Below are 254,608 nucleotides of genomic sequence, written 5' to 3' on the forward strand. Positions count from 1 at the left end.
GACTTACCCACCCACCCCAGGCTTTCATTGATGGATTGGAAACACATATCCTAAATGGGAACGAATCCAGGCCATTTGTCTTCTCAGCCACATGGGAGGACCAGCGGTAGTATTTCAAAAAAGAGCTCATTGTAAAGGAGGGAGATTCACCCATGGCCCTGTGGCCCAGTTAGTAAACTGATCCGTGGCCCATGCATATTGGCACACCTCCTGCTTGGAGGCAAAGCCAGGGAGAGAGGAACTGGACCTCCCCCTGGAGTCCTGTAGTTGTGGATGAACAGAAAATGTTTGTTGTCTTTCCAGACCTTCCATGGTCCCCTGATAAACAGGCACCATTTCTCCCTGCCTCTGTTATTTCACCATGCTCCTGATTCATCGCTTTGTATCTCCACTTCCATCTCCTGGCTTCTCCCTCTGCTGAGTGGATTGATTTCTCTTACTTCTACCAACTATTTGCTCTCTCTGGGTCGTAGCTTCTCACCAAACTCCTCCTGTTTGCCCCACAGCCTCTTCTGCCTGGTGACTTTGCTGCTTCACTGCTTCTGCAGGCCACTCTGCTACTTAAGTTGATCCCATAGAGCCAAACTTCCCCCAAGATAGTGTGATTAGATCTGTGGTCACCACTCATGCAGAGAGTCCTGCACAAGGCCTGTGGTTTATGGCCACTTCGCTCAGGAAGGCTAAAGCACAGAGGGAATGGATTCCACGCTAATCCAGCATTTCAGACTCAACGTGTACAAACCTAAGCCTGTCATCTTCACTCCCAGGTCTGTTCCTTCTCCTGTGCTCCTGAACACAGTGAGCATTTGGCTGTAGAGATCTGGTCTTCAAAATGAAGTCCTCTCCTATGCCTTCTCTCTCCAGCTTCATCTCTCTTTTCTCCCTCTGTATCACAACCATCTGAACTTCTCAATACATAATTCTTAAAAAGAATTCAGCTCTCCCCACCCTCTAGCCAATGCTCTCTCCTTTCAACCACACTCCACACAAAGGGGCTTTGTTTGGACTTCTCTGTCTCAACTTGTATTTCCTTTTCTCTACAAGAGCCCAGTCTGGGGACTTCCAAGGTGGCGCAGTGATGAGGAATCCGCCTGCCAATGCAGGGGACACAGGTTCAATCCCTGCCCCAGGAAGATCCCACATGTTGCAGAGCAACTAAGCCCATGTGCCACAACTATTGAGCCCCTGTGCCACAACTACTGAAGCCCGTGCACCTAGAGCCCATGCTCTGCAACAAGAGAAGCCGCCACAATGAGGAGCCCATGCACCGCAATGAAGAGTAGCCCCCTGCTTGTTGCAACTAGAGAAAGCCCATGTGCAGCAAGAAAGACCCAACGCAGCCAATTAATTAACTAATTAATTAATTTTTAAAAAGAGCCCCGTCTGGAGTGCTTGAACACCTTCATCTGCTGGACCATGAACCCTCCAGGGCAGGAATGATTTAGTCATCTCTGCGGCTGGTCCAGAGTGGATATCAGTATCTAATCTAAAGACCAGCTCAGCAATGACCCTTACAGATCCTTTCCCTAGAGTTCAGGATACATGACCCCCTCCATCCCCTGGTCCAGCAGCTCATCTTGAAGAGACATGCAAAAATGAGGGTCCTGGAGACAGCCAAGTGGGGTCCCATGGTCCTTCCCCTGTGTCAGAGGCTGCTTAGGTGTGAATGGGTCTGCAGGCGCAGTCCTGAGAGCAAGTGTCTGTGTAGAATGGCAGCAGTGGAGTGAACACGGTTACAGTCTAGGTGGTCCTTTGCCTGGCCTGCCTGGGGCTTTTAGGGCTGCCTGGCTGCTCTAAGTGCCTCTCTGTGGAATGAGCTAATTTCCTCTTGCTCTGTTGATTTCACTTGTGATGTTGCCCGACTCCTGGCTGAGGAGTGACTTCGCTGATTTGCCTTCTGACATGGTTGAAGTGGTGTAGGAGGGGGGCAGAATGGTAGGGGATCAAGTTGCAACCAAAGTTTGAGTCTTATCGTCATGAGGAGGCCTGGCCTCACACCCATAAGACCGTGGAGAGGGCCAGAAGGGTTAGGGCCTGGTCCTGAATTTACCTCAGGAGTATGGCAGGGGCTGGGGGAACTCTGCCAGCTCAAGAAGGATTTAAAAGGTTGCAGGGTTCACACTAAAGCTCAGGCTCTAGGACTCTCCCCTCAAGCAGCCAGAATTAGTGGTAGGAGTCCAGCTGGCAGGTGACACAAAGCAAGAGGTATATCGGACCCTCATAGCAAGATTGAGACAGGAACGAGTCTTCATGAAAATCAGGGGAGAAAGCGAATTACTCAAAGAAACAAATCAGAGTGAGATCTAAAACAGAAACCAGCCCTGTGAGTGTGGGCACAGGCTGGGTGGGCAGGAGAGACCTCAGACTGCAAAGGACCATCAGGTATTCATCACTCTGTGCTGGGTGCTGGAGGCACTGAGATGACTCTGCCCTGGAGAAAATCCCTGTTTGAGTTGGGTGGCGAACCCAGACACAGTAAAACGTGGTCAAGGCTATGGCAGAGGTCAGCATAGGGGCTGTGGAGCATAGAGAATGAGGCTCTGACTCTGCCTTTTTGGAAAGAGGGTCTAGAGGTCCTTCCTAATGGAGGGGGACCTGGGGGTCCCTTACAGTGGAGGGTAAGGTCTGAGGGTCCTTCACAGTAGAGGCGAGTTGGTAGTTGAAGGATGTAAAAGCATTTACTAGGTGGAAGAGAGAAGCCTGTGTACCAGCATGGAGGTACGTTACAGCAAAGCGTGCTTGGGGCACTGCAGGTAATCAGATGGGACTGATGCATTGAGTGCATGTGAGAATGTAGCAGCAAATGCAGCAGATGTGGATAGGAGGCAGAAGAAAGGGCTGTACTCCTGGTTATGATTTTGGTAGTCCTACCTGCTAATAGATATGGATTCTCACCCCACAGCCTTGCATCTGAACCAATCAAATTACAACTCTTCCTCTTAAGAAGATGAGCGATAGCCTTCTCCTCTGTAGTATGAGTTCCTTTTTTCTTTTAAGTGTAGCATCTGACTTGGCCTGGCCTCAGGATGAGAGGGAAACTGAGGCAAGAAGGAAAGGGGGAAATTGCAAGTCAGTGGGCACTCGGGTGTCCAGGATTCAACCCCAAACTCACGAGGTGCTGGAACAAGGATGGTATGATTCATGTTAGTCTACCCATCACTTCTGCCTGGTTGGTGTTAGTTCAGAAATGAGCTGGGGCTGACCCTGCTCCTGGGTCCCTGGATGTTGCAGCATAGTAGAGATTAGGTGATGGTCGAGAAAGCTGGGAGCCTTCTGGGAGGGCACTTGCATGACTGAGAGGGAAGAGCACAGCTTTCAGTTCAGAGTTCAGGTAGTCCTTGCTAGCTGTGTGTCCTTGAGCAAGTTACCCAGTCTCTCTGAACCACCAGGTCCTCAGCTGTGAAATGGAGATTAGAGCACTTGTTTCCTAGGATTGTTTTGAGGATAAATGAGATAATTTATGTGAAAGAATCTGGCACACAGTGGATATCTGGTTAAAGGGGATTCTCTTCTGCTTCTCCCCCATGACTTTATTCAATGTGTATAAGAGGTTAATAGCTGAATATATAAAGAGCTTTTTAAAATCAATAAGAGAAAGAGGGACTTCCTAGGTGGCACAGTGGCTAAGACTCCCCCTGCCAATGCAGGAGACACAGGTTCGATCCCTGCTCCAGGAAGATCCCACATGCCACGGAGCAACTAAGCCTGTGTGCCACAACTATTGAGCCTATGTGCCACAACTACTGAAGCCCATGCACCTAGAGCCCATGCTCCACAGCAAGAGAAGCCACCGTGATCCCATGAACCATAGTGAAGAGTAGCCCCTGCTCACTGCAACTAGAGAAAGCCTGTGAGCAGCAATGAAGACCCAATACAGCCAATAAATAAATAAATAAATAAATAAATAAATAAATAAATTTATTTAAAAAAAAAAGAGAAAGATTACCTCAATGGAAAAATAAGCAAAAGATAGAAGCAATTAGTGGAAGAATACATTTTAATGGCAATTAATTATATATAAATATAATACCAGATACATACAAATATACAGCCATATATATATATTTCATTAACAAAAAAGGCAAGTTATAACAATAATAAAATAGAAGCTTGACAAACTTTATAAAGCATTTACTCATAAGCACAGTATGTTTCCTTTCACAATTTATAAGCCATTTGTACTCTTTTTCTGTGAACTACCTGTTTGTATCTTTTGCCCATTTTTGTGATGGAGTGTTGCTCTTTTTCTGATTGGTTCATAAGAGCTCTTTATATAAATTAGATTTTGCCCTTTTGATGGCCATATGTGTTAAAATATTCTTCCAGTTTATCATTTGTCTTTTTCCTTCATTTCTTGTATATTGGTTGTACGGAAGTTTACAATTTTTTAGGCAGTCCAAATCACCGGTGAATGTTTTCCTTTTTGGCTTGGCAAAGAGGATAAAGTTTCACAGTACATAGCAGAGGAAAGGCTATCCCTAACATGAGATTGCTGGCTTGGGGTAGCATGGACTGAGACTACTTATATAGATCTTCCTAGTCTCCCTCCTATGAAGGCTTGGCTTCCCGCATAGGTGTGAGCCCAGGGAGAAAAATGCTCTGATCATGCAGACCTAAGTATGCTAGTCCTCTCAAAAGCTGTTTCTCGTTGAAAATTAATTGACTACAATCTGGTTTATACATTGGTCTAAAGAGTTTGGTTACTGTGAGTCTGTCCTAGAAAAGAAGCTGTTCTCAGTACTAACAAAATCAGGTTCCTGAGCTGTAAGTCTGAGAATCCGAGTTGAGTTAATTCATCCAGACCTTTTTGAGACAGGTCAGTCTTACCACCTTTTCTTGGTGATAATCCCCAACATTTCCAGGGCTATACAAGTACCTTTCTCAATAATAGGGGGTGAAGGAGAATGTGCCAGAAACCCCATAACTAATAATAATTAATAATCACCTTTACCCCCTAATTAAACATTTTTAGGTGCCTGGCACTGTTCTTGGGACATTTAATGGACTAATTAATAGCCACGACATTTCTCTGATGTCAACAGTATTAGTTTCTAATTTACAGAGATGAAGAAAATGGGGTCCAGAGAAATGGAGTAATTTGACCCAAGTTACTAAGTCAGAAAGTGGTGCTGTCAGTATTTGAAACCTGCGCAATCTGTTTTCCTCTGTGTTTATGTTGGTATTGATAACAGTTGATTATGACCCTGTCTTGAATTCTCCCTTTAGCTTAGAGATCTTCATTATAATCTAATTATTCCCCTCTTCCATAAAAAAGTCGATAACCCCTTTCCCACTAATTTCTTAATTTCCTTCTGAATTTTCAAATCTCCAGCACCAAATCATGCACATGGGCACCTCGTGGGTAATTCACAGGGCCACCTGCCAAATTGTTCTTCTCACAAAATGTGGGCTTCCAGCTAACTCACATATATGGAATCTAAAAATGGTACTGATGAACTCAGTGACAAGAACAAGGATGCAGATACAGAGAATGGACTGGAGAACTCGAGGTTTGGGAGGGGGCAGGGGGTGAAGGGGAAGCTGAGACGAAGCGAGAGAGTAGCACAGACATATATATACTACCAACTGTAAAATAGTCAGTGGGAAGTTGTTGTATAACAAAGGGAGTCCAACTCGAGGATGGAAGATGCCTTAGAGGACTGGAGCGGGGAGGGTGGGGGGGACTCGAGGTGAGGGAAGTCAAGGAAGGGAGGGAATACGGGGATATGTGCATAAAAACAGGTGATTGAACTTGGTGTACCCCCCCCCCAAAAAAAAAATGTGGGCTTCCATTCTTCTACTAGCTTCACGGCTGCTGTGTCAAATCTAAAATACAGAGTTTCTCGAGCATTGTCTCCAAGCCAGAAGCAGCAGCAATAGGCTGACATATTCCATATGAGATCTTAGGCCTCAAGGAAAATTCTCTTTCCCTTACAGTTTTCCAAAGTATTGCTTTAGCTCTTTATTTTCCGAATGTGAATATAGAACTTTATTTACCAGCTTCAGATGGTTTTAGTGATGCTCAAATAACTAAAATTGGGGCTTCCTAGGTGGCGCAGTGGTTGAGAATCCGCCTGCCAATGCAGAGGTCACGGGTTTGATCCCAGCTCCAGGAAGATCCCACATGCCACGGAGCAACTAAGCCCGTGTGCCAAAAAAAAAAAAAAAGAGTAAAAAAAAAAAAATAACTAAAATTGACCAGTCTGTAATTTTTTTTTTATTATTTTATTTTATTTTTTGGGGGGTACACCAGGTTCAATCAACTGTTTTTATACACATATCCCCATATTCCCTACCAGTCTGTAATTGAATTGAGTTATTTGGAGGGTATAAAAATACTTTGCAATTTTGTTTTATGTAGTGCTATTTTTATGGAGGCTAGAAAACATTCTGTAGACAGAGAAGTGGAAGATAGAAAAGCAGAGTATGTTGTGCCACAGGAAGAAACAAGAGCGAAAAACCTGGGATAAAAGAAGGGAAATTAGTAACTGATTGTCATTTACTGTTGCCAGTCACTGTGCTAGATGCTTCATTTACATCATCTTGTTTAACCTTCATAACCACCCTAGGACATAGATTTATTGCATCCATTTCATGGATTAGGAAACAGGCTCAGAAAGGTTAAGTAACTTGCCCAGTTCATACAGTGCTGGGATTTGAGTGCAGTTCTCTTAGACCCTCAGTGCTCTGGACACAGACAGGAAGAAAAGATCACAAAATTCAAACTGAAGCCTAGCATTGACCTGAAAAGTGAAACTAACTGGGGATGAAGAAAAGAAGGATGATCAGAGTGACCAGATCATCAGAGTGACGGAAGAGATTCTACCTGCCATCAGGAAGAGGTGCAGCCTCCAAATCTGCAAGCTTAGAGCAGGGCAGGGGCAGGTGGCTGGAGCTGGCACTGATGGAGGTCAGGATGGAAGATGGCTAGAGGGTCTCAGCAAGTCAGAAAGGCTGCTGTGTTCAGTACAGCTGAGTGAGGAGGACCTGAGTTAAGGCAAAGACATGGTTGGCCTGCACAGAGACAGGGGCCCTGGTCCAGTCTAGGGCAGAAGAGGACTTGAAGTCGGTGCGTGGCTCCTCTCTTTTGGAGGAGCGTTCTTTGTCAAAATCTTCCATCAGGAAAGCCAGACTGAACCACCATGTGATCACTAATGCTCCAGCAACTCATCTAGCTCTTTTCTGATGATATGAGCAGGAATGCCACAGGAAGGTTTCAATCCATTCAAAAAGGTACTTACTAAAAAACCCCACTTTTTTTTTTCTATGTGCCAGGCATGACTTCAGAGATGGGGATAAAATGGTGTGCCCAAATACTTTGATCCTTGCCCTTTGGAACTACAGTTGAGTGGAGGAGACAGATGCTAATCACATGATCATACAAATGAATGTAAAATTGAAATTTTAAAAGTGCTCCAAAGGAAAGGTACGCAATACTATAAGAGCATAATAAGTAAGGCATCTTTGAGAAAGCAATGCTTGTGCTGTGATGCAGGGAGCCAGTAGAAATTAATTACTTGAAGGAAGAATATTACATTCCAAATGGAGAAACCATCAAGTGCAAAATTCTCTTGTTTTAAATGGTTCATTCTGGAGGATGGAGGCCTAGTGCAAGGTCAGGACTTTGTACACATTTTACAGTCTATTTGGATTTCTCCTTTCCTAACTGGAAACTTCCCTCATGGACAAAAAGTTCACATTTCAGGTCAAAGATAGTGCTTTTTTCTTTAAGCATACAATGCTTTTTATTTATTCGTGCATACATACATACATACAAGTACCCATCCACCCAATCAGATCTCCAACCAAGTATCTATTCATTTATCTATTCATTCATTATCCATTCATATATCCATTTCATCAGCCATCATACCAATCATCAATCCATGTGTCATCTACTCATTCACCAGACAACCATCCATCTATCCATCGAGCTATACACCCACCCATTTTGTCTTGCCATTTGTTTATATATCCATTATCTGTCTACCCACCATTCATTTACCCATGTGTCCATCAATTCATTTATCCATTCATGTATCCACATATTCCTTTATCCATCTGTGACATAATAAATATGTTTGGTCTCTACCCCTGGTTCCTGACACAGAGCTCCTAAATCCCTTGGAATTTCCTGGGTGATAGAAAAATCTTTTGTTCTCATAAGGCAACGCTTGGTGAGCTCCCATAGCTTCAGAATAGGGCTGGTCACCAGAAAGATCAAGCCATGATTAGAAGCTTGGAACTTTCAGCCCCACCCCTCCATCCTCTGGGGAGGGGAGAAGGACTGGAGATGGAATTAATCATGCCTACAGTGATGAAGTTTCCATAAAAATCCCTAAGCTATGGGGTTCAGAGTGATTCCAGGTTGGTGAATATATCCGCATACTGGGAGGGTGGCATGTCCCAAACTCCACCTGGACAGAAAATCTTGTGCTTAGGACCCTTCCAGACCTTGCCCTATATACCTCTTCATATGGCTGTTCATATGTATCCTTTATAATAAACTAGTAAACATAACTAAAGCATTATCTTGAGTTCTGTGATCCATGATAGCCAATTATCAAACCCGAGGAGAGAATCATGTGCAACCCTGATTTGTAGCCAAGTTGGATAGAAATGTGAGTAACCTGGGAACCCTCTACTTGTGACTGGCATTCAGAGTGGGTGGAGCAGTCTTGTGGGAATGAGCCCTTAACCTGTGGGGGTCTGCACTAACTCTAGGTAGTTAGCATCAGAATTGTTTAACTCTAGGGGAAAAGCCACACCTGTGGTGTCAGAAATGTTATGAGTGGAGAAACAAGTTTTCTTTTACCCACCCATCCAACCAATCATTTATTCATGTATGCATTCACCCATCCTTACATCCATCCATCCATTCATCCACCCATCTATCGGTGTACTCATCCATTTACCATTCATCCATTTAATCATCCAAGTATTCATCCATCTTCCATCCACTTATTGATTCATTGATGTAGTCATCCGTTTATTATTATTGCTACTGTGGCAAATTACCGCATACTTAGTGGCTTAAAACAGCACAAATTTATTATTTTATAGTTCTAGAGTTCAGCAATCCAAAACGGGTCTTAAGGGGTTAAAATTAAAATGTGGGTAGAGTAGCAGTACTTCTGGAGGCCCTAGGGGAGAATGTTTCCTTGTTTTTTCCAGCTTTAGAGCCCGCTTGCTTTCCTGATCTCACGTCTCCTTCCTCGAACTTCAAACCAGCAGCCTACCATTTTCAAATCTCTAACTCTGTCCCTTCTGCCTTCTTCTTATAATGGTACTTGTGATTACATTGGACACACCCAGATAATCCAGGATAATCTCCCCACCTCAGGGTCAGTTGATTAGTAAGCCTAATTCCCCTTTGCATGGAATCTAACGTATTCACAAATTTCAGGGATTAAGACATCTTTGGGAGCCATTATTCTGCTTACCATACCATCCATCCATTTATGCACTCATTCATCCATCTGTTCATTAGTCCATCTTTGTGTTCATCCACCAATCCATCAGTGTGGTCATCCATTCACTCATCTAGTACCTATGTACCCACGTACGGATGTATGTATGTATGTGTCTATCCATCCGTCCATCCATTGTCCATTTATCTGTTCATCCAACTAATCATTCACTTGCCCACCACTTATTCATCTGTCAGATCAGCCATCAATTCTAATTTCGTTATTTCCATTTATCCATTCAATCACCCATTCCTCCACCAATCATTCATGCATTATTTTTTCTTTTTCATTTTATTGTACTTTGCTTTATTGTGCTTCACAGATACTTCATTTTTTATGCATCATTTTAACTATCTAACCATCCATCTAATCATTTATGAACTACCCTTATCTACCTTGTATCTTTTAATTAACTAAACACTACCCTTCCAAGACTACACACACACACACACACACACACACACACACATCACCATTTAGACCTACTTACCAAAACAGATCACCCTACCTGGATCCTTGCCATTTGTTTTCAACCATCTATTTTTCTGCTCCTAACTCCAAATGACTTGGAGCTCCTAATCCTGACTCAGTTTTGCCTGTGGTACTTTGTACTTGCTCAATGTCAAGTCAACAGGTCTTCCAGGAATGTTACTTAGTTCACAGAGCCCTGCCTGTGTTGACCATGATCTGCCTTTGTCCTTGTTACACCCAGAAGGAGTAAGGAGAATAAGCAAACTTGCAATATGTGAGTATTTGTGCAGGGGAGATATTGGATCAGAGCTGTCTCTCAGTGTTTTCTCTGCTATACCCCCAGTGACCCCAATGAGGAGGTTTGGATGAAACCTATACTCCTCACCATCTAGGTTGATTTTTATCCCCCAGGGAAGTAAGATAAATAGTACTGAAAATATTTATGGTGTGATGGTAATAAGACCACTTTGAAAATTTTTAAAAAGCCATTTAAAAATCTCAAAAATTGCCATTCTGTAAGGAAAAACTAAATAAATGTGGCTAACTTTATTTTTTTAATTAATACATTTATTTTATTGGCTGTGTTGGGTCCTTTTTTGCTGTGAGCGGGCTTTCTTTTAGTTGCAGTGAGTGGAGGCTACTCTTCGTTGTGGTGCACGGGCTCCTCATTGCCGTGGCTTCTCTTGTTGCAGAGCATGGGCTCTAGGCGCATGGGCTTCAGTAGTCGCAGCACATGGGCTCAACAGTTGTGGCTCACGGGCTCTAAAGAGCAGGCCCAGTAGTTGTGGCGCACGGGCTTAGTTGCTCCGCGGCATGTGGGATCTTCGTGGAGCTGGGCTCTAACCCGTGTCCCCTGCATTGGCAAACGGATTCTTAACCACTGCACTACCTAGGAAGCCCTGGCTAACTTTATTTTTAACAAGTTTTGTTTTTCCCCCAGACTTTTGCTCAACAAATACTAGTAATAAGTTGGAAAAGCATATACCACTGAGGCAAAAGCATTAATCATGGCAATAACTATAAAATCACCACTCAGTCACCAACACCATCATGATTTATAGTTGTCAGCACTGGTAACGGTCTCTCACCCCAGGCTGAGCCATAGATAAGGTATACCATGGGCTATGTGACATTGCCAGTGCTCAGCTAAAATGCCACCCCTTGCTCAGTTGCTTAGGAGAGCACATCAGAATACAAATGAATAGGAGTGACATTATTATAGGAATATCTGCTCCCATTTATTTATTTTTTAAAAAGTAAATCATTTAGACTGTGCTCCTTTATATATGATAAGTGACAAATTACATGCCATATACCTCATAACTGGCCATGTCAAGACATGACACTGAGATCCACGGCTAAGTGACTGCTAGATTCCTGTATAGTTTTTAAGGTCAAGAATCCATCACAGGCACATGTTTACATGGGAATGAAATTGTTTGAGCAGGTCTTAGTAGCCCAGGTCTTTTCTTGCAAATGCCATTTACTTGTTGGGTAAAGCAGAAAGCAGAAGTACTGTACTTCTTCATGCAGCTCAACACTGACCCTTTAAGGGTATTGTTTACACTTCTTCAAAACCGTTCAAGAAAAATTTAATGAAAAGTGTGCTGCTTTCCAAAAAATATTTCAGAAATGCATGAAGTGGGGCAATGCCCTGACAATTCTCTATGACTGATCAGCAGTCTGGTCTGGGAAGATGTCACACCTTAGCAGTTGGAAGATTCGACGGCCCTGAGTGAAAGATTTTGGAGGCACTGACATTTCAACAATGTGAGGCCACCGGTTTATGAATATGGCCTCTGGTCATCACTAAGACACATGCAAACTATACATAACGGGTTTATACTTTAATGTCTCATATATAAAATGGTACACTTGAAATCCTCAATAATAATCTTGGGCTTTTGCCAAAGCTCTTTTACATGCTGCATCTCATTTGACCCTGACGACACCTGATAAGTTGCCTAAACAGGGCATTATCCCCACTTTACAGGTGAAATGACTACATCACTATGGTCACTGTCAAAGTCAATGTCTGGAGATGGCAAATAGGTTTCATACTGCAAGCCGTTCCCAGTTGGCCCTACCCCATAGAGGTGGAGACAGTATAAGGATTTGAATCCCAGCATGTGGAGATCTTTGGGGGCCATCTTGGAAGATAGCTTCCATGCTTTTCCTCGCCAAAAACACGGAAAGTAATTAATTAATTAAAAAAAAACTGTAGTGCTTTATTCCTAGAGTGAAAACAGCATTGCTTTTTTCTTTTTTAATAAATATATTTATTTATTTATTTATTGGCTGTGTTGGGTCTTCACTGCTGCACGTGGGCTTTTACAGCAAGCAGGGGCTACTCTCTGTTGGTGTGGTGCATGGGCTCTAGGTGTGCGGGCTTCAGTAGATGTGGCTTGAGGGCTCAATAGTTGCGGCTCGAGGGCTCAGGCTCAGTAGTTGTGGCACACGGGCTTAGTTGCTCCTCGGCATACAGGATCTTCCCAAACCAGTGATCGAACCCGTGTCCCCTGTGTTGGCAGGAGGATTCTTAACCACTGTGCCACCAGGGAAGCCCCTGCTTTTTTTTTTTAATTGTCAATTTGCAGATGATCGTCTCTCTAAACTGGTCAGCAATGCTGATGGTAGAATTGTGTACTTAAGGGAAAGGATTCCACAGCAAGGTGAGGCTTGGTAAAAAGCCTCAGCTTAAGCAAGTTTTTATGGCTAAAATGGTCTAACTGTTGCTGCAGGAAAGTACCCTGCTGAGTGAGAGTGAAGGATTTATGGAGCTATTTCAGTGTAGGGTGACCAGTGTTTTCAAAAAATCCTGCCCAAGAACATCTGAGGTGTGACTTTCCATAAATCATAGGTACTGAAAGTGAGCACAGTCATTTATATGTGTAAACTCAAATTTAAAAAAATCAAAATAATAATAGTGCCATACATGAGTAAGAGAGCTCCACAAGCACTTTTAGAGTTAAATCAGCTCGATTAATATACAAGTGACTGAGGCCATACATCAGCAGAAGGCACTCGAAAAGACAGAAGCTCCCTCAAGCCAAAGGCAAGAAGGACAGAGATTGTCTTGGGTCGAATCAATGGAATTAATATGTTATAAAAAAAGCAAGTCAACAGAAGGCGGAAGGTCTACACAGAAGGTAGGAAAATGGGGGCCAGAGGAAAGGATATAATTAACAATTTGTTGAGTAGTTACCCTGTGCTAAGTAGTTTGTATGAATCATTTAGTCCACACAACAACCCTATTATCAGACTCAAAAAACTCTTAAGTGACTTTCCTAAGGTCACCAGTGGTAGAGCTGGAGTTGGAACCAGATCTCTTGGGCTCCAAAGCCTGTAGGCTTAACTATTCTTATCCCGTTTTGTCCTGGGGAAAGTGCTTTTGGCAGGCCAGGGCACTGCCACTGGCGATGCATATTTTTTTATTTCTTCTTTGGGAGTTCCCTCCACACTTCCTGGGTCCCTGGCATTAACTCAGTGGCAAATCACAGTCACGTGATTTTGAGCTGTAAGGGAAAACAAAGGTGATACTGCCCACTCTCCTCCTTTTTACAGATAATATCTATGAGTTTATTTTTGCAAACTGCCACAGACCTCACTCTACTAGCTCTGGGGAATAAGATCCATGTTCTAGCTGGGGAATTCCATTTTTGGCAATTGGTGAGAGTGACTCTGAAGGGATGCAGTTGATTTTCTTATGTGGTTTGTTGTATTCGTCACGGTCTAATCAGAAAACAAAACATTCTGAGAGGTTAAAACACAAGGACAATATCTGAGGACAAAGAGTTCTGGGACCAGCATACTTATAAATTGGCTCAGAATTGCCTGCAAGGGCAGCATTATCGGAAATAAGTGTATGGCCTCATAAGATATATTTTTTAAATTTATTTACTTATTTTATTTTATTTTATTTTATTTATTTTTTAAATTTATTGGCTGCATTGGATCTTCGTTGCTGCACGCGGGCTTTCTCTAGTTGCGGAGAGTGGGGGCTACTCTTCGTTGCAGTGTGCAGGCTTCTTATTGCAGTGGCTTCTCTTGTTGCGGAGCATGGGCTCTAGGCGCACGGGCTTTAGTAGTTGCGGCATGTGGGCTCAATAGTCGTGGCTTGTGGGCTCTAGGGCACAGTCTCAGTAGTTATGGCGCCTGGGCTTAGTTGCTCTGAGACATGTGGGGTCTTCCGGGACTAGGACTGGAACCCGTGTCCCCTGCATTGGCAGGGGGATTCTTAACCACTGTGCCACCATGGAAGCCACCTCATAAGATATTACTTTAAAGGACAAAATTCATTGGGGTGATCATCCTGGTATACTTCAGATGTCAGCTCACGCGCAGCTTTCCTGACCTCCTTGATCAAGGCAGATCCTTCCAGCACAGACTGTCTTGGCACCATGTGCCCCTCCTTTATGGCACTTACCACTGTTATGTTTTACGTTTGTTTGCACGATTATTTGCCTAACATCTGTCTCCTTCACAGACTGCAAGCTCCACAAAGGCTGAGTCTGTGCTGCATTTTATGCACCATTGTATCCCCAGCACCTAGTACAGTGCTTGTCAGTTGCAGGCAATCAGTGAATGTCCTTTCAATGTATGCATTCAATTGTAAGCATTGATCTCCTTAGGTATCCACCCAAGATAAATGAAAACATATGTCCACAAAGACGTAAATGTTCATAGCAGTGTCACTCGTAATAGCCCCAAAGTGTAAACAATTGAAATGTCCATTAGTTGGTGAGCAAGTAAAAGATGGCATATCCACACAATGGAAGACTCTGCAGCAATAGAAAGGAATAATCTGACAACATATTCTACAACATGGATGGATCACAAAGATATTGTGTTAAGTGAAATAATCCAGACACAAATGACTGCATATTGCACTATTCTGTAAGTATGAAATTTCTAGAAAAGGCAAAACTATAGAGAAGACAGTAGATCAATGGTTGTGTGGGCCTGGGAGTGGGAGTGGGGAGTGACAGCAAACAGCAGGAAGGGAACTCCTGGGGGTGATGGAAATGTTCTAAAACTGGATTGTGGTAAAGGTTGCACAACTGTATAAATTCACTAGAAATCATTAAGCTGAACACTTGCAGTAGATGAGTTTGTATGGTGTGTGTATTATCCTCAATAAAGCTGTTAAAAATGTTTAAAAACTCAGTCTCCTTACTTAGTCATTTTATCCCAACTTATATTCTGGGAATTTTATTTCTTTTTTTAATTAATTAATTAATTAATTTGGCCATGTTGGGTCTTTGTTGCTGCCTGTGGGCTTTCTCTAGTTGTGGCGAGTGGGGCTACTACTCGTTGTGGTTCGCAGGCTTCTCATTGTGGTGGCTTCTCTTGTTGTGTAGCATGGGCTCTAGGCTCATGGGCTCAATAGTTGTGGCTCACAGGCTCTAGAGCGCAGGCTCAGTAGTTGTGGCTCTCGGGCTTAGTTGCTCCACAGCATGTGGGATCTTCCCAGACCAGGGATTGAACCCGTGTCACCTGCGTTGGCAGGCGGATTCTTAACCACCAGGGAAGTCCCTGGGAATTTTATTTCTATGGGACATTGTGCCAGAGACTGCAAAATGAGTCTCTCAACTCTGTAGTGACAGAACCTCAGTTTTTTTTACTGAATTATTGTTGATTTGCAATATTGTGTTAGTTTCAAGTGTACAGCAAAGTGATTGTTACATATATATTCTTTTTCAGATTCATTTCAATTATAGGTTATTACAAGATATTTCTAAAACTTTTTTAATTAAAAAAATTTTTTTTCCTTTTTAAAATTTTTTGGCGGTGTGGTGTGGCATGCAGGATCTTAGTTCACCAACCAGGGATTGAACCCCTGCCCCCTGTGGTGGAACATTGGAGTCTTAAACATTGGACCACCAGGGAAGTTTCTATAAGATATTGATATTCCCTGTGCTATGTAGTAGGTCCTTTTTGTTTATCTATTATATGTATATAGTGGTGTGTATCTGTTAATCCCATACTCCTAATTTATCCCTTCCCCCTCCCCTTTCCCCTTTGGTAACCATAAGTTTGTTTTCTATGTCTGTGAATCTGTTTCTGTTTTGTAAATAAGTTCTCTTGTATTATGTTTTAGATTCCACATGTAAGCGGTATCATATGATATTTGTCTTTCTCTATCTGACTTACTTCATATGATAATCTCTAGGTTTATCCAGGTTGTTACAGATGACAATATTTCATTCTTTTTTATGGCTGAGTAATATTCCATCCACATATAGATGTGCTATAAATATGCACATTTTCTTTATCCATTCCTCTGTTGATGGACACTTAAGAATCTCAATTTTTAACTTGACACATAGCCAAGCAAATTAAAAAAAAAAAAATACCATATTTCCCAGCTTCCTTGGCAGCTTGGTGTGGCCATGTGACCAAATCCTGGCCAATGAGATGGAAGCAGAAGTGATGTATACTATTTCCAGGAAGGCTGTTTAAAGGACATGACTCAGCTCCACTTTTTCCAATTTGTCTTTCCTGTCACAAAAATATGGACTGGTGTTCCAGCAGCCATTTTGGATCATGAAGTGACTTTAGGAATGAAAGCTATGGATGGTGGAGCAAAAATACGAACCCTGGGTTGCTGACAATACCACAGAGCTCCATGACTCTTGGACTGCCTGCTTCCTGGATTTCTCATAAGCAAGACAAAAATAAACCTCAATCTTGCTAATGGCCTTTGTTCTTTTTTTTTGTTGTTGTTGTTATTGTTATATGTGGGCAAATCTAATCCTAATACCAGTTTAAATAGGTATTAAATGAAAAGGGGGCTCCGTGGTTAAATGATTTTGAGAAATATCATGTTAAAGTTTAACAGATTTCATTAATGCAGGACTTCTCAGAGTTTTTAATGAACAATGGGAACTTCCAAGAAGGGCTCGAGTATGCACAACATCCCAAACCAACCTGAGCCCAGAACTCTTTTTAGTGGAGCATCTCATGAGAAGAATGATTTGGAGCAAATGGAAATATTGCTTTAAAAATATCCACATTTTGGCCTCTTCCTTTCTAATCCATCCTTCTTCTAGGCCACCAGAGAGATTTTTCTAAAATATAAACTTGATGGTATCACATCTCTATTTAAAATCCTTGAATGATTCTTGTAGGAAAAAGTTGAAACTCCTTCATGTAGTGAATAAGACCTTTTGTGATCTGGCCCTCTTCTCTCTAGCCTCACCCTAGCCATCTTGCTCTCAAATCATGAACCATTTGTACTGCTGAGAACTGCGTATGCTCACCCCAGTCTCTCTGCCTCCGCAGCATGTGCTGTATCTCCTGAGTGGAACACTTTCCACCTGCCACCTTACCTGGCACTCTACCTCTGATGCTTTCAGACCAGGCTCAGGTATCAGCTCATTCATATCCATTCGTACTTTGAGCAATTCCTACTATGCAGCCAGACATCATACTAGTACTTGGGTTACAAAGACAAATAAACAGTCCTTGCCCTGGAGGGACAAAGAATCAAATGAAAGTAGGTAAGGACTGTATTATTAGTCAGGGTGTGCTGATGGCTGTGACATACAACCTTCACATTTCAGTGGCTTAACATTTTGACAGTTTATTTCTCCCTCGTAGCACAGTCCAGTGCAGGTAAGCACAGAGGTTCTGCTCCGTGCAGTCAAGTTGGTGACGCAGACTTGTGCCACTGACGTTTTCTGGGGCCTCTAATCCCTCCACTGGATAGTTTTGCATCTGGCCAGCAGATGAGGATAGGAGAAGAGTTTGGAGGATCACACAGGAAGTTTTGGAGGATGCTTAGATGTGGGATATATTTGTGTCACTTCTGTCCAGAGTCTGTTAGAGCTCAGTCGCAAGGATCCATTTGATTACGGGAAATGTAGTTTTGCCACGAGCCTAGGAGGAAAATGAAATATGCTGGAGAGAGTAGGCTTTCCTCTTTCACAGACACATAAACAAGAACAATAAAGAAGCTCACAGTGTAGAAACAGGCAAGTGAAAGGAGGCAGGAAGGCAAGAGAGAACATGGTCAGGCAGGATGCAACTCGTGTTTGTGGAGTTACTGTTACAAAGTTCCAGCACTATTGGAAGCCCTTCTGTGGCTCCCCTTCAGAGCTCCTAAGGGTGGCTCTTCTGGAGCCTTTTGTAAACATGGATATACTATGTGGCATAGAACATCATGCATCATTGGTGTCACCCCCACATCAGAACTTCGGGGCCGCTTTGTGTCAACCATCTCTGTCCCAGCAGCTGCTGTGGCATCCAGCTCTGCAAGGGCTCCAGCTCCATGAAGCTGCACCCTGATAATACTTTGCCCCATGGCCCCGCTGCACGCTCCTTGACACTAAGTTTTGGGACACCACAGAACCCCACGTGGCACCTATGCATGAAAAACTGGAGTGATTAAGAACTCAGTCAAGATGAGCTGGTGGATAAATTTCCTTCCCTTCCCTCCCCCACAGACTGTACTGAGACTCATTTTATGTGGCTTCTCAGAGGATAATCCCTTGAGTGGGAGCAATCAGCCACATTTAGTGGAGGCCAGATGAATAATCATCCTGGTACTGGCTCTTCCCTTTTCCATACCTTACTCCTCTTCTTTTCTTTTCTTTTCTTTTTTTTAATATTTATTTATTTGGCTGTGCCAGGTCTTAGTTGTGGCACGAGGTATCTTCATTGCCACGAACGAGATCTTCATTATGCCATGGGGCTCTTTTTAGTTGCATCATGTGGGATCTAGATCCCTGACCAGGGATCGAACCCAGGCCTCCTACATTGGGAACTCAGGGTCTTACCCACTGGACCACCAGGGAAATCCCCTGCCTTACACCTTTTGCCTCTCACTCCTGCCCTACAGAATCAGGCTCTGCATTCTGGAAAACCCAGGCTAAGATGACCCCATGGATGGGTACAGCTGAAAGACACTTAGCTGTCTGTGTTTCCCCTCCAGCCCCTGGATACTGTGGAATTATTTTAAGGGTCAGATTCCACTAACCTTGGTCAGTTCTACAAAACTGACTCTTTGAAGGTCATGCCTCCTGCCCCTCGAGTACAGCTACCAGATCTTTCCTTGGCTTGTACCTATACCATTTATTTGTGAATTACTCATGCACTCCTAATTTCTTGTTTAATGATGTAACATTTGTGTTTTTGTGTGTATTTAATTTCTTACCTGCTACTGACTTTTCTCAGGAATTACAAATCTGCCTCCCCCCTCCCACACCTCCCAACACTGTCCTTGCTTTTATGCTTTGGCATACACACTCTCCTCCCTCTGCCTGGAGTGCCATTCCTCCCCCACCTCATTTATGCTATGTCATCTTTTGTGGGCAAGGGATTTGATTGTGTGAAAGGAGGGCCACTTGACTCTCATGTCAGACTCACCAAGTCTGCCTCTGATGTAACTTTGCTCCCAGTCCCTCTCCAGAAGCTAAAGTTCACAAACCCAAGACCAATGAGCCGTTTTAGACTCTTGATCCTGGTGTCAGACCGAAGAGGCTGTGGCTACCAGCTGTCTGGTCCTGCTTTAGCCCCTGCAGCAGCTGGTTCAGGAGGGCAAGTCTGCTATTCCTGTGAGTCAGCGGAGACAAGCAGCTCTGTGCACACTCGCTCACCAGCAGCCTGGCAGGACTGGAGCTCTTCAGGATCCATGTGTCCACCTCTTCCTTGTCCTCAACTAGACTATAAGCTCCCTGAGGACAGAGACGGCATCTGCCTTGTTTAATGTCGTGTCTTTTGTGTCTAGAACAATACCTGGAACATAGTTGGTGCTTAATAAATATTTGTTTAAGGAAGGAAGAAAGAAGAGGGAGGAGGGAAGGACCATGATACATTCTTGGCCAGTCTTGAGTCAAATGAGAGAAATGTGCACAGGTGAGGCAGACAGGTGGGGGGGGGGGGCTGTTATTGTATTTTCAAACTGGAGAAATCTCTGGTGTCTGCCAAGAAGTGAAGAAGAGGTCCTCAGAAGAGTGTTAGGGCCACAAGCTGAAAACCACAGGAATGCTGGGGTTTCAAAGACACTAAAAATACCTCTCTCTGGGGGTGCAGCAAGGCTCTGCTCAATCATTACAGCTCCCTCTGACAAAGTCAAACCATGTTCATCTGAAATGTATCAGACAAAGGGCTTTTGGGATCATCAAGACTCAGATCATTCCTACTTTAATTAAGGTAAAATGAGCCTCGAAAGTCAGAATCCAACCATTTTTTGTGTGTGGGTGTTAAGGAAACACCTATGACGGGGGGGTGCAAGCTGGGGGTAAGGTGGTGAGGTGACTGCCACATCTGGGAGGTGGGCAGTGATGGGATGCCATGCTATACAGGGTATTCGGCCAGACAGGGCCAACTCCCCATTCATCTCTGTCTCCATCTATTTTTTTTATAGCATTTATCACTACCTCTCCCCTGTATTTATTGTCCTTCTTTCCCCTCAGCATGTCCGTTCCACGAGAGCAAGCCTTTTGTCTTACTGACCGTTGTATCTGCTGTCTTAGATCAATGCCTGGCATTTAGCGGGCATTCAAAAATTACCCACTAACGAACGAATTAAAGAATATTAAACAATTAGTTGAATCATTGCCATATGCTGGGCCCTGTCCTTGAGGATGCTACAAGGATGGTGAGGGAGGCCTGAACATAAACACACCATAGCTCGACACCTGATTTTACAGAGGTATATCCAAGGCGCCGCAAGACCCCCGGGCCCGAAAACTCCCGAGGCATGCGGAGGGGGTGGTCTTTGGGAATAAACCCGTGTGTCAGGAGCGCCAGGGAGCCAGGAGGAGCGGCAGGAATGCGGCTGGAGACCGAACTCGGGGCTCCTTGGCTCTTCGCCTGGCTTCTCGGCATCTTCTTTTCCTGACCTACGGGTCCTCGGCCCCAGCGGAATCTCTCTGTCGCGGGACCCCAGGCACAGCCTCTCGCAGCCCCGGAGACGCCAGCCCCGGGTGTTCCAGATGGCTGGCCCGCTGCCTAAGAGACCTCCACCTGCGGGCTGAACGCCCGCCCAGCCCGCGCGCGCTCCGGGTCCCCGCCCCCTGCCCGCGGTCTGCGGCTGGCAGGACCCCGCCCCGCCCCCTCGGCCCTCAGGACCCCGGCCCCGCCCCGCCCCCGTGGCCCCGCAGCTCTGCCCCGGGGGGCGGGGCCGCGCGCAGCGGCGTCTCCAAGGCGGGGGGCGCGGGGCAGGGGGCGGGGCGGCCCCGGCGCCGGCCAATCAGCGCCGCTATCACATCCATGCAAATACGAGCACAATGGAGCGAGCCCATCACTCGCCCCTGCAAGCAAGCTTGAAATGGGCTTCCGCCTGAGCGGCAGCCAGGCTGACCAATGACTCTGTGTTTTGGGCCGGCGGAGCCCAATGGCATGGCGGGGAAGGCGGGCCCGAGCCGGGTTAGGGTGTCCTTGCAGGGTGTCTGAGCTAAACTTCACCAAATAATAGCTGTTTGTATTTTGGCTGCTGCAGGAGCCATTTTAGGTAAGTTCTTCTCTTAACTTTTTATTTTCCTCCCCGGCCTCGTCGGGCCGGCCTTGTCCGCGGGCGCCCGGCCCCGCCCCGCCGGCCGGGCCGGGGGTGCCCCTATGAATGAAGCCAGGGTGAGGGGCCGCGGCGGCGCCGAGGCCCGTCCGGGCCGGGGTCCGAGCGGGGCCGGCGGCCTGGCGGCGGGCAGGCGGCGGCCTGGGGCCTGAGGCCAGGGGCCGGCCTCCGCCGCACTCCGCTCCGGCTCGTGCTCGGGCCGCGCTCCGGCCGGGCGGCCGTCCTTGGGAGTGCGCCGCTGCGGGCCGCGCGGAGGGGCGGGGGTCCGGGCCGCCCCCGGGCCGGGCGGGCGGGGGCGGGGCGGGCGGGGGGCTCCCCCGGCCCTCCTGCCGCCCTGGGGGCCCGGCCCGGGAGAGACCCCCGGCAGTGCCGTGGAGGGCCGGGGGGGGTGCCCGCTCCTCCCGCCGCCGCCCCCGCGGAGAAGTTGCTCTGTTGGCGTCCTGCGTCTGTCTGCAGGGGCGGAGGAGGGTGGGCTGGTGCCAGGCTGCCGCTCCGGGAGGGGGCGGGGGCCCCGGCGCGTCCTCGGAGCGCGCCCCCCCTCCGCCCCCTTCTTACGCACTAGCGCGCGCTTGCCCCGAGAATCGGAACCCTGGAGATGTCCGGCAACCCCGCAGCCAAGTTTTGTGCATTTATTAGAGTGCATGTTTGAGCAGAAAGAGAAAAACCCGGAATCTGTCCCCTTTAGGGTTATTTATTTCCTTTGCTGTTGAGAAGTAACGGAGCCTGTTCCCACATTTCCAGGGACATGCCTGTCAGATGTGCAGGGGGTTGGCAGCGACTTGGTTTTCAAAAAGACGCTGGGAGGAAATCCCCTCACTAGTGAGATAATTGAAATTTGAGTTTGTTTGCAGCTTCAGTTTTATTTGACCCAATTAAAAATGCATAAGCAGGCACTTGCATTTGTGTACCTAAAGTGTTCCCAGTTCCAGTTATGACTGATGTGACTGTGGTTTCGGTAGTGGGTGATCTAATAAGGCACTATAATTCAATTTTGAACCTATAGACCCGTGTTCTCCAAATTAGGGTTTATGGACCATTAGTAGTCTGGCCAAGGTTTCTAGTGAGTCCTTGGCATCCCCAGGCATCTTTGGGGCTGTGTGTGCACCTTATTCCCCACACAGCTCATTTCTGGTGTAGCAGATCCATGAGCGGAGAAGATACCCATTTAAATTTTTTACAGTTTTTAGAGTGTGTGCAGCAGTGCCTGAGATTCGATCATTGTTTCTCAAATGGCATGTAGGAATACCATCCCAGTAGGCTCCAAATTTCGACGTACTTTAAGGGGATATGCTTGTGACCCTTAGAAAAGCCCAGACAAGGGCCACTCGGCGCTAATTATGAGCTATCTTTCTTACTGGGGATTTGTACCCATCAACTGTGCATGGCACAGGAGAATATGTTGGTATTCCAAATTGAAAGATCAGGTTGGCAACCTCTAAACTTTATGGCTCTCTGGAAATAGAGAGAAGGTTTGAGATCCATGTGTGATAAAATGATTAGGCGTGAATTGTCAAGTAGAAGGGTTTATGCCAACCAGAACAGGTGGTTTCATATAAGCGATGCATGACTGTAACCAAAGGCCTGGGAAAGTGTGGAGTGGTGAAATGATTAATTTTGGATTTGTCTGTCCCAGGGCAGATTTCCTAGATGAATTATGATGAATTATTTAAACTTTTTTCTTGATTAATGGACTAACCTAAAAGCTAACCTTTACAATTTTTCTTCCTTTGTGTGTGTGTGTGTGTTAATTTTGGAATCTCCCTTATAGCAACCAAACTATGATACTGTTCACTGCTGTAGTCTGGCCATGGGCAAAGTAAATCTAGATCTGTTGTGAAATTAGCTGTGTCTCATCGCAGTATCACAGGCTGCCTGGAGTCACATCTTTTATACTGCAGTTATTTTTTTTTTTTTTTTTGCTTTTTACATTTAGCTCTTCTGTTACAGCACTGCAAAGTCTTGGAATATGATAACTTTTCCCACAACTTTTTAATGTTCTATAGCTTTCTAATTTTTATAATTTATTGTTGGTATAGTCGGAAGTTCTCTGAACTCGTCAGTGTATTACTTCAGGCAAATCATGGGAAAAATTGAATGGCCAGTTGAAAGTGAAGTGGGAGGCCACAAGTAACAAGTAACATTACTGCATTTCTGGAAGATCCTTTGGCAGTTCGTTTTCTTGTATTTATTGATTTACTTTTCTCATAACTATTTCAAATACCAAAGAACCCAAAGCAGAATCTTATCTCTTTAAAAACCCATCTCATCTGTGAGTTTTGCCATCATGTTACAGAAAACCTGTCAGAAACAACAGGCCCTTGGGCTACTGTGTCTTGGAGATCTCTGATTTAGAGAAGTTTCGGAGAAGTTTTTCAGTTTTCTTGTATGTGTGTATGGCTTTGCCCCAAGCAGAGTTTGTGGTTCTGTCTTCCTGTGTTAAACCAAAGGAAAAAGGGCTCCACAACCTCAGGCTTGATTCTCACCCGCAGGTGCCTATGTTTTTCAACTTCCATGGGAAGACTTTGTAATGACCAGGTGGAGTCACACATGGATTCATATTCTGAATCCTTTTGAACAGGTTTTAGGATTTAAGGATTCTACCTGCATAAGTATCTTTGGTATTTGACAATGACTGTATCTAAATCAACTGAGGAGATTATGTTCTCACCCTTTTCTTGTCCCCCCAGGATAGCAAGGTTTGAAATTTTTTTTTAAGTTGTCAAACATCATTTTATTTCATGTACAAAAGCTCTGGCACCAGCAGGATGAAAAATAAATAAATAAAGCTTTGGGTAATAACTGATACAGCTACCTTTAAGAGAAAACATACCTGCATTAGTGAGTTTCTTGAAATTTTTTTTTTAATTGAAGTACAGTTGATTTACAATGATGTGGTAGTTTCAGGTATACAGCAAAGTAATTCAGTTATACATGGATATATATATTCGTTTTCAGAGTCTTTTCCGTTATAGGTTACAAGATATTGAATATAGTTCCATGTGTTATACAGTAGGTCCTTGTTGTTTATTTTATATGTAGTAGTGTGTACTTGTTAATCCCAAACTCCTAATTTATCCCTCCCTCCTGAAATTGTTTTATTTTTAATAAATATTTAGTAGTTCTCTTTATACTTACACCCCTCATACAAAGCTTTAGCCTATTTCAGGTGAAAAGCTGCAGTGGATTCCATGGGACTGCCTGCATTCCCCTGTACCAACTTATTACTATATTGAAAACTCTTTGAAATACATAGAAAATAGCTAGAGCTTAGATATCTGTTCCCTAGAGAACATTTTTGTTTGCAATAGAATATGACACACTTGTGAGGGAAGCAGAAAGGAAAGAACTAGCATTGAGTGAATGAATACCTGGTCTGTGTCCTGCACTTAGCCAGGTGCTGGGACTACAGAGATGAGAAAAAAAATCCCTGTTTTCTTAGCCACTCCATGAGCTCCGTGGTCTGCAGCTCAAAGAAATGAAGTAACTTGTTCAAGACCATAAAGCTGGTTCAGGTTAGAGTCAGAATTGGAATCCACATCATCTCAGTCCAAAGCACATGTTCTTTTCACCACCAACACTCTCTAAAGATTTCTTAAAAAGCTGGAGTGTGCTGTCATGCTTTCGTGGTATGGTGCTAGATTAACTAGCACACTTTGCCTAAGTTCTGTACACCCATCCAGTTTTACTTCTCTATTTCGAGAATTTGTCACTGAAGAGGCAAGTTGGAATACAGTGACAGCACCCGCCTCCCCCCCCCCCCCCCCGCCCCCACCTTGTCTCCATAGTGTAGGAGAGGTCTTCCTGGGGCACTTAGGAGTTCAGGGTTAGCCTAGTACAGTAATAACCATGAAGTGCAAAGGAAGAATGCAGTCGCTTTTTCCTTGCCAAAATGTTCTTCTCTTTAGTTCACCTTATGGAGGCTTTGATACCCTCGTGAGAAATTCTGTTACTTCCATAAAAGTCCTGAAGGTGGTAAACTGGAGTTATTTTAGAATATCCACCCCTTTTTATTTGCATGAAATCCAGAGAAGAATACTTAGTTTTGCTTGTGGTACCTGTTGGTTTTTCTAGTTTGTAACAGTGATTCTTTACATCCTCCTACTTTTATCCTTTGTGTGATTTGCCGTCGTTGAGACACTTAGAACCTTTGATAATATATAAGACATAAATAGCTCATATTTTGAGGAGTTTTTAAAAATTGATGAACTTTTTTCTTTATAGTCATAATGAAGGACTTAAAATTTTTAGCAAAGAAAAAACCTGATTTTTCAGTAGACTTCCATGGTGCTTTTATCCACTAACTGTTTCAGAAGAACTTAACATACTGAGACAGTGTTTGAAAATTTTAGGAAAAGTGGGAAGTAGAATTTTTTTTTAATAAATTTATTTATTTATTTATTTATTATTTTATTGTCTGTGTTGGGTCTTTTTTTGCTGTGCGCGGGCTTTCTTTTTAGTTGTGGTGAGTAGAGGCTACTCTTCCTTGCGGTGCGCAGGCTCCTCGTTGCCGTGGCTTCTCTTGTTGCAGAGCTTGGGCTCTAGGTGCGTGGGCTTCAGTAGTTGCAGCACGTGGGCTCAATAGTTGTGGCTCACGGGCTCTAAAGCGCAGGCTCAATAGTTGTGGCGCACAGGCTTAGTTGCTCTGCGGCATGTGGGATCCTCCTGGAGCAGGGATCGAACCCGTGTCCCCTGCGTTGGCAGGCGGATTCTCAACCACTGTGCCACCTAGGAAGCCCCTGGAAAGTAGAATTTTAAGATAACTTCAGGAGATAAACCGAAACATTTACAAAGTTATGGCTGCACGTTTGAATTTTGTGAAGAGAGATTTCTTTTCTTTTTTTTTTTGACCATGCCATGCTGCATGCTGGCTTAGTTCTACCAGGGATCGAACGGGTGCCTCCTACAGTGGAAGAATGGAGTCTTAGCCACTGGACTGCCAGGGAAGTCCCAAGGGAGATTTCTGTTTGTCTGCTTTTCTACTCTTTTATTAAAGATTCTCGTAGGGAGTTTTCACTGATCTAATTTTATGGATCAAATATATTATCAGTAAAATTCTAATATATTTTGAATTTTTGTGTACACTATGTGACCAAGGCATTTTATTTTTGGAATATCTGTATTTTTAAATTCTAAGATTGTCTTTCTGTAAAAGGTCAGGCTTCAGGTTAAATGGTCTAGTTATTGTAACACTGACCTTTGGTGCCTACCTATTAAGGTTGATGCTTTTTATCCCAGGATTCAGGGACACTGAGGGAGTCTTTAGCTTGTCTGTGAACTGCCCAAAATAGTATGCAAAATATTGTTTGTGTGTGCATTTTTATGGGAAGCAAATCCACTGCTTCTTATGATTCTTAAAGGGATCTGTGACCCCCTCCCCCTCTTCTCCTCTCCCCCATCTCTTCCCACCTGAGTGCAAAAATAGTATTAAGGATCATTGATTTAGGTCATTACAAAGCAGTTGTTTTGTTTGAGCAAAATCTTTTTGCCTAGAGGCTGACTTCTTTAGGCCTATTATGCCCTTTAGCAGTTCTTGCAGTCTCGGTCTGGATCAGTTGGCCTGGCCTTGGGGAAGTCCTTCTGCATCTCTCAGGGTGGCATCCAGGCAAAGTTTACCCCAGAATTCTTCCCTGCTTTATTGTTATGCTTGGGAAGCTGTTCCATGCTTTTGCCCATGCAGCCTGATAGAGTAAAGGTTGGAGCAGGTGAGGAGACAGTCTTAGAGGGTCCTGGGCCTTTTGGTGTCAGCCATCTGCCTTTGCAGATGGGACTGGAGAGGGTGGCCATGGCAAAAGGTCCTGATATTTTCTTGCTTTGAATTCTACTTCTTATTCATTCTATTAGTGCTTTATTCAATACGTTAGGAGGAAAAGGGTTTTCTTTCTGACACTGTAAGCAGAACAATTAAAAAGAATCTCCCCCCATTTTTATATTCCCCAGACTTTGTATGAGATAAACTTTGTAACTTTTCTATTAGTGTTGTTAATTTTAAGTGGAATTTTTCTTAAAATAATGTCTAGTTGAGCATGTAACCTTATTTTGTACAGAACATGCATATATGTCAAGTTCTGTTAAAGCAGATGTTACTGTAGGAAAAAGGATCACATATTAAAGTTCTCAGAGCCTTATTTTATCATTTATTTAAGTAATAGTCAAACAAATTGATAAAACAAAATTATAGAGCAATAAGAAAATTCTTAAGAGTAGTCTCTAGGAAGTGGCCGATCTGAAGTTCTCCTGGAGATTTTCTCATTGAAGTCCATTTGTTGGGCCAGACCAGAAGTTGAGTAGAAGAAAAATCAGTTTGTTTGGCTTGATATGTGGGTTGAGGAAAACAGCTAAGCTTTAGGTAGTTTGATGAAGGTCACTGAATCCTGAAAGGGGTTTCTCTTTGATATGTGCCTTCCCTAAGTGTACAAGAGTAAAGAAACATACCTGGACTGTTCACTTTGGGTTTGGGGAAACAGTCAGTATTCTTAAGAAATCCTTTTAAGGATTGTGTCTGGAAAGGTAGGCCCAGAGCATCGATTTTATTTACTGAAAGAAATTTTCTGTAATTTAGTGCAGAGACTCTATTAATGTTCATTGTGTATCTTGGCTTACCAGCTTTTGCAATGTTAGCAGTCTAAATTCAACCGTGGGTAAGCATGAAAAAGTCAAGCCATCATCTTTGTTGACTGTGTGACAGATCTGGATCCCATTATAAATGATGACCTGTCAGGTTGTTTCTTTGAGCAAACCCTGTATATTATCGTTTTAAGGGACTCGGCGGGGATGGGATGTTGAGGGGTGAGGGTCTGGTTTCAGCTTAATGGCAGTAACGTTTTTGCCTTGAGTTGTAAAAGATACATTGAGGAAATGGTAGAGGATATGAAAGAGGTCATTAATGACCAGTTCCAAAAAGATAATCGTAAAAAAAAAGTTCTTCTAGAGCAGGGCTACTCATGCTTAGTGCGAATCTGTGCAGGTCTGTGGACCGTTTGTTACCTGTCTGCAAGGAGGTAAGCTCAAAACTTGAAAGTATTTAGCTGCTTTTACAACATTTTTTAGAAAAATGATTTGTCTGTTGAATCTGATAATAAAAAATGTAAGTTTATAGTGTAGTCCTTGTTTAAAATATTTTCTCCTGAGAATTAACTGTTCTAGTATTTTTATAAAAGTATTGGTCAACAGTGGCTTAGGAAAAAACAGAAGGTCGTCCTTCACCATCGAGAGTACTGCTCGAGACGGTAGGTAGTATCAGCATCATCTTGGAGCTTGCTAGAAATGCAGGGTTTTGGCCCCATTCCAGACTGCTGAAATAAACTTCCTGGGATGGGGACCCAGCAGTATGTGTTGTCACAAGCTGTCCTGATGATTTTGTCTGCCTTTAAATTTGGGAAACATTTTTCTAGATCAGCATTGTCTGGTAGAACTTCGTGCTGGGGTGGAAAATGTCCCATATCTGTGCAGGACCTACGAGTCACATGTGGCTTCTGAAGCTCCTAAAAGGTGGCTAGTATGACTGAGGAACAGAATGTAAATTTTCATTTAGCGTTAGTTAATTTAAGTTTAAATAGCCACATACGGCTAGTGGCTCTGGCACTTGACAGCACAACTCTAGACCCTTTAACACCTGCTGCCACACCCCTACCCTACCCCAACCCTGATTTTTGGGGGAAATAGTGGATTTTTTTTTTCTTTTCATTTAGAAAGGAAAATACAATATAGGACAAGACTATCCTTTAGCCTAAAATGGGACTAAACAAATCATAATAAAGTTTGGCACTATTTTTTCCATTTATACTTACCTATTATTTTTATCTAAAAGTTGATTTGTTGTTAAGAAAATAATAGGATCAGAAAATATATTTAGATCTGTGTTTTGTAAGGTTTTGCAAATAGAAGGGTAGCTGTTCCAGCAAGGCCTTTTGACCCTTCATGGCTGTGACTAACATGCATGTCTTTCAGCATGACTGCTCAAGCTTTTTTCTTTCATATAAAGATTTAATACAGTCAGCTTTTAAGTGCAATACTTAATTCTCAATATAAAATGCTGGTTATTAAGAGTTCTCATTAATTTAGACTAGTTAATGAAGATTTTTCCTGTGTAAAGTATTTCTGGTTTACCAGCTTACTTAAGAGGATGATTTTTCAGTTTATAAAGGTATAATCTTTGTTTTTAATAATATTCACCAAAGCTCCCTGGAAAGATTGAGCCTTATCCTCTGTCCTCTTCTGAGATATTTAAAAATCGATTTGTAGAAAGAAAGGATTTCGTTTACTCATTCAGGGTTTGTATGTGCTTCCCTATTTCCAGCCCCATCTACTTGTATTTCAAATTTTAAACTCCTTAAAATCAAGGATAGATTGATTCTGATATACTGATTAATATCCATTGTAGAATTGGAAATTATTTTGTGACTGACAAGTGGAAGGAAACATGGCTATAGAAGTAAATGAAGATCCACATGTAGAATTATAGCTTTTTAGAATGCTGTCTAGACATAATAAAATGGATCTTTCTAAGCATATTGTAATTTATTTGCCAGGTTTTAGGTTTTCAGGCAGGAGATTGTTAGTCATTTAGCAGTGACTCTTGAAGCATGAGAGGCAATAAGGAGTGTCCCATATGCTTTATATACTCATAGATGTTAGATTCAGAAGGCTTTTTTTTTTTTTTCCCCTTCAGAAGGCTTCTTGAAGATCATCAGTAGGGCTGCAGGAAGAGCAGAGTTAATGATGCAGCAATGTCTCTTGCTTTGTTAATGGCATGAATTAATGTTGTATTGTTTTCCATTGGTGTTCATTAAAAAGTAGCACTGTTTTCCCTTTATGTCTGTTGTAGGGGATGGTCTTATACTCCCAAGAGTGAGTGAAGGTATATGGTAGGTTGTATGGGCAGGGGCTCCTCTGTAGCTGAGACACACATATCACTGATTGGGAGAGATTAATGATTTGTAACATGCAGCTTTGAGCTCTTTTGTTTGACTTTATCCAAAGGATTTCAAGTTCTTGATCCCTAGGCACATATTTGGGTTACTGCTTTGGGGTCTTAAGGACTTGGAAAACTCAGTCTGTTGGAACTGAGATCTGATAGTTGACAAATCCCAAGCCTTGAAGTTTTGGAGATTCATTGCTTCAGGTTTGTTCCCGTCACCTTCACTGATTTGCAGAGCTACGGCTGGAATGTTGTGTGAGATGTTACTAAAAGACTGACATTATAAGCCATGCTCAAACACCAGACTCCTTACTTACACATTATAGTCATACTCTGTCCACCCTTACCTGCTCTTCCTGCGACACTTCATGCTAGCAGCGCTCTTCTGACTTTTCTTCCATTGTTCACTCTTGAACTAAGCTTTGTTGCTACCATCATAGCTGTGGTTGTGGCAGTTCTTTCTAGTTTAAGATTTAAGTGTTACCAAGTCTTACACATTTCAGCATCTTAATTAGATGCTGCTAAGCCAAGGCTTCTTTCTGGTTTCTCGGGATTGCAGAAGAGTAGAGTTGGAAGGGACTGCAGAGGCCATCTAGTCAGTATTGTCATCTTGTGGATGATGTAACAGAGTACTGGCTGTGTCCTGGTCAGAAATTTGGTAGGTCATAGAACTGGTTTATGGTCAAGTTAGGATTAGAATTCAATTCTCATTTCAATAAATAGAACTCTCCCTAACTCTGATGCTTAGGGTCCTAAAAACCCACACAGGAGGATTTCCCTTACGAACTTATAGGAAGAGTAGGGGAAGGAGTAACAGAAGTAAATAATAGAAGTAAATTTGTGCAAGGCTGCATAATTTTTTCTTATGTTCTCCAAAGTAAATTAAAGATAATATCAGTGAAATTTTACATGTCTTAAAGGAGTCAGAATGGTACTATTTTGGTAACACTTGTTTACTATGTTTTGTTTACTAGAAACATTTTGGCATGTCCTTCCCTGATATCATGGTAAAAAGCTTGTGGTACTATTTTGGTCACTCTTGTTTACTACTTTTTGTTTACTAGAAACTTTTTGGCATGCCCCTCCATTATATCATGGTGAGATGCTTATAAGTGCATCTTTGCTTTACGGCAAATAACGTACATGAGAGGTTGTTTTCATATCTGCATGTTCATTCAGCTTTATGCTTTAGGGTTATTAGAATAAGTTTCTCCCAGAGCCCTCACTAATGATGATAGTAACAGCAGCCACCAGTCATTGGGTGCGCCACGTATGGTGCGAGGTGCTTTCGTGGTGTGGGGGTGGTTAGGGATGTTCATTGATATTCTCCTCTTTCTTTTGGGTACCTGGTAGGATTGCACTTCTCCATCACCTTGAAGTTGAGCATGGCTGTGTGACTTGCTTTGGACACTGAAATTTGACTGGAAGTCATGTGAGGCACTTATAGGCAGATACCTTTTTTTTTTTTTTTTTTAACTTAAAAAAGTTCTGCAGTGGTTACCTAGTGTAAGCAAGCAAGCCCATGCTTTAAACCACGGTGGTTTTTTTTGTGTGTGTTTTCTTTAAAGAATTTTATTGAGATATAATTGACATAAAAACAAAACAAAAATGCAGTTTATTTTAAGCTCTTTATTGGAATATAATTGCTTTACACTGTTGTGCCCGTTTTTGCTGTACATCAAAGTGAATCAGCTGTATTTATACATATATCCCCATATCCCCTCCCTCCCTCGACTCCCTCCCACCCTCCCTTTCCCAGCCCTCTAAGTCATCACCCATCATTGAGTTGATCTCCCTATGTTATGCAGCAACTTCCCACTAGCTATCTGTTTTACATTTGGTAGTGTATCTATGTCAATGCTACTCTCTCAGTTCATCCCAGCTTCTCCTTCGCACACCCCCACCCCATGTCCTCAGGTCCATTCTCTACATCTGCATCTGTCTTCTTGCCCTGTCACTGGGTTCATCAGTACCATTTTTTTAGATTCCGTATATGTGAGTTAGCATACAGTATTTGTTTTTTTCTTTCTGGCTTCGCTTTGTATCCACCTCACTACAAATAACTCAATTTCATTCCTTTTTATGGCTGAGTAATATTCCATTGTATATATATGCCACATCTTTTTTTTATATATACATTTATTTATTTATTTAATTGGCTGTGTTGGGTCTTCGTTGCTGCACACGGGCTTTCTGTAGTTGCGGCGAGGGGGGCTACTCTTCGTTGTGGTGCATAGGCTTCTCATTGCGGTGACCTTTCTTGTTGCAGAGCATGGGCTCTAGGCGCATGGGCTTCAGTAGTTGCAGCACATGGGCTCAATAGTTGTGGTTCACAGGCTCTAGAGCACAGGCTCAATAGTTGTGGTGCACGAGCTTAGTTGCTCCTTGGCATGTGGTATCTTCCTGGGGCAGGGCTGGAACCCATGTCCCCTGCATTGGCAGGTGGATTCTTACCCACTGCGCCACCTAGGAAGTCCTGCCACATCTTCTTTATACATTCATCTGTTGATGGGCATTTAGGTTGCTTCCATGTCCTGGCTATTGTAAATAGTGCTAACTGCATATATTTAACGTGTACAATTTGATATTTTTTTATTAGTACTGTATATATAGCGATCCCAGTCTCCCAGTTTATCCTACCCCCACCCCTCTGCTTGACCCCTTTGGTATCCATATGTTTGTTCTCTACGTCTCTGTCTCTATTTCTGCCTTGCAAACCGGTTGATCTATACCATTTTTCTAGATTCCGCATATATGCGTTGATACAGGATATTTGTTTTTCTCTTTCTGACTTACTTCACTCTGTATGACAGTCTCTAGGTCCATCCATGTCTCTACACATGACCCAATTTCATTCCTTTTTATGGCTGAGTAATATTCCATTGTATATATGTACCACATCTTCTTTATCCATTCATCTGTTGATGGGCATTTAGGTTGCTTCCATGACCTGACTGTTGTAAATTGTGCTGCATTGAACATTGGAGTGCATGTGTCTCCTTGAATTACTGTTTCCTCTGGGGAAACCACTATGATTTTTAAACAGGAATTTTAACTGCAGCATAACCAAGCCCATCCTGATGAATATACATGGATTATTATCCTTGATCCTCGTGGCTAAGTGCTGATATTAGCCCATTTTACAGTTGAGGAAACAGAGGCAAAGGAGATAAGTTACTTGTCTGTAATTGCAGAGCTAGTAACCTGGGCAGTTTGAGCCCTGCATTCTTAAGCAGTACGATTTGCTGCCATTCTCCATTCTGTGCCATCTCCATACCGACTGTATCCGGAATATCGGCTCTGTCCGTGATAACTTCATGCCAGAGCTTCTGTTTACTTCTCTGTTCCGTCCCTCCTTATAGATGCTCCTGCAGTTTTAGGTCCAAGGCTGACTCTTGGTTACCAGCATTTATCCTTCCCAGTGTTGTGCTGCACACCCTCTATTCCTTTTCTGTCATCGTTCTCTGGTTTTTCTGCCTTCTGGAATTCCATCTTTAATGTGATGAGGATAGTTCCTTGCCATAAATATCTTCACATCTCTAATTTTTTTTTTTATAAATTTGTTTATTTTATTGGCTGTGTTGGGTCTTTGTTGCCGCACACAGGCTTTCTCTAGTTGCGGCGAGTGGGGGCTACTCTTCCTCGTGGTGCGCGGGCTTCTCATTGTGGTGGCCTCTCTTGTTGCAGAGCACAGGCTCTAGGTCCGTGGGCTTCAGTAGTTGAGGCACACGGGCTCAATAGTTGTGGCTCACGGGCTCTAGAGCACAGGCTCAGTAGTTGTGGCACACGGGGGCTTAGTTGCTCCGTGGCATGTGGTATCTTCCTGGAGCAGGGATCGAACTCATGTCCCCTGCATTGGCAGGCAGATTCTTACCCACTGCACCACCTAGGAAGTCCTCTCTAATATTTTTGAAGTAAATTTCTCAGAAGGCCACTTTAGCTTTATGAATAGGAGGCTGCCCAGCAGTCGTGATGACTCTCTGGCATAGTGATTATGTGCATGATTCTGCAGCCAGACCACTGGGCTTGAATCCTAGCTCTGCCACTCACTGGTTGTGTGACCCTCTCCATGCCTCAGTTTCCTCATCTGTAAAATGGAGGTAATACCTGTCTCATATAGTTGTTTTGAGGATTAAATGAGTTAATTTATGTAATGCCTTGGAACAATATCTGGCACATTGAAAGCATGAGTTAAGTGTTAGATATGAATAATTTTAAAGAATCGGGTATCACAGGGCCAAGATGAATGGAGATAAGTCATTACTGATTTTAATCTTTCTGAGTTAATATTAAGATATCAAAGTTTGGGACTTCCCTGGTGGCACAGTGGTTAAGACTCCGTGCTCCCAATGCAGGGGACCTGGGTTCGATCCCTGGTCAGGGAACTAGATCCTACATGCATGCCACAACTAAGTTTTCATTCCACAGCTAAGGAGCCCACGAGCTGCAACTAATGAGCCTGCCTGTCACAACTAAGACTCGGCACAACCAAATTAACAAAATATATAAATCAGAGGTTTAATACCACCTTTGCTTTTTTCCTTTTATTCAGTAGGAATTACTGAGCAACTCTGTAAGACACGATGCTCTGGGGGGAAAATGACCTAGAGCTTGCCCTTGAAGAATTTACAGTATAAAGAGGTGATAAGAGATATATACATAAATGCCTGTACACAGATAATTGAGCTATTATCAAGTAGCCCATAAAAAGTGTCCAAGAGAAGAAAGATAAAGGGCTTTGGAGGTTCAGAAGAAGGAGGGATGGGGAGTCAGAAAAGGCTTTGAGTCAGACTGGGCATTTATTTGGGTTGGGAAGATACACAGGATTTGGGTGTGTGGAGACTGGATGAGGTAGGGAGCCAATCTCTGCGTGAGAGGAAGGATCAGATCAGAGGCCATAATAAACATGTTCTTTCATTTATTCAGCGAATAGGTGTTGAACATTTACTTTGTGCTCAGCACTGATTGATATAAACCCTGGGGATGCAGCAGTAAACAAAACCAAGTTCCTGCTCTCATGGAGCTTATGTTCTAGTGGTTATTTGAATATGCAGAATTGTAATTTATCCAGCAGTGGTAAGGACTAAGAAGAAAAATAAAGCAGGATTAGGAGACAGGATAGATATAACTAAGAAAAGCATGATTAATTTCTAAAGTTTTTAAAATTCAAAAAAAATTTTTTAAGGCTATCTCTTGAAGAATCCTGAGGCAGAGCTAAGTGGCTTTTCCTATGCAGTGGGCTGTATCTGCTGTTTTCCATGCTCCTAGTTTTCTGCCTCTTGCTCCTGGCCTGTCTAGGTATTTTCCTTCCTTTGAGATTGAGAATAAGTCCCAGTGTCCTCTTGGGGCCTTCCCCCTCTGTATCTGCCAGAAGCACCCTCTTTCCCCTCTACGCTTCTGAAGTCAGATTTTGCCTATGTAACTGACTTAGCATTTCATATTGAACTGCCTTTGTCTTTTCTCGCATGGTTACTCGTTTATTCCACAAGTATGTGATGCCCATTTCTTTAGTAAACAATTATTGAACTTTGATTTTGTTTCAGCCATTACTGGGCACGAGGAACTTGAAGATAAATGCACTTGGTCTCTGCCCTTGAGGAATGCACAGTGTATTAGAAGAGATAGAAATGTAAACTGCTACTACAAACATCATGATAAATGTCAAATTAGAGCCATGTCCAAAGTTTTGTTGGAAGGCAAGAAGAGGGAGCAGCCGTCTACCCTGGGGAGTTGGTGAAGGCTTTTGAAAGGAAGGAACTTTAAATTGGTTCTTGCAAATTGATTTGGAGTTTAATAATCAGAGACTGGGATTGGTGTCTGATTTGAAGAGCCTTTTATGCGGAGGAGGTGTGCTGTGAGGAAACAGAGGCAAATGATTAGTTCCCTGTGGCCAGAGTATGGTGGAGAGCTGTGGAGTCGGGTGGGTGGTAGGGCTGGAGGAGTCGTTTGGAGACTGAAAGTCTTTAGAGGTTGTGGTAAGGAGTTTAGATTTGTGTTGGCAGTGAGGAGTCATCAGAGGTTCTCACACGGGAGAGTAGGTTGTGTTTACCCTTGGTGGCGGCAATTGGTTTAGAACAGTGATGCTCAAACTTTGCTGCATATTAGAATCACCTGGAAAGCTTTTTAAAAAAATGCCAATGCCCAGGCTGCACATAGGAAATCATATTCTCTGGAAGAGAGACCCAGGCATTGGATTTTTGATAAGTTCTCAGGTGGTTCCAGTGTGCACCCAAGTTGAAGTATCAGTTGTTTAGAGAGGCTTGACAACAGGTCAGTGAGTGAGTGAGTGAGGAGGCCATTGCAGTGGCTTGAGTAGGAGATAAGTCTTTGAATTGGCGCATGGGGAGCAAGGATAAGGGAAGACAGAGTCAGCCGTTATTATTGTTCTTCAACTTGCTGAATGTTTGTCTTCTCCAGTGAAATTGTGGCCCCATGGGTGCAAGGTCCAGTCTTTGTACTTTGAAGTCTTCATAGAGATCTGTGGGTAGTAAGTTCTCAATAAATATTTGCCTTGATTAAAGTCAGTTTCCTTTTGTTCAAGTACCCATAGTTGAGCTCTTAGGGCATTTTTATTTCATTTGCTTCTTTCCTTTTTGTTATTAAATAGAAATACCTTTAGGGATGAGAGTGGATGGAGGTGAAACTTTTTGGTCAGTTTTACTTCCTCATAATTCTGATGAAAGATTTAGGAAGTTAAAATCCAGTGATTAAAACAGTGTCTTCATATGGACATGGTTTATCCATACTGTCTCTCATTAGCCGAGATGGTAAAGTTTGCCTTTAATTCTTGACATTTGTGTAAAACCCACTAGTGTTAATATACCCTTTAAAATAAAGACTTTAGATAGAGTACCTAGATTCTTAAAATATTCTTAAGGTTTACCTTCCACAACAACACGCGAAAGGTGACTCAAAAATAGTACCCAGGTTCTGTTAATCTGTGTAGTAACTCAGGAATTTATCAATGTGGTATAGAAACTGACTTGGTTTGTGCACTTGAAGTAATTTCTCTTTGCCAAATAAATTTATATGTGCACTGAGGTAGTATTTTAAAATGCTGTGAAGCATTTTTGTGTTAACTTTTCATTTTCTATTCTAATGGAGGGGATTTGAAACGTACAGAAATTAAGAACTTTTAAAATATTTGACAGCATTTATACCCCTCTGCCATTTTGTATCTTGAAAAATGTCAAACCTACAGAAAGTTCTGAGAATTGTACCACAACACCCATCTCCCCTTTACTTAGATTCTCCAGTGATTAATGTTTTGCTAGGTTTGCTTTATGTCTTTCTCCCTGTCTATATATGTAGTTCTTTTTAAAGCCATGTCCTTTGGGAGTTCCTTGCAGACATTGTGACACTTCACCCCTAAATACTTTTGTTTCTTTATTCTGAGAGAAAAGGTACATAACTACAATAAATCCATATCACTCGGGATACTTGACATGAAACCAACATGTAGTCCATACTTAAATCGTAACCATTCACTGGTTCTCTAGCTTTTTTATTCCTCCCTATCTAGTACTCCGTCAAGGAGCATGCGTTGCATTAAGTTGTCACGTGTCCTTTCCTTTCAGGATGGATTAGTGTGATCTGGTAGTTACAAGGTTTCAGGAACAGGAGTGAAAACCCCCTTTAAAGGATGTTGTGGCCCAGCTTCTATCTTTCTTCCCTGTTTACCTCCTTCCATGCCCCCCCCCCCCCCCCATTGGCTGGGAGTAGGCCTTCTTAGACTGATGGCAGAGTTCTAAGGTAGTACCTAGCACCTAGAGCAGACCTGCTTGTACACGTCTTCCTGATGCTTGGAGGGCCTTTGTCCTAAACAGAGTTACTGTCCCTTTTAGGATTAAAGCCATTCAGATTGCCCAGGTGCCTAATTAAGAGGATGTGGTAGGGTTGACCTACTGTATAGCACAGGGGACTATATTCAGTATCTTGTAATAACCTCTAATGGAAAAGAATATGGAGAAGAATATATATATATGCACACGTATATCTCACCTTGGAGTGATACTGCCCTACTGAGGATGCATGTTTTAAGCTAAGCTGGAGGCAGTATAAAGTCTAGAAGCAACGCAGGCCAAAACATCTGCTAGCTGTCTCTCCTACCTACAGTTTTATTTATATTATATATAATCACTTTGCTGTACACCTGAAACTAACACAAAATAGTAAATTAACTATACTTCAATTTAAAAAAAGGTTAAGGGACTTCCTTGGTGACACAGTGGTTAAGAATCTGCCTGCCAGTGCAGGGGACATGGGTTCGATCCCTGGGCCAGGAAGATCTCACATGCTGTGGAGCAATTAAGCCCATGCGCCACAACTACTGAGCCTGCGCTCTAGAGCCCGTGAGCCACAACTGTTGAGCCCATGTGCTGCAACTACTGAAGCCCACGTGCCTAGAGCCTGTGCTCCACAAGAGAAGCCACCACAATGAGGAGCCCACACACTACAACAAAGTAGCCCCCGCTCGCCACAACTAGAGGAAGCCCATGTGCAGCAACAAAGACACAACACAGCCAATAAATAAATAAATAAATAAATTTATAAAATAAAATAAAATTTGTTTCTTTTTAAAAAAGAATGGTTAAAAAAGTAAAGAGAGAATGTGGTAGTGTTAGTGAAACTTTGGGAAAATTTTTTCATAGTTGTTTGTAAATCACCTGAAACGTTAAGAGTTAGGGGTTGTTTTCTGAGGACATTTCTTGAGGACCACTGGTTATTATGACCTTGACTTTGTAAGTTTCAGGGGCTTTAATTTGTTTTTTTTAATTATTAAGGACCTCTCTATCCCAACCTCCCCCTTTTAAAATTAATAAATATTTATTTATTATTTATTTTTGGCTGTGCTGGGTCTTTGTTGCTGTGTATGGGCTTTCTCTAGTTGTGGTGAGCAGGGGCTACTCTTTGTTGCAGAGCACAGGCTCTAGGCGCACGGGCTTCAGTAGTTGTGGCTCGGGCTCTGGAGCGCAGGCTCAGTAGTTGTGGCACACGGGCTTAGTTGCTCCATGGCATGTGGAATCTTCCTGGCCCAGGGATCGAACACATGTCCCCTGCATTGGCAGGTGGATTCTTAACCACTGAGCCACCTGGGAAGTCCCCCAGGTGGTCGTGTCCTTATGCTCCTTTGCCCTTCTTGCTTTACACTCCTTCCTGGGCAGACTTCTTTCTTGTTTCAGCTCTTGATGGCCCTAAAATCTTTGTCTCCAACCCCATGCTCTTCGGAGCTCCAGACCCTCATTTCCAGCCACATACTCTGCAGCTTCACCTGCATGTTCCACATGCAAAACTGTACTCGGTATCTTTCTGTGTGAACCTGAGCACTGGTTTGAATACTGGGTGAGGGGGTGAGAATGAGATGGTATCTGACCAGGGGACTAGCAACAGTGGGCTCACGTCCCTTACCAGCTCCTGCCCTCCCTAATGCTTACCATCCCTCCTGCACCCCCTCCACCCTCCCACACACATTTTCTGGGAAATAGGCCAACCAAAGGCAAGGCTTTGCTGACAACACCATTTCCGGCTGAACGTGGAGTCTTGGAAGTTAGGCTTTATGAAATGTTTCTCAATCTTTTTTTTTTTTTTTTTTCATTATCACTCCCTTAAGGAACCTTTTTTAGACAATTTTCCTTTTTTTTTCTTTTTTTAAGTATTATCACCCTCCTACCCATGAAGATTTAATACCACAAATATGCAGTGTATCTGTTTATATACTGTGTATATCTCTGCTTAGCAAATAAGGTGTTTTAACCCCCAAGAACCAGTTTTTGCCCCCTTGGGGTGATAGCCCCATTGGGAACGCATGTTTTAAGCTGAGCCAGAGGAGTCGAAAGTCTAGAAACAGGGCAGGCTGGAGCATCTGCTTGCTGTCTCTCCTACCCATGGCGAGCTTACCTCAGGCTCACATCTGACTGCTGAAACCAGAATTTCCTCATCTTGTTGTGATTGTGACTCACAGTAATAACACAATGTTGTGCACCATATATGCGCGTGTATGTAATGCAGAGGTTTCAGTATTCAATATTTATTCTTACTGCTTGTGATGTACTCTTTGTATTCTATATTCTTTAAAAAATAGTTTTATTGAGATAATTTGCATACTGTAAAATCCACCTGTTTTTATTCTATATATTTTTTGTTTTAAAAGAAATGCTGGTTGTGACCCACTGACTTGCAAAAGCGTGACAGCCAGCCAGAAGAGCAATGCCAAGGCATAGCTGGTCTAGAGACCACCCACAGTCTCCAGAGAGGTGAAAAGAAAGAGGTGGCAGAGTTTTAACCTTGAACCCCTGTACCCAGTGTAGTCATTGGACATTATTTTAATAGATGCCCTTGAACTTGAACAAACTGGCCATTTTACTCCTTGGTGGGGGATGAAAGCTGAAGAGCTCATGGCAGGGGAGGGCTGTGGTGAGCTTTTTTTTTTTTCTTTTCTTTTTTTAAACATTGCCAGTCATTTTAAGTATTTTATTGTATCTACCAGAAGAAAATTTGATGATGTTGGACTGTTGCTTAGCATATAGTCTCTCTCTCGCTCGCTCACTCTCTTTTTTTTTTTTGGCTGCACCATGCAGCATGTGGGATCTTAGTTCCTCGACCAGGGATTGAACCCGAATCCCCTGCATTGGAAGCATGCAGTCTTAACCACTGGACCGCCAGGGAAGTCCCTGCAGTGGGCTTTTTAAGCCCACAGGTAAAAACTGCTTTGGTGGCAGCCAAAGGTCTTGCCTCCCAAGGAAGGTGAAATGGGCATCTTCGTTTTGTGAGGAAATGAAATAGGAAACTACTGAGTTTCCATTAGGAGAATGGAAGAGGAAAGGGTCTAAAGAAAGAGGTGTAGCAGTGTTTTGTTGGGGTGTATTCATGGTCAGATAGACGCCCTGCCTATAGCTAGAGGGAATCAGCTGTGCAGACATGAAAGTGAGTGGTCGAAAGGTCCAGAGAGTAGATTTTGCCCCTGCTTCCTCCCCCCGCCCCACACACACGGTTGTGCCATGCAGCATGTGGACTCTTAGTTCCCTAACTAGGGATCAAACCCATGCCGCCTGCAGTGGAAGCGTGGAGTCTTAACCATTGGACCACCAGGGAAGTTCTTGCCCCTGCTTACTTTTGACCCCAGTGCCAGGCAGGGCAGGAACATGATAGGACCAAAAGTTTTATTTGGGATATTTTATATATCCCATCCCAGAGCAGCAGAATAATTACAGCAAGTATTCATGGAGTGCTTACTATATGCTAGGAACTAAACATTTTATATTCTCACATGTAATCCTTTAAAACTGTGAGGTTGTAGGTTATGATAATGCCCTCCAACCCCTCATTTTACAGTGAGGAAACTGAGGTACAGAGAGGTAAAGGAACTTGTTCAGAGTCACACAGTTACTTGTTCTTACATGTCATGTAAATGCAGGGCACTGGAGACCCTGCCGTGAAGTGGTAAACCCACTGCCTCTGGGACCATGTCTGCTGCGCCAGACTTCTGAGGAGTACCTGTCAGATCCCGTGATCTTTGTTTAAGTCACTTAAGTCTCCAGGTTGCTACCCTGAAGTTCAGTCTTAGAGGCTGGTGACCACAATACTAAAAATAACATTGTCCTAGAGAATATTTATAGTTTTTTCACTCCCTCTTCTTGAGTACAGACTGTGCCTTATCTGGGAAATACCACTTATTTTAGGACTCTAGAGTTGGACATTTACATGGTAGGGCTTGTTAAGTGGTAGTCATATTTCAAGTTAGTTTTGCAGACATTTGCATGCTTCCTAAGTGCCCTGTGATGTACCCAGTGCCAGGGTGACAAATGTTATCTCAGTCTGGTATTACATGGCTAATATTTAAATTGCAGTGAAACAATACAAGTAGGACAGTAAAAGGAACATTAAGGAGTATGGGAGGTTAGGAAGAACTTCCCAGAAGAGTTAACACTTGAGTTTTGAAGGATGAATAGGAGTTTGCCTGGTAGGTAAATAGATGCAGAATAATTAAGTGAAAATTGCTAGAGAGATGGACAGAGGCTTCCTTCTGATAATTATTGCCAGTGTGTTTAGATTCTTAATGATGTAGTAGAAAGAGCTTCCCCTTTTCCCCTAGTGTCCCAAAATGCCATTGGGATCCTGTGCCTCAACAGTAGGGTTAGACACCTAGGGATTATGCTTTGGGCCAGTTATAGGAGGGAAAAATTGCTTCCCACGTAGCAGGCATGCTGCAACTCTGGGCAGAGTTTTCTAATTGTGTGAGGAGATGATGGTATTTCCTGTAGCCTAGTTCCAACCCAAGACTTGATTGCAGTTGCTTGGTGAGATTTTTCTTCTCTTATATGGAGATAGTTGATAGATTGCTGTTATTGAGAAGGTATTAGGCATTCAGCCACCAAAGTTTATTGAGCACTGACTTTTTTTTTTAAAATAAATTTATTCATTTATTTATTGACTGTGTTGGGTCTTTGTTGCTGCACGTGGTCTTTCTTCTAGTTGTGGAGAGCGAGGGCTGCTCTTCATTGTGGTGTGCGGGCTCCTCATTGTGGTGGCTTCTCTTGTTGCAGAGCACAGGCTCTAGGCATGTGGGCTAAAGTAGTTGTGGCACATGGGCTCAATAGTTGTGGCTCACAGGCTCTAAAGCGCAGGCTCAATAGTTGTGGCACACGGGCTTAGTTGCTCCACAGCATGCGGTATCTTCCTGGAGCAGGGATCGAACCCGTGCCCCTGCATTGGCAGGCGGATTCTTAACCACTGTGCCACCTAGGAAGTCCCAAGCACTGACTTTTTTGAACAGAAGGTAGGGAGGGCCATAGATAGAAATTGGGGTTTTGAAGTATAATGTGCATTCCGTGAAGTGTTCAGATACCAAGTGTACTGCTCAATGGGTTTTTATATGCGTGTTTACCTTTGTAATCACCACATTCAGATCCAGATAGAGAACATTTCCAGCACCCCAGAAGGTTCTCTTGTGCCCCTTCTCTGGTAATACCCATTATTCCCCCCCCAACCTCCCCTTAGCACTATTCTGACTTTGTCACCAAAAATTAGCTTTGCCTATTCATGAACTTTATTTAAGTGGAATCATATAGAAGGTACTGTTTTGTATCTGCTTTCTTTTTCTCAGGTTTATAATTGTGAGATTCATACACGTTGCTGGAGAGGATGATAACCTGTTATACTATAGGAAGAGACCCAGAACAGTCCCATGTGGTTTATGCCATTGAGAGTTGGTATGAATTTATCAGTGGCATTTGTTTCTTCAGTACCCATCACAAGTGCCATATACCAGGAGTTTTGCAGGGGCCAGGGGATCACAGATGAATAAGTTCCTGCATCAAGGGGCTTTCAATCTAATGAAGGAGATAGACACACATAATTACACATAACTACACATAACACATAACATAATTAAAGGGGAGAATTGGGCAACTTTTATGGATGAAAATGGTTTTTGAAAGACTTTCTAGAGAAGGTGAAATATGTTCTGATTGTCAGCGGATTAGAATTTTTCCAGGTGGTCAAGTACAGGTGTGGAGAAGTGAAGCAGCTTGGTATCTTCAAGACCTGCATTAGTGATGCTTTTAGGTTGATTAAGGTGTGTAAGAATGCCAAAAATATCACTTCGGGAAGAAATTTTGAGGAAAACCTTGGCATGCAAGTTTGGCTTCTGTCTTAGGTGGAGCCGTGGGGGATGATTCTCCAGTGAAGGATTGTAGATGCATCATTGTGGAGAAGGCAGAGAATGGAAGTCAAATTTGGTGATTGCTTTAGCCAAGGAAAAACTCCCTGCAGTGCTCTACTGTTGATGTTGTGGAAGACGTTTATGAGGTTAGGTAAAACTGCAGAGATGCTTATTATGAATGTGGCATTTTTTTCAATAATTGAGATGACTTGAGATGTCCCATTAAGCCATCAAAAATTTCCTAAGGGTAGATTTTGTTGCAGCATCTCTCCTTAATCATGAGATTTTGTAGCAGAACGTATTCCCTGTTCTCTATCAGTTTGCTGGGGCTACCGTAACAAAATACCACCGACTGGGTGGCTTACACAGAAATTTATTTCCTCACAATGCTGGAGGCTAGAAGTCCAAGATCAGGGTGGCAGGTTTGGTTTCTTCTGAAGCCTCTCTCTTTGGCTTGCAGTCCTCCTTTTCATCATGTCCTCACGTGGTCTTTTCTCTGTGTTGTCTGTGTCCTGATCTATTCTTAAAAGGACTCCAGCCATATTGGATTAGGGGCCACTGCAGTGACCCCCATTTTAACTCAATTACCTCTGTAAAGGCCTGATCTCCACATACTGTCACATTCTGAGGTGCTGGGGGTCAGGACTTCAACATAGGAGTTTTGGGATGGGGGAGGACACAGTTCCGTTAATCACACCCAAGTTTCAGAACCTGCTCTAACATTGTTGGGCTGTGTCAGGGCTGTCACCTGAGAAGCACAGGGGTCAGAACCACACCAAGACAGGCAGGGAGAAGTGTTGTACACCAGAGTCTGCTGTGACCCCTGTGGGGGCTAGGCTTGCTCTTCAGGTGCCGTCTCTGACTTCCTCATGGCTGTCTGTGCACACACAAGCCTGTGAGCCTTGGGTACTATGTCTAAAACTGTTACGACTGGTGTTTTGTCAATTAATAGAGATTGAAAATAGGGACTAAGAAGAAAAGAATCCAAACTGTAAAGGCCAGGTGGATGTCACAAGGAAAGTGATTTCATAACTATCATAACTCTTAATAATCTGTTCCAGTGCTAAACAAACCATATCCCTCTCCTGCCGTTTAACCCTTTTCTTTGATTAGCTGAAGTTAAACAGCCTTGGCATTCTCCTTATCAAAATATATAAATACCAAAGAGCTGTTTCTAAATCAGATCACCTTAACCTTCTTCCTCCTTGTGGGCAGAAAGTTGTTTTCTCTAGAAGGTTTTTATTTTGAGTTTTCCTTTGTGGTGGCCACAGCGAAGGTGGAGAGTGGGAATTTTTCTTTTAAGGAAGTTTCTTTTAAGGAAACACTTTTAGATGTCACCTCTTAAACTTGTGTCATTGGAGACAGAGAAATCTTGTTAGGATAAATTTTGTAGGGGCTGCTTTTGTTTTAGTCCACATTGGGAGTCTCTGGTGGCAGATGAGGCTTGTTACAGGTACATGGGAACTGGAAATCTGGTTTTCAGCATAATAGTGTTTATTATAATGGTGTGTCCCAGAGTTGCTGTGGTAAGACCCATTTTCAGAATTAGAACTTTCAAGCTTCTAGGTTATAAAGAGAACTCATGCAGAGTTGAATGAGATGTGTTAGCTCACATCATATTAGACCCAGCCTAATGTGAAGCAGGGGATTTGGGGAAGTCATGGCATGCCCACATGTTTTCATGTTGCATCAGTGTAAATGCCAGTACAGTTCCATTGCCTGTTTTGTTTTCTTGCTTAGCTGTGTGCTGGTTGACAATGCGTTTGATTTTTGCCAGGATGGTCTGGGTCAGAGGTAAGCATTTAAACATCTTTGAACAGCATTCAAAGGTGGTGTGCATTGTGGCTCTAATTTCTGTTTATATTAATACGATACTCGTGTTCTCTCTGATTTGCTTGGCTTTTTACTGATGAATGAGGTTCCTTTAACAGATGTTTAACAGATATTCCTGAGGGTTAGGGTTATTGTTAATTCTTTTACAAGGAGTAAGTTAGTTGTTTCAGATGGGTCATAGTTCAAAAGTGTACCCAGAATTTACTTACTTTTTTGAAGAAACAAAACTCTTTAGAATCTGTTAAAAACAAAATTCAACAGAGTAAATTTTAAAGATGTTATTGGCATTATTTGATGATTCATGAATTGGGCAGCATCCTATCCAGCAGATAGAAAGGAGCTCTAAAGAGCTGAACAAAATGAAAGATTTATGTGCAGAAGGAGGTGCGATGAGGAAGTTACTAGCAAGGAGTGGATTGTTTGTGGTAAGGTCACCTTCCTTTAGGGGACTGCAGGGGTCTGTCAAGCACTAGTACTGACCAGGTAATTCCAGATTGACTGGTTTAAGATTCCTCTCCTGGGAGAAGTTGAAACTGTAAATTAGGTATGAAGTTGCTGTTTGGTGACCTGGGCTTAACACAAGTGACTCCATTTTGGTTCAGTTGTATATTTCTTAACAAAATTCTCTCTGTTTAGTAAACAATATTTCTTGTACCTTCAGCAAATTAAATGTTTTAACTTTCCACATTTTTCTGTTTTGTTTTCTACCATTTCGTTCTACTCTCCTCTTAGATTTGACTTGACTTTTTTTTGTGGTCCGTGATTTTTTTCTTTTTCTGATTTTTTTCTTTTTCTTTCTTACAAACTAGGTAGATAATACTGTTCTTGAAAAGTGTTTTTTAATCACAGAGGTGCTGACAGGGCTCATATGCTTTGGATACAGAGATCCTGTGACTGTTGGACTCGAAACAGACTGATTTGAGGTTCAGTGTAACTTGGTAGAGTGGTACATTTTATTGGCATCTTCCATTTGTGGAAATCCTTGAGCATTTGCTGCTGTATTTTGTAGACATGTCTCCTGACTTTCTTGAGGTTGCCCCACCCAGCCCTTTTTTTTAAATTAATTAATTTACTTTGGCTGCACTAGGTCTCAGTTGCAGCATGTAGGATCTTCATTGCAGCATGCGGACTTCTTAGTTGAGGCATGCATGCGGGATCTTATTCCCCGACCAGGGATCGAATCCAGGCCCCCTGCATTGGGAGCGCAGAGTCTTACCCACTAGACCACCAGGGAAGTCCCCCCCCCCAATATTTTTAAATCACAAATATTTCAACAGAATAATTCAGATGATATCCTACAACTTAAGAGGAAAAGGAAGAGATAGGATTTATAGGTAACATTGCATTGGGAGTGGATATTCCCAATGTAGAGTGTCTTTGAGTCTTTGACCCCAATTCTTCAGTTTTCTGTAATAGTATTTTGCATTCATACCCTTGCTGTAACCTCACGGTGGATGGACTTATGTCCCTACCCCTTGATTTTGGGCTCAGCTGTATGACTTGCTTTAGGCCAGTGGGATGTTAGTGGACGTGATGAAAGCAGAGCTCTGCAGTGTGCTTGTGCTGGTGGGCTTGTCCTCTTGTGCCTTCGCCATCACCATGAGAAGAACCCTGAGTAGCTTCAGCCTCTTCAGAGTGGAGACCACAGAGCAGAGCCACTGTAGCACACCTGTAGCTTAAAGCAGAGCTAACGCAACTCAGACGCCTGAGGGAAACTTAAATGCTTATGCCCATGAGATTTTGTGGTTTATTGTTGTACAGCATTATTGTGGCAATAGGTGACTAATACAGTCATCCTGCTGCAACAGGACAGGTCCAGGGCCTTAGCAGCAGGCTTCCTTGGGTGGTCTCTCTTCCTACCTGGCCATTTACAGGATTCTCAGTTGGCCCACCCCACCCTTTTCTTTCCCCCCACTGTTTTCCTCATTCCACCTTATTGTTCTCCTCTGCTTTATAGCTTATGCTTACTTATATGTTATGTTCTCTCTTGACTTTTCCATGTCCAAAGCCCTCTATGACCTTTCCAGTTTCTCCTAAACTCATGACTTCTCAGCTTCTATTCCTGTTGCTTACGCCTTATTCTTTTGGTACCTTCCATTGCAGATTTCTGAGAGAAAATTGACTTTGCCCATCAGGTCCTTTTTCCACCCCAGAAATGTCATGACCTCAATTGTTGGCCTCTTTAGGCATTGGCTGCCCTTAGGTTAGGGGCCTGTCTCTGGTCCAGTTAAATATGTCAGGGACATGTTGGGAGGAGGGACATATCTTAAAATACATGAGTACCTAATACCACCTAATAGAGGCTGTGAATGTGTGGAAGGCTTAGTGATAAGTCTTTTACACAGTGTCATTTGAGGATTTTAGCCAGTATGAAAGCTTGTCAATTTCTGGGCTCATCAATTCCCCAGAGGGAAAGCTTTTAACTTGGCTTTTGCAAGTTTAACATTTCTGGGGCTGCATTCCATTTTTCAGTTTTCTAGTTCCAAGGTAACCAGCCTTACAGCATAAGTTCTCAGGATGAACCTCTTTCAAGGAAAAATAAGAGAGAAGAGACCATCTACTGGAAAAGCTGACTCATGGCAAAACCTTCTGAAGAGTTGAGAAGAAAGTTAGTTGGCTTATTCTGAAGTTTTGGGCTATTTAGGCTTTCCCATAGCTTTTCTGTGTAGGGGAAGAGACTGGTCAAGTTAACGCTGATTTATAGCAGTTATAAGGTTGTGCTTAATTTAGATTTATCTCTTGTGTTTATGTTTTGGGGTACTGTTATAAATGGTATTTTAAAAATGTTAATTTGCAGTTGTTGCTTGCTAGTGTATAGAAATACAGTTGGCTTTTGTATGTTGATCTTATATCCTGTGATCTTATTAAAGTAATTTGCTGATTTTAGAAACTTTACTGTAGATTCTTTGGGATTTACTGTATTGATAGTTGTGTTGAGTGCAGATAAAGACAATTTTATTTCTTCCTGTTTAATCTGTATGCCTTCTATTTCTTTTTCTTGTCCTGTTGCACTGGCCAGGACCCCAGTATGATGTTGAAGTAATTTGATGAGATTAGACACCCTTGCCTTGTTCCGGAGTTTAGGGGGAAATTTTACAGTCCCATTAACGGTAGGGTTTTCGTCAGTGCTTTTCATCAGGTTGAGGAAGTTCACTTTTATTCCTAGTTTCCTGAGACTTTTAATCATAAACGAATGTTAGATTTTGTTAGATACTTTTTGTGTATCTGTTGAGATGATCATGTTTTTTTCTTTAGTCTGTTGATACAGTGAGTTATATTAATTGATTTTTTTAAATTGTAGTGGTGTCTTTTTTTTTTTTAAAGAACTTTTATTGAGATACAGTTAACATACAATAAACTGCATATATTTAGAGTGTACTATTTGGTATCCAATCTCCCAATGCATTCTCCCCCAGCCCTTCCTGCTTTCCCCACTTGGTGTCCATACGTTTGTTCTCTACATCTGTGTCTCTATTTCTGCCTTGCAAACCAGTTGATTTGTACCATTTTTCTATATTCCACATATATATGTTAATATACAATATTTGTTTTTCTGACTCACTTCACTCTGTATGACAGTCTCTAGGTCCATCCATGTCTCTACAAATGTCCCAGTTTCATTACTTTTTACGGCTGAGTAATATTCCATTGTATATATGTATCACATCTTTTTTATCCATTCATCAGTTGATGGACATTTAGGTTGCTTCCATGTCCTGGCTATTGTAAATAGTGCTGCGATGGACATTGGAACGCATGTGTCTTTTTGAATTATGGTTTTCTCTGGGTATATGTCTAGCAGTGGGATTCCTGGGTCATATGGTAGTTCTATTTGTAGTTTTTCAAGGAACCTTCATACTGTTCTCCATAGTGGCTGTATCAATTTACATTCCCACCAACAGTGCAAGAGCGTTCCCATTTCTCCGCAACATCTCCAACATTTACTGTTTGTAGATTTTCTGATGATGCCCATTCTAACCGGTGTGAGGTGATAGCTCATTGTAGTTTTGATTTGCATTTCTCTAATAAGTAGTGATGTTGAGCAGCTTTTCACGTGCCTCTTGGCCATCCATATGTCTTCCTTGGAGAAATGCCTATTTAGGTCTTCTGGCCATTTTTTGATTGGGTTGTTTGTTTTTTTGATATTGAGCTGGATAAACTTTATTTATTTTGGAGATTAATCCTTTGTCTGTTGATTCGTTTGCAAATATTTTTTCCCATTCTGAGGGTTGTCTTTTCGTCTTGCTTATATTTCCTTTGCTGTGCAGAAGCTTTGAAGTTTCATTAGGCCCCACTTATTTATTTTTGTTTTTATTTCCATTATTCTACTGGGTGGATCAAAAAAGATCTTGCTGTGATTTACGTCAAAGAGTGTTCTTCCTATGTTTTCCTCTAGGAGTTTTATAGTGTCTGGCCTTCCATTTAGGTCTTTAATCCATTTTGAGTTTATTTTTGTGTATGATGTTAAAGAGTGTTCTAATTTAATTCTTTTATATGTAGCTGACCAATTTTCCCAGCACCACTTATTGAAGAGGCCGCCTTTTCTCCATTGTATATCCTTGCCTCCTTTGTCATAGATTAGTTGACCGTAGTTTATCTCTGGGCTTTCTATCCTGTTCCATTGATCTCTATTTCTGTTTTTGTGCCAGTACCATACTGTGTTGATCACTATAGCCTTGTAGTATAGCCTGAAGTCAGGAAGCCCGATTCTACCAGCTCTGTCTTTCCTTCTCAGGATTGCTTTGGCTATTCAGGGTCTTTTGCGTTTCCATACAAATCGTAAAATTTCTTGTTCTAGTTCTGTGGAAAATGCCATTGGTAATTTGGTAGGGATTGCATTGAATCTGTAAATTGCTTTGGGTAGTATAGTCATTTTCACAATGTTGATTCTTCCAGTCCAAGAACATGGTATGTCCCTCCATCTGTTTGTGTCATCTTTGATTTCTTTCATTAGTGTCTTACAGTTTTCTGAGTACAGGCCTTTTACCTCCCTGGTTAGGTTTATTCCTAGGTATTTTGTTGCAGTGGTGAATGGGATTGTTTCCTTAATTTCTCTTTCTGATCTTTCATTGTTAGTGTATAGAAATGCAAGAGATTTCTGTGTGTTAATTTTGTATCCTGCAACTTTACCAGATTCATTGATTAGCTCAAGTAGTTTTCTGGTGGCATCTTTAGGATTTTCTATGTATAGTATCATGTCATCTGCAAACAGTGACAGTTTTACTTGTTCTTTTCCAATTTGGATTCCTCTTCTTTTTCTTCTCTGATTGCTGTGGCAAGGACTTCCAAAACTGTGTTGAGTAGTAGTGGTGAGAGTGGACATCCTTGTCTTGTTCCTGTTCTGAGAGGGAATGCTTCCCGTTTTTCACCATTGGGAAGGATGTTTGCTGTGGATTTGTCATATATGGCCTTTATTATGTTGAGGTAGGTTCCCTCTATGCCCACCTTCTGGAGAGTTTTTATCATAAATGGGTGTTGAATTTTGTCAAAAGCTTTTTCTGCATCTATTGAGATGATCATGTGGTTTTTATCCTTCAGTTTGTTAATATGGTATATCACATTGATTGATTTGCGTATATTGAAGAATCCTCGCATTCCAGGGATAAATCCCACTTGATCATGGTGTATAATCCTTTTAATGTGTTGTTGGATTCTGTTGGCTAGTATTTTGATGTTGATTTTTGCATCTAAATTCATCCGTGATATTGGTCTGTAGTTTTCTTTTTTTGTAGTATCGTTTTCTGGTTTTGGTATCAGGGTGATGATGGCCTCATAAAATGAGTTTGGGAGTATTCCTTCCTCTGCAATGTTTTGGAAGAGTTTGAGAAGGACTGGTGTTATCTCTTCTCTAAATGTTTGATAAAATTCACCTGTGAATCCATCTGGTCCTGGACTTTTGTTTGTTGGGAGATTTTTAATCACAGTTTCAATTTCACTACTTGTGATTGGTCTGTTCATATTTTCTGTTTCTTCCTGATTCAGTCTTAGAAGGTTATGCCTTTCTAAGAATCTGTCCATTTCGTCCAGGTTGTCCATTTTATTGGCATATAGTTGCTTGTAGTAGTCTCTTATGGTGCTTTTTATTTCTGTGGTGTCCTTTGTAACTTCTCCTGGTTCATTTCTAGTTTTATTGATTTGAGTCCTGTCCCTCTTTTTCTTGATGAGTCTTGCTAGAGGTTTATCTATTTTATCTATTCAAAGAACCAGCTTTTAGTTTTATTGATTTTTGCTATTGTTTTCTTTGTTTCTATTTCATTTATTTCTGCTCTGATCTTGATGATTTCTCTCCATCTACTAACTTTGGGTTTTATTTGCTCTTCTTTCTCTAGTTTCTTTAGGTGTAAGGTTAGATTGTTTATTTGGGATTTTTCTTGTTTCTTGAGGTAGGATTGTATCACTACAAACTTCCCTCTTAGAACTGCCTTTGCTGCATTGCATAGGTTTTGGATCGTTGTGTTTTCATTGTCATTTGTCTGTAGGTATTTTTTGATTTCCTCTTTGATTTCTTCAGTGATCTGTTGGTTATTTAGTAGCGTATTGTTTAGCCTCCATGTGTTTCTGTTTTTTACAGTTTTTTTCCTGTAATTGATTTCTAATCTCATAGTGTTGTGGTCACAAAATGCTTGATACGATTTCAATTTTCTTGAATTTACCAAGGCTTGATTTATGACCCAAAATGTGATCTATCCTGGAGAATGTTCCATGTGCACTTGAGAAGAACATGTAATCTGCTGTTTTTGGATGTAATATCCTATAGATATGTATTAAATCAAGCTGATTTATTGTGTCATTTAAAGCTTATGTTTCCTTGCTAATTTTCTGTGTGGATGATCTGTCCATTGGTGTAAGTGGGGTGTTAAAGTCCCCCAGTATGATTGTGTTACTGTTGATTTCCTCTTTCATAGTTGTTAGCATTTGCCTTATGTATGAAGGTGCTCCTATATTGGGTGCATATACAATTATAATTGTTATCTCTTCTTCTTGGATGGATCCCTTGATCTTTATGTAGTGTCCTTTCTTGTCTCTTGTAACATTTTTTATTTTAAAGTCTATTGTATCTGATATGAGTATTGCTATTCCAGCTTTCTTTTGATTTTCATTTGCATGGAATATCTTTTTCCATCCCCTCACTTTCAGTCTGTATGTGTCCCTAGGTCTGAAGTGAGTGTCTTGTAGACAGCATATATATGGGTCTTGTTTTTGTATCCATTCAGCCAGTCTGTCTTTTGCTTGGGGCATTTAGTCCCTTTACATTCAAGGTAATTATCGATATGTATGTTCCTATTACCGTTTTCTTAATTGTTTTGTTTTTGTTTTTGTAGGTCCTTCTCTTCTCTTATGTTTCCCGCTTAGAGAAGTTCCTTTAGCATTTGCTGTAAGGCTGGTTTGGTGGTGCTGAATTCTCTTAGCTGTTGCTTGTCTGTAAAGCTTTTGATTTCTCCGTCGAATCTGAATGAGATCCTTGCTGGGTAGAGTATTCTTGGTTGTAGGTTCTTCCCTGTCATCACTTTAAATATATCGTGCCACTCCCTTCTGGCTTGCAGAGTTTCTGCTGAGAAATCAGCTGTTAACCTTATGGGTGTTCCCTTGTATGTTATTTGTGGTTTTTCCCTTGTTGCTTTTAATTACTTTTCTCTGTCTTTAATTTTTGTCAATTTGACTACTATATGTCTTGGTGTGTTTCTCCTTGGGTTTATCCTGCCTGGGACTCTCTACGCTTCCTGCACTTGGGTAGCTATTTCCTTTCCCATGTTAGGGAAGTTTTCAACTATAATCTCTTCCAGTATTTTTTGGGGTCTTTCTCTCTCTTCTCCTTCTGGGACCCCTATAATGCGAATGTTGGTGCGTTTAACATTGTCCCAGAGGTCTCTTAGGCTGTCTTCAGTTCTTTTCATTCCTTTTCTTTATTCTTTTCTGCATCAGTGATTATCACCATTTTGTCTTCCAGCTCACTTATTTGCCCTTCTGCCTCAGTTAATCTGCTGTTGGTTCCTTCTAGTGTATTTTTCATTTCATTGATTGTGTTGCATATCTCTGTTTGTTTGCTCTTTAATTCTTCTAGGCCTTTGGTAAACTTTTCTTGCAACTTTTCAATCTTTGCATCCAGTCTTTTTTCAAAGTCCTGGATCTTCTTCACCATCATTATTCTGAATTCTTTTTCTGGAAGGGTGCCTATCTGCTCTTCATTTAGTTGTTTTTCTAGCGTTTTATCTTGTCCCTTTATCTGGTACAAAGTCTTTTGCCTTTTCATTTTCTCTGTCTTTCTGTGGCTGTGGTTTTCAGTTCCATAAGATGAAATAGTGCTGATACTGCTTGATTCTGCTGTCTGCCCTCTTGTGGAGGAAGCTATCTGGGAGGCTCCTGGGTGCTTCCTGATGGGAGGGACTTGTGGTGGGTTGGGCTGGGTGGGCGGAGCTCAGAAAAACTTTAATCCAGTTTGGTGGGCAGAGCTCAGTGACACTTTAATCTGCTTGTCTGCCAATGGTGGGACTGTGTTCCCTCCTTGTTGGATATTTGGCCTGAGGCTACCCAGCACTGGAACTTACAGGCTCTTTGGTGGTGCTAATGGTGGAATCTGGGAGGGCTCACACCAATGAGCACTTCCCAGAACCCCTGCTGCCAGTGCCCATCTCCTCAGTGAGCCACAGCCACCCCCCACCTCTGCAGGCAACTGTCCAACTCCAGCAGGTCTGTCTGATTCAGTCTCCTATGGGGTCACTGCTCCTTCCCCCTGGGTCTTGGTGAGCACACTTTTTTGTGTGCCCTCCAAGAGTGGAGTCCTCGTTTCCCCCAGTACTGTGGAGGTCCTGCAATCAAATCCCGCTGGCTTTCAAAGTCTGATTCTCTGGGGATTCCTCCTCCTGTTGCTGGACCCCCAGGTTGGGAAGCCTGACATGGGGCTCAGAACCCTCACTTTAGTGGGTGGATTTATGCAGTATAACTGTTCTCCAGCTTGTGAGTCACCCACCCAGCATTTATGGGATTTGATTTTAACACGATTACGCCCCTCCTACTGTCTCAGTGCAGCCTCCCCCTTGTCTCTGGATGTGGGGTGTTATTTTTTGGTGAATTCCAGTGTCTTTCTGTCAGTGATTGTTCAGCAGTTAGCTGTAATTCCGGTGCTCTTAAAAGAGGGAGTGAGCGCATGTCCTCCTACTCTGCCATCTTGATTCCTCCCACCATATTAATTGGTTTTTGATGTTGAATCCCTCTTGCATACCCAGGATAAAGCCCACTTGGCCTTGATGTATTATCCTTTTTTTCTTTTAATTTTTTTTACTTTTTGGCTGCGTTGGGTGAGCTTTCTCTAGTTGCGGTGAGTGGGGGCTATTCTTTGTTGCAGTGCACAGGCTTCTCATTGTGGCGGCTTTTCTTGTTGTGGAGCACGGGCTCTAAGTGTACGGGGTTCAGTAGTTGTGGCACACGGGCTTAGTTGCTCGGTGGCATGTGAGATCTTCCCGGACCAGGGATCGAACCCACGTCCCCTGCATTGGCAGGCAGATTCTTAACCACTATGCCATTAGGGAAGTCCCATTATCTTTTTTATACATTGCCATATACAATATGATAGTATTTTGTTAAGGATTTTAGTGTCTTTGTTTTGATCTTTGACTTTGACATGTGGCTTCTTGTGTAATTGTTGCTGGATTTGGTGTCAGAATGATGCTGGGCTCATAAAATTAGATAGGAAGTATTCCCTCTTCTTCTGTTTTCTGGCAGAGAATGTGTGAAATATTGGTATACAGGAGATATTGCAGGTTTGGTTCCAGACCACTGCAGTAAAGCGAATATTGTAATAAAGCGAGTCACACGAATTTTTTGGTTTCCTAGTGCACATAATAGTTATATTTATGCTATACTGTAGTCTGTTAAGTGTGTGATAACATTATGTCTGAAAAGCAATGTGTGTAACTTAATTAAATAAATACTTTATTGCTAAAAAATGCTGACCATCATCTGACAATACAGGGTTGCCACAAACCTTTAATTTGTAAAAAAAAAAAAAAAAAAAAAAGTAATATCTGTAAAGTGCATAAAGTGAAATACAATGAAATGAGGTATGCCTGTATTTCTTCCCTAAATATTTGGTAAAATTCACCACTGAAGCTGTCTGGGCCTGGAGTTTTCTTTGTTTGAAGGTTTTTCACTACAAATTCACCATCTTTAATAAATGAAGGGCTGTTCAGGTTTTTTATTTCTTCTTAAGTGAACTTGGCTTATTTGTGTCTTTTGAGGAACTCATTCATTTCATCTAAGTCGTCCAAATTTAGAGGCATAAGGTTAATATTATTTTCCTTTTAACTCTGTGTAAGATTCCTAGAGAATCCTTTTTGAGTCCTTATATTGGTCGTTTCTTTTCTCTTTTTTTCTTGATCATTCTGGCTAGAGGTTTATCAACTTTATTGATCTTTTCAAAGAACTGGCTTTTGGTTTCATTAATTTTTCTATTCTTATGTTTCTGTTCTCAACTTATTGATTTTTGTTCTTAGCATTATGATTTCTTTCCTTCTACTTTATTTTTTTAGCCATTCTTTTTTGAATATTCTTTTCCATTATGGTTTATCACAGGGTATTGAATATAGTTCTTGTGCTATACAGTAGGACCTTGTTTGTCCGTCCTATACATAACAGTTTACATCTGCTAATCGCAAACTCCCAGTCCTTCCCTCCCCCATGCACCTCCCCCTTGGCAGCCACAAGTCTGTTCTCTATGTGTGTGAGTCTGTTTCTGTTTTGTAAGTATATTCATTTGTGCCATATTTTAGATTCCACATGTAAGTGATACCGTATGGTATTTATCTTTCTCTTTCTGACTTACTTCACTTAGTGTGATAATCTCTAGTTGCATCCATGTTGTTGCAGGCAGCATCATTTCATTCTTTTTTTAATGGCTGAGTGGTATTCCATTGTGTATATGTACCACATCTTCTTTATCCATTCATCTCTCAATGGACATTTAGGTTGTTTCCATGTTTTGGCTATTGTGAGTAGTGCTGCTATGAACATAGGGTTGCATGTATCTTTTTGAATTATAGTTTTGTCTGGGTGCATGCAGCAGTGGGATTGCTGGATCATATGGTAATTCTATTTTTAGTTTTCTGAAGAACCTCCACACTATTTTCCATAGTGGCTGCAGCAGCTTATCCTTCTACTTTAATTTGATCTCCCTTTTTAGTTTCTTATGGTAGAAGCTTAATTCAAGTGAGCCCTTTTTTTTCTTTTCTTTTTTTTCTACTTTAATAAACTTTTAGTGCTGTAAACTTTCCTTTAAGCACTACTTAAGCTGCACTCTGTAAAGTTTTATATGTTGCATTTTGAGGTTCATTCAGTTATAAATATTTCCTAGGACTTCCCTGGTGGTCCGGTGGTTAAGACTCTGTGCTTCCCCTGCAAGGGGTGTGAGTTCGATCCCTGGTCAGGGAGCTAAGATCCCACATGCCTCGTGGTGAGGCTTCACCCCAATTTTTTTTCTGATTTCTCTTGTTGCTTCCGTTTTGACCCAGGGTTGTTTAGAAATGTGTTTTATTTCCCATTATTTGTGGATTTTTCAGATATCTTCTTGATGATTTCAAATTTAATTACTTTATGGCAGAGAATATACTCTGGTATAATTTCGGTTCTTTTAAATTTGTTTAGATTTGTTTTATGGCCAAGAGTAGGCTATATTTCTGAATGTCCCCGTGTACTGGAAAAACATTCTGCCCTGTAGGGTGGGGTGTTCTGTGCATGTTAATTAGATCAAATTGTTGATAGTGTTATGCGTATCGCCTATATCCTTGCAGGTTCTTTGTCAGCTTGTTTTATGAATTACTGAAAGACGAGGGTTGTCTCCAAATATAATATATATAATTATATACTATACATTATTTAAATTATATATATATTTTTATATGTATATTTCTCCTTTGAGTTCTATCAATTTTTGCTTCATGTGCTTTGACGCTCCATTGTCAGGTGCATACATATTAAGGATTATTATATCTTATTGATGAATTAACCTCTTTATCATTATGTGAATAACTCTTTTAATATTCCTTTTACTGAAGTCTACATTGTTTGATGTTACTGGAGCCTCTGGTTTGCTTTTCATTAATATTTGCATGGTATATCTTTTTCCATCATTTGATTGGAACTTTCATTTTCCATCTCTTTTAACCTGTCTTGAAAATAGATTTCTTATAGAACATATATAACTGGGTCTTATGATAATCTCTGCCTTTTAATTGAGATGTTTATTTTTTTTAAGTCTTTATTGAATTTGTTACAGTATTGCTTCTGTTTTATGTTTCTGCTCAAACCCCGCCCACCTGCAATGTAAGATGAAGTCCTAACCACTGGACCACCAGGGAAGTCCCTAATTGAGATGTTTAGATTATTTACATTTAACATAGTTACTGATATGGCTGGATTTAAATCTATCATCATAGTAGTTGATTTCTGTTTGTTCCATCTGATCTGTTCCCCCTTTTCTCTTTATTCCTTCTTCCAGACTGAGGGATTTTAAACTCTAATTTTATCTCCATTATGAGTGTATTAGGTGTACCTCTTTAGAAATTTTTAGTGATAGCCCAAGGGTTTACAATATACATCACAGTCTGCCTTCACATATTATTATACTACTTCACATATCATAAGCAGTATAAGATGCTAACAGTATAGTATGCTTCTAGTTTTTCCCTTCCATCCTGTGTAATTATTGGTGTCTTTTATTTTACTTTGAAAACTCCACAATACACTGTTACTATTTTTGCTTTAGATAGTTATCTTTTGGAATTATTAAAAATATGGGGAAAAGATTTTTTTATATTTACTTATTACATTTTGATCATTTCTGGAGCTATTAACTTTTTTGTGTAGATCCTCATTTTTTGTCTGGTATCATATGCCTTTTGCTTGAAGAACTTCTTTACCATTTCTTGTAGGGCAGTTGTGCTGACATTGAATTACCTCATCTTTTGTTTGTCTGAAAAGCCATTACTTTGCCTTCATTTTTGAAAGGTATTTTTGCTGACTATAGAATTCTGGGTCGTGAAGTCTTTTTTTTTTCCCCTTTCAGTACTTAAAAGGTGTCATTCTGTTATCTTCTGGATTGCAAGTAGTCTGCTGAAAAGTTTTTTTTTTCCTCAGAAGGTAATGTCTTTTTCCTCCAGCTGTATTTCAGATTTTCTCTTTAACTCTGATTTTTAGTAATTTAACTGTGAAGTGTCCAAGTATGTGTTCTTTGTTGTACTTATTTGTTTGCTTACTTGTTTATAGTTATTCTGTAGGATTCTCTGAGCTTCTTAGATCTGTGGTTTGATGACTTTATTTTTAGAAAATTCTCAGCCATTTTTCCTTCAAATGTTATTTCTGCTTTTTTCCCCACCTCCAGTCACATGTCTATGGTATCATTTGATCTTACGCCACAGCTCTTGAATGTTCTTTCTGTTGTGTCCTCCCTCCCACCCCGTGTTTCGGTTTGTGTGATTTCTAGTGATCTGTCTTCAAGTTCGCCAATTCCTTCCTTGGTTATATTGAGTGTTCTGGTGGGCCCATCAAAGGAACTTTTTATCTCTGATACCTTTACAAAAAAGATAACAGTTCTCTTTGACTCTTTCTTACATATTCTAGCTTTCTGTTGATATTTACCATCTATTCAAGCATATTGTCTACTAAATTCTTTAACATGTTAAGCATTGTTATTTTAAATTCCCTATCTGGGTCATCTCTCAATCTGGTTCTCTTGATAGCTTTGTCTCTGTTTCATACCCACTTTGCTTTTTTGTATACCTTGTAATTTTTAATCAGCTGCTGGACATTATTATAGAACAGTAGAGACTGAGTTGGACATTAAATATTGATATTGAGGTTACTATTACATTAGGGGTAGGTTTTAGTGGGAAGAAAATCATTGCATTTGTGCATATAGAATATTCAGGACCTGTTATAGGACTGGGCACGTAACTTTACTTTTGCCAGTTATAAAATTTTACATTTCTATAACTTACTTTTCTTTTTATAGCATACCTAGGAGTCACCTTATCAGGACTTGTCCTTGTAGTCGCTTTCTTCTTTATTTCTGCTCCCGCAGTACCTGAAACTCTTCCTTGGTTCTATTGGCGTCCACACCAAATGCCATTTGTTAGCAGCTTTGTCTTTTCTCACTAGACTGTGATTTCTTAACTAGGTGAAGTGTCTTATTCATATTTGGATCTCTATGATCTTTAAACTACATTTAATATATATATGTGTGTGTATATATATATGTATATTTGGTTAGAATTGAGTTGAGATGATTAAATGATTTTTATTCCTTAGCCGGAAATCCATACTGCCCCTTCCCCACCCTGCTCCCAGCACCAGTTAGTGGGTTTTCCACAGTCAACTGTGACATACCTAAAAAATGCACTGGGGTGAAAAGTGAGGCCTGGCTATAGATGAATTTGTGAAGAGGTAGCTCTTTCATTACACTTTTTTTTCTCTGCTAGTTTTGTATATATGTCTTTTGTTTTTTTTTTGTTTGTCTTCCTACCTTGACAGTAAGGTTTTGGGAGGAAATAGCTGTCTTCTGCTCTCCTCCGGTATCTTTTAGTAAGTCACGCAATGTTGAGTGCACATAGATGCTCAGCAAATAACTAAATTAAAAATTTCTGAGGTTTAATGATGCTAGTGGATTTGGGAATGAGTTACCAGTAGCTTTTCTTTTTCTCTTTATCCCTGAAGAACTTTGAGTAATGATGAGGATGATATTCCATTCCTTATTGGCTCTGTTTTCTTTGGCAGATTACTTAACATCTTGTACTTTGGTTTCTTCAGCTATACAATGGGAATAATAACAGTACCTACCTCATAAGATTATTATGATGATTAAGAAAAATAATGCAGTAAATGTTAGTTGCTGCCTTCTCGTGTCTCAATCTCAATTATTATTAACAGTGCATGTTAGAAGGGCAAGTCTAAATTTTTAGACGCTCAGTTCTTTCAGTAGGAGGACTTTTACTATCTGAAAACCATCTATCTCAGGATGGATAAGTATAACTACTTCTGAGTTAAGTAAGCTTTGCTCAGAATAGTAACAACAGAAAGGGAGCAGAGCTAATTAATTTCTACCTTGTTAGCAATAATGCAGTGTTGTACCTTCTCTCTGTTCCAAGGGGCATAGAGATCAATACAGAAATAGATTTCCCAGATCAGCCTTCCCTAGGACCGAAGGTACTTCATCTTACAGATCATTTTTAGCTACAGTTGACCCTTGAACAATATGGGTTTGAACCACGTGGGTCCACTTACGTGCGGATTTTTTCCGCTAAATATGTGCTACAATGCTACATGATCCATGGGTGCAGAACCTTAAATATGGAGAGTCGACTGCAAAGTTATACGTAATTTTCAACTGCACATGGGGCATCGACACCGCTCACCCCCACATTGTTCAAAGGTCAACTGCATATTTTAAAACTACATTCATCCTTACCTTTAGGCATCACTTGTTTATTCTTACAGTCTCTTCCTTTTTACCACCATTATTGACCAAATCATGTTCAGTAGAAAAATAAAGCCCAGAGGGAATTACAGAAAGGTGACAGTAGCCTGGTGAGAGTTATTAAAAATATTTGGGAAAATATTGTAAATCCTTGGTCAGGTGCAATTTTCTGGATTCACTGTTTTCCTTACCTAACAAGAAGGGGTACAAAACACACAGTTACGGATGAAAAAGAATTCTCCTTTGCATGGCCTTGGTGCCTGTATTACTGAAGTCCTTTATTAGATTAGTGGTTATGGCATTTGAACAGTACTCTTTTTTCTGAATGCAGTACACTACTATTATATATGAGATAAGGATAATTATTCATACACTTTTTAGGTTTTAGAAGGAAATAGGTGATATATTTGACCTGCAGAGCTGTGGTATAATCAGTTAATGTTTTAACTGCTGTGGTACCAAGTATTAGGTGGTAATAACATAGCATGAACTGTGTTAGGAGCAGTGGGAATGGGGAAGGGATTGAAAGAAGGGAAGTTTAAATAAACTTTTTTTTTAACCACGGAGATTTTTGTTTCGTTATACTAAAGAGTATTTCTTGTACAAAAATATTTATTTATATGAATGTTGGAAAGAACTGAAAAGTATAGATAAACTGCTAAAGACTTAGAAATACATACATGCCATTAAAAAATACATATTTTGGTAGTTAGTTTCCTCAAATAACTTTTCTCAGGGTAAAGAGGCTTGAAGAGTTCAGTTTGGTGTCAGGACATCCTGTTGGCACCTCGGTAACAGCACATTGCCTAATGGAAAGCACACCTCCAGAGGAATGTTGTAGAGAGAATTTCTGCTGACAAAAGAAATCTGCCCAAAGTATCTCACATACAGTCTTTAGAGGGCACTACTGTCAGCTTCGTTTGTGTTTGTTTTACATAAAGGCTTTTTGCAGTTTTTCGTGTCTTGTGGATGGTGGACAAACTTAGGTTTAGTTATGAATTCCTGTCTCTTCTTTCCCTTAACCTTAAAAAACATAGTTTTTATTAGGGGAAATTTCAAACATACACATACCTAGAGAGAATAATACAGTGACTCCTCATGCCATTCTTGCTTATGTGTCCCTTCTCACTTTCTTTTTGATCTAGAGTAGCTTGAAGAAAGTCCCAACAACCTACCGTTTCACCTATAAATATTTTAGCCTATATATCTGCCGGATAGAAGAGCACATTATCATACACATTAACAAATTCCCTATAACATAATTCCTTAATATTACCTAGTACTGAATCTCTTCCCTTGATGTTTCTCAAAACTGGCTTTTTACAGTTAACTCTTTGAATCAGGTTCAAATAAGGTGCACCTAATGCATTTGATTGATACATGTCTTTAATTTCTTTTAATCTATAATAAATCCCCCTCTTGATCCCCTTCTTTTTCTTTTTTCTTTTCTTTCCTTTCCTTGTCTTTTTTTGTTGTTGTTGTTGTTGCTGTTATGCCATTTTTTTGTTGAGGAAACTGGGCTGTTCCCCTTCCCCACGTTACGGATTTTGCTGATTGTATTCTTGTATCATATAACATGTTACTCTTTTTCCATATTACCTGTAAGCAGGTAGTTAGATTTGGAGGCTTAACTATTTTCGTAATCATTCAGATTTTTTATTATTCAGAGGTGGTACATTGTACTTCCTGTTCACATTAGAGAGCCATACATAGTGTTTGATTGTCCTACTTTGTATACTCAGATTAATCGGTGGGTTCATGTTGGCATAGTCCTTTTTAAATTAATTTTTTAAAAATTTATTTTGGTTGCACCGGGTCTTAGTTGTGGCAGGTGGGCTCCTTAGTTGTGGCAGGTGGGCTCCTTAGTTGTGGCATGCAAACTCTTAGTTGCGGCATGCATGTGGGATCTAGTTCCCTGACTAGGGATCGAACCCAGGCCCCCAGTAGGGAGCATGGAGTCTTATCCACTGCGCCACCAGGGAAGTCCTTGGCATAGCCCTCTGTTGTGAAGTTGTGGTGCCCCATTTGGCCAACAAAAATCCATGGGGTGACTTTCTGACAGCCTGCAGATTTTCAGGTCTGTCCACCTTTCATCTAATGGTCCTAATGTAACCCTAACTGACGATTGTTGCCGGAATCATTTATTTCACTACTGTTACACTTTAAGAAGACTGAGAGACTTGTAGAAAATGAAATGAAAATTTTTGGTTAAGAACTTAAAAAAAAAACTGAGAGTAAAAAGAGGTGTCTGAAAAATTCGTTTCTGCAAAGTAATTTTTTGTCTGATTATGTTTAGTGAGAGAAGTGTCCTGTAGAAAGAAATGTTTAAAAGTTGTACGTTTAGGAATTCCCTGGCAATCCACTGGTTAGGACTCCATGCTTCCACTGCTGTGCAGCGTGACCAAAAAGAAAAAAAAAAGTTTTCTATTTAAATTCCCCTCCATTTGTTTGTTTGTGAATGAGTTATCTTTTATGGGAACAGATTTTGAGCTGGACTTCTGCTTTTGAATTATCATGCATTTGTGAAATATTTTTATCTACGTTGGGGTTTGCTCCAAGGATAAGAAAATTCTAAGGTTACTTTGGTTGGGGATGATGGATCATGAATCCATATAGGTCACTTGAATTCACATAGGTCATTTATTCTCACTGCTGTAGTCACATATTTTTCCTGTTATTCTACCTGAATGGCTGTTGTATAAGTATCAGTAGTAATATTTAACCTTATACAGTACTTCCTGTGTCCTAGACACTGTACTTTATTATTTGCATGTACTAATTTGTTTAATCCTCACATGATTATCATCCCTGTTTTACATATGAGGAAACCGAGTCAGAGAGGTTAAACGATTTATCTAGGTCACACAGCTAATAATGGCATCATGGGCTAGGATTGGACTCAGACAGTTTAGTTGCAGAATTTATGCTTTTAGCAGAAGGACAGAGTGAATTATGTAGTGTCTCTGTTACTAGAAAAATAGCTCAGGTGTACTGTCGTAGTATCCCTGGAGGATAATCTTATTTATATTTGTGTATAAATAATTTGTATATATACATGTTTTGTTTGCTTGTGTCTGTATATGTAGAGAGACGCACATACACATATAACATGTCCATTTGGAAGAGTAAGTATGTAGGGTTTTCCCTTTAGGAAAGCCCTTCTTACTCAGAAACCTTTTGTGAATCTCTTAACTGGACCTTAGATGGAGGTGGCGGAAACAGCCCTCAGGCTCCCGTATTGTCATCTGGTGTAAAAGAACAGGCAGTCAGAATAGATGGTAAGTTCGCAAGGGAAACCTAGCAGATAGCTTGAGGTCACAGTCTGATTCATGTAAGGATACTGCTCTGGCTACTAGACCCTTTTTGCCTTAAATTTCAAGCTGCTTGCTCTCTAATTGGCCACCTGGATCTTAGCTACACAATTTCAGGTTGTTTTTGGAGCAGAAAGCCATATAGCTAATATCCAATACCATAAAAGCAATTTTTCAAATTCTGCAAATCATAATAAATAGCAGCCACAGGCTCACTCATAGAACCAAGTCAGGAGGCACTGTAGACTGTGTGTCCCGACTATACCTCTGCTATCCCTTTGCTAAGTGATTTTCTTTTTTAATTGAAGTGATGTGTCTCATATTTCCGAAAACTGTTAAATCATTTTCTTCCCCTCTTTTGTGTCCCCCATTCTGTTTTCACTTTAGCAAGTGGATTCATTGTTTCTACCAAATGTCAGTTCAAATGGGAACAAATGAGTAATCTGAGCGGTCATGTTCTTTCACCAAAAAAGTCTCTGCCTTTCTCTGATTTTATATTTGAATGGAGCTTGTTTTGTCTTAGTCTGTTAAGAAGTTAATCTGTGTGGATAAGAAAATGACTAGATCCTCAAGAATCTGAACATTGTTGTAACAATCAGATATTTTAAACAGTTGGATATCACTGATAGGGAAGAGTTAATACAGAACTATGAGGAAGCCTCCTCCAGTCAGGCACTGAATGAGATGGGTTTACCTTGTGTCTTTTAGTCTGTGTGTGAAGCTTCCAGCAGTGTGTACCAGTGGTAAACTTGAACAGGAAAGGCCTCAAGGGGTTGATTCTCCAGGTATAAGAGCGAGGATGGATTTAAAGACAAAATATTTCTTAGTTTTATTTATTCTATTTACAGATTCAGATATTGACACTTTTATGTAATTTTGGTAATCATCATTGTATGGTTAAATTTTCTCAAACTTATAGAATTTCTTCAAGTACTTAACATGTTTTGGTAAAGATGTTCATGCCTTCTGACAGAAGCAGATTTCCTGAATCATCCTCCTGACTTCTGTGCATTCTTTCCTTTTTAGTAAGTTTTTTCTTTAATAAAAAAATGAATTTATTATTACCCTTCTATATTTTAAAAAACTCAGCCTTACTCGGAGAATGGAGAACTCAGTAAAATAGGGAATATGTTAGAGTTTTTGCAGGACTTGTTTCCCATAGTTTTTTTTTCTCTTGGTGTGTGGTTGTTATATGTACTGGGTCACAGAATTAGGGAATTTTAGACCATAGGATCCTTAGGAAAGGGTTTTCAAAAATCTGAGGTCTGGGACTTCCTAGGTGGCAGAGTGGTTGAGAATCCACCTGCCAATGCAGGGGACACGGGTTCGTTACCTGCCCTGGGAAGATAGCGCATGCCGCAGAGCAACTAAGCCCGTGCACCACAACTGTTGAGCCTGCGCTCTAGAGCCCGTGAGCCACTGGTTGCTGAGTGAGGTAGCCAGCTCTTCAGAGGTACGATGAACCATACAGCCAGAGGGAGCATTTGAATCTGGTGTAATAGAGATTCAAGATGAACATTGTATTGGGCACATTACTAACACAGTTCTGGCTAGAACTGAGTCAACAAAGACAAACTACACGTGAGTTGCCCTCGTGTGGCTAATTGAGTCAGTTCCAACAGGGTGCCAAACTCTGCAGTGAGAGGTGGGCGTCTCATGTCTGGCCTGTGTAAGTGGGCCTTTGTCTTGACACCGGTCCCTTGAGTAGGTGGTCACAGCCGGAGCAGTAGAGTTTGTCTTGCTTGGTATGTGTGATGTGAACAGCAGCAACTACGCACTTGAGTAGAACTTGAGATTTTTTTTCCCTACAGAGTTAGTGATATTTGTACAGATACATTTTTTTACTGACCATCTTATAAACTCTTTCTTGGTTCTCATAGTTTTGAAGTTGTTTCTTAAGGCTTACAAAGAGAACAGTTACATCATATATAAATAGTGATTTTGTATCTTTCTTTTTAGTTCATACATCTCATAATTTTTCCCTATGTTCTCTAGAATGTCCAGAGCAATGTTTGATTGGTGGCGTCTTCTCTTTTTCCAGACTTCTTAACAGGAGAGCCTTTAGCACCTCACCATGGGATTTGATTTGGTTTTGGATGGATATTTATAAGGGTTGATACTACTTTAACTAGATCTTAGTTCAGCTTTTGACTTTGCAAATTAAGGAGGAAACAACATAGAAAGTTCAGGAGAGAACTGAAAATATGTGGGGTATTAAATAATAATATTAAGTACATGGGAATATTTATCCTAGAGAAGAAAAAGCTTTCATTATCCTCAAGTATAGATGGGACCTGTGCTGGCAAATTAAGGCTTCCAGATGATCTCTGAATAGGAGAAAACAGCCTAACACTCTGGGGATGCTACTGGGGCAGAGCACCACTAGATGTCCCTGCGTACTCTCACTGGGCCAAAGCACTGCCCCCTAGAACCTGAAAGACGAGCTTCCTTCCTCCTGCAATACCCCTCCAGCACCCTCTACTGACCAAGCTTAACATCACACTTTCTGTGAAAGGAAAATGCTTAAAGAGTCCAGTGTGTTATCACAGAGCAGGTACTGAAGGGTGAATTTGGTGTTGAGAGGCAGTAAATTGATAACTGGCACTGAAGCCATACACAAGAGTACATACTCTGTAATTCCACTTTTATGAGGTACAGAAACAAGCAAAACTAATCTGTACTGTTAGAAGTCAGGCTAGTGGTTACCCTTGGAGAAGAGTAGTAGAGACCAAAAAGGAGCATGGATGGGGCTTTTGTGGTGCTGAGTGTTCTGTTTCTGGATGTGGATGCTGGTTACACGGGTGTGTTCAGTATGTGAAGAGCTTTATTTATTTTTTTTAATGCATGTTGTACTTCAGTAAATGTTAAAGGGTAGTACAGTCTGACTTCAAAAATATAAACTTAAGAACAAGATCCAATCCAGAATAGGGGAAATACAAAGTAATCCAGGGTATCTCGACCTTTTAAAAATTTTTTTAAAACCTGTTTGAAGGCTGTTTAACTTCATATCAAACAACAGGCATCTAATTCACTCAGCAAAAAATAGTAATTGCCAGACTACCTTTTTTTTTTTTCATTTGGGATCAAATTGTTAATACTGAGACCTTCTGTAGAGCAATACACACTTGTTATGTTGTTGACATTCTTCTTACTAAGTCTTTGAACAGCAGCTTCTACTTTTTTTTTAATGTGACTTTTCAGATACCCCTTTGTTTTTAGTCTAAATAAAATATCACTGCTCTCCTCTGTAAGCATTATCTTTGCTTTTATCTTTGTCATCATACACCCTTCTTCTTGCAGCACTTAAATCACCAGATCCCTTTTCGCCTGGCTAAGAAAGTTGGGGGCCCACAGTGTAACTCCCATATAAGGGTTAATGGGCATGGGAACCACAGATGTTTGCTTCAGGAATTTGTGGTGATAGGAGAGTCCCAGTGTGTGGCTTTAAGAAGCTTCAGGCAGAAGCAGGTTGGTACTGTGGTTTGTTTGGGAGCAGATAACTCTGGGTGCAAAATCTTAAGGAATTCACGGAGTTGGGAGTTGAACTTGGATCCACGAGATGGATATGGAATCTAGAGAGGAGCCAAATTCCCAGAAAGCGACAGTTGCTAAGAACCTCTGGCATTACACTGTGGATAGAACTTAGGGTGAATTTTAAAGTAGAGTCTGCTGTGTAAAGCCCAGTCGTTGATAAATCAATTTAAAGTGAATAACAGTCATAGGCTGGGAATCACCTACTTTTGTGTACAGAGCTTGGTATCTCCACATACATAGGCTATGGTGGTTTTTATGCTTTGAATCGCTGTGGCACTCTCATATCTAGAGAGGCTGTGGCCAGGCTGAGAGTTACCAGATTCCCTTGCAGAAATTGTTTCCTTATATTTTTTAACCCTTAAATCATTTGAGGGTAGAGAGAAGAAAATAGTGTGAGTGGTGAAACTAGCCAGTGAGCTTTCATTTATAAATTCAATCCATGTACTCACCTAACCAATATGTGGGTATTAAATATATCGTAGGCCCTGCCCTGGGCATTGCAGACTGATGCAGTCCCTTGGCCCTCTGGAGAGTTACTGTTTTGTACTCCTCTGTGTGAAGGCTGCATTTATGATACTTGTCTGTGACATGCAGCTTTGTCACCAACTCCTTTAGGATTCTGTTGCGCCTTTAAGAACTGATACTTGGATTTCATAGCCAGGCTAATGAGAGAGTTTCCTGACTGTTATTTATTTAATTTTATTACTAGCCTGAACTTTTACTATGCCATTTGCAAATTTAGCATCTTAAGGAAGGGGTGCCTGTGATGAAAGGTATGACTCTCATTCTGCACACGTACTCCAGAGTGGCAGGTTGGAAGTTTGCCGTCCTCCCGAACTGCTCATCTGTATCTAGATCAATCTTAAGTCACATCACTGCATCCAGTTCTAGTGCTTGTGCTGATGTTGGAAGGGAGCATTGGAATGGGTAAAATAAGTATAATGTAATATGAGCAGGAGATTATGGATGTTAAGTTGATATTTCAAAATGGCTGTCCTTTGATCTGGGAGTTGATACTATTTGCCAAGTAAACTAACAGGCTCTTCTCTGTGGTTCTCTTGCTCATTTTGGACATGAATTCTGCCATCTCCCACACCAGTCCTCCTTAAACAGTACCACATGCCAGCCTGAACTCTTGCTGAGTTTTACTTCTAGTTAAGTGATTATTTAAGTGTTAGAAATCAGTAGTTTTAACAATACGTTGTTTGCTAATATATTAATTTAAAATAGGTGACTACACATATACATCTATACCAGTATTTAGGCAAATAAGGTGGCCCACACAGAATACATACATGGTGTTAACAGACTTTAGTCAGTTGGCTTAAATTTGCCTCCCATGGCCTCTTGAGTATTCTACTTATTGCCTGCAGTTTCTGCTCACAACCAGATTTGGAGAACCAGGGCGTTTTGTTGGCAGGAGATTCTGGTTGCCAGCCGCCCGCCTCACTGTTGAGCTACTGCTTGTCTGTGCTTGCTTTTGCAAGGAGAACTTTTTCCCTAGTCAGTCACATCATGCAGTGTCCTGTTTTATGTACTCCCCCACAGCCTGGTTCTGCGTTTATCACACTATTCTCTTCCTTTCAGATTGCAGGGAAGGGGGGAATTGAGGGTGGGAGAGGATTAAGAACTATTTAATCTTTTAAAAATCCAGAGCTTAAAAAAAATCCTCAGATTCTGTTAAAGAAAAATCCTTAGACCCTAAGGAAAGTGCAGGAGGTGCCAGAGTTGAGTAGCTTTTAGGAGTTGAAACGACTGGAATCCATCGGGGTGCAGCATCCTCTTGGGTTTGCGGCGGGAGATTTAATGTAAGATGTGGACTTTCAGTTTCAGGATTGCACCTGAAAACTGGAATAGAAGAAAATTTGTGTCAGGTTTAGAATCCATTATTTGTCTTGATTTTAAACAAGAGAAAAAAAAACCACTTTGGAAAAATCTTGGGTTTTTATTTTACTCTAACAGCAGAGTTGTAGAAGTAGGGGAAAAGCCCGTCTTTTTAGTAGTAAGGAATTCCACAAGTTTATTTGATAAGGTGTTTTCAGATTGTGGATTGGTTTGCACTTGGGCTGACTCTTCAGTTTCCTGTAGAATAAAGAGTGCTGAGTCCGGATGACCATAAATATGTGATTTTTCTTGTATTATTTACCCCAAAGTAAAAACTCTGCTCCGTGTTGTCTGTGTTATGATTTTGTTAATGTGTTTATTTCCTGCTGTCTTGGATAGCCATCAGATAGAGTTTGTTCCTTACTGTAAATTGCTCCAAAACAATTTTGTTTAAGAATTCAGCATTCAAATGGGAGGCTTTATGAAAGCAGATAAAGAATTTAAACAGAATTACTTGGCAGTTATATCCCTAAAGATTTTTATCTATGTTTATCATATGAATTATTTGTATGAAATATTTTTCCCCTTGTATATAATAGTATCTGAAGGGTCCATCCTTCATGTCTAAAATATACTTAAAAGGTCTTCTTGAATGGTAGTTTTATCAATCTGTTTTAATTGCTTCCTCTTCACCCCAGGGATGGATCAAAACCATCCTCTGCTACCTCCTGCTTTTTCTTCCTCCCTCTCTCTCTTTCTTTCTTCCCCGAGACTGTAGTAATTTGTCTATAGAATGTCTTTCAAATCTCCGCCTAGTCTCCAAGTGCCCCAAATAGAACATCTCCAATCCTGACCTCTCCCTCTATTTTCGTTTGCCTACAAGACAGCTTGATGTAGTGCTAAGAGGACTGAATTGGAACCCAGAAAATCTAGTTCTTGTATTTTTGTGAAACTATGAGCCTTTGGGCAGTCAGACTGCCCTGACCCTTAGTTTCATTATCTTAAGATAAAAGGATTGCATTGCCTGAGCTTTAAACTCCCCCTCCCTTCACTTTGCTCTGGTCTTATGATTCCTTGAAACTTAGCCTGTCCAAGATAGAACTCATTCACCTCCTCTCCCAAAAGGTAGTTTTTGTCCCTATTCTATAAATGAGAAACTAAGACCCAGAGAGATTGAATAAATTGTACAAATCATACTACCCTTGTGTTCAGAACCTAGATATCTTCACTCAAGCCTACAGGTATTACTCATCCTCCACAAAAGGCATTAAAGTGCAACAAATCAAAAAGGTCTTGTGTTGCTGGTGAGGTCTCTTGAGACTGAATATGGAGTGTCGTTTGTAAAACCCTCTGTTTTCCCACATAAGGTTATAGCTTGAATTTTCAGGGCTCTGAACTTTGAATGGGCTTAGCTGTCAGGAGATTGGTTTCTTCAGTTCTCTGTCACAGATGGGATCATTCCTGATCCGGGTCAGTTGACATTATAGTGTAGAGTCTAATGACCGAAAAAAAGTGCAGTCAGGTTTTACTTTACAGTGTGTTAGTGATAGCTCCGATAATGCCTGGCCACTTGCTTCCACTGCTACCCTTCATAGTGATTCTTAACAAGCAAGTTGATTTTTATCAGCAGATTAGGAGTTGAAATGATTTTCTCTGATTGAAGAGATGAACTGAGATTTGGAGTGGATTTTTCTTCTTTTGTATTATGCAGATGTGTCTCATTCATCACTAAGATCAAAGTGTTTGGCTGTGTGATCCCAGAGGTCTCATTCAGTTGTGATTCTGTGAACGCAGCATTGTTGAAATGTTCCTAGTTGATTCTAGAGAGCTTCCTTAGTTAACACCTTTACACCATCTAGGTACAACAGATTCTTGTAAGGAATTATGGCAGCACTTAGACATTGGTTGAAGTCAGTAGTGAGTTTAAAGCCTTGTTATTTTGCAGTTGATCAATAGGAAGCCTCTCAAAATGGGTATTTCTAATACTCTTGATGCAGTAATGAGAGTTTTCTAGAAGGTTATTGCTCTTACTGCTAATTATGCCTTCTCACACAGACAGGGATTAAAGTCACTACTCTTGCTTTGCTTTTTGGCTTGCATTACCCATGTACAGGGTAACAAAGCTTTTAATATAATACTTTGAATGTTTAAAACACTTTTCTTTTGAGGAGCAAAGCATCTTAAGTTAATGGTGCCGGTGGTAATTGTACTTTCAAGCAGGGAAAACAAAGAGCTGCCTCAGTTTGGAAGTTGCAATGGTACTAGTGTCTTCTCCCTAGTAATCTTGGCAGGTATTTCAAGTTAGGCATCTATATTTTTGGAGAGAAGGGTTTTTAGACTAAACCTGGTGAGTTTCCCTTACACCAGTATGATCCTTCTCTTTTGACCCACCATTGATAAATCCTTGTGTAATATTAATATATTTATTCATTCACAAAATCTGTACTAGGAATTAGATATATGGTAGTAGTCAAAATAGATGTGATCCCTGTCCTCATGGCCCTCTTTTAATCTTGAGAGATATGAATGCTTTTGACTTGTAGTCATGAGATTAAGGTGTATTATCACTAGCCTGTTGTAGAAAGCATCATAGATCACCCTATACAGATTAGCTCTAGCCTAAATTATACACAAAAGGTAAGTTTTCACAGAAATAGATCTAATTTAAAAATTCTCTACATTCCAAAAAACTTTCAGGCATCAAAAAGTTCATGTATCTGAATCAAAATCCTCATTTTCTGGTACTCTGACGCCTTTGATGGAAATTAAAACTCCTCATTCAAAACCTTGAATATACAGAAAATCCTTAAAATTGTTACGGAAGCATTTTCTCATGCCAGTTGGACTATTCTGGTTATGTAGAAATGTTTCCACTAGATCACAGGGTCTTCTTTGAAAGAAAGGAGTGACCATTTGTCATTTGAATGCCCTTCCATTGTTGGTTACTTGGCATATGCTTAGGAGACTATAAAAATAAAACAGAGTCCAAAAAAAAAAAAAAGAGAATTATTGAATGGTAAACATGTTAGCTATTTAAAAAAAGAAAAAAAAGTTGAGGAAATCTCCTAGAAAGCAGACCATGAAGAGATTAAAAAATTGTTTTTAAATGAGAAAATTAGAGGTACAGCCCAGAAGGTCTGTCATTCAAATATAATAATAGGAGTTCCATTACAAGAAAACAATAGGGAGGAAATTATGAGGAAATAATACACGAGGATGTCTCAGAACTGAGACAGGAGTTTCTCATTTGTGAAGAAATTCACCAGGTGCCCAAACTCATGGATAAAAATAACCCCACAGTATATCACTATGAAAAGGTGTTCCCTGCGGCTTTCTATGAAGGAAGAGAGACTACACATAAGGGATTAAGGATCATAGTGGTTCAAATTCCTTAACAGGTGGTGGAAGGAGCAGGTCAGTGGTGAAATGTTCTCAAAATTCTGAGGAGAAATCCACCTCCAACCTGTGATTTGCTACCCACCAAGCCATCAAGGTGAAATATAAACATATTCGGACATGAAGGTCTCAGAAACTTACCTGTCACTCATATATTTCCTAGTGAGTTAGTGGACATTGTGATTCACCAGAATGAGAGAGTAAAGCCTCAGAGAGAAGAAAGAAACTTGGGAATCCACTCTTGAGAGGGACAAAGGGAGTGAATACCCAAGGGGGATGGTGATGAGAAGTCCCCAGGAAGATGGCTTCGAAGCAGGTTGAAGAGAGTTGTAAGACTCCAGATATATGATGCATGGGGGAAAAATGAACTTAGATTGAGAGGAATTTTAATTTTAAGACTTTGGAGGAGCATTTTTAGATAAGTTAATGATACATAGAAAACAAAGCAAATTTTTAAATTTAAAGATATTTACTATCTTAAGGGGAAAAATTACACAGAAAAGAAAATGTTAGCATAGTACAGTTCATGTCGTACCGGTGAGTTGAATATCAATTTAATAAATAATGGTAATAATTATATTGGGAGGATATGCTTCATCTTTCATAGCAGGGAGCTACCTGTTTTTGTAGTTTCTTTGGAACACAGACAGACCCATATGTTTGCACATTGTCTGTGGCTGTTTTCATGCTGCAGTGGCAAAATTGATTAGTTGCAACAGAAACAATGTGGCCTGCAAAGCCTAAAAATTTATCATCTGACCTTTTATAAAAATATTTGCCAGCTCCTATTTTTATAGGAAGAAGCTGATAGAATAATGTTTAAAGTTGGGGGAAAAATCTAATAGCACTATTAGCATGTTTTTTAGAAATTTTATTTATTTATTTATTTATTTATTTATTTATTTATTTATTTATTTATTTATTTATTTAGAAGTATAGTTGACGGGCCAATATTATGTTAGTTTCAGGTGTGCGCTTGGAAATGAGGGAGTGTGATACTTCAGCTTCCTTCTTCCTTCTCAAGATAGCTTTGGATATTTGGGGTCTTCCGTGGTTCCATACAGATTTTAGGATTATTTGTTCTAGTTCTGTGAAAAATGCCATTGGTATTTTGATAGGGATTGCATTGAATCTATAGATTGCTCTGGGTAGTATGGTCATTTTAACAATATTAATTCTTCCAACCTGTGAGCACAGTATATCTTTGCATTTATTTGTGTTGTTTTCAGTTTCTTTCATCAATGTCGTATAGCCTCAGAGTACAGGTCTTTCACCTTCTTTGTTAAATTTATTTCTAGGTTTTTTACTCTTTTTGATGTGATTGTAAATGTTTTCTTAATTTCTCTTTCTGATAGATCATTATTAGTATATAGAAATGCTATAGATTTCTATTATTAATTTTATATCCTGCAACTTCACTGAATTCATTTACTAGTTAGGAATCTAAAGGGTTTCCTATGTGTAGTATCATGTCATCTGCAAATAGCGATAGTTTTACTTTCCAATTTGGATGACTTTTATTTCTTTTTCTGGTCTGATTGCTGTGGCGAGGACTTCCAACACTGTATTGAATAAAAGTGACGAGAGTGGGCATCCTTGTCTTCTCCTGATCTAAGAGGAAATGCTTTCAGGTTTCCACTATTGAGCATGAATTGGCTGGGATTTGTCATATATGACCTTTATTATGTTGAGGTATGTTCCCTCTGTGCCCACTTTGTTGAGAGTTTATCATGAGTGGATGTTGAATCTTGTCAAAAGCTTTCTCTGCATCTATTGAGGTTATCCTATGATTTTGATCCTTCATTTTGTTAATGTGGTATATTGCTGTTTTTTACAAGTATTTTGGAAAGTAGCGGAAGGGATAGCTACAGATCAAAAGATTACCTCTGGGAAGAGTGAATCAGGAATGGGGGCGGGGGGAGTAGAGTCAGGGGAATGTTTTTTGTTTTGAGCTTTATATTTTTGAATTTTTTAAAAAGATTTTTTTGATGTGGACCATTTTTAAAGTCTTTATTGAATTTGTTACAATATTGCTTCTGTTTTATGTTTTGGTTTTTTTGGCCGGGAGGCATGTGGGATCTTAGCTTCCTGACCAGGGATCGAACCCGCACCACCTGTATTGGAAGGCAAAGTCTTAACTACTGGACTGCCAGGGAAATCTCTATTTTTGAATTCTTAAGCTAAATACATGTGTTACTTTGAAAAAGTATGAATGATGAATGCTGAGAAATTTGATTGGACTAAAAGAACAGAATAAACAGGAAAGGGAAAAAAATAGGAGACCACCAATTATGATGAAGAAAGTAGGAGCTCAAAGCCTTTTCTGTAAACATAGCTTTCCCATTTATTCAGTCACTCACTCCACAGATAGTCGTTTATGAGTCCAAATGTCAGGCACCAAGCCTGATGCTGCAGGACAGAGTCCCTTCGCAGAGGATGCTTAGCTCTTTAGCCAGTGGCACGCACAGACAGGGAAAAGATGATATCATGGTGATACAGCTGCTAGGGCTTAATGCTTCTCACGAGATGCTTTCAGGGTTTAGGGAAGTCGGGTAAGACATCCCGGAGAACATGACACCAGAGTTGAGTTTTGAAGGATAAGAGACAGGAGTGGAAGGATTTTCCTGGTGAGGCATAGCTTGAACCCCAAGTGTTCAGTACAGTTGGGTGAATAGTGGAAGGTGACGTCAGAGCAGCAGACACAGACTAGAGGCCAGATTGCTTACTCAGGGCTCTGTGCCACGAGGAATTTTTCTTTGCTGAAGACACTGCAGACATATCTGATTTTGTTTATACTTTAGGAGAGCATACTCTTGGGGCAATGAGGGTAATGGCATGAGGGTAGAAGGCACTTAGAGACACTTAGGAGGCTAGATCAGGTGAAAAAGTGGTAATAAACTAAAGGAGTGGACTGGAGAGGGACCACGGGATTGAGGAATTAGGAAGGAGTTAAGGGAAAGGGAAGTGGTTAAGGATGTCTGAACTCTGGGCTGGGTGGCAGGTCATGGGACTGCGGCCTCCAGTGGGGGACATGGGAGCAGGTGTGTTTGTGTACAGGTAGCACTGAGTGTGATTTTGAAAGTTGTGATTTTTTTGTGGCGTCTGTGGAATACCTAATTGGAACTGTCCAGGATGTAGTTGGATATGCCTACCTGGAGGTCAGGAGGAGGACTTGGATTTGGAAATGTGCAGTGGTCCTCGTGTAGAGAGGAAGTCTGGAACTTGAGTGGAGAGCTCAGGGGGCCCTTGTGGTATTAAGAGTGTTTAGTCCTGGGGCCACTGACATTTAAGGGTTAGGCCTTATAATAGGAGGAAACTGTGGAGGAAGCTGAGCTTTGGAAAGAGGGAAGGCAGGAGAGAATGGCCTCCAAGAAGCCAGTGAGATGAGAATTTTAAGAGGAGGAAATGATCCATAGTTTAAAATACTGCAAAGAAGTCAGGATAAAGCCTTGGATTTGGCAACTAGGGAGTCATTGCTTGGAGCAGCTTTAGGGAAGTGATGCAGGAGGAAGTAAAAATTCAGGTGTGAGATTTGTTAGTATAGTTACTCTTCTGAGATAGAGTTGAGCCTGTTTCTTTGCTGAGAGGAGAGCTGTAGAAAGAGAGAGGCTTAGTGATAATTTAAGGAAATGATTCTTCATGAAACAAATGTTTATTGAGCGTCTGTTATGAGCCCAGTGCTGTTCCAGACTCGGGAAGTACAGCATGAACAAAACAAAGCTTACACTCGTGTGTGTGCATCTCACAGGTAGTAAATTTATAGTCAGCGAGACATAATATAATGTCAGGTAGTGCCAGGAAGAAAGCTAAATTAGGGTGCGAGGGTAGAGAGTGGGGGCAGGGGTGGGGGAGTAGGGTGGTGGGGAAGACGTCAGGGGTAGGGTGACATCTGAGGGGAAGCCTGCGTGAAACGGGGGGAGAGTAACTGCAGAGCGATCCAGAGGCCAAGGTGGCCGAGCAGGGGGAGAGGATGGACCCCAGTCCCGATGGAAGGAGACGGGGCCACCTTGTTTCCTCTGACGCTGGCGGGAAGCCCACAGCACAGGCGACACTAAAGGCTGCCGGACAGCTCACGTGCAGCGTGTGACAGGCACCATGGATTCTCAGCCCTTTACCTCCTCCTGATGCTCTCCGAGGTGTGGGTGTCGTCACCCTTTGTCACAGGTGAGGAAACACAGTCTGGAAGAGGTTTTACCTGCTTTGGCTCATCATTCTTAGAGCCTGGATTTATGCTTTGCCTTCTGGCACTTCAGACCCTTGCTGCTATCCTGCCGTGGGCTGCTTCGGCCCAGCAGAGGATCTAGATAAATCTGTCCAGTTTGTGCTGGGTGGGGAAGTGAGACGTTGAGGGATATCTCGCCCGTTGGACCTCTCTGTGGTCAAGGATGTCTGTCCGGAGTCTTGGTAAGAGGTGGTTGGGTGAGGGCCTGAGGGAGGGGCGCTCCCTAGGACCGCCCCCTGCCTCCTCCACTGGCTTTTCTCAAGTGGGTTGTTACTCCCCGGGTCCTGTGCCTGCTCCTCTCTCACATCTCCCCACCCCACCCCACCCCCGTAACACGGTGGGATCGCCTCATTTGTGCCTGCTGTTTTAAGAGTGGTTCTTAGGAACCAGGCTCGAAGTTGAGGGGAGCCATAAATAGATGATAAAAGTACACGGTCATTGTGGGAAATCTGAGGTAGATCTGATTTTTGAAGTTGCTTCCCACTTACTCTCGTCCCAGAGAGCCTGAAAGCGTGGAAGGGACCAGGCCTGTTAGCAGCTAAGGTCCCCGTTCCTCCTGCCATCAGCTGTGTCTTCGGCTGTCCCTGTGGATATAAGGACCGTGGCAGGGTCTGTTGTGTGTGCATGTGTCCATGTTTCCATACGCACACACTCTTGTAATGATGTAGACCCCAGGTGGCAGAATTCTCCAGATAGAGTAAATTTAAATAATTTCTGTAAGTGAATGGTGAAATGACGTGTACCTGATGTTTTATTATTTTTAAGTATCCATAACACAGCACTGAGGAACTTGGAAGTGGCCCAGGCACTGGGGCAGAATTTTTGAACTGGAAAGAGAAAAAGTCATAAATTTCAAAATGTTCTTATTGAAACCTGGCACCCATCGTGAGGTGGATGAGTGTAAGAAAGAAGGGGAGGGGGCTTCCCTGGTGGCGCAGTGGTTGGGAGTCCGCCCGCCAATGCAGGGGACACGGGTTCAGTCCCTGGTTCGGGAGGTCCCGCGTGTCGTGGAGCGGCTGGGCCCGTGCGCCACAACTACTGAGCCCGTGCAGCACAACTACTGAGGCCCTCACGCCTAGAGCCCAGGCTTGGCAACGAGAGAGGCCATAGCAATGCGAGGCCCGCACACCTCAATGAAGAGTGGCCACGGCTTGTGGCAACTAAAGAAAGCCCGCTCACAGCAAGAAAGAACCAACGCAGCCATAAATAAATACATACATACATACATACATACATACATACATACATACATACATACTGATTTTTAAAAAATGAGAATTTTTGTATTGTTTGCTTTTTATATTATTAGCAGCTAACCTTCTTGTGAAGGTAATTAAATGCTTTCATACATAAGCATTGAAATGCAGTGAGGAGTCCTTCCAGTCTTCATGTAATTCAGAGGTTATACACTCTCCTTTTTTTACATACACTTTTCCCTCTTAACAGATTTTTTGGTTTGTCCACACAGTTGGGAGTTGCAGAATATTGTTTGTAGTATGCTTCTAATTAAATTGTGGAACTCTGGAGTTACTATTTTGATTTTTTACTTTATCGAGCCCAAAGAATCTCTCTAATCACAACTTTTGGGTGATGGCAACACAGCAGCAGAGGCTGTAAACCCGTTTCCAGTGTTGTGCACAAGTAGCTGCTTTAGGTTATATCTGTTCATCCGTTCCTGCTGCATAACATTTAGCCTCACAAAAAGACTAGGTAGTTTTGTATTTTTTAAATGTGTGCCATCAAAGAGGTAAAAAAAAAAACAAAAACAAAAACAAAAACTAGAAGTAACTTAAGAGAGAGTGCACTGTAAACTACTAGGGGCTCTTTGGAGAAATAAAAGTCAACAAATGCTTATTGAACACCTGTCGATGTTGTTGATGACATCTGTTATCTGTGGAGTGGCTGCGTGCTGGTGCGTGTCCATCCATCCAGGTGCTGGAGATGATTGCACAGTAACAATGCAAGATCGGCCAAAGACTGCTTTCCGTGAACTAGAGCCGTTATTCCTGTCGCCTCATCACTGGGACGCACTGGGATTTCACGCACATTGTCTCTCTCAGAGAATGGGGTGGGGTCATCTGTGCAGCATGGATATCCCTGAAGGTGCAGGTGGCAATATCTTGCATGTGAACAAATGGTGAGGCGGGGGTGGGGAGTGAGATTTGGTTTAGAATTTTTCACCTGGCTCTTTTCTTTCTTTTTTTTTCTTTTCTCTCTCTCTCTTTTTTTTTTTTTTTTTTGATACATATCTACACCTATGCTGCTTTCTTATTAATTAATTAATTGATTTAGGGGGCTGAATTGGGTCTTCGTTGCTGTGCACGGGCTTTCTCTAGTTGTGGCAAGTGGAGGCTACTCTTCATAGTGATGTGCGGGCTTCTCAGTGCGGTGGCTTCTCTTGTTGTGGAGCACGGGCTCTAAGTATGCAGGCTTCAGTAGTTGCAGCACTTGGGCTCAGTAGTTGTGGCTCTCCGTCTCTAGAATGCAGGCTCAGTAGTTGTGGCCCACTGGCTTAATTGCACCGAGGCGTGTGGGATCTTCCCTGTCCAGAGCTCGAACCCGTGTCCCCTGCGTTGGCAGGCAGATTCTTAACCACTGCGCCACCAGGGAGGTCCCTCACCCGGCTCTTTTCCTCCAAGCCTTCTCTTTGCTGAGTAACCACATTCAAGTCACACTTGGGTCAGCCCCACCTCTTCCCAGTCTTTCCAGCTTGTGCTTGTCAGCTGTCTCTGATCTTCCCAGGCCCTGAGGTGACACAGTCCCAGGGAAAGGTGGGTCCGTGTGATCTCCATGGCCCACGGCTGTGCCCGAGCTCTGCTGTGACAGGAGTTTGCACATTGTGCCCCATCTCATCCCTGAGTTTCCTCTCAGCTTTATTTCCTACTGGCTTATTTCCTTGGGATGGATTCCTGAAGGCAGAACTGGCAGATTAAAGGACTGCGGCAGTTCATAGATCTAGTGGCACGTTGCCTGCGTGCTTTCAGAAAGATTGAAACAGTGAAGGTGCCGTCAGCAAGGATCAGTTGACCAACAGTTTTCCCCACACTCCTGGCCAGTGTTGGGCCCCTGCTTATTTGTATGCTAGTTTGTGGTACTTAATCAGAAATTATGTTTTTTGATTTCTCTGTTGCATTATACTAGATTTTTTTATATATTAAAAAGTAATTTTTATTGTCACTGGACTTTTTCTGTATTTTGTAAATGATTGATTTCATTTTGTTGGGTAGAATTTTGAGTATGTGTGCCTTGTTATTTATAATATCCCTTTTTATTAGCCAGAATTTATTTTCCAAATTTCTTTCTTCGTGTCAGAATTTGCGATAGCTTGTGATAGTTGAGAGTGTTGGTTTTCTGCGGTCTGATAATTTGAAATCGAGAGATAAAGGAGATAAACATGTACTCTCATAGTTTACCTGGAGCTGACTCCACTATAGTGAAGTTTAGGGGTGAGAGTTCTTTGACCTGCCCTGATTCAGAGCCCTCACCTTGCCTTCTGTCAGGAGTTCATGGTCTTCTCGAGGAGAGTGAGTGTTCCGTCAGTTGCTCGTCCTCACACTGACCCTTTGGAGCACTGTTTCCTGTCTGGGCGTCTCTGTTCCTGATTTGGCTGGTTCTTCTCTGCCCGCCTCTCCTTCACCCTTGGTCTAGGCTCTGCCTGCACCCACCTTGTAGCCTGTTACCGTCTCATGTGCTGTGCTCTTTACAAGCAGCAAATATCCTGGTAGCATTTTATGGTCCTTTTAATAGAAAATGCTTTTGACTCTTGGAGGAAGAAAACCCCAAAAGTGACAGACTTTAAACTGGTAAACTGCGATTGTGGCCCCAGGGATTATTGAAATCCCAAGTCCTTCATTTTTCTCAGTTGCATCAAACACACGGTGAGCCCACTTACAAGGTGGGACTTTAAAGATCTCACTTTAAAGTTCTCCTTGATGCCTGCAGATCACATCCACGTGGATATGAGAAATGATTATGAACATAAGGATAATTGTGCGCCTATGGGATGGTTTCCTAGCTCTGTGTGATTTCCAGGAAGTCAAAGTAAACAATAAATATAGATGCTGTCTACATCCGGACTAGAACCAGAAGCCGGGATACTACTCCTTCCATTGTTTGTCTACAGGGAAGGTGAGAGTGAGTGATTCAGGCAGCCCCAGATTCTGGGTTTCCTAGAATAGGGTTCTTTCTGTCCCCTGGGATGCCCCAGTGCACTTCTGGACATCTTAAGCTTCTTGCTGGGCCCTTGTCGCTGGTGCTTAAAAGTCATTTATGAGAAAAAGTTCAGTGTCGTCATGGGCATTATGGTTGGGGTGGGGATAGGGCTTAAGTCCTGGGTACAATAAAAATCATTTAAAAAATCATATGAAATATTGGAAGGGAACTTATTTTGTCAATTTAAGGTGCACATGGTTTAAAACATTGAGTAATGTAGGAGAGCACATGCTGAAATGCAAGAGTGCCCTGTCCTGTCTCATATCACCAGCTCCTCTCTCCTTCAAGAGAACAACTTTGAATTCTTTTAGCTCTTTTTTATTGTGTGTATTTCTATTTCTTGATTTATCAATTGTAGTTATTATTTACTAATTTTTTTCACAAAGCAATGAGGGTTTTGCTGAATTCTGTCCCCTCTCCACCCCCCAATATAGTCATATCATTATTTTTGGTTCCTCTTCTAGTTTTCTTTGTAATTTAATATGCCAGCACCTTTTATAATTTGTTTTATCTACAAAGACAGTATCGTTTTGACTCCATTTGGAGAGAAAAATTAGGGTTGAGGTTGGGAGTCGGTAGGCTTAGGCCTGTGTGTAAGGGCTCTGGGGGGTGTTGGGCTAGAAGACCACTAATGGTAAGGGTTCTGTAGAAGTAATCCTCTCTTCTGTGTTTTCCTCACGTGTCACAGCTAATCTTGAGATAATCTAAAATGTTTCATTTTGGATTTTACCATAATCTTTGCCTTTTTTATGTTTCACAGGAATAAAATAATTGCCTTTAATAGATGATAATGAAAATACAGAAGAAAGAGAAGCAGGTAAGAGATCACGTATCTTTTAAGTGAATGCATCCAGCTTACACTGGTGCTTTTTTTTTTTTTTTTTTTTTTTTTTTTTTACAAGAGGAGCCGCTGGCAGTTTTGGCTTCTATCTTAGCCTCTGGTAGTTACCCTGCTGACTCTGTTTCCCATTCTCCACGTGGTGACCGAGAGCTCTGTCCTGAATGACTTAGTATATAGATTTTTACTGTGCTTAGGTCAGCTCCATATAGGCATAAATGTAATGAAGAGTGTAAAGCAGAATATTACTCAAAATTAGCTCTGAAGAAGAGAAACAGCTTACCACGCTTTTGTAAAGAGAGAAGTGATTGCTCCTTTATAGTTTACATATTTATTATTTTCAATGTTTGGTTAAACTAAAAGCATTCTCTTATATAGAATTCTTATTTATCATGATCGGCAAAAGTTTTCTCCTGCAGAAAATAGTGAGCTAATTGGAAGTTTCCTCTTGCAGAAAATAGTGAACATTAACTGTTTGGCATCTGGTTTCCTGAAGGGAAAGGGAGTTGATAAAAACATTTGGCCCGTGCGACACATCCTACTAAGAACTTTTTCCTTAGTTGGTACGTATGTGTTCCAGGTGGTTACATATTCAGAGGATCCCAGAGACCTAAACCAGTGTAGCTCAGGGAGGTAAGATGAGGGGACCTGCCTCTGTCTCTTGGAAACAGGCTGTCTCTGATGGCCTGGTTTTCCTTTTACAAAACTGAATGACAACCTGGTAACTGGGGAGATCTGATTCCCTGCCCTTTAGCTGGGACCCTGTGCAAAGCGATTGGATGGGACCAGTCACTTTCCTCTGCTTCTGTAGAGCACTGCGTAGTTGGATACAGGGAGACCTAGGGTTATGATTACAAGGACTACCCTCTGTTCTGTCCCCAGTGGGTAGGTCCTTGTGAAACCAAACCTAAACAACCTGTTTTGGGAAAGAACTGACTCATCTGCTACCAATTTTAATAGGAAGAGCGATGCCTAAATGCTATCTACACGCTGATTTCTTCCTGTCCTGGCTCTGTAGAGTCAAAAATTAGTAGACAAACACTGGAGAGAATTCACTTCCGTCTGCCAGATTTTTATCCTATGAATATACTCAGACAGATGTGCAAAACTGGGTGTGTAGGTTTCATTGTGGCTTTGTTTATAATAGCAAAAGTGGAAAAGAACTTACATGTCCATCAAAAAGGGGACTACAGGCATGCCTCGTTTCACTGTGCAGGTATTACATTTTTCACAAATTGAAGGCTTGTGGAAACCCTGCCTTGAGCAAGTCTATCTGCGCCATTTTTCTAACAGCATTTTCTCACTTCATGCCTTAGTGTCACATTTTCGTAATTCTCTCAGTATTTCAGACCTTTTTGTTATTATTATATTTGTTATGGTGGTCTGTGATCCACAGTCTTTGGTGTTACTATTGTAATTGTTTTGGGGTGAACTTCATTGATAAATGTGTGTGTTCTGACTGCTTCACCCACTGACTCGTCCTTGATCTTTCGTCTTCTCTTCTGGTTTCTGAGCCCGAGAAACAACCATTCCTTGAGACACAACAGTGTGGAAATTAGGCCACTTAATGACCCTATAATGGCCTCGAGGTGTTCAAGTGAAAGGAACAGTTGCTCGGCTCTCACTTGCTATAGGTGATTAAGTTTAGTGAAGAAGGCACATCAGAAGCAGAGACAAGCTGCAGGCGAGGCCTCTTGTGCTAAATAGTTGGTCAAGTTGTGAGTGCAAAGGAAATTAAAAGTGCCATTCCAGTGAACACACAAACGATAAGAAAGCACAACAGCCTTATTGCTGATATGGAGAAAGTTTGAGCGTCTGGATGGAACATCAAACCAGCCACAACATTCCCTTAAGTCAAAGCCAAATCCAGAGCAAGGCTCTAACTCTCTTCAATTCTGTGAAGGCTGAGAAAAGTGAGGAGAGTGTAGAAGAAAAGTCCAAAGCTGGCAGAGATTGGTTCCTGAGGTTTAAGGAGAGAGGCTGTCTCCATAACCTAAAAGTGCAAGGTGAAGCAGCAAGTGCTGGATGTATAGAAGCTGTAGTTATCCCAAAGATCTAGCTCACATAATTAATAAAGGTGGCTACACTAAACAACAGATTCTCAATTTAGACGAAACAGCCTTCTATTGGAAGAAGATGCCAGTTAGGACTTTCATAGCTGGAGAGGACACGTCTGTGTCTGTCTTCAAAGCTTCCAAAGACAGGCTGACTCTCTTGTTAGGGGCTAAGGCAGCTGTTGACTTTTAGGTTGAAGCCAGTGCTCATGTACCATCCTAAAAATACTAGGACTCTTAAGAATTATGCTGAATCTACTCTGCCTGTACTCTCTAAAGCAAAATTACAAAGCCTGGATTGATAGCACCTCTGTTTACAACATGGCTTACTAAATGTTTAAGTCCACTGTTGAGGCCTACTGCTCAGAAAAAAAAGATTTTCTTTCAAAATATTACTGCTCATTGACAATGCACGTGGTCACCCAAGAGCTCTGATGGAGCTGCACAGCGAGATTAATGTTGTTTTTGTGCCTGCTGACACAGCATCCATTCTGCAGCCTAGGGATCAAGGAGTCATTTTGATTTTCAAATCTTATTATCTAGGACATACATTTTGTAAGGCTGTAGCTACTGTAGATAGTGATTCCTCTGATGGATCTGGGCAAAGTAAATTGAAAACCTCCTGGAAAGGATTCACCATTTTAGACGCCATGAAGAACATTTGTGATTCATGGCAAGAGGTCAAAATGTCAACATCAACAGAAGTTTGGGAGAAGTTGATCCCAGCCCTCATGGATGACTTTGAGGGATTCAAGACTTCAGTGAGGAAATAACTGCAGATGTGGTGGAAATGACCAAAAAACTAGAATTAGAAGTGGAGCCCAAAGGTGGGACTGAATTGCTGCAATCTCATGATAAAACTTGAACAGACGAGGAGTTGCTCCTCAAGGATGAGCAGAGAAAGTGGCTCCTTGAGGAGGAGTCCACTCCTGGGGAAGATGCTGTGATGATTGTTGACATGACAGCAAAGGATTTAGAATACCCCATAAACTTAGTTGATAAAGCAGCAGCAGGGTTTGAGAGAATTGATTCCAATTTTGAAGGAAGTTCTACTGTGGGTAAAATGCTGTCAAACAGCACTGAATGCTGCAGAAAATTGTTTGTGAAAGGTTGAGTCAGTTGATATGGTAAACTTCATTGTTGTCTTATTTTAAGAAATTGCCACAGACACCCCAGGCTTCAGCAACCACCACCCTGATCAGTCTGCAGCCATCACATTGAGGCCAGACCCTCACCAGCAAAAGGACTGTGACTTGTGGAAGGCTCAGATGATGGTTAGCATTTTTTAGCAATAAAGTATTTTTGTTTTATTTTATTTTTAATTGAATTTCTTTAATCGAAGTATAGGTGATTTACAGTGTTGTGTCAAGCAATAAGGTATTTTTAAATTAAGGTCTGTAGATTGTTTTTTTAGACGTAGTGCTATTGCATAGACTACATTGTAGTGTAAACATAACTTTTGTGCACACTTGTAAACCAGAAAATTTGTGTGACTCGCTTTATTATGATCCTTGCTTTATTGTGGTGATCTGGAATGGAACCTGCAGTATCTCTGAGGTAGGCCAGTATTCACATCGTAGCACATGTACCTACTGGAATACTATGCTGCTTTTAAAAAGAACACGCTATGGAAGAGAACCCCAAGCCCGCAAAACTTCTGTCATTTATGATACATGGGCAGATTTTTATTTCTTAAAACAATCTGTGTATTTGCTTTTTTTAAACATTATTTAAGCTAAGCTTTCATTTTAGTAAAAACGTTCTTTGCCAAAGTTACTGCAACATGAATTTAGGTTCTTTTCTTTCAAAGGTTCATATTATGACCTTTGGTATTTGGACTTACCTGGTGGTCCAGTTGCTAAGGCTCTGCGCTCCCAATGCACAGGGCCCAGGTTCGATCCCTTGTCAGGGAACTAGATCCCACATGCCACAGTGAGAGTTCGCATGCCACATGCCACAACTCAGACCCAGTGCAACCAAGTAAATAAATAAATATTAAAAAAAAAAAAAAAAAAAACCTTTGTTATGTCAGCCAGCTATTATGTAGCCTCAGATGGTTTTCATTTACACCTCATGGTATATGTTGATGAACAGGGCGGGTTTTTATTTAATCGTTAATACTAGATAGGGTGGAGGAGCAAGGTAATTCAGTGGGGGAGTTGATCCTGCTCCGCTTATAGATACTGGTGATAGGCCATATGATGACCGAGCTGCAAGACATTGCCGAGCACGGAAATAGAAAATAACCTTCATGCTAAAGCAAGCCATGGGCTCTAAAACCTGTCTTTTGACATACCTTAACATATTTTTGTTGTCGTTGTTGTCCTAATTCACTCTGTGCTCTTGAAACATATACTTGAGAGCCCAGAGCAAAGTGATCAGGATGGTAAAAGAACATTGACTCATTCTACGTGAGGTATGATAGATGAAACTAAGATTAAGTAGGCTGAAGAAGGGAAGATTTAAAAGCATCTCGTGGAAAAGAGGTTGACTGTCTGTTGCTCGACTTGTGGGTGAGAACGGACACATGTGGAGAGTTACAGGTGGACAGGCTTTAGCTCCATCTGAAGAAGACTGTCCTGAGAAGTTGAGCTGCCAGCTGTGGCCTGTGCCTTGCAGACAGTAAGCTGCCCCACCCCCCGGAGAGACTGGAGAGCTGTTTGCTTGTGTGTCAGAGGCCAGGAGATGGGACTTTGGGCTAGATGACCTCAGAGGTCCATCCTGACTCGAGTCCTAGGGTTTCCCAGGGCATTTATGTATGGTATTTATCTGTCGGTACCAACATAAATTGTATTTTAAGTAGATACAATTTTTAATTAGAATGTTACATAATAATTATGTAATATTTTCAGCTCATGTTACTGATGTTATTCAGTATATCACTAGCTGAGACAGACACAAAACAATTTTTTAAAAATAGAAATAAGCTGCTGAATTTTAAATTCTATGAATAAAGTGGCTTTGAGTCTGTCTGCATGCAGAAAACATCGGAATAAAGATGACCACTTTTAAGCAGTGAATAGATTTGCATCTCCTGTCCTGACCAGAGGGGTCTGGGAAGCTCTGGTGACGAGGCCTTGGGCCAACATCAAAGTGGCAACAAAAGATCTAGGATCTGTGACATTTGACAAGTGTTGATGGGACTGTGGAGAATTGCCTTCCTCTGTCTAACCTTGATTCACTCTTGGGAAAACTTGCCCAAAGCTAGTATCCTGAGTATTATGAAAAAAGCAGAAGTAACAGCAGTGAACTTCTTTCCACTTTTGATATGGTTTTAGTTTTTTCATTAACTCACTGTCTGGTTCCTCAGTTAGCCCGCCCCTTTCGTTTCTTTTTATTTATTTATTATTATCATTATCTTTTGGCTGCTTTGGATTTTTGTTGCCTCGCACAGGCTTTCTCTAGTTGCGACGAGCAGGGGCTGCTCTTCATTGTGGTGCGCGGGCTTTTCATTGCAGTAGCTTCTCTTGTTGTGGAGCATGGGCTCTAGGCATGCAGACTTCATTAGTTGTGGCACGTGAGCTCAGTAGCTGTGGCACATGACCTTAGTTGCTCTGCAGCCTTTACTATTGATATGGTTTTGGATAAATTTCTTAAGTTTTGGGAAACTTGGATCAACAGTTCTCATTTTGGGAGGAAAAAGGAAATATAGTACCCAGTGCTAACAAAATATGTTCTTAGGATGGTGGTTGTAGGTGTTCTGGTAGCTGCCAAGTCCACATTTGATGGTCTTTAACCCTCGTCTTAGGATCCTCCTGGGTAGTGTTGAAAAGTCTTAGAGATCACTCGTTTAATCTTATATGTTCTGCTAGATTGTTCAGTTCTTCATGTGTTCTCCCGTTCTGGTCTGGGGAACGAATGCATTTATAAAGAAATGTATAGAAGAGGAAAGTTAATGAGTTAACGGTTTTCTGGCGAAAGGTTAGGGAGATCCAGTGGTGCTGGGGAGTGGATGATAGAGATCAAGTAGAGGTGGTTAGAGATTCTTGCTAATTCTTATTCTAAGTTTGGTGTGTCCAGAACATGAGGCAGTATTGTGAAGGAGTCAAGAGCAGTGTCTCTTAAAACCAGGAGTCAAACCTGGACTCAAATCTTACCTCTAGTCACTAGCTATGTGACTTTGTGTGAGTTATTTAACCTCTCTGAGATTCTCTATAAAATGGAGTCATAATTGGAACCATAATATACTTTCTCTTAGAGCTGTTTTGAGCCATAATCCATTTAAGAAACTTAGTACATTGCCTAATACTCAGTCCTTAATAAAATCAGGGATTATTATGATCATTGCTGACATCTGTTTTATCTTTCAAATATCAAAACAATTCTGAGTACTCAGTAGCTGTGACTAAAAGGTCAAGATGTATGAAAAGCATCATTCCCTGCCCACACATACAGTATTCCTAACTCTAGGCCATGGTCTTGCTGGGCCTTGGTAGGTGGCAGTGGTACTGGCCAGAATTCGCTTCAGTTCTGGGCACAGGGGCTCTAGCAGCCCAAGACTACAGTGAAATTACAGGTGGGCCAGGAAGGAAGAGGTAGGAAAATAGTCTTATTCTCTTTGTAATTTTGTTAATCTACTTGGCTTAGAAGATGTCACAAAGACATTCTAGAAGAGGCCTCTCCTAGCCTTGGATGAAACAAGTATCATTCCATTTTGACAGATTAGAAAATTGAATCACTTTTGAGATTTTGGTTTGCCCATAAAAGCCATAGTTGTTTGGAAATAAAACTTGTAGTTTCTAGAAAGAACACTTGTTAACAAACAGGCACTTATTAAGTATTATTTTCCTTCTCTTCTCCTAACTCTTTGCTGTCAGCATCTAAGTGTAAAAATCTGCCTGCCCAGTTTTTGTCATTGCCTTGGAATTAACCAGGTTTAGGTTGACTTTACCTAAAGATTTAGAGAAGTCGAATTTCTAAGACCCTTGAAACATTGTAAGAGAAAAACCCACCACCACCCCTACCCTGTTTTAAATGCAAAAATATGGAAATAGAGCTGGGGACTAGAAATGGCAGGTTCAGGGACTCTGGGGTAGAGGGATTTTGTGGAAATGACATTGCCAGATCTGTTGATCATTCTTCAGTCCTTAACTTACCTGCTCCTCAGCAGCATTTGACACCTATGATCATTCTGTCTTCAGATGCTCTCGTCCTCAGGTTTCTGTGAGCCCACACTTTCTCACTCGTTTCCCTCCTACATCACTGACCTGACTGCTCCTTCTCACCCTGTCTGTAGGCTCTTCCCCCTCTGGGGACCATAAGTATTTGTGTTCCTCAGGTTAAGTCCCATTTCCTGTTCTCTCTTTATCCGTTCCTCCTGGGTGGTCTAATTTATTCCTGTAGACATTTCCCTTGGAAAGTATATCCAAGAGCCTCGTGGACCCCTCTACCTGAATCTACCTTAGATACCTAAGGTTGCCACCTCAGATACCTGAAACTGAACTCTTCTCCTGGTGCTCACCAGTTGTGACTGTGTGAGGAGACACATAGGATGGAAATACCTGCTTTATCACTCAAAGCACAGGACTCCTCAGGTGTGGAAGGATTGACTATGCTGAATGCAGGGAAGAAACTCAGAAAGCACAGAGGGGACACGCATGCACTGGCCTTGTCCCTGGCCCTCCTCAGATGGTCCTTGCTCGCTTGGCACAAATCTGTTTGCAGAGTGGGAGTCCCGGTGCACTCACAGCGTGATAAAGGCGAGGATATGTGGGGTGTTCTGTCTTTACTGTAGTCCACAGTCAGGGGACTGCAAGAAATATTCCTTCAGGAGAAAGAGAAGGTGGAAAAGTAAGATAATTCTAATTCCAATCAGAAAGTAGCTTTGCCACCTGAAATGTCCACACACCAACTCATTAGTAGTAGCAGTTACTTCTTATTTTGTGATTTCATTTTTGTTATTTGGACTTTTAAAAAAAAAGACAGGTCTCAAATTTAGTTAAGCTTTTCCGCTTATTTTTATGGTTAGCTGATTTCTTGGTATTAAGTAAGTCTACACAGAGAACACTTTCCTCTCCCTGGGGAAGGTGGAAGGCCCTGAAGCAGAGCGGCAGCAGGGGCTTACTGGGCCGCTCACTGCTGGGTGGACATTGGAGGAAGCGCTTCTGGGTGAAGGGTGTGCAGGGGGCCTTTCCAGCCCGAGTGCAGAGTACACTCCGGCCTGCACTCAGTCAGGTGTAATCATAGTGCCAGCGCCTCTGGTATTCTGCCTTTGGTTCCTGAATCCTGATGATTTGGGGGAGTTGTCTGGCAAACAGTTTTTCCTGTTCATTATTAACAGTCTTCACAACTTTTGTGTTATATCTATGTGCAAAATTTTCTGTTACAAGTATCAGGAAAGTAATATTACTGAAAATTTAGATGTCTCTTTAATAAAAAAATTTTTTTTAAATTTGCACAGCCTCAAATGTTTATTAGCATTTTGTTTATTCCGTTCTTTCTTCCGTACACAGGTATTTGTTGTCATTTTTGCTTACGTGTACAGTTTTGTAGACTTCTTCTTTCTCTTTCTCCAAATTGCAAGTATTTGTTTCATCCAGTAACCGTGTGATTGAGTTTCACTATAAGCCACAAAGACGTCGGGGAACACCACAGAGGCGCTGTGTTGTGACGCTTACCTTCTAACCGGGGAAGGCAGGTGAAGACACAGGGTATAACTTTGGGCAAGTTTTGAAAAAAGACGTGAAAGTTGCCCACAGTCTTATCTCCCAGACATAATAACGGTATGTGTCCTACATTTATTTTCAAAAGCTGATGTTGATAGAGCATTTTTAGAAAAACAAAAATGGGATTAGATCATAGGTTTTCTTTTTTTACTTCCCCATATGCTGTGGACACTTTTTAAATGTCAACTAAAACTTTGTGTAATAATGACTGTGTAGTATTATTCTATATGATGGATGTGCTATTAATTTAAGCATGTCCCTAAAGATTAAAAAAATTTTTTTTTTTTTTTTATTTGGCTGAGCCAGGTCTTAGTTGCAGCATGTGGGATCTAGTTCCCTGACAAGGGATTGCACCCGGGTCCCCTGCATTGGGACCTCGGAGCCTTAGCCACTGGGCCACCAGGGGAGTTCTAGCATTTTCCTAAAGATTGACTAATACAGTATTTATAGTTTTTTACTCTATTAAAAACAATTCTGTATCAGATATTCTTATACATAAACCTTTGGGGTATCTAAATGTTTCCTTAGTTTATGTTCTCAAAGAGAAATTGTTCACTTTAAAAGCACATCCAGAATTAAAATTTCAGTATTATTGCTACTCTCCCCTGCAAAAAAAGGCATTTTTAATAGTTGACGCTCCTGCCAGCAGTATATGAGAGGACCCTTTTGAGTATATTCTTATATTGAATTTTTAAAAATTGAGGTATAATTCACATACCATAGAATCCACACTTCTAAAACATGCAAGTCCGTGGTTCTGTATATTCACAGCATTGTGTAAAGATCACCACTATGATTCCAGAACATTTTCATCAGCCCCAAAGGGACCTTGTGCCCATCAGACATTCTTGTTTTTTCTCTTCCCTCAACCCCTGGCAACCTCTATCCTACTTTTTGTCTCTATGGATTTGCCTGTTGTGGGTATTTTATGTAAATGGATTTATACAATGTGTGGTCTTTTGTGCCTGTCTTCTTTCACTTAGCATAATTCTTTCAGGTCTGTCCATTTTATAGTGTGTGGGTGGTTTTCTTAGAGTCTGTTTTGCCTTTCAGGCACATGAGTGATTCTTAGGGGGATAACCCCCAGATTTGTCCTTGGACCTCTGTTTGGAAACCATTGACCTAGGCTGTAATCGTTCCATTAGTTAAATCCTTTGCAACCGACCTGGAACCTGTTTGTCTAGGTTCACATCTTTAAGTGTCTTTTCTAGGAGTAGTGTAGGTTGATAATTTTGAATCAAAGAAATGTGTTTTGTTCCTGTCAGTGCGGTTTACGAGTTAGCACTGTTGCCTGTTTGATCAGTCAGTCTCTCTGTTTCCTCCTTGTGTTCTTAGATGCTCATCTCTTTAAATTCTCAATGTAATTGTAAAATGTTATTGTTACTGTGGTCCATCATCTGCAGTCTGTTCCTTTTAGGGCCATTTTCAAAGTGGTAATTTAATGCCCTTCTTGGTGGAAGCTGAAACAAAACTTTACTTAGGCTCTTCGCCTTTTCCCCCACTGACCTTGAGACACATGGAAGAAATGTTTTTTGTATTATGTTTTTAATCCTCAGCAGATATCTTTTCCAGGCTCCCAACAAGGTGCCTTAAAAATAAAAACACTTCTGGTGGATTATTGACTTTCGAGATGATAATTTTATATTTTTGGTTACTAATATCTGCCTTTTGGGACACTTCCCCCCTTTTGACACTGGCTGATTGTGTTGCATGTCTTGTCCCAGCTCTTCTGCGTCCCAGGAATATATCTTAACAGATTGCTTTCTCTCTCTAGACCTCTAAATCTCTAAACAGATTATCTTATCTGTAAAATGAGGGGTGGACTAGACAACTCTCTAGGATTCCTGGGAATGGAATTGCTGGGACATCGGGTAGGTATGTGATTAGTTTTATAAAGAGCTACCTGACCTTTTCCTAAAGCGGCTGTGCCCACCATCACATTTAACGTTTCTAACCAAGTCTGGTGGCCTGCTTGCCTGCAATGTCATGAAATGCTCAACCAAACGGGTGTTAGCTTTTGGCCAGAGGGTTCAGATGCAGGCCCCTCTGCTCACTAGTTGTATGGCCTTGGGCACATCACTTAGCATCAATAATCTTTCATTTCTCCATATACAAAATAGGTGGCATTGCGCTAAGCTTGTAGGATTGTTGAAAAGATTAGAGATGTCATGAAAAATATGCTTTGCATAATTCCAAGTGTATCTATTTGATGCGTGTTTAGTAGCGGCTAGCTGCAGTTATTATTACTGCCTAATGATTGAATATCCAGTTACCACCACATCTGCTTGAGCTACCTGCTCAGCTTTTTGGAGAGCCCCAAAAAGAGAGACCTTGACGTGAGGTATGAGTTGAGGAGAGGGTCTCACTTTGACCTGCAGAAAGCTGCCTTGGTAGAATAAGGTCTTCAGCATGTTGTCTTTTAAAGCCTCTTTAATAGACAAACCTGTGTCTCCTGCTTTTTTAGTGTGTCCACCCTTGCATGCTCAGCAAAAGCTTGTTCCCTGAGGGCCAAGTGTCCCTGGCACAGAATTAAGTAACATCCCAGGGATGGTAATGTGCTCACAGGATCCCAGCTTTAACTGGGTACCTGTCACCATGTCTTATTTCGTGTCTTTCCTTTTTCTTCCTCCCTCCCTCCCTCCTTTCTTTCCTTCCTCTCTTTATTGTAGTAGAAAATACATAATATAAAATTTACCTTAAACATTTTCTTGTATTTGATTGGTTTACATTTCTTTTAAGTTTACTTAACTCCTCTTTTTCCTAAGCCATCGTAAGTACTGAATCAGCAGTGAGGTATTCAAACTGAATTGTTTTCCTTTTTTTTTCCCCTCCAAGTAGTGAGTCCTGCCAGAATGACCAGTTCCCTCTGGATTTAGGCTTGTTTATGACACTGGATTTATTCCTGATAAAAAAAATCCAAAAGAATCCTCCTTTTCTTTCATCGTTTTCTCCTGGGATTCTCAGTGTTATGTTTGGGAGTATCAGACTATGAAAAGGAACGGGGAAGAACAGAAGGGAAATATGCAGCTGAGTTTTACACTCCCCATCACTCCCAGGGTGGGCCAGGAAGCCCGAGCAGAGATTGGGTAAGTGGAACACCAGAGGGAAACCACACCACCTGGCAAGTGTCTGTGCCCTTCAGCACAGCCAGGCCTCTTGGTAAGAGAGCAGACTACTCACAAATGGGGCTGATCCTAAGCCACCATCCACGGATGATTGTAACCGTCTTCCTGAAAAGCCTGCTTGTCTCTCCCAGGCTCTCCTTCAGTTATTTCTTTGTTCCCGGAAACTAGCACCCACGTTAGTATCAGATTATTGGCAACCTTAGCTTGGTTATGAAATGACAAATGTACTTTGTGACACCAGACCTGAAAATATGAAGTATAGCTTCTGCTTCCAAAGGGATGCTTCCTGAAAAGTGGTCATGTTAGGAGGCTGCACCTTTATTTGGCAGTGCCCCAAAACAGCTTTGAAACGTCCTTTTTAGGGTCGCCTTCAACACCTGTGACACTTTCTTTCTAAAGGCAACTGTCACAGTAGAGCATCCCCCCATACGTTAGTTGGTTTTTGCAAGTAGTCAAAGGTTATCTGGTGCTGAGTCTTCTGACAAAGTTCAGTGATCATACAGAAGAACGGCATTTTTAGTTAAAAAATAAAGGGCATGGTTTTGAATGATCCAGATGTTCTTGTTGAAAATCAAACCAGGTGAATGTTGATGCTGCCTGATGATCTGTGAAAGCGAAGATTTGGGGAAATAAAGCAACACATTGAGCTGGACCCCGCATCCTTATCACCCTGGTGACATAACCTTTATTCATGAATACATTTGAACAGTAACTTTGTGTATCAGCATGATAAATGCCACTCTGGGTCAGAACAGTGTGCCTAGGCTTTGCGTGTGCTAGTGGCATCTAAAGGTATTTTATGGGAGACTGTTGTTGTTGCCAGTTCTAGAAGTGGATCTTCCAAAGGTATTGCAGATTTCCTCACATAACATGGAAATCCTTCAGGTTTTCACATACAGATTACCTACATAATATGCTAACAACAACTTGGACCACAAGGGCCTCTCTCCACAAGGGCAAAGGCAGACATCACGTGTGTCCTGTTAGCAGCTCTGTGCCCGTGGCCTAGCATGGGAGGAACTACCACATTGCAGGCACTTAGAGATGTCGAACGCATCCATACACTCAAAGTTAATAGCACTATTTGTGTGAAGCTTGCAGTGGAAGAGTAATATGCTTGTCTCTCTCTCTTTTACAGTTGTCAAATTTAAAAGTTCTGAATCACTCCCCAATGTCTGATGCCTCTGTCAATTTTGACTACAAATCCCCCTCCCCGTTTGACCACAGCACTGATCAGGAGGAGAAAATTGAAGATGTTGCCAGCCACTGTCTGCCCCAGAAGGACCTGTACGCTGCTCAAGAGGACGCCGAGACCCTTTTCCCCAGGACAACGACGTCCCGTAACGGGACGGAGGACAGTGGAGGAGGAGGCACTGGTGTGAAGAAGAAACGGAAGAAAAAGGACCCGGGGGAGCGAGAAGGGGCAGCAAAGGGAAGCCAGGACAGGGAGCCCAAGCCAAAGAGGAAGCGCGAGCCTAGAGAGCCAAAGGAGCCCAGGAAGGCCAAGGAGCCCAGGAAGGCCAAGGAGCCCAAGGAGCCCACGCAGAAGGACGGGGCCAGGAAGGCGCGGAAGCCCCGGGAGGCCTCGGGCACCAAGGAGGCCAAAGAGAAGAGGAGCGGCACTGACTCTGCAGCCAGGACAAAGTCCAAGAAGGCCAGGTGCGTCCCTTTCTTCCCGCCCCGAGCCCTGGGCTCTGCCTCCACAGAGCGGCTGGCCTTGGCCTTGCTCCAGCCCCCCTGGACATGCCTTCACTACTTTCAGCCAAAGTAAACCACCTTCGCACCTCCTGATGAGGGAAACTTAGCCTTAGTTAATACTGTGCTTGCAACTTCTTGCCATTCCCTCTGGGTTAAGAAGAATTAAAGTATGTTAGCACACACAGGGTGTAAGGGAAGGGACGTCACAGGTGTGATACGGGGAGGGCAGTGATTTTGGGAACAGCCGCAGCCTAGACTCGCAGAGGAGCAGCTACCAGGAGGGTGTACAGTCCTGGGGTTGTAGGAGAGCCGTGGGTGTGTGCAGAGTTCCAGACAGACAAGGACTGCCTGGCTCCCCGGGGCTGCGAGCTCTCTAGTGCAGGCCCGTTCCTGGTCTGTTTCTCCCATTTGGTCTCTAACACAGTGCCTGACATGTCAGCAGGTGCTCAGGAAATGATGAGTCACAAGACCAGAGGAGACAGACCCCCAGTAGCCTATAGAGAGAGCAGAGGGTGCGGGGACAGATTGGCCGCAGGAGGTGATGTTGGGGGCCCTGGGTATAGATCCTATCAGGATCCAGACATACTCTTTATTCAGGGAATTCAATATTTGTCATCTGTATACAAATGTAATGTTCTTTGTTTTGGCTCTCTAAATTCTTGGTGGAGAATATTATACTTAAACTTTTTGAGGACATACAAAACAAAACACATATAACCTATATATTTAAGGGGCATTTAAGGAATTTAAATTTCTAAAATCTAAGTGCGGAGGCAGAGTGTAGACCAGGACTACCCATAAAGAAAGATTCAGAGATCGACGCAGTTGCTAACAGAGTATAAAGTAATTCACCTGTACAGGGCCAGGCATGGAGGAAGTGAGTTTTAAAGAGAGAAAGCATTTTAGGTGGCATGTGCTGTGACTCACGATTTATTTTATGGTTTGGTTCATTTTCAGAAGGACAGTTTGTTGGGACCAGGTGGATAATTTTCTAATCCAAGTTAAAACTGCCTTCTATTATTCACTCCCTTCTGCCCGGCAGGGGATTTTACCTTTTGTTTATCATAGAGGCTTGGGCGGGACCCCAGGAAATGTAGTTCACAGTGAATGGACACAAAATAACCTCACTAGAAGGTCGAGAAAAGTAGGTAACATCAGGAGTCTGACTAAGGAGCAGCCTGTGGGCCCTGCTTCTCAGTGACCCTCGTGTGCAAAGGCTGGCGTCTGATGTGGGGGGCGTGGCCTTTGTGGGGCGGGGTGGGGGGGGCGGGGATTGGAGTTTCTGTCTCCTGCCAAAAACTTTCCAAATTATTTTGAAGAAACTGAAGTGGTTCTCCAGGGTAGCAGCATGTGTGAAGAGAGCGATTCAGACATGAGCCAGTGAGCGACTCACTTTGGTTATTACAGGAAACAAAGAAGAATCCTCAAGGATGGTGTTTTAGAGTTAGGGCCATTAGGGGAGGGTCTGACAGCTGTAACACGGAGTTTGGTTTGTGTCTGGAAGGCAGTAGGAAGTCGTAGGTATCTGGGCTCACTTTAGCCACTGGTATCTTGTACTTACAATTTTGTCAATAACTTCTTAAAGGAATTCATATTTACTTTGTGTGGAATGTGAAACAAGGCCACGGGTAACAGACGTTGCTGTAGTTTTCATTCGGGGGCAGTGAAGAGGAGGCATTTCACAAACAAGGTTGGGTGTCAGATGTAGGCACGGCAATATTAAGGGAACTGATTTTGATCTAATTAGGCTGTATAAAATATGTGAGTTGGAGAAGTGCTTCTAAGTCTGCCAACTTAGAAGACAGCAGAACCTCTTGAGGTTTAGAAATCCAGGAGATACCCTCCGAGAGGATGCTGACAGAGAGGGCTGATTATCTCTTTGGAAATGTGGACACATCCGCAAGGCTTTCAACCTCCCTTGACCTGGGGGCTGTGTAAGACTGACCTGTTAACATCATGGAATTCTTCTGTGTAGCCCAGATGGGGTTCTGGACTGGTGAGCCTTTCTTGTCTTTCATATATTTATAAAATTGCTTTGGCTTCTTAAGTTTTTGATTCCACTAATCAGCAGAAGCAGTTCTAGTTCTGAAAGGACATTAATTGATAAAAAAATATGTTGGTAATTAAGTCTCGTTTTCTGTGCTCTTTGATTCACACTCTTGCAGATTGGCGTAAGTGCATGTTTTGGTTTGAGGCTCTACTGATTAGCCCCTGGGTAACACTCCTTGGTTGCAGGTGATTCGTTGGATGCTTGGATTGTTGGAGGAGCTTCACAGCTGATTTAAGGGCTTCCGGTCTTTTCCTGCTTCCATCCATATTGCCAGCTGCCACCTGGCTAATCTTTCTGAAGCCCTGCTGTTACCTTATTTACGTTTGTAGTTGGTGGTGGTGGTTGTCGGTCAAACCCCCTCTTCCCTCTCTCCCTCTTCCCTCTCTCCGTTCCACATCAGCTGGGAAATAGTGAACAGAGATGGGGGTGGAGTTTTCAGCTTTACTATTGACAGGCGGGATTGAAGAACTTGCACTGGCTTGTGGCCAGAATCAGGCTTCCTGTGACTCCCTCAGTTGAGTGTATCCACCAGAACTGCAGGCACATCCCTCCCACTGCAGGGAGGATGGGCCGTGGGTGCTTCATTCCTTTTCCCAGTCTCACCAGTCCTGTAGATCCCCAGTCAGAGAAGGTCAGGGAAGTGAGAGCAGTTATAAGAAGGGCCAGAATTATGTGTCCAGTATCGTTCCCTGCTTGGGAGTAGGGAAGCGTGAAGACGTGGGGGACAGGGAGATGGGATTCCCTCTAAGAATTTATACCTGCTTATACTCTTCTGATTGTTCCTGCTGCCTCCAGGACAAAACCCAGACTCCTTTTCCTGTCATGCAAACCCGTAGCGTCTGACCTCTCCCTGCCCCCTGGTCTCTGACAGCAGACCTTGCCGACTGGACCCATCTCATTAGATTTAAATAAGGGACTTGGCTCCCTCCTTGTCTGGGTCGCCCTTCTCCAGCATCCTGCCCTTTGTGCTCCTCCTCAGAGCTCCCATGCCCTGTGCCTGCGTGTCCCCTCCGAACAGCCCTTGGGGCCTCACTTGCATCACAAATCAAAGACTTTTAGACCTCAAAGAATAAAAGAGATCTAGTCCAGCCCCGCTGCATTGCAGCCAGGGAAACAGAGAAGTGACTTGTTTGCAAGGGTGTGTCATAAACTCAGACCTTCTGATTCCCAGTCCTGTATATTAATCTCTGCAGTAGGCTGTCTCTCAGTCATAAACCAGTGTTTTCCTGTACGTGTGACCTGTCCCCTCAGCAAAAGTGAAGTGCCTGAGGTCAGGACCACCGTGCTCTGTGTCTTTTATGACCCTGCGGTTGGTTGGCAGAGAGGTCTGTCAGGTTGTTGGACACACTGAAAGGGGTGTGTGTGTATAGTTTATATATTATTTTTAAATATATATATGTATAATTTAATTGTTTTCTTAGAACAAATCAATAGAGCTTTTCTCCAGAAAACAAGATTCATGTAAGTTACCATGTAGTAACTCCCACTGTTAAATAACAGTAGGTGGTTATAATGAAATATTTTAATCTCCTAAATTTATAAATTTTAATCTTACAAATTGTATAATTTTGGAAATGAAAACTTTAAGTTAACTTGTCCCAGGCACCAAGCTAATGGGCAGCACTGTCAGGATTTGACTCCAGGTTCAGCTGGCTGTAAAACCTGTTTTTTCCTCCACAGCCTTGCACCTCTTTTCACTTTGCTAGGGAAGGTCAAGAATGGACACTAGTGGGGAGGTTCCATTGTCAGAGAAAGTGGTTTTTTATTGTAGAACAGCCCCTCTTCTGCTGGGTTTCAGTTTGCACACTCCAGAGGATCCTCTCAAGGACTGAGATGGCCCCGACTTTTTCTATGCTGTTTCTCTTTGCATTTGACACAGCAGAGAATTGAACACAGTTCCTCTCCTTAACAGATGATGGAGTCCAGCAGATTGTCCTTTTCAAGGATGATATCATTAGTGACGAGTATGCACTTACTGCTTAGGGGATAAAACCACTCAAATAGGAGAAGGCTTTAAAAAAACACAACCAAAAACTACCCTCTCTGCCTTTCCCTCCAAACTATCTTCGAGTGTGAGCCTCATTCACTCCTTTATTATACAAAACTTAAGCAAGGGGCTTCCTAGGTGGCTCAGTGGTTAAGAATCCGCCTGCCAATGCAGGGGACACGGGTTCGATCCCTGCTCCAGGAAGATCCCACATGCCGCGGAGCAACTAAGCCCGTGTGCCACAGCTGTTGAGCCTGTGCTTTAGAGCCCGTGAGCCACAACTATTGAGCCCATGTGCTGCAACTACTGAAGCCCACACACCTAGAGTCCGTGCTCCGCAACAAGAGAAGCCACCACAATGAGGAGCCCATGCACCACAACGAAGAGCAGCCTCCACTCACCACAACTAAAAGAAAGCCCATGCACAGCAAAAAAATAAAAATAAAACTTAAGCAAGATTGCTCCTCCAGGAGGCCAAGTTAGGCTTTCTGTCATTTCCCTGACTCTGAAATTTAAATTTCGTGACTATGGTTCATTTGCTTTTACTCTTTTTTAATTATAGTACCTTTTCCCAAAGAGGATGGGGCCTCTGGCATAAGAAGGCATGCACAGATGCACATACACAGACAAGCACATGCACAGACCTGTTCATACGTGGACACCCGCATAGCTGCAGTGAGGGGCTCAGAGAGGTAGGCATGCCTCAGGTTTGTGGGATCAGGTAATGTTGATAAGCTTTGGGGAAATGCTTTGAGGTTAGAAAAACACCAGGCCAGTTCCTCAGGGAAGTCAAATTTTTACCAGCTGAGCAAGAAGTTTCTCACTGGGGAACATTATGTGATGTAATGGATAGCATCCTCAACAGTTTTTTGCATCAAATGTTTCTATGTGCCTGTGAGTTTCATACTTCTTTCTTGCAATGGCCTTTAGTAAAAGTCAGCTTCATGGCATTAAAGCACGTCTGGGTGAGCAGGAAAGACGAGCCATTGCAGTGTGTATGAGGCTGGCAGGTGTGCTTACTTGATACCCAGGGAGTACCTGAGGGGTAGGTCAGTGGCCCTTTGGGTTGCCCTCTCAAACCGGGAGCCAAGCTGCTCTGACTGAGCTGGAGGTTGCCTTTGTAAGACAGGGTCTTGAGTGTTGGTGTCTGTGTTGTCCAGAGCGTAAATTTTGGAATTTCCACACATGTCAGAATGGTTTATATTCTCTCTCAAAAGTCAAGAAGTGAATCAGTGTGCTGGCCCAAAGTGGAAGGCTATCCAACATCTGCTAGGAACGGAAAAGCCAAAAGGATGAAAAGAAATGAATGGTCTGATTAGTCCCAGTTTCTGTGCCTCAGCTTTTTACCCCCATTTGTTTGGGTTTGTCAGCCCAGAGAAGCTTTTCCTCCCAAATCCAGTAAGTTTCATGACATCCTGGGAGAAAGGCTTTACGTTTTCAGATTTTTTTCTTTGACCGTTACTTCTAGAAAGGTAAGCCCCAAACCTTGAGATTATATAACCGTGAGTTGAGCTGTGAGTCAGCTGGTAACTGTGATTCAGGAGGGGTAATAAAATTCAACCTGCTCAGCTCTGCCTCACTGTTTGGAGGTCAGTCACCTGTCTTCGTTTAGGGTGCAGATCTTTATTGAGGCCGAGCTTAGGCTCAGGGGTGTCTTGCAGGATTCTTTCTGTTGGGAGACTTGTTTTTACATTCTGATCATTTATTAGAAGAAAGAAGACAAACATAAAGATGTGAATGAGTTCTGAGTAGAGGCGCTCTGCTTGGAACCCTCTGGGCTTTATGTTAAGTAGGAAAGAAATCTAAATGATAATGTCAGAGACCCACCTCTGTAGCTTTGGACTAGTCTCTTTTCCTATTTTTCTAAGAGCTCCTGGAGTGCTTACTCTGTAATTCTCAGGGCTTTCTGAGTTAGGGCCTGGTGTATCATAGACCTTTTCTCAGTCCATAAGGAAACAATTACTAAACAATAATGCTAGATGAATACCTGCTCATTTATTTATCCAGTATGTATTTATTGCCTCCTGTGTGCCTTGCTTTGTTTACAAGTACTTTTGTTGGGAATGGAATAGTGGAGGAAGCAAGGTGTCACAGAGGTATCATCTGTGAGCCTTGTCATTGGGGAACTTTCACAAGTTAGAGAAACAGCCTTGCAGATGTTCCAAAAACAGACAAAAATATAAACAAATGAAAGAATGTAATATAACTGTATTCAGAATAGCTGAAAGGATTTAGAAGATTAAATGTGTTTCAGAGAGTTCCCTGGTTGCCTAGTGGTTAGGATTCTGGGCTTTCACTGCTGTGGCCCAGGTTCGATCCCTGGTTGGGGAACTGAGATCCCATAAGCTGCGCAGCATGGCCCAAAAAAATAAAAAAGCGTTTCAGTTCTGGTCCAGGGAGTACCTTGAAAGAGGTACATATTGAGCCAGTTATTAAAGAAATTAATAAACAAGAAAAGACTTAAAGCAAAATGATATTTAAATAAATGTCCTTTGGGGGATTTCCAGTTTTAAAATGGTAGACTGAGCATACTTTTATTTTCCCTTCTTCACCAGATCTTTAATGAAATTACAGGAAGAATAGAAGGGAATCAATTCTTCAAAGATGAGAGATGTTATGAATTTCTGGATGAGGGAGGCCTGTGGTATCATACTGATGGGTAAATGCTGTGGAGGGCGTCCCCGCTCAGAGCACGTGCAGAAGCTATGTCTGTAGCAGAGGTGTAAGTGCTTCCTCCTCACAGTGGCCGTGGCAGCCCTGGAGAAGGGCCAGAACTGGAGGTGGCTGATCGAGGACTGTCTGCAGAGTGGCTGTGTGGTTTGTCAGCTCCAGGCTGAAGTCAGTTACTCTAAAGATATTGAGCAATTTGCTCTGGAAGAGGGTCTAGGCTCCAAGTAGAAACTGACATCCACAAGAAGGGGGCAAAGGAGCCCAGGCTTCTCTGCCTTTTCCTGCCCATACCCCTAAAAGGGGGAGAGAAGGGCAGCCACCTGTGTATGCAGAGTCCCAGGCCAGGCCTCCCAATGAGGGGTGAGGCTTGTTGGAGAAAGTGACTTAACAGCAGAGAGCCTTACCAGCCACCCGTATTATCAACCTCGTTCATTTTAAATGGAAATAGTCCAGGGCTTCCTAGGTGGCGTAGTGGTTAAGAATCCACCTACCAATGCAGGGGACACGGGTTCGAGCCCTGCTCCAGGAAGAGCGCACATGCCACGGAGCAACTAAGCCTGTGTGCGCCAACCATTGAGCATGCGCTTTAGAGCCCATGAGCCACAACTATTGAGCCTGCTCTTTAGAGCCTGTGAGCCACAGCTGTTGAGCCCATGTGCTGCAGCTACTGAAGCCCACGCGCCTAGAGCCCGTTCTCCACAGCAAGAGAAGCCACGGCAATGAGGAGCCCACGCACCACAACGAAGAGTAGCCCTTACTCACTGCAATTGAAAGAAAGCCCGTGCGCAGCAATGAAGACCCAACACAGCCAATAAAATAAATAAATTAAATAAATAAATTTATTTTTTAAAAAAATGGAAATAGTCCACCAAAAATCCCAAGACCATAGAGGAAAAGCAGCAAAGAAGCAGGAAAAAGAGGAATGACCAGGATAACTGTCCTCAGAAAAAAGAATTCAAGATAAGAACTTGTAAAGATTTTAAGTTAGTATCCTCAGATTCAAGATGATAGATATCATGTCTGCAAAACAAGAATGTGTTATCATGAAAAAGGAGGAAGAGTCAGAAAACAAGAAAGACCTAAAGAAAATTTAAAACATGGTTGCCTAAACTAAAAGAATTCATCAAAAATTTTGAGTAGAGATAGGAATAGGGAGATATATAAGCTCTGAATTCATCAACTTTCATATCAGGATGTGAGTAGCTCCTGCTTCATGTTGATAGATAAAGAACGAGAGGCATGAACATATTTGGAATTAGAGAGCTTTCGATCAAAAGCAGATCTCTCTGGAAAGTAGGATTTGGTACAAGTAGGGATGGCTTGTATGTTTCATGTGACGCCCTTCTACATTAAAACAATTATTTTCATTTGCTTTTATCACTTTTAGTAAGATTATCTGTTAGAATCTGCTTTTTCATCTTAGAAGTACGTAATGTTTTTGTTTCATTTTTACTAGGATAATATCACAAACTGGTATAATCTTTGTTTTGATGATGCTGATGATATGATTAAAGGGACTGAGGACAGGGAAAGATGGTTCACATTTTGTCTACGTCTGCACCCAAACCATTAGTTCTGGGTGTGTGTTTTTCTTGTAACCAATGTCTTTAAAAGTCTGTGCTCAACTCAGCTCTCTGTATATAGACTGGACGAATATGGGCATTAAGTAAAAGCTGAATTAACTGTGCAAGTGAGCTCTCTGGAGTAATGTCCATGTTTTCAGTACTGTACTTCCGGGACGAGGCTCAGGGCCTGTGTGGCCAGGCCGGGATTGGGAGCTTTTCTGGAGAGTTGCTCCTCGAATGGGGCCGAGGATCCCGGGCTGGAGTCCCCAGGTGCGCGCATGTCTGTGGAGGCAGCAGTTGGCATCGTGAGCTGTTTTCCGTCATCCTGAATTTGGGGATTATGGCAGCTCGCTGTGGCAGTAACTGATTGTTTCCTGCTGAAACTTTGATGGACATCTTATAAGGTTTAATTTTAAAATGGGAAGATGAGTCATTTGGAAATAATTCAGTTTGATAGATTAAAAATTGTTTAGAGTCCATGGGGGCAGAGTAATAAAAGACTCATAGCAGTGAGTCTTGAACAGTTTTGTGACACATACCCAGCCTTTCCTCGCTGTACTCAGATCCAGCACTCAGTTTCTAATTCTCAGTTCTAGCAAAGACAGCTGGAGGCTGGAAACTAGAGATTGAGCTGGGAGGAAAGTTTGAGGAAGTCTGTCTCTCTAGTGATTTAATAGTATAATTTCCTATGTGGAAGGCAAAAAAAGGTATTTATTTTCCTAATGCAAACTGCAGAAAGTAAAGATGTATAAAATCTTGGCTGATGAAGTCGTGTAGAAGACAGACAGGGTGAGAGCGCCTTGGGCCGAGGCCTGCTAATAAGCTTGTTGTTAGCTATACCTGACAGTTGTCCTGCGTGGATGGTATAGTTTATATGGTGGAAGTTTCTTACATGTCATAAATACTTGATAGATGCTTTCTTTAAACTGGATATATGTTTTGTTATGAAATCAAGTTGGGTTTTGTTACTAAAAATAGGTACTTTGAGCCTCTGAAATCTTGTCTGCCATTTTTTTTCCTGTCCTCTAAGTTAGTTTGTTCTAACTCTGAAAGCTGGAAAAGCGAGAATTATAAAAGTTAGATTGCTTTGATCCAGCCTCAGCCATTAAATGGTGAGATTATTAGGCCTTTGTATTATTTAGACCTCTCTTGGTTACCAGTGACGTGAACCCAACTTAAGTTAATAATAACAATGACAACGACGACGAGTTCCCCAGGTTAAGGACTCAGAACCGGGGCTACAGCTGAGGATTCCACAGAGGTCTTTGTCTCCCCTGCTTCCTGCGCACCACTTTGGATGGCAGCTCCATCCTTGGCAACTGCTCTCCTTCTCAAGGTTGAACTGTGCCTGCCTGCGACTGTGGGCTCGTAGCTTAACAGCCTTATGACCCAGGAGGAAAGAGATTTATTTTCCCGCCCACTCCTATGAAAAATTAATCCTTTTTTTTTTTTAAAGGCAGGAGTCCTGGGTTTGCCTCTCTGGGCCATGTGTCCATCACTGTGGTAAAAGAACTAGGATACTGTAGCCCAGCCTGACTTTCTGTTCACTCGCATGGTTTGGGGGATCAGTACTGGTTATCAGCAGAAAGATGCGGAACAAGCAGTATCCACTTCCGCTGTGGAATAGATATATATATCAGAATAGTTTGTATTTATATAGATTTATGTGTTTTTTCCTCAACCATTTGAAAATGAGTTGCAAACATCATGCCTTTTTATCCCTAAATATGCCAGTGTATCTTTCCTAAGAGTAAGGCCATTTTCTTATGTAACCTTTTGTCTAGTTACTGCTTTTGTTTACTTATAACTAATATGCGTCTCTGGAGAGACACTTTAAGATCCTGCAGATATCCTGCTCCTCTTCAGATTGCTCTCCCCCCATATTTGGCATTCCTTGACGATTCTGGACTGTGCTTACCTTTACGACAGTGGTTACAAAATGATTTTCCAGCTTCACCAGTTCCTCTCCATTTACCGTTTGTATTCTATAGTAAGCAAGAGCTTTCCTCTCTCCCCGATTTCCTCATTATTTATCTGTGTGTCTGTCATTGAAGTGGATTCCTGTTGTTTTCAGTGGCTTATAACTCATTACTGACCTTAATTACTTTCGTGCTCAAATGGCCCCAGTTTTGACCGAGAGCTCTTCAGGCTGACTTCTGTGCCTCTTTGACATGGCTGCTTTCATTTTGTTGAACACTCCCTTTACTTTCTGGCATAACAAGATGTTTCAGGCTGATTGTAACTTCTCTGTCTTGGACTCAGCCTTTTTGTGGAGGAACTTTGGTGTTAGAAACCAAAATCTGAGTGTCGTGGGTGCGCACTGCTGTCAGAGCATCTTTGCCTTTTAGCTCTTTCAGTTGTCAAAGTGGGGGGAAAATACACAAGACAGACACATGTACAAGTGTGTACATGCACATATGTACACACCTATATGCATATGCAGTGTAGTCACAATGCCTGTGTACACATTAATGTGCATGTGTTCATACAGATACCTATTTTAGAAAACATGCGATCACAGTGAGGCCTCCAGTGAGAACCACAGCTCCTAACATCAACACATTTACTCACTTGTTTAATCCTATACCACAGTTAAAATGGTTTCAGAATCGCTTCACCTGTATGCCTCCCAAAGAGAGTTCAGGATTTGTTTGCTGTTCTCCTGACTTCTCCCAAAAGCTGAAAGTATGTAGTCAGATATTGTATTTGTAAATTAATGAGATCTTTTTCCCATCTGTTCAGTGTGGTTATGTTATTCATTTGAAATAGATTCATTTCTTTCAGCTTGTTTTCATCTTTCATTTTTAAATTTTTTGATATGTAACATGCTTCCAAAAGTCAAATTTTTATATAAAAAGATAGGAAGTGTAACTCCTTCTATCCCTTGCAGATAATCATTGTTTTTTTAGTTTACCCTCTTTGTGTTTCTTTTTGTAAAATTAGATATATGCAAGTTTTCTTATTTTCTCTTCATTCTTTCACAAAAAGTAGCATATTACTGTACTCTTTTACACTTTGCTTTTTTCACTTAACAATATATCTTAGAAATCATTCCATGTTCGTTTATAGAATTCTTTCTTAACTGTTTTTATGGCTACATAGTACTCCTTTGTATATATCCTCATTTATTCAGTACTTATGGTTGGACATCTAAGTCTTTTTTGTTATTTTGAAATTACCAAATAATGCTGAATAACCACATGCATATGTATTTACATATTGTTGGAAGTGTATCTTTAGAGTATATTCCTATAAATGGAATTGTTGGATCAAAGGGTATAAATATACATACATAGTTTTGTTGCATATTATTTAACCACTATTTTTGAAGAACCTAGAACTTCAAGGAGCAAACAAAACATTTATGGACCACATCTATCTGTAGGTGCAGCAATGTGGAGGTTAAAATGTCTTCATTTGATAAATCTCTCAAGTATAATGTTTCCAAAACTCATTCCAAAGATGGGAAAAACACATTTCACCTAGTCTTCCTGGAGGATGAATTCAGGTGATATTTTCTTGATGTGCTATTTGAAAATCCCATTTATAAGCTTATCAGAAATCTTTTCTTCCTGCTGTTTGTCTTTATCAGAAGAGCTCCAGGAAGAATTTTTGGAACTCAAAATCGATTCTTTTGTCAAAGGTAACCTCCAGAAAATCACTCTGAGGATTTCACAGATTAGAGTATCTTCTTGTTTACCCCCAAATAGGTAAGCAGGTACCCTAGACATTTTCCAGTGTTACTGACACATATTTAAGAAGGTGTTCCCTCCGTCCCACCCCACCCACAGCTCTAGCTAGGAAATCTCTTGGTGCCCCAGGCTGGACTTCGGAGGTGCCTGACTCCAGTTCCTCCTTACTTTCATCATTTCATGTGTTTCCGAAAACATGGAAGGAAATGTATACAAGCCTTGTAAGCTTTCATATTTTGAGGAGGTTCTATTCCTTAAATGTGTCTTGAGCTTGGTTTAGTTTTGAGTGAAATATCTCACAATGTGAAGCACATGTTTCTAGCCACATCTATGTATGAATATTTAAAATGAAGATCAAATGTATAGACAAAGTTTTCCAATATGAAGATATATTTAGTAGATAGATAAAATTGATGTCAGATGTTGGGAGGAAGGATTTAAGATTTTACAGAAGATTAAGTGGGGTTCTGAGCATGTGATTATTACGGTGACTTTCGGTGTATTAGTCAGCTATCTTTATACGTGTGTCCAAAAAATTAAGCACAAACCTTCTTTTGTTGAGAGAACCAACTATGGATTTGTGAATTTTTCTGGATATTTAGGTCATTGGAATGTTCTAGTACCCATTTTTTGGTCATAATTTTGAGATTCAAATAAGGTTAAAGGAGATTTGAAGTTTTTATTGAACGGGAGAGACTGGGGTTTAAACAAAAAAAGGAGCCAGGAAACATGATACAGTGTAAACAGCGACAGGCTAAGTCAGATGAGCTGAGCGCAGGCCTCTGCTCGGCTGCTAGCTTTGGGGCCTTTGCTGCTTTTAAACCTGCTGCTTTATGTGGAATATGAAGCTCCTCTGCCCTGGCTCCCTCATGGAAATGTGGTTGTAACAGTTAAATGAGACAGGAAACACGTAAGTGCCTTGTAGAGTATAAATTGCTATGTGATTTTCTTAGTGAGAAGCCATGTAACATGAGATAAATATTCCTGTGAAAGTTTGGCATCCTTTAAAACTGTTTCACCTGAGTCTCCTGCCCTGAAACTGATAAGAAGTGCTTTTCTCCCCGGCTTGAGAGTGCAGGTCTCTTGTTAAAATGTACAATTTTCTAAAATGGCAAGATCCCTTGAGTTTCATTTCCTCACAGTAACTTTCGTAAAGAACTTTGCTGATAGGTCGGTCGGCAAGCCAGTCTTCACCCTAGGGAGTCGAGGGTGGGCTGGGTTTGCGCTCACGTGATGGGCGATCCGAGAGGGGCAGAGGGTGTTGGAGAGAGAGGCGGGCTGATCCTGCTGTCAGCGCTGGGTGCTGTCCTGCCACAGGTTCATCCCACTGGATCTCCCTTCTCTAAACAGGCCGGTGGTGTCCCTGTCTTCCCCCACACCTTCTGGTGACTCATCTGATGGGCAGCACCAGTCATCGCGGCTCTTTCTTCACCCTCCACATTCTGCCGAGACTCACTGGTTCTACTGCTGCTGGGTCTTTCAAATCCTTTCCACCATTGAGTTTTCGTTGATCATATCTCGCCCAGGTCTTCATTCCCTCTTGCCTGGGCTTGCGGTCAGGCCATTTTCACACAGGAAGCGTCTAAGCTCTCTAGCTCGTGTGCCCCAGGTTTCTTTCCAGCTCCGTCACGTAGTGCTTCTGTGCACTTACCCTGTCACCAGCCACGCAGACCGTCTTTTACTGAACGTGTCTTTAACACTCTTCCATTTCCCTAGAGTGCCGTGGTGGTTACAAGCGTGCCTGGTTTCAATACTTCCTCTGCCGTTTGCTAGCCATGAGTAAAGGTGATAATTCGTGTAAAGGATCAGAGAACTGTGCCTGCGTGTACTAGGTATTATATATGAATTAGCTATGATGATTATTATTATTCCTGTCTTCCATGTATCGAAATTCTGTGCGTCTATTCAAATGTGTTTTCCCAGATCTCCCCAATGACATCAATTGTATCCATCCATTGATACCTCCATCTGTCTGTGCAATAAGTATTTATTGAATACTGAGTATGTTTTAGGCATAAGACTACTCACTGTGTGGAATACAAAACTTAATCAAGCGCATACTGTCCTCCGGGAACTTAGAGTCTGATAGGAGAGCTCAGAGAAGTATAGACTGTTCATCCGTTCAGCAAATGTTGATCGAGCAACTGCAGAGAATCCCAGGTCCTGTATAGTTCTGAGCCTGGTGTCACGTGTAATGACTAACTTTGGTGAAAGATCACAGTTTGAGTACCTTAAGTAAAACACAGTTGAGGTGCTTGGGAGCGTAGAAAAGAGATTTTTATCAACCAGGAGGGCCTGAAAAGGCTTATTAGAGATGTTTCCGTCTTAGCAGGTGGCTGGACTTTGCCCATTTCCACCTCTCAGGAAGCATCCACCTGCTGCCGTGGGCTATGGCCCTGGGTAGTCTGTAGGAATTTTATCATTGTGACCTCCTCGAGGTCTGGACAGTGTTGTCTTCAGTTTCGAGCTCCTAGTACTCACTCCAAGTCTTATGCATAGACCATTCTTGATAGAGGACGATGAGAGATTAGGGAAATGTCTCTTCCCATGTAATTTAAAGGGAGATTGGAAGTGGATGATTCTCAATATCTGTGAAGCAATTAAATTTCGTAGAGAAGACAGTTATATGAAACTGGAAGTGAGTTTTTTTGGAGATGTTTCTATTATTTTATTTTTTATCACATTAATCATATCTATAGTAGTCACGATAGGGGTGTAAAAGAAGTGAATTCTGCATTAACCCATGTGGATATTTCTTCCCATGTTTCTGCAAATTTCTGGGAAGAAACTCTTATAGATTTTCCATTAAAGCCTATCCTGGCCCCAGAATTCCAGGATGTGCTAAGATAACTTTAATCACATGAGAATTCTTAGTTTTAAAAACTGCCCAACAGTTTTAATTCTGAATTTCTCCTTGTAGCAAGGAGCAAGGACCAACCCCAGTGGAGAAAAAGAAGAAAGGAAAAAGGAAAAGTGACACCACAGTGGAGAGTTTAGAGCTGGATCAGGGCCTGCCGAACCCATCCCTGCGGAGTCCCGAGGAGTCCACTGAGTCTGCAGACAGCCAGGTACAGCTGTGCCGGAGCCCTGGCGGGCGCTACGGCTGCTGGGCGGGGTCTTGCTGACACGAATCCTGTTGCTCCTCTCTCCCTGTCTCCGGCCTGCATCCCATGCACACATACCCGGGCTGGGCTTTCACTGTCTTAGTGGGTGACCACAGGCTTTTCTCTAGTATCCCAATCCTTATACAAATAATCTCCCAGTTTTTTAGTGGTGTTTACTTCTGTCTTGGAAAGCAGCAGGATGTTAGGCTGCAGTGAGAGCAAATGTGGAATTGTGATCCAAACTAGGTAAGGCTCAGAGGGCCTGTTGTGCTGTGTAGGTAACACATTTAGGGCTCAGGGTGCTGGGCCAGTCTGCACAAGGACACTTTCATAATCCCAGATGCTGGAAGAGTCAGGGATGGATTCATTTTGCCAAGATGGTGAGGAAAGTTTGGTGAAACATGGAAACAAGGTATTGCCCACCTCAGTGAGATTTCTGAAAACACGCCAGAGTGTGTCCAGGACACTGGTAGGAATTTTCTCTCTAAGCTGAGGCAGTCTCTCTTGGACTTGAGTTCTGATATTTGAAAGTGCTGTTTTCTCTGACATCCACAGCAGCTTATCTGGGCTGTGCTACTGCAAGGGGGCTATTTGGGATAAAACCAACTTACTGCACCTTAAGAATCATCTGGACCCTCATAGATCCCTAGGTGATCTTCATTGTAGGAAGGTGTCAGCTCCTAACATCATAGTGGTAAATTAGTAGTGTCTGGGGTGTCAGATTAGAGACCCCCTTTCACTGCCTGTAATCTCAGGTTAGTGGCTCTTAAGTATCCTGACTGGCAGAGGAGCAAGTGCATCGGCTTGGTGGGAGTGTTTCTAGGATGGTGATCTGTACATGGGATTGAGGGAGAGCTTTTTATGTAAAGTTAAGTGTCAGAGTGGTGACACAGTGAAGAAATGATGGAAACGCAGAGAGGCCCGGGAGGTATCTTTTAGATGATAAGGGGGGTGAGGTTTGGCTTTTCATTTTGTTTTGTAAGGTCTAAGTATCTAAGAGTAAGCTAGCTGGTGAGTGGTTCCCAGAAGTGTTTCTATTGCTTGGATATGATGTGTACATAGAGATGAACCATGTGTTTTTCTGTTTGAGGAAAGCCACTGGGTTGCTTTGTTGTAGAATATTATCTAAAAGGTCACAGCTACTTAATTATAGATGAGTCCTTACATGGTGAGTCATGAATCTTATTTTGTCACACTTAAGATGTCTCTGTGCATTTCAAAGGGTATTAGGAGATTCTCAAAGTAAGTCCTAATAAGATGGGTATCATTTAGTTGTTTGGAAGTACATGGTAAGTAAGGTGAATTTGGCAAAAATAAAATACATGCATACATACATACGTAGGAACTATTGAATCATTGTCATAAACTCAGAGCTTCCAGCTATGCTGGAAGGGACCTCAAAGGTGATGAAGTTACTTCCCATCCCCCTTTTACTGGAATAGAAACTGATTCCAGAAAGGAGGGGGAAAGCACTGCCAACGCTGCATAAACACATCTCCCTGGATTCTGAGGCTGCTCCTGCTTCTCAGGGGATCCTGGTGGTTTGGCTCCCCTCCCTCACCTGGGTCTCATTTTGAGTGAATTTAGTTCTGAAAAGAGTTGTGTTTAGGGAAGATTCTTTTTGCGAAATTAGAGAGGTCTTGGGTGTGAGTGAGTATAGGTGAGGGTGTCCTTGTGCAGGCTTTTCCCTCTGACTCACAGAGCGTCTCGCTGGCGGGTGTGTTTGTCCTGCAGAAACGACGCTCAGGGCGGCAAGTGAAGCGCAGAAAGTACAACGAGGACCTGGACTTCAAAGTGGTGGATGATGACGGGGAAACCATCGCCGTCCTTGGAGCCGGCCGGACATCCGCCCTCTCCGCGTCTACACTGGCTTGGCAGGCGGAGGTACGGCCTTTAGATTGGGCTGCTGGCCTCGGCTGGACGGTCCTTTTGACTGCTTGATGGAGTTGTACTGTGGCTCTTTTTTAAAGCATAAGTTAGACCACTTTAACTGCTGGTTCTGTCCTTCAGGTGGCTTCCTGTTGTACTTAGAATAACGTTGAGATTCCTGATGTGCCTAGCAGGCCCCTCTGTCATCACACTCCCTCCCTAATTCACCAGGCTCATTTTTCAGATACATGACTTTTCGCCACCTCTCTCATTACTCTCCAGCCAAGACTTGCCTCTTTTAATGCCATGAGTTAGCAGTTCTTTCCCACCTACTGGCTTTGCTTGTGTGGTCCCTTTTGCTGGCACTGCTCTTTACCACATGCTTTTCATGACTCTTTTGTTTAAAGTAGATCCCTCCCTCTCATCCTAATGATTCTTTATTTCACTCCTGTTTGTTTCTCTCATAGCACTTAGTACCGCTTATAATTGTGTTCTGATTTCTGATTTCATTATATTTCTTTGTCTCTCCCATTAGAATGTAAAGGTCTGATATGTAGTAAATCACATGAACTAGTCATTACACTTGGGATTTGGGTTACGTGTATTGAGAGTCCACTGCAGGACTGGGTTCTAGGATACAAGGATGAGTATCAAGGCATGGTCCCTGCCTTCAAGGAGTTTTATCTGGGAGAAAGGGCGTATGGCTGTGCTGCTGTTGTGATAAGTGCAGTCTTAGAAGCATGTGCTAGATACAGAGGCTACACAGAAGGAGGAGTGGATGGGAGAGGGAGGTCAGGGTTTTAGGAGAGGCATTTCCAACGTGAACCACAGCCCCACAGCCTGATGGTACCAGAGGTTGTGGTATGAAAATTGACGAGCTCGGCCAGACGCTGGGGTCCGATTTGAGGAGTGGTGGGAGACGAACCAGAGGTGGCAGGAGGGGTCACGTTATGCAGGGCCTTGGCTGTCAGCTAAAGTACTTGGCCTTCATACTGTAGGTTGAATGAGGGGCAGGGAGCATTGATGGGTTCGAGCAGAGAAGCAGGATGCCCATATGTGCAGGTTAGGAATTTGGGCAGCAGTATCAGGGAGGAGAAGGACAGCATGAGGACCTGGTACCCCAGATGCTAGAAAGGAAGAGGGATAAATGTGGGAAAGGAGGAGGTCTGTGCCAAGGAGCTTACAGAGCAGAGATGAGAAACAAAAGAAGAAGCAGGCTGTGCGTGTAGGAGGCGCCTCCTTGCCGGCAGCACGTTCTGGGACACAGGCTGTCTGTTGTTAAGGAGTCACTGTTGCTGACTTGGCAGGATTCACGTTCTGCATGTGCAGCAACAGCCTGAATACCTGTCCTTCCTCCTGGACACTGGTGTGGCTGCTGGAGCTGATGATGCTTTATTTGTGTGAACCACCTTGCCTCCCGCCTAAAACATGTTCACATAATTTCACATGTCCTTTTGCTCTGTGCGGGCATGGAAAGTAGCTAGGAGCAGGGGCCCTCGTCCCTATTTTGACAATCAAGAAACAAACACAGAATGACCCAGGTCATAGCATTATACAGCAGCAGTCTCTCTGCCAAGGGTTAGCGAACCAATGAATATAACACTTAATAGGAATAATAATTCGATGTATTGTCATTGCAGTACTTTTCAAGCAAATAGCTAAGAATAGCTCTTGCAAGACTGCTCTGAAGTGATAGGATTATATTGCTTTTCCATGCGTTTCCCTACCTTGGAGATTTTACGGTTGGTTTGGTAGTTAAAATACTATAAGGGATTTTATTTTCTCCTAGTAGCCATTTAGCCCGTCATTAACCATATTTCAGTTGTTGTATGACTTCTTTCCTGATACCTGAAGGGCAGCATTAGCTGATCAGACAGAAATAATTCAGGAAATTTTTATGTATCTTTACCAAGACTCTCTTTATCCTCTTAAGGGTACAGCAAAGAGAGAGTTTATATATGGTGAAAACATAAGCTAGAATCCGAATTTGCATTGATTATGCCTCAAACATTGTGACTAAATTTAAACATGAAAGAGGCCTGATACGTGTTTTTGGCATGGATGTTCAGAAAGGGAGCCGTGTGGCTCTGGCCTCCGCATCACAGGGCAGAGTGAGCAGCCTGCGAGGTGTTGAGCGGGATTCACGGTCAGTGCTCCGTGGAGCCCTCCACTCGCACCAGTTGTACACAGTGGGCTTCCCCGGGGAGGTGAACAAAGACCTCCCAGGCTGACGCAAAGCCGGAAAGTCAGGGGTCTCATGTAGGATTCCAGGCAGTCCCCAGAGTGTCCGGTGGCACAGGAAGTCAGTGGGAGAAGATGAGGCTTTTTCTTACATCCTCCTCCCAAGGCCCTTTGGAAGGGTGTCTGCCTGCTTGCTGGCTTTAGCTGGGGGCAGAGAAGGGTGTGCAGTCAGCACCACCAAGGCCCCGCTGCTACCTCCCTGCTTTCTTTGCAGTGTCTTTATCAGCATGCTCAGCCCACTTGTGTGGCCGTTGGCCCCTGTCCCGGCCCCAAATTGCAGCCTCAGCAGTGCTTACCTAGTGGTGAGTTGCTAAAAACATTTTACGCGTGATTCATTGCAGCTTGGGACGGGCCGATGAGCACAGCCCTGCTCCGGAGTCTGGGGGACCGTCCCCTGGCTGGGGTATGGGGTTAGGGCGGGAAGCATGTTTCCATCCTGACTGCGACTCTGCTTGCTTACTCTTTGTCAAACTGACGTCAGTTCCTGGAACAGAGACAGACTTTCATAGTTATGGTACATTTACAACGTACAGATTTTTACAAGGCTGTCTCAGTTTTTGCCTCCTACAGTTTGTGTGGTTTGTATGCATTTGCCTTTGAGACAGAAGGACTTGAATTTGAATGAGGCACCAACTCCCGGTGCTCTCCTGAGCCTCCTTCTGCTTTGTCTGGTCGTTTCCTGTGCCTGAAGGGCTGAGCTCGCTTGTGGCTTCCCCCAGGAAGCTCCCTTCTCCCTCTGAGCTGGGGGTAAGTGCCCCTCCTCCGTCTCCCAGAGACTCTGATGTGTTTAACTTTGTCACTGTCCTTTAAACACCTGCCAGTTTTTGTTTCCTTCATCTAAGGCATGAGCTACGTCAGGGTATGGCTTGTAATCTTTTCTTTTTTTTCTTTCTTTTTTTTTTTTTAATGTATCTCTCTGGCATGAAAGAGCTTCAATAAAGTAAAATTTACATGAACCCCCAGGAACTATTCAGGTGAAAGTATGGCACTTTCCCTCCTCTGTTTTGTGGTGTATTTATTTCACATAAAGTGCCCTGAAACCCTGCCACCACTTGTTCACAGCCTGTGACTGTTCTAATTCATCAGTGCCCCTGCCCTTCTGTTCTGAATATCACCCCTGATTGTTCCTGCCATCAGATTGTAAACATTTGCAAAACAAGTGTCACTTTTTACTTTATCATAATTTTCACCTAACATAGGTAGTACTTTGAGTAGTAGCTAACATAAAGACCTGCATTCAGTTGTACTTACCGTGTATTTATTTAATATGTGAATAATGAATAAATATGTTTAAAACCTATTATGGAAACAGGTATGATTCTTAACTCCTGGATTAGAAAGACAAGAAGGAGGTGTTTTTCTTTTCTTTCGGGCTCTTATTTTCTCCAGTTCTTCATACCGGCGTGTTTTCCCCGCTGGCATTCGTCTGCCTCTCACTCCAACAGCGACAGCCGCGGGCAGGCCCCTTGGCAGAGTGGCTGCTGGCTGGCCTGGCTCGAGCTCCGTACCAGCCCGTGTGATTCAGCGCTTAGGCTGCTATCCACTCGGCCCGGGACGATGGTTCTCATTCTTCCCATTTCTCCATGGGCCACGCCGCCGCTTCCCACCCTGCGTCTTTCCTCGGTTGTCTCCTGTCTTTGTTTCCTCCTGGCTTGCCCTCCTGCCCGTTGTGCTGAGGCCAGTGTTCAGATGACTGCAGTTTGCACTTTTGTCGTTCCCTGCCCCAGGTCCCTGTCCTTCCCACTCTGTTACTAGACTCGTTTCCCCATAATAGCAGGGAAGTTCTTGGCTTTTCTCAGTGTCCCGCTCAAGAATCTAACGTGGTTACCTCTTAACTCCTGTTTTAGATCAACACTCCTGCCTGATATTTTAAGGAATGGGGCTGCATACTACCTGTCTCCCCTCACTTACCCGCAGTCCTCATTCTGTGTGATGCTCTTCTCCACGGAGACCGGTTCCTTAGTGTTGCGGGTGTGCCTCCTGCTCCGTATCCTGGTGCTTTCATCCTGCAGACGCACTTCGGCTTTCCTTCCTGTTTGCAGTCCTCTTGTGAGCCACTGTTCTTTAGGGCCCGACTACAACCTCACCGTTCTGTGAAATCCAAACTGTTCTTGCTTTCTGCACTCTTTCCAGACTTAGGGTTGCTGTCACACTGATTAGAATTTACTCCTGGGACCTTCCTAAGAAAAATATGTTTTATTTTGCTTTCACTGAGTGTAAGCCCCTGAGACTGGGCACCTTGGGTTTGTTGTTGTTGTTGTTGTTGTTCAGTCCTTTTTTAAAAAATATTTATTTGGTTGTGCCCAGGTCTTAGTTGCAGCAGGTGGGCTCCTTAGTTGCAGCTCACTGTCTCCTTAGTTGCGGCTTGCATGTGGGATCTGGTTCCCTGACCAGGGATCAAACCCAGGCCCCCTGCATTGGGAGCTCAGAGTCTTAACCACTGTGCCACCAGGGAAGTCTGGGCACCTTGTTTGATGCAACTTTGGACCTGCCATGGCACTTGGTAAATACTTAGTATTTTGACAAGTGAGCTGCTGCTTGCTGGAGCCTCTGCTTGTGGCTAGCTAGAAGTAAATCAGGTGGTTGGTTGAGGTTGGGGATGATGTAGGTTGAAAATTTTTGAAATTTTCCCAAAGAAAATAAGTTCTTAATTTCGTGAGTTTCTGACATGAAAGTGAATGAATTAAAATGGTCTTCTTTGACGGATAATTTGAGAAAATTCCAAGCAGTTGAGAACAGATGGCTGTTATGGAAGTGTGTTTGGCAAGCAGATTTAGTTTATATCTGTGTGTACTGTGCACACTGAGTGTTTATACACACATGATCACGCTTATGCACGATCTCTGTTTAGGGAGAAAAATCCTGATTTTCCAGTTTTCTTCCTGCTTTGATGTGTATTTTGGAAATGTTACTCTTTTTCCCTTTTTGTTAGGATAGAGTAAAAACCTGTTGTCAGTTTTTTGATGATAACCATTGATTTTTTTTTTTTTTTAATACCAGCGTTATCCCCTATTCTTTAACTAGTGCCAGAAAAAACCAAATTGAAGTTTTGTTTCAAATTCCTTAATTTTTACTTGAAAATTTTCCATAATGAAGAATGCTTTTTAAAAAATCTTTATTGGAGTATAATTGCTTTACAATATTGTGTTAGTTACTGCTGTACAACAAAGTGAATCAGCTCTATGTATACATATCTCCCCATGTCCCCTCCCTCTTGAGCCTCCTTCCCACCCTCCCTATCCCACCCGTTTAGGTTTTATAATGAAGAATGCTTTAAGCCCTCCATCCTTTTAATCCTCAGAGTAAAGTCCTGTGCTTTCTTCATCCATGTGTTAACGTTTCCTTGGATTTGGTCCTAGTTAAAAACTCTGAAGAGCAATCAGAATCCTATCATCAGGACTTCCTAGGTGGCGCAGTGGTAAAGAATCCGCCTGCCAATGCAGGGGACATGGGTTCGAGCCCTGCCCTGGGAAGATTCCACATGCCACAGAGCAACTAAGCCCGTGCGCCACAACTATTGAGCCTGTGCTCTAGAGCCTGTGAGCCACTACTACTGAGCCCATGTGCCACAACTATTGAAGCCCACGCACCTAGGGCCTGTGCTCCACAACAAGAGAAGCCACTACAGTGAGGAGCCTGCACACCACAATGAAGAGTATCCCCCGCTTGCAGCAACTAGAGAAAGCCCGTGTGCAGCAACAAAGACCTAATGCAGCCAATAAATAAATTAAATAAATAAATTAAAAAAAAAAAGAAAGAATCCTATCATCAGAAACCGTGTTTTTCTGCTCTTCATGGTAGGTGAGAATAAGAGACTATGGGAAGCAACCTGCTGGTGAAGAGAGACAGTTGTTCTTTCAGCATGGGTGTACACATATGAATGCTTGCTTGCTAGCCTGGGTTGTACAGACTTGGGAGTAGGTAGGAAAAGTACTCAGCAATTATGAAAGTTTAATGCTAATAGACATCCAGCTCATTTCCAAAGCCTCTCCTGAATGGCCAGGTGCTCTGGCTCTGTGTTCCCATAGCACTTGCTTTATACTACCATTCCCATGTTGTATTACAAATGCTTTTAACATTATTTTTCAAAAGTATATATTGAGCACCTACTACTGTTGAGCACCAAGGACTGTTCTGAGTGCTGGCAATAACGTCAAGGGACAGAAGAGACAGAAGTCCCTGCCCTGGTGGAGGGAGCCTACAGCAGATGGAGAGGAGGTAACACATGCACAGCTGATCTCCGCCTCTGGATATTTGCCAGATTTTGAACCTGCATGGGATGGAAAGCCAAAGGGTTAAGCTCAGAACCTCCGAAGGGTAGAAATGACTAGGGAGGGGCTGGCAATCAACCTGAAAATAATAAAATTGTGTGGTATGTCAGTGGTGGTAAGTGCTATGGGAAAAAAAGTCAGAGTAGGAGTGATAGAGAATTCAGGACTGGGGGTTGAAGTTTTAAATAGGGTGGTCAGTGTCGTCCTCACAAAAGTAATATTTGCTCCAAGAACTGAAGGAAGTAAAGGAGTGAGAGAGTCATGTAGGGAGAAGAGTGTTTCAGGGAGAGGGAATCGCAGAGTCCCGCAGATGGAAATGTGCCTGGTGTGTATGAGGGATAGACAGGGGGACCTGGAAGGTGGCAGAGGAGATGAGAGGCTGGGTACACATCCTGTGGGCTTCTGGAGACCTTTGGGAGACCTTTGTTTTTACTCTAAGTTAAAATAAAAAAAGTTTTAAGCAGTTTGAGCAAAAGAGTGACTTAATAAAAAGGGCCATTCTGAACGTTGTGCTGAGAGTAGACCAGTGGGACAGGAGTCAAAACAGGGCGACCACTTAGGAGGCAGTTGGGAATAATCTGGGTGAGAGATGGAGGTGGTTTAGCCCAGGGTAGAAGCAGTGGAGGAGAAATGGCTGGATTCTGGATGTATTTCGAAGGTAAACTCAGCAAGGTTCTCAGCTGATGAGATAATGGTGTGTGGAGAGAAAAGAGAGGAGTCAGGACTGCAACAAGAGTTTTGGTTTGAACACCCAGAGGAGTAGAGTTCCTTTTAACTTGGGTTGAAAGAAAACTGCAGGTAGAAAGGGGTAGGGGTGGGGGGTTGGTTAAGAGAGTAGGAGTTTAGTTTATGGAAATCTTAAGTGTGAAATATCTCTAAGACACTCTAGTGGAGATGGCAAGTAACAATTAGATAAAGGAGTCTGTAACCATGGGAGAGGTTCTAAGCTGGATAAATAAATATGACAGGCAGCACAGTGTAGCCATGAGATTGGACAAGATCGCCAAGAGAATGAGTATAGATAGAAAAGAATAGAAAGCCCCAGAACTAGGCCCTAGGGAACTCCAGAAATAAGAGTTAGTGTTGGAGGATTCTATTTGCAGGTAAGATTTAGTAGGGCATGGCAGGCCAACACTCACTGCAAGGGGGAAAAAAAGATAAATTGCGAAGAGTATATTTTTAAAGACATCAGATAGCTATGGAAGCAACAAGAATTAGATGAACTAAAATTCCAGACAGTGAAGAGCTATTCCTGAGCTGACAATTGCTGACTGTTTCTTTCTTCTCTGGAGGCATTGTGCAATTCTGGGCAGGGGCTGAGGATCAGGCTGGGTCCAAACAGAGACTGTTCTGGGGTGAGGGGAGACCAGCTGACCCCGCTGATGCTTGATTATGCGGGGTTAGTGAATAACTGGAGACCGAAGGAATCCCTAAAGCAAGGAGTTTTCCCCAGGAGATGTTTGCTGAATTCTGGGGTAGCCCAAGAAATTAGTGGTTCAGCCAGGAGGCAGATTGAAATCTCACAGTCTCACATTATTTAGGAGATAAAATCCCAGTAAAAGGATGGGTCTGTTGCAAAAAAATCCTGACTTTCTCTTAAGAGAGATTTTTAACCTGCTTGGGATTGGAGACTTCAGGGCTCAGGAATAAAATACTTGCCGGACTTGCAGCCACTGACCTTGGACATTCATACTCGAGGAACAGGTAAAACAAGAGATGGACTGAATCCTAACAGAACTGTAACCCAGTCCTGACCCAACACTCACTAATTGGACCAAAGGGACCGACTCCCTCTCCCTGTTTGTCTAAGAGAAAGTAAACACTTGTAGTTGAAGATATTTTTTTGGAGCTGCTATGATCCTTCTATTCACAATATCCACCATACAGTAAAAAAAATTATGAGATATTCAGAAAGGCTGGGAAATTGACTAAAAATCAAGAAAATAAATATATTAATAGAAGCAGACCCCAGAAGGTCCAGATAATGGAGTTAGCAGAAAAGAACTTTTCAATAACTATGATTAATATGTTAAAGAAAATAGAGGAAAAGGTGAACAAAATAAGTTTTAAACTGAAGAATTCCAACAGAGAATTGAATCTATAAAGAGAATCAGATCAACACTGTAAAACTGAAAATTTCAATTTATAAAATTCAGAACACAGTGCATGAGTTTAAAAACAGATTAGATACAGTGGAAGATAAGATTAATGACCTTCTTCAAAGAAAGAAAGATCAGTAGAAAATTTCTAAACTGACACACAGAAAAAAGAATGGAAAGAACAGAGCAAAGCATAAACAGGTAAAGAGACAATTGGGATGCAGTGAAAAGGTCTGACACATACCCATGTGATTAGAGACCTAGATGTGGAGGAGAGAGTGAGTCAGAGGAGTGTTTGGCGATACAATGAATGGCCCCAAATTCCCATAAACGGGTGAAGGTACCAGCCAGTACATTCAATGTCAGGTAACCCCCCCAGCCCCCAGGCAGGAAAAATGTAAAAAAGAAAACCATACTAAGCATATCTTAAACTGTAGAAAACCAAATACTGAAAGAATATCTTAAAAGTCACTAGATAGGACTTCCCTGGGGGTCCAGTGGGTAATACTCCATGCTCCTAATGCAGGGGGCCCAAGTACCATCCCTGGTCGGGGAACTAGATCCCCATGCACGCTGCAACTAAGAGTCCACATGCTGCAGCAAATGAAGCCCACATGCTGCAACTAGGAAGTCCACATGCCACAACGAAAGATCCCACACGCTGCAACGAAGATTCCATGTGCTGCAACTAAGACCTGGCACGACCAAAATAAATAAGTAAATATTTTTTTAAAAGTCACTAGATAAAAACCGACAGCTAATATTATATTAAATGGTGCAGTATTGAATGCTTTCCCTCTGAATTTGAGAGTAAGAAAAAGATTCCACTATTCTCATTTATATTCAGAAATACACTGGAGGCCCTGGCTACTGCACTAAGGAAAAAGAAGAAATACAGGCATGCCTCGTTTTATTGCTGTTCTCTTTATTGCACTTCACGGATACTGCTCTTTTTTTTTTTTTTTTTTTAACAAATTGAAGGTTTGTAGTAACCCTGCATTGAGCAAATGTATTGGAACCATTTACAGTATACTCAAACAAAAAAACCCAACAAAACAAAACATTTCTGTAAAATAGCAACATCAAATCGCGAAAGGAAAATTATGAAATGCCATTTATAACAGTATCAAGGCATTAGCTACCCTGGAATAACTCTCAGAAGATACAAGCCTTCTATATGAAAAACATTGCTGAAAGAAATTAAAGAAGACCTAAACAAATGGAGCGATATATGACATACATGTATTCAATATTGTGACAATGTCTATAGTTCAGTCCCAGTCAGAATGTAAGCAGTGTTTTTTTGGTAGAAGTTGATGCTGGAAATACAGAAGACCTAGTCTAGCCAAGGCAATCTTGAAAAGGAAGAACTAAGTTGGAAGACTTACCACAATCCAGACTTTGTAATCAAGCCACAGTGAAGACAGGGTAGTGTTGCCATGAGAACAGATAGACCAGTGGAAGAAAACAGAGCCATATGTACTGCCCGGCATGGGTTTTATGTAGCTGTATGTGGCTTTTAAGCACTTGAAATATACCTAATCTGAATTGAGATGTGCTGTAAGTATGAAGTACACGATAGATTTTTAAAACTTTGTGTAAGAAAAATAATGTAAACTATTCTGTTAATGATTTTATATTCTTGAAAAACTAAAAATAAAGTTACCATGTGACCCAGCAATCCCACTACTGGGCATATACCCAGAGAAAACCATAATGTAAAAAGACACATGCACTCCAGTGTTCATTGCAGCACTATTTACAATAGCCAGGACGTGAAAGCAACCTAAATGTCCATCAACAGATGAATGGATAAAGAAGATGTGGTACATATATACAATGGAATATTACTCAACTGTAAAAAGGAACGAAATTGGGACATTTGTAGAGACATGGATGGACCTAGAGACTGTCATACAGAGTGAAGTGAGTCAGAAAGAGAAAAGCAAATACTGTGTATTAACATATATATACGGAATATAGAAAAATGGTACAAATCATCCGGTTTGCAAGGCAAAAATAGAGACACAGGTGTAGAGAACAAACATGTGGACACCAAGTGGGGAAAGCAGGGAGGGGGGTGGGGATGACCGTGGGGGGATGAATTGGGAGATTGGGATTGCTGTATATACCTTACTAATAAGAAAAAATATCAAATTGTACACTTTAAATATACGCATTTTATTGTATGTCAGCTGTACCTCAATAAAAGTTCTTAAAGAAAAAATAATTTTATGTTGATTACATATTGAAATGATAATATTTTGGGTATATTAATTTAAAATATTGTTCAAATTCATCTGTTTTTTAAATGTGGCTACAAAAAAATTTAAAACCACACATGTGGGGCTTCCTAGATGGCGCAGTGGTTGAGAATCCGCCTGCCAGTGCAGGGGACATGGGTTCGATCCCTGCTCCAGGAAGATCCCACGTGCCGCAGAGCAACTAAGCCCATGTGCCACAACTACTGAGCCTGCACTTTAGAGCCCGTGAGCCACAACTGTTGAGCCCATGTGCTGCAGCTACTGAAGCCCATGCGCCTGGAGCCCGTGCTCCACAAGAGAAGCCATGGCAATAAGGAACACCACAACAAAGAGTAACCCCTGCTCACCACAACTAAAAAGAAGGCCCGTGCACAGCAAAAAAGACCCAACACAGCCAATAAAATAAATAAATAAATAAATAAATAAATAAATAAATAAATAAATAAAACAAAACCAAAAACCACCACATATGTGGCTAAATGAATGACTTTGGTGGCAGCAAAGATTCCTTAAACAGGACACAAAAATACCTAGAAGATTGATAAGGTAGATTACATAGAACTTCTCTTCATCAAAAGATACATTTACAGGTTGAAAATGGAAACCATAGATTGATAGAAAATGTTTGTATACATCTTGACAGAGGACTCTTAATCAGAAATACATAAAGATATATCTTAAACTCCCTCAAATATAAAGAACCCTTTGCCAATCAGAAAAAAGGACAACTTTTAAAATAGGCAAGTGACTTGAATAGGAGCTTCACAGTGAGGATATCTGCATGGCCATAAGCATATGAAAAGGTGCTCAGCATCCTTAGTTATCAAGGGAATGTGAATTAAAGAGATGATAATACACGTCCACTGGAATGGCTAAAATTTTCAAGACTGACAATATCGAGTCAGTTGGAACTCCCATACACTGCTGCTGGATGTAAAAATTGTTACAACCACTTTGGAAAAAGTTTTGACAATATGCATTAAAACTAAACAAGCAGGGACTTCCCTGGTGGCGCAGTGGTTAAGAATCCGCCTGCCAATGCAGGGAACATGGGTTTGATCCCTACTCCAGGAAGATCCCACATGCCTTGGAGCAACTAAGCCCATGCACCACAACTATTGAGCCTGTGCTCTAGAGCCTGTGAGTCACAACTATTGAGCCCGTGTGCCGCAACTGCTGAAGCGCACGTGCCTAGAGCCCATGCTCCACAACGAGAGAAGCCACGGCACTGAGGAGCCCACACACCACAGTGAAGAGTAGCCCCCTGCTCACCGCAACTAGAGATAGCCTGTGTGCAGTAGCGAAGACCCAGTGCAGCCAATAAATAAATAAATAAATAAATAAATAAATTTATTAAAAAACAAAAAAACTAAACATATAACCAGCCTCACAACCTAGCAGTTCCACTCCTATGTATATATCCAAGGTAAATGAGTGCATTTATATGAACATTGAAAGCAACCCAAATATTCCTCAGCAATAGAATGGATAAATAAATGATGGTGTATTTATACAATAAAATACTACACAGTAATATGTACTACATGTATGCAGTCAGTACTACACATGTAAATGATTACATGTGTGTGGAGAATGAACCACACACATAAATGATTCCATTTACATGAAACTTAATTTGCAAAACCAATCAATGGTGGTAGAAGTCTGAATCGTGGTTACTTCCAGTGGAGGCATGGGGGTCTTCCAGGATGCTGGAAATGTCATAAAACTTGATCTAGGTGGGACTTAAACAACTGTGTGTGTGTACATGTAAAACTTCATCAGTTGTACGCTTGCGATCTCCGCATGCTGTATGCATGCCACACCTCAGTCACGTAAAGCGTTGTGTTAGCAAATCTGGCAGCTTCTTGATGATGAAAACCGTAGCTCATTTATTTCTGTAAGACCAGCGCGTAAACACAAAAGGCACTCAACAAATAATGTGGGCGAAATGAAGGAAGGAAATGAAGTAGGAAGTTAGGAAGGAAGCCGGTTCATGAATCTAGTCTCTTTTAACCCAGCCCCTGTTCCTTTGCCCACTGTCTGCTTGTCATAGTCAGAGCTCTGCTTGTTGGCTTCAGGGCTGGGGTAGTGATTTTACTGCTCAGGCAAGTACCTCTAGCTTGGGCCCTTTGCTGTTAGCCATCTGGACAGTAGAAGATATACGGAGAAGGTATATGGAAAAGGGGGAGACTTTTTAATCGCATGTTGTAGGTTAAGAGTAACGCTTTATCTTTCCTGTGTATTTCCACCTGTCTCTCTTCCTCTTCCTTGTTGTTTAGCATTCAGCCAGTGTTCAGTGATCATCCACTGTTGCCTGGCTTCCTCCAGGTTTCTAGCTACCTTAGCGAGTAATACACATAAGGGTCCCTGCCCTCACAAGGCTTATGTTGTGGTGGGAGAAGACGGGTAATCCACAGTAAACTGCCGCCTTCTCCTTTTCTTACTTGTGCATAAGAGTCAAACAGAACAGATATACTTACAGGGAAACAAAAGCTTAGTCTGCGTCCTGCCCCATCCTCCTATTGTACGGTAGGCCCAGTTTACTTGTCTTCTGGCTGAGCAGTGGGAGAAGACTTGTCATTTTGGATTAACTTCACAACACCGTGTGTCCAGGGGGACGTAATAAATATTTGTAGCCTTTGGGAGCATCTGTCAGCGCCTGCTGATTTCCATACTTCTTTTCTACCATCTGCGCTACTCATCTTTTTTTACTATCACTTTTCTGGGAAAAGTTTGATTTAAGTTCCTAAGAAATATGTTTTCTGTAATGGTGCAACTTTGCTACAGTTGAGCCCTTGAATTGGTAGTTATATGCAGCAGGAATCATCCCTTTGGAAAGTTCCGATCAGGAACCCAAATAGTTACTTTAAGAGTTAGGGTTGTTGTGGTGAGTGTTCTTCTCATGTACTGTTCTGAGTCTCCTATTGAGATAAATACTGGATCTGGAAAGGTAGCGCATATGAAACCACCAAAATAAAACTGCTCAGATAAAGTCTTAGGAAGAGCATTTAACCTAGGAACGTTCTGACCCAGTGCATCCTTTTTTAAGTTTGTTGTTTTATAAACGCAGATTTTTTTTTTAATCAAATACTCTGTAGAAAGTGATTTCATGGAGATTAGGAAATGTTGATGTGTATCGAGGGTAGAAAGGAAGGAATTTGTTTCCAGCTGGGATTTGTAATCAAAGGATGATCAGTAAAACAGAAAGCCGTTTCCAGGTACAGAGGAGAAAGTGGTACAGTTTAGTAGAGAATAATTATATCTTGCATTTGCATTGCACTTATTGCCCCCAAAATGTTTTCACCTGCCATTTTATCCTCCCAGTCACCCAGTGAAATATGTATTTTTAACTCCTATTTTAATAGACTTGAAACTAAGAGATGTTAATTGATTTGCCCAAAGTCAAATAGCTGAAGGTGTCAGAATTGGGACCCTCTGATTCTAAAGCCCCCAGACTCTCTCATGTTATGCCTTTCTGAAAATTTTATGCAGCACCATGTAAACAGTTTTGGCAGAGAAGGGGAGTCCTAGGGTCAGTTTTACTGATGCTAAAGGCAAATCTGAAGTCAAGAATCTGAAAAGCTGTGTTACTTCCCTGCTCACATGGGAGGGGAAGGTGATAGGGTTGTGCCCAGAGGTTAGAATATATGTGATCTTTTGATCACTCCGTGGGCTGGTAGGAGAGGCCTCAGTACTCAAAGGTGGACTTTCGAACAAAATAGTACCTGTTACAGTATTTCTTCTAGAATTATTTCATGGCTTCTGTGGTACCAGTAATTCTCTCTCTTTAACCTCCATCTCCAGGAGCCTCCAGAAGATGATGCAAACATCATTGAGAAGATCCTGGCATCTAAGACTGTCCAGGAGGTTAGTAGCTGATATTTCTGGCTTGTATATCACTAGTGCACATTACACCCTCTGTGAAGAGATGTTTCTGGAGTGGTCATTCTTGGTTGGACTGAGAGCTAGGCGAGAATACTGTTTGGCTAGTCGACACTTATTTTTACCTCCATGGAAGATTTCAGGACATAAGATTCTTAAATATTTGAGTGTGGCCCAAACCGAAGTTTTTCTTCCTTATGGTCCTAGCGAAAGGTGTTGATCTTAGCAAAAGGTGTTGATCCCTTGTTGCCGTATCCCATTGAAAGTCATCAGAGGGCCAAGAAGAAGAGATGGGAAAAGACTCCCAATGAAAACGTCTTTTCCTTTTGACATCTCAGGGCTGTCATAGGGAACCTCTAGAGAAAATTCCTGGCGTGCAAGAGTATGCTGGGGCCAGTGAGAACCTAGTTTCATCTTTACCTCAAGTACTTATGAAAGTAAATTTCCTCACTTTGAGAGTGAACACCACATGAGTTTGTGGGGGATGGTCAGGCAGATGCTGGAAATGCATGTTCTCACTTCTGCACTGGCTGTCAGTGCCCTGGACCAGTTTGGCTTTATCAGCTGAATGCTCTCCCAGCCTGCACCTCGAAATGACACCAGGAGGATCTTTTTTTTTTACCTTATAGCTAGCTGTGTGTTCAGCCTTTAGAAAGCCTGCTCTAGAGCTGTCAGAAAAAAGACCTGGGAAAATGAAAATATCCTCAAGAAATATGTTCTAAAACCAGGAAGTGTTGATTTACCTTTTCTGTTTGGCACATAAGGGTGGTCACTGGGGATCTGGGCTGATAACTGCTTGCTTTTGGTTACAGGTTCACCCGGGAGAACCCCCATTCGACTTGGAGCTGTTCTATGTCAAGTATAGAAATTTGTAAGTCTGTTTCGTGTATTATTTGTGTTTGGATTTTATATGAATAAAACTTCTTTCTTTCATACACCATTATCTTCTGTATTTTCCAAGAGTGGCCCCTAAGGCATGACCCACAGACCTTAATTGGCTCAAGTTCACCGTAGGTGGCAACGCTGTATTTTGGCTGCTCATAGAGTCACCTGGAGAGCTTTTCCAAACTGCTGAAGCCCTTACTGTACTCAAGACCAGTTGGCTCATACTCTGGCAGTGGTTCCTAAGGGTTGGTGTGTTTTAAAAACTCCCTCTGCAGTTCCCATTGCACCCAGAGTGGAGAACCATGGTCCTGCAGCCTATATACACTTTTCTCCCCTCTTGCATTTTTCTTTCTTTCTCTGTCGTGTGCCCACTTGCACTAATGTACATTAACAATGGCCTGTCTATACCTGCCCTCCCTCTGTTCTGAGCCAGTTTCTCTAGAAGCCCCGGAGTGACCAGTTGCTTGGAATTGCTGCATTGTTTTGTGTTCTCTTTTTGTCCTAAAGGGCAAGGCCCTTCTAAGCCCAGTCACCAGCAGTTCCACAACAAGCCACTCTACTGCTGCTGTGTTAGATGGTCACCCTGGTTATTGAAACATGTTAAAGCTTGATGATTTGCTGGTTCTGTGCTTGTCTCACAATTTGTGTGTCTTTGGATAGTTCCTACTTACACTGTAAATGGGCCACAATGGAAGAGCTCGAAAAAGATCCTCGCATCGCCCAGAAGATCAAGCGATTTAGGAATAAGCAAGCCCAGATGAAGCACATTTTTACTGAGGTGAAGCAATATTTACTAATTTGATCACTGCTTTTCTTGCAGTATTAAATACCAGGTTTAAGTTTCTTAAAGTTGAAGTCCTGTGCATATCTATTGCTCAAGTGTTTGCTGATTTGTGGCAAGACTTGTCCAGATTTAAGCCAAAGAAAACAAATTATCCACCAAGGAATAAGGATCAAACCGTATAAACCGATAACTCATGAGAATGTGCATCTTGGTCGTGTTCTAGGGCAGAAGGAATGTGCACACAGTTCTTTCATTTCCTCCTCCCCACTCCCCAAGAGGGCAATTCCATGAAGATGTAATGTTTGAGTGTAAAAGATAAAAACAAAGCTAAAATGTTAGAAGATAAGTAAATAGATATATAAACGGGTATTTCTAAGTATGGTACCTACAGCAAGAGGAAGGATTGATGGATTTGGATATCAAAACATCTGTAGTGTCTATAAATTAGAAAATACCACAAATAAATCTTAAAGTAAGTACATAATATATATACAAGGCATATATTCTCCTTATCCAGTGTGGAAACCTTATTTATATTTGCATACACACATCCGTGATACACGCACACATACACATGGCAGATAGCTTTAATGATAAGAAATGCTCTTATAGTTCAGAAGAAAAATACAAAATCCCAAATAGAAAAAATGGATAAATTAATGGGGAAATTCAGAAAAGAGGGGAAAATTGTTTACTAACCATACAAGAATGTAGTCAATTTCACCAACAAAGAAATACAAATTAAAATGGGAATCTTCTAGTTTTTACTTACCAAATATTGGAAGGTTTTAAAAAATAGGTATTATCCATCGCTGGTGAAGGTGTCGGGAAGAGACACTCTCATCATCGCTGGTTGGGAGCATAGCTTAGGATGACCTCTCAGGAGAGCAGGATGACAGCAGACATCAAATGTCTCAATATTTGCCTATCCTTTGTCCCAGCAGTTTTAATTGCATCATTTATTTTAAAGAAACTATCAAGTCTTTTTGCAAAGACAGCTATAATAAACAGTTGCTTATATTGGTGAAAAATTGAAAACAAACAAAATGTTAGATAATAGACACTAAATTATAATACATCCCACAGAACTCAGTACTGTGCAGCTAGTAAAAATGATATTGGAGGGCAGTTATTAATGTCATAGGAAGAGGCTTAGTGTTATAAACTGTTGTTAGCTGAAAATGTCAAGCTCTTACAGTGTATGGGGCAGTTCCATTTGGGGCGTGCAAATGATGACATAATTTTCTCCATTTGATGGGATCTTGGTGATTTCTGTTTTCTTTAACATGTAGTTTTTCAATTTTAGACATTACTTATGAAGAAAAAGCAAAAATTATTTTTTAAACGTAGTCACAAATCCCAGACCTCGAAAGTGCACTCAGATGCCATCAAATTATAGCAAATTGCTGCACATTCTCACCATTCACTGTTCACGTCCTACTCCTCTTCTGCAAATGACGAAAATCTATTTCACGGTAATGTCAGTAAGTGTTCTTTTTGTCCCAATATGGAGTCCTTTCTCTTTAGCCTTAACGTTTGGCCCCAGGCCTCTCCAGGATTGTTGCAAAGCCTGTGAGAACTGTTTTCTGTGGCATTGTCCCTCTAGAGAATCGGGAACGGAAGAACTAGAATTGGCAAAACCCTCCGGAGGCCCTGTTGGACACTCTCCCTCGGTTCCTGGAACTTCTTATTCACGCCTCTATTTTAGCGTGCATTTGCAGTGTAGTGACTCGTTTACGTGTCTGTGTCTTCCACTTTGAGCCCTGCGAGACAAGACAGGGCCACCTCTTCCTCATGTTTCCATCCATGGTACTAGGCTCAGGGGCAGTGCTCAGTCACCACTTGTCTGTGCCCAGGTAAGGGGGGAGGGGTGCCTCATGCCACTCCTACTCCAGACCTTTCAGCACTTCCTGTTTTCTTGGAATAAAGTCCAAACTCCCATGAGTCTGGTTTCTGATTTATTCCCAAGGGAGTGATTTCTTCCTTGGTTGGGAATAGGGAGACAGTTGTGTTAGGATGTGTAGAAATACTGTAACAGGAGTTCATACCCTTGTGGGAAGGAAAGGCTTTCGAGAAGATTGGAGACCATCATGAACGGAAGGGAGTGAGACTGGGGAGCATTTGCTGTAACGCTGTCTTCGGTCTTGACCTAGTCAACATTTTTATTAACAACTTGCATAAATGATATTCTTATGAAATAAATAATAACCTAGCTGTGAACAGAGCTTCTTCATCCGCTTGTGAGGTAGCAAGGGGCGCACGTGGAGAGTTGGGCTCAAAAGGCTGTGAGTTCCCACACCCCACGGGGTTGGAGGCCTCTTAAACCCGGAGTCCTCAACAGCAGACCCGACGCTGGAAGAAGAAATGACAGAATCAAAATTCAGGTTTACCTGGACAGGCGAGGATGAAAGAAATAGTGAAAATGGCAATAAGTAAATGTCATGTCACACATCAGTGTTTTAAAGATCTTTACAACTGTGGCGTGGGGAAAAATGACCGAATAACAGTTCTAGGGAGAAAAGCTATCACCAGTTTAATTACAAGTTTACTGTGAGCCAAGAGTAGGGTGGGGCTGCTTGAAAAGTACCACTAATCCTAGGTGTCACCAGCAGAACAGTCCTGCTGTGCCTTGTTTTCATTCCTGAGTCTTATGTTGACGCGGTACCAGGATTCAGTGAGGGACCCTGTAAAACCTGAGGGCAGCTCCGGGAGGACTGTAACAGTGGTCCGGGGGCAGAAGCATGTCTGAGTGATGGAGAGCAAAGGTGGAAGGTGGTTGCAGAGTGCTAGGAGCCTGTGCTCTGGAGCTACCCTCCCCCCAACACCCCACACGTACACACATGTGGGCACAGCTGGGTGGCCTTGGGCCAACTGCAGTAGCCCCTTCAGACTCCGCATCCTCCATTTTTGTAAATCAGAACTCTTAATACCATCACCCTCACAGAATACCCGGGAGGATTAAGTGACACGGCGTTGATAGAAGTGCTTAGCGTGGCGCTCGACCCATAGTCACTCTTCCACAGAGGTTAGCTCTCTGCGTCACCAAGGCATCTGGACACGGGGCATCTGAGGAGCATTGAACACCTGGGGTTAGGGAGGTGTTCACATAGGGAGGGGAGAATCAACTTGGTTACCGCCGCTGTAGAGGAAGCAGTTCACACCGATGAGTCAGTCACAGGAGGAAAATCAGGCTGTAGTTTAACAGTGATGATGGTAAAGACCATGATGCTACCACTGAACAGGCGGAGGTAGGGCTGTCTTGGCAGTGGGTCAGGTCTCAGAGGGCAATAAATCCTGAGCACAGGAATAATTGAATCTGAGGGTGGGTTTGCCAGGGATGCTGTAAAAAGTATTTCTGCATTGACTGAAGATGAAACTAGACAGCTCCTAAAGTGCCTTCCAGCTTAAGGGGCAATAAGAACATTCCTGCAGATCAGGAGGAGGGCTTCTGGGACAGAAAGACCTGGACAAACGTTCGGATTCACATGGCTTTGCGACCCTTGGTCACGGTACTTATTTAACCTCTCTGAGTCAGTTTTCTCATCTGTAAAGCAATTGCAGTACCTGCTACTCCATAAAGTAGCTTAGAGGCTAAAAAGCACTGAACACACATTAAGTATTTCTAAATCTTGCTTATTGTTTTGTAAGTACACTTTTTTTTTTGAAGCACAGTGTGCTTAACAGTAGACAGTCCTAAGGGTACAGTTCAATGAATTTTTACAAAATAAGCACTCCTGTGTAACCAGCCCCTAGATCAGAAAGTAAAACATTATTAGTACCCCTGAAGCTCCCCCCACGCCTCCTTCCATTGTTATCTGTTACTGTTAATAAGAAGAAAAAGCAGCCGTAATTCTGAGGGTTATCTCTGGAAATCCTCCTTCTGCTCACCTCTGCTCAGTACTGTAATGACTCATAGGAAAGTCTCACCCTGGCCATGGGGCAACCTGTAAGGAGTGGTTGTTTCTTTAAATTTAGTCCTTAAGAGGAGGATTTAGGGACAGTGAAGAAATGTTGGGGAGGTGACTTATTTTCAAGTGAATCTTTTCGTTCTGTGTTTCCCGATAGGGCCCAGAGGAGGGGGTCCCTTAAAACACTGGATGCTGGATTGGAGGGAGGGGGGACACTTCTTAGCTCTTCTTTTCTGTTTGCCTTAGCCTGACGAAGACTTGTTCAACCCAGACTACATAGAGGTCGACCGCATCTTGGAGGTGGCCCACACCAAAGATGCAGAAACCGGAGAGGTGGGTATTTTGCTGTTTTGACTCTTCTAAAGAGTCTTCCCTGCTTGCCTCATATCTTGCATGTTTTGTTAGCATGCGGTCTTGTTTTCATGGCATTTTGTGTGCTCTGTCGTAGTAGGTTTTCATAGGTCTGTCAGTGCAGGATCGATTCCTTTAAGGTAATAGAAAGAATGTAAGTCTGTCTCCCATTTCCCTCCAGGAAGTGACGCATTACCTGGTGAAGTGGTGCTCGCTGCCCTACGAGGAAAGCACATGGGAGCTGGAGGAGGATGTGGATCCTGCAAAAGTCAAGGAATTTGAATCTCTGCAGGTTCTCCCGGAAATCAAGCACATGGTAATGTACCCACGTCACTGTTTTCTGCCTCTTGTAACGTGACTTTAGGAACTTGCGATCCTGGGTGTCCCCTGGGCTGCACTCCTGGGTGGTTTCTGTCATATCTTTCCGTTGGTCACTCCCGTTGAAACTGGTGTTCAGGGTGTGTTTCTCCCCACATCACACTTTGCTAGCACTCAGGTCAGCTTTAGATCTGGGTTCTGCTTTGATGTATGGACATTGCAGAAGCTTGGATATGAGCTTTGATTTCTTGATGTCAGATGGAGGCAGTAAGATGGAAGGTAAGAAATGCCTGGCTTGGGAAAGAAGCTCAGTAAGTTGTTAGTATCTTTCTCGTTTCCTGTCTCTTATCCCTTGCTCCGTTGCTGATCTCTTTTCTTTGGCTTTATCCTTTGTCTTTACTCAGTTGGAATATTCTTAAAGGGAAGAACTGTCCTTTGTCTGTAGATCGCTGGGACTTTGCAGATGAAACATGTTTTTGTTGAATCAGTTTGTTTTTCTGATTCTGGGTTATTACCACCAAGCTGCAAAAATGTCCAAGGGTACCTGACCATTAATAGGAGGCAGAAGTGGGATAGAGCCCAGTTAAGATGTAACTAACTTGGGAAAAGAATCAGAGTTATTAAAGAATATGACTATAGACTGGAATGATCATTTTCTGTTTTTTTAAATCACCATTTTTATATGAAATACTCTTATCCAGTTCCTTATTATTGTTTTTATATCACTGGGAAAGTTGGGACTCAGAAGGCAAGACTTTGACCTTGAACTTACATCCCTGTCAGAGTCTATCCAAAAGCAGTTTTGCTTTTGTTTTTTTGGCTCTGAAGGGTATAGAGGTATCTTAAGATGAGGGTATAGAGGTATCTTGAGATGCAGCACTGTGATTAGAAACCCATGTATTTTACAGTGTTTTGTCTATGTGCTTGATTAATAAATTTTTCTTTCAACCCTCTCCTATGACTGTTTTCTGTTTTTAATTCAATTTGTCAGTCATTTATTAAGCACCTGCTGTAAGTTGATTCTTGTGTGGTACAGAGTAAGAAAGAAAGTACAGGCCCTGCCCCAGGAACTCACAGGCTGACTGAAGAGGTGTGTGTGTGCAGGGTATATACGACACCAGGCTAATGGGGGCGTGTGGCCCAAAGCAGAGGCGAACCAGTGGGGGAGCAGGAAGTAGAGAGAATTTCACTCTGAAGCTAATTCTAAGTTATCATCTAGAAGTAATCAAGATTCTTACTCTCTCAGCCTGAATCCCACCCATCTCTTCAGACTGACTACATGCACTTGGCGAGAATATGCATGCATGTGTTTCCAGTTAGATCCCCTTTTCCTCTCCCTCTTGGCTTCGTGATGCTCCTTTCTTCCTCATCTCTCAGTGAACGATGGCATCATTTCACACCTGTCTCTCTTGGTTCTAATTAATTTGTTCTCATTTAAAAGGTACATTTTGAATTTTTTTCTCATCCTAAATTGGAATGGTAGCTCAAAATATAATTAAAGTTGTCTTTTTATATTTTAAGAGAAAGACTGACTCCAAATGATACTTTACCTGAGTGATTTTATATTTTAAAGGGATCTTATTCTGGACTTTGAAGTTTAGAGATGACCCTGCCAGTCTTCATGAATAGGACATTCCATCCCTAAAAGCTTTTTGGTAAAAAATTGATCACGTGTAGGTCAGATATGGAGTTTTGGGAGAGCAAGAAATGAGTGTCAGTAATGATTGTGCAAAGAGAGTAGCAGTCTTTTAATAGTCAAGACCCACCTTGGAGACTCCAAGAATCAATTCTCTTTTGAATTTAATAGTAGCCACTAAAGGTTGTGGAGCCTTGGGGTAAGTTGTTTCATGTAGTCTGTATAGGAAACACTTAGGAGCCAACCAGACTAGGCATCGGAAACTTCTAGCTGATTTCAAGCCTTATCCTTAGATGGCTGAAATTTCTGGTCATGTAAATGGTGATGTAAAACTAAAACCTTTAGCATTGGAGAAAGAGGAGTAACTAGGTTAGAGAGTGATACCTCAGCATCTGGAGCCGCCACCAAGTCAGCAGAGTGGAAATCTACAGTGAAATTCTGTCCTACAGTATGTACAGTGCTAAGTGTGAGCCACTATAGTCCCTAGAGGTGAAGAACATTCCAGAAAGTCTCCCCATAGTATCTAGTAGAGTGCCATTAAAATGAGTTACAGGGACTTTGGGGATCCAGGCTGAATGATTCCTGTAAGTTAAGAAGAATATAATTTCTTTAAGGAAACGGAGCAAGAGAGTTTATATAGGAACATCTTTGCTTAAAAGCTTTCTCTTTAAAATTAATTTTTTGACATAATAAATTATTTTCCCCTTTATTTCTAAAAACACCTGTACCTATGAGCTGACAGTAATATTCAGCAGTTCTGTTTCAAGGGGCTTAGCCTAACTATGGCTATAGTAATTTTGTAGGTAAGTTGTGGTATGTAAGTTTCTGAAAGACCACACTTCCAGTGGTCTGAACAGATCGGACAGATTACACTTATCTCCATATATCAGAGATATGATGTGATTGAGGATATTTTATTAAGTTTCACATGTGAATGGCTTAGTTTTAGTTAATAACAGGTTTCAGGAGTAAACTTTATTGTAATACTCCAAAGTAGAGCTACCAAAGACTAAAATTGCTGTTAGAAAAGCTTGTCTCAAAATTCTCATTTATATAACTACAGGCATAGCTAAGAATTTTTATTTTTAAGACCTTAAAGTGTCAGTTTAGGGGCTCAGTTTGTTCAGAAGCAAAATAATCAAGTCTATGTCCAAGTAATATAAAACCTAAATAAAACTTTTAGATGGGAGGACTTAATACCTAAAAATTAAAAATTTCCCCAGAGTAATTGAAATTCCAATAGGATTTTAAGGGAACTTGAAGTTGATTCTACAGTTATACAGCATACTAAATAAGATAGAATAGCCAAGACATTTTTGAAAAATAATTCCCCATCAGATATAAAGTTGTAATAATTCAAAAGTGTGATTTTTATTGTGATAAGAGACAGTTCAGTGGAACAGAATGAAGACTCTAGACATAGCTCCCTGGATATATTAGAACTTATATGATAAAAATGGCATTTCATATCAATAAAGATCAATTACATTTAGAAATTGGTGTTTCATATGGAAAAATAAAGTAATAAGATTGCTATTATGTTTATGGTGAATTTAAGAAATTTACAATTTTGATTATATAGGCTTTTGGCTTTACTCTAGAAACTAATCAACAAAATAGTTGACCCACTGTACTTTCCTGAGCTGATACCACAAGGACAAATAACAAAAAATGTTCTATCTGTAGAAAACTAAAAAACCTAACTAATACTGGCTTGTAGGGATATTAAAATATAAGTGGGAGTGATTTCTGAGTATCTCATTAAAGCAATATAATACTTATCAAGATTTTAGGTGGGTCTGTTTCTCTTCATCAATTGCTTGCAGATTTTATAGACATGTTCTTAATTTAATCTGCTGAAATCTAGAAGATACAGGGCCTGCTCATTAGAAGATACTAAGTGCAGTTTGCAGCCAGCTCTAGGACAGTGTTTTGAGGTGTACCACCTTCCCCATCATTACCCTGTGTCCCTCTCTGTGCTGTGCTCCTGAAACACCATCTCTGTCTTGTGTTCCCTGCTCTCCTCCCCTAGGAGCGACCTGCTTCAGACTCCTGGCAGAAACTTGAGAAGTCTCGAGAGTACAAGAACAGTAACCAGCTCCGGGAGTACCAGCTGGAGGGGATGAACTGGCTTCTTTTTAACTGGTATAACAGGTGCGGAACCAGAACCAGTCCTGTCTTCAGGGATGATTCTCCTACCACATGTTTACGCCTGGAGGGAGACTGTGGGCTTAGCCTGCACAGGGTGGCAATAGCAAAGTGGCGAGAGAGTACAGCAGAGCCACCGTCCAGTGTGGCGATCGTTGCACATCAGGTGTACCAGGACTTTATTTCTTATGTCAGGTTTGGTTTGGTTTGGTTTCTCCAACCAAGAGGAATGATCTTTAGACTTTGTGCTTTTTTTTTTCTTTGCCAGTCTAATTAAAAGGTTGGGCTCAGCCTACATGAAACAAAACCCAAAAGATCCTTTAAAATTGTTTTTTATCTCCAAGTCTTTAGCAAAACTTGACTCTAAAGGGGATTGGATCTGGATTCCAGCCCTGACTCTGCGACTTGTTGGTGAGCCATGGGCGGCCTGGACTTCTAATACTCAATTTTCGACTCTGTGCTTTAGTTCCTGTCAGAATCTAGATGAAACAGATGCAATTTGAGAAAGATGGGTTAAGGTTTTCTTAACATTGTTGAGTGTACCCCCAGCACTGATTTTTAAAGGCAGTATATAGTGGAACACTCACCAAGCTGGGACTCTGGAGACCTGTGTTTTAGCCTTGTCTCTGCCACTTATTGGGTGGGAGTCAAGGCACAGCTCACTCAAACACTCCAGGTCTGGGGTTGCCCACCCGTACAGGGAGAGGTGAGACCAGACAGAGGCCACACTCTGCAGGGGCCACAGCTGTGTGCAATATGTGATTCTGGGTCACCACAAGAGACCAATGTTTTTAATCTTGATACAGAACTAAGTATGTGGGTGAAAAGTTTGCCCTTTGATAACACAGGTAATAGACAATGAGAATCATGTAACTTATGTTTCTATTTTTGCCTTGGCTTCCGTGAAGTTTGTCAGGTAGAGAAATTGGCTTAAGTTTGAGGCATTTTTTCTCTCTCCTTGTCTCACTGTTATCTTAGTTTTTAGTATTTTTAGTTTGCACTTAAATGAACCTATTTCGTGTATTTTCTCAGAAGTCGCAATAGTTCCTTTTTGAAAGTAGGCAGGGTGTGAATAATGATAATGAAAACTTGCCTCATTTGCATTTCTGGAAAATACTGATAAAACCTTCACTGATGACCTTACAGGTCAAGGTACGCTTCTGAAGTATCTTTTTAGTTGTAACCAACCCCTGCCTCTTTCTTATATTGATGGTGAAGTATTTGTGTTTCTTCTTCTGCAGGAAAAACTGCATTTTGGCTGACGAGATGGGCCTAGGGAAAACCATCCAGTCCATCACATTCCTTTCGGAAATATTCCTCAGGGGGATCCACGGCCCCTTCCTCATCATCGCCCCGCTCTCCACCATCACTAACTGGGAGCGGGAGTTCCGGACATGGACAGAGATGAATGCCATCGTGTACCACGGCAGCCAGATCAGCAGGCAGATGATCCAGCAGTACGAGATGGTGTACCGGGACGCACAGGTGCGCCCCCCGCCAATCACAGACCCGCTGATGTCTCTGTTCAGAACAGCCTCTGTCCCTTGTCTGCTAGAGTTTAATGCCCTGCATTGGGTTACTGTTGACTTACTCTGTAAAGTCACATGTTTATTGAGGCAGACTTCTTACTCCTTCCTGGTCATTTGTGATAGAACACAGGGCATGCTTTCCACTCTGATGTATATCAGGGCCTCTTTTTAGAACACTGAAAGCCTGCCTTCTTGGTTGGCGTATGAAGTTGCTTTTACGTGCAGAAGATTTTATCTGAGTTATGTGCTCAGTGAAGAAAGTGAGCAGAGGAATTTGTGTACAAAGGAAGGATTCTCAGCCAGGGAGTTTGTAGAGAGAGTGAGGAGGTTAACAGATTTGACAGGGAAGGATAAAGAGAAAACAAATGATAAGAGCACAGCAGAATTTTTTAAGACATTTTTGTGAAGTATAATCCCTTTGCTGAATATCCTTGTATGCTTGTCCTGAGCGCTGGTTTTTATAAGTAAGGTGGAAATTAAATGAACTCAGTCGGAGGAAAGGCAGTGCTCACCCCAGAGGTTTCACAGATAGCAGGAGGAGACACTTAGAAGAAATTTAAGATGTGCTCTAACATGATGCAGCTCTCCTGTGTAAATGTGATGACAGCACTGAGACAGGCTGGAAGACAAAGGTGTGTCCTGCCTGGTAGCAGTTGTCCCAGGTGAATCAGGATCATAACACTGAATCTGTTCTAGAACCCAAGAAGTTACAAGGTGAAATTAATTTTACCTGAAAAGTAGCAAAGAGTGTTTCCTTGGGCATTCAAGCTCTGCATGGTTTAGACAAGCTCCTGGCTGGGAATGTGTGAATCAATACCCCTCTGGTTTCCTTTTCATGACAAGTGATAAATTAAAAGCTCCCTTGCTCAGCCCTCTGTCCTGCTCCTCTGTGTTACTTTGGGAGGGCGCATGCTCTCTTTCTCTCTTGCTATTGTTTCATTGATGCAGTGGGGTCTCTCTCTTGTTTAAATAGCTGGTTCGTTCTTGCATTCTCTCTCTTCTCAACTGAGGAAGCCAGTGCTTATTATTGGCTTCTTACCGAGGTCCTAGCATTTATAGTGCCGCCTCCTCTAATCCAGCTGGTAACCCAGTAGCTGGATTCTCTAGCCACGCTCAGAGCTTTGCCTTTGGTTGTGTCATCCTCAGGGAAACCCCCTGTCGGGCGTCTTCAAGTTCCATGTCGTCATTACAACGTTTGAGATGATCCTGGCAGACTGCCCGGAGCTGAAGAAGATTCACTGGAGTTGTGTGATCATCGATGAAGCTCACAGGTTGAAGAATAGGAATTGCAAACTTCTGGAGGGCCTAAAGCTCATGGCCCTGGTGAGAGTCAGCAAGCTCTTTCCGTAAACACGAGCCCCTTCTCTTCACGGGAGAGGAAGCATTCTTTAGCCATCTGCATGCAGCTTCCTTGTGCATGGTCTGCCTACCCTAGATTTCCTTTTCACCCACTGTATCTCGGGCAGCGCAGGAATCCAATTTTTTTTTTTTTTGTTATGAACTGAGTCAACAGTTTGGCCTTTGCCACAGATTGATTCCCAGAGGGACCCAGGGGAATCTTAAATACTGTGAAATTTGTGACCTGGAAATGTAAGATGTTTTGGCTTGTTGCCAGGTCCCCGAATCACCTGGTACCAAAGATGATGGCCCTCAACATTACTGCCTTGGCACAGTGCCCCATCTGTGGCGGGCAGGCACTCCACAATATTGAATGAATGAATGAATGAATGGGTGCTTTAACTAACATGAAATTGCTGCTGGACTCGGGGATGTGAAAGGAAGATTGATCTGTTTATTGACGTTGTCACACTCTCTTCTCATAAAAACAAAACAGAATTGCCACAGATAAAGCCCAAAATGCCCTGGCATCACTTTCCCACCAAAACCTGCTGTTCTGGCATCTCAGACCCTGTTCCTCCTGTGCTGTGAACCCATGCAGGAACACAAGGTGCTGCTCACGGGGACGCCCTTGCAGAACTCAGTGGAGGAGCTCTTCAGTCTGCTCAACTTCCTGGAGCCATCACAGTTTCCTTCAGAGACTGCTTTCTTGGAGGAGTTTGGAGATCTGAAAACAGAGGAGCAGGTAAATTGGGGCCTGAAGGATTTGAGAAGACGATGTGGTGATTACCTTCACCATCAGGGGCAAAAAACAGGTCATCGTGGGGACAGGAGTTAGCAAGTTCTTGCATCCCTGGTAAAATGAGCATTGCCTCCTTTATTTTATTTGTTTATGTTGAGGAGGATAAACTGATTATTAGCAGTTCTTATTACTCCGAAGGATAAATGAATCAACATCCAAAATGCCTTGTATCCGGCCCCTGCCTTCACTGATCTTGTATGTGAGTTCAGTGATTTTGTTCATAGCTCTGGCCTCTGGGGCTTGCCTCCCTCCTTCTCTGCCTCCTTCATCTGTCATCCCGCCTCCTACATCACCTGCAACATGTTTCCAGGCTCATTTTCTTGAGTGCAACAAAATACACAGGTAATGAGGAAAAGAAGGCGGGTGTATACTAGAGTAGTGGCTAAGTCCAGTTTTGTCCTAATCCACTAAATTTCCTGTTTTCAAAAAGATCTGGTCCGAAGTGCAGCTTATTGGACTCAAACCTGTGTCAAAAGAAGCCAGCATTAATAAATATCTCTCTACTGTGGGTAGAAATCTCAACTGGACATTACAGGAGTGAGGCAGACAAGTTTAAGTGTCGTAAGAGGAACAGTGAATAGAGCTGAGGACTTAAAAGGCGAGAAAGGTCACATCTGTTTGGAAATTAGGAATGACTTCATGAGAGGGTACAATCTGAGTATAGACTTTTAAGGGTGATAAGTTTTCAATAGAGAGATGATGATGATGATGACTACTTTGCATAGGGAAAAAAAATAATCATAATCAGCCCTGGAATTTATTCAGTAGTAGGGAATCATCTGGTTGAGCTAGAAACAAGATGGATGAATCGTGGAGTATGAAGCTGGAGGAGTTTAGCGTTATATTGTGGGAAGTTCTTGAAAGACAGGTTGAAGAATTTGGTAGGCATTAGAGAAGCAATGCAAGGCTCTGATTGCTGGAATGACATAATTAGTTCTGCTAAATTAATCTAGCAATGGTGTGAGAGTGGGTTGGGGCAGAGAATTTGGGAACTGAGAAGGTTGGGGAATTTCACTAACAGATGTCAAGAGTACACTCTGTGGTTCCAATCTGTTTGTTTCTACTTCTCTTGCGAGTCAGACTTTGAGAGCAGTGAACAATCAAACTTAATTCCACTTCTCGACATTTGCAGTATCCATTGATCTTGCAAAAGCCAGCTCCAACCCTCTCTCCATTTCTGGACCATTAGAAATGCATCCTCTTCTCCCATTGCACTTATTTTGTGGTTTGCATTTTTTCTTCTTCCTAGACAATGACCTCCTTGAGGACAAGGCCCACATCTTCTCCAAAGTTGTGTTTGTTGTATTGACCAGCACAGTGTCTGGCATGTAGTATCCCCTAAATGATTCAAGGTATGAACCAAGTGAAGGGCAAAAGCGGAACCCAGCATGTGGCAGATTGGCATTTGTCCCTGTCTTTCCTCTTTGGGTTCTTGCCGGGGTCCAGCCCAGGCAGGATCCAGGGAGTCCCTTGGGAGGGGTAGAGTCGGCGAGAAAAAAAAAAGACAGGAGGCAGTGAAGTTGCAGAGAAGTGGAGAGAGAGAGAGTGTGAGAGAGAGAGTAACTTTAATTTTTGCTCGGGTCTTATATATCTTACATCTTGCTTTGTGGATTTTTCCATTAGGGGCCCCATATCCCTCCCCCAAATGTCCCATTGATTCCGCCGGGGGCCAGTCCTTAGTCAGGTGATGAGTCTTCTATGTAATCATTAGTTCTTATCAGTTCTTCGAGTTCTTGTTTTGTCCTTCCAGTGGTTACAAGGGGGAGGGGAGCACAGGATAACAATCTCTAAGGGCAGGCCTCTCGGGCGCCCAGGCTTGAAGTGACAGACACATTGTTAGCAGGTTAAGCTTAATCAGTGAGCTACATTCTCTATGCTACGTGACAGCAGACATACAGGACATGGACATAACATGGATACCCGTAATATTCCGTTCTTATAAGGAAAGGGTGCATGGGATATTTTATAGGCAACTTTGGTTTGACTGACCCTCACTTCAGAGGTTTGGGATAATTGTGATTGGGTGAGGCAGCATTCCTGATCACAATGCATGGCCCATTACGGCCGAATTGCCAGCATGGCCCAAGGGTGGGGACAATAAGTTTAAATATTCCTCCATTACCTGGGCCCCCTAAGGGTCTAAATGTGATTTGTTTGCGGCCCATAGAATTTCCACAACACCAAGAAAGGGGGGGGGGGTAGCCACCATTCTTGAAGGCGGCGTTGGCGCCCCTTCACCCAGAGAGCTCATCATTCCTAGAAAGAAAAAGTACACAAAGGAGACTCATAGTGAAACTAAATCTCGGAGAACTCCGGTACTTCCAAGATGCCTGCTTTGCAGCTCTCCCGAACCGAAGATGCCTTCATCGGAATTCCCGCCTTGCAGGCCATTCCCGAAGTGCTCGGCCTTGCCTGAGCCTTTAGGCAATCCCCGGACGGCTCCCGGCAGGTTCTTATGTAGTAATTCCTTATCCATTTGGGGGATTACATTCCTGAGGACCATAGTTGCTAAAATAAAGCATTCATTAAATGGATTAGATTTCAGATTGGGGTTAGTGAGGAGAAAACCACAAAAATGGCACCAAGTGTCTATATATTTATATCGCAGTAAGTAAAAGTTCTAGAAAGCGTCTGGTTACAAAGTAAAGCATATTCATCATTGTTTAAAACCTGCTGCAGTGAGTAACTGTTTTGGGGAAGCGTTAGGACAGCCCACAGCTTATTTATGCAGGATCTACCCCTTTTGAAATTTTTGAACAGCTCTTTATGACTTGAAACTCGATCTTTTGCACTTGCCTTTTCTCTTATTTTCCCACCAGCATTAATCTTATTGGTATCGTGTTTTAGCCCAGGGTTAACTCAGGTGCCTTGACTTTGAATCCCTGCTCTGGGAAGAGTGAGCAAGTCCCCTTGCCAGTGCAGTCAAGTGCGTAGAGATCTGCTGTCCAGGCCTGGGTGTTAGGAGACGAGCAGATAAATCATAGCAAAGGGTACGATCCGGCTCACAGAGCCCCCGAGATGACAGCTCGCATGAGGGAGTAGGAGGCGTCACCTCACCACGTCAGCTCCCTGAGTAGTGCTACCCCCAAACTTGGTTGCTGCCACTGTTATTTAGATGTAGGAGGAATGCGTTTCCAGATTGCCTCTGCTGCTGCTGCTTTTTTTTTTTTTTTTTGATTGAGATATAAATGACACGACATTATATTGGTTTCGGATGTATAGTATAATGATTCAGTATATGTAGTATATATTATAAAGTGATCACCACAATAAATCTAGTTAACATCCATCACCATACACGTCATTTTTTTTTTCTAGTGATGAGAGGTCTTAAGAGTTAGCTCTCTTAGCAACTTTCAAATATACAATATAGTATTACTAACTAAAGTCACCTTGCTGTACGTTACATCCCCAGGGACTTACTTATTTTATAACTGGAAGTTTGTACCTTTTGACCACCTTCATCCATTTTGCGCACCCCCAGATTCCCTCTGCCTCTTACTTTGTTCTTTCAGGATATACATTTTCCCTGCATAATATATCACTTACACCTTCTAACATGGCTTAAAATATTCCTCAGGTAATTGTGGCACATATGTGCATGTTAGAGAGAGAGGTTTGCTTTCTCCATCCCGAAGAAGAGGTCCTGTCTTTTGTATCTTTCTCCCTTTGTATTTTGTAAGGTTGCCACGTAAGTTCTCAGTAATTACTTGCGAATTAGAACCAGATCCCTTTTTTCCTTTCCGTCCTGTTATAAGCTCCTCATGTGCAGGAATCAGGCATGATTTTTCATTTAGTCTACTGCCACAGTACCATGATTAGATGCTCAGGAGATTGTAGTGAAGGTTGAAATACCCCAGTAACTATTATTGAATTGGGATCGGGGCAGGTGAACAGGTCCCATTTTCCTGGACAGGTGAAGAAACTACAGTCCATCCTTAAACCAATGATGCTCCGGCGGCTGAAAGACGATGTGGAAAAGAACCTTGCTCCCAAACAAGAGACGATCATCGAAGTAGAGCTGACCAATATCCAGAAAAAGTACTATCGTGCCATCCTGGAGAAGAACTTTTCCTTCCTGACCAAGGGGGCCAATCAGCACAACATGCCCAATCTGATCAACACAATGATGGAGCTGAGGAAGTGCTGTAACCACCCCTACCTGATCAACGGTGAGCAGGGGAGGTTGGGGCGGGCCTCGCAGTGGCCAACCATCTCATGTATCGAATTCCCAGGAAATGCCAGGGTGTGTGTTCTGACCTTTTTACAGAGTATTAAACTGAGGCTCTAAGAGGTTGATGGGTCTGCATAAGCAGTCTGGCCAGAGAGTACACAGAGCCTCGTTTTGAACCTACCTCTACCAATTCTCTGCCCACAGAAGACGGATATCAATTGTCCGTCTGCTCTCCTTTGTGTACCTGCAGTCTAGCCCGTACTTCCCACTTTGGGGCAGGGAGATGTGTTACTTCCTTGAAAAAATGATCATGGCACAGTGAGATTAAAACTCTCTGCAGATAAATTAACAGCTAACAGCTAACCAAGCAGAGAACATGTCAGAAGCTTTTTTATTTATTTATTTATTTTACAATAAAACTTTTTGATAAAATTTTATATCAAAATATGGCTTGGATTTGCTGATAGCTAGTTTTTAGGTTGAGGGGTATGTCTTTTTGTCAGCTTTCTGTGAAGGTTTCTTCACTCGCTTGAGTCAGCTTAGTATTTCAGATCCTTTCTCTACTTGGTCAGACTTCGCAGGAAAGCAGGGCACCTGTGTTCTCTGCAGGACAGCCCTGCGGCGACTGTAGAGCCCTCTGCTGAGTGCACGGCCGAGGGACACATGCGGAGCCTTGCCTCCCTGGACTGTTGGTTTGAAACCTAAGAATTCATTTAGTTTTTCCTAGGCTCTGTCAGACAGAGAGTAGCTTTTGCCCTTATAGTTTGTTCAGGGAATAGTTTTGTTCCATTCTTTTTCAGGGGCAGAGGAGAAAATTCTGGAAGACTTCCGGAAAACCCACAGCCCTGATGCCCCTGACTTTCAGCTGCAGGCCATGATTCAAGCAGCAGGGAAGCTGGTGCTGATTGATAAACTGCTCCCTAAGCTGATTGCTGGCGGCCACAAAGTACTCATCTTCTCCCAGATGGTGCGCTGTCTCGATATCCTAGAAGATTATCTCATCCAGAGAAGGTGAGCCTCGTGTCAGAGCTGTGCGCCAAGCGCCGTGGGGCGGCTCCTTTTCTTTGATGCCTTTTCATTCATTCAAAAATTATGTTTTAACAACAAAGCATTGACAGATAGAGAAAAGGAATCTTAAAGATTGACTAAAATTCAGAGTTGCATCTTATGACCAGGTTTAACTGTCTCAAGTGAATTTCCTAGCCTGTGATAATGGAGCCCCTGCCTTGCTTAAAAAATAAATTTTACATGTTTATGTATATTCACTTTAGTTGGAAGAAACAGAATTCAAATGGCATTACAGAAGATTAAGAAAAAGATGTATTGGACTTCCTAGGTGGCGCAGTGGTTAAGAATCTGCCTGCCAATGCAGGGGACACAGGTTCGATCCCTGCTCCAGGAAGATTCCACATGCCACGGAGCAACTAAACCCATGTGCCAAAAAAAAAAAAGAAAGAAAAAGAAAAAGATGTATTTACTTTTCCCCCCCTTAATAATAATGAGAAAAATACACCGTGGAAAGCATCACTACATCAGGTTGCTAAAAGAGCACAAGCTGACAACTGGCAGAAGAAGAACTTGGGGATGTTTTATGTCTTTTCTCAGCAAACCCTCTAAGGTTTTATGCTACACTAACAGTGGCATCCCAATTTATTTTCTTGTTCATACTCCTGTAATTCCTTGAACCTAAGTTCCATTACTCATGCAGATGAAAAGCCTGGGGTGTTACGTGGGTTGTTTGGATTCCATGTGGGTACTACATTTGTTACGTTATACACGGTACCACCCATTTCTAGTCATTGAGATACGTCAGTGATCTGAAGATGGCAAATGGATTTTTAAAATTTGTTCTTAATGCTAAAAGAATTTCTCAGAGCCCTATAGTGGAGATCTTCAAGTAAAGAATTCTTGAGACTTATTTTTTTCTTTGAAGAATGTGTTGAAACTAGGAAATAGTTTCATATTTTATAAATTCACTATAGATGAATTGCCAGAACCCTTGCTTCTTATGGAAATATATTATCTCACTCTTCAAAACATATGCAACTATGAGTTTGCAGTTTTTATTAAAGATCCCCCAAAATGAATAGGTGTAATTAACAGGGTTTTGCTCAGTGCATATGGCTTTATTTAGCTCCCTTATGTGCTGTTTTTCCTTATCATTTATTGCTCATTTTTGTTTCCAAATTATCTGAGTCACGTAGTTTCTCTCGAAACTAGGGACACATTATAATACCACCCGCTGCTCAAAGTTCCCATTCTTCCTTGGGCCTTTATCTTTTTAGTCTTTTTTCCTTCGTGCATGCATATATTTAGTTTTGTTGTTGATTCGTTTGAATTGGGATCATATTCTGCATTCTGCTTTGTAACTCACCTTTTAATGTAGTATATTATGAACTATTTTCTTTATTTTTCTACAACATCGTTTTGATGATCTGCGTACTCTGTCTCACAGCTTGTTTCCAGTTAGTCAGCATTTTAAGGAACTCTGTGCATAGTGCTTTGCATTCATTGTGAACGTTTCCAGTTATTTCCCTAGGATAAGTTACGATGTGTATTTTAGAAAACATTTCATCTGTTTTTCCAGAATACCCTCCAGGAAGACATTTTAACTGTCTTTTAATGGTGTATGACAAAGACTTTTTTCCCCCATACTCTGATCAATACTGTTTTTGCGTTTTTTTTTAGTCTTTGCTGATTCAGTAAGCCAAAATTATGGTCTTTTGTATAATTTGTATTTCTGATTGTTAATGAGAGTGAATATATTTCATATTTATTAGCCGTTTTTATTTCTTTTTGTGCATTGCTGATTCGTGTTCTTTCTCCATTTTCTGTTACTCTTTGCCTTTTTGTTTATTAATTTATAAGAATGGCTTTTTTACTTAAGAATATGGTACAAATACTTCCCCAGTGTTGTTTTTGACTTTTTCTTTATGGCTGTGGGTTTTTGTTTTTTTTATTCTTAGAAGTTTTAAATTTTATAATAGTCAAATCTCTCAGTCTTAAAACAGCTTTAAATAAACTTAAGTGCTTATTTATGCTTAAATTAATATGCTTAAAAAAGCTTCCCCCACCCCTGAGCTATGCAGTCATATAAATATTCTGAAGTGTATTCATTTCATTCCCTTGTGGTTTCTTTACCCCAGCTCTGTACCCAGCAGGGTCTTCTGGCCTTAATATCACCATTACTTTTCTCCTTTTAATTTAGTTTCTTAATTTTCATCATGTTATACATGCATATAGTTTAAAGAGCTAAATTATTCCATTACACCTATGAAAAATTGCATTTCCTGATACCACCACATAACCCCAGTTTCCCCCCCACCTGAAGCATTTCCTTTAAACTCCTTATGCTATTTCTTTTGGTATTTATCACTGTATCTCTAAGTGATGTTAGTAGTTGTAATGGTTTTTTTTTTTCGGTTTTAAGTGTTCTCTGTTCTCGCTGTGGAAGTTGAATATTTCCCTTCTCTCACTGCCCCTCGTAGTTACCGCGTGTGCACCTCCTGTCCTCCTGTCTTCCCCACCTGCCATGCAGTACTTTGGGTTAAGTTCGTATTCAGTGTTTATTATGACATATGTAAATGCTGAGTTACAGCTCAGCCATGTAGTGTGCTGTTTACTATTTCTTTCTTGCACAATTTTTATTTTTCCTGAAGCTAAAACTTATTTTTTATTCGGTGCATATTTTAAAATATACTTAGCATAATTCAGCTCCAAAATTTACTCTTGTTGTCTAAATCTCCTCTTGTTAGGTTCAAGCACGTCAGTTTCATGTCTGAGCCGTCCCTCCCGGAACCTTCTGTCTTTTCCTCTCTGACCAATTACCCTTCCTGCCTAGTGCAAAGTTGGCATCTGTGATCTCCCTTCCTTTATCACACTCACAAGTTTCTTTCCTTCCCTCTTGAATCATATCTTGTTGGTGGAACCCATGTACCTTTTCTGGGAGCTTCTGAGAAATGGTGCATGATAAGTGAATTTGAGACTGTCAGAATGTTTTCAGTTTACTCTCATTCTTGAGCAGTAGTTTGGCTGAGCTTGAGACACTAGGTTAGAAATCACTTTCACACAGAATTTTGAAGGTGTTGTTAGTCCATCATCTTCTAGCTTCCAGGATTGTCGAGAAGTTCACAGCCCTTCTGATTCCTGGTCTGCGTATGTGACGTGTTTTCTGTTTGGAAGCTTTGATATACCCTCTTTGTCCCAGTGCTGTGAAATTTGCCAATGAACTGGGTTTTATATGGTTATCTGTTGAACTAGATGCATTATAGGTCTTTCCCATTTGAAATTATGTTCCTTAAGTTCTGGGGGATTTTCTTGTATTTTATCTTTCACTATTTCTGTTTTGTTTTCTCTTTGTGGAACTCCTATTATTCATGTGTCAGACCTTCTGGACAGATTACCTAATTTTCTCTTTTCTCTACTTTCCATCTCGTATTTTGCTATAGCTATGGTAGAACACCTTTACTCTGTCTTCCAGCTTTAATCTCTAGATTTTCATTGTGTAAGTAAATTTTTAATTTCCTAGTTTTCTGTAATTTTTCAGTTTTTATAGCATTCAGCCAGTTATCACACAGGTGCAGTGTTTTGTCTTTCTGAGGTTAATCATGATAGATTTTTTTCAGTCTTTCTACAGTGTCTGTTTTCTCAAGTCAGATTTTTCTTTTTGTTTGTTTATGTCTCTGTCTTTCATATTAGAATTCCAGGTTGGCTTTTCTTTCCTTTCAGCCCTTTGAAGTGTTATTCCGCTGTGTTCTCACCCCCATGGTTTCTGATGAGACGTTTCATAGTCATTTAAGTGGCTGTTCCCCTGTATATAATGCGTTGTTTTACTCTGCTACTAAGATTTACTTTTATTTAAATTTGACTTAAGCTTTTTTGTTTAAGATTTTCTTTTTGTTTAAGTTTGCCTGTGATGTGTGGAATTCATCCTGTGCAGAGTTCACTGACCTTAAATTTATATAAGTGCAGACCTTTCATCAAGTTTGGGAAGCTTTTGGTCAATATTTCTTTGATTTCTCTTTTTCCTTTTGCCTTATTTTCTTATTTCTCTGTGAGACTCCAATTACCTGTATATTTGACCTTTAGATATTATCTCACAGATCCATAGGCTCTGTTTTTTGTTTGTTTGTTTGTTTCAGTCCTTTTTCTCTCTCCTCTTTTGTTTTGATTTGTCGGTCTTCAAGTTCACTGACTTTTGTCTGTCATTTCTGTCATGCTTATTAAGCCCATCCATTGCTTTATTTTATTTATTTATTTATTTATTTATTTATTGGCTGTGTTGGGTCTTCATTGCTGCGCACAGGGTTTCTCTAGTTGCAGAGAGGGGGGGCTACTCTTCGTTGCAGTGCGAAGGCTTCTCATTGTGGTGGCTTCTCTTGCAGAGCACGGGTTCTAGGCACGTGGGCTTCAGTAGTTGTGGCACACAGGCTCATTAGTTGTGGCTCTTGGGCTCTAGAGCACAGGCTCCGTAGCTGTGGCTCACAGGCTTAGCTGCTCCATGGCATGTGGGATCTTCCTGGAGCAGGGATCGAACCTGTGTCCCCTGCATTGGCAGACGGATTCCCAACCACTGCGCCACCAGGGAAGTCCCCATTGCTTTATTTTAGAGATTCTATCTTAGTTCTGAGATTTCCATTTGTTTCCTAGTGTGATGTTTTGTTTCTCTGCTGTGACCCCCTATCTTTTCATTCATTATGCACATTTCTTTACTTCACTGAACGTAATTGTAAGAGCTGCTTTAAAGTTCTTGTTTGTTAATTAAAACGTTAGGTTTGATCTCTGTTGTCTTTTCCTTTAAGACTGGGTTGTGTTTCCCCTGGATATTGTGAATATTTTGTTGTGAAGATTCAGGAGTCTGTTATATTGCTGTGAAGATGCTGATGGTTTTATTTGGAGGTAGTTAGGTAGGTGAGTCGCAAAATGCAAATGCTGTCAGTGCACCTGGTAGGTAGTAGCTCCAGTCTCAGCTCAGGTGACTTTCAGTCTGCTTCAAGCATGTGTGGGTCAGATGTCAGCCAGAGACTTAGGGAGAGTTTATACCCAGAGTTTGGGGTTCACCATCTCTGTCTCTTTACTTTCTGGAGATCTCTCTCACCCCCTAGCAGTCCTGGTTGCCCCAGACTCCTTCCCTTGGTGCCTCTGACAGGAAAGATGGTGGCTTCTCATCAAGACTCGTAGCTGCCCCGCACCTTTGCTGTAACTCCAGCTTCCCGTCTGGCCAAAAACACCATTTCCTGTTGCTCTCCAAAATCTGCCTGCCTTCCTTAACTCTCTAGTGCCCTCAGATAGGTTTTTTTTGTTCATTTGCTTTGTTTTCATATTTTGCCCAGATTTTGTGGTTGTTGTTTAGCGGAGGTTTGGTGTTTTAGGACCTCGCCCCTCCACACCAGCAGCAAAGCCTCTGTGTTTCAGGTCAGAGGCTCTCCTCGAATGTCTGGTTTGGGCTGCCAGATGGTTGGCACTATCCAGAGATTAGAAGGTCTGAACCTGTGGGCCAGCTTGTTGGCTACCTTATTCTCCATCCGTGAACACCGTCCGTCTAGCTGGACCATTTCATCAGAGAACCTCCAGTGTCAGTGCTTTGGGATGGTTTTCTTCGTCTCTCCTGCCCAGAGGGTGGGAACTTGATTGTACTGCGAGCTGACTGTGGGGAAGGGGTAGAGAGAGGTAGGGAGGTCTCAATGCCTCTGCCGCTCTTCCCTTCTTTAGTAGGATACCTCTACCTTTAACTGTGTGGTATTTCCTAGGGTAGAAAGATCTTTATTTTGCTCTCAAGCCTGGGGCGGGTGATCTATAGGCTAACAGATACTTCAGCAAATATTCAACTGGTTAGTTCCCTTGTTTTTAGACTCCTTGTATCTCTACTTTCAGGGGTACCTGGTGCCACCAGTGCCCGATCCCTTTGGATATTCTGCCATATTGAATTAGGGTATTTCTCACCTGGGATTCTGCTTTCTTCAAATAAAATATCACTTGGTTTACTTTCCAACTTCCAGAATTTTATTATGGCTTCTCCTGTTCTGTTTGTAGGGTTTTTGAGGGTAGGGCATTATTCATTATTATGCATTTTTTAAAAATCCCCTTACCTACCATTTTACTAGACATTTGAGGGGATAACAGAATTAAATGTGCATTTAATTCATAATCTTCAACTGGATTTCTTTTATTTTATTTTTTACATTTCAGTCTTCACTCCTACGATTTTGGTAAATGGCATTAATGGGTGGGTCTAATTTAGTTTATTTCTAAATATGTCTGATTGTTTATTAAATAGTCCATCTTTTCCCCATTCATATAAGACACTATCCATAAAGTATACTGAGATATTATATATGCTGGGGGTATATGTAACCTTTCTGTCCTTTATATGAATATTTCTATTCCTTTGCTCATGTATTATTGCAGATGAACTTCAGAATTCTTCAAAAGTATTCTTTTTTAATATATCCCTCACTACTCCAGTCCTCACTACAGAAAAAAAATGTATATACCTGCAGATCTGCATATATCTATATATATATACCTAGATCTGTTTGTTGGGATTTTGATTGGCTTTTACACGTGTAGTCGGGCAGGATTGACGTCTTTGCAAAACTGAAGAACATGATATTCACTGCACTTACTCAGGTCTTTTGTATACACTGTTGATTCGGTAAATATTTACAAGGCACCAGCCTTGTGCTGGGACCTCTATAGGTGTTAGGGACATGGTGACCAAACCAACATGACCCCTAGCGTCATGTTGCCAAGCCCTGCATATTTCTTTTTAAGGTTAATTGTAAATATTTTATATGTTTATGGCAATTGTGAATGGTTTTGGTTTGTTTTGTTGTTGTTTTGTTTTTTTTCACTCTTTATGTTTTCCAGCTGATTATTGCTGGGAGACGAGGGTTGTTCATTTCCCTTCAGGCCTTCTGAGGTCAGCATTTCCTGTTGTGCCAAAAACATGTCATCTCTCCCCCCCACTGCCCCCAGAGCACACAGAGGTTCTGCAGAGTGCTACCTGCTTCTCGTTGATATCTGACAGTGACTCAGAATTGCAGTTTGATGACTCACACCAACTCCTAGGGATTTTGTTGAGAATGCAGTTGACACAGAGGGTTAATTGCTGCACTGATGTTTGGTGTGGAAAATTTTGTGATGTCTGATTTCCTCATTCAGACTTACTAGCCCTCAAGATTTTCTTTGTTCTTGAGCCTTCTCGCCACGCCAGCTGTCAGTTTGGTTTTGTTCCCGTTTAATTTCGTGCCATATTCACCAGGGCGAGGGCATCGCCAAAGGAGCTGGCTCAGAAGTGAGGGACAATTTAACTGAACTCTCAAGGCACTGGATTTTTGTTTCAGTTCTGTGTTCTTTGAGAGCACTCCCGCAAAACTGAGTCAGTGATAGAAATGAGAATTAACATTCCAGTCATCCTACACAGTTTCTAAAGCCGTGTTCTATCGTAGTTGGCCAAACACTATCTAATTTTATGGGAATTTTTTCCCTGGGTGATGGCCGAGCTATATCATCACTATTTATTGGTTTCTCCTCCTCGTTAATACTATGCTCATTCCCAGCCTCACTCAGATCCACAGGCATCTGGCTCCTTCCTCTCTGATGGTGTAAGGGTGTCTTGTCAAAGAACATTGAGTCCTCTGTGCCTGCAGCACTGATTGTTCACATGTGTGATGGTGGGGTGGTGGCAGCTATGGTTTAATTGAATCTCAACCCTGTCTCCTGACTCCAAACCCTGTGCCTCTTCCACTGAATCACATACGTGGCCAAACTTCAGTCAGTAACTTGGTGCAGATCCTCGGTGCATTGATTCATCAAAGTCATTTTGTAGTTTCTGTTCTCACCTTCTACTAGAGTTACAGGTTTCCTAAGTTTACCAGAGTCTCTTATTTATCTTTAATTTTCTCGTTTAAGTTTTTAGGGAAATCTTTCTGCTGCACTGAAATGTAGGGTTCAATGCGAAGGCCATACGGCAAACTGGTTAAGAATGTGGACTTTGAGTCCGATGGGTCTCACTTACCAGCCAGGTGACTGAGCAAGTTATCTTGCTCGGGAGGGTGTTTTGTTTGTTTTGTTTTTGACGTTTTCGCAAGTGTAAAATGCGGAATGACCTCAGAGGATGATGGCGAGAAGTGAGTGTGGTGCTGCATGTGGGGCGTGAATCACAGTGCCTGGCACAGAGCTCAACGCTTAGGGCCTGCTGCTGATGTTGCTGCTGTGGCTTTTATGAATAATAATGACAATTACATCTAACTGCTTCACAGTTTTATAGAATTCAGCACATGACCCTTAGCTTTTAGCTTATGACAAACTCTTCTTAGTCTGTCTTCAAGATGATCCTGTAACCACTGCTGCTCTTATTTGCTACTGTAGTCTCATGTATTATTCTAAAGTTTATTGCATTAAAAAAGAAGAAAGGGGAAAATCTGCATTTATAATTCCAGATACAAGTGCACTATAGCTTTGTAAAAGGAACACAGTCTTTTTGGACTTGGTTCGCTTTGTACGTGTCCCCTCTGAGCCTGAGTTGGTCTGGTTTCTCTAACCTGTATTTCCTTGGGTGATTTCTCATGTGGAGTGTCCGTCTGCTCAAGGAAGTCAGGATTATGTTGCCAGATTTAGTTGTCTAGAGCCACCTTCACCCAGCGTCATCTGCCCCTAGAGGATCTATCCTTAGTCTCTTACCAATTGTTTATCTGAATTTTTAGAAATCTGATTTCCCAGATTCCGGGCTGGTGAGCAGATTTTTGTCAGGATTCATGTTCTTGGCTATCGTGGGGTCTAGGATGACTTGGTCCTTTTCTCACATGGTTCCTATTATGTATACTTTACCAGTCAGTTCTTGCTTGTTGGTCAAAACTGGGCCCAGGGTAGTATCCCCATATTAATTTGTTCATTGTCAGGGGGTAAATAAAAAGAGAATGATAAGACTCAGCAGCTGTCGGATTGGTGCTGTGTTTTAATTCTGTGCTAACTACATGATCTCCATCATAAAGGTACCTTCTGTGTGCTCTGATGGGATGGACAGATGGTGATAGGCTCCCACAGCAGTTGCATTTCCTCCCCCCTTTCCTTTTACCTTATCATCCACCGTGCTTTCCACCCTTGTTACTTAACTTTCCGTACAGATATATGCCTTCTTCCTGGTACTCGGATTTGCTTCCTCACTTTGTTTTCCTCTAAAACTTCTTCTGGCTTCTCTCCAACCTGACACAGCTCAGAAACCTTTCTTGTGGTTTCTCCCTAGTCGCTTAGCAATATACTGCCCAGAAGACCTTGGTTTCAGCTATAAACTTGGAGGTTTTGCTTCCTACCTCTGAAACTTTGAGGAACTGTTAGGATAGACATGACCAACCCAGGTGTAAAAAGACTGCCCATCCATACAGCCTTCTTCCCATTTCCAGCCCATCCAAAAAGCAGATGGCGCCCAATTCGACCTCTGATTCTGTGTCATGAGCTTTACTGAAAGTAGATGATGGAGGCTTTTATTTGCTTTTCCTGGTCTTATGATTAGATTCCGTGCAAGAAAACTGGGAAACACTTGAGAGTAAGTTTGCCTGGGCAGTGGGGATTGATATTTTACGTTTACAGTTCCTCTAGTCCTCTGTAGTTTGTGGCTGGTTTTTTGTTTTGGTTTGGTTTTTGTTTGTTTTGAGAGAGGGGGGTACGTTTTGCAGTGCAATTTTAGGTGTCTGCCCTGCTGCCACACATGGGGGGGATTCCTTCTAGACTGCCGACCTTCAGTCCGTATTTAGAAGTGAGGGGTTTAAGGCCGTTAGTCAACAGCTTCCTGCGTTGTTTCCTGTTCTCCTCTGAAGTCATGATTAACGCCTGGGCTTTCGTTCGTTTGGGTCCCCTCAGATACACCTATGAGCGAATTGATGGGCGAGTACGGGGAAACCTGCGCCAGGCAGCCATCGACCGGTTCTGTAAGCCAGACTCAGACCGCTTTGTCTTTCTTCTGTGCACCCGAGCGGGAGGCCTGGGGATCAATCTCACAGCTGCCGATACCTGCATCATATTTGATTCAGACTGGAACCCACAAAATGACTTGCAGGTAACCATTAGGATGATTGCTGTTTGCCTTAGCTGTCCCTGAGTCCGAGAACATCATGGCAGGGCCTGGCTTGGCTATAGAGAGTGTCTGCCATGCTCCATGCTATTGCCATGGCGTCGGCCAGGTGGCAGGCTTAGGGCCTCGGCCGGGGTACCACTGAATAAAAAGTAAATGTTGAGCCTTCCCACTAATCAGGGCGGTTCTTTCCTCTTACTGTAAATCAAATGGTATTTTACAGTGGTAGCCTCCACATGTAGATTAGAACTACTATTTATTATTGTTATTAGACATAAAGAAAGATACTAAGCTTGACTAATTCTCTAATTCTTGACATATGGATTGATTCTGGCATTTTCACTCACTGTGTTTGTTAGGTGGTCATATGTCCTATACAGTACATGAGACGACCCAGAGGGGTGGGGAGTTCCCTGGTGTGGCGGGGGTGACTGAGGCACCCTCATAGTTCATTTGCTCTCCACTTAATGAAGCAGAGCAGAGTTGATGTGTGCCCATTTAAGTGTATTTGCAGATTAAATTTGCTAGTTTTAACCAAACTGAATAATGGTGGCTTTAAAAGATTATGGCAAAGATTGGAGCTAATACATTTTAAAAGCAAATGTGAGCAAACAAGAAGGTGACAGAGCTGACACGTCTGGTTCAGAATTCCTCATCAACCCCGTTTGAAAGTAAAAACAGTGACGTTCTAGCCAGATTGCACCATAAGTCAGTCTGAACAATTGTAGCTTGTCAGAAAGACTACATTAGATGATAGATTTACATCCATTATCATTAACAACAGACTTCATCCCAAGTGTGTGTTGGGTCTTGGGATATCTGCTGATACCCAGAGTTGAGTATGTGGTACGGAGAGCGGTGGGGGCCTCAGAACCTTTTTCATGATATGGGTGATTGATAAGAGAAGTCTGAAGGCTGCTGTTTCCCAAAACTGAGGAGGCACCCTAGGGGATACTGCCAGGGAAGGGATGCAGGGAAAGGGAGCTAAGGTGATGGATATCCAGGCTTCTTCCCTACCCACCATGTCACACAGAGTCATTCTGCTTTGTCTTTTTCATTTCATGAGTTTCCAAATAACATTTTATTTGAAGAAAACAGTCTACTAGTCAAAAAACTTGAGCTGTAAATCATTATGTTGGTGACAGCTGGGTAAAACTCAGGGGAAAAAAATCATCGTAAAACCAATCCTGTGGCACTGTGTTCAGCATCCAACTTGAAAAACCAGTGGCTGTGACCAGCTCACCGTCGGGGCCTTCTGCTGTGATGGGCTATTTGGGTCAAGGATGAGTTGCGAGATATCACGAATAAGCAGTTTTTGAAGGCGTTAACACAGTGAGTACCGCAGTAATAATAATCAGCGGACGCTGTTTGATCCGGTCACCAGCCGGAACCTAATTAGGATAGTGACGTGCATCACGGGTGGGAAACTGTTGCCAGTGGGCCAGCTGCCTGGTTTTATAATAGCTTTATTGGAATGTAGCAACACCCATTTTGTATACCTCTTATCTCTGGTTGCTTTCGTGTTACAGTGGCAGGGTTGAGTATTGCAGCAGAGACCTCATAGCCCACAGCATCTAAAATATTTACCATTCTAGATGACGTTTGCCAGCGCTGAAACAGATGGTTCCTTAAGTACTGGGTTCTTGACGGCTGTGAAGTTGTGTGCTCCTTTGCAGTGCTCACCTGACTGTGAGGCTTGGTACCTGGGCCAGTGATGGTATGAGAAACCAAAATGGGTGGCCTTTTGGAGGCCACATTAGCTGGGCATGCCTGAAGGACTTTCTGGAGGAAAAGTGAAAGCATAGGGCTGGCGTTTAGAGACAGGTCACTGCTAGAGGCAAAGATTTTGGAATCACCGTGCTTCACCTAGTGAAATGTAGACATTGAAGGTGCAATACCAAGAAATGGGAAAAGCACAAATGAGAATATCCAGGCCTGAAGGAGAAGGTAACATCCTCTGAGCTGATAGATTTGTCTGGGTACCAACCAGGTGTGGTGGATAGGGTGGTCCAGAATGAGGGTCTGGGCAGAAGGGAGCCGCTTTGGAATGACTGTTTTTCATGGCCGCTCCGGGGTGGGGGGCGGGGGGGCAGGAGATGACTAAAGGAATAGCGGTGAAGTCTAGACTGAAATTGGACGGTGTGAGGGGTTGTATGCCGAGTCCGTTTCTGAACTTCCACTAATGCTCAACCTCAATGGAGAAACAAAGACATGAGCACTCAGGTGACTCAGGTGTGCACTCGTACAAGAAGGTAGCAGAGGGTAAATGAGTGACGGCGTAGATGAACAGCTCCAGGTCCACATTGGAGTTAGAGTTTCTCAACTTATGGTCTTCCAGACTGGCTGCTTTTTTGGTTATTTTTATTTACAGCTTTGTAACCAAGGGGGAACTCTCCTTTATTTTTGAGATGTCTGACCAGACTAGGTAGAAATGAAAGAATTGGCAAGAATGATGTTAGGGCAGGGAATTGGGTCTGTGGTTACTGGGGAGTGGGATTGGTGGGCTGTTCTGAGTTGCCCCCAGAGATGGAGCAAGGTTCTCGACTTGCTTGGCATGGGGCACTCGGCACACTCTCCCTGGCATTTGCCCCTCACTCACGTGCTAGAAATGTGATGTAGAAGACAGTCTGGAGACTAGGGTGCTGAGACCATAGTGTGGTTCACAGGACTACAGCTAAATCAACTGTGAAAATCAGTGAGATGCATTCCTGTCCCCAGCACAGCAGAAAACGCAACCAGATCTCTCCCTGGTACTGTCCTTGCTAGGTACTTAGGTCATGTTAACTTACACACAGTCATTCTCACACACACACACACACACACACACACACACACACACACACACACACACGTATTCTGATATTTTCTGTAAATGAGTGAAAGCTTTCAGTCATCTTTAGTTCTTCATGGTTATTGAAGAACCACAATTCCTACTCTGATAGCAGATGATCGAATTTCCTTTGGAAGATGGGCTTGGGAAAGAACATTCATTTATGAGTGGATTAAAGCACATACTGCCTGCTATAAACATCAGGGCTACGAAAAGAGAGTCCCAGTATGAACATGGTCTTACCCTTACTCTAGTGGAATTTTAGCACAGCTCCAGGGGTCGAGTTCAGATGGCAGAAAAAGGAAGTGTTCGCTCTGGTCTCAAACAGCCTGGACAAATGTGGTACAGTCCGTGCTTATCCGGAGTTGGGACGGCGTGGGAGACATTGACAGTGCCAGGACACTGCTTTTTAACTGATCCTAGGCAGACCCCTTCTGAGCCTTGACAGGGAAGCCGACCTGCTTAAGGGGAGGCTGGGCTCAGCTGAAGTAGGCCCCAGTCCCTGTGGCAGGCCTGCAGACAAGCCAGCTTCCACACTGGAACAGAGCTGCACTGTCTGAAAACTCAGCTGGAAGTCAGAGACAGTGTTAACTTTTTTGGTGCTTTTTCATTATTATTATTATTAAAAGTTCATTTGTTCAGCCTTCTCATCTTTTTGCTGGGGTTTTCTGTGCTTTGGGGATAGACTTAGAGGCTTAAGACTTGCTAGAGAAATATTTATGTTTCCAAAATCTAAGTCTTCATAAAACAAATGACATTGGATGTCATCCTGTGTTTCCTTTGGTCTTGTTAGAGCCTGAGGAGTCTAGTAAATTGTATTTCTCTCCCATACCTCGATCTGAACCAGCTAGGAAGTAGACACAGGAGTGCAAAGTATCAAAGCATCAGCTTTAATAAATCGTGATGGTGGATTAGATGATACAGCTTGACCTGTAGCCAGGTGTAGACTTCCTAGGGCTCCTGCACTTGCGCACCCTCATCCCACAGTTAACCTTGCCCGCTGGGAACTTCTGGCAGCTGCCTGCAGAGCAGAGGCTGTCCTGTAAGCCTGCAGTGACAGAGGGGACTCCCTGCCCTTTGCAGAAGATGTGGGGGAGGGGCAAGTCTGTAGGAGCTTGAACCAGGCCTCCCGTTTCACTGATGGGGTCCGTCACTCCTTTGGAGTAGAGAGGAAGGAGGAGAAAGAGACTGTTGTGTTCCCACCTGGGAGTGGACATTCCCTCCTGGAAACAGGAGGACAGAGAACTAGGACTCTTACTCTAGTATCTCTTCCATCAGCCCTTCCCAAATCCTTCTCCTCCCCTTCCCGGAAAAGCGAAGGCATAGGTTCCTTAGTTTCCAGGACAAGAACTGGGCACCACCTGGGGACAACAAGAGAATAAAGGTAGCACCGAAGGACCTCAGCAGCATTGCTGTTGTATCTGGGCTGTCAGTGGGAAACCAGTTTTTAGGTCCCTTTACTTTAGCAGGGAGCTTTTATCAAGGCATCAGGTAGATGCCACATCCTCTCTCAAACCTTGAACATGTCTGTGTTAGCATTGGTGTGTGTGAAAGGCCCAGCTGTGCCTTCATCCGGGAGGCACAGCTGTGATTCAGTCTTGGTACCTCAGCTGCAGCAGGTTTTGTGTAGGTTTTCTGTAACACCTGTAACCCCCGAGGTCAAGAAATGACAAAGGGTGCTGACAGTAGCCTGAGAAGGGAGGAGAGCATGAAAAACTGGTTTCTTTATGTCTTCTCATTTGGAGGAAGCCAGCACTGCTGCCAGCTCTGAGGGCAGAGTGGGCCTCTGGGAATAGCAGGGCACCGCACCACCCTCGCAGAGGCCACAAGGTAACAGTGATAGGGCTACCCAGGTACGTCCTTCCTGTGGATAAGGTCCCTGAAGGGAGAATTCAGGAAGCCTGGGCACAGGTGTCCTGCCTGTGCAGAGGATTCTGGAAGGGAGGAGGGCCTCCAGCCTGAGGAGCCAGGGGCCGGACACTCTGCTCCGAGAAAGGAGAGGTGCTGGTCCCCTTTGCCACTTCCTCTGCCACCACTGTATTGCTGGCACTCCCTCTTGCTTGGTAGCACGTATGCCTGCAGCTTAGAGGACTAAGCTCTATTGAATTTACTTTTCTTTGCTAGAAGAAAGTAAGGCTTTGTGCGTGCTCCATCACGTGGCCCAGGCGGTCAGTGAATGTTTGTTGAACACCAGAATGTGCCGGGCACCGTTTACAGTGCTGGAGACACAGCAGTGAGCGAGACCCATGGTGTGTGTGCTCACAGAGCTTTCATTTTAGTGGGGGAGGCAGACAATAAACAGGGAAAAGTAAGTGAGTCAGTCCCAGATAGCGATGCTTATTACGAAGAAACAAAACAGGGTAAGGGTAAGAATGGTAGGGACTGGGCGTCCTGATTTAGAGGGTGGTCTAGGAAGGCTTCTTCAAGACGGTGACATCTGAGTGGAGACTTAAATGATGGGGGCAGGGATCTTCAGTTATAAAATCAGCAGAAAGAATGTTCCAGGCAGAGGGAACAAGAAGTGTGACCACTTAGAGTGGGGAGAGCGTCGGTGGCACACCTGAGGCAGGTGGGACGGGTGCTCACGGTACAGCGTCAGTCCCAAACAGAGTGAGTCCAGTTCCTTTTAAGTACTCTCCTGCCTCTCTTTTCAGTGTCCTCTCTTGCTCAGTCTGTGCTCCTTTTTCTCTGCTGCCCAGAAGCTACCTTTTCCCATGCTGCTAACTCGCCTCTCCTTCCTTTCTGTCCTCAGCCAGCTCTTGACTGACTTATTGACACGTTTATTGAGCCTTGCACACCAGGCCAGGCCCTGGGGAAAGAAAAGTGCTCAGGGCTTTTGAACAATACAGTTGAAATACAGCGTGATGAGCAGATATCTGCATTATTTCCCAGAGATGTTTACATTGTCAGAGAGGTTGATACCTTTCCCCAAGGAATAAATCTGGAACTGGAAATTTCAGATTCCGAAGTAGGCCTGCAAAGGAGATGGTTGAGGGAGGGCAGCTTCCCAGTGCCCACTGATTCATACTGCGTGAAGAACCTCTGATTCCTCCTCTGAGGAGTAGGCGGCCTGCGGATACAGACTTTTAGAGTACCGGGAGAAATGTAAAATTGCTGGGCTTGAGACAAAATATTTGTGTGTAAAAAATGAATTGGGAAGTATCCCAGCATGCTAGACATGGTTGGGTTCCGATAGGGATTATAGGTAATTTTTTTAATCTCTCTGATGATGTAGATTTTCATTGAGGTACAGTAGTATTTCCAAGTATTAAAGAAAATGTACCTTTAAAATGTAACAGAGCTAATAATTTGAAAGCGTAATACAAGGGTCAAGAGAGGAATCCACGTTATGCCTGGTTCTTTGTACCAGCTGTTTAATTTTCACGTGATTGTGAAGACGTGGTGTGAGGTTCTGAACTTGGACCTGACCACTGTGAATGGAGACTGGAATCAGTTGGAAATCTGTCACCACTTGGAGACTCCCCCTTTCTCCTATCGCAGTCATTGGGATCTGTACCTGTTTAAAATTTTTCTGAACATGACTGACTGCTCATTTCTTGTAGGCTTTTGTTCACCTCAAATGTGTTGAAAAGTACAGAACAAACTATGTAATTTCCCTTGGGATGGAGGGCAGTGGGGGGAGGGAGAGCATTGGGATCTGTACCTGTTTAAAATTTTTCTGAACATGACTACTTGTTTCTTGTAGGCTTTTGTTCACCTCAAATGTGTTGAAAAGTACAGAACAAACTATGTAATTTCCCTTGGGATGGAGGGCAGTGGGGGGAGGGGGAGCACCACTGCCTCCTGCTGGTGGCCTAACTCCAAAGGCTCTGTGTTTACACCTTTGCTGCTGTGTTTTGTTTGGACTTCATCTCAGTTGCTGCCTTAGTTCTCAGTGTTTCTCTCTCTCTACCACATTTTTGTGTGTGCGAGTTCTGAAAAGGAAAATAAGGGATATATGAGATTTGACTGTAAAATGACAAGTCTCTTAAATGTGACAGGACTCATCGTTTTATCCTTCAGATTATGTGTGTATCTCCTGGTACCAGGTAGCTGCTCGTGACGGTGCCCCCTGCCCACCCCCACCCCAGGCAGAGGTTCGTTTTTCTCAGAAGCCCAGAGATGGGTATCCCAGGACTGGTGAAGTGGTTTCAGGGTGACATGAGTGTCCCAGGTTCCTTCAGTCTCTCTGCTCCACCGTCCTCAGGGAGTGTGGTTCACATGCTCTTGGTTCCAAGTTGGATACTTCAAACCCTAGGTACGAAAAATAAGAAAGGGAGGTGTGACATCTTTTTCAAGAGAGCAGAACTTTCCCAGATATCCCTGTTACAGATGTTACATTGTGCAGAACTGTATTACGTTGCCAGCACTGGGAGGCTGGAAATGGTTTCAGTAGAATATGTAGCTGCCCTTGTGGAAGAGTCAGGGTTGTGGTATCGAGGACAAACGGGGTTGTGGATTCCAAGAAGGTAATAAACTTACGTTGTCTACAGCTCTCCTCTATTAGACCTTCGCTCAGAACGTTTCTTAAACTCCCTCTTGTAATTTGCCCTCAACACCAGATAAGCCAAAAAAAGAAAATCAGTGTCAGTGCTTAATGACCACATATTATTAACTTCTGTAGTTTCCACAAACCATATTACTTACCTTGATCACTTCCTTTATTTTCCAGAGCTGTCCATCAGATTTTCTCCTAATAATAAAGATTTCCTACCACTAAAGATAGTAAAAGAAGATATGGCAACTAGTCGTAATAGCCAAAAACTAAACCACTTAGTTGTCCATCAGTAGGAGACTTATTAACTAAAACAGTATGTTCAGCTTTGGTAAAAGGATGAGGAACATCTCTTCACACTGCTGTGGGGCCATCTCCTGAATGTGCTGTTGTGTGGGAGAAAAAAATAAGTTGGAAAAAGTATGTGTAGTATGCTAGCATTTATCTAAAAAGGCTGAATGTGTGTCTGTCTGTCATGTCTCCCCTGCCATGGAAAGATAAACAAAAACCTTCATTTTAAATGGTTACCTACTGGGGGTCTGGGGGGAGGGACAGGGAAGTGATGAATAGAAGCTAGTTTTTCTGAATATGCCTTTTTGTATATTTGACTTTGGAACCATCCTAAGTATTTTATGATAAAACAAAATCTTTAAAAACTTTTTATTCTGAAATCATTTTAAACTTTTAAAAAAAAGTGCAAAGTAGTACAGAGTGCTAGGATCCTTTGCCCAGCTTCCCTTAATGTTAATGTTCTGTATAACCATAGTGTAATTATTGAAACCAGGAAATTAACATAGATGTGGGGCTCTGATCGGCAGATCCTGTTCAGATTCCTTCGTTTTCTGCAGATGTTCTTTTTCTCGTTTGGGATCCAATTCAGGATCTCACATTTCCTTTAGAAATTACGGCTCCTTAGCTGCCTCCCATCTGTGACATCTGTCTTTCCTTATCTTTCATGACCATGACACGTTTGAAGGATATTGGCCAGCTGTTTTGTAGAATTGTTTCTCACTTTGTGTTTGCCTGATGTTTGTCTAATGATCCAATTTGAGGTTATGTATTTTTGGCAAGAGTATCATAGAAGTGATGTCATAGCCTGCTCAGTGGGTGCATGATGTCGGAATTTCTTATTACTCGTGATACTAACCTTGATTACTTGGTTGAGATGGTGTCTCCTGGGTTTCTCCCCTGTAAAGTTACTGTTTTTACCCTGAAACGTAGTCAGTATCTTGGGAGGAGATGTTTTGAGATGCTATGAATATCCTGTTTCTTATCGTACTTTTGCCTGTGAATTTTAGCATCCCTCAGTGGTTCTTGCCTTCAGCGATTATGACCATGATGTTTGGCTAATCGTAATTTTCTATTTCAGTCATTACTTCTGCAGTAGGAATTGCAATCCTGCAAATGCAATTATGTTATAGATTGTAATTTATGACTCTCGCTGTTTGTTTTGCTGTTCAGATTTGGTCATTGGGAGACCCTTTTCACGTTGGCTCCTCTGTCCTTTAGACGTGGCCCCGTCAGTTAGTGAGCACGTACTTACTTTCTGGCACCACAAGACGTTCAGGTTCATGTTACATTTTTCCTGCCATATCCATGAAACTGACTGTTCCTTCAAGGCTCCCTGGTTCCTTTTAGTTGAGAATGGCATTTAGAACTGCCGTTTCTAAGCCACGGTCTGGCCACTCAGTATGCACATTGCTCCTGGAGCATCACTGCTTCTAGACTCTCAGAGCAGACAGAACTAGGAAACATAGGTGTGCATCCTGACAGAAGCACTTGTACCACACATCTGTATTTATTCTGTATCTGTCCATCCGTAGTGAGATTTCTGATTGCAGTCCAACACCACAGGGTTCCTCCTAGCCTTCTGCACCCTTCCGTATTTGTAACTCCTTTCTCTGGCTGTGAGAAGCCTGGTCTCATTATCAGAACACAGTACATTTACTCATTTGTTCAGTCTTAGTATATGCATAAAGTAGTTTCAGAATTACTAACCCATATGCTATGAAAAGAAAATTTACCTGTGTAGAGTATTGGACTAAAGTGTTTTTTGGTCTTTAATCTTAAAGTATATAATGAAAATACCATTGTCCAAAGTTACTCGGTTTAGTTTTTTTCTTTCCCACCCCCTTCATTGTGGTTAAATTAATGTGGGAAAAACCAATCCTAAAATTCAAAAGCAAAATGAAACAGTTGACTCTAGCTATATATGACATGGACAGCATAATCCCAAGAGAGAAATTATTTCAAATGCTTGTATTTCATTTTTTAGTGTCTTCATCATGATGAAGTTTGTGTTTGCAACTCCAGTACAACCATCATCCAGATTCACCAGCTCTTTACATTTTGCCTCATTTGCTTTATCATTTCCCTAATTCTCTCCTGTCTCTCTGAGAACATACATAGACATGCACATGCGTGCACATGCACACGCATGCACGTGCACACACACGCCACTTTTTGTCTGAACCGTTTGAGAGTAAGTTGTCCCGAGTGCTTCAGTGTGTATTTCCTGAGTTCAAGGACATTCCCTTGTATAACCACAGTTCAGTTCTCAGAATCGAGAAACAAGAACAGTGTCCCCGTCTACCATCCATGCTCACGTTTTATCATTTCTTCCCACATTCCTCATAGTTGCTATTCCCCCAGGACTCAAACCTGGGTCACCCACCTCATTTAGGTCTCATGCCTCTTCAGTCTTCTTCAATGGGTCAATGCCGTGATCTTTTTTTCCCTTTCACGACCTTGATGTCTTTGAAGGGTACAGGCTGGGTGTTTCATAGCTGGGCCCTTGCTTTATGTTTGTATTTCCTCAGGATTGGGTTCAGGTTGAGTGACAGCTCTGAGTGATACGTCCTTCTCAGTGTGTCACGTCAAGAGGAACGTGATGTCCATTTGCTGACAGTAAGCACTTTGAGCGTAGTTAGAGGCGTCTGCCGGATTTCTCCCCTGTGAGGTTGCTGTCATTCCCTTTGAAATTAGTGAGTAACTTTGGAGAGACTCTGTGAGACTGTGTAAATACCCTGCTCCTCATCAGAGCTTCACCCACTGGCTTTAGTTTCCGTTGATTAGTTTTGCCTGGATCAGTCATCACTGTGATGGTTGCAAAGTGGTGATTTTCTCACAGTCATCCTACATTTGTTAGTTACTTTCTGCTCTGAGGAAGAGTTTTCCCTTTTCTCCCATTAGTTTATTTATGTCAGTATGCACTCATGGGTTCTTCTTTTATTCAGTGGGTCATGTTCCATACGATACTCACTTGGATGTTCAGATAATCCTGGACCTAGCCGGTGGCAGCCTCTTTGGTTTCTGGTGTTATTTTGAGGTGTCCCCAGCGTTCTTTAAGTACTTCTTGACATTCCAACACAGTATATGTTTCAGGCTCATCCTTTACTTTGACTACCCTGGCCCTGGAATTAATCATTTTTCTAATGTGCCTTGTTCTCTTTATAAAGAACGGAATTTAGAAACCAAGATCTGAGAGTTCGTTATGTTCTTTGCTACTGAGATGCCATTGCTTCTAGGCCCTCTCAGTGGACGTAGCTGGAATACACACACACACTGGGAATGAATATACATGGCACATGTATATGTGTGTATATACATGCATGTCTCCATAAATATATAAATACACACATTCATGTCTATGCGTGGTTGTATACACATATGTGCACACCTAACTATGAGTTAATACTGATACCTCCAAATCCATTCTAATGCCACAGAGTTGTTCTAGTTTTTCTTCTTCCCATAACTTCCTTTTTCAGCAGTGAAAACCCTGACTGCTGTTACCCTCAGTGTATTTACTCATTTGCTCAGTCGTAGATCACACAGCTTTCTAGAACTGCTCTAGAATTGCTGACCCTGCCGCTGTGAAAAGGAAACCTGTCTGCACGTGCGTGTTTAAAACACTGAAGTCTGTCCATGCTTCGTGGGATACACCCCAGGGTGGGAGGGCAGTAAACCTTACATTGTTTTCAGTCATTATGTTGGGGGTGGGGGGTCATAATGCTGCTGGTTTTCCGATATTTTACATATCGCAGGATAAATCAAATGAGGAATGATATTGGCAAGGTTGAGAACTGAGCATTTCGACGTGGATGAAAAGAGATACAGATGTGTGGTTAATGAAGTTAAAATCCCGTCGTCCCAAATGTGAATTAAAAGTATCAGTGTGATCTCATGACATATTTTGTTGTATGTGTGCATATGATGGTACATACACACATGCACACACACACATACCCCCACACACACTCTCTCTCTCTCCTACTTTTGCCCACTGAGGAGGCCCAGGAGCGGTGACCAACCTAGTGGCAGGGAGCATCCTTAGAGCATCTGGACTGTTGTCTCCATTGCCACTTCCCACTGAAGGAAGCTCTCGGACTCCTTGAAAAAAGGGCTGAATCCAGGTCTGAGCAGGAAGTATACAATGGGAGCATGGAACACGTTGTCATACCAGAAAGTAAGGGAGCTGTCAGAGACTGCTGGTCTTTGATATAACATACAAACATAAATACAGACATATCCATATCCTGTTCTTTACCAATGTGTATGTACGTGTACACACACCCCGTGAGTTCATACTGATACCTCCAAATATAATACCAGGATGTTTTCTAGTTTTCCTTCTTTCCATATTTGACTAAATCATGTCAAAAGAACTTAGGAACCAGCTTGAAGAGGTTGCCGTAGGCCATATTTGAACAGCATTAAAAATAATAACAGCAATGCAGTAACAAATAGCGCATATATTATTTAAATGCGTACTTTCATTGTATTCCTTAAAAAGCTAATCATGAAAATCTTCATTAGTCACTTTTGGAGGATGTTCATTTGGAAACTGACTAAATAAGGAGACAGAATCAGACATTTAGCTTGTCTCTCCCATGTGAACTGTACATCAGGGTAGCCAAACAATTGCTGAGGGGAGTTGCAACCCCTAATGAAATAATGGATCTAGGCAATGATCAGTTCGAAAGAAAGACAACCAGACCTCATGTACCTTTTGATGGAAATTTATACAGCACCTATGAAATACACTTGCAGAAGGTAACGCGTCTGGGCAAATAAAGGGAACAGAGGAATCTATTCAGTGACACAGCCAAAGTGCAGGCGGCAAATTGGAGCCTGGAAGAAACTATAGGACAGATACCTGGTCTCTTCAACAAATCAGTTGTATTTGAAAAAAGGAGAGATCAAAGGCAGGGACATAGACACCAATTATATGCATGGGCTTTATTTGGATCCTAATCCAAACAAGCAAACTTAAAAAAAAATAGAGAGATAAGCAGGGAAATTGGAACACTGACCAGATAGCAAGTATTTAGTATTAATTTTTTGAAATACAGCAATGGTAATACATCTTACAGGTGTCCTTATACTTAGAAATACGTATTGGAATATGTGAGGATGAACTAATACGATGCCAAGGGTTTGCTTCAGCGAAATCTTGGAGGGTAGAGGCATAGCAGAGATGAAGCGAGAGTGACCATAAGAAGTGCTCATACTTTAATCTGTGTATGAAAATTTCTATAGCAAAATGAGAAAACTTAAGTGGTGCTGCTTGCTCTGAGTGAGACATTTGCCCAGAGAGCAGGACGGAATCCTGGGAGTGAGTGCCTGCTCTCAGACCACAGGCAGGGGAGGGTAGGAGGCCAGGTCCTTCTCATCACTTTACCCCCGCACACAGCAGCCCCTCATAAGAAACGGGCAGTGAAATGGGTGTTTTCGAAGCGGCAGCTGGCATTGGAGTGAAGTCTATTCCAGAATCAGTCCCATGACTCGTAACTGTGAGAGCCAGCCACTGACACCACATCAGATATAAGTGTTTCCCTGTTCCTTGGGCTGCCGCCATTGTCTGGTGACACAATGTGTGTGACCCTCCTTCCTTCCCAGGCTCAGGCCCGATGTCACCGGATAGGCCAGAGTAAAGCCGTGAAGGTGTATCGTCTCATTACGCGGAACTCCTACGAGCGGGAAATGTTTGACAAGGCCAGCCTGAAGCTGGGTCTGGACAAGGCTGTCCTGCAGGACATCAACCGAAAGGGCAGCACGAATGGAGTGAGTATGCCAGTACCTGCTCTCGAGCCTGAAGAAGAATTTATCACGCAGCCCGGGGCCTCCCTGAATTCTTTATTCCTGCAGCTGTTTTAAGATTCCCTTTCATTACGTTGAATCAGGCCGCACATCTTTGATGGGTAATTCCCTACAATGGACAGTAATTCAGGGTCAGGTCTCTGCATTTCGTAGGTGGGTAAAGGAATCCATAGACACAGTTCGGTGGTAGGATGCTAACGTTTCAATAAACAGGCTTTTAAACATGACCCGCTGGAAGTCAGCTGATCTTCACACTCAGCTCTAAATTATCTGTTGTCACCGTGCTTTCTCTCATGCCACAGACTTTGAGCTCTCTGAAGGTGAGCGCTTTTATCCTGCCCAGCGCCCCTAACAGTTCTTGGCGTGTTAAAAGATTTCCAGTGCGTGATGGTCAGTGAATGAATGAATCAGTGAATGAATGATCACCTTGAAATATGGCAGCTAATAAAATCCTTTTCTCCCCCTCTAGAGGGGATAAAAATTGCTGCTAAGATTCTTGAGTTGTATTAAAGTCCAGGCAAACTAAGCAGCATATCTCCTTAATCTCTGGCCCTTCTAAGTGAGTTGTCTTTAGTCCAGATGTTCTATATCCTCTTAGCTATGCATTGGTTGCTAAGTGTAATACTTCAAGTTACCAGTGCTGGGAGTCATGAAATTCCCTCCTGCAATTGATATAAAGAGAACCAGATTCTTAATTAGAACCAGGAAAGGGTGTTTTGAACTCCCATTTCCTGTTTTCAGCGAGCAGTTGAGAAGATCACCCCTGGCGTGGGATCCTTTCTTTAGTTAAGAAATGACATCATTTCCAATACTATTGTATTTATTTAATAATGAATAAATCATTATTCTTAGCTTGTTTGGTACATCTGGAGGTTTTTAAAGATACAGACTCAAACTGAAATGTAAACTAAACGTTACATATATTCTCTTCAGTGGTGCATAGTTTTAATGCTTTGTGACATTTGACAATAACCAGCATCCTGAAGAATGTTAGGGCCACTCGGTCGTGTGCTGGGTTTTATTCCAGAGCTGCCTGTAGAGCATTGTCTGCCTGCCCTCCTCCCCATCTTTCTCTTGAGCATCTTTATATGGGTTTTCATTTTCTAAAGCTTGGTGCTCATGTCTTTATTCTTCTGACCTGTGCAGTTAGTGGAGGAACTGGGTACTGAATCATGAAGGTCAGATTTGAGGCTCTTTTTCTCCTGTGCATTTCCCACTTTGTGAGTAGTCTTTGGTGACCTTGTCCAGGTACAGCAGCTTTCAAAAATGGAGGTAGAGGACTTGCTCCGGAAAGGTGCTTATGGTGCCTTAATGGATGAGGAAGACGAAGGCTCCAAGTTCTGTGAAGAAGACATAGACCAGATTCTGCAGAGAAGAACCCACACCATCACCATCCAGTCTGAGGGGAAAGGATCCACGTTTGCCAAGGTATGGGGCCTTCTCTGAAGAGCCCACATGGGGTGGCAGTGAAAAGAAAAGTATTCTTTGACCCTTATCAGCCAGGCTTCTATTTGTCTGTAATGCAAACCATCAAGATTGTCTGGCTATACGCCTGTTCTGTGTGCCACCCTGAAGATGCAGGTTCTTAGAGGGGGTTTGGACAGTGGGTCAGAAGCTGTACAAGAAATCACCACTCCAAATCCTAGGAGCTGATCTTCAGCGAGCGGGATGGATGCTTGGGTTTGCAGTTTGCACTCTTCACTGTTCGCAGAGACTGCTCCAAAACCCCTGAATGGTCATCCCAATTCCTTTGGAGAGCACTCTTTGATCAGTATCAGGGAGTTGAAATTCCAGTGAACAGTGCATTCCTCAATCTCAAGCAAGTATTTTGTTCGTTTCATGAGACGAGAGATTTTATTCAAGAGTCCCAGCTTCTAGTCTAGGTGCCTCTTTCCTCTGCCTGTCAAGTCACTGGATTTAGAATTCAGCTAACCAGACTACTTACCAGATCACTCTCAGGTTCCCTTGCCACAGGCTCTATGAGCTTCGTGACCTGTGTGATTAAATCACCTGTTTGGTGACTTATGGGGGAGGGCTTTTTTCAGGGACATTTTGTGCTTTAGAGGCATAGCTCATCTGTCCACCTCATACTGCCCAGCCAGGGCCTTTCCCAGAGTGGACACTTGGGAACTGGTGAGCTGAAAGAAAAACTATATCCAGGAAAGTTTTAAGAATCAGCCCTTTCATGGGCAACTGGACATAACGTCGCCATTGTCTCCCAGGGGTTGTCGTGCTTCCAAGTTTAAGTTACAAAAAATGAGCCTGTTGGTCGAAATTGTAATTTCCTCACCCAATGTTTAAAATAAAGTTTAAAAAGAATAGCTTTGAGATTTTCACTTGCATTTTGACAACTCTGTTAGGGGTTTTGAATTTGAATGCGGATGGAGAATATACTTGAGTCTCTGGTGCGTTTGAGATCATATAGGTGTTTTACTGATTGTGTTCAAGTTCAGTTTATCAGCTCTTTCTTCTTCACAGGCTAGCTTTGTGGCTTCAGGAAACAGAACAGATATTTCCTTAGATGACCCAAACTTTTGGCAGAAGTGGGCTAAAATAGCTGAACTGGACACTGAAGCAAAGAGTGAGAAGGTACAACACTGAGAATATTTTGAATATTGAACATTTCACTGGTGTCTTATGGGACCATAAATTCCTACCAGCTAAAACCATTATTTACTTGTGAACGTTAGTTCTTAAATAAGATGCTGTATGTAACCCGCTTGATACATGCCTGGCACATAGAGCTTGAGAATTGTTAACTATTATAATTTAAAATGACCCTAATGGGGCATACAGTCTGCTTGGTACCTAGGAAATTCGATAAAAACACTTAGAACTGGAACTGGCCAGACAGGTCAAGATCAGCCCTCTGACCCAAGCCAACATCCTATCCTTGGCATGTGACTGTTTTCCTCTATTTCATCACTTCCTATGCAAGGCACTTTACCTGTAATGAATATTAGAGGAAAAAAGCATGATGAAGAAAAGTTTGTTGGGTTCATCTCCATTCTTTCAGTACCCTGAATTTTTCTATTTCTGAATACGAAAAAGAGAATGGCTTTGGAATAAAACCAGAGCTTGAATACTGGCTGTGCCAATGACTAGGTGTATGTCTTTGGTCAAGGTACCTGACCTCACTGAGAAAGGGGAAAAAGGCATGTGAACAAAGGAGGTGGTGACGCCCACTTTGCAGAGTTGGAGATAAGATGATGGAGGTAGCTGCCCAGCCCATTGTGAGTTAGTTTCCCTTACCTCCATCTCTGAGCCAGTCGCCTCCCTTCGGGATGATCTCTTTCCACCTGTCTTCTCGGGTGAGTGTTGACCTCTCACGGACTCACAGACCCAGGAGACAGTCCCTGCTTACATCTAGCTGATTCAGTAACCAGCGCCCAGCCTTAACCATTCTTCCGCAGGATCGCCAGAGGTTGCTTAATCCAACCTCTTTTCTCCTAGTAAGAGGATTCTGCAGCCCCCTTAGTAACCTCTCTCTAGCATTTTACAGTGTCACAGTCAGGAAGTTATTTTGTGTGCAGGACAGTGGGCAAGAAGGGGAAGAAAAAACTCTTGCCCTGAGACAGTAAGAAGCACTTGGAGCGCCCAAGGTCGAGGCGAGGTGATCAAAGCAGGGCTGACACTAGGAATTCACCTGGGCTGCATAGACAAGTATGCAGGAGCCCAGCTGAGCTGTGGGAAGAGGTGTGGGGGGAGGGGCAAGAAATGTGAAATGATGGAGACCAGAGAAGTGGTGACGGTTGTGGCCAAGGGAGCCGCCAGAATGGGTGAGTTTCCTGAGCTAGAGGTTATCTTTTCCATGAAAGACGGAAGGTCAGTGGTGCCAGTGGAAGCCAGAAAATGAGGCGGCAGTAATTCGTGTTCATCCTCAGAAAGTTGCTGAGCAGATGGAATTCTCCGACTCCTCCTGTCTCCAGAGCGCAGGCCGCCTCTGCGTGCTGGGCAGGACAGCTGGGGTGCACCACTCCCATCTCTCTTGGCAAGAAGAGGTGGCCACTCTGGCGCTGGGGTGGCCTCACCTGCCCAGGCCCCTTTAGAAGGACTGGAAAACCAGCAGATAGTGGCAGCCAGCACTGGGGGCAGGGGAACAAGCCAACTTCAGCAAGCCCCAGAGTGTCCCCTCTGCTTGTCGTGGACACGGCAGGTGTGCTGGAAAGAGCCTTTCCTGCAGGAGGACGAGATGGGGGCGGTTTTTTCCCAAATGTGTCCCGAGGACTGGCAGCAGGACCTGCCCGTGCGTTGTGATGGGAGAGAGGAGGGACTTTCTCCCCAGCAGCCCTCTCTGTTTCCAGGAGAGCTTAGTGATCGACCGCCCGCGTGTGAGGAAGCAGACCAAACACTACAACTCTTTTGAGGAGGATGAGCTCATGGAGTTCTCAGAGCTGGACAGTGACTCTGACGAGAGGCCCACAAGGTCCAGGCGCCTCAATGACAAAACCAGGCGCTACCTCCGAGCCGAGTGCTTCCGGGTGGAGAAGAACTTGCTCATCTTTGGGTGGGTATCAGCTCTGCCTGCTTGTTCTTGGCGTTGGTATTGTTTTCCCCTGATTGTCCAGCCCCCGAGATTTGTCCAGTGCGTCTCTCCCCTCACGTCTGGGGTCTGGGCTGATGGAGGGTCTCTGCTGGCAGAAGAGAGACCTGTGCCTTCTGCCTGCGGCCCCCCTCGGTCACTGCAGTCTGTAGTGCTGTACTGTAGGCGTGCCGCGAGTTCCTCATGTGCTTGTCACAGCAGGTCTCTGGTACGAGTTTGCTGCCTGGTACTGATTTCCTGCCTTTTTCCCCCAAGGATATATAAGGAATCAGCACAGCAGATGTTCGAGTTAAGGCATGATTCGTGCAAGGCTCTGGCTCTGGTAGAAGTCGAGGGTTTAGCTTCTGGGAGCTCACCATTGCCTTCAAATACTGCAGCTGGACTCTGTTTTAATTCCACATTTATTCCTCACTCCAGACATTTTCTTCCCTCCCTTCTTAACATCCTAGTGGCCATTTGAAGCTCTCTGTGTCCAGAGTCCAGGTCCCCTCAGTGCCATTTGGTGTGCTGCAGTGTGCAGTCCCGGAGAGTCTCTCAGGACAAAATCCTCAGGGCGCTCCGTAGGCCCAGCAGGGGACGAGAAGCAGCGGCCCCTGTTTTCCTGCAGTGTCCTTCCACCCTCTGACGCCCTTCTGTGTTTCCGCTCTCAGCTGGGGCCGGTGGAAGGACATCCTGACTCACGGGCGATTCAAGTGGCACCTGAACGAGAAGGACATGGAGATGATTTGCCGGGCCCTGCTGGTGTACTGTGTCAAGCACTACAAGGGGGATGAGAAGATCAAGAGTTTCATTTGGGAGCTGATCACGCCTACCAAAGACGGGCAGGCCCAGACCCTCCAGAACCACTCGGGTGAGGGCTGGCAGGGCCGCCCCTGAGAAGCACCGACCCCGTGGACGTCCTCCCCTCTTCCGTGCTGGTCCATACTGCTGTGCTTTGGGGACATCGCTTTCTCGGGTGTATTTCAGAAAGCTCCCTGTGGGAAAGGATGCTGATTTTTTCCATTTCCACTCTCCCTCAGAATCATCCAGTGTTACCTGTGATATTTTAAGCGCAGTTGGGCCCTCTTGAAGTTCCCCGCATGCCAGTCCTGCCCACTAACCTGGGTGTCACTAGGGGTTCCTTCTCTGAGCAGGGGACTCACACGCATGCTCTACCCCCGTTCCACCTCTGTCTGTGCATTTCCCTGTGCTGCTCCTTCCCTGTGCTGAGCCACAGCGCGCCTTCACGTCTCAGGGCGAGCGTTCCTTTTCCCTGGCTGTGCGGTCCCCACGGGCACAGGTTCCGCTGCACCTTTCTTGATCTTGCAGGGCACGTGTAGATTCTTGCTGCCTGACCGAATGGTCCTGGGGGTTACTAAGTAGAGGACCGGGTGTCTCGCTGTCCCTGCCTGGGGGGCTGAGGCGCAGGGCCTGTCGTCCAGGGCCACTGTGCACGGCCCGACTGCCTCTTTGCCGCCCTGGCGCAGCACTGTTCTGATGCTACGTGGAAGCCGCCTCGGCTCACTTTCCTGCCTCTCTGTCTCAGGGTTGTCCGCACCGGTCCCCCGAGGGAGGAAGGGGAAGAAAACAAAGAACCAGCTGCTGCTCCCAGAGTTAAAGAACGCAGACTGGCTGGCCACCTGCAACCCCGAGGTGGTCTTGCATGATGACGGCTACAAGAAGCACCTCAAACAGCACTGCAACAAGTGAGTGTGCCCCCCCTCCCCCACGCCTGGGCAGCTCCACTCTGACTGTGGCCTCCGGGACCCCTGAAGGGGCTGCGGGAGGGCGCTTGCTGCCCCTGTACCACCGTGCAAGGTCTGGAAAGGCAGGCAGGCTGTGTGCTCGAAGATGGATCAGGGCTCATTCACGTTGAAGCCCCTTCTACCTCCTTTAACCATCTCTCTTCTCCCTCAGAACCAGGCCTCTCTTACCAGTGCAGTTCGCACAGGATTTTCTGACCTGACTCTCAGGGGACGCTGGTGCTCTCACAGCTTGCTCTCCTGTTCCTTTCCCTCCCTCTGCCCCCGGGGCACGTTAGCAAGAGCAGAAGACTGGCCTTGGTTGCCGCCAGTCTCAGCCCCACCCCCACCCCCCAGTGCCAGGGTGCTTCCTCTTCTGATTTGCTTTGACATGTATGGCCTCCCAGTGTCTGGTGGACGTGCATTTGAGAGAGTATTCTTTATATTCCAAGGCTAATAGCTGGGATGGGGCTGGCAGAGATAAAGGAAAAAGCGATAGAAAATGAAACTGTTCTTACGAAGTTTAGTTTTAGGGAGCTAGGGCACCCAGCCACAAAACAGTGACCGGTTTGCACATGGATACTTGCATCATTGTACGCTGTGTCTATTAGAAGTAAAAGCACCCTTGGAAACCACGTACCTCAGCTTCCTAGGCCATGCAAGAGTTACATTACCTCCCCAGCATTCCTGGTGGGCAGTGACAGGGCCTCAGCTTGCACACCTCTGCTTGTAAAGAGTTTATCCTGTAAATTAAGATGTTTTGCTAGGTCTTTACTTCCTCCCTGTGACATCAGCCTAATGGTTCTGTCGTTGCTGGGCTGTGGTTTTTTTCTCCTTTACAGCTAAAGTCTAATCTTTTCCCTTCATTCCTCCAAATATTTGAAGATAGGTCTCATGCCCAATACTGTCATAGAAACTACCACACACAAAGGTGCAAGCTCTTTGGGGCGGTACATCTCAAGTGAGACTTAAAGGGCACTCACTGTTGATAGAAGAGCCTGGCTGGGGCAGGACCCAACCAGTAGCACGTTCACTGGGGTTGAATCAGAGTCACCGTGTGGGAGCAGAAAGGAGGCTGGCAGTGGCGAGAACTCCTCGATGGGAGGCCTGGTACATCAGGCTCACGGAGGAGTCTGCTGCAGGATTTAAGCAACCTTATTTCTTGAACAAGTGAGCCATGATAAAAAATGACATTGGGGAGGAGCACCTCCATACATAAGGCAAATGCTGACAACTATGAAAGAGGAAATCGACAGGAACACAATCAGAGTGGGGGACTTTAACACCCCACTTACACCAATGGACACATCATCCACACAGAAAATTAGCAAGGAAACACAAGCTTTAAATGACACAATAAATCAGCTTGATTTAATAGATATCTATAGGACATTACATCCAAAAACAGCAGATTACATGTTCTTCTCAAGTGCACGTGGGACATTCTCCAGGACAGATCACATTTTAGGTCATAAATCAAGCCTTGGTAAATTCAAGAAAATTGAAATCGTATCAAGCATCTTTTCCGACCACAGCGCTATGAGGTTAGAAATCAGTTACTGGAAAAAAACTGTAAAAAACAGAAACACATGGAGGCTAAACAATACGCTACTAAATAACCAAGAGATCACTGAAGAAATCAAAGAGGAAATCAAAAAATACCTAGAGACAAATGACAAAGAAAACACAACGATCCAAAACCTATGGGATGCAGCAAAGGCAATTCTAAGAGGGAAGTTTATAGCAGTACAATCCTACCTCAAGAAACAAGAAAAATCCCAAATAAACAATCTAACCTTACACCTAAAGAAACTAGAGAAAGAAGAGCAAACAAAACCCAAAGTTAGTAGACAAACTGGGACATTTGTAGAGACATGGATGGACCTAGAGACTGTCATACAGAGTGCAATGAGTCAGAAAGAGAAAAATATTGTGTATTAACATATATATGTGGACTATAGACAAATGGTACAAATCAACCGGTTTGCAAGGCAGAAATAGAGACACAGATGTAGAGGACAAACATATGGACACCAAGTGGGGAAAGTAGGGCGGGTTGAGGGGGGAATGAATTGGGAGATTGGGACACCAAATTGTACACTCTAAGTATATGCTGTTTATTGTCTGCCAACTGTATCTTAATAAAAGTTCTTAAAAAAATGATATTGAGGGAGAAAAATTAATCTGGTAATAATTTGCAAGATGGCGTAGGTCTTTACCTGGAGCTGAATGGCCAACTAGGAGAGTTCTGTCATAGTATCAATTGTGATGCCCTAGATTAGGGTGCTGACGGTCAAACTGGGGAGAAAGGGTCAAATATGAGAGATGTGACTGAAGAAGAATCCATCGTGTGTGGTGAGAAAAACAAAAAGCAGGCAACTCCGTGGCCGAGAGCCTCGTAGGCTGGACAGTGGCAGTGCTTGTGACCACGACAGAATCAGAATCATGCTCAGTGAACACTGAAGAGCAGAACTCAGGACTTGGGTTTTGCCCTCCTGAGTTGCGACAGCAACATTTGTCTCCCCCTCCCCAGCTGCAGATGTGGGTCTGGAGCTCTGAGAACAGGCCAAGCTGGGGAGCCTGACACCTGCACAGGCAACGAGCAGCACTGATTGTGGCCTTTGAGAAACCCCTTAGCGTTCCTCACCGCCAGCCCCAGGGTCTTTCCTGAGTGCACGCCTTACCCCAGGAGTAAAGGGTAACGCAGTAAAGCGCTTCTCGGGGTTTGAAGAAGCAGGCTGCAGTTTATTAATCTGAATCTGATGGAGAGCACTGTCCTCTTTAGTTCTGGCTCAGCGAGACCCAGAGACTCCTAGCCCGCAGGGGCCTTGCAGGTCCTCCCACTCAGCGTGGGAGTTCTGTGGGCAGTGTCCCGACAGGGAGTCCTGCAGCCTCTGCCTGAGCTTTCCTAGTGATGGGGGTTTACCAATTCTCAGCAAGGCTCATCTGATTACCAGGTGATTCTAATTGATTGTCCTTCTGTGTATTAAATCTAAAAATCTGCTTCCTTGAATCTTCCACCTTTTGATCTTGGGTCCTGGTTCTGTCCTGAGGTGCAGCAGAGAACAGGCAGAATTTCTTCAGCATAACTGTGAGCTTCTAGAATTGTAGGCTTTTTAATTAGCAAATTTACTGGCACCCCAGTATCAGATGAGGGTCAAGACAGGCTCTGGAGTCAGGACTGCCTGGATTTGAATCCTGACCCTATTACTTACTTGCAGGTGAATTAAGTGGTTTTAAAATGAGGATAATAGTTCCTACATAGAACGCAAAGCGTTGTTTGCTATTGTTAGGGGTACGTATAGTATTTAGGGGCATGAAGTTGTTATCAAAAGAACTTTAAAATGTTAAAAGCAACTGCTTCAAATCTAAGCTCTGAGAAGTCAGGACAGTGATTATCTGTTCGAGGTGGGTATAGTGACTGGAATACCAGGGGGCCTTCTGGGGAAATGTTCTGTTTCCTGATCTGGATACTGGATACACACATGCATTCAGTATGTGGAAATTCGTCAAGCTGTACATTTATGCAAACTGTACTTTCTGGAAGCATATTTCATATCAAGAGAATAGTTTTTTAGAAAAAGAGATGAAAGAAAAGGCAGTACTGCCACCCAAAAATATTAATAGGTTTTGTTTAGCTGACGTGAAGGGTGTCACAGACCAGTTCCAGCTCTCCTTCCCTGTGAGCTCAGAGGCCAACTGGGTTATCATCTCAGTCTGGGAGGAAGTGGCTCTCTAAGAGGAGTTGTCCGTCTGTCTTCTGAGTTGATTTGCCTCTCATTTGCAGTGTAGGTGGATACTATTGGCTTTCAGTTCTGTTCTCCTGTGCTATAGATACTACCAAATATCAACACTTTGCCTCTCTTTGGAGAACTAGAAACAGCTGTATCTTAATCTTCCGGAAACCTTCCTCTGATTGAGGTAGATCTATGCGGGCAGGAATCCTGTACCTAAGACACCCTCTTTCCAGTTCTTGCTAAGCAGGCTGTCAGCTACTGCCAGCCAGGCAGAAGGATCACGATTGCAAATTTTTTTTAATAAATTTATTTATTTATTTATTGGCTGTGTTGGGTCTTTTTTGCTGTGCACGGGCTTTCTTTTAGTTGCGGTGAGTGGGGGCCACTCCTCGTTGTGGTGCATGGGCTCCTCATTGCCGTGGCTTCTCTTGTTGTGGAGCACAGGCTCTAGGCACGTGGGCTTCAGTAATTGCAGCACATGGGCTCAGTAGTTGTGGTTCACGGACTCTAAAGTGCAGGCTCAATAGTTGTGGTGCACGGGCTTAGTTGCTCTGCGGCATGTGGGATCTTCCTGGAGCAGGGATCAAACCCGTGTCCCCAGCATTGGCAGGCGGATTCTTAACCACTGCGCCACCTAGGAAGCCCACGATTGCAAATTCTTAGAGTTCTCGTTCTCTGAGCTTTGAAAAAACATCTTGAAACTGACTTGATAGCTGGGCTAAGGAGTGGTGTGCCAGATAAGTAAAGGTTCTTTCCCACCTGAAAGTTTTAGCTTTTATGTCGCCACCTACAACGGAAGCCACAGCGGCACTTCCTACCCAGATCTAAGAAGCTGCTTTTTTAGAGGCCTCAACCCTTCATTATTAACACCTTTTTAATAAGTAATACATACATATGTTAAAAAAATGTTTTTTATCAAAAGTAAATTTCCCTCCCACTCCAGTGCCCCCGTTTCCCTCTCCAGAGGTGACCGCCCTTCACCGATTCTTGAGAGAAGCTCTGCAGGGCCAGCAGTGGGAACGCACAGCCTCCTTTTATCTTCTCTAAAGTAGTGTTTACGTACTATTTGTGTTCTCTTCTCTCTACACTGCGTCCGCGGAGAGCAGCCCTTCTAGAAGTGCGTGTGAACAGGCTTCTGCTGTAGTCGCTAGCCCTCATTCTTGCCAGGTGTGGAGCCAGTGACAGGTGCTGTCGTGACCCTCACTGCAGCAACTGCTCAGACGTGGTCGCCGTCTCTGTGCCCGTGCTTGCTTTTACCCCAGGTGTTGCATACCTTGAGCCGCCCTCCCCTGACCCCGCACGGCCATCTGCTGTGCTCTGATGCTCTCATGGTTGGGCTCATTTCACAATTGGACCGTTGTAGGCTCCTCAAGAACAGGGTTAAATGAACGCTTCCTTTCGTTACGTACTCACGCTACCAGCACAGTGCAGGGCACACTGGTTGCCCAGCAAATACTTAATTACCTCGTCTCAAACACGCCGGCCTTTCCCATGGAGCCTGAGTGTGGTCCCCGCCGAATCACAGGAGAGAAGATGGGGTTGCTCCCTGGCATTATTGCCATGAAAAAGACTGTGAAATACTCGTGTAATTATGCGCAAGTGAAACTGTTTGAAGACAGCACCTGTCAGTGTACCTCACTCATCACTAAACTAGAAAACTAGTAACGAGCCTCTTGAAAGGCAGCTCTGCCTGAGAGGTTGTTGTGGCTGTGTGGACGGGGTGAGTCCTCTTAAGGATCAGGAGAGATGCTGTGTTTCTGCTGCACCCCTCCCTGCCATGGCCCACAGGGTGGCCTTAACAGGTGACGGATGAGATTCATGTTCTTGTGTGAAACGGGGCTGATCACAATAATTTCTGCCGTTAATACCTAGTGTTTTGTTTTTTATTGCTTTCTCACATATAATGTCATAGCCCTAACGACCTGGCAGTGCCCAGAATTCCCCAAGGGTCAGCTTGGGGATGGCCGTTCACGGGCAGCTCGTGGGTTCTAACGTGTTTCATTGCTGTGTTCACCTTTCATAGGGTACTTTTGCGAGTGCGGATGCTGTACTACCTAAAAGCTGAAATACTGGGAGAAGCAGCCGATAAAGCATTTGAAGGAACTCCGGCCAGGTAACCTTAGCTCCCAGTGGTCAAAAATTGCCATAAAGTGCCTGTTGAGGGAAATGAATTAACCTGCCTGTGTTTCAAGGGACCCGTGTTCCCTCCCGCCCAGGGCCAGTTCCTGGTAAAGCAGGCAGGTGGAGTGAGGATGATTCAGCCAGGCCACCTACGAGTGAAATAAAGGAGATAACAATTGCTTAAAAACACAGCTCTTGGTGAGGTTCTTAGTTGGGTTTTTCCCCCAGTAGTGTTGTAAAATTGCTTTTAAAACAGTCCTTTCTCTACCTTAACTAATCATTATTGGATAAGTGTCATTTAGGTATTAGTGGCACCTGATCCAGCAGGTGTGGACTGAAAGCTTTACTCAGAGTCCCACTCTTGGCCTTAGTCCTCTTCTGTCTTTGAGTGGTTCTCCTTTCTCTGCTAGTCGTATCACTAACACTGTGCCACGCGTTTGGTGTGTTGTGCCTTGCTTTTGTAAGCTAGGGTTTCCAAAGCTGTAGAATCCAGTGGGAGTATCCCAGGGTTGGCTGGAAAGAGGCTGCCGAGCCCCCAGCTGCCGCTCGATTGGGCTGTCAGAGAGTCACAGCGGATAAGTGTGTTCCCCAGACGCCTCCTTCACCTTCCCCAGATCTGCAGTTAGCTCTGGCCCCGTGCAACACTGGTCGTTCCCAGGGGACACCGCATGTGTTGGTATTTGAACTTTGCTTTGCGATTCCCTGGGGCCATGGTTTCTTCTTTCTCTTACTTTCCTTTGGGCAGTGCTGATGGCTTAAGTGGTCACAGGAGCACTCAAGAAGGAGAGGGAGTGAAGGGCAGTGACAGTCCTACCCTTGAGGCATTCTGTAATTAGGAGCAGTCACCGCGTTGACTGTTACTACTTGATATGCTTTTGGTAGTTACTGTGGGCATTTCTAGTAAGGATAGGGAGGTTGGGTGTTTTCGTAAAAAAAAAGGTTCAATTTGTGAGTCATGTACATGCAGCAGAATTCAACCTGATTATTTATATCTCATCCCCCCATCACGTGCTTTCTGAGATACGTGGATGGAGGGAAGTTAGTAGAACACTGGCTGCCCTCTTCCCTCCTGTCCTCTGCTTTTCTCAGTCTCAGCTATCCCTGGTCCTGTTCATGTTAAATGCCTTACTGTGGAGAAACTGCCATGAGGAATGAGTCTCAGCTCATCCCCAAAAGTTGTTCAGCCCGTGGCCCCACGCAGGCAGAGCAGTGGGCCCTGCAGTGGAGCCAGAGAGGGAGCGCTGCCTGGAGAGGTGGGGGCCAGGGAGCCCTGCCCCCACAGGCAGAGCTGGGCCTGGCAAGGGGCAGGCAAGCCCTGTGTCACAATTAAAGAACCTGATGGAAGAAGAAACCAGCTGTGGCAGGGGAACCATCCCAGGCAGCTGGGAGGTTGGAGAGAGGAGCCATACAGGTGGATGTCCTGCCCCAGACCCCAGAGCCTTCAAAGAGTAAGGACGGTGCTCAAATAAAGCCAGTTAGCTAAGGGTCCACGTGAGCTCTCAGCACATGGACAGAAACTCAGAGTGAGGCCAGTCCCTTCGTGTCTGCTCCCTGGGGTGAGCTGTGTTCATCCTTTTGGCCAGAAGTTTGATCCAGCAGACTGTTCTCAGACCCTTGCCAAGAAGTGCCTCCTGCTGTGGCTCCTGGCCTCTGAAAAAGGCACTCTTCATCCCCATGTGCAGCAGTGCAGACTAGCTTGTTCTCCAGTAGCGCCTGAGATCTCTGCCTGTTAACCAAGGTGATCTGGGCGCTTTTCAGCATTTGATCATGTGTGAATTCAGACACTTACGGGGTGTTCTGCCTTCACGTAACCAACTTTTGCTGTGGTTGTCAACCGAAGATGCACGTTAGAACCTCTTCACACACACAGAGCCCACAGCCCCACCCCAGACTGACTGGAGATGTGTTCTCCATGAGGTGCTTTCAGATCCTGCATCGTTCAGTCCAAGTGGAGCCTGAACGTCAAGCACATCTGCTGACGTAGCTCCCTGTGTAAACTGAGCGCAGAGCCCTGGTTAAGATACCTCGGCCCCCAGCTGTCTGAATCCTCCCAGTGGCTGTTACTTCAGCTTCTAAGCGTGCAGCCAGGGATGGGGCTTAGTACCAGGGCTCAGGCCTTGGTATCAGGGTTCAGTTCGTGTGTTGTTTTCTGTCTGTGCGGAAGGCACTCTGAGTCCACGCGCTTCCTTCCGCAGGGAGCTGGACGTGCCTCTGCCCGACGTGGACTACGTGGAGATCCCCGTGGACTGGTGGGATGCCGAGGCCGACAAGTCCCTGCTGATTGGCGTGTTCAAGCACGGTGTGTATTTCAGTGGGCATGTTCTCTTCCCTGAACATTCCATAGGCCTGTTGCATGTCTCTCTTAGAAAGAGAGAAAAGAAAGCTTCGCCCCTGCCCTCTCAGGAATCCGGCCAGGTGAATGTGTGAGTCATGAAAATACAGCGAGTGTGAGGGTCAGGGCGGCCCTGTGGCTTTGCGGCCACAGAGGCTTCGTTCAGTGTGTATCTTGCTCACTAGCCTCCCCGCACTGTCATGTCTGGGACTGCCCGCTCTCGTTCATGCTTACGGTCCCAGCGTCTGGCCTAGTGCCTGTCACATAGTAGGCCCCAGAATTTCTTGAATGAAGCAGTAAATAAGTGGGGGAAATGTTAGGTTTTAGTATTTCACATGTAGCAGAATTCTAAGGTCATCCTAGCTAGTGTACCTATTCCTAGTATGTGTGTTTTGCCCTATTGGTATAAAAATTTTAGAATAGTAGATGGCATAGACATCCTTTTTTTAAAATGTGGTAACCTAGAGACCAGAGGGGACTGGGAGAGGTTTTTGAATAGCTTGGAAAAACTGAAATGTCCTGTTTCTTCATTTCTGGCCCTGTTCTAAGCACCTGCCCTTGCTTTCAGCCACCTGTTAAAACGAATAATGAAAGTCCCAGATACTATTCACTGTAGTGTGCCTAGTACACACCTTCCCTGCCAAGTGAATTAGCCACAGTTTGGAACTGGAGAGCAGGGGTTAAAGTGGGAAGAGTTAGGTGTACCTGGCTTTCACTGCCAGCTCTGCTACTGACTAAATCTGTGACCTTGGGCAAGTCATAAACTTCTGTGACCTGTTTCCTCACCTGTACACTGGGGAGAGTATCAGGACAGCCAACCTGGAGGCTTGTTTGAAGATTAAATGAGACAGTCTAAGAGGGAGACCTAGAACAGTGGTTAGTGTATAACAGGTGCTTGGTGCTTTCACTTAGTCCTCTGCCTTTGGAAGGTTAACTTTTCTAACACATGCCCTGTGAGTAGAATTCTTCAACATTTGCAGGCCAACCTGTAGTATTCATACAACAGCCATGCATGTACCTATTTTAATGAGGAATCCCTTCAAAACATAGATCCTGGTGTTACAAACGCAGGCTTTGGGAGGTCTGGTGCTGTTGAGAGGCCTTTGTCAAACCTCTGGTGGGGGGGAGTCGGGATCAACTTGGCAGAATAGGAAGGTCCTGAGCTCACCTCCTCCCACGGGCACACAGAAGTTACAGCTGCTCGCGGAGCAGGTGCCTCTGAGGATGACCGGAGGACGAGCAGCAAAGGTTTTCCAGGAATGAAGATGTAAGGAAGGAGCCACAACAAGACAGGAGAGGCGGAGGTGCAGCATAGCGGGACCCATGTCCCCCGGTTGGTGACCCAGAAGCATCAGAAGGACAACGAAGAACAAGTGTGGACGAGGATGTGGAGAGAAGGAACCTTCGTGCACTTCTGATAGGATTGTAAATTGGTGCAGCCACTGTGGAAAAGTGTGGAGGTTCCTCAAAAAATTAAAAATGGAATTACAGTGCATTCCAGCAATTCCACTTCTGTATATTTACCCGAAGAAAACAAATACGCTAATCCAGAAAGATATATTCATTGCATCATTTACAATAGCCAAGATATGGAATCCATCAATGGATGAATGGATAAAGAAGATGTGGTGTATATATATATACAATGAAATATTATTTGAGCATAAAAAAGAATGAATCTCACCATATGCAACAACATGGATGGCTCTAGAGAGTATTATGCCAAGCAAAATAAGTCAGGCAGAGAAAGATAAATGCTACGTGACCTCACTTTATATGTGGAAACTAAAAAACAAAACAAGTGAACATACAAAACAAAGCAGGCAATTATAGATACAGGGAGGAAAATGGTGGTTGCCGGAGGGAGGGAAGTGGGTTAGTGGGTAAAATAGGTAAAGGGGATCTAGAGGTGCAAACTCCTCGTTACAAAAAAGTCAAAAAAAAAAAAAAAAAAAAGTCATAAAGTGTATGGTCAATAATACTGTATTAACTCTACACAGGGACAGATCGCTACTAGACTTATTGTTGCGATCATTTCATAACGTATTTAAATGTCTGATCATTGTGGTGTACACCTGAAACTAACAATATTGTACATCAACTATACGTCAATTAAAATGTGAAAAGCCAGAGGTTAGGCTAGAGCAGTGCTGTCCAGTAGAACTACTGGTGACGGAAGTGCCCCGTTTCCACACTGTCCTCTACAGATGCCACTCGCTGCGTGTGGCTTTTGAGCACTTGAAATGCTACTAATACAACTGAGCAACTGTATTTTTAATTTTATGTAATTTTAATTGGTTCAAATTTAAGTAGCCGTATGTGGCTCCTCTGTTGGACTGTGCAGGGCTAGAACTCGGCTCTGAAATGAGAAGAGGAACCGTGTGACCTCTCTGTTAAGTGCAGCGCACCACAGTGCAACTGAAACTTGGTTTAATCTAGTTTTGGAAAGAACCCAGAAGAAGACGGGCTGCTGGAGGCAGTCAAATGTCAGAGCACCTGAACTTGGTGTGTGCAGGAAAGCCTGTTGACCCTGTGTCTTCCTTTGGTGATAATTAAGTCCCAGCAGCAAGGCAGACAGTTTATACACTTCCTCTCCCTCCCCGACCCCAACACACAAGGACGTAGAAAGCCTCGGTGAATTATGACAGCTATGTTAAACCGCCTAGCTGAACTTGAAAGAAATAAAGGAAAATCCCCAAATGAGAGGTCACTTAAAGCAGAGCTGAAAGCTCAGAGGGACTGGATTTTGAGTACCCTCACAGAAATGGGAGACCTGGCCTCAAGCCCCCATGACCATGCAGAAGTGGGAAACAAGCCCCTACTGGCAAGGAGGGCAAGATAGGTCTCTCTGGCTGGCTCAGGGAGGCAGAGCTGGAAGAACACACTCCTGAGAGATGAAGAAATGGAGACACGAAAGAAGGTGAGATGGGGGACAGAATGAGGTCGACACCTAATGGGGAAGATGACACGCCAGGCACATCCTCACAACAGCTCAAACAAAACAAAACAAAAAACCTGGTACACAAAGGCAATATCATACCAAGTCTTTAAAGCCAAAAGCGTAATTTGGGATAAAGAGGGTCATTACACAATGATCAATCTTAGTCTGTTATCCGAAATGGTAGAGGGTCCACCCGGTGACGTCTACAGTTACTCCCAAATCTAAAACTCTTCTGCTGAATGGAGCAGTTTTGGGGAGTATAAGTTCATAATTCCTAAGTGTTTCCTGAGCACACCTTCGAGACCTGAAGATGGTGCATCACCCATTCCATTCAGGCTCTTCGCAGATCCCAGTGGAGGGAGCGCTGGTGTTCAGAGTCAGGGCTGAGGGGCAGGTACCGGGGAGGTGATGCCTGCAGCGCCTGGTGTGGTATGTGATGAGCTTCGCAGACACGCTGTGAAGATGGGGAAGACCTAGCCTCTGTCCCCAGTGCTGGGGGGGTGGGCGGGGGCTGGTGTGAAGCCACATGTGCAGACTGGCTCACTCGTGGATGGGACCAGACCCGTGTAGTTGGACAGTGACACTGGAGTCAAACCTAGCCTGGGTTGGACAGATGCTCCGTGGGCCCATCTTCTTTGGTGTCTTGCAGAGTCCAAATCAGATCCTGCTCCTGGCAGAGTGCTTCCCAGCAGACATTGCATGAGCCTAGGCTTAGACCTCTCCTCACGTGGATAACACACCTCATCCCCCCACGTAGCAGCCCTCTCCACAGGGTAACGAAACCCATGCCGTGTGTCTTACCAGGTGACAAACTCCCAGATACCCAGCAGCTGGTGGGGATGTGACATTTTCAGAGAGCCAAGCTGTCTGGTGTTTTCTGTTTTTCAAAGCTCTATCAGGAGTTCTCTCTGCCTCGCCTCCATGCCCTAGAGGCAGCATGAGCTGTAGAGCTGCAGCCATTTTTTTGTTAAGAAACACGCAGCTGTCTGAGATTTTGTGGATCTTTTAGTCCACCCCAGGTGTAGCCTGCTGGGACCCTGCTTAGATCAGAGGACTGAAGCCCCGTTTCCTTCTCCGAGCTGACCACCATGGAAGAATTGGCTGAGTCTTTGGTTCGGGCCTCCACTTACAGCAGGAAGGACTGTGCCGCAAATCTGTTCTGAACGATGCAATAGATAGCTCTTAAACACATTAAGAGACAGCTGCCGCCCCTCTAGGGCAGCCTGGATTTATGAAAATACTCACCAAGCTATGGGTTTTAGTATTTCTGTTCATATTCTTACAGAGGAACTTCTAGACTAAGTGGAGAGAGGCAAGCAGTCTACGCCGCCTGTCACGCCACTGTTTATGTCTTTGTGTTGCTCTTACAGCTCCTATTACTCTCTCTTCAGGACAGTTGTTAGGGTTTTCTAGGGAACTGGATCACTCTTCCTCACCTCCAGGTTGATAGCTGGTTGAGAAATAGAAATGCCAAATTTGTCTAGATTTCAGGCCTCCATATGACAAGAAGAAGTCTGCAGGTTAGAAACTCACCCAGGTAGTAGGCACTTGGAGGAACGGGCCTGCTTCCAGCCCTGTCCAGCGCAGAGTGTGTGAAGGCAGGAGACTCACGGACAGTTAACCTCCCTCGATGGTAAAGGGTCAGAGGAGGAAGCTTTCACCGTCTCAGCTATGAGATGAAGCGTCCTTCTTTTTCTGGGGAGGGGCAGGTGGAGGTGATGGCAGGCACGTCCTCAAGAGAGCAGGAGCATGGAAGGCCTTTCTGTTGTGATGTGAGCTGAGGTGGAACATGGGGAGAGGGTGAGAACGGTTCTTTCTACAATGAGTCTTAGAAGAGAATCTGGGCCAAAGTGACACATGCCATCAGTTGTTTGTTGAGTGCACGTGGTGTCAGGCCCTGTGCTAGGTACTGAATATATAATGATACAGACTCCGCCTTGGGGAGCCCACAGTCTCATGAGAGAGGCTTACAGTAATCCAACAATTGCCCTAAGGAATAAGTGAATAAAGAGGAACATAAGGCACCAGTTTCTCCTACCATATGCCTCGTGCAGGCAGCACCTGTCGTGGAGATGGCAAAAGAGTCATTTTGGATTAAAAGATAAAGTACCTGCAGCTCCTCAGAGAAAAAGTACCAGGTGCTGCCTGCAGGTGGAGGCTAGAACAGTGTCCACAGTGATACCAGAACAAAAACCAGCATAGAGGGGAACGCCCAGCAGAGTAAAATCAAGTCTGTTATTAGCACCCAAGCCAGTTCTCATTTTAGGTACAGCATCTTCCATCACCTGTGGTGGGGTCTCTCTGTACATACTACAGAGCTAGAAATTGACTTTGCTAGAGTTTTGGTGATCATGAAGGAGTTTCCCCCAAAATAGTTCGATATGACAGTAACTGTGACCAAATACTCCTGTCTCATTATAGGATTAATTAGAGTCAATAAAATAATAATAAATTCTTATACATGGCGTTATTAAATTAAAAGGGATATTTTTTCATTGTTTTGCCTTCCACCTGAGGTCTCGCTTCTGGGTCAGAAATCTCCCATCTGTTGTTGACCCTGGGGACACGATGAGAGGCAGTCCCAAAGCCCTGGCCAGTGGGTTAGGACTTCATACTGAGTTTGTGAATATAAAGGGAACAGGTCCATTTTAATCTAGTCGACAATCACAGTAGTCCTCTTTGTATTTCATCCTTTCCACCCATAGCTTCGTTCAGCTTCCCTTTCTAACACATGGGATAAAATTGAACCATAAGAAAACTAGGCCCGTTCAGGAGTTGACAAGATAACAGTCTGTCCAAAGTTGTGGGGGGGTGGTGAGGGGAGGAAGTTGCAAAACCAGCCTGCCTGATTGCCTTGCTGTCCAAAAGAAGCAAACAAGGGGAAATTGTATCTGTATATTATGTGTTTTCATGGATACAGAATATTTACATCAGCTTTCATTTTTGGGCAGGCACTACTTACTCAAAGGTGTCCACTTCAGTGCAAGAATCTTCCCCGTACAGGAAATCTTACAGGATCCAGTTATTAAATAGTATTTTGTTTGTTTGTCTTGCTTTTTTACTTAACAGTGGACGTGACCTTGTCATGACCTTATTGTCCCTTGTTACCACCCATCAGGTTACGAGAGGTACAATGCCATGAGAGCAGACCCAGCACTGTGCTTCCTGGAGAAGGTTGGGATGCCGGATGAGAAGTCCCTTTCTGCAGAACAGGGTGTTACAGATGGGACCCCAGACGTTCCCGAAAGGTGAGAGGCTGCACGGGCCAACCACGATGTGACTTGTCACACTGTCATCTTTGACCATGTACTCTCATAGTCTCTTCCTTACAGTCTGGGATCTCCCTTAAACCTGAACTGCCTTCCAGAGTTGCTGCTTTGGTTACATCCTACGATGCCTCAGGCTTTCCCCTTGAATCCCAAACACTTTGAACCAAATACCAGTTCCTGTCCTTCACGGGTTCCCCAAGCTGCCCTCCATCCTGCCCTACTCCTTAACCAGGCTTGTCTGGTCAGAGATTCTCAAGGAACAATTCAGATGTCTCACAACTTCTCATACCTGGCAGAAAGTGAAGAAGAGGCACAGCAAGTTCAGGCTTCCTGTCCTCCAAATGCTTGAGATGAAATTCCAGCATTTTCTAAGGATCGCATGGTCCAAGAGAGAGGTGGACTTAGGAGCCATTGCTGGATGGCCGTGGCATTCAGGCCTTGTCACTGGGTTGTGTGCAAAAAAGTACGGAGGCATCCCCGTTGTCAAGTTTTATTTACTTTTGGTATAACCCCCAAATGTGTAAATTCATAGGAGAGCTATACAAAGAACCAAAAGCTGTAGTTTTCATATATTTATGTATATATTTGGAAAACATAGCATATGTTTCTTAGACTGTGTTTGGTAAGCTTTTGGCCTGATCTTCTCCCCAAAAGTAGCATTTCCTAGGGCCACAGGCAAGCCTGGACATAAGAGTACACAATGCCAGGCCCCCTAACCATCTGCTAAAGCTGAGAACAGGATGAAATGCATTTTTCATCTGTCCTTAGCCCCTGATGAACACTCTAGCTATCATAACATAGCCTCTCTGCCTCAAAGATAATACAGGTGCGTTCAGAGAGATGCTAACAGATTCCCAAAGGACTGGTAGGGCTCACGGGGTCGGGGAAAACACTGCCTGGGAGAGGTACCTGAATGTGGCTTAAAGCTTATATCTTTGTGGGGCGGCTGTTCTTTTCTGTGGTTAAGCAATGAAGGTAGGAGGTTCCTTCTGCCTCTAGGACCTGAGCAACAAAGAGAAGAATATTTGAGACAGGAATCCTTCAAAGTTGATTTTACTAGGAATCGCGAAAAGCAGATAGGCATCAGCAGTAGTTAAGCTCACAAGAGAGAAGACATTAGGCAGCTAATCTAGAGGTGGGCTGCTGACAGTCCAGCGGCCGTGTCCTTCCTTAGCAGGCACAGCAGGGCTCCCTTTCGAGGAAGTGACAGCTGCTAAGCGTGAGCGATTCTGCCTGGAAACTCATCCTACTGTGGGATCTGGGGTCAGCACGTCAGGACTCTTGGTTTGCACAGCCATCAGTCAGTCTCTGGAGTCTGTTCTTTAATTAAAACCACATATTCAGATAGTTTTTGATGGGAAGTAATTACCTTTTGAAAGATAGCATCATTGTTGACTCGCTGGCTTCTGAACTTGTCTCAGTAGATCCTGAGTCTCGTGCTGAAGTCTCACTTGAGTGGAGGTCATTGCTCATAGACGTGATAACACTGGGAAAACCGAGATTTTGAGGCCTGTGGGGAAAGGGATCTACTAATATTCTCTTTAGTCAGTGATTTAGGGGGTTTTCGTGCAACTATCCTGGTTGCAGAATAGCTCCTAGGTGGTGTGTGATACTTTTTACTTTTTTATTTTATTTTTTTGAAATTTTATTTAGAGGCAACACGGATAAAGAGGACAGTACAGAAGACAAAGCAGATGGCCTCCAGAAACAAATGGTGAGTCAAGTGTGCTGTGCTGGTAGTCCATACGATCTTCAATATCAGGAGAGAAATCCCCATCTCGGTGTATTGGTCTTTGGGAACTCGACTACATTGTTGCATTCGCATTGCATTTTCCCCAGCATTTTATTGTAAAAATTGTCAACTCACAGACAGCTTTGCACTTTTATTCTAATGAAACTTTTGCTTTTGAGGTGACTGTAGATTTTAGATGAAATTGTAAGATACAGTACAGGGTGATCTTGTGTACCTTTTACCCAGTTTCCCATAATGGGGACATCTTGCAAAACTGTGGTTCAGTATCAGAGCCAGGATGTGGACATTGATAGGATCAAGATACAGGACATTTCCATGGCCGCAAGGACCATCATGTTGCCCTTTCATAGCCACATCTACGTCCCTCCTGCCTTCACGTCCTTTTTAATCGCTGGCAACCACTGACCTATTCTGTACCTCTGTAGTTTTGTCATGTAAGGAATATTATATAAGTGGAGCCATACAGTATGTAACCTTTGAGAACTGGCTTTTGTCACTCAGCATAATTCCCTGTAGATTGATCCAGATTGTTGTCTCTAACAGTAATTCACTCCTTTATCACTGAGTAGTATTTCACGATTCATCCACTGAAAGACATCTGGGTTGTGTCCAGTTTTTCACTATTGTGAATACCTCTGTAAACATCTGCATACAGATTTGGTGTGAAGTTACATTTCCATTTCTCTGGGATAAATGTCCAGGAGTAAAATTGCTGCGTCATATAGTAGTTACACGTTTAGTATTCTCAAGAAACTGACAAACTTTTCTAGAGTGGCTGTACCGTTTTACACTCTCACCATTTTTCCTCATCTTCACTGGCTTTTGGTGTTGTCACTGATTTTTTTCTTCTTCAAGCTCTTTATTGGAAAATAATTGCTTTACACTCTTGTACCAGCTTTTGAGGTACACCAGAGTAAATCAGCTGTATTTATACATATATCCCCATATCCCCTCCCTCCCGCGACTCCCTCCCACCCTCCCTGTCCTGGCCATGTAAGGCATCACCCATCATCGAGTTGATCTCCCTTTGTTATACAGCAACTTTCCACTAGCTGTCTGTTTTACATTTGGTAATGTATATATGTCTATGCTACTCTCTCACTTCGTCCCAGCTTCCCCTTCACCCCCCGCCCCCACAACCCCATGTCCTCCAGTCCATTCTCTGCATCTGCATCCTTATTCTTGCCCTGTCACTGGGTTCATCAGTACCTTTTTTTTTTTTTTTAATTCTTTATATATGAGTTAGCATACAGTATTTGTTTTTCTCTTCACTCCATATGACAGACTCTAGGTCTATCCACCTTGTTACATATAGCTCCATTTAATTCCTTTTTATGGCTGAGTAATATTCCATTGTATATATATATGCCACATCTTCTTTATCCATTCATCTGTTGGTGGGCACTTCAGTTGCTTCCATGTCCTGGCTATTGTAAATAGTGCTGCAGTGAACATTGTGGTACATGTTTCTTTTGGGATTATGGTTTTCTCTGAGTATATGCCCAGTAGTGGAATTACTGGATCATATGGTAGTTCTATTTTTAGTTCTTTAAGGAACCTCCAAACTGTTTTCCATAGTGGCTGTACCAACTTACATTCCCACCAACAGTGCAGGAGAATTCCCTTTTCTCCACACCCTCTCCAACATTTATTGTTTCTAGATTTTTTGATGATGGCCATTCTGATGGGTGTGAGGTGATACCTCATTGTGGCTTTGACTTGCATTTCTCTGATGATTAGTGATGTTGAGCATCTTTTCATGTGTTTGTTGGCCATCTGTATGTCTTCATTGGAGAAGTGTCTATTTAGGTCTTCTGCCCATTTGTGGATTGGGTTATTTGCTTTTTTGGTATTAAGCTGCATGAGCTGCTTGTGTATTTTGGAGATTAATCCTTTGTCCATTGCTTCGTTGGCAAGTATTTTCTCCGATTCTGAGGGCTGTCTTCTTGTCTTGCTTGTGGTTTCTTTCGCTGTGTCACTGATTTTTAATTGAGCCGTTCTGATTGGTGTGTAGTTAACTTGTGGTTTCAATTTGCATTTCCCTAATGGCTAATGGCATTTAACATCTTTTTATATGCTTGATTGCCATATGTATATGTTATCAGTGAAATATTTCCTCATGTCTTTTGCCCATTTTCTAATTGCATTATTTCTTTGTTTTACTATTTGAGAGTTCTTTACATATTCCAGATACTAGTCTTTTGTCAGATACGTGGTTTACAAACATTTTCTCCCACCCTGTAGTTTGTCTTTTTATCCTATTCATATTTTCTTTTGTGAAGCAAACATTTTTAATTTTTTTCAGCTCTTTAGTGGAATATAATTGCTTTACACTGTTGTGCCAGTTTTTGCTTTACAAGAAAGTGAATCAGCTGTATTTATACATATAGCCCCTTATCCCCTCCTTCCCACAACTCCTCCCACCCTCCCTGTCCCAGCCATCTAAGTCATCACCCATCATCGAGTTGGTCTCCCTGTGTTATACAGCAGCTTCCCACTAGCTATCTGTTTTACATTTGGTAGTGTATAGATGTCAGTGCTACTCTCTCACTTTGTCCCAGTTTCCTCTTCACTCCCCATCCCATGTCCTCAAGTCCGTTCTCCATATCTGCATCTTTATGCTTGCTCTGTCACTGGGTTCATCAGTACCATTTTTTTAGTTTCCATATATAAAACATTTTTAACTTTGATGAAGTGCAACTTTTCTTTCAGCTTTTCCTTGTATGAATCTCACTCTTGCCGTCAAGTCTAATAACTCTACTTATCTGTAGATTTTGAAGATTTTCTTCTGTTTTTTTCTAGAAGTTTTATAGTTACACATTTAAGTCTGTGATCCATTTTAAGTTATTTTTTATTAAATGGAGAGAATTCGAAGTTCATTTTTTTTAACCTGTTGATGTCCAGTTGTTCTGGAATCATTTCTTTAAAAAAAAAACTCTCTTTACTTCATTGAATCGTTTCTGCTCCTTTGTCAGATCAGTTGAGCATATTTGTGTGGCTATGTTTCTGGGTTCTCTATTCTGTTCCATTGATCCATTTGTCTTTTCCTCTGCCAATAGCATATCCTAGTATCAATTACTGTAGTTATAAGTCTTAAGATTGGGTAAAAGAAGTCCACTTCTTTTTCAAAATTGTTCTAGCTCTTCTTGTTCCTTTGCCTTTTCATATAAGTTCTAGAGGAATCTTATTCATAGCTGTAACAATTCTTGGGACTTCTCTGGCAGTCCAGTGGTTAAGACTCCAATGCATGGGGCATGGGTTCAATCCCTGGTCGGGGAACTAAGATCTCTCATGCCATGTGGCCCCCCCCAAAAATAATAGTAATAATTCTTGCTGGAATTTTGATAGGAGTGGCATTAAGCCTATATATCACATTGGGGAGAATTGACATCTTTACTCTATTGATTTTTTACTATACCAAAGCATCCTATCTCTCTCTCCACTTATTTCAACCTTTGATTTCTTTTATGACCGTTTTGTAGTTTTTCAGCAAAGAAGTCCTCTACATGTTTGTAGATTTACATCTTCGTATTTCATTTTCTTTGGAGTGATTGTAAATGGTGTTATATTTATGTTTATCTCGTATTCTGCAACCTTGCTGAACTCAATTATCAGTTCTAGGAGATTTTTTTAGGTTTCTTGAGATTTTTTTATATCAATAATCATGTCATCTGCAAATAGTTATAGTTTTATTTCTATCTGATCGATACTCAAATAGACTATAGAAGGAAGAGATTGTCTTTTATCATTAAGTATAAGCTTAGCTCTAGGTTTTTTGTAGATGCTCTTTATCAAAGATGAGACCATTCACCTGTATTCCTAGTTTTCTGAGAATTTTTAACATGAGTGGATTGTAAATTTTGTCAAATGCATTTTTGTACCTTTTAATATGATCATGTGGTTTTTCTTATTTAGCTTATTAATCGTGTGGTTTTTCTTATTTAGCTGTAATCATTATATTACACTGATTTTCAAATGCTGACCCAGCCTTGCATCCCCACATAAACTGGGATGAACTCTACTTGATCATGGTGTATAAATCTTATTGTTGAATTCCATGTGCTAATGTTTTGTTGAGGAGTTTTGCATCTATAGTCATGAGAGATACTGGTGTGTAGTTGTCTTTTGGTACTGTCTTCATCTGGTTTTGATATCAGGAAATGAATTAGATATTCCCTACTCTCCTATTTTCTGATAGAGTTTATCTAAAACTGGTATTAGTGCTTTAAATATTTCGTAGAATTCTCCAGAGAAACCATCTGGGCCTGGAGGTTCCTTTTGGGGGCAGTTTTCACATTATGAATCCAGTTACCTATTTTATGTTGGGTAAGTTGTGGTAGTTTGTATTTTCCAAGGAACTGGTCTATTTCCTCTACATTGTCAAATTTATGTGTGTTAAATTGTTCATAGTATTCTCTTGTTATCCTTTTTTTAAATTTTTAAATGTTTTTTTTTTTTTAGAAATTAAAACACTTTAATCTGGTAATGCTTATCTCCATAATTGGGTTTTTATACATAGTTTATTTATTTTTATTAGTTTTTATTGGACTATAGTTGCTTTACAATGTTGTGTTAGTTTCTGCTGCACAGCAAAGTAAATCAGTTACGTATACATATATCCCCTCTTTTTTTAGATTTCTTTCCCATTTAGGTCACCACAGAGCACTGAGGAGAGTTCCCTGTGCTATACAGTAGGTTCTCATTAGTTATCTATTATATACATAGTAGTGTATATATGTCAATCCCAATCTCCCAGTTCATCCCTTCTCCCCTTCCCCTCCTTGGTATCCATAAATTTGCTCTCTACATTTTTGTCTCTATTTCTGCTTTGCAAATAAGTTCATCTGTACCATTTTTCTAAGTTCCACATAAAGGCGTTAATATACAGTGTTTGTTTTCCTCTTTCTGACTTACTTCCTTTTGTGTGACAGTCACTTGGTCTGTCCACGTCTCTGCAAATGATCCACTTTCATTCCTTTTTATGGCTTAGTAATATTCCATTTTATATATGTACCACATCTTCTTTATCCATTCCTCTGTTGGTGGACATTTAGGCTACTTCCATGTCCTGGCTATTGTAAATAGCACTGCAATGAACGTTGGGGTGCATGTATCTTTCTGAATTATAGTTTTCTCCAGGTATGTACCCAGGAGTGGAATTGCTGGGTCATACAATAGTTCTGTTTTTAGTTTTTTGAGGAACCTCCATACTGTTTTCTGTAGTGGCTGTACCGATTTACATTCCCACCAACAGCACTTCCTACCACAGTTGCTCTCTGTAAAAGGAAGGTGAGGTCCTATGCAAAGTGAACTAAGAAAAAACTCCCACAGGGAAACTTAGTGCCTAAAATGGTCAAATCCCACTGTAAGAAAAGTTCAGTGAGGGGGCTTCCTAGGTGGCGTAGTGGTTGAGAATCCGCCTGCCAATGCAGGGGACACGGGTTCGATCCCTGCTCCAGGAAGATCCCACATGCCGCGGAGCAACTAAGCCTGTGTGCCACAACTACTGAGCCTGCGCTTTAGAGCCCATGAGCCACAGCTATTGAGCCCATGTGCTGCAACTACTGAGGCCCACGTGCCTAGAGCCCATGCTCCGTAACAAGAGAAGCCACGGCAACGAGGAGCCCGTGCACCACAACGAAGAGTAGCCCCCACTCACCACAACTAAAAAGAAAGCCTGCGCACAGCAAAAAAGACCCAACACAGCCAATAAAATTAATAAATAAATTTATTAAAAAAGAAAAAGAAAAAAGTTCAGTGAGGAACTGAACAATGACTCTATTCTTATGAGTTGAGGGTTTGAGGGGTCTCTGAACTCAAACAGTGATATTTGAATGTAGATGGAGTACTTCCAAGCTTACAAAGCACTTTCCCCTTCAGTTAGACATTATTCTTATCCCCATTCTAGACAGGGAGAAACTCAAATAGTTTTAATGAGCTGCAAAGGAAGTCATACTAGCCAAGAGCAATGTCTCCCCGTTCACATCTTTTTCTAATTGCTGCAGTCTTTCCATTATAAAATCCTTGAATTTTATGTTAATGACATTTGATGTGTATCTGCTTTCTACAAGAAATTTATTAAGGTAGTAAGAAGCTTGATTTTTTTTCTGCAAAATGAAAACTGCTGTGGGATCTTTTTAACTGTGCCTTTGTGCACCTTACCTGTACACAAAGAGCTTTTATGTTCTCCTCCTGGCAGAGTCCTGTGTCCTTCAACCTGAAGCTCAAAAGTCACTTCTCAGATGTCTTTCCTCTACCTGATTTGGGCCTGGCAGAGTTGGTGACTCTTTCTGGTTTTCCCAGTGTGTGTAGGAGCACTCATCAAACTGCATGGCCAGTGCTTACTTATGTCTCTCTTAACGGCCAGAACGTGGACTCTAGACAAATAAGGACTCCATCCTTCCCACTGTCGGAGCTCCTGAATCCAGCACAGTTCCTGGCAAGCAAATGCAGGAAGGCAGCTCATCGCTGCTCTGTTGGTCCTGGGGTTTCTTTTAGTCACAACCAGACCAAAGAGGGGAGGCAACCAGACCAAAGAGGGGAGGCAGCCAGGCCTGGAGGAGCAGCCACAAGCAGCGAGGATCTGCTGCTCTCAAATCAGGAAACAGCCCTGCACCCACGGCAGAGAAGTGCCACATGTGGAGCTAAGTTACTCTTAGTGACTGACTACGTTTGATACAGCCACGTGTGTCTTCAGCCACCAGAGGCAGTACAGCACAGTGGTTAGAGCTCCTCATCTGGGGTCAGGCCTTCTAAGTTGGAATTCCATCTTCACCACTTAATAACTGTATGTAGTATTAGATAAGATTATCAACCTCCCATTCTGCAATTTCCTTCTGTCTAAGAAGGGTCATTTAGTTATTTAGAATGAATAAATGGGGAAAACACATATCAAGTACTCAATATAACATCTGGCCATTTACTGACCTGTAGACTTTTGTTGTTACTGCTGCTGTTTTCCACTGTGTCATGAAGCTGTGCTTAGAGAACGCACTTCGGTTGAAAGGTAGACATACTGAGGGCCCTCCAGCAGTCGGGCCTGGGCGTGGGTATCTCCTCGGTGCCCAAGGCTGTATATCGGACATCGGCTTTGTGCCAGCGTTTGGTTACACGCTTGGCATAATCAACCCATTTGTACCCCACAATCACCCTGTAAAGTATTATTATCTCTATTTTGCAAATGAGGAAATGAGCTTGAGAGAGATGGAAACAGCTTGCCCAAGGCCAGAGAGCAGTGGACTGTCAGACGCCGAACAGAGGCGGTGTGCTCAAGATGGAGAAACTGGAGGTTGGAACCAGTCCATTGCCTTTGCTTTGACAGTCTTACTGTGAGCACTCTCTGGGACCCTGCTCTCAAATGATTGATTCATAGTTCTTCTGAGATGAATATTTCTTTCAGATTGATTCACAGAGGCAGAAGCTAGGATACTACATGTTCAGAGACAGGGCTTTCCATGTGCTTCCTGCAGTCCCAGTCTGTCACACACTCACATTAAATTGGTTGTGACCATAAGAGTATGACATCTTTTTCACTTTGGCTGTTGCTAAGCCAGGTCTTCTCCTTTGTCATTGCTAGAGAGGGGGGCCTACCATCAAGAGAGGGCAGGAGACAGAAAGGCACTTACTGATACTAGAATCCTTCCTTACTTGAGAGTTTGCCTGAGGCCAACAGAAACCATTAGAGAGACTGGAAAAGAAGCCTGCATGTCATGTGTGTCTGCCTCACACCAAGCTACCCCTGTGATTTCGGGGTATGGTGGTGCCCACGACAGCCGCCTATATGTCATAATAAGGAGCACAGCAGCGACTCCCACATTTCTCAGGCTGTAGAACGTTTCTCAGTCTAGAAGTGTCGATAGTTGCAGCTTTCAGCATTCTAAGGGTCTTCATTGGGTACTGTGAGGATATTCAAAAATGTTCTCTGTGGCAGGAAAGGACATAAGGCATGGTTGGTTGGTTTTTGCTTATTTTTTAACTTCCTAAATGATGGGAAAGGCTGTGACAGCATGTTTAAGTGCCACTTCAGGATAGTACAGTGGATCAGCTTGAGGTTTCCTCTCTTCACTGACACTGCATGGCAGGAAACAGTTGTGGCCAAAGAAGGGAGATTAAACTAGTGTTCTCCGATTCTAAATATGTTTCACTCTCTAAATCGAATTATCAACGGGACTCTCTTTTTGCTCTTTTTTGGACAGCTCAGTGGTTAAAGTTCAGGCTCTCATCAGACTACTATATTTGAAACCCACCTCTGTCCCTTGGTAGCCATGTGACCTTGGCAAGTTACAGAACTTTCTAGGGCTTGTTTTCTGCATCTGTAAAAGGAGGATAATAATAGTTTCTACCTGGGGAAGCAGTTCTGATGACTAAAGGAGATGAGCCATATAAAGGGTTTTGCACCATAACACACAGTTCTCGGTAACGTCAGCTATTATCACTATTCTAGTGAGAAAGAAATACATTCAGAAAATGCACCCCTGCCCCTCTGCCTTTTCAGGGTTTTCTCTTTCACGTCTCCTTCCACAGTATTAGGGGCCCAAGAGAGTGGTTTGAATTTTAACTACTGGCAGTCATGGGTGTCTGTCCATCCCTCCTGAGCAGAGGTACTGCTGTGCTGGGCTGTGTGTCCCAGTTTCTTGTAAAGGACCAGACAGTAAATATCTTAGGCCTGGGGGCCAGTCGAGTCTCTGTCACATCTTCTCCTTCGCCGCCTCCTTCTCTTTCTCCCCCTCCCCCTCCTCCCTCCTCCTCCCTTCCTTCCTCCTCCTCCTCCTCTTCTTCCCTTTAAAAATATAAAAACCATTCTTACCTTCAGGGCCACACAAAAACAGTCTACAGGCTGCAGATTGCTGACCCTTATTCTGACCTGACCCTGTGTTCCACCACGGCCCAAGTCATGAATCCCAGGGTTATTCTCACCTGTCATTCAAGTCAAAAGGTGCCTGTCAGAAAAACAAGAAGTTAGGTGGGGAAATGGGTGAAATACGTGGAGATTAAGAGGTACAAACTTCCAGTTATAAAATAAACAAGTCACAGGGGTGTGATGTCCTGCACAGGACATGTAGTCAGTAATGCTGGAATAATTTTGTGTGATGACAGATAGTGAGTACACCTTTGGGGTGATCATTTCGTAGTGTATAAAGATACCGAGTCACTGTGCTCTACACCTGAAACTAATATAATATGTCAGCTTTGTTTCAGTAAAAAAAAAAAAGTTTTTGTGTTGAAAATGGAGTCCAGTTGAAGACTAGCACTGTCTCTTCGCCCATCCCCAAACTCCCACATGCTTTGAGTGTAAGGAGCCTTTGAAGTTCATAAAGGAATCCGCTGGAGCCAGCTTGACATATACTCCAACTTGGATAAGCTCTGTGCCTGCGATATTACTTCATATTCTCAGCCTCAGATCATGATTTTAATTTTAAATTCCTGGAAGTTTGCGCCATCGGGTCTCCTGTCTGGAGCAGTCGTGTTTTAGGAAAATAGCGTCTATTGCTGTGAAGTAAACGCAGCATAATGAACAAGAGCGTGACACTTTCTCACAGCAGAAATCCAGAAATGCAGGCACATGCTTTATGAAATGACAGTATCAGATTGCAAGTGGTGATGGTAAAGCAAATATTTAAACTCACAACTGAAATAGTGCGTGTAAAACGTCGTTGCTGAGGGAGCGTGCCAGTTCATCATTCTTCAAGCTCATTCCCTACAGGCAGAATCATTCCACACAATTCCAGGAAAAAAAAAATTGCTTACTTTAAATAAACTGCTTTCTGGCTCTCTTAAGACTGTGCATAAGTAAGCTTTATTCATCAGGGACCATCCTGATGTTTGAGATGTTCCCGGGCGGGGATGTCTCTTGTGCATCTTTACTCCTTCTGTATAGGAACTGGGTATCTGAGTTGGTCTCTTCTGAGCTGCAGGTTTGCTGATGGTGTGACTTCATTTCTCCCTAGGAGAGTTCCAGTGATGGAGGTGATGGCATTTTGGGTGAAAAGAAGGATGACGGCCGGGCAGGTGAGACTGTGTCCTTCTGAAGGCAAAGAAAAGTAAGGTCCCTGTTTGTAGTTATCCTGGAGTTCATGTGTAATGAAAAGAAAAAAAATACTGTTTTTTTAAGGAGGCTGTTTTTAAAAGCCAGTTATGTTGACCTTCATCAAAACTCTGCTGGTGTCACACATGGAGCTTTAACGTGGCTCTGGCCAGCTTCCTCCGCCTGGCACTGAAATTCAACAGTGAAATGAAGTCAGGATGGAGTCTGAGAGATAAAAAGGAATCGTGGTTTCATTGATTTTTTTTTTTTTTCTTTTGAGAAAAGTTAGGGGTATTTGGTTTGTTCTTTTGATTGTTTGTTTTTCTAAAAATTGAAACTTAATGGAGGCTTTGGTGTTTGAAAGGCCCAGCTACGCAAAGGCCCGTAGCTCTAAATGGAAACAGCCCCAGAGGGTACACTTAGTCCAGTGCCTTAGAGCAAGGCCCTTGAGTTAGTTCTGCCCCCACAGAGGGGCACATTTGCATTGGAGAGAGAACAGAGCCCACCACACCTAAAGCTACTTCTCAAGCACAGGCACAGCCCTTCCAGCTCTGCCTAGCTCCTGAGCTGATGGTTAAACAGCAGCTACTTCCATTAAGTTACTGAGTCAGCTTTAGTTTTCTTAAAACAAAGGGGAAGAACAGCAACCAAAAAACCCAGTCGCCCTTGTTTCAGTTCCGTTTGTAAATACTAATATCCTCACTGATGTTTGAAGCCCAGGATGGCTCCGACCCAGACAGATCGCCCTGGCCAGTCTCGTCCGCACTCACAGCTCGTCTCCGACGCCTGGTCACCATTTACCAGCGCTGTAACCGCAAGGAGCTCTGCCGACCTGAAATCCTGGGACCAGGAAACCAGGGATACTGGGTCCAGGAAGAGATGTTCCGGAGATCCTCAGAGATGGATCTCATCAACAAGGAAGCCCAGAAGAGGTAAAAGCCAGTGGCCAGAAGGGGAAGGGTATGCTGAGCTGCCCACAGGGTAAAGGTGACAAAGGGAACACTGACAGCTGGAGGGCAGGTGTCTGGTGTTCTCGTGTGGAGTCAGGTTTTCTCTAGATCAGTTAAATCCAGCCTCCAACTGCAGTGGTGTTGTCAAGCTGACTGGGGAGTCTGGTGAGATCTAGGACACCCTCTGTTCACAGTTCCCAGGCTTGTGTGATTTTCCAACCTTATCCTCTTCCCTGAGTTGGACCCAGTCTTTGGGGACGTTATTTAAACACCACACCGGCACGTACCAGGTCATATTCTTTTAGCAGCAAAGTGAGTAGTGTGCATTAGAGCTGTCTTATTGTCGCCACCAGTCCTTATCAAGCTTTGAGAGCAGTAAGCACCATAAAATACCAGCCCAGAAGGAAGGAGTTACTTGCCCATCTGAGCATTAAGTTAAAAATGGCTGCCGAAGGCCAGTGCAGGCTAGGAGTGATGCCACAAGAACATATCAACGAAGCTGGCATTCTTTAAGTCTTTATATCTCTCCATCCTTTTACTGTAACATCCAGTGAATTCAGATTGCTTCTGTGCACTCCTGGCTTTATGAAATTTGGTAATTGGAAACAGTTTCTCCCACCTAGCTCCAAAGAGAGAACCAGAGCCCCTTCTTCCCCGCTTCTCGCTTTTCCACTGACCCCCTCACCCCACTCCTAGCTAACTCCCTCTGAGGGTGGCAAGAACCGTGCCCAGGAGCTCCTGGTAAAGACTGGGAGTGTGTAGTAACCCATTTCCCTAAGTTATTATCTTAATCCTGCAGGATGTAGAATCTAGAGAGCCTTTGTGTTCTACAAAAGATTATCGTTGTGGGCAAGCTACCTACATAAGACCAGGGAGAAAGCCAGTGTGAGATGGGAGTTGGGGAGGTGGGTGGCTAAGGGAGTTGCTTCCCCTCTGTGGACCAGTTTCTCCATCTGTGAAATGAAGGAAGTGAATTTAATGGTCTAGAAGGTCCCTCCAGGATTCTATGATTCTCAGTTGTCATACGGCAGAGGGAGATAAGGCAGAATATTTAAGCATATAGAATACTTTTAATATAAATTAAAATCTTTATCTCCCACAAGAAGAAATGAACTAGGTAATTTCTAAAGTCGCTGAATCAAGGGGACTTCCCTGGTGTCCAGTGGTTAGGGCTCCTCCCTTCCACTGCAGGGGGCGCAGGTTCGATCCCTGATTGGGAAACTAAGATCCTGCATGCTGCACAGTGCGGCCAAAATAATAATAATAATAATAATAAACAACTAAAATAAAATTGATCAATCAAGAGATATCAAGTGCACACACATGATTTGAAAGTGGTGGTAGGCTGAGGGGCTGTTTTTGTTATAAGCCACTTGGCTCAACCTAACTTGAATAAAAATACACAGTAAAATAGACCAGCTCTGCCTGCTGTCTTGATTTCCTGGACTCTCCAAGTAGGCACTCAGTAAGTAGTTGTTGGCTTTTTTTACCACCCACCCCCCACCCCACCAAAAAAAAAGAAGAAAAAGGGAAAACAGCTTACTTTCCTTTTCTGATTGCCTCTCTAGGTGGACTAGGAGAGAGCAAGCAGACTTCTACAGAACAGTGTCTTCCTTTGGTGTCATTTATGATCAAGAAAAGAAAACCTTCGACTGGACACAGTTTCGCATCATTTCCCGTTTGGACAAGAAGTCGGACGAGAGCCTGGAGCACTACTTCTATAGCTTTGTGGCCATGTGCCGCAACGTCTGTCGTCTGCCAACCTGGAAGGACGGTGGTGAGGACCCTCTCTGTCACTGTATCCCAGGTGTGAGAAGGAGAGAACGTACTTATTTGCAAGGTACAGTGTTACTTTAGGCATAACTATAGACATGGAGCCTACATGCAGAATTCAGGTAAAGACTAGTGGGTTTTCACAAATCCACAAACTTCTAATTTGGTCCACCCTCATAAAATAAAATCTGTCTCCTAAAATAACTCCAACACAAATTGAAATTCAGATTAAAATATCACAGATATTGAGAAACTACTATTAATTACCTTTTCCAAAGTATGCTAACCTACTGTGAATTTTGCACTTTCCTTAGATTAATCTCATGTGTTGACTTGTAGCTACGGAAAATTAGTGGCTGTCATTTAAACTTCCTGGGCTCCACTAGAGACCCTTTCTGAGAAATTTCTTCCAGGCTGGAATTTGCAGTAGCTTCCTCCCAGTCCCTCTTCCGTCTTGTAGCAGTAGGTTAACTCTCTCTGGACCATGTGACTGTATTCTAAGAAAGCTGAAACAAGCCTACTCAGCGTGCATTCTAGGCTGCCGGCAGCATGTACAGACACCCCACCTTTTGCCCCCGTGTGGCACAGTTAGGCTGTCTTCATTAAAACCAGGGAGCTGTATAGATCTAGACCTTGGAGTCATGCTGACAAGACTTGGACTGGAGTCCTGGTTCTGCCACCATGAGCAAGTTGCCTAATCTGAGTCTCCCTCCTCATCCTTACACAGGGATGATGATGGTATAGCATAGAGCTTTTGTGAGAACTAAGTAACAGCCATAAAGTAGCTAGTAAGAAGGTACTTAGTACATGCTTATTGACCGGGAATTAGTATTTCCAGAACTGGAGTTTTCAAGCTCTTCTTTCACCCTCACTGGGTCTGTCTGTGTTTCATAAAAACCTTCCCTTCTATTCTAGCTTTTCATTTTAGTGGGGCCACTAAGGCCCTGCCTTGCTGAGGAACCAGGGAGTCAAGCTGTAAAATCAAAGATGCAGGGGCTTAGGTGGGCAGGAAGTGTCCAAGGGCCACCTTAAGTGACAGGCTTTGTGTTCACCTTTGTAGGCCCCCCAGATCCCAGCATCTATGTTGAACCCATCACTGAAGAACGGGCCGCAAGAACCCTGTACCGCATTGAACTGTTGCGGAAGGTCCGGGAGCAAGTGCTCAAGTGTCCGCAGCTGCATGAGCGCCTCCAGCTCTGCAGGCCCAGCCTCTACCTCCCCGTCTGGTGGGAGTGTGGGAAGCACGATCGGGACCTGCTGATTGGCACCGCCAAGCACGGGCTGAACCGCACCAACTACTACATCATGACCGACCCCCAGCTCTCCTTCCTGGACGCCTACAGAAACTACGCCCAGCACAAAAGAACCGACTCCCAGGCACCAGAGAGCCTCTGTTGCCTTTACCAGACCAACTCCAAACTGTATGAGTCTCTTGCATATACTCAAATGAGCAGGACTTCCAAGTCCCTTGAAAATGAATCTGAGCATCTACTGAAAATAGAAGGTAGAGATGATCATCTTGGTCCACCCAGGGGCAGCTTATCTGACATGACTTGTGAAAACTTTATTTCTAAAGTTCAGGATGTCATTTCTATCACCCATGATGAGAGTCTGCTGCCTGAGTCCTTGGAGAGCATGATGTATGCTAAGAAGGCACTAAGCCAAGAGCCAGGCTCTTTTCAGGAGAGGCCAGGTGCCAATACCGAATCCAGACAAGATGCCGTGGCTGTCTCAGCAAGCAGAGATGGGAACTGCCAGCCTGGTGGCCACGAGGCAGAAATAGCCTCAGGCCCCTCTTTTATGGATGCTTTAGAAGCAGGAGTAGCTCAAATGAACATTAAAAATGGAAAACACTTGCTGATGTCTCTTTCAAAGGAAGGGGAACTCTGCTGCAGCGAGGCAGGGCAGAGACCTGAAAGCATTGGGCAGCTGGAAACCAAATGCCTAGCCTCGCCTTCCTTGGACCAAGGAAATGAGAGTGGGTTTGTTGACATGTGCAGTCTGAGTGTCTGTGACTCCAAAAGAAACCTGTCATCAGATCAACAGCTAATTGATTTATTAGAAAGCAGAAGTTTAGAAAGTAAACTGATGTTGGGTCAGAACCACAGCGATGAGGAGGAGGAAGACGAAGAAAATGAGGAGGAAACCCCAGACCTGGCCTCAGGCATAGGGGAAAGGCTGGAGGTGTCGCCTCTCACTGAACCCATCGCTCGGATGGCAGGGGGGAGGAGCCGTGGCGGCTTCCTTGTGGACGAAGCCAAGAGAGGAAGCCTGGCAGCCAGAAGCCAGCATCCTGCACCTCAGGGCGCTTTTCTTTCCGCAGCCTGTCAGTGTCACTGCAAACACGTGGAGAGGTGGACGCGTGGCCTCGAGAATGATGAGTTTGAAGTGGAGAAACCCCAGGGTTACAACCTAGACCCCTTCAGAAGCAAAGCCAATAATGTCACAGTGGGGGGCCAGGCCGCTTCCGTTCTACCAGAGCCGTTTCAGGTGAAGCGTGAACGTTTGAAAGAACCCTGGAAAGACAGTGCGGAAGGGAAACGAGGTTTCCCTACGTATCCCGCAGGGAGCGAGCCCAAGGCAGAAGACACGGAGTTTGAGAGTAAAGATGACGACGACAGAGACGGGGACTGCCAGAGTCGAGGTGCGGTGCGTGGGGCCCTGTATCTCGGATAAGCCAGTCCTCACAAGACAGGGCGGGCGAGGGCATGGCGGGTGTTAAAGAGTTTTACAGCCTCTGAAAGGGACCTGCTTGCACACGCTGTGTGTTTAAAAGCAAAGGTCACAGACCTCAGTCTGAAAAGGAGGCAGCGTAGCTTAACCCTGATCATTCCAGAAAATCGAGGGTGATCCTAGACAGTCACAGCGCCTTGGCTAAGTCAGCTGCTTGATTTGGGCAGGGGCTGTGTGCTGCTATGTGGTGGCTGCCAGACACGGCGTTGAGGGGAAGGAATTTGTTCTTCCACCAGGTAAAGTGCCACAAACTGGGTAAAGTAGAACAGCTGGGGAACGCCAAGAAGCTGCGGTTTCACGAGGGTGCAGGTAATTTCTCAGGAGCACCACAAGAATACAGATAAGCGTGATTTTTATTAACGTGAGCAAAGATCACGCCACCTACTCACGTCATGGTCAGAATCCTGTGTTGTGATGTCGGCGCTTTGGGGCGAGATTCCTTTAAATAACTGAACAGGAAGAAGAATAACCAAATGACATGCAGCTCAGCAAAAACGCAGATAGATTTGATCTTTTTAAATAGAGAAATCTTAGGAAGGGATTTTAAAATGATACTCTAGGTGACCCTGAGATTTGTGTCTGCTTTGCAGCAATGTGAACATAAGTGATTAGAGATCCTGAGCAACAACCAACAGGATTTAACTTTTTCACTGTTGTATTTATGTCTTCAGACCCAAAGAGGGCATTTAGGGTGAACAAAGGATAGCTCTATTTATCCTTGTTTTAAAAAAAAAAACAAAACTAAAAAATACCTTGTTGGTGCCTGGCCTGGTGCCAGGGGCCGAGTGATGCCCAGGGATTCAGGCAGGCCGGCCCCTCCCCGCCAGGACAGTGACATGAGGGAAAGAGAGAGGCGCTCAGCTCCCCTCCCTGGGTTGTCCTGCTTCCTGTTTATTTCTGAACTCCCACCTTTGGTCTTAGCCTTGTGATTACTTGGGGAAGGTTTTGAACCCACATGAAAGTGTGCACACCAGCCAGGTTGAGGACAGAGAAACCAAACTGAAAGCAGCTTCATCGGCCTGTGGCCCCAGCCGACCCAGGAGGAGCCAGCCCACACCTTGTCCATCCTCCTCACCCCAGGACACGAGAGGTCCCTGCCACGTGTGGAATTACATGTGTACATTTCTATTTGAACTCTGTTGTGCGGAAAATCACCAAATACTCAGTCCTGGGAAGATGCAGACTAGTCCAGTGAGGACCAGGTAGAGGAGAGCTGCTCTGGTGCTGATGTCCTCTGGTGGCTCTGGCCACCTGGCTCTGCTGGGGTGGGAGGAAGCAGTGAACTTGATAGGCTTTGGTGAGCATCACGTGCACTGGGGGTTGGGGGGCCCCTTGCCCCAGTCTTTTAAAGAGGCTTTGGCAGACCCCAAGGGGCTCCCCCACCCATGAGATGTAGGAGAGGTGGGGCAGAGGGGGTTCGCCCTATTTCTGAGACTAGAAATCTGCAGCCAAACGAGCAGGAACCAGCACAGCTGTTAGTAACCGACACAGCTGTCGGGGCCAGCCCCCTGGGCCTCCTGGCTCCTTCTCCAGGGTTTTCCCTCACACAGCATTCTGCTTTTCTCTTAAAATTTAAATTCAACTTCTCTGCTTAACGCCTTTCATGGTGCTTCCCATTGGATCTAGAATAAAATTGGAATTTTCTGTCCTAGCATGCAGAGCTCAGCATTCTCAAGAGATCCTGCCTGTCTAGCCTCATCTGTGTACTTTCCCCCAGCTGTCTCTTGTTCCTCAGTGCACCCTTCCCCCACTGCCTCCTCCTCTTCCTGGGTGGTCTCTCCTTCAAGCCAGGGGCCCTCTCCACCAGCCTTCCCTTCTACCCAGAGGCCTTTCCCTCTCATTCCCTGTCAGGGCATCTTGTTTCTTTCCCTTTATGCCCCCACCCGGGTTTATAACTGTAACCGTTTATAATTAGTGCCTTTTCCCGACTGTCTTTCCCTCAAGGAGCTGTAAGAGCCTGGAGGGCCAAGGCCATACCTGTCTTGTTTATCCTTGAATCCCCTGGCCTAGCGAGGCCCTGCTCCTGGTGAGGGGGTCTCTGCGGCCCCCTGGGAGACTTGTTGCACAGTCGAAAGTGAGACCCTGCCACATTTCAGAGGATAGACATTCCTTGTCATTTCACCTCGAAAGAGGTTCACAACTTCTCCTGGACGTTATGCTACGGCACAGTTCATTCCCTGTCATCTCTGTTAAGTGGACCTTTGAAGATGCATTTCACAAGTGAGAATAAAGTTCACCACTGAGGATTGAAACAATGAGTCTCATTTCCATTTCTTTCCATCAGTGAAGTACTTTAAATGTCCTGGGTTTCTTTGCATCATTTTTTACATAAATCAGGTCTATTTTACCTTCGTTGTAAGTTTCAGGACTTTTCTTCCTTCCTCACTAATGTCGGCCTCTTGCTGTGTTAGTTTCCTACACCGTAGCGGCTTCTGCATCAGGGCGTGGTGTTCACTTTCCTCTCATCCGCTGCACCGAATGGGATAGCCTCTTTGTGGACCTTCATCATTGCTGCTGCTGTTGTTTGGTTGTGGATGCAGACTCTTTATTGGATGACTTGCGTGGGTAGCCCTAGAGCAGGATATGCCTTTATGGCTTAAGAGTGTGCTTCTGGAAGTAGAAGCCATGGTCATTAATATTCAGTTTAAAATAAGCACAGAATGGGCTAATTAAAAAAAGATCAGACGTCCTGATCTTTCAGATCACTGCTATTTCCCGAGTGCCTGATTCGTTTTTTTAACCTTCCTTCCTAGATTATCCAGGGAAGTACTCTGAGGAGGAGAGCAAGAGCTCGACCTCAGGCATCGCAGGAGACCTCGGGGACGACCTGCAGGAGGTGCGGGCTCCCACCATTGCTCAGCTGCTCCAGGAGAAGACCCTCTATTCCTTCTCCGAGTGGCCAAAGGTACCTCCCAGAGCTCGCACGCTGCACCCAGGGCATCCTCAGCTTTGAATCCTTTCCCTTAAACCTGTGAGACTATTTCCAAGTAACAGACTCAGACAAATGTTTACTGCCTTTAAAAGATATTAGTTTTGTGACATTAAAGATACGTGTGCCTCATTAGACTGTAAGACGGAAGTGTCAGCTTATCTCCGTGTTTACAGCGCTGCAGCTTTTCATCGTCACTGTCCAGACTCTTCCGTCTCTTTTAAGCCTTGTAAAATGAGTCCATTTGTGTGTGCACTTTTCTAAGCAACTCCTGGTTAGAAAACTCGCCACTTGATTTAAGGGGCTTTGTGAATTCAGGTAACTTGGTACTTGCTGCTCAGAGCTTTTGCTCTTTGTCATAGGATCGCGTGATCATCAGCCGCCTGGATAACATCTGCCACGTGGTGCTGGAAGGGAAGTGGCCATCCAGCCAGCAGCACGCGCCCCCGGCCGCGCTGCCCGCCTCCGTGCTACCCAGCAGTACTGGTCCCCGCAGCAGCCTCTCGGAGCCAGAGGCATCAGAACACATCTTCAGCAATGGCGCCGCGCTGGTGGCCCAGATGCAGAAGGTGAGAGCGGCAGAATGCTGCTGACCTTGAAACAAAGGATGGGGACACTTTGCACTTCTTGATTGAGTCGTTCATTCCGCAAATACTTACAGAGTGGATAGGTTTTGTTTTTGTTTTGTTTTTGTGGTTTTTTTTGGTGAAGTCATTAGTGTTAATTGAGGAATCTGGACTTTATCCTGTAGGCAGCAGAGGCTGTAGTTTTGGAGCGGGGAAGCGCGTGATGAAAAGGTGTTTGCAGCTCAGTGGGAGTGGTGTGCAGGTTCATGGGAGATGGGGGTCAGGGAGGGGGCGTGCCTCGGGCGGGGAGGCAGGTGGGCATCTGAGGAGGAGAGAAGTTCTAGACCTGCTTAGTGGCAGAGTGGCTCCAGAGAACGGGGGGGCTGGGGGCCTGGCTTGATGGCTGATGACTCTATGGAAAGGGAGGCGTGAGCAGGTCAGATGTTCAGCTCCTGAGGACTGAGCACAGAGGCAGCAGACAGAAATGAGGGAAGTCAAAGCAGGAATGAGTTTTACTTGAGGTTTATAAATTCACATCAAAACTCAGGTTTAAGGCAGTGGTTATTAGCACACTTGCTCTCGCTCTTGGCCGCACACTGGACTCCACTGGGGACCCTGAGAAGCTCCAGATTCTGACTGAATTGGTCCAGAGTGTAGACTCGGTACTGGCTTTTTTTTTTTTTTTTTTTTTTTTAAACTTCCCAATTGATTCTGATGTGCAGCTGAGGTTGAGATTCCCAAAACTATGATCTTCCAATTCCAAATGTAGTAGTTCACAGACTAGCAGGGGCTGTTAGCAGCATCTGGGAACTTGTTAGAAATACAGGCTCTCAGGCCCCCTGGTACAGAATCTGCGGTCTAACAAGCTGTCCAGGTGATTAGTACTAAAGGTTGAGAAGGCTTGAGTTAGAAGTTCTAAGAAGGTGATCACTAGCCCCAAGGAAATCGGGCCTGAGAAAGAGCTGGCATTCAGCCACAGAGGTGGCGTTCATACCTCTCTTGCCACATGTGTGTTCACAGGAGAGCTTCTTGGCTCCAGTATTCACAAAGGATGAACAGAAGCACAGGCGTCCTTACGAGTTTGAGGTGGAGCGGGACTCAAAGACTCGGGGCCTGGAGCAGTTCCCCGCCACCCACGGGCACCCGCACATCGTCCTCAACGGCTGGCACGGAGAGTCAGCGATAGACCTCTCCTGCCCGTCCGAGGTGTCCCCGGGGGCCACGTCCCCTTTCCCCGTGAGCTCAAGCACCCCCAAGATTGGGGCTATCGGTTCACTGCAAGGAGCCCTTGGCATGGACTTGTCTGGGATTCTGCAAGCTGGCCTGATCCACCCGGTGACGGGACAGATTGTCAACGGTAGCCTCAGGAGAGATGAGGCTGCCACCAGGAGGCGGAGAGGCAGGCGGAGACACGCTGACGGAGGCGTGGACCTCATCTTTCTGAAGGAGCAGACACTGCAGGCGGGAATCTTGGTGGGTGTATGAGCCACGAAGTACGTAGACCTCTGTACACTGAGCCACAGACCTTCTTCCCCAGACCCAACATTTTTTGATTTACGGATCTTTTATCTCTGTTTCAGTTGTCCTGCTTATTTTCTCTTGTCATCAGTTGCTCTCAGTCTTTTTTAGACGTTAGACAGGTATGAGTCCGTCAAGGGCCCTTAACCTGCGTGCAGCCTGGGAAAACAGCCAGGAGGTCTCTCCATTTCACACGGAAACAGCCCGGCCTCCAGTGTCTCGGGGCCACTGGTGATCAAACGAGCAAAGCAGAAGCAGGGCTGAGTTTGCAGCAGCAGCGTTGTTCCGGGTCAGTGGGCTCTCCAGGAGCTGGGATTAGGGCGTCAGGACGTCTTGAATGTTAATCCTGGCTCTCCTGCTTGACCTGCTGGTGACCTTGGCCCTCCTTTGCTCCTCTGTAAAGTGGGGGCCACAGCTGCTATCACAGAGGGTCGCTGGGAGGCTTCCTGAGGTCACATCAAGGTATTCTCAGCTCAGAGATCCTTGTAAACAACAGAACGGGACAGAAACTGCACACCCAGCCAAGAGGGGGCCCCTCAGACATTGCTTAATATGTCAGAGACCGCTGACTCCTCTCTTTGTATTTTGATTTTTCCCATTTACTGAATTTTGAGCTCCAAAACAGAATCACATTTCACGTTTTCTTACTTTAAAAGGAATAATAACGAACAGTATTTATTGAGTGCCTTTGCCAGGCACAGCATTCAGGGTTTTACATGATTGTCCTATGTGATTTTCACAAAAACCCTATGAAGGTGTTGTTACTATTCCCATTTTAGAAATGAGCAAACTGAGGTGCACAAGCATTAAATAATTTGCTCAAGATTATCCAGGTGGTACATGGCAGATCAGGGAGCCAAACCAAGGACTTGGTTCTCTGGCACCAGAGAGCTCCGCTGTGGTGGTCGCTCTTTGTTTCCCTCTTAGACTTCCTACATAATTTGGGAAGCTGAAACGGCAGGCTCTTCCCCTGTTCAGTCCTCCAAGTTGTCTCATTTTTTTAGTGGTGCAAAGCCATAGTTTTCCTGTAATTATCGTAGGATTCCAGTGGAATGAGTGGAATTTTTTTCCTTGGCCTCAGAGTATTTTGAAAAACGTATTATGCAGACATTTATTTAGCCCTGGCATCGTGCTTTATCAGTGGAGCCTGTGTAGGCATTGGGAGTGCAGGGTTGAGTACGGTGGGCATTGGGAGTGTAGAGAACTAGGTAAGGCAGTGGCAGTGTGGCGTTTTCTGTTACGTGAAGCCTGTGAGGAGTGCTCCGGGGGGACAGCAGTGGGGTGGCCGCTGCTGCCGGGACTGTCAGTGATGGCGACAAAGGCGGCAGCAGGGAACCTGAGCAGATGGGACGGCACGAAAGTCTTCCTGGGAGATGAGGGGAGCGGCCGGGCACAGGGAGCATCCAGCAGGTCAGGAGCTTGTGTGGGCGGCGCGCTGTCGGGCCCAGGCGGAGTCACGTTCTGGTGGGAAGATGCAGACAGCACCCTGTGTGTTCTCCCTTGAGAAACTAGTTTCCGTTCTGTCATGATGAACTGCACGTGCTTGTCTTCCCTTCGTCCAGGAGGTCCACGAAGACCCAGGGCAGGTCCCCCTGAGCACCTCACACTCTCCTGAAGGGCCGGTGCCTGCCACTTCCACGCCGGAGCCGGTCCCAGCAGCCAGCAGCCAGGCCGAGAAAGCCATCCCCAGCAAGAGCCTGCTGGACTGGCTGCGGCAGCAGGCCGACTGCTCCCTCGAGGTCCCTGGCTTCGGCGCGGTGAGTGTGTGTTGCTGCCGCTGGTGGGTGCCGTCTCTGACACGGAGATGCTGAGGGGGACCGGGAAGCCTGAGAGCAGTCTGTGTCCTCTGAGAACATCATTGGAAAGTAGGGGGGAAGGTCTGAACTCTGGTTACGTTTTCCGGTAACAGAAGCTGCAGCCCACGTCAGAAAGCCATGCCGGAACGTAGACGTGCGACATCTTATGAGGACAGAACTTGCCTAAGCTCAGCCCTCCCTTCCCCCAAATTACCACATTCGTGAGCTCACAGAGGGTTCTTTAGGTTGCATAAGCGCTGCCCCTTCATGGAAGTGTCCCTGTGTATTCTTTTCAAGTGACCAGATCACCACTTAGAGGTGATGGATTAGTTTCAGTTACTGCTCGGGAACTTTCCCTCAAGTCCTCTGACTGCCTCTGCCCTCAACCCTTCAGCGAGGAGTCTGGGGGAGAGGACCCCTGAGCACCAAAATCTTCCCCTGGTTGTTCTTATTTGCTCGCCAGCCCCACCACCGCCTGTGTGCTGGGCACCTCTTCTCATTAGGGAGATGCAGTGGTGGGAAGCTCCCGAGGAAAGGAGGATGCGTTCACAGATGCACGGCCAGGAAGGGAGCAGTGAAGAGAGAATCCGAGATGGTGATTAGGGGGAAAGGGCTAGGGATTAGGGGAAAGCGCTGCCCTGGGCCCCGCGCAGGGCAGCCAGGCGCTCTGGTCTGGAGGACCAGGGGGCCCCCACAGGAGGCCGGTTTTCCCGCTGGCTGAGGAGCACTGTGGCTTTAAGGGGAGAGCCTAGGCGAGGGCCTAACCCAGCGGGTCCTGTGCGGAGGGTCATGAGTGAGAAGAGAGCAAAACCAGCTGAGAGACCCACCCTCGTCAGAAGAATCTGTGGCAGAATGCTTTGTAATGTTGGTTTCCATTTGCCTCCTAGAGTTTTTCAGACAAACCAAAGCAGAGGAGGCCACGCTGTAAGGAGCCTGGAAAATTAGACGTCAACTCCCTGAGTGGGGAGGAGAGGGTTCCTGCTGTCCCCAAGGAGCCCGGCCTGAGGGTAAGGAACAGGCATCCCGGTGGAGCCCAGCCTTAGAGACTCGGAGAGAAAGCTCCAGCTGGCAAGGGGATAGCCAGGCGACCTTCCCAGGAGGACCAGGGGCCTTGCGGGAGGTTGATACTAGCAGCGATACGTGGTGTCGGGGTGTTCTCGCCAACAACATGACCTCCGTGGCCATTCGCTTTCAGCCTTTACCTCTGAAACTTTGGGGTGAGGTTTGAGCTTCAGCCATTCCCAAAGCTTGATTCCCTGCCTCACCCCCACCCCCACCCCACCCCACCGCTCGCCATTTTAGAGGGTTCAGGAGAAAAATACCTTTTAACTCTTTATCAGGAATCTGTTTCCACTGTTTAACAAACTTCATTACTGGAAATTTTCATTTTCCAATCTAAGTTTTTGTGGCTACCATTTAAGACATTTCCTCCCAGTCTGTCCTCGCTGGCAATGAAAAACAGCTGACTCCAAGCACTGCCCTTTTCCTATTATAGAACCATGAGTCTGGAAGCGACTTCAAAGACATCTGCAGATACTTGTAGTGGAACGAATCTGAGTTAATTATAGTCTACAGATGAGTACAAATTTGGACTAGAAAACTCATAACCTCTAGGGGGCGGTAACATTTCAACCTGAAAATGTGTTGAGCTTGGGCAAATGATACACAAATGTGCTTTTAACCTCCTCACAGTGCATTCTGCCCAAATAGGGCGCTTCTGAGGCTCCCTGTGGGGCTCTGCCCTCCTGGGTCGTCCTGTGAACTCGCAGGCTCTCCCCAGTGCCTTCCTTAGCGCTCTGCCTGCTACGGCTTTCCCGGGTATGAATTCCCTTCTTAGGGGGATTTCCTAGATGCCGCTTCTTTATTTTAGTTCCAGGAGACCACCCACCCTAGTCATTTCCTGCTTGTTAATGTTCTCAAGGGGCTGATACGGTCGCCTGGAGGATCATTCCTGCGGCAGCGCGGCAGACAGTGCCCTCACTCCTCCCCGTGTGCTGCTGCGGTCTCTGGGGCCGCTGCTTGTTAGAAAGTTTGTTACGTTGGAAAAGCCTCCCTTTGCCCCCCATCTTACTTATTCTCGGGACACCCGCGCGCCCCCCCCCGCCCCAACCTAGACCTGCTTGTGCTGTACAGGCTGATTCCATGTCAGTTCTCATCCCTCTGTCCCTCTCGGCCCCGCACACGGCCTCCCCGCGCTCTCCTTTTATCAGGAGAGACCCCCAGTCCTTAGTTGATGGAGTCTCTGAGCTCTTGGTTTAAGGACATGGTTTCCCCCTTGACTTTTTCACTTCTTTCTAAACATCTTGATCATTTCCCTCATGTTCTCTGGAAATTAACGTTCATCACTCCCCTGCAAGCGCCGACCCCCTGCCAGAAGACTCATTTCTGAGCTGCCTTACAAGCCAGCCTCTTACCAGAGATGCGCTTTCCCTCCTTTGTTAAATGAACTCGGGTGCTGCCTCGGGGTCCTCTGGCCGCAGTACAGCCCGAACAGGAAGCACACGTCCGCCTGGTCCTCGGGACTGCTCGGCCTTCCCAAGGCCCGCCCCTCCGGGGACCGGAGCCTCTGGGGTGTGCTGCACTGTGTCTGTCCCCTAGAGACCTTACCGTTTCTTCTAGAAACACATTCAAATCCCACAGGGAACTTCTTCCTGCTATTAGCCCCTTCTGCCGTGTGTGCAGCCGAGCCCCACAGACAGCATCACACAGGCCGCGGGCCTCAACGTGAAGAATTCCCGCCTGGTACATGGTGGCCGCTCATCATTAAGTGTGTGTACACACGTGCACATGCCTCATGTTTTATATGTGAGTTATGTTTGTTTCACATACTTGTGTGTAGTGGGCGTTTTCTTTTTCTTGTTTCTTGCTGAAGGATTTGACAGTAAATTGCAGGGATGACATCTCTCCCCTAAATAAATGTTTCAGCATGTCTCCTGAGAATGTTTTCCCACATAACTGCCACCACCATCACATGTGTCAGTATTAGTAACATTTTGCAGCTAGCCCATATTCAGATTTCCCCAGCTGTCCCATAAATGTCTTTCAGGGCCAGTTTTTGTTTTGTTTTGTTTTTAGGGTTTTTAAACTAGGATGCGCATACTGCATTCGGTTTTTAGGCCTCTCTCCACTCAGGAAATGTTTGTTGGCCGAACCTACTCACCTTCCTGGGAGGAACGAGGAAGTTTTGGTCACCACCTCCTTCTCTGCCTCCGCCCAGGAGCTAAGTTTTAGAGCTGGAACACGCAGGTGTGGGATAAATGCTGCCCTGTGTGGGTGAAGGACATTGTGGGGTGGGGGCGCCCGGGCGGTCACGTGGAGGAGCAGACCCGCCTCCCGCGCTGCTGAGCGGCTGCCCCTCCGCGTCTTCCTCTCCTTGGCCTCCCCCGGCCTACCCTGGAAGAGGAAGCGGCTCGGTTCCCAGGGTGTAATTACCGGGAGGGAGAGCTGCCAAAGCCCAACTTGGCCACCGTGTGTGGTCGCCGAGCTGCTGGGAGGGGCACGTGCCCCGGGTGGGCAGCCGAGGCCGGCTAGGGTGCTGCTCCCACCGCAGGAAGAGGTGGAGCCGACTTCCTCCGCCAGCTCCCCACGCTCTGCCAAGGGCGCAGCCCTGTTCTCCTCACCCGGGGCCTTCCTGCTGCTGCTCTCTGCTCGGAGCGGCAGCCGCCGGCCAGCCTGGGCCTTCTGGGCGAGTTCCCAGTTTTGAAGGGGCCCGGCGTTGTCTACATCAGTGGTTCCCAACAAGGGCGGGGACCTCCTGATGCTTGAGGAGTGAGAGCTGAACTTGGTGAGCAGGGCCTCCAGGACCAAAGGTTGTGCGGGATCAGGCTGCTCGAAGTGGGCTCTCCAGCTCCAGGTGGCCTGATGAGCTCAAACTAAAGTGAGTCAGAGAAGGTCTGCTTTACATGTAGAGGTTGCTTGAAAGGAAGGTGGAGGCATTATTCGTCAAGCTCGGGGCTTCTTTTCTTCCCAACAGAAAGACTTCTAGGATTGAACAGGCCCTCCCCCTGAAGAGAAATGGGGAGAGTGAGGGTGGAGCATTTGGGGGTATAAGAGAAAAGACACACCTGAGACCTCTCCCTGGCTCTCAGGGAAGAGGGCTTGGAAAGCTTTGTGGCCAAGTGGCAGTTCCTGTGGCCAGGCCCTGGGCTGAGGTGGGGCGCCTGGCAGGGGCTTGAGGCTGTGGTCTCTCCAGAACAGGGCAATCTGCACTAATGGGCTCAGGCTGGACCGGTGAGAAGTGATGCTTTTAGCCTGGCCCCACCCACCACATCCGACCATCTCTCTGTAGAAACAGGAACCGGGCAGGAATTGCTCCCCCAGGCATCATCCCCAGACCCGAGCAGCCGCTGAGGACAAACCAGCTTACAGAGCTCGGGTGGCTGGTCGTGTGTGGGAATCAGACAGGTGGGCTGGGGCCGCAGGGCCTGGGCTCTCACTGCCTCCATCCCTCACCAGCTGTGCTCTGGGGGCAAATCCTGCCCCTGTCGATCTATGAGGAAGCAAGGGGACTAAACATGACGGTTCCAGAGGTTTCTCCCTGTTCTGCTTTTCTAAGTCGTTTTTGAGAAGAGTTTTCTCCTCAAAGTTGACCATCCTAAATCTTTTTTGCCCGTGGTTTTTCTTTAATATTCTTTGGGAAATTGAAGGACAAATATAAGACCTCGGAAATATTATTCCTGGGGACTTGGGAACATTCAAGTGTGCATTTTTCACATGTGTGAGAATCTCTGAACTCCCTGTAAATCGCCTGGGACGATAGTACCAATGGCAGGGTGAGTGTGATGGCCAGTTGTGGTGCTCGTGTCGTGGTACCGCCGTCAGCCATGCAGCTCTTCTGTTACCACCGCCCCTTTTGTCAGCGCCTCTGACAGTCAGTTTACCTCGCTGCTGAGACCCTCGCTGCCGAGAGGAGCAGGGCGTCCCCGTCGCTGCTCATCTTGGAGCCCACCACACACGTGTGCACTGAGAGCTTGAGCTGCTCTTGGTGTCGCCCACTGACCTTCTCTGTGCCTGCCCCTTAAGCAGAGACCTGTGGCATCTTCTCAAGATTTGACTTAGGTCCCATTGTCCTTTCTCACCCACCGCTGGGGGTTTACAGGTCAGGACCGAGATTCAGGTCTCCCTGCTCCCATGCCCTGTCCTCCTGCTCTGCTTTGTGGCATCAGTTAAAAACCTTCCTCTGTCAGGAGGGAGGCGCGTGCGGGGGTCTGGGCGAGGGGCGCAGCCACAGGTCTCGACTGCCGGCCTCGGCAGCACAGGCACTAAACTCGGGGTGAGGTAGAGAAGACGAGCTCGGCCCTGCACAAGCAAGACATGCAAACTTGTGAAGTCGTGCTTTTTTTGTTGCTTTTACATTTTACACATGAAACTACAATAATGTTACATCAGTTTTTCCTCAGTAAAGACAGCCTCGGCTAAGCCCTGAGGCCTCTGGCTGGTCCCAGCTCCTGGCACCCCAGCAGCCTCTCCGCAGGCCGGGTGCCGCGAGCGCCTTGGAAGCTGCTGGGTGGCCTCAGGCTCTTAAGGTGGGGAGGCCCTTGGGGCGCCGAGCCGTGCAGCCCCGGGGTGGGCAGGCGCGCAGGAGAGGCGGGAGCGGAGCCCCAGCGGCTCAGCCGCCATCCGGTAACCTTCAGCATCGTGTGTCCCTCTGTCCTTTTTCAGGGCTTCCTCCCAGAAAACAAGTTCAACCACAGCCTGCCTGAGCCGGTCCTCCGAGATGCGGGCCCCCGCCGCAGGGGCCGGCGGCCGCGGAGCGAGCTGCTGAAGGCCCCCGCGCTGGGGGCGGACGCCCCCTCCGGGATGGGGCCCCTGTTCATGAACGGCCTGGTCGCCGGGATGGACCTGGTGGGACTGCAGAACATGAGGAACGTGCCCGGCGTCCCCCTCACGGGGCTGGTGGGGTTCCCGGCCGGCTTCGCGGCGGTGCCCCCGGGCGAGGAGGTCAAGAGCACGCTGAGCATGCTGCCCATGGTGCTGCCGGGGATGGCCGCCCTGCCCCAGGTGTTCGGGGTCGGGGGGCTCCTCGGCGCCCCCGTGGCGCCCCCCTGCACCGCGCCGGCGCCTCTGTCCGGCACCGCCAAGAGCGGCCCGGCGGCGGCCGAAGAGACCGCGGAGGAGCGGCCCGGCGGCCGCGACGCCAGGACGGACGCGTCGGCTGAAGACAAGCCCGGGCCCGGTGCCTTCTCCGAGCAGTCCGAACCCGCAATAACGACGACCAGTCCCGTGGCTTTTAACCCGTTCCTCATCCCGGGAGTGTCCCCCGGACTCATTTACCCGTCCATGTTTCTCTCCCCGGGCATGGGCGTGGCTCTGCCGGCCATGCAGCAGGCCAGACACTCGGACGTGGTAGCGCTGGAGAGCCAGAAGAGGAAGAGGAAGAAGGCGAAGGGGGACAACCCGGAGCCTGCGCCCGGGCCGGAGAGGGAGCCGGGCGGGGACCAGAGCTGCCCCGAATCCAGGGCCCCCGCGCCCCCAGATAGAGAACACGCGGCACAGACCAGGGAAGGGGGCCCCCAGGACTCTAACGGTGACACCAATTAGAACTTCTTCATTGAAGAAATTATCGTGACTTGTAAGTTTCTTATCCCATAAAGGTTTGTTACTTCCCTCACTTCACTGTCATGAGAACCTGTGTTTCCATAAGTACTATTACCTACTTGATTTCCTGTCTGAGAACTGTGGCAACAGATGTTACTCGTCACAGGGCCTTGCCACGCCATCAGCTAAGTGTTGTTGACCTAGTGTAGGAGGCGCGGCACCCTCACTCCGTTACCCAGTCGTTCATTCCAGCAGTCGTAGTTAGGACAGGCGTGGGGACGCGCCCTGCCCCCTTCTCTTCCAAGTTTCCCACTTATTTGAGGAGGAAAAATGGCAAAAGAAAGCCGTCTAGGGATTTACCAGTGAAGAGCCGAAGAAGAGGCAGAGAGCAGCTCTTTTTCCTGTGAGCTGTGCTGAATGGGAAGAATGTACCGGGGAACCAAAAAGCACAGAGAAAGGAAGTGCTGGTGCATATTTTTTAGTTAAAATATTTCCCAGTTTTATCATGATTACTAAATGAGTAGGATAGGCAGAAGTATATAACTAATGGTTGAAACCGCATATATTCATTTCTTTCTAAAACAGAAACCTGACTGGTAGTAACACGACTTCCCCCTTTGTGGGTTTTCAGGCACCTGCAGCAAGAAGAAATAACCAACGAGGCATTATTTCATACACACGCATCCCCCCCCAACCCCCAACCCCACCCCCGAGTTAAAAGGGGATTCTCAGTACGAGAGAGCTGTACACACCTGGAGCTGTTACCGGTGACGGGTGGGCAGGAGGGGGACCGCACACAGAGTCAAGCACACGACTAGCTCTGCCCCCACCAAGGCCACTGCCCGGGCCTGGGTTCTTACTTTGCGTTTCCCTTCGCCAAGAATCAGGCTCTTTCTGGAGCCTGCAAGAAAATAGTCCCTCAACACTCTTAGACTTGCCAGGGATTTGAGGTTGTCAAACCACGTGTGTACCACCTCTTAGAATGCGACTGTGAAAAGTTTTTTTTCTCTCTGGATTTTCCTCTGCTTGGTTTTTACGTCGGACCCAGATCCCAAGTCATCGAGTTAGTGGAGACTGTGTTGCAAATTAACATTATTTTCCCTTCTTCCTCAGCTGCCCGGGCTGGGAAGAACTTGCCCGCCAGGCAGCCCTCACCCGCTGTCCTTCATCCTCCCATGCGGTCCCTCCCTTCTGCTGGCCTCACTCTTACCCACAGTCCACACTCTGAGACTTGAAAGAAGCTCGTGGTTCAGTCCCTGGGGGCACAGGGCTGTGCAGGACCGTTGGTCATGTTGGAAGTGTTGCTAGTACCAGTTTCACGTTTTGTTGTCACAATTTACTGTATTTTTTACTTTTTCTGTTACAGTTTTGCTATAATTTATCAGAAGGTCCAAAAGTTTGACATAACTATTTCAGTTTGCATTATTTATTTATGATGCTTTTGTCATTGTCTTTTATACATTTGGGATTATAAATTATGTAAATGTTAAAATGAGCATCTCAAAGAAGTCTGTTAAATCATGGCCGGAAAAAAAAAATCAGCTGTATTTTCAAAAAGTAGAGTCCCAGTTGTATGAATCAGAGTTATAAGTCAGACATTCTATAAACTGATCATAGAAGAAGAAAGAATCCAGTCATTGAACAAATTCTATTTAATGACATCTTTGTAGCATAGGTGGTCTCTAATGCTGACAACAGATTTCTTAGAAATGCTGCTCTCTATTTAACTAACATTTTGTTCAGTTTTGCCTCCAGTGGAAGCAGAAAGGGTTTTTTCAGCTGTTAAATCCTAAAAATCAATATAATTTATTTATGTAAAAAAAAATCACTCAATTGATATATTTTTGAACCTTTTAAGTACTAATTTTCTTTTTATCAAGTAGAAAAAAAAATGTATTTGCCCTAAATCCTTAAAATACAAATGCTATAAAAATTCATGTATCTTGAAAGCCTTACTGCAAACGAATATTACAGACATCCCGCAGAGCCTGGGTTTTCTTTGTCGTCGTCGTTGTTTTGTATGGAAAAGCTGCTTTCCCCAGGTTGCACTTAGAACCTCCCGTAGGTCACAGGGTTCAATATGGATTTGACTTAAAAACCCACCAGCATGCTAAAATCCCTTGTTATATCGAACCTGTATGTTAACTCTCTGGGTGTTTAGGCTTCTCTTTGACTGCTATTGTGTCCCTGTTTGCAAAATGAAAATGACACTCTGTGGATTATTTGCTCTGTAAGGCATAAGTGCTTCTTATGATTATTTTGACGTTTCCAAGAGCAAAAGCCAAATTTAAACTCTCTTCGGCAAACTTGAGCCTTTTCATCGAATTCCATGTCACTCACAGCCATAACTTTCCTTGATCATTCTTTACCCCATGTCTTACATAATAAATTGTCTGTGGTCTTGATCCTGGATTTAAAAAAGAAAAAAAGTTTAAAGTCAAATTTGTATTTGAGGACTTCAGTGACACTTGGATGTCTCTTGCTGCCTGGCACCTTGTGAACGCATCGTATGGTCACAGGAATCCCCTGTCTTTCCTAGGTGCTTAGTTTACGCCAGGCACCCTGTTGGGGGCTTGTTAGATATTCATTCACGAGGGTTGGCTTGACTTATCTCTTGAGCTACCAGAACACCCACTTAAAACAGATGCCGTGGAAAGGGGCGCAGCACAGCACCCGCTCCCTGGACTCGGGGCCTGAATGCTCACAGCTGATGCGTCCGCTTTCTTAAGCCCCATTCCAGAGGCCCCACCTCAGGTCACACACCTGGGGCTGTAGGAGGGCACCTCTGTGGGTTGGAACAGGCCCCAAAACAGAAATGCCTCCGTAGCTGACGTTCTTACTGCTCGTTCAGAACTTTGATCCTTAGCTTTGGGAAGCATGGCTTCTCAAGCCCCAGAAGGGCTGTGACAGAAGTGATCGACGAGGCTGGCAGGAAAGTGTCGGAGTCTCAGCGAGACTAAGCAGGAGCCCCACCAGCCTCAGCTTTGCTGGGTCCCTACCTGGTACCCATAGGTGGTGGATGAACAGCCTGGAGCATGGGTGGGCCATGGTTCCAGAAGGCCCTACAGACCTCTGCTGCAGTTTGCTTTGTAGATCTCTAGACTTCGGGAGCCCTTCTCCTGGGTAGAAGAATAAGTGGTAAAGGGTCTCAGTCTCACTCTTGACCTCCGAGCCTGCTGCAGTAGATTACCTCCTTGTAATAGGGTGGGAGACTACAGTTAGTCACGTACATTGGGCTGGTGTTTCATGTATGTTTGCCATAAGTGACCTCATTCGTCCTTGGAGCATCTTGGTTGCTGGGTAGAGGGATGCTGGCGTCCAGTCTGCCTCACGAAAGCCAGTGGAGAGGCTACAAAACTATCTCATCAATCACAGAGAACAGAGCTGAGATAGACAACCCCACCAGCCTGAGTTCAGGATACTCCAGCCTTTGTGATACTAGCCTGGGACCCCCTCAACCTCAGAGACCAGCTCTGACTGAATTACACTGGGAAAAATTGGCACCAGATAACACGGAACAGGTGTGTCACACCCTCTGGAAAACCTTATGCTTGATTCATTTATACCTTAAAACGGCTTCTTAGAAGAATTACTGTTCATCTGCCTGGTCTAGAAACCAAAGAAGGAGCTCTTCCTTAGGTCAGCAATGGGGTTCACCCAACCCGGTGACTAGCACCTTGATTCTGGACTGTGGCTTCTCAGAACCCAGTCTCTGAGGGATAGGAGGTGAGGGCAGGTCTTCAGGACACACACCTTTGTAGTCCACACAGCGGGGTGTCTGGGATAAGATAGGAAATAAGGAAAGGTGTGAGTTAAGTACTGGCTCCTACAAGGGAGGTGTTTCCCACGATGAGTTTGGAAATGACTGTGGAGCCCATGTTGGTGTCCAAGCTCCAGCTCAGCCCTTGCTCAAGGCCAAGAGCACAAAGGGAGGAACTAGGATGAGGGACGGGGGTGGAGCAGAGTGGGGACTGGAAGAGCTATGGCTGCCCTGGGGGAGGCCGGAGCAGCATCCCCACCTTCTCCACGCCTCCGTTTCCTCATCTGTGGAACAGAGATAATTATAACTTGAACCCATAGGGTTGTTGATGAGGTTGATTGAAATGATCAATGTCAAGTGCGTACAACTGCTTGTTATATTTGAGTCGTGTATCTTTACTCCTTGTAAACAGCTGGTGAGGTGAGGATTGCCACTCCTGGAAAGATAAGGTAGTTAAGCCAGGAGTGTAGCAGGGAAATCAAGGGTGAGGAAGATCTCGCTCCAAGCCCCGCGGCACGTGCAGAGTGGATCAGGGATTGGACTCAAAGCGCCTGCGAGAAACGGGTGTTCTGACTGACGCTGTCCCCATGACCTTTCCACGTGAGTCCTTTAGTCAGCGTGAGCTAAGGGGACAAGAAGAGTATGGTGGGGGACAGGGCAGCTCCCGGGTCTGAAGCCTCCCTCGGGGTAGGCTTGCCAGATCTAGGGGGAAAATGGCACCAGTTTCATATTAATTTCAGGTAAACTAATATCCTTGGTATAAATATATCCCATGCAATATCTGGTATGTAGTTATGCTGAAATATTTTTGGTTTATCTAGACTTCAAACCTAGGTATCCTGTTTTCTCTGGTCCCTTAACCTAATGACACACATTTACTAGGAACTTCCTTGAGAGGGGCTTGTTCTTTATGGCCGTATTCCCAATCCCCACAATACCTCTGAGGTTATCCCTATTTTACAGATGAGAGAACTGAGGCCCAGAGAGGCTAAGTAACACCCAGTCACCCAGCTGATAAATGGCAAGAGCTTTGGGGGCCCAGAGAGACCAATTTCAGAGCCACAGACTGGCCAATAATGGAGTCAGGGTGGGCATCTGGTCTGAGGCCTGGAGGCAGCTGCCCCTCAGGTGCAGCTTCGTAAAATAGCAGCAAACAGGGATGATGAGCCGGGGGAGGGGGCCTTCAGGCCCCTGCTGCCCCCGAGGCCACCGCAGCCAGCTGTGAGGCCAGAGCCGGGTAACCCCACCCTGCTGTGCAAGCCTGGGGGTGGTCTTGGCGTCTGGGTGCTCAGACTCCCCAACCTGGGTCCAAGGCGAAACCTCCAACCTTAGAAGGTGGAAAAGAAGGGTGGCAGGGGGTTGTGTAACTGCTCAGCCGGAAGGGGCTGGGGGAGGGAAGGAGTCCTCCGAGGCTGAGAGAAGATCTTAGTTCCCTGACCAGGGATCGAACCCTCGGCTTCGGCAGTGAAAGCGAGGAGTCCTAACCACTGGACCACCAGGGAATCCCCAAACTGTATTTTTGTTTGTTTGTTTGCTGAGAGGCAACTTGCAAACAGCAGACCATCTCCAAAGGCCAGATCCTCATTGCAGCCCAAGCTCTGAGTAAGGACCTGGAAGCAGGACCAGAAACCCCAACTGGGAGAGCTTCGGCCCAGCTTTTTAGTGTGAACACTGCTCTCCTCTCGCCCTAGGGTGCCGTGGCTTGCCCGCCACTGCCGTGCTGGGTGCTGCACAGCTCACCCACCAGGCCCTGGTGACCTTCCTCCACCTTCACAGCCCAACCCCACATCCACTAAGGGTCCTGAAGCACTGCCTCCCGGTGCCTGTCCTGCAGCCCGCTGTGCCAGGCCTCGACACCCATGATCTCATCCTAAACATGTTCTGCAGATGAGGACGAGGCCCAGGTGGTTCTCACCTCCTTCGGTGGCACCGTGAGTGAGTGGAAGCACAGGAATCTACGGACGCGTCTGATTCCAAAACCACAGGCCCTACACGGTCTTCCTAGAGTGTACATCCCATCACCTGGCTTTGTACAGCCCACAAGCCAAGAATGGGCTTTTACGTGTTTCAATAATGGAAAAGTGAAAAGAATGCTATTTCATGACCCATGAAAATCATACCAAATTCAAATTTCAGAGACCACAAAATTTTATTAGAGCACAGCCACCTTCCTTTACGTATTGTCTGGGGCTGCCTCCCCCGCCACAACAGAGGGCTTGAATTGTTGTTCCTGAAGCACATGGCCTGTAAAGCTGAAAATATGTGTATCTGGCCCTTTACAGAAAAAGTTTGCAGACCCCTGTCCTAGGGCATCCATTGTATTCACAGATTCAGAGCAAAAGCAAAGTCATTTAAAATATTTTTATATGAATTCAAACATGGTTTTGTATAAATATGAATCACACACCAGTACAGAAGACTGACATCTACTTCTGAGATAAAACAGACTTCAAAGAAGCGCTGGACTTTGAGCTTGTCTCTAGGTTCTGCCTCCAAACCCCCAGGGCATCCTTTCACGTCAGAGAAAAAGTCAAAACCTCCTGTCCTGCTCACTCCTCCACACCATGCCCTGTCTGGGGCAAAGAAGGAGGGAGCCAGAGGACAGATTTGAAGCTGCCGGCGATAGAGAAGAGGCTATTTTTAGAGAAAGGACCCAAAAAGGCCAGGAAGAGGGGTGTTCAGAGGACCCAGGCAGAGGGAGACACACGAAGTGGGTTAAGGACCAGGAGGCAAAACCACCCGCGCCTTGGGAAGGGGCCCAGCAGACGGTCCTCAGTTGGGGGCTGTGGGCTGGCTGCTTGCAGGGTGGGCGGAAGACCAGCCAGGCAGACGAGCCAGCATGGGTCACGGTCCCACCTGGAGCTCAGGCAACAGGAAGGCCAGACGCAGGGAGCTGAGTACAAGACAGCTGTGGCTGGGAGCCGCTGGTGGGTCCCCTGGCCAAGGCTGACTGGCAGCCACATCCTGGAAGCCAAGTTCAGAGGAAACAGGAAAGAGCAGCTGGACCAAGTCTCTGCAGGGACACGTGAGTTCCCGTCACTCCCCTCCCACGTTGTGTGTAAGGGCAGCAGGCATACCACATCGGGCCCCAACCCGTGGCCAACTTGACCTTCTTTAGACGGAGAGCTGGTGAACTGGCCTCCCAAAGGCGCTGGGCCCTAGGACACTGCCTGGGGACTGCCAGCCCGTCCTGCTGTGCACCAGGCTGGGTTGCTCGGGGGCACAGATCAAATCAGGCACCATCCTGCTGTTGGGGACACCAGAGTCCAGTTAGGGGACAGGACTGACCCATGGAACTACTGAATCTGCCAGGCGCAGCCCTCTCCTGACTCAGCACCAGGCAGAGGGATGTGAGACACTGAATGGATTCAAGTCTTCTGCCGGCCGGCGTGGATAGTGCACGGGGAGCAGCTGTGGGAGCAGGGAACAGACGTGGGTGATGACAGCGGGAGGACAAGGGAGGGAGGAAGTGCCGCGGTTTTCAGGGGAGGAAGATGGGTGATCCGGCTAACAACTTCCTAGTAAATTTGACATCAATGCTAGTAGGCAAAGTTATAGAAAGGAGTTTTTTTGTTTTTTTCTTAAGATTTTTTTTTTATGCGGACCATTTTTAAAGTCTTTATTGAACTTGTTACAATATTGCTTCTGTTTTATGTTTTGGTTTTTTGGCCACAGGCATGTGGGATCTTAGCTCCCCGACCAGGGATCAAACCCACACCCCCTGAATTGGGAGGCGAAGTCTTAACCACTGGACCGCCAGGGAAGTCCCAGAAAGGAATTTTAAAGCTGTTCCAAGGGTCTACCTAGAATAAATCAAGCCACATTCGCCTCCATCCTTTTTTGGGGGGATGACTGTTGGGTGAACAGAGCCATGATGGGTGTTTTTCACAGTGATGGACAAAACGGAGAACTGTAGGCATTTTCCCCGACCTGAATGGCTGTACCCAAGGGGAACTAAGAAACAGGTATGTGTCCTCTGGGGATACCTCAGTGGCTCATGGGCCATTTTAGTCACTATAGCGCAGCGTTTGTAAACTCGCATGCCTCCCGGGTGAGGCAGGTGATATACACAAGTGACATGGGCCAGAGTTAAGGCAATAAATTTAAGATTTAAGACAAACTTAAGACAGATGGCAGCTAGAAACTTATTGCCCTAAGAGGGACAGTAGCTACCAGCTACAGCCAACCGAGGCCACAGAAGAATTTGGGCTCTGTGTTGTCCAGTACCCTGATTGTTTTCCAACAGAGGATGGAAATTCAGATATTTGTATAGAATCCCCAGATTTTTAAGTGTATGCAATAAATTCATATTTTCAAAAAACCCAGGGGCAGACAAATGTCTGTCTATAGGCTGGATCCAGGGTAACGGTGATGGTAGAGCCATGGGTGCTGTCAGGCTCCCAGTACAGCCCGCAGGTGACATGTGAGAAAGCAGAATCAGGATACGTTTTAAGGGAGGTGAATAACTTGTCCCCCACTGGGGTATTCAGCTGGCTCTCAGAAGCTGAGCTCTCCCCAGGGATGTCTGAGAAGACGCTGCTGTCCCACATGCGGGCAACCGTGGGCACTTGCCAACATCAGAGGGGACCCCCTCCCCCGGACTGAAGCAGCTGTGCACAATCTCAGTCTCATCACTGGGCGCCTGGAGCTAGGGTCCTGGCTGGGTGCATGTGCCTGTCGTGTTGACACACGGGCCTCACTCTTCTCTGTCCCCAGCACACACGGGTTCCCGAGAAGCCTCAGGGCTTGCAAAGAGGGAGTGATCTCACCTGCGGCCACCCTGCAGGTGTGAGTGGGGGATGCGAGCGGGATGGGGGAGGGGTCCAGGCTGTGCGGGCAGGCAGTGACTGGAGACCGGAGAGGTGTTAAGCCTCATTCCTGGCTCTGACTGAGAGGAGGCTAGACAGGGAAGGCTAGACCCCGCTCCCGCCCACTCCCCTTCCTCCATCCCCGCTCCAGCTCTGATCCAGGCTTTTCCATTCACAGATCCCAAACGTTCCAGCCTGGCAAAGAGCCGGGGGGCAGGGGGGGTGCTGCTAAAGCCCCAGTGAATGCCTTCAGGGGGCCTCTGACCACAGTCCCTGTCAAATCTCCCCATCAGGAAGCAAGATATGTGTCCATAAAAGAAGAGCCTTCAACTTGTACTCCTGGTGTGGGTGTGCCTCTGAGAGAGAGTTGGAGGACCAGGTGGGGCAGGGGCCCTGGGGGAGCAGGAGCTCCTGCTGGCTGAGCCGCTGGGGCCGCCTCCTTCCTTTCCCCAGACAAGCTGGAGATGGTTAGCATCCCATTCAGGGAGGGGATGGAGCGGCGGCCCCCTCCCTTGGGCTGGGGGTGCAGGAGGGTTTGGAGCCCCCTCCAACCACACTCTCAACGCACAACCCGGCATCCCGAACAGGCCCAAGGGGCAGCCATGTTCCACTGCCCGACCCCCGACTCCCGACCCTACAGGCCCAGCCACCCCAACCTCTACGCAGCAGGAGTTAAGAGATTAAACATCTGTCCGAAGCGGTACCGTCTTTGCCCAGTCGGCTGTGGGGGCACAGTGTCCTTCAAATCTGACCTTGTGGTTTTTGGCTCTCAGTTATTCCTCGCGCCCTTTGGTTCCTCTCCCTTTCGTGCTAAGCCAGTCGCTGGTCTGCGCTCGTTTCTCAGGGGCTTGATATGACCATGAGCAGGATAAGAAAAAAAAAAAAAGAATCTCTGCCTGGCTTTTGAGTTTCAGAAGCAGCCCCTGGCCTGGACACAATGTGACAAGTAAGAGCAAATCTTCCCATACCGCCCTTCCCCCATCTAGAAGAAGATTCCTGAGAGGAAGAGGAGGGGGCGCATGGTGGGGATCCGTGGGGATTGGGCCGGAGGAACCAGCCTGTCCCATCCCAGCCCAGGAGCTCCTGGAGCCCAGTCTGCCCTGCAGACATCTGGGCTCCTCCCTGGGGGCCCGTGGGCCTGTCCTTCCCACGTGGCTGTGGCTCCCCTGTCAGCAGCAGCCGCACGTCCCCATGGACAGACAGTGAGAGTGGCTGCCACCTGTGCCCTGGGCTTCACTTGGGATCAGATCTTCTTGCCCCGTTGGACAACCCTCCTTCCGACAACCAGAATACCTGCTGGAGCCCTGTGCCATTAGAGGGTAGGGCCCGGACATCCGTGGGGGGAGAGCAGTGTGGAAAGCCCCCCACACTGTGCTTTCGGGGGCTGGGAGAAACCAGCCCGAGGGGCCCGCACCCCAAGTCAAGTGGGTGCTGAGTACACCCCGCCCTGGGGTATGGGTGCTGTTCAAATGCCCACTTACTGACTTGGAGCCCAGCGGCTGTGAGGTCTCTGCAGGCCAAGATCAGAGAGCAAGGCCAGACCTCGGAGCCTCCCTGCAAGGCTGTGAGAGACAGGCAGCAGCGCCCACCTCCGTGAAGGTGGGCGGGTTCCGAGTTCATCCACAGAAGGGTCTGCAGGGGCAGTAGGATGCCCGGAAGGGACTCTGTTTCTGAATGGCCTGGGGCACCTCTCTGGATCCCTCCTTCCCTGTGCTCAGTGGGGTTCCTGGGGTCCCTGACAGCTCTGCTACCCTGAGATGCTGTGTCCCCCTCCCTGGGGGTGGAGGGTCCTCAGACTAAGCTCAGCCTCAGGACCAAGGGCCGCCTCTCTGGCTGAAGCTCAGTTGACTGACACTTCCATTTCCTCTTGGAGCTTGGAGTGGGGGTCCTGAGCCCCCTCGGCAGGATCCCCACCTTTCTGTTAGACTGTTCCCCACGAGCCTTTTTATAAAGAGTCCGGCTGGCGTCCAGGGAACTTTGGGAAAGTATGTATGGGCCAAGCCAAGCTGTACTAACCTGTCTTCCTCCTGGAGCTGAAAGGGGCCAGGTTGTTCCCGGACCAATGCAGAGGCAGGGTTGGGGTGGGGTGGGATGGGGTGGGGTGGGAGGAGGCTTGCACGCAGGGCGGAGGTAAGGGTGGGGAGGCGTGGCCAGAGGCAGCAGAGGTGGGGGCCTGCTACCAGGTGTCTTTTGCAGACACACACGTGAAACACACGCACCCCCAGAAGTGCTTGGTTACAGACTTGGTTACACATCTATGGAGGTGTGCAAACGTGGACAGGCGTGTGTTGTGTATACAGAAACATGCACAGGCACATATACAGAGGCTGCAGAGACGTGTCCAAACGTGTTCACGCACACAGACCCGCACACACACATACCCGTGTGCACACACACCAAGGGTGCAGATGGAGAAGTTCCAGGCCAAGCCCAGGAGGCAGGGAGAGGGTCTGACCACCCTAATGACCCAGCTCCCTTGCACCCAGTGCGTGCACATGTGCGCACACGTGCACACACACACACACACACACACACACCCTTGGGAGGGAACCACTGCCTTCATAGGAGCTTTTGGATTCCGGGCAATATGCAATCAAGGCCTCGTGCTGGAAAAGAAAGCGCCTTTGTGTGCTGGGATCGGGGCTGCAGGAGCAGCTGCAGCTCCTCCAGGATAAGGGCCAGGCCCGTTCTGTTCCGTTCCTCGCCCGTGGGGAGGAAGGTCAGGCGGGGCCGGGGATGGAGGGCGGGAGTGGGGGTGCCAGCAGGCCCTGCACTGACCCTGGGATACTGTCTCTGGCAGGCTGCCCAGAGCCCAGAAAGCCACTCTGAACCCCTGCCCTAGTCTGGCCCCATCTCCAGAACGTCCCATGGCTCTGCCGCCAGCCCTGGTGCGACACCGACCCAGACTGAAGCCTGGCTCTAGCTTCGGGCTCCCTGCCTGCCTTGTGCCAGTGGCCTTGCTTTTTTTTTCTTTTTTTTTTTCTCAGCCTAGTGAAAAAAGGTCAGGCTCTGGAATTATAAAGACATGAGGTTGAGTCCAGGCTCTGTCGTTCACCAACAGGGTGACTGAGATGCACCTAATTTTTTGAGCCATAAATTCAAGTTCTTGTTACAGTGCTTAGAGCCTGGAGGCAAATCCTCTTCCTCCATCCCTCGGAGCACTGCGTCTTCTATCTCCAGGCCCCGGCTGTTCAGGCTGGTAGAGCATCCTGCTGGTTCCCGTTGCCCTGGCCCAGGGAGGAGGGCAGAACCCAGGCCCAGTCCCCAGAGCTGCCATCTCTGAGCTCCTTCCTCCCTTCAGCAAAAACAGCCCTGTGATCTAACTCAACAGGATTCAGCCGAGGGAGACCCAGAAGTGACTTCAGCACCATCTCCAGACACTGTGCCAGGACTACCTCCAGTCATTCAGTCAACAGATATTTATTGAAGCTCTACTATGCACCAGATGCTATTTCAAATGCTGGACATTCTGCGGTGGACAAATAGGCAAAAGCCTCTGCCCTCGTGGGCTCACATGGTGGTACCGTGACCATAGCACACACTTTTGGGGACCTTGAGCATCACATGGTCCCCCATGTCTGCTCCGAGAGCTGTAATCATCCTGGGGGCACACACAGCACCTCCTTCCTGTGCCACCACAAAACGTGGGCATGTCACCACCACAGCTCTTTCTCTCCCCTCAGCAACCCCCTGTCCCGAGACCAAGAGTATCTCAACGGCAGGGGCGAGCCCGGCACAGAGCTGGGATGAGGCCATGATTGTCAGACTCCGCAATGGCTTTCAGTAGTTCAAGTGCATGCAGCTACCACGGCCGCTTGGTGTGTTTCTTTCTGCTGCCCTAACTGTAACGTGGCACCTCTCTTTCAGTGTATTTTGAATGTTATGTAATTGTGTATCATTACATAATAGTCAAAGAACTTGTCTCCCTATTGTTAACAGAATAGTTCTGTTTTAGGAAATAACTTACCCTGAAGCTCAACTAACCTAGTGTGGGGCGTGTCAGGTCAAGTGCTCTGCTCCGCACCCGCAGTACAATTCATCTATTCATGCACTGTTAGTTGAACACCTGCCCCACGGCCAACCTGGAGCAGAGGAAACGGGAGCCCAGGGAGAATCCTGTCTAGAGAGGCCTGTCGTCTAGCAGGGGGACCAGGACAGGTAAGCAGGAAAGTGCAATTAGGTACATGGAACGATGGGCTGGTGCTGTAGGAGCCTGAAGGGAGACCCTTGGGAGGCTGGTGGATCAAAGATGATTTTGTAGATCCGAGGACATTCAGCTGAGCCTTTAAGGAGTCGTTTGGTGGGGGTTTTTTTATTTTGTTTTTTGTTTGTAGAGATGAGAGAGGGGTGAGCCAGACAGAGGGACCAGGATTTCCAAAAGGCATGGAAATGGGAGGTGCCCCATGTATGTGAAGGAAGGGGGAGATGTTAGATGTGCTGGGCGGGGCGGCCGTGTGTCAGGCTGGAGCTGGAGAAGAAGCTGGCACCAGATAGGACTGCGGACGCCAGGGAGAGCGGAGAACCCCTGCCACATGGAGGGCACCCAACCTGGCCCTAGAGCCGCCCCACTGAGCTCTCCCCGCTCCCATCGGGACCCTCTGGCTCAGCCTCACTGTCCCCCCTCCAACTTGCCCTAGGAAACTTGGGTGTCACTGTGGTCAGATTCCCTCTATTCTTGGCTTAGATAAAAAAAATAATTATGGGCAGGAATTTTTGTAAGAGCTCTTTATATATTGAAATTCTTGATTCTTTGTTACACAGCTATCTTGTCTCTCTCTCTTTTTTTTTTTTTTTTTTTTTGCAGTTTGACCTTTATTTTGTTTTGATGGAAAGAAACCTGACATACTTTTCATATTTTTGTTATATTTGTCAACCTGTTCATTTGACGTTGTCTTAGAAAATTATTACCTATCCTAAAATTGTATACGGATTAGGATTCTTTTCTGATTTAACTTCCAACATTTAAATCTTTAAGCCATCTGAGGTTTATTTTGGTGTAAGGTAGGAATCTAACTTTATTTTTTCCAAATTGTGAGCCAGTTGTCCAGTCCCGTTTAGTGAATAATCCATCATTTCTGCACTAGTTTGTTTATTTTGTTCAAAATTCATTTCCCCTCTTCTCGATTTTGAAAGTCATGCTTACAATAAAAAATTGGAAAAATTTTTTTAATTAAAAAAAAAAGAGGAGGAGGAGGCAGAGTAGTCCAAATGTCATGGAAATATATGACATAGAAGGTGACAGCCCTCTCCTGGGCTCAACAGTTTGTTATATATAATTTTGTTATTAGTTTTATAACACAGCAGATTTCCCTTTAATACAGAGAAGTACAAAGGAGAAACCCCAAGAAGAATAAAAATCTCTAGATAACATAAATATATTGACATAAAATTATGTTGATGTTAAAAAAAAAAGAATAATACATATATAAGGTTGGAAAAGTCAAGCAATCCTGAAAGATACAAAATGAAAAATCAGGGAATTCCTGAATTCCCTGGCAGTCCAGTGGTTAGACTCAGTGCTCTCACTGCTGAGGGCCCTGGTTCAGTCCCTGGTTGGGGAACTAAGATCCTGCAAGCGGTGCAGCACGGCCAAAAAAAAAAAGAAAAGAAAAGAAAAGAAAAATCAACACCTTTCTCATTCACCACCCTCCCAAACCAATTCCCTCGCCCCAAATGTCACCAGCTAACATTTCCTATGCTTTCATTTGAAATGCACTTCTTTACCACATTCCGTGTTCATTTGTGGATGGGTCTATTTCTGGACTTTCAATTTTCCCTGCTGTTTATCTCTTTGCTATTCTGGTGCTGGTACCATACTGTTTAAGGTATTAAAGTTTTACCATATGTTTTAACAGCTGGGAGGGTAAGTCCTCCCTTATTGATCTTCATATACAGGAATGTCATGACTGTCTTGGTCCTTTAGGGCTGCTCTAAAAAAGTACCATAGACGGGGTGACTCTAACAGTAGACATTTATTTCTCACACCTCTGGAGGCCAGCAGTCTGAGATCAGGGTGGTACCATGGTGAGGACCCTCTTCCGGGCAAGCAGTCGGCCAACTTATCACTCTGTCCTCATGACGCAGAGAAGGGGCAAAGGATCTCGTGAGGGCACTAATCCCATTCATGAGGGCTCTGACCTCTGTTTCAATTACATCCCAAAGTTCCCGCCTCCTCATGCTATTACATTCAGGGTAGGATTTCAACTCCCAATGAATGAATTTGGGGTGAGGGGACACAAACATTGCATCCAGAGCAATAGCTATTCTACACTTATTTTCCATGTCAACATTATATTGTAACCCCACCATTTGATTAAAATTTGTTGTACTTGCATTATTTTTACGGGTTAATTTGTGTCTGGTTATCTTCTTTGCAGGATTGAATGTTCCTGTCGTGAGTAAGGGCGTGACTGTCTCCTGGGATCACATTCAGGTTCTCTGATCTTTCTTGTTCAGGATCTTTTTCTTTTTTAATATTTATTTATTTACTTGTTTATTTGTTTATTATTTGGCTGTGCTGGGTCTTTGTTGTGGCATATGGGACATTTAGTTGTGGCATGTGAACTCTTAGTTGCAGCATGTGGGATCTAGTTCCCTGACCAGGGATGGAACCCGGGCCCCCTGCACTGGGAGCTCAGAGTCTTAGCCACTGGACCACCGGAGAAGTTCCTTGTTCAGGATGTCGAACATGTCTCCTCCAAACACCTTAATCTTCATCTGTGGGATGCTATACCTGCCGCCCCCTGAGAGCAAGAGGACTGGGGGTGGGGGGGCTTGGTCACTGTCCTCTGGTACTCAAGGGCCCTCAGGTAGAAGAAGGAGGGGTGGACGTGCTCAGCAGGACTCCAGGGACGGACCTCAGACCTCTGGGGGGTCACGCAGAGGCCCCCTTTGGCTCCGCAAAAGGAAGAATGTTCTGCCTGTTGGAGCTACAGGGCCATGGAACAAGGAACATGCCGCCAGGGGAGGTGCGGAGCGCTCCACGGATGGCGCTTTTCCAGTGTTCCAGGGAGAAGCTGCCTGCGCTGCCCGAGGGCTTCCCAGCTGGGTGGGGGGAGTGAGGGCGCACAGGTCATAGCACACGGCCCTTCCACTCTGACCAAGCGGGAAGGTCCAAGGCTTTCCTGCACCCGCTCCGTGCCCCTCACCTCGTTTCATTCTCCACAGTGACCCCTCGTGATGGGATGGTGTTCACCCACTTCACCTCCAAGAACAGTGAGGTTCAGCAAGGCCGAGAGACCTAACCAAGGTCACCCAGCGCAGTGGGGCAACTCGGGTTCCCAAGCACAAGCCCCCCAGTCCGCCTTTCTGTGACTGTCCCCCGGGGGCTCCTCTTCAGAGTCAGGGCTGACCAGTAGGAGGCTGGATCATCCCCCACCCATCCACCCACCCACCCCCAGTTGGGGCACAGCGGCTGGGCAGGTGAGTTGCCCGGTGGGCAGTGACAGGCACCACCAGCCCCTCTCCCGTGGCTGGTCCCGCACGTACGTCTGCCTCTCTCCCTTGGGCAGCTCTCGGCTTGGCTCACAGTGTCCTCCAGGGGCCAATGGGCTTCTTGATTCCAGGCTGCACATCTGGAAGTTGATGCTATTAAAACAAACCCCATTATATAACAAACGGACATCTGGAACCTGTTAACGCCGAGTTTTTAGAAAAAGAAATTGTTTTGGATGTGCTCTCTCCTAAGAATGTGGCAAGGAGCCCTCACCCTGGCTGTCCAGGAACCCAGAGGCCAGGCGGCCTCTCCTGGGCCCATTTCTCAAGGTATCTCAGGCCAGGCCAGAGGTGGGCCTGGGCAGAGGCAGGGACAGACTCCCCCCACCGGACAGGAGGCTTCACCATCTCCTGAGGGCTATGGCCTCGGAAGGCTCCTTTCCAATTTCATTCATATATTTACTCAGCACTTATGTGCCTACTATGTGCTGCCAACTCCACATCACTCACATGCTCACCCCAACACACCCACTGGGCCTAATTTCTCCATGACGGTTCAAGAAAACAGATCATGGACTGCCCTGGGTGCTAAACAGCCATGCTGCAACAACTCTGCCCCTCTGTGTCCTTGGACACGGAGCCTGAACACCTAAGCTAGTCCCTGGAGTTCCCCAGCACCCTCAGGCCTCCCCCTGATTGTTTTTCTCCTCTCCCTCCCTGGACCAGGTGGACCGGGGCTGAGATACTGAGCGGGCGCTCACCCACAAATGATGGCATGGGGTCTGGTGCTTCCCTTTATGAACAGACCTTGATCTAGCAATGAGGATGCTTTATGAGAAATATCTGGCTAATATTTTCAAGTGGAAATTTTATTTTTTAAATCTCTTTCCCCCAATATTTTGTGATGGAAAATTTCAAGCATACCAGAAAGTTGAAAGAATTTTACAGTGAACACCCGTATGAAACCACCATATGATTCTGCAGTTGTTAACACACTGCTGTGTCTTTCTATCTATTCACTCATCAGTCAACTCAAAAGCAATCTACAGGCATCACTACACTTCTCCCCTAGACACTAGGCTTGCCTATTATTAAGAAGAGATCAGTGTTTATCTTTGGTTTTCTTTCTTTTTTTTTTTTTTTTTAATTTATTTTTTTGGGGGTACACCAGGTTCAATCATCTGTTTTTATACACATATCCCCGTATTCCCTCCCTTCCTTGACTCCCCCGCCTCGAGTCCCCCCCCACCCTCCCTGCCCCAGTCCTCTAAGGCATTTTCCATCCTCGAGTTGGACTCCCTTTGTTACACAACAACTTCCCACTGACTATTTTACAGTTGGTAGTATATATATGTCTGTGCTACTCTCTCGCTTCGTCTCAGTTTCCCCTTCATCCCCCGCCCCCTCCCATACCTCGAGTTCTCCAGTCCATTCTCTGTATCTGCATCCTTGTTCTTGTCACTGAGTTCATCAGTACCATTTTTAGATTCCGTATATGTGAGAATCTTTGGTTTTCTTTGAGGTGAAATTGACATACAATGAAATGAACAAGTCTTAAGTGTAAGATTCCAGTAAGTTTGACAATACAAATGCCTATGTAACCCAAACTTCTGTTACCATATACAATTTACCATCAACTGCAGAACATTCACCTTGGCCCCTTCCTGTCAAGCCCTACCCGTCCTTCCTCCCAGAGGCAACCACTATTCAGGTTATTTTCACCGTAGATTAGGTGTTATGGGCTGAACTGTGTTTTCCCAAAATTCATATATGTTGAAGTCCTAACCCCAGGACCTCAGAATGTGACAGTATTTGGAGGTAGGACCTTTAAAGAGGAGATGAATGTAAAATGAGGTCATATGGGTGGGCCTGTAACTAGTGTCCTTATAAGGAGAGATCAAGACACAGGTATGCCCACGGACAGAAGAAAGACCATTGAGGACACAGGGAGAAGATGGCCATCTACAAGCCAAGGAGAGAGGCCTCAGAAGGAACCACCCCTGCCCACACCTTGATCTTGGACTTCTAGCCTCCAGAACTGTAAGAAAATAAACTTCTGTTGTCTAAGTCTCCTAGCCTATGGCAGTCCTAGCAAGGACTAATACATCAGCTTTGCCTTTTCTAGAATTTCATACACAATGTATTCTTTTGTGTATGCCTTATTTTACCCAGCATAAGGCCTTTGGGATTCATCTATGTTGCTACATGAGTCAGTACTGTTTTCCTCTTCCTTGCTGAGTAGTATTCCATTATATAAACATTCTAGTTTGTTTAGCCACTGGCAATTTATTTTTGAATGACAGAATTGTTTTATAGCATTGCACGCTAATGTATGTTCTCTCTGCCATCCTAGCAAAGGAGAAGACGTTCCACAGCTAGCCCTACTCAACAGGGAGCTTTAGAACTACGTGTGAAAGTCTAATCATCCTGAGATGCATGTAAAACACATTATACATCCTGAAGTGAAAAGTTCTTAGAGATGAGATTAAAGAAGTAGCACATCATTTTTATCTCAGTGAATGCAGATGAGTCCATCCAGAGTGCAGTTCACCTGTGTGGTAATGACACCGGTTTTGGTGTCAGGGGCTTCAGGTTTAAGTCTTACTTGCTATGTGTCCTTGGGCAAATCACTGAACCTCTCTGAGCCTCACTTTACTCACCCAAGAAATGAAGTTAATGATCCCACCCCTAAGGGTTGCTTGAAGACAGAATGAACTAATGAGTTCAGGGTATTCCCACTGGCTGGAAAGGGTTAGGACTTAGGAAGTGTTCCCTGTTGTGATGTGTCCCAGTCCGCAGCCATCAGAGCCAAAACTCTCTCAGGATTTGCTGCCCTATCCGGAAAGAGTTTTGGCTCTGATGGCTGCGGACTGGGACACATCACAACAGGGAACAAGGGCAGCAAAAGTAGATTTCTAGGCCACAAAGCGTAGAAAATAAGCTTCCTGCACTGACATATATAGTAGCTGAGACCCAGGAGCAGGGTGGTGAAGACCATGTCACATCAACAAGCTCTGAAGGTCGATTAGGCTGATGCAATCACTGAGGAAGTGATGCTTTTGGAGTTTCATACAACACACTCTGAATTATGGGATCCAAAGTGCTTCCAGTCCGCACAAGTCTCACACGTGTTTGGCCATTTCTATTTCTTATTTTGTTCTCTCTGAATGGGGCAGTTCAAAAATTTGTTTCACTTGGTCATGATTCTTTCTAGGAAAGTGTAAGTTTAAATCTGATCATCTAGAAACCCATCCTTTATAACAGACTTTAATTGAATAGTTTCCTTCTGACCCAGCAGGAGAAATACATAATCCAAATGGCTGTCATTTTATTTTATTTCAGAAGTTCTTTTTCCTCCTGACAAAAATTATTTTTCAACTTTAAAGTCCTTAGGAATTATTTTTTTGGCATAATTTACCCTCTCTGTCCCAAGTGGTTTTGAAATGTTCATAATTCCTCTCAGATGATGATCTTTTTAGCTTTTAAAGACAAAAGAAACATCTATAGTTTCACTTTGAAGCTCTTGAGAAAAAATACCTGGGACGCTTACCATGTGGTAAAGAAATTTAAAATAGAAAAGATAAATTCAGACTTGGAAGCAGTGCTATCAGTTGGACCCACTGATCACCTGCAGAATAAGAAGGATCATTCACTACAACTTCCCGTGGCCTAAGGGGATCTCAGGGAGGTCCATCACCTTCGCAGGTGTATTAAAGAAATCTCCTTCCTCCTGAACGTGTCATCGGCACCCTGCTTCCAAAGGTTTGGAAAACTCTTTTGGTAGGTACATCATGTTGTGCCGAAAACGGAACTGAGAGCAGCTGACAGCCTTTCCTTTCCTCACAAAACTTCACTATCACCAGACCCCAAAGATGTACAGAACACGCTCAAATTCTTTCTGTTACCGGCCAGGGTCCCTGGCTCTCCCCAATCAATAGAAACTGACTACAGTCCAAGCAAGGCTTTACTGGGACCCCTGCTACAGCAGGGGGAAGCGAAAACAAACAAGAGGTGCCCTTGCTAGCTCTCTCCCCGAGGAGGGGCAGGCTTGCTCCTTACATGGGATGAGCGAAGGGGTGTGTCCAGGGGTCCGGCAGGAGGGGTGGCTTAGGGGTTTTGCTTGCCCCTTAGCTGGTGTTGTGTGCAGGAGGCATGCGCAGTACCCTGTTTTTGCTCCGGGCTCTTCTAAAGTGGCAGTTGGGGGTTTTGGTCTCTTTGTATCCTTTACGGCCAGAGTTTGCCCCAACTGGGCATGCTCGGGGTTATTTTTAGTTCCATATAGTTTCTTTGTATTTTGTTGCTCCAGGAGAGGTGTGTCCATGTGCCAGCATTGCAGCCCTGCAGCAAAGGGTCCCAGGTGCCAACACAGGGTCCCAGGTGCCAGGCCTGTCTCGTTTCCATACCTCTCAGTATCCACATATTCAGATGTGTTCTCATAGACCTCGTAGTGCATTCAATTCAAGTCGATTCCATTTGGTTGCTTTTTTTTTGGCTGATATATTTTTATAACCCTGCACAGGATGATTGATCCCAGTCATCTCTTCAACAGCCATGAAACCGGAGAACCTCTCTTTAATTAAACCTCCTGAATTAGGACTGCCCTCCTTCCCAACTCCAAGAGTGCTGCTACTGCGGAGCTCAAGGTCATCCAGCAGCCAGGCCTGGCCTGTTGGGCAGGGCCTCTGCCCTGAGAGGGCTGGCTCCTTCTGGGCTGGACAGTAGGGACCCACAGCAGAGAAAGCCTTGGGTGAGAATCAGGTCTGCTTGGTTCCAGGACAGGGCTTGGTGCAGGGATCCACCAGAGAGACGGGGCCAGCAGCCTTGGGTGGTCCTGGGAGGACCTGCAGAATCCCTCCCTGCCCCTGGGGGCACACAGCCCTCCTTCCTGGGGTGCCACAAGGCACAGCCAGCCTATCCTTTGGACCTGAGCCCTGGGGGTGATGAGAGCTGCCACGAGGCAAGGGGATAAACTTCCCTCTGGTACTGCTTTTGCAGCATCCCCTATGTTTTGGTATGTTGTGTTTTCATTTTTATCTCAAGATATTTTTTGAAATTCCCTTTTGATTTCCTGTTTGACCCATGGTTTTTCAAGAGTGTGTTGTTTAGTTTCCACGTATTAGTGGATTTTTGTTTTCTTACTGTTACGAATTCTAGTTTTATTCCATTGTGGTCGGAAAAGATGCTTGAGGTCATTTCAGATGAATGAATAAAGAAAATGCGGTCTGTTCTTACCATGGACTATTATTCAGCCTTTAAAAAGAAGGAAATCCTGCCACTTGAGACTTGGCTGAACCTGCTGGGTATTATGCTAAGTGACATAAGCCAGACAGAGAAAGACAAATGCAGGATGATCTCACTTATATGTGAAATCTAAAAAAGTTGAACTCAGAAAAGCGGAGAATAGAATGGTGGTTGCCGTGGGCTGGGGGGCAGGGTGGAGATGTTGGTGGAGGGGTGAGACAGTTATGCAGGATGAATCAGTTCTAGAGATGGAATGAGAACAATGTGACTGTAATGAAGAATACTGTATTATGTACTTGAAATTCAGTTAGAGTCACTCTTAAGTGTTCTTACCACCACCAAAAAACTATGTGAGGTGATGGACGTGTTAGACAGACTGGTGATCGTTTCACAGTGTGTACATTTATCAGAATGTCACGTTGTACACCTTACCTAGGTACAGTTTTTATCTGTCAATTCTATCCCAGTAAAGCTGGGGAACATGTGGAACTTAATAAAATTTATATTGAAGTTTGGGGGGAGGGAAGACAGGGAAACTAGGCACCTGAAGGAAACCAACAGCTAGGAGTAGGAGCCTGTGATTTGCTCAGAACCACAGGAGGAGTCAAAGCGCAACCTGCACAACCACAGGAAAAAGAAAATCCAGAAGAGCATTTACAAAAAATCGGATGTGAAAGAAAATACTTTCCTGAAGTAGGAAACATGATTTTAAATTTAAAATGAATTGGAGGAGAGGATGGAGACCTGGGAAACCACATGGAAGAGAGAATGCAAAACGCAGAGCAAAAATAGCGCACAGAAATCATTCAGGGAAAACCCAGAGACTAGGAGGAGAGACACCCAGGAGACATCATATGGGAGTAATATAGAGCCTAGAAGGGAAAAAGCAACACATGGAGGAGAAGCCATAATTTTGAAAAGAGAAAGAAATTTTTCCATGGTTTGAGGACAGACTTGGGCTCGTGGAGTTCCAGGCAGGAGTGATGGAAAAAATCAGACATCTAGGCATAGCCTGGGAAGATTCCTGAATTCCATGATTAAAGGGAAAACTCTGATGAGCTTCCCAAAGGAGAGAACAAGTTAAGAGAATTGTCCTGAAACCACACATTTGTAAAGTTAGAAAAGAGAAAAGCATCCTGTGGCAGCCAAGGTGCCCTTCATACACCAGGAATAGAAGAAGTTCAAAGGTCCGGGGACTCCCTGGACCCTGTGGGAAATGCCCGGGAGAGGAATCTAATCAGGTAATAGAGGAGACAGTTGGGAGACAAGGAGGGTGAAGAAAAGAAGAAGCCATCCATGGTAGCTGAGAACCTACCAATTTATGTATGTTTAGCTCCAAATGGATAATGACAGATGAGATGGAATTTATAATACAAGCACTAAATAAGTTAAAAAAAAAAACAACAGAAGAGAGATGTGATAATAAGACCCAGTGCTAGCCTACAACTGAAAGTGGTAAATTATCTTGGCAAAAGGTAGGAGTTGAGGAGGGGGAAGGGGCCAGCAAAAGCATTTAAAATATTTCTTATTGGGTGGGGGAGAAGGAAGAAGGAAAAAGAGACCCTGGGTGGGAGGAATTGATTGGTACTTTGTTGACATGTAATAGAAAGTGAGGTTTTTGTGTTTTTTTTTTTGATTGTTTGTTGTTTAATGAAAACCAGAAAAGGAAAGGTCAGCACTGTGGAAGGCAACATATAGTAAAGCTTCCAAAATGAGAAGGCAAAAGAGGAAAGACCAGCATCTATCGTCACTTGTTCCATCCGTTCCTTTTTTTTTTTTTTAAATAAAAAAACCCTTTTATTATGGAAACTTCTAAACACACACTACAAGAGAAAGAATAAGACAAGGACTCTCTGTGGACCCACTCCAGGCTTCAAGACTCATTTTTTTTCAAGCTGGGGAGATACTGATTGTCACAAACTCTGCACCATTTCAGTGTTTAATTTTCCCAGCAATACATTTAGAATGTGCACACTTTTGTAGAAACTGGCACTCCACTGATAAAAAGATTTCTTCTCCTTTAGTTCTTACTCTGATCTCCAAAATACACCATCAGAAAAAGACTTACAAGGCACAGTCTTTTCCTGGTGAACATTTGAGCTTCTTCAAGATTGACTTTTTTTATGGCAGAAAACTGGGAAACCCAAAATGCTAAATCTTTCTGATTACCAAGACTTAACAATCCTGCACAAAACTTGTGAGGTTTTTTTTTTGTTTTTTTGTGTTTTTTTGGATGGGCTATATCAACCAGTGTTTACCTTCACTAAGTCAGTGACACTTAGCTTGGAATGGTATCAATCGCTCGATTTTGGTGCCAGGTGTTAGTGATTCTGGAAAACTCTGTACCATCACTTAACTCCCTGGATAGCCTCTAGATCCTTGGTGGAAAATGACAACAGACTGCACTTAAATCATCACAGTTACTAAGAAAGAAACCACAACCAACTTTGGTCAAGATGTCAAAAACTAAAGAAGAGGAGACTTCCTAGGTGGCGCAGTGGTTAAGAATCCGCCTGCCAATGCAGGGGACACAGGTTCAATTGCTGCTCCAGGAAGATCCCACATGCCGCGGAGCAACTAAGCCTGTGAGCCACAACTATTGAGCCCATGTGCCACAACTACTGAAGCCCATGCACCTAGAACCTGTGCTCCGCATCAAGAGAAGCCACAGCAGTGAGGAGCCCTTAAGAGTAGTCCCCGCTCTCCACAACTAGAACAAAGCCCATGTGCGGCAACAAAGACCCAACACAGCCAATAAATAAATAAACAAAAACAAACCAAAAAAAACTGAAAAGGAGGGACTTCCCTGGGGGTGCAATGGATAAACTCTGCACTCCCAATGCAGGGGGTCCAGGTTCAATCCCTGGTTAGGAATCTAGATCCCACACACATGCCGCAACTGAGAGTTCGCATGCTGCAACTAAGACCTGCCACAACCAAATAAATAAATATTAAAAAAAAAAAAACAAACTTCAAAAATCTGAAGAAGAGTAACAAAGCAAGTGCAGAGACAAGCCAGGTGGGTGACACCAGCCAGGTAAGAAGGGCCAGGGAAATGCCAGCACCGGTTGGGTTGTCCCCCAAATATTCATATTTTCCTTTGTGTTTTCTTTTCTTTCGAATTGAAAATGTGTGATTTTTTTTTTTCACAGTGCCACAAAACAAACAGCTGAGCTGTGTTTAACAATTTACACACCTGTTTCCGATAACTTTTGAAGGTGCTGTCATGTTTCTGCCGATTCTAAATTTGTTTTCCTCTGGGAACCTGGGTGAGGGAGCACCCAATCCTTACGTCCTCAGGTCCCCCCTCCCCAGATCTGCACACACAGCCCAGATAAGCCCTATAAGTCGCGGCTATAAGTCGCGGTTTGGGTCCCACCCTCCCAGCCGTGGGAGGGCTGTGGTTAGTGGAAAGTCACTGGGGCCTGGCGGCCAGCACACACCTTGTGATCCAGTCTTTCCAGGGCCCTTTCCTTGCAATCTTTCCTCAAACTTGCATTTCTCCTTGGCCCTGTCTAAACATCCCTCCATCCTCGCCCCAAATCCCCAGAAAGAACCTCACCTGCCATTTAGCACACGAAGCCCCTCCCCCGCCTCCTGTTGCACCTGCAGGTGCCCTGCTTCCCACAGCTTCCTGGTCCTCCTCCTCTTCCATCCTTCACCCTTGGGCTGGGTCGCCTCCCTTTGGGGGCCTTGCTTCCCCCTCTCTGTGCCTCCAAACTCCCCCTCTCCCTGGCTCCTTCCCCTCGCCTAGAATCATGCCCAGCTCTTCCTGCACAGAACCCCCAGCCTTCTCTGGACCTTCTCTGGATCATTTGTTCATCTGCCTTTGTCTCCCACCACCCTCCTTCCTCGACAGGCACCGTCTCCACGCCTCACCCTTTCACCCTGATCCAGGCCAAGGGCCCCACTGCCCTCTTGCTTGGTCAGGAAATCCGAGCCCTCACCTGTGGCTTCTCTGAGTCTCCTTCTGGAAATGTCTCCCTCCCTGGTCTCAGCTGGCATCTCTCCCCTGCCCCCCACCCCGAGGTCCTTCTGCTCCTCTGACCACATCTCATCTCCTTCACTGACTCTTCTTCCTCAGTTTTCACCTTAAACGTCCCAGCTTTCTTTTCACACCCCACGGACTCCTTTGGAGAGGGATCTCTTCATTCTTGACTTTTGCCAATGAGATAACTTGTCTCTAATTTCAGACAAACCAGACCAGGTAGGTTATGAACCTTCAGCTTGTTTTTGTTATGACAGCTTTTTTGTGGGTTGGGGGGTGCCCTCATTTCTCCCTGTGTTAGCAGTCATCAGCCCCTTCCAGGGAGGGTGCCCCTCCCTCGGGCACAGTGTAGCCATCTCCTGCCTCCTCCTGGGAACGCCACCCACCTGGCCCTTGGGAGTCTAAAGTCAGAGCCCTCCAGGTGGGGGAAACCACTTTTTCCATTGCTGACAATTTGGGTTCTGTATGTGACCTGCAATCGAGGCTCTTCCTGATTGTGGGAAAAGGAGAAGGAGGTCTGGGGAGGAGAGAGGGAGGGCCCGTGCACAGGCAGCCTGAAGAGACTGGGGAGAGAGGAGAAAGGATGGGGACACAGGGACCCGAAGCAGAAAGGGTGGGCAGTGGTGGAGTAGTTGCCTGGGAGGTGCCAGGCCAGTAGAACAAGGGGTGGCTGGGGGCCTCAGCCACCTGCCTGGGTAGAACCCTCATGACCTCTGACCTAGTGCCCTCCCCCGCAATCCGGGAGGAGGGAGCACACTCAGCTCCCCAACCCAGCTGGGAAAGAGCAACGGACAAACGGGACGCCCAGCTCCTCCAGGGCACCTGCAGGCACCTCCGAGTCAATGTGACTGCCCTCCACACTTGGGTCTCCCCTCTTCCTTGTCACAGCAAAAAGGACCCCAAGCCAGAAACCTGGAGTCATCCTGGAGCCCCTCAACAGTCATCGAGGCTCCCCGTTCTCCTCCTCATCTTCCCGGACGCTTTCCCCTCCCTTCCATCCTCACCTGCATGCAGTGGTTCCTGCCTGCACTCTTGGCGCCCGCACAGCCTGCTGCCCTGTCCCCCTCCCATCAGCCCCCCGGGGAACTCCACGGCCAGTAGCTGCGGGGACAGAGGGAGGCACAGGAGAAGGAGGTGTGAGGGAAGGGGCCTGTGACTGTAGACGCGTTCAGTAATGGTTGGACGCCATGGGCAGGGATGAGACCGGCGGAGGAGGGTGCCCTAATCCCAGCGCAGTCCCCGGGCGGGGGAGGGGAGGAAGGGATAAAGTCCTGCCGTGGGAGTCTCCTGCCTGGCCTTTCCCAAAGGAACTGGGGCTGCCGGCCAACACCAGTGCAGCCAGGAACGTGGGAGCCCCTGGCTGCAGAGGCTCGACCTGGGGAAGGCCCCGTTTGTCACACGGTGGGTGGCGAGAGCGGGTGGGTGGGCTGCTCTGTCTGGGGGTCAGAGAGGTCAGACCCTGGCTGGAAGCCCTTTGAAGAGATGCCAGATGTATTGTCTAGCACTGAGTGTGAAACAGGCAGGGAGACAGAGCCTGGGACCTTGCCGGGGTGCGGGCCCTTGACTCTGACTTTGGCCCGGACCCACCTCTCGAGCCAGCTTTTGGAAGCCTGGCAGTGCTCCCTCCAAACGCCTGTTCTCTCTCATCCTCAGCAGCTCTTGCCTGGACCACCGACTTCCCCAGTGCACCCTCCTCATGGCTACAGGGAGACCCACGGTTTATCCATTCAGCAAACACAGGCGGGAGGTGGCCCTGCATCAAGGACTGTCTCTTGGGAGGGGAGCTCAATGCAGAAAGACAGTGACCGTGACACACAGGAAGTGGCCACAGGGTGGATTCACAGGTTGAAGACCGAGTGTCTCCCTGCACCACCTCCAAGTCCTCAGCCTGCACCTGGCCCTCCCCATTCCAGAAACATCCCCTCTAGAGAGCTCCACTCTCATTGGAGCTGGCCCCCCACCAGGGGTTTTCTTGTCCCTTTTCCCTCCCCAGGTCCCTCCCCTGACCCTTCCTGGGGCTTCTCCCTACTCTCAGCCACCTCTGCCTCCTAGTTTTGGGTGCCTTGAGCACAGAGCCTGGGGCCCACCTGTCTGTGCTTCCAGCAGGGAGCGGGTGCCTAGCAGATGTCCCGGAGAATTAAGGAATTAAGGCAGAGCAGGTCTGAGATCAGGGCAGTGTCTGGGTAGAGGTCAGGTTCCGCCTATCCAAGCGTGAGTTTCCCATGACAACGACCACCCCTCCCATCCCCGGCCTGGTGAGGGCAGCCCCCTCCTCCCGGGCCTGGCTTGGCTGCTCTGCCCCTGCCATCTCACGCCTGCCTCCGCTGTCACCAGCGGTAATCCCATGTGGTTTTTACTCCGGTGCCCATGAATAGAAGAGAGAGGAAAGCAGTCCTTCCCAGGGCCTTGCATCCGCCCCTGCAGTGGGAGCGGCTCCCGGGCTGCCCACTGGAACTGGGCCAGCTTGCCCCCCACTCCCGTCGGCGCCTGCCTCCCCCGAGGCCTTGTGCTCCGGACGGCCGGGCTGTGGCCGCCCTGCACCCTCACAGGGAACGCAGACCCTTGCCCAGTACAGCCCATCACACCCTCCTCTCTCCCCACACTTGACCGCGCGTGGTCGCCCATCCTCATGTGCTGTCTGACGTTTTGTCTGCCAGGCACCTTCCAGAATCCTCCCCACACCCATAGCCGGCCAAGCCGCTACGAGGGCCTGTCAGCTCTCTGTCCTGAAAGCCGCTGGGATTCACCCCCGTCCCCAACCCCAATCTCCCTCCCCACCCCTGGTGCTTGAATGCTGCAGGGGCTGCCTCGCTGGCACCCCACCTGCTCTGAGCAGTGGCAGCCAAAGGACGTTTTCGGAGACAGTTCTGTATGTGTCGTTCCTCTGCTGTAACGTCCAGGCTTTTCGGGGGGGACTCAGGGCCTCTCTTTTCTGGCCCCTGCCAGTCTCTCTTTGGGGCCAGGCCCCCCACTGGAGTTCTGCCAGATTCTCCAAACCCTCGGGCTGCCTCCTGCCCCCACGCCTTTCACACACTGCGCCCGGGACCTGGATGCTTTCCCCCCACCACTGATCTCTAGTGGTGCCTGTCTGCGGAGACGTCTCTGATCCTCTCTCCCAACTCCAGTCACTTCTCCCTCTGCGACTGCATGCCTCCCTGTGGTCACTGACATAATGAGTATCACGTTCATTACCACTCTCTGACTGCAGGGCTGTCTCCCTGTCTTGGGCTGGGTTTTCTAGAAGCAGAGCTGGAAACAGGGATTCAGGAACGTGAGATCTATGAAGGGAGGGCTCCCAGGAGAAACAGGTAGGGGAGGGAGGGAGGAAAGGAGGGAGGAGAAGGAGGGAGAGACGCAGGAGAGGGAGGGAGAGACGCAGGAGAGGGAAGGGGCAGAGCAAGAAGGGGAGCTCAGCTGGAGTCTAGATGTGGCCTGACTGGGGGTGGGGGTGCTCTGGGATGTAACCGCCCTGCTGGGCTGTCCCCTTGAGGCTGTCCCCATTGTGTGTCATTGGCCGTGGGATGGGAGGGTTTGCAACTTCCCAGGGGAGGTGGCTCTCATCAGCCAACAGCAGTCCACAGGAGGGGAGCTGTGGGCATCAGGCACTAGCAGCGGAGCAGGGCGGACTGTGAGTGCCCTGGCTGGGTACAGGGGGGCTGGCTGGGTACCACCAGCATCCACCACACCCCCTGTCGAGCGGGACCTTCGACAGATTCCGAATGAACGAGGAGTATGTGGATTTGTGAGCCTCCCCAAGCCCACAGCTGTGATGTTGTCCTTGAAGGTCCTGCATTTCAGTGAGTGAAAGAAGCCACCGCCCCGGGAAGGACTCTGAGCCCAGCCCCAGGTGTCTCTTATGCGTCTGGCTGTGCAGATGGGACCTGGAGCCAATGATCTCAATTAGTCCTCGTAGTCGACCATTTTACAAATGAGAAGACAGAGGCTCAGAGGGCTGAAGTGACTCCACGAAGGTCATGGGACTTGTGATTGGAGGTCTAATTGACTCCCTGTTGGGCTCCTTCCCCCAGTGTGTGAAGGGCCTCAGAGCTGCGCTCCTCCCACCCACCATAAGAGACTCCCGAGTCCCGGGTTATCTCTCAGCCCCACAGCCTGGCTCAGCTAAACCCAGGGTCCCCAAGGGCCACATCTTGCATTTGCAATGGTCTGGAGGCCCACACACATATTTTGCATATGATTTGCATAATGATTGCATCTGGTTTTCATGTGTCCATGCTGAGGGCCCTTCCGTGCTGCACAATTTTTAAGCTGCTTCTAAGAAACTCTCATAAGTCCACCACCCAGGCTTTATAGAGTCCAGTTTCCCTGATTTCTTGGCTCTCTCTCAGGCCCTCACCTTGGGGCTTCACATCTATCCACCAGGTCCTAGAGAGGCCACACTTCTGCCCAGTTGGCAGAGGTGACTCCAAACCTCTGCCCCAGAAATGTGTGTGGATTTGACAGTAACCTCTATTGATGGTGTGGGTGTAATCAAAGTGCCAGTTGGGCTTTGAGCACACTGATGTTTATGTTGAAGAGAGAATGGACCTGGGCAGGAACTTGCTACACAGCTTCCCAAAGGTGCCCCATGTGCAGGAAGGCTGAGTTGTGCCAGGTGGCTCGGGGAGGTGGGAGGTGTGCTTCGCCCAGTGGCAGGGGCTCATCTGCTACAGGGAGGGCTTATGCCAGAAAGCCAGCAGTTTCAGTGCTATTTCTGTCTCTTTCAGGGGAACTACATTCCAGAAAACTTTGTGGGGGCTCTCAATGATCTTATGTGGTAGGGCCTCAATAAAAAAGGAGAGCACATCCTGAAGCAGGCGGATGGAGCCCTGAGACGGGAGAGGAACCGCCTCGGATTCTGAGAAGTGCTTGGAGTCAGGGAAGGGATGCCAAGCTCCGGAGCTACGTGTGAACTCACCACCTGTCTCGATGCAGCTTCCTGGGATCCATCCTCTCGTCTTCTCTGCTCCCAGGACCCAGTCTTTCCTTCTGCCCCAGGGAGTCCGTGCAAGAAGGAAGGAAGCTCCAGAGTTAGGCAGAGGTAACCACTGTGATCGCCCTCTGGACCCTAATGCAACACTACACTCATTCCTGTCCAGGTTTATCTTGTCATCCTGATGGCATCCTCTATTTTTTCCTGAAGAGAGAGGTGGCACATTTGTCACCAGCGGCTAATGAAAGTTGGGAAAATCTGCTTCTGCCCGTGTGTCTGGAAGTGGTTGCGGTAGACAGGGTGTGTCTGGATATGGCCGTGCACGTCCCTGAGAGTGGAAAGCCTGATCCTGTGTGTGGCCCCCAGCCTGCCTCCACCCAGGTGTGGAAATTCCAGCCTGAGTGCGGAGAGGACGTGACTGTCTGTCTTCCTCCCTTGCCTCTAGCCTCCCTAGGTTTCCTGTCTGGCAGATGCAGAGTGGCCCCCACATGTGCAGGGGAGAGCCCAGCCTCTGGCTGCATGCAGCCAAGACCTGGAGCATCTCCCCACCCATGTCCTCCTCCTCTACCAGGATGCGCCCCCGTGCTGGCTCCCAGAGCTGTTGCAGTTAGCGAGGGAGCATGGCGTTTGATGTCAGCCACCTGGGGAAGGGGGAAGCGAGAGGGTGGGGTCTATCTGTCCTTTCAGCCCCTTGTTATGTAGGCTTTTCCAAGTTCAGACAGGGTCCAGCCTCCTCCCTCTGAGTTGTGGGTCCCACATCTGGGTTGGAGAAGGGAGTGAGAGGAAGGGGCAGGACCCCTTGGAAAAGGATCACAGCTTCTGGGGCAGGGAGGTGGGGCGTTTCTCCCAGAGCCGGATGGGCAGTGCTGCCAGGCAGTCAGAACCCAGCCTAGGGGGCAGAGCCAGGCTCTGCTCATGTCCCACTCAGATGTCTGTCCCTTTCTGAGAAGTGGAAATTCAGTGGCTACAAGATTGTGTTGTGGATACTGTGTAACTTGCCCAGCGAGACGGATATCTGTGTTAAAGTCTGGAGCACATTGGGTGGATTTGTGGCAGAGGATGAAAGCCTGTCTTCGGCATCATTTGCTGGGATCAGAAATCCACTGGAACTGGCTCAAGTGAAGTGGGTTATTGGAAGCAGACAGGGGAAGCCAGTCACCAAATGGTAACTCACCCCACTTCTCCCTGAGCACATAGCCCCTCCGCTCTACCTCACTCTCCTCCTGCAAGCTCTCTTCCTCAGCTTCCCCATAACGCCTGCAGAACTATGGCTATAGGATGCCCAGATCTGTCCCCTCACTACCCCTCAGGGACCCTGTAGTGGGTTGAATGGCATTCCTCCAAAATTCATGTCCACCTAGAACCTTAGAATGGTACCTTATGTGGAAATAGGGTCTTTGCAGATGTAATTACTTAAGATGAGGTCAGACTGCGTTAGACTGGGCCCTAAATTCGATGACCGGTGTCCTCATAAGAGGAGAGGACCCAGAGACACACAGAGAGATGAAGGCCTTGTGAAAAAGCCCATGTAGAGACACAAGAGAGGAGGCCATGTGAAGACAGAAACAGACATTGGGAGATGCAGCTACAAGCCAAAGAGTGCCAAGGATGCCAGGAGCCACCAGGCGCTGCAAGAGGTAAGGAAGGAATCTTCCCTGTGGCCCTGCTGACACCTTGATTTCAGACTTCTAGCCTCTAGGATTGTGGGAGAATAAATTTCTGTTGTTTGAAGCCACTAAGTTTGCAGTAATTTGTTACCGCAGCCCTGGGAAACAAATACAGCCTCCACCTGGAAGCCGGAACACCCTCAGCCTCTGCATCTCAATTTCAAAGCCCAAAAGAGAAAACAATTGTCCTGCTTGGCTCAGGTGTGTGCCCCCCCCCCCCCAGGACCTGTGAGCCAGTATGGCTGGGGAGAGCACAGGGGCGCAGATGTGGGCTTCAGAGCTGCCCTAGACTAACACCCTTGACAGCATCGCTTTTCCCAAAGGGTGTGAATTCACATCTCAAAGTCAGGTTGGAGGGAGGCCTCTCTAGGTGTGCCTCATAGTTCTGTACCTTCTGCACACCTATCTTTACTTAGGTAAAGACACAGGTGGCTGTGGTCCCCTGTGTGGATGAGACCAAGCCAAGAATAAGTGGCACCCTGTCAGATGACAGAATCAGGATTCAGTAGGCTTTTTGCAGCTTAGAAAGCCAACAAGATGACGTTGAATGAAGATGATTGTAAAGGTCAACTCTTGGATTCCAATAGCCAATTTCACAAGGGAAATGTGGAGGAAGCCTGACTTAACAGTAACTCCTTGTGAGAAAGACCTAAAGGTTTTCTTTGACCTAACACTGAAAATGAGCCAGTGCTGCGGTCCAGCCAGCTACAGGCTTTAGTTGCACAAAGAGAGGCAGGGCATCTTTGGCTGGGCTGGAGGGGTGATAGGGTGTTCGGGACTCCATGCAGCCAGAGACCTGAGAGACACAGAGATGAGACGGACTCCACCAGGACACCAGCCTGGCCACCGGACTGGGTTCCGGAGGGTTGGCAAGCAGAGATGTCCGGGGAGGGGTCAGCAGAGTTGTCAGATATCCTGGGCACCTCGGGATAGTGACGCTGCCGGGAGGCAGAGCGAGCCAACAGGGACGGTCTGGGGCCTATTCCAAGGAGGTGGCTGCGGAGGTGTTGCTGGCACGTCCCCAAACACGGTCATCTCCGCTTCAGAGCCCTGGACCGCGATCCCCCGGCGCACACGGGCTTTTCAGACCAGTGAGTCTCGCGGGTGGGCGGCTCTGAGCCCCGCGCCCAGGTCGGCCCCAGGGGTCTGGCTCGACTTCTCACCTCCAGCACGCGGGCGACAGTGGCGGATGGGTGTGTTTGGGGGGCCTCCCGGGGGGCGCGATGGCCTGCGCCCCTGCCACCCCAGGGCTGCTCCC

The 254,608-nt window shown here is 44.6% G+C and overlaps 1 protein-coding gene across 6 annotated transcripts; it reads left to right on the forward strand.

Annotated features, from left to right (window-relative positions):
• The first annotated feature begins 21,310 nt into the window (after positions 1–21,310).
• CHD6 (chromodomain helicase DNA binding protein 6) lies at positions 21,311–223,455 on the forward strand. 6 transcript variants are annotated; one of them, XM_057701375.1, is made up of 37 exons: positions 21,311–21,399; positions 82,592–82,648; positions 95,652–96,172; positions 111,096–111,243; positions 113,014–113,163; positions 127,831–127,893; positions 128,721–128,779; positions 129,454–129,571; positions 133,732–133,818; positions 134,018–134,152; positions 137,823–137,944; positions 139,180–139,423; positions 140,614–140,790; positions 141,407–141,550; positions 145,524–145,779; positions 146,582–146,792; positions 156,642–156,837; positions 170,079–170,243; positions 171,528–171,707; positions 172,758–172,868; positions 174,584–174,786; positions 175,473–175,672; positions 176,348–176,507; positions 182,304–182,393; positions 184,597–184,700; positions 190,793–190,922; positions 192,597–192,657; positions 202,644–202,704; positions 203,436–203,652; positions 205,239–205,477; positions 206,504–208,087; positions 210,930–211,081; positions 211,468–211,674; positions 212,692–213,144; positions 214,752–214,946; positions 215,873–215,992; positions 220,647–223,455. In XM_057701375.1, the coding sequence occupies exons 2-37, from the start codon at positions 82,616–82,618 to the stop codon at positions 221,523–221,525; spliced, it is 8,175 nt and encodes a 2,724-aa protein (XP_057557358.1). In that variant the 5' UTR covers positions 21,311–21,399; positions 82,592–82,615; the 3' UTR covers positions 221,526–223,455. The 6 variants fall into 6 exon arrangements, 5 of the variants coding, with proteins under 5 accessions (XP_057557358.1, XP_057557359.1, XP_057557362.1 ...); XM_057701376.1 differs by having other exon boundaries at positions 205,239–205,447; XR_009048360.1 differs by lacking the exons at positions 215,873–215,992; positions 220,647–223,455 and adding an exon at positions 213,252–213,478 and having other exon boundaries at positions 214,752–214,871.
• The last annotated feature ends 31,153 nt before the right edge of the window (positions 223,456–254,608 follow it).

This window comes from Hippopotamus amphibius, chromosome 12 (assembly GCF_030028045.1).
Source record: "Hippopotamus amphibius kiboko isolate mHipAmp2 chromosome 12, mHipAmp2.hap2, whole genome shotgun sequence".
Lineage (NCBI taxonomy): Eukaryota > Metazoa > Chordata > Mammalia > Artiodactyla > Hippopotamidae > Hippopotamus > Hippopotamus amphibius.

What these genes read in the sequence shown, in the direction of transcription:
- CHD6 (XM_057701375.1), top strand. Translation starts at nt 82,616, where the DNA reads ATGATAATGAAAATACAGAAGAAAGAGAAGCAG. An exon ending in ATCTGAAAACAGAGGAGCAG is followed by an intron (nt 141,551 to 145,523) that starts GTAAATTGGGGC and finishes TTTCCTGGACAG; the next exon opens with GTGAAGAAACTACAGTCCAT. An exon ending in AAGAACTTGCTCATCTTTGG is followed by an intron (nt 174,787 to 175,472) that starts GTGGGTATCAGC and finishes TTCCGCTCTCAG; the next exon opens with CTGGGGCCGGTGGAAGGACA.